This window comes from Grampus griseus (assembly GCF_964374135.1).
Source record: "Grampus griseus genome assembly, chromosome: 18".
NCBI classification, from domain to species: Eukaryota; Metazoa; Chordata; class Mammalia; order Artiodactyla; family Delphinidae; genus Grampus; species Grampus griseus.
This window is the reverse complement of record NC_139012.1, coordinates 54,737,273-55,025,630: the sequence shown is the minus strand read 5'-3', so window position 1 is coordinate 55,025,630 and position 288,358 is coordinate 54,737,273. Positions and strand designations below refer to the sequence as shown.

The 288,358-nt window shown below is 39.2% G+C and overlaps 5 protein-coding genes and 1 pseudogene across 15 annotated transcripts; 4 read left to right on the top strand and 2 right to left on the bottom strand.

Annotated features, from left to right (window-relative positions):
- Positions 1-3,103: 3,103 nt before the first annotated feature.
- On the top strand, positions 3,104-6,500 carry LOC309835904 (cell division control protein 42 homolog; annotated as a pseudogene). The gene is made up of 5 exons: positions 3,104-3,200; positions 3,320-3,452; positions 5,568-5,678; positions 5,813-5,879; positions 6,085-6,500. The product of its transcript is annotated as a cell division control protein 42 homolog (transcript).
- A 7,904-nt stretch (positions 6,501-14,404) lies between these two features.
- On the top strand, positions 14,405-16,492 carry LOC309835876 (kelch repeat and BTB domain-containing protein 6; the record flags this gene model as incomplete). Its single annotated transcript, XM_082675594.1, has 1 exon — positions 14,405-16,492. The coding sequence occupies one exon, from the start codon at positions 14,405-14,407 to the stop codon at positions 16,490-16,492; it is 2,088 nt and encodes a 695-aa protein (XP_082531720.1).
- Positions 16,493-49,946: 33,454 nt separating this feature from the next.
- Positions 49,947-83,473, bottom strand: WBP4 (WW domain binding protein 4). Its single transcript, XM_082675698.1, has 10 exons — positions 82,975-83,473; positions 81,911-81,983; positions 79,452-79,514; positions 79,239-79,362; positions 75,150-75,317; positions 74,030-74,076; positions 73,479-73,554; positions 71,317-71,522; positions 67,529-67,692; positions 49,947-52,820 (listed from the first exon to the last, which is right to left on the bottom strand). Coding segments are annotated over exons 1-10 (1,134 nt in total). The 5' UTR covers positions 82,977-83,473; the 3' UTR covers positions 49,947-52,609.
- A 217-nt stretch (positions 83,474-83,690) lies between these two features.
- Positions 83,691-188,790, top strand: ELF1 (E74 like ETS transcription factor 1). 4 transcript variants are annotated; one of them, XM_082675596.1, is made up of 9 exons: positions 83,691-83,787; positions 134,574-134,872; positions 156,294-156,474; positions 169,242-169,349; positions 170,879-171,046; positions 176,720-176,803; positions 177,751-177,943; positions 178,899-179,342; positions 186,809-188,790. In XM_082675596.1, the coding sequence occupies exons 2-9, from the start codon at positions 134,801-134,803 to the stop codon at positions 187,401-187,403; spliced, it is 1,845 nt and encodes a 614-aa protein (XP_082531722.1). In that variant the 5' UTR covers positions 83,691-83,787; positions 134,574-134,800; the 3' UTR covers positions 187,404-188,790. The 4 variants fall into 4 exon arrangements, with proteins under 4 accessions (XP_082531722.1, XP_082531724.1, XP_082531721.1 ...); XM_082675598.1 differs by lacking the exon at positions 83,691-83,787 and adding an exon at positions 111,992-112,115 and having other exon boundaries at positions 170,951-171,046; XM_082675595.1 differs by lacking the exon at positions 83,691-83,787 and adding an exon at positions 111,992-112,115.
- A 9,758-nt stretch (positions 188,791-198,548) lies between these two features.
- On the top strand, positions 198,549-242,020 carry SUGT1 (SGT1 homolog, MIS12 kinetochore complex assembly cochaperone). The gene is made up of 13 exons (XM_082675527.1): positions 198,549-198,675; positions 198,769-198,826; positions 205,258-205,348; positions 206,020-206,089; positions 206,774-206,844; positions 207,937-207,990; positions 208,374-208,390; positions 209,714-209,748; positions 211,390-211,486; positions 212,283-212,390; positions 228,037-228,127; positions 232,074-232,255; positions 241,268-242,020. Exons 1-13 carry the CDS (start codon positions 198,638-198,640, stop codon positions 241,367-241,369), a joined length of 1,014 nt encoding a protein of 337 aa, XP_082531653.1. The 5' UTR covers positions 198,549-198,637; the 3' UTR covers positions 241,370-242,020.
- A 17,718-nt stretch (positions 242,021-259,738) lies between these two features.
- Positions 259,739-287,833, bottom strand: CNMD (chondromodulin; the record flags this gene model as incomplete). 7 transcript variants are annotated; one of them, XM_082675423.1, is made up of 7 exons in its annotated part: positions 259,739-259,984; positions 264,090-264,259; positions 268,322-268,475; positions 273,801-273,914; positions 281,483-281,623; positions 287,187-287,327; positions 287,747-287,833. In XM_082675423.1, 7 exons carry the CDS (start codon positions 287,816-287,818, stop codon positions 259,769-259,771), a joined length of 1,008 nt encoding a protein of 335 aa, XP_082531549.1. In that variant the 3' UTR covers positions 259,739-259,768. The 7 variants fall into 7 exon arrangements, with proteins under 7 accessions (XP_082531549.1, XP_082531543.1, XP_082531544.1 ...); XM_082675417.1 differs by having other exon boundaries at positions 264,090-264,283; positions 287,747-287,818; XM_082675418.1 differs by having other exon boundaries at positions 259,739-259,981; positions 264,090-264,283; positions 287,747-287,818.
- Between the last annotated feature and the right edge of the window lie 525 nt (positions 287,834-288,358).

Genomic DNA, 288,358 nt, shown 5'->3' with positions numbered 1-288,358 from the left:
GTGTCTCTTCTGACCACAACAATATGAAACTAGAAATCAATAACAGGAAGTAAATTGGAAAATTCACAAATATGTGGAAATGAAACAATACACTCCTGAACAAATATGGGTCAAAGAAGAAATCAAAAGGAAAGGTCAAAAAGTTTTAAAGACAGACAAAAATAGATATGCAACTTACCAAAACATATGGGATGAAGCGAAGTAGTTCTTTTTTTTTTTTTGGCTGTGGCATGTGGCTTGCAGAATCTCAGTTCACTGACCAGGGATTGAACCCGGGCCACGGCAAAGTGCCGAATCCTAACCACTAAATCACCAGGGAACTTCTGAAAGTAGTTCTAACAGGGAGGTTTATAGTGATAAATGTCTAAATTAAGAAAAAAGAACTATCTCGCATAAACAACCTAAAGTTGAACTATACCTCAAGGAACTAAAGAAAGAACAAACTAAACTGAAAGGTATGAGAAGAAAGGAAATAAGCAAGATTAGAATAGAAATAAATGATAGAAACTAGAAAAACAGACACCATAATGAAGTGGCAGTTATCCCTGGGATGCAAGGTTGACTTAACATACACGAATCAATAAATGTGATACAGCACATTAACAAAACGAAGGATTAAAATTATATGATCATCTCAATCAATACGGAAAAATATTTGATAAAATTCAAATGAACCGATTAAACAATGGGCAAGGACCTGAATAGACATTTTTCCAAAGAAGACATACAAATGGCCGACAGGTGTACAAAAAGGTGTTCAACATCACTAATCATCAGGGAAATGCAAATCAAAATCACAATTAGCTATCACCTCACACTTGTTGGAATGTCATTAAGAAAATGAGAGATAACAAGTGTTGAGGACAATGTGGAGAAAAAGAGAACCCTTGAGCACTGTTGTTTGGAATTTAAATTGGTAGGGCTAATATGGAAAATTGTATGGAGGTTCCTCTAAAAGTTAAAAATAGAGCTACCATGTGATCCAGAAATCCCACTTCCGGGTACAGATCCAAAGGAAATCAAGTCAGTATTTTGAAGAGGTGTCTGCACTCCTATGTTCACTGCAGCATTATTCACAATAGCTAAGAAGCAGAAATAACCTAAATGTCCATCGATGGATGAAAAGATAAAATAAATGTGGCATATAGAGAGAGAATGAAATATTAGCCACAAAAAAGAAGGAAATCCTGCCATCTGCACCAACATGGATGAACCTGGAGGACATTCTGCTAAGTGAAATAAGCCAGACACAGAAAGACAAATACTGTATGATCTCACTTATATATGGAATGTAAAAATCTCAAACTCATAAAACCAGAGAGTAGTATAATGGTGGTTGCCAGTGGCTGAGGGTGGAGAAAATAGGGAGGGATTGGTGAAATGGTACAAAATTTCAGTCGTAAGATGAATAAGCTCTGGGGATCTAATGTACAGCATGGTGACTATAGTTAATAATAATGTACTGTATACTTGAAATCTGCTAAGAATAGATCTTAAGTGTCCTCACCATAAAAAATGTATAAAGGTAACTATGTGAAGTGTTGGATGTATTAACTCACTTGATTGTGGTAATCATTACACAAAATATATTAAATCATCATGTTATACGCCTTAAAAATCATGTTGTATGAACTTAGCATATATATAATTTTTATTTGTCAATCATACCTCAATAAAGGTGGGGATGGGGGAGAAGTGTGTTGTTTAATCTTCAAGCATTTTGAGATTTTCCAGTTATTTTTCTGTTATTGATTTCTAGTAATTCCACTGTGGTGTGAGAGCATATTTTATATGATTTCTTTTTTTTTTTTTTTCCCGTCACGCTTCGCGTCTTGCAGGATCTTAGTTCCCTGACCAGGGATGGAACCCGGACCCCCAGCAGTGGTGTCTGACATTAAGTTGGAGAAATTCTAGGTCATTATTGTTTCACTTTTTTAAAAATTTCTTTCTCTCTCCTTTCCTTCTAGTATTCCCCCTGTGTGTATGTGACACCTTTTGTAGTTGTCCCACAGTCCTTGGAGATTCTGTTCCAGTTTTTTTTCCCTAGTCTTTGTTCTCTTTGCTTTTTATTTTTATTTATTTATTTATTAATAGATTTATTTATTTTTATTTACTTATCTTTGGCTGCGTTGGGTCTTTGTTGCTGCTTGCGGGCTTTCTCTAGTTGTGGCGAGCGGGGGCTACTCTTCGTCGTGGTGTGCGGGCTTCTCATTGCGCTGGCTTCTCTTGTTGTGGAGCGTGTGCTCTAGGCACGAGGGCTCCAGTAGTTGTGGAATGCAGGCTCAGTAGTTGTGGCTTGAGGGCTCTAGAGCACAGGCTCAGTAGTTGTAGCGCACGGGCTTAGTTGCTCCACGGCACGTGGGATCTTCGCAGACCAAGGATCGAACCCCTGTCCCCTGCATTGGCAGGCGGATTCTTAACCACTGCACCACCAGGGAAGTCCCTCTTTGCTTTTTAGTTTTTGGTTTTGCTTGATATATCTTCAAGCTCAGTGATTCTTTCCTCAGCTGTGTCCAGTCTACTAACAAGCCCATAAAGGCCTTCTGCATTTCTCTTATGGCGTTTTTGACCTCTATCATTTCTTAACTTTTCTATGCTTCATTAAGGTTTTTTCTTGAGGGTTTATCTTGTTCTTTTGTTTGGAACACATTCCTCTGTTTCTTCATTTTGCTTGACGCTCTGTGTTGGTTTCTACGCACTGGATGAAACAGTTACCCCTCCCAGTCTTGCAGCGTTGGCCTTGTGTAGGAGATGAGCTTTATTTTTCTAGCTGTCCTAGCTCTTCATTGTCTCAAACCTTTGTGAGCCAAGCAGTTTATTTTACCTTTAACAGCTCCCCGTCACTGAGGCTGTACCAAGACCAGTCAGTGCCAAAGGAGAGGAGTCAGGCTGATTAGAAGCCAGACCCTCAGGCAACAGCTCTTACAGAATGCAAACATACACAGTCCCTTGTCGGCAAGCATAAGCCCCACTGGCTACCAGAGCCAGGGAACCTGGAGGCGTCCTCGGGGTAGCAGTCACAAAAATCAGGGCTCCAGACAGTGCATTAGTTCCTTTCTAGGAGATACCCGTGAGCTGTGGCGAGGCAGAGGGACCGGATAAGATGGCGTCCCCTGGCCTTCATTCCTTGAGCCCCTCTGTAGCCTCTAGATGCATGCCAGTTGTAAAGCCTGCTCCTAGGCCAAAGCTCCAGGACAAACGTAGGCCTCTTTCACAGAAGGCCCGGGGGTGTGTTTCAGTCAGCTGTTTGGGCAGTGCCCTGGCGTGGTAGCCTGCCAAGAACTGTCTATGGGATTGTTACAGTCCTGCGCACGTGCAGGAGCGCAAGCCGCCCGGCCACCAGAGCCAAGGAATCAAGCTGCCAAAACCAGGGCACCAGATGTAAACACGGGCGCCAGATACGTAGAAGAGCTCCTCTCCGAGAGATGCTGGCACGCTGGAGCAGGGCAGAGGTAAAGCATGAAGATAGCATGTCCTCGAGGTCTCAGGAAAGGTCTAAGGTCAGCCTTAGATGTGTCATTAATCAGAAGCCTGCCCCTCAGGCTGTGGCTATAATGATAAGGCGATAGGCTTCTCCGACTTGCTGTGGGAAAGACAGACCTCCTGGGTCTGTTGCCTCCTGCCGTGCCCCAGGGGTGGTAGGAGTTTATAAACTCTTTCTCCTTGGTTCCAGTTGTAGGACTCCTGGAGCATAAACCCCACTGGCCAGCAGAACCAGGTGATATAGAGGTGTCCCCTGGCAGCAGCCACAAAAGTCAGGGCACCTGACAAGGGTATAAGCTCTTTATGGGAAGATACCAGTGAGCTGGAGCAAGACAGAGGGAGAAAGCAAAGATTGCATCCATGGGTCTCCATTCCCTGAGAGCACCTCCATAGGCCCACATAAGTGAGCCAAAGCAGAAGCCTGTCCCTTAGGGCAAAGATCCTGATGAAGGAAACAGGGGGACTTCCCTGCTGGAGCAGTAGTTAAGAATCTGCCTGCCAAGGCAGGGCACACAGGTTTGATCCCTGATCCGGGAAGATCTCACATGCCGCAGAGCAACTAAGCCTGTGTGCCACAACTGCTGAGCCTGCGCTCTAGAGGCCGCGAACCACAACTACTGAGCCCGCGTGCCGCAACTACGGAAGCCCACGCGCCTAGAGCCCATGCTCCGCGACAAGAGAAGCCACCACAGTGAGAAACCCGTGCACCGCAACAAAGAGTAGACCCCGTTTGCCGCAACTGGAGAAAGCCCGCATGCAGCAATGAAGACCCAACGCAGCCAAAAATAAATAAATAAATAAATAAATAAATACAAGTAAGGAAACAGGCCTCTTTCTCAGAAAACCTGGGGAAGCGTTTCAGCCTGCTATCTGTGCAGCGCCCTGGGGTGATACCCCGCCAAGAACTGTCTCCCTGTGGGACCCAGGAGCGCAAGCCCCTCTGGCTTCCAGAGCCAGGTTATCAAGGGGCATCCCTTGGGTGGCAGCTACAGAAACCAGGTCACCAGACATACAAACTGGGGCACTGGACATGTATAGAAGTTCTTCCCCTTTGGGAGATATTGGTGCTCTGGAGAGCAGCAGAGAGGGTGGTGATGCACCCACTGGCTGGAGCAAGGTGGGGCGGGGGGGGGTAGTGCAAAGATGGTACCCACCAAAAAGAGAAAAAAGGGGAAAAAAAGCAAAAAAAGAAAGGAAGGAAAGAAGGAAGGAGGGGAGAAAGAGAAAGAAAGAAAAGAAAGAAAAAAGTAATGAAAGTTAAAAAAAAGAGGAAGAGCCAGAATATTGCACCCGCCAGCCTCCATCCCCAGAGAGTTTCCCAGCAGGCCTCTACCCCTCAGACCAACACTGTCAAAAGTAGCAAGTGAGTCCTTTTTCACAGAAAGCCTGGGCACTTTTCAAAGGGCTGCTTCTTTGCTGGGCCCTGGTACCCATGGGTCTGCGCACCAGCCCTCAGTTTGCTACAGCCCATGAGTCTCCCGTGTGCAGGCTCTGCTGGTCTTCTAAGCCAGATATTTGGGGGCTTGTCTCTTGGGTGCAGGTCTTAAAGGTTGGGGTGCCCAATATGGGGTATAGACCCTTCACTCCTCAGTGAGACGATTCGGGTTTTGAGTTCCCTTCTGTTGCAGATCCCTGCACTGGGGGTGGGGGATTTATGGTGAGATTCTGCCTCAGCCTTTCTGCTTCCATGTGGCTTCCCTCTCGTTTACCAGGTGTGAAGGGCTGCTCTGCCAGTTTTTAGCTTTCTTTCAGAGGAAACTGTTCCACATAAATTCGGTGTGTCCATGGGAGGAGGTGAGTTCAGGATTTTCCTATGTCACCATCTTGAACCAGAACCTCTATCATTTCTTTTTGGTTTTTTTCTTAGGATTTCCATCTCTCTGATTACATTGCCCATCAGTTCCTGCATCCTGTCTATTTCATCCTTAGAACCCTTAGCATATCATTTATAGTTGTTTTCAATTCCTGGTCTGATAATTCCAACATTCCTGCCATGTCTGGTTCTGATGCTTGCTCTGTCTCTTCAAATTGTGGTTTTGTGGGCAGTGGAGCTGAGGTCAGCATCAAATTTGAAATATTTAAAGTGGATACAGAACCGTTTCAGCAACGCAGACAATTAAGTGTGTTGTCGGCGATGGTGCTGTTGGTAAAACATGTCTCCTGATATCCTACACAACAAACAAATTTCCATCTGAGTATGTACCAACTGTTTTTTTAAATTTTTTTTGCCACACCACACACAGTATGCAGGGATCTTAGTTCCCCAGCCAGGGATAGAACCCGTGGCCCCTGCAGTGGAAGCATGGAGTCTTAACTACTGGACCACCAGGGAAGTCCCTGTATGGACTGTTTTTGACAACTGTGCAGTCACAGTTATGATTGGTGGAGAGCCATATACTCTTGGACTTTTTTTGTGTGTGTGTGTGGTACGCGGGCCCCTCACCGCCGTGGCCTCTCCCGTTGCGGAGCGCAGGCTCAGCGGCCATGGCTCACGGGCCCAGACGCTCCGCGGCACGTGGGATCCTCCCGGACCAGGGCACAAACCCGTGTCCCCTGCATCGGCAGGCGGACTCCCAACCACTGCCCCACCAGGGAAGCCCTACTCTTGGACTTTTTGATACTGCAGGGCAAGAGGATTATGACAGATAACCTCTGAGTTATCCACAAACAGATGTATTTCTAGTCTGTTTTTCAGTGGTCTCTCCATCCTCATTCAAAATGTGAAAGAAAAGGGGGTGCCTGAGATAACTTACCACTATCCAAAGACTCCTTTCATGCTTATTGGGACCCAAATTGATCTCAGAGATGACCACTCCACTATTGAGAAACTTGCCAAGAATAAACGGAATCCTGTCACTCCAGAGGCTGCTGAAAAACTGGCCAGTGACCTGAAGGCTGTCAAATATGTGGAGTGTTCTGCACTCATACAGGAAGGCCTAAAGAGTGTATTTAACAAAGCAATATGGGCTGCCCTGGAGCCTCCAGAACTGAGGAGCTGCAGGTGTGTGCTGCTATGACCGTCTCTCCAGAGGCCTTTCTGCACAGCTGGTGTCGGCATCATACTAAAAGCAATGTTTAAATCAAACAATCTTAAAAATTAAGATTCGTTTTTGCAATAATGACAAATGCCCTGCACCTACCCACATTCACTCCCGTGAGACAAGGCCCATAGGTATGGCCCCCTTCCCCCTCTCAATAGTTAATTTTGAGTGATTGTGCATTGTCAGAAAAATGATCAGTACTAGTTTTTGTTTTGTCATTTCAAAAAAAATTTTTTGTTGTTGTTGTTTTTTTGTTTAAAAGCAAGGCATGCTTGTGATGACTCTGTAACAGACCAATTTGGGTTGTTGAAACAGTTCCCGGTTTCCACTCTGGAGAGCAATCTGGGATATCTAGCTTTTTAAATTTTCCTTTTTTGGGGGGTGGGGCAGGGAGGTGTGTGTGGGATTTGTTTTTATTTAATCATGTTTTTTTAATTCATTAACCATTGGACAGCCCTTAAGGGGAGGAGGACGGCTTGATTTCACATTCTACTTCCTAGATCTAGTTTAGAAAACATGTTCCCCAACTGGTGCTCTCAGGAAGGAGTATAGTAAACGCCTCATTTAACAATATACTCCTTTTTGGGAATTCCCTGGCAGCCCAGTGTTTAGGACTCCGTGCTTTCACCGCCGTAGGCCTGGGTTCGATCCCTGGTAGGTGGAACTAAGATCCCGCAAGCCGCGCAGTGGGGCTAAAAAAGAAAAACTTTACATATATACATATATATATATATACTCTTTTTGAAAGTTGCCTTTTCTCTTCACCCTTGAATAGGTCCAGTATTTGACGAAACTCATGAAAAGTGGTTGGAATCTGTCTTGCCCCTCCTCTGTTCTAGGATGCACTATATATGTGATCCTGACTCTCAAGGAAATTGGTTTGCCATTTGCCATTGATTTTTTTTAAGTTAATTTCTAACTTTTTTCACTGACAAATGAAGAAAAGTACTGCACCTTCTGAAATACACAAAATGGATTGAGTATGCAATTAAAAAACATTTTTTTCCCTATCAAAAAAAAATTGTGGTTTTGCCTTTTAAGTTTTTGTTGATATTGGGACCTGATGTGCTGGGTAAAGGGAACTGCAGCAAATAGGCCTGTAGTAATGCAGCCGTGAGGAGTGGGGAGGGGAAGCCCTATTGTTCATGATTAGGTTTCAGCCTTTTAGGGAGCCTGTGCCTCTGAACTGTGAGCTTTAAGTGTGTTTTTTACTGTTTTCCTTCCCCTTAGGTGGGATAGAGTGGGCTGGAGTTGGGTATTTTCCTTCTCCCACCTGGAAGGCTATAGTTAAGTGGAGCTGGGTATTTCCCTTAGTCGGGCTCTTATAAGACCCCAGCAGATTAGGCTCTGATTAACTAGTTTCTCCTGAGGGCAGGCCTGGTGCGAGAGTGCCCTGGGGTATTTAAAAACAGGCTCCATTTCCCCTCTCCCTTCGGAAGCACGAGGGGATTTTTCTCCCATGTTTACCGTGAAAACTCTCAAGCTCCCAGAGTCGGAGGCCCCCCTTTGAATGGGTCCTCTGGAGCTTTTAACTTCAGAGGTGTCTGCCCTGAGCCTCTAGCAATTTGTCAGTTGTGTTTGGATTCTTCCTACCTCAGCCCTGGTTCCTGCCACGGTTCCTGCCCCTGCGTCTGCCCTCCCGGTAAGCCAGTACTCCCTGTTGTTGCGTCTCCAGTCTTGGGAACAGCCGTGTGCCCTGTGTCCTCCCCTCTCTTATGGATCCAAGAAGAGTTGTTGATTTTTCACTCCATTCAGCTTTTTAATTGTTGTTAGGATAGAGCGGTGACTTCCACGCTCCTTACATGAGAAACCGAAATTGTTTTGCTTTTCTTTTTTTTTTTTTTGCGGATGGCATCTTTTTCTTTTTTGAAGTGGTCATCAGTTCTGAGCGCTCTACCAGGGACCAGAAGGGAGGGTTTGGGGGAACATCCTTCTCTCTTTTTTTAGTTGGAGGAAGTCAGCTGCCCTCCTCCCAGCCGCGCATGCGAACGGCAGCCGGGGCCCATGCAGGAATAATGCTGCTGCCTGCTCCGGGGGTGCCTGTTTTGCATTTTTTAATCGTGACACATAAAGTACATGTTGTACCCCTTGTAGTTTTGTGGCGGTATTGGTGGTTAGGACACAGTGTAAGATCCCTTCCACTGGGATTCAAGGTTGGTCTTTTGGTGGTATCTTTTCTGGAAGAGGGAATTTCCAATTTGAAGGTCATGTAGGGTGTGTGGTGGGAAAGGAAACCTGACCTGTTGATGATAAATATGAGTGTATTTAATAAAACTTTAACAATATTTAAGGATAGATATTATTTTTAAAAAATTTTATTGGAGTATAGTTGATTTATAATGTTGTGCTAGTTTCAGGTGTATAGCAAAGTGATTCAGTTATACGTGTGCATATATTCATTCTTTTTCAGATACTTTTCCCACATAGGTTATTACAGAATATTGAGTAGAGTTCCCTGTGCTGTACAGTAGGTCCTTGTTAGTTATCTGTTTTATATATAGTAGTGTGTATGTTAGTCCCAAGCTCCTAATTTATGCCTCCCCCCACCTTTCCCCTTTGGTAACCGTAAGTTTGTTTTTGAAATTTGTGAGTCTGTTTCTGTTTTGTAAATAAGTTCATTTATATCATTTAAAAGAACTAGAGTCCACATATGAGTGATATCATATGATATTTGTCTTTCTCTGTCTGACTTACTTCACTGAGTATGATAATCTCCAGGTCCACGCATGTTGCTGCAAATGGCATTATTTCATCTTTTTTTATGGCTAATATTCCATTGTATAGATGTACCACATCTTCTTTAACCATTCCTCTGTTGATGGACATTTAGGTTGCTTCCATGTCTTGGCTATTGAAAATAGTGCTGCAGTGAACATTGGGGTGCATGTATCTTTTCAAATTATGGTTTTCTCTGGATATTTGCCCAGGAGTGGGATTGCTGGATCATATGGTAATTCTATTTTTAGTTTTTCAAGGAACCCCCATACTGTTCTCCACAGCGGTTGTACCAATTTACATTCCCACCAGCAGTGCAAGAGGGTTCCCTTTTCTCCACACCCTTTCCAGCATTCATTGTTTGTAGACTTTTTGATGATGGCCGTTCGGACCAGTGTGAGGTGATACAAGGATAGATATTAGATCAAATTAGGGTCACGTAAGGTCCAGAAGAGGTGAGAAATCTTCATTGGCCTGCCAGTATTATTTCATAATACATAATTATGCATAAGGGAATAATCAGTGTTGACTGGAGGGGGAGGATCTGAGGATCTCCAGGACCAAGTACAAGATTTGGGGCAGGTTGGATGCCTCAGAGAGTTTGGCTAGTTTGAATTTAAGAGCACTGTTGGCCTGCTTTATTTTTCCAGAGGATTGAGGGTGGCTAAGACAGTGAAATTTTTGTAGCAGTGGAAGTATTTGTTGAATATCCTCAATAACCTTACTGTTGAAGTGGGTTCCTCTGTCACTAGAGAGGAACAAAGGGACCCCCACGTACGGAAAATTCTTTCTGGTACCAGCTTAGCTACAGTTGTGGCAGTAGCCTGTTTGCAGAAAAAAAGCTTCTAACCATCCCGCAAACAAGGATATACATGTCCTTCTTTTTTTGTGTATAAAGAGGGAAAAGGGTAACGAGTAATTGAGGGGTCTAAAGGTGGAAGAAGAGGATAGAGTTTTTCAGGTTTTGAAACACAGACGTGGAAGGAGTCCCAGTTCGAGGGATCAGCGTTGTTTCCTTGGTCGTGGCATAGAGAGGCGAGGCGATCGTGAAAAAGCTAGGGATCCGGCTCAGCAATAGGCACCTAATCCCAGAAACCCTCAGGGTTGTCTTGGTCTCAGGGAAGGGGTCTTTTTTTTTTTTTTAATTTTTATTGGACTATAGCTGTTTTACAATGTTGTGTTAGTTTCTGCTGTGCAGCAAAGTGAATCAATTATACGTATACATATATCCACTCTTTTTTAGAATTCCTTCCCATTAAGGTCACTACAGAGCTATTAAACAATAGCTAGCAACAAAACCAAACCAAGAGGGCTTCCCTGGTGGCGCAGTGGTTGAGAGTGCGCCTGCCGATGCAGGGGACATGGGTTCGTGCCCGGGTCCGGGAGGATCCCACGTGCCGCGGAGCGGCTGGGCCCGTGAGCCATGGCAGCTGAGCTTGCGCGTCCAGAGCCTGTGCTCCGCAACAGGAGAGGCCACAACAGTGAGAGGCCCGCGTACCGCAAAAAAAAAAAAAAAAAAAAAAACAACCCACCAAAACCAAACCAAACTGAGAGATGGCCCCCAAAACCAAAATCAAATCCTTACCATGCTACCACAGATAGTTTTCTGCAGCACATGGATCAGGGGCTGGACTCCAGCCTGAGATCCCTAAATCGCCCTTCAGGGAAGCGGCACAGGGGCTCAAAAAGCCTCAGGACCGGGGTGGAGAAGATGGGGGCCCAGAGGTGGGCTTCTAGTTCCATTCCAGTAATGGCACCAAACTGTCAAAGACAAAAACCAAACAAGTAAGGAAACTGAGTTTATTCAGAATATTGCCATCGTGGAGAACAGTTCAGAATCAAAGGCAGGGTGAGTTTGCCTTAGACTGTTATAGGGAGGGTTTGGACAAGTTATAGGTAGAGTAGTTTACAGTTAGAATTGCTTTTGTAACTAGGGGAAGTCTTGGTCGGCTGACTAGGAAATGTGTATTTTGGTGTCTAGCTAGTTTGGGCGCACTTCTTTTTTTTTTTTTTTTTTTTTTGCCTCACAGCGCATCTTGTGAGATCGTAGTTCCCCGGCCAGGGATCAAACCTGGGCCTAGCAGTGAGAGCACCGGGTCCTAACCACTGGACCGCCAGGGAATTTCCATGGGCGCACTTCTAATCTCAGTTAATCATTCATGAGACAAAGGACTTGGAGTTAGAGACCCTGTGTGTGGCCTTGTTGGCAGGTTCAGGCAAAAATGGAAACGTCTGTGTTTAACCTTCTCACAGGTAAATAAGGGGCTCCTCTGTGAGCCCTATGGTAGTCATGAGAAAGAGTAGACAATGACTCTCATCTAAGTCACGCGGGAGAAGGTGGTTTGCCGCAGTTACCTATTTCCAATCACAAAAGGATAGGATCATCTCCAGGGAGGAAAAAAAAAAAACGGTTGAAGAGATTTCTTAATCATCACTGTTTGTCCTGTGGCACAGGGATTAGGTAAAGTTCAACGCTGTCAGTTTCAAGGTTAATTTTTTCCCATTATGATCCAGTTGTTTTGGTAGATTTGTTGAAAAGATTTGTTGCTGCCAATGCTTTGTTTCTAAAATGAAAACTTCAGTCCTCAGTTGCATTAGCCACATTTCAAGTGTTTAAGAGCCACATGTGGCTAATGGCTACCATAATGGATAACCCAGACATAGAACGTTTTCGTCATCACAGAAAATGTTACTGAACAATACTGCTGTAGGCCTTACAGCACAGTGTCTAATAAATGTTTTGAATTTTGTGAAAAGCAGTCGAAAGCAAATTACACTGTTAGAGGCACATATGAAAAAGTTAAAACTCAATGACTGAGCACAATTTATTTTGAGGATTTTATAGTGAAACAATGTTGATAAATACAAATATAAAAACACTTTTGTAAAGCATACATTAGACCAGACTAATTCAAGGGATGTTTGGGTATGTATGATGCTGAACTCTTAGGATCCCACACAGTACAGGGTCTCTTTGTTAAATATTTTTATTTAAAATTCTCCTTAATAACTAGAATTCCAGAATCTTCAGTTAATTTGGGGATGGTAGTGAAAGGAGCTATACTGGATTAGAAGAGAATTAATTATTTAATTAATGAAAATACTTCAGCACTACTTCTGGAACATGAAATATAGACTTTGTGAGACCACAAATTCTTGATTTAATTAATTAATGAATGAATTAATTCATTAATTATTTAAGAATTAATTAAGAATTAATTATTTAATTAATGAAATATACTTCAGCCCTACTTCTGGAACATGAAATATAGATTTTGTGAGACCACAAATTCTTGATTTGCGTACTTGAGAAAATTCATACATACTGCTGAGACCACAGTTGAACAGCCCTGCAGATATTGCTAGATGTTTAAAATATGATCAGATCCTTCAGAATTTTCTCCCAGAGAGGCAAGTTTAAAGGCTGCACAGTGTAAAATCCAAAATACTGACAATACCAAATGCTAGGGAGGATGTGGAACAATAGGAACGCTCATTAATTGCTGGTGGGAATGCAAAACAGTACAAGCCACCACTTTGGAAAACATTTTGGCACTTCCTTACAAAGTTAAACATAGTATTACCATGTGATCCAGCAGTCACAGTCCTTGGCGTATACCAAAATGAGTTGAAAACTTATGTCCATGCAGTAACCAACACGAGTGTTTATAGCAGCTTTATTCATAATTGCAAAAATTCAAAGCTAACAAAATGTCATTTAGCAGGGAAATAGATAAGTAAACTGGTATACGTACACAATGGAATATTACTCAATGATAAAAAGAAATGACTATCAAACCGTGAAAAGACATGGGAATCTTAACTGAATATTACCAAGTGAAAGAAGATATATTCCAACTGCAAGACACTCTGGAAAAGATAAAACTAGACAATAAAAAGATCAATGTTTCCCAGGGGCTGGGGGCAAGGAAGAGGAGGCATAAGTAGATTGAACAGAGGATTTTTAGGACCGTGAAACGATTCTGTATATTACTGTAACGATGATAGGTACATGACATACATTTTTCAAAACCCATAGACCTGTACAACACAAAGAGTAAACCCTAACATTAAACTACACGCTTTAATTAATGATATATCAGTGTTAAGTTCATCACTTGTAACAACGGCACACACTAATGCAATATGTTGTAAACAGCGGAAACTGAGACGGGGTGGAATATGTGGGAGCTTCCTGTAGCTTTCTGTTGGATTTTCCAGTAAACCTAAAACTGATCTTAAAATCTATTTATTAAAAAAACAAAACCCCCAAAACTTAAAGGTATCTCTGCAGAAACCTGCAGGGTTTTTCCCATTTTCCTACAGGCTCATGATTTCAAATGAGAGGTTGCTACATCTTTCATAAACGTTAGAAGAAAAGCTAAAACTTATTGAACCTTTATATTATGGGTACTACGTATAAGTATGTTATTCTACTAATCAACAAATATTTATTCAGAGCAAGTATATCCAGCCTACGTTTAGAGGTATATCACCTACGCAATTTAGTTCAATCGTCACACGCTATGAAATACTATTGCTATTAACGTTTTCAAAAACAAGAACTCTGAGAAGTCAAACAACTAATGAACACTAGAACGGGTATCTAAACTGAATTCCACACCCAAAGTTCGAAACCATAACACCGAATAGAAGAGAATTAGCGATTTCTAACTCCGTCATCCGAAACAATGAACAGCCGACAATCTCGCGATGTTGTTGCGGCTACTACTACTCCCAACATGCAAAGCGGCTACCGTGCCGCAGCCCGTGCCGCAGCTGGTGCCGCAGCCTATGCCGCAGAGTCCGGAGGGCCCCGTCGTGCCTCGAGGCGCGAAAGGTAACCTGGGAGCCGTAGTTCTCCTGGACGCCTACTGGTGTTGCCAGCGCGGCGGTGGCGGATCGCTCGGTTCCAGCCAGTAGGTCCTGTGAGGGCGAGCTGAGGCGGAGAAAGGGCGTGGAACTGGAAACGGGTGAGTCGGACGCGGTCTACGCGGTCGAGGGAGGCGGCACCGCGGCTTAGGGTTGACTTAAATAAATGGACCCGTGCTGCAGTCTCTCCGGAGACACCGCGGTCTTAGCGTCAGCGAGCAGAGAGTGAGGAGGCGCCAGAGCCCGGTCCTTGCACCCGTACTCGTCCTCAGCTCTCCGCCAGCATCTCCACCATGCAGTCCCGGGAAGAAGCTTCGCGCTCTCGCCGCCTTGCCAGTCCCCGCGGCGGGAAGCGGCCCAAAAGGGTTCACAAACCCACGGTTTCAGCTTTTTTCACGGGCCCGGAGGAGCTGAAGGACACGGCCCATTCCGCAGCCCTGCTGGCCCAGCTCAAGTCCTTCTACGACGCGCGGCTGCTCTGTGATGTGACCATCGAGGTGGTCACGCCTGGCAGCGGGCCTGGCACGGGCCGCCTCTTCCCCTGCAACCGTAACGTGCTGGCTGCCGCGTGTCCCTACTTCAAGAGCATGTTCACCGGCGGCATGTACGAAAGTCACCAGACGAACGTGACCATGCACGATGTGGATGCCGAGTCCTTCGAGGTGCTGGTCGATTACTGCTACACGGGTCGTGTGTCTCTGAGTGAATCCAACGTGGAGCGCCTGTACGCCGCCTCCGACATGCTGCAGCTCGAGTATGTGCGTGAAGCCTGTGCCTCCTTCCTAGCCCGCCGCCTTGACCTGGCCAACTGCACGGCCATCTTCAAGTTCGCCGACGCCTTTGGCCATCGCAAGCTGCGATCACAGGCTCAGTCGTTTATAGCCCACAACTTCAAGCAGCTCAGCCAGATGAGTTCGATTCGGGAGGAGTCTCTGGCAGATCTGACCCTGGCCCAACTTCTGACTGTCCTGCGCCTGGACAGCCTAAACATCGAGCATGAGCAGACCGTGTGCCACGTGGCGGTGCAGTGGTTGGAGGCGGCTCCCAAGGAGCGGGGTCCCAGCGCTGCAGAAGTCTTCAAGTGTGTCCGCTGGACACACTTCACCGATGAAGATCGGAATTACCTGGAGGGGCTGTTGACCAACACCATGGTGAAGAAGTACTGTCTGGACCTTGTTGAAGGGGCCCGGCAGATGCGATATGGTGACACGTTGTGCAAGTCTCTGGTGCCAAAGCCAGAGAGCAGCAGCGGTGGCAGCAGCAGCAGTGGCGGCGGCGGCGTTAGCAGTGTCGTTAGCGGCGCTGGTGGCGGCGGCGGCTGCAGCAGCAGCTCTGTTGTATCAGTGGCAGAAAATCCACCCCAGAGGCTGGGTGTGTATGCCAAGAAGATGGTGATCTTCTTTGGACATCCCAGAGATCCCTTTCTGTGCTGTGACCCATACTCGGGGGACATTTACAAAGTGCCATCACCTTTGACCTGCCTTGCTCACACTAGGACTGTGACCACCTTAGCTGTCTGTGTCTCTCCAGACCATGACATCTATCTGGCCGCCCAGCCCAGGAAAGACCTCTGGGTGTATAAACCAGCCCAGAATAGTTGGCAGCAACTTGCTGACCGCCTGCTCTGCCGTGAGGGCATGGATGTGGCATACCTCAATGGCTACATTTACATTTTGGGTGGGCGAGACCCTATTACCGGCATTAAACTGAAGGAGGTGGAGTGCTACAGTGTCCAGAGGAACCAGTGGGCACTGGTGGCTCCCCTGCCCCATTCTTTTATTTCCTTCGATCTGATGGTAATTCAGAACTATCTTTACGCTCTCAATAGTAAGCGCATGTTCTGCTTTGATCCCAGCCACAATATGTGGCTGAAGTGTGTTTCTCTGAAGCGCAATGATTTTCAGGAAGCCTGTGTCTTCAATGATGAGATCTATTGCATCTGCGACATCCCTGTCATGAAGGTCTACAATCCAGTCAGAGGAGAGTGGAGGCAGATTAATAACATTCCCTTGGTGTCAGAGACTAACAACTACCGGATTATCAATCATGGCCAAAAACTGTTGCTGATCACCTCACGCACCCCGCAGTGGAAAAAGAACCGGGTGACCGTGTATGAATATGATATTAGGGGTGACCAGTGGATTAATATAGGTACCACATTAGGCCTGTTCCAGTTTGATTCTAACTTTTTTTGCCTTTCAGCTCGCGTTTATCCTTCCTGCCTTGAACCTGGTCAGAGTTTTCTCACTGAGGAGGAAGAAGTGCCCAGTGAATCTAGCACTGAGTGGGATTTAGGTGGATTCAGTGAGCTGGACTCTGAGTCAGGAAGTTCAAGTTCTTTATCTGATGATGATTTGTGGGTTCAGGTAGCCCCTCAATGAAATGCGCAGGGTCAGCAGAGTGTGTTATAGATAAGCTGAAACTCTAAGGTGTTTTTACTGCTTTGGAAGGTATCTTAAAGAGACCCTTTCGTTTTGCTGGAAAAAAAAAAAAGAAAAAAAGTTGATTAATTTCAGGTTTGGTTTAGAAAGGGTATTGTTTGAAATACTAACGTAATTTAATGTTACAGAATTTAAACATTAAAAGAAATCAACCTATTTAATAATTTACTGTTCTAAAAGTCCAGTGTTGATTGTTTAGTATGTTTATGTTTGATGACAATATAAGTTAGTTGTAATCAATAGTCTTCTATTATCAAATCTTACATTCTGTCTTGTGCCACAAATACTTCAACTTGAATTTTAATTTCTACAATAGAAAAACTGATTGGTTAGGAATTATTAGAGAGGGTTGGAAAGCATATATTTTCCTTCAGAACAGTGTAGTAGATTTCCAAAACTTTAAACTAGTGGGTTTTTACAAAATGTGTTCTAACACATATAGTCTGCTAAGTTTTAGTTCAGTTTTCTCCTCTTTTGTGAAAAAAAAATACCTATGTTTAATGTGACTGAATGGTGATTTCATTTGTGATAATATATAGAATGGTCATACGCTCACTGAAAGTAAAAACAAAAAAACAGGATTCTACTTTTTGAAAAGAAATTTCAGTTTTAAATCTGTAATATAACGTGTAATTTGCAAATAGTGACCAATTTTCCATCTAAAAAAATTCCATTCTAGTAGTGTCACCAATCATCTAAAAACCTTTTTAAAAAAAAAAACAAAAACCCAGTAACTTGCTTTGTAGGTTCATATTTTAAATCTATACTTGATACATGCTTCACTGAATCAGAGGAATAATCCTTTTTTCACTGGACATGATTGTGAAAATTTTTATCCACTGTCCTAAAAAGTTTATGTGATTCTTAAAATATTTTGGCTGTACAGTTTTGGTGTTTATCTTAGAAGATTTGTCAACAAGATGTGATTATTCTTTACTGTTTTGTGAGTAATATTGGTTTTGAAAGTATGTATTAGTTAAGAACAGTATTTTATTGAAATCAGTAGCTATTGTGTCTGTCAACTATAAGATCAAGTGCCAGCAAAGAATTTTCAAACTCTAAGTTGTGTATAGAACTGTTTTGTGTAGCATTGAAAAATTCTGTCAGTTTTGTAAGTCGCTAAATGTTATTATCAGCTTAAAGGTATTTTTCTATTAAAAGTTTACAGTTCAATAACATAAGTGGATGATAGCATTTGGGGCCAGTAGTGAAAGTATATTTCGTCTAAAATATTTCTCTATGCAGTGGTGTACAAGGCTATTTTATTATGGTATTTGTATCTGTTCTGTGTTTCTCTATGAACCATGCTCCAGTCTTTGTTTCTGTCAGCATATGTAAGGGAAAGAAAGTCCAGAAATAGAGAATAAATCACACAAGACTTACATTGTTAAATACATGAAAACATAAGTGCTTACCTCTTGAGGGTTTATTAGATATAGTTGTTATTGATACATATACATGATAAGTGACCAGATGTTTATGGTGTATAACTTTTTCTACACACAATCAGAATGATCTCCCTGAATCTTCATTCAGTGACATGATAATTCCTCTTCTGTGTTTATTCTCTAGTGACAGCGTGCTAACATTTCTTACACCCGGGCAGAGTACAGAGGAATGTGCTCTTTCTGGTAGGGAACTGGATTTTTTATTGAAATACCATAGGATGAAAACAGAGAGGAAGACGTAAAAGGTTGTTTTTTTTTTTTAAAGATATTTCTTAGCCATTTTGATGGGCTGTTTGAAGATTCTACAAGACATTCCTGTTCAACATTTTTAGTGAAATAAGATGCTTGCTTATCCTACCAGTATGTGTTCCTTCAGAAGGACAGACATGCTTTTAGTTGCCTGAGGCTCAATTTTGTTCCATTTGACATCAGGGTTGTTTTCGGCAGTGTCCTTAACACAAAGCTGTTTCTCAATAGGGTTATTTTTTTGGCCAACTTTTTCTTCACCAGGAACTTCTTGTTGATAGCTTTTTCCTTTGTCGGGTTGAAATAGAACAGTGATGATCTCAACCAGACTATCCTTCTGCAGAATTAAGGTGTGCAACTGATTGATAAAAGACAGATTCTCCAATTGTCATTTTCAACCTTTAAGTTAAAGCCTAAGCGAAATAGTAGTAATATCTTGGTTTACAAAGAGATTTTCTTGGGAAGAATTTGGTTTCGTGCTATATTTGTGAATTAGAGAATAGTTGTTAATCATTATTTTACGGATAAGTGATTTGTATGTGATTAGTTACAAATAAAACATACTAGAATCTAGACTTTGATTTTTTAATTCATTGTTTCTGTTAAATGTATAAAACCCTTGCTTGTACAGTGAATGACAACTAGCAGTGTTGAAATCCCTTCTTGACTGGAAAGTACCCTTGTCTCTGTTTTCCAATTAATCACATCTTTTAATAAATATGTTTGTAGGACTGCTATTTGTAAGATTTAGAATGATGTTAATTATCTTTCGTATCTGTCCCTGTAGTCTGAAAAGTTCAGAGGACCCCAATTTTAAAAAATTCTTTTAAGTTCAAACCATAAGTGGTGTTAGGATTTCCAAAAGGGTAAAGTAGAAATATTTGTACCTGATCTTGTTGAGAATCTGGGGAACACTTTTGATCTACTCCCAAGAAAAAGGCCGGTGTCATAACATCCCTGAAATTATAAAAGTATGACTACTTCTGAAGCTCATCAGACTCAAGATAAGAGCACTTGTGACAGTCTCTCCTCCCCATACCTGCGTAAAACCTTTAACCCTTTCATCATTCTAACTAACTTTAAAGGAACATTTGTTAGAGCAAATATGATAAAGCAGGGAAGTATGAGGAAGCAACGTTACTTACAGAAAATGTGACTATCAGTAGAAACCTAAAAGAATCAGTGTCATTTTTAGAACCAACTAGAGGGTTCAATGTATACAAACCAATTGTTTTTTTTAATAATAATAAAAAGCAAAAGACACTGTTCACCGAAGTTGCCAAACCTCAGAGTACCATGGAGGCATAGGTTTGTGCAGAATAGGGGGAAGGGCCCCCCCTCCTTTACTCTGCGCCCTTTGTCATTCTTATCTGTTTCATCAAACTTCCATTCCTCACATCTTTAACCTTGAGGACTCAACATGGTCCAAGGCACAGGGAGAGTAGGAAACAGATACTGTTGTATAACATTCCATCCATATCTGAGACATTTTGTCCTAAAACAGCCTAGTCTGTGGGGAGTCACCTGTCTGTATTGGAGTCACCATTTTTCATTCTCACCTCTAAAGCTAAAATTGCTGCTCAGACCCACTATATCAATCAGGAATATTCTTTTGGGCAAACTATTCATTAATTGTAGGAAAACTAGTTTAAAAGGACTATGTAAATGTCAGGCAAAGTATTTCTTCCAAAACAGATATGTTTGTGCCTTGAAGAAAAAGAAGAGCCAGGACTCTCAGATAAATTAATATCACCTTAATTTAGATCATCTTAAGAAAATAGAATAGAATTTTGTTTTCGCATACTGTAACTGAAAAATTCAGCCGTGGCGCTCACTTCAGGTACAGCCTGATCCAGGGTCTCAGCGTCCTCAGGGCTTTCTTTGTACAGAGAAGATATCATGGGGCAATGGGTTCCCTCATTTTGTGCGTTGATTAGAATATAGGGGCGGTTGTATGTAATGGAGACCTGTAATTGTGTAAGTAAGTTTCTCATATGAAATTTCTCATGTCAAAGTCTAATCTGTTGTGTTATCCCTCATCTAGAAAGTTGACTGGCACCCAGGCTTTTCTGTTTTCTTGTTCTGCTACCCTTGGGGTGTTGTCCCGACCCACATGGTCCAAGCCGGTTCACCCTTGTGTCCACATTCCAGCCATTAAAAGGGGAGGAAGGGGGAGGGGAGGACACGACCCTTCCCTGTGAGGGAAGTCGTGAGCATTGCTTCAGTTGCGTGACACTGGCCAGATCTTAACTACATGGACATACCTAGCAGCAAGAGTGCCTAGGAGAGGTAGTCTTTGTTCTGGGTCAACATGTATCTAGTTAAACTTCAAGGGTTCCTTCTTACAGAATGAGGGGAAAGGCTATTAGGTTAAACAGCAGTCTCTATCACACCATCTGTCAGGCCAGGTTTTGTCACATGGCAGCCAGAGTGATAACACCATCCCAGCAGTTACTGCAGTCAAGGCAAGATGGCTAGGCCTCCGTCCTACCCCAGAAACACTCAGAGAGCTCCCTGGGCTCCCGCTGCCGCTCTGTACAGAAGAGGCAAGGGCACTTCATATTGTTTTGATTAAATAAAGCCTTCTAGGCTCAGTGTGTACTGGTACCCTACATCATGAGCCAGTCTTATATTGGCATTATATCGTAGAATGTTCCAGCTTCCTAAAAGGAAGGAAAAGAGTACTGAAAAATGGCTCTGTGTAATCAATGGCAGTATTAATTATCTTAAACAGCAAACGTTGCTGCTAATTAAAATGTGAGATATCAATTATAGAGTAATGATGAAAACTGGACATTTCTTAGAGCAAAATAGGCTGTTTAGCAGCCTTGTAGCATTTTCTGTGCCTGGATCATCTTTGCAGTGCTGTGTGAATATAAGCTACTCCTCTCCCCCTCTGTTGAAGCCCAGACCAATTAACCACAATAGTCTATTCAAAACTTAGTTTCTTGCTGAATTCTTTTGTTTTTTTTGAATTCTTATACTGACTTCAGGTTAATCATAGTTCGTGCAATATACACATATAGTGTCACTTTTTGTGTTTGTGAAAACTTCAAAACAGCTGCCAGAGAACATTTTGAGTAATTGCTTCTGTCAAGTGTATCACTTTTATCATCATAATTTTCATTACAGATAGCCATACTTATTTTAAAAAGACTCAAACAACCTGATTTTCACATGGAACCCTAACGTCCGCCCGCAAGTGAAGAGTAAGTAATACTTGTGTTAGTAGTTGTATTTCTATTAGTACATGAATGAAGAATATGACTCCATTCTCTGTTTCATTTCTTGTCTAAAGACAAGATTTTTGATATATGCTGTGACTGGGTTCTCCATATTCTGTACTAGATACTGCTTGTTTAGTATCCCACTCCCACTACTTTCCTGTATGGCCTCCTCACATGCTGGCGTTATTCCGTGTATTGATCTGTTCACTCTTTATTATATGTCTCCTGAACTAAACTGTGCACTCTTCACGGAGGAGCCGTGTCTGTCTTTTCCACAGCTCCTAACATAGTGCCGGGCACATCATCCGCATTCCATAAATGTTTGTTGAACAAAGAAAGAAATGTATTTCGTGCTTGTTTGCATTTATATGAGAAACACTTGCATTCAGAGCTCTCATCTTTTTGTCAATTTTCCAGCTATGAGGGAGAGCTATTATTAAACTCTTTTGTCTGGTTGTCATAGCAACCCACTGGCCTCCAGAGCTACAGGTTATTTCTGATGGGCATATTCTCCTAGACAACCAAACACGCAGCGTTTTCAATTATGGAGTAATGATGCTATTATAAATCACATTTCTGACACTATATTTCTCTATCTTTTATAAAGATGGCAGAGAATTAGAACAGAGACGAATCTGTTCAAATCAACAAAGGCTAGGGGAAATTAAGCAGTATGACTCACATCTCTCCTCTCAACCCTTTCATATTTCCTCCAAGTTCTCCACCTTTCCATAAGCACCTGTGAATTCACTTGGGTGTTCTGACCAAGTTATTAAGGAAGTTTTGAAAGTTAATTGCTACAAGACAAACTCTAAAAAAGCTCTGTTACAGCTTAAATAGTTTCTTTTTCTCCTCCTTGTTTCTTCCTTCCTCTGTCCCTCCGTCCCTCCCTCCCTCCGTCCCTCCGTCCCTCCGTCCCTCCCTCTGTCCCTCCTCCGTCCCTCCCTCCCTCCCTCCCTCCCTCCGTCCCTCCCTCCCTGATCTTAGTTCCCCACCAGGGATCGAACTTGTTTCCCCCTGCAGTGGAAGCACGAAGTTCTAACCACCGGACCACCAGGGAATTCCCAGTCCTTGCTTGTTTCTTAAATTTCATGTTAAGTTAGCAAATGATAATAGCCTTGCAAAAATTGAGATTTGCTCGGAAAAGTTTCAAAATGAGGTCTTTTCCAACCTCATTCTTCCTTCCATTCATATTTTAGTGGCAAGAATTGAGAAGAGTTTTATTAAACTGGGTTAGTCATCATAGAAAACTCATTATCAGTTCAATAAAACAGGGTTTTTCTGGCCCATTCAACAAGGCATGATTGTAGTTTTTAAAAGGCAGAGTCTTCTTTTTTTTTTTTTTGGCTGCGTGGCTTGTGGGATCTTAGTTCCCTGACCAGAGAAGGAACCCAGGCCCTCAGCAGTGGAGAGCGCAGAGTCCTAAACACTGGACTACCAAGGAATTCCCAGCAGAGTCTATTTTCTAATGATGGATACCTTAATGGGATTTTACATGTATGTTATGCTGTATTTTCTTTTCTGTAGGTTTTGGTCACATGCAGTATGGAGAGTCAGTTACCACCTAGTTCCAAGTAGATCCTATGAAAAATACTTCACTACACCCTTTCTCTGTGCAGTTCTAATGCTTTTGTTATACATACAGTTGTGATACCCATCAGGAAACTGTCCCATAACTTTATTTAAAAGAAGTGATACTGCATTTAGCTTACCTACTGGGCTTTGACATTATAAAAGCAGTAACACTTTAGTACATGCAACGATCTTCAACAAATAATATACAATGGGGATACTGTCAGGAAGACAAAGAGAAAGATAAGGGGGGATGGTATCATCTGTAATGTCAAGATTGCAGATTTGGGTACCTGAACACATGGGGTATTTTGATTAACATATATATATATATTTTAATATCTTTATTGGAGTATAATTGCTTTACAATGATGTGTTAGTTTCTGCTTTATAACAAAGTGAATCAGTCTGATTAACATATTTTTAAGAACTTCATTTTAGTCTTCTAGAAATCTCCATGCACTGTTACTCTTTTAAATAAGCTCTGAATCCTACACATTAGCTGAGATGTCAAAACTTTGAGACAGCTAAACCTAGATATCTGCCTATTGTAAAAATTGAAAATGGCCCAGTGGAAGGGAAGGATTCTCCAGGGCAGGATGGAAGGGAAGGGTTCTCCAGGGCAGGATCAGACGTCCAGCCACACAGATCTTGCAACAATTCTTGACAAAATCACCAATTCCCAAGTCTAGTTCTCTCCTTTAGAAGTTAGGATATTCAGTAATTACTGCACCTTGATTTGGTTGGATTTGGGTACTGAGTCAGATTAACCAAACTATCAAACAAATATACAAAATCCGTAATATTGATACATTAACTTACAAAAAGAAAATAGAGCTTTTGCATTCAGGAGGGAGCCCCCAGTGCCCAATTTTTCCCTCGGGAGTGAAGAGTTTGGACCGTGTATCAAGTGCCACAAATTCGAAGGGTGCCACCCAAGGGCCTGCATCCCAAATCACATAGCTTGGGGAGCCTTGGGGAACCAACCAGCCAGCCTTGTCATTTGCAAGTCCTCCAGGACCACATTAAAAAAAGGAGTGATGTCAAATGGGTACTCAATTACTTCCATGGGCTCAGCACAGAGGGGACAGGCAAAAACACCCCTCCTCTAGTTTCTCCCTGAAAGAAGCTTTACTGCATACTTTCCCAGCTACTGCCTGAAGGTCCAGCTTCTAATCAGCTTGTGTATGGATGTTGACTGGGATTCTCCCAGGAGACTGAAGGAGCCCTGGGCAGTCCCCCTACTTGCTGTCTAAAGCTCGCTCCAACAATACAAACAAGTCTCCAGCTTCTCTCTGGAAGGAGCTTGTCCACACATCCAGCACCGCAACTTACCTGGCTGCCACCTGAAGGACTGGCTGCCAAGCCACCTTGCTCTGGAAGCCAACAGGGCCCAGCTTCCACAACGACCCTGGAGCCCCATTAAACCAAGGGGCAGTTTGATACAGAAATGTCAGCAGGCTCAACACACAGGGAACAGACAAAAATGCAAGGCTCTCAGTTTCTCCCTGGAAGGTATTTGCATAATTTTCCAGCTTCTGCCCAAGGTTTGGGCTTCGAATTAGCCCATACCTGAGAGCTGACAAGGCGTATAATTAGTCATCATGTGAGGGTCTGAACGGGCATGTGCATTCTCCTTCCTGTGCCTTCTCCCCGCCTAGCTCACCCCAGCCATAAAGCCAAGTCTCCAGATACGCTGTGAAAAGAGCTTGTCAACATATCTAGCACCCCACCTTCTATGGCTACAAGCTGAGGGACTGGTCCTAAATCTCCTAGCTCTGGATGATGATGGGGCTCAGCAGTTATGAGTCCCCTGAGACCACAGAGAACAAAGAGGCATTTTTATATGGGTGCACAAGTGTTCCCAGCAGTGATTCCCTCTGGCTCAGCACAGAGTGAATAGGCTCAAATACCCAGCTCCTGGTTTCCCTTTGATAGGGGCTGGACTGTAGAGCTAACATCCTGCCTTTCCCAGTTGCTGCCTGAAAGTCAGGCTTCCAATTAGCCTGCACTGGGGACCTGAAGGGACAAGCAATTAGTAGTCGTTTGGGAGCCTGAACGTGTGCGTGGGCACTTCCCATGCCTTTGGAACAATAATGGGTCTTGGCACACCCGAATCTGCTAGAAGCCACCAAGAATAAGGACTGTGATTTGGATAAGCACAGAAGTTTGAGAAACGGGACTTCCCTGGTGGCGCAGTGGTTTAGAATCCTCCTGCCAATGCAGGGGACACAGGTTCGAGCCCTGGCCCGGGAAGATCCCACATGCCGCGGAGCAACTAAGCCCCTGCGCCACAACTACTGAACCTGTGCGTCCTAGAGCCCGTGCTCCGCAACAAGAGAAGCCACCACAATGAGAAGCCCATGCACCACAACGAAGACCCAAAGCAGCCAAAAATAAATAAATTAAAAAAAAAAAAAGTTTGAGAGGCAATCAGGAGCTCAAGCCATGCCGAATGGCAAGATTCATCTCTAACACAAGGCTACTCTTTCTAAACTGGGAGAGGGGGAATTCCCTAGCAGTCCAGTGGTTAGGACTCCGTGCTTCCACTGCTCGGGGTCCGGGTTCAATCCCTGGTCAGGGAACTAAGATCCCACAGGCTGAGCGACCAAAAAAAACCCAACCAAACAAACAAACAAAAAAAACAAAACTGGGAGAGGTGGCTGTTTTATCTGATGCACAGAAACCAACACAGAGAGTCAAAGAAAATTAAGAAACAGAGGAATATTTTCCAAACAAAAGAACCAGATACAACCCCAGAAAAAAGACCTTAATGAAATGAAGATAATGACTTACCTGATAAAGTGCTCAAAGTAATGGTAATAAAAATGCTTACAAGGTCAGGAGAACAATGCATGAACAAAGTGAGAATTTCAGCAAAGAGAAAACGTAAGATACTGTCTTATACTTAAAAATATTTTGATAACTATATTTTAAAATGATATTGTATGTAATCCTATGTATTTTAATAGTTTTATTGAGATATAATTCACATACTGTATAATTCCCCTACTTATAACATAATTTAATAGTTTTTGTATATTCAGAGTTGTACAACCATCATTACAATTAAAATTTTTTTTCCATCGCTTTAAAAAGAAAGCCTGTATCCATTAGCAGCCGTTTCCCATTTTCCCTCAACTTCACCCCCTTCTCCAAGACCTAGGCAACCAATAATCTACCTTCTGTCTCTATGAACATTTCATACCAATGAAATCATATCATACAAAATGTGGTCTTTCGTGTCTGGCTTCTTTTACTTAGCATAGTGGTTTCAAGGTTCACCCGTGCTGTGGCGTGTGTCAGTACATCATTCCTTTTTATGGCCTGATGATATGCCATTATATATGCCATTATTTGGACGTACCGTATTTTACTATACGCTCTCAAAAGATGGACATTAGGGCTTTTTCCACTTTTGGACTATTATGAATCATGCTGCTGTGAACATTCACCTACGAGTTTTTGTGTGGACATATACTTTCAGTTCTCTTGGGCGTATATGTTTACCTTTTTGAGGAAGCGCCAGGCTTTTCCAAAGCTGCTGCCTCCTTTTGCAATCCTTTCAGCAATGTAAGAAGGTTCCAATTTCTCCACGTTAACAATTGTTATTTTTCTGTCTTTTTTATTATAGCCATCCTAGTAGGTATGAAGTACATTCTCACTGTGGTTTTGATGTGCATTCGCCTGGTATCAAACGGCTGATGATGTTGAGCATTTTTCCATGTGCTTCTTGACCAAATGTATATCCTGTTTAGAGAAATGTCTTCTCAGACGTATTGCTCATTTCTCAATTGGGTTGTCTTCTTATTGAGTTGTAAGAGTTCTTAGTATATTATGGATACTACTGCCTTATCAGATATATGATTTGCACATATTTTATTGCATTCTATGTGTTATAGGCTGACTTCTGTTCTCCTCACAATTCATATGTTGCAGCCCTAATCCCCCAGTACCTCATTTTGTGTCTGTATTTGAGGATAGGGCCTTTATGGAGGTAATTAAGTTAAAATGAGACCCACACCCAGGATGGACCCTCATCCAATCTGACTGGTGTCCTTATAAAAAGAGTTGATTAGGACACATACAAAAACACCAGGGATACGTGTGCACAGAGGAGAGTCCATGTGAGGATACATTACAATGGTGGCCATCTGCAAGCCAAGGGGAGAGGCCTCAGAAGAAACCAAACTTGCTGGCACTTGGACCTCTAGCCTCCAGAATTGTGAGAAAATACATTTCTGTTGTCTAGGCCATCCTTGCTGTGGTATTTTGTTATGGCAGCCTTCCAAACTAATATAGATTTTGATACTGGAACTGAGGTTCTGCTGTTTTAAATGCTTAAAAATGTAGAAGTGGCTTTGGAACTGGGTAATGGGTAGAGGCTGGAAGAATTTTGAGTGCATGTTAGAAAAAGCCTAGGTTGCCTCGAGGAAACTATTGGTAGAAATATGGCTGTTAAAGTTGCTTCTGGTGAGACTAATGCTGAAAACTCAGTCTCTCTACACCAGTGCCGAATTGACTCTTGGAGACAGAGTTTTGGGTAAAGTAGAAAAGAAGAGCTTTATTGCTTTGCCAGACAAAGGAGGACACAGCAGGCTTCTGCCCTTGAAAACTGTGTGTCCCCACCCAGGAAGATTTGGTGAGGAGTTTAATTTTTTATTTTTTAATTAATTTATTTTTTATTTTTGGCTGCGTTGTGTCTTCGTTGCTGTGTGCGGGCTTTTCTCTAGTTGCAGTGAGCAGGGACTACTCTTTGTTGCGGTGCACAGGCTTCTCACTGTGGTGGCTTCTCTTTGTTGCGGAGCACGGGCTCTAGGCACGCGGGCTTTAGTAGTTGTGGCTCGCAGGTTCAGTAATTGTGGCACGCGGGCTTTAGAGCGCAGGCTCAGTAGTTGTGGCGCACGGGCTTAGTCACTCCACGGCATGTGGGATTTCCCAGACCAGGGATTGAACCCACGTCCCCTGCATTGGCAGGCGGATTCTTAACCACTGCACCACCAGGGAAGTCCTGGTGAGGAGTTTTATAGCAATGATTCAAGTGTGGGATTGATAAAACTAGGGTGTGTTCAGGGCCTGCACTCCAGTAATCTGGTCTCAGGTAATCTTTTTTTGTTCGTTTGTTTTTGCGGTATGCGGGCCTCTCACTCTTGTGGCCTCTCCCGTTGCGGAGCACAGGCTCTGGGCCAGGACGCGCAGGCTCAGCGGCCATGGCTCACGGGCCTAGCCGCTCCACGGCATGTGGGATCCTCCCGGACCGGGGCACGAACCCGTGTCCCCTGCATTGGCAGGCGGACTCTGAACCACTGCGCCACCAGGGAAGCCCTCAGTTAATCTTTTGATGAGCTTCTCTGGTTGCTTTAATCTGGCCTCAGGTGGTCTTCTCTGGAATGAAGAATGCTGACATCTTCCATTTGTTGGGGGTTTTAGTTCTATAAAGGGCTTAAAGATATTGTTATGTGTGCTTGAGGTGGGAACCAGGACCCTGCCCTGAGGCTGCACTCTTGTTTCTTGACTGCTCCTCCCTTGTCTTTGCATCCCCTCCCTTCCCTGATTAGCAACTGTTTGAATCTGCCTTTTGGGACTCAGGGAAAGTCATGGAGGCTGGAGTCTGTTCCCTACAAACAAGAAACGGGGGACATGGAAAGGCTTCGCCAGTAGCCCCACAGGGTGCTGCTTGGTTTCAAGACCTCAGATGGAAATAAGGAACGTGTTATTGGGCATTGGAGGAAAGCTGATCTTTGTTATAAAGTGGCAAAGAACTTAGCTGAATCGTGTTCTAGTATTTTGTGGAAGGTAGAACTTTGAGTGATGAACTTGGATGTTCAGCTGAGGAGATTTCTAAGCAAAGGATTCAAGGTGTGACTTAGGTTTTCCTTGTTGCTTGTAGGAAAATGTGAGCGGAGAGAAACTGAAGAAGGAAATGTTAAGCAAAAAGAAACCAGAAAGTGAAGATTTGGAAAGTTCTCAGCCTATCCTTATTGCAAAAAATTGAGAAAGCATGTTCCAGAGAGAACATCAAGGGTATAGCAGAACAATCACTTGATAAAGAGATTATGGCTGTGAGTCCTGGATCTAATCAGCCATTTCAGCAGAGGCCAGGAAGGGGACAAAACGGAGGAAGGCTATTGAACTTCTGGGATTCAACAGAGGGGATGACAGAGCTGTTCTCTGTGAACATGCCTTATCTTTCAACAAAAGGGAAGAATGACCCTGAGGGTGATTCTGAGACTGGGAGGGCTGCCACTCCCACAGGGTCCCTGAGTTTCAGCAGGACAGGCTGCCCAGGGCCTCAGGGCTGAAGCTGCTCCCTGGAGCCTGGGCAGGGGGAGTTGGGGGTAGGGCCACTACTTCAGTGGGCCTAAGGTCAGAGTATCAAGCCAAAGAATATTATTCTTGAGCTTTAAAATCAGGGAATTTTTCCTGCTAAGTTTTGGGCTTGCTTGGGACCCATGACCCCTTTCTTCTTTCCAATTTCTTCCTCTTGGACTAGGAATGTCCATTGTATGCCTGTCCCACCATTGTATTTTGGAAGCAGATAATTTGCTTTTACAGGTTCACAGCTTAAGAGGGATTTTTGCCTCAGAATGAATCAAACCTCAAGTCTCTCCCACACTTGATTTATTTATTAATATTTATTTATTTATTTTTGGCTGCGTTAGGTCTTTGTTGCTGTGCGCGGGCTTTCTGTAGTTGCGGCGAGCGGGGGCTACTCTTCGTCGCAGTGTGCGGGCTTCTCATTGCGGTGGCTTCTCTTGTTGCGGAGCATGGGCTCTGGATGCGAGGGCTTCAGTAGTTGTGGTACTCAGGCTCAGTAGTTGCAGCGCACGGGCTTAGTTGCTCTGCGGCATGTGGGATCTTCCCGGAACAGGGCTCGAACCCACATCCCCTGCATTGGCAGGCAGACTCTTAACCCCTGCGCCACCAGGGAAGTCCTCCACACTTGATTTAGATTATACTTAGTTGAAACTTGGGACTTCACGCAGATGCCAGAATGGGTTAAGACTTTTGAGCTGTTGGGATGGGGATGAGTGTCTTTTGCATGTGGGACATACATGAATTTGGGGGTCCAGATGGTGAACTGTTATGGACTGAATAGTGTCCCTCTAAAATGTATATTTGAAAGCTTAATCCCCAGTGCCTCAGAATGTGACTGTATTTGGAAATAGGGCCTTGAAAGAGGAAATTCAGTTAAAAAGATTGGATTAGGCCCTCCTAATCCTATCCGACTGGTGTCTTTATAATATAAGGAGATCAGGACATGCAAAGAAGCAGCAGGGATGCACATGCACAAGGAAAGACCAGGTGAGGATACAGAGAGAAGGCAGCCATCTGCAAGCCAAGGAGACAGGCCCCAGAGAAGACCAAACCTGCTGGCACCTCGATCCCAAACTGTGAGAAAGTTAATTTCTGGTTTTGAGGCCATCCTGGCTGGGGTGTTTTGTTATGGCAGCCCCAGAAAACTAGTACCTCATGGGTTATCTTTTCACTTTCTTCTTCTTCTTTTTCTTTTTTGGCCTCACAGTGTAGCATGCAGGATCCTAGTTCCCCGACCAGGGATCAAACCCACACCCTGCATTGGGAGTGCGGAGTCTTAACCACTGGACTGCCAGGGAAGTACCTTTCTTGATAGTGTCCCTTGAAGCACAAAAGGTTTTAATTTTTCTGAAGCTCAATCAATCTATTTTTTCTTTCTTGTGCTTTTGGCATTATGTCTAAGAAGGGAAAGCCCTATCCTTAGGTCATAAAGATTTATTCCTACATTTTCTTCTCCAAAAGTTTTATAGCTTTACATTTAGGTTTCTGATCCTTTTTGTGTGTGTGTGTGTGTGTGTGTGTGTGGTACGTGCGCCTCTCACTGTTGTGGCCTCTCCCGTTGCGGAGCACAGGCTCCGGACGCACAGGCCCAGCGGCCATGGCTCACGGGCCCAGCCGCTCCACGGCATGTGGGATCTTCCCGGACCGGGGCACGAACCCGTGTCCCCTGCATTGGCAGGCGGACTCTCAACCACTGTGCCACCAGGGAAGCCCTCTGATCCATTTTTAAAAATTTTATTTTATTGAAGTATAGGTGATTTACAATGTTGTGTTAATTTCTGCTGTACAGCAAAGTGATTGTTATAAATATATATATACATTCTTTTTCATATTCTTTCCCATTATGGTTTATCACAGGATACTGAATATAGTTCCCTGTGCTATGTAGTAGGACTTTGTTGTTTATCCATTCTATATATAATCGTTTGCATTTGCTAATCCCCAACTCCCAAGCCCTCCCTGCCCCTTCCCCCTCCCCCTTGGCAACAAGTCTGTTCTCTATGTCTGCGAGTCTGTTTCTGTTTCATAGATAAGTTCATTTGTGTCATATTTTAGATTCCACATGTAAATAATATATGGTATTTGTCTTTCTCTTTCTGACCTACTTCACTTCGTATGATAACCTCTAGGTCCATCCATGTAGCTGCAAATGGCATTATTTCATTCTTTTTTATGGCTGAGTAGTATTTCAGTGTTTGTGTGTGTGTATTCCACTGTGTGTGTATATTATATATATATATATATATAAAATATTCCATTGTGTGTGTGTGTATATATACATACATACGTACCACATCTTCTTTATCCATTCCGCTGTTGATGGACATTTAGGTTGTTTCCCTGTCTTGGCTATTGTGAATAGTGCTGCTCTGAAGATAGGGGCGCATGTATCTTTTTGAATTACAGTTTTGTCTCAGCATATGCCCAGGAGTGGGGTTGCTGTATATGCTCCATTTTGAATTAATTTTTGTGTATGGTATTATGAAGGGGTCTACTTCATTCTTTTTACATGGGGAGATTGAATGATTCCAGGACCACTTGTTGAAAAGACTATTCTTTCCCCCATTGAATGGGCTTGGCACCCTTGTTAAAATTCAAATGACCATAAAAGTAAAGGTTTATTTCTGGAGTCTCAATTCTGTTTCAGTAATTTATGTGTCTCCCTTTTACCAGCACCACACTTAGTCCTGATTTCTGTAGCTTTGTGGTAAGTTTGGAAATCAGGAAGTGTGAGTCCTCTAACTTTGTTCTTCTATTTCAAGTCTGTTTTGGCTATTTGTAATTCCTTGCATTTCCATATGCATTTTAGGATCAGCTAAGGATTTTGATAATGATTGTGTTGCATCTGGATCAATTTGTTGAATATTTCTATCTTAACACCATTAAGTTTTCCAATTCGTGAACATGGGCTATCCTTCACTTATTTAGATATTCTTCAGTTTCTTTCAGCAAAGATCTGTAGTTTTCAGAGTACATATTTTGCACTTATTTTCCTGAACTTATTCCTAAGTATTTTATTCTTTTTGATGTGGTTATGAATGGAATTATGTTAATTTCTTTTTTTTAGTGTAATCCTATGTATTTTATTTTTGGCATTTATTTATTTATTTATTTAGGCCATGCCACATGGCTTGCAGGGGTCTTAATTCCCCAGCGAGGGATTGAACCCGTGCCTCCTGCAGTGGAAACATGGAGTCCTAACCATTGGACCGCCAGGGAATTCCCTTTATTTCAGGCATTTAAACAGTTCTTCTGAGATGGGATCTATAGAGTTCACCAGACTATCAAATATGTTCAAAGGAAAAAAAATAAAATAAAAAGCCCTACTCTGCGTTGTAGCCAATGATCTTTATAAAACACAAATCTGACCATGTCTCTTCACTGATTAAAACTTGTGACTGACTGTCCGTGGCCTCAGACGAAAGTCCAGTTTCCTTACCATAGCTTGTAAGTTCCTGTATGCATTGTCACTGCTTGCCTGCCTTTCTGGCCTGTCTCTGTACCTCTGCCTCATCCTCATACTTTGTGCTCTGATCTTAGTAAACTACTCTTAGATCCTTGAAAACACCCTTCTTCTTCTCCCTTGCCAAGACCTTTGCATGTGCTCGCCCCTCATCCTGTAACCCTTTTTTCTGCACCTCATGGCCTCACCAGTGCCGACTCACTCTTCAGTTCTCAGGTTAGACATACTTACTCCAGGAAGCCTTCCTTGACCCTGACATCTGGGCTGGGGCTTCTCCAATGAGCTCTCCCGGTCTCTAGTGCTTCCACTGACCATCTGTGTGTGTTAGTACTTGCCTGTCTGCTTATCTGTACCCTTACTGGATTGTAATCTTAATAAGAGCAGACATTCTGTCTTTTCCCTCTGTTTTCTCCTATACTCTGCTGGCAGGAACAGAACTTGGTCTGGAAAGTCATTTCTAACTCTGATGTGTTTTATTATCCTCAAGTTTTTGTAATTTCCTCATTTCTATATATAATACCAAGGTTTCCCCACATTCCAGTCTAAAAACATTGGGACTGTCTGTGATGTTTGTCTTTATTACTAAGTTACAGTTAGTGATCAAATGAAGTTGAATTTTTGTCTGTATTTTATCTCACATTATTGTTTGGCTCTATATTTCAACACTCAAAATGATACATTTAGAAATTACCCTAAAAATCAACCAACCAGTTTTGCTTGTTTCAGTTCCACAGCATTCCTGATAGATGATCATTCAGATTCTGCTTGAATACCACCAATGAAAGAGAGTTCATTATTTTGAAGAAGGTTCTTTTTTTTTTTTTTTTTTGGCTGCACTGCACGGCTGTGGGATCTAAGTTCCCCCGACCAGGGATTGAACCTGTGCCCCCTGCAGTGGAAGCCTGGAGTCCAGTGGAATTCCCTGGACCGCCAGGGAATTCCCACAGAGTTCATTATTTCACTCTTCTAAATTTGTTTCTCCTTGCTTGGATTAAGAAAAGAAAAGGGGAGAAAACCCACAAGATTTTCTAAGTTGAAGAAGAAGATGGAGTCTAGGATTTAGGATACCACTAGACATACCACCAATCCACCTACCTTTTTATTATTTGTTTTACATGAGAAATACTGTCATGTCATCTGCTAAAAATTGTGCAGATATTAGCCACACCATCTACTGGAAAAATCAGGTCAGCAGAGATTTCATGAAATGACTGCATCTGATAATGCTTTTCAATTTCAAGACCTCCTGTGTCATTATTTTAAACAACCCAGTGATTATAAGCCATAATGTAAATAAGTACATCATAATACTTGTAGGCCACACGTGATAATTCAGCATTATGGTTAAATCCCGTGTGGAGCACAAGAGCCCATAGCAAAGTAAAATATTGTACTTCGCCTTGAAACAAGTATTGTTGTATCAAAACAAATTAGAAAACTTGAGAGTATTGTATAATAATTTTAAATATATTTTTTTCATGCTATACTTGAGGAAAGATGGATTCAATTTCAGGAGAATGAAGAGGTCTTGTGGGGATTTTCTAGTTTTAGAAATAGACTATACATGAACTCTCTTCAATACTCTGTAATGACCCACATGGGAATAGAATCTAAACAACAATGGATATATGTATATGTGTAACTGACTCACTTTGCTGTACAGCAGAAACTAACACAACATTGTAAATCAGCTCTACTCCAATAAAAAACATAAAAATTAAAAAAAATAAAAAATAAATAGATTATATAGATCCTTTTTGGAGTAACAAGTTATAATATAACTTATTTTGGGGGCAAAATTAGAATTCTTTTTATGTATATTAAGGAGCACTTCAAAGACAATAAAATTTAACCTCTCAAAGCGAAATGTTCATACATTTTTTAGTCTATTCTTGATTGCTCACTTGCTCGCTGGATTTGAAGAACATTTTCCTTTTGACTCACAAATGTGTTTCGATGCTTAACCAAGGTCTTTGCTTCACCCTCATCTAATAAGGGGAACACTCAAGATTTTATAGATTTAGACTGACATGTTCCTTTCATGTTCCTTTCATGTTCCAGGTTGGATTATTTTCATTTTGGTACACTTCCAGTCTTTTATTGAAAGTGTTTTCTTACATAGACTTTATATAGCATACTATAGATATGATTTTATATGATTTTGCCATACTTTCTTATTTCACAAAAAGTTCTCCCAACATAATTGTACATGTGCGCAAATTAATATGATAAAGAGGCTATATATATACAAGGATGCTTATTACCGTATTATTTATAATAGCAACATATTTAAAACGCCATTAATGTTCATCAGCAAATATTTGGATCCTAAACATATAAACAAAAATTCAGTAAACAAACATTTATACTACAGAATTATATGCAGCCATTAAAAAGAATGAGGTGGATCTGTGCGTTTTGATGTGGAAAGTTGTTGCCATTGAATTTGTTGTTATCTGGACTGTGTGACTCCTGAAACCCCTTCCTGTTTGGACAGCCTGAGACTGTTTCAAGTCTCCTAGGGACAGGGCTTTTCTACAAAAGCAAAAAAGTTTGCAGGTAGGTACTTTCCCAGACTCCTGGCAGAGAGCTTGTGGGCAAAATTTATGAGCGTGTATGTTCTTTTCTAGGACTTTGAATCTCAAGAAGTGACACAAAGAAACAGCGTATTTAGAATTCTTTCTGGTCGTGGCAGCAGTAGTGGAAAGAACATCTATGTGCTGGGGCAGGAGAGTAACAGCATATAAATAAGACCCTTTAATGTGGCTTTTTACTTTCAAAATTTGTATTACACATTTGTGACAACATGGATGGACATTGGGGGGATTATGCTAAGTGAATATGTGAGAGAGAGAAAGACAAATACTACTTATATGTGGAATCTAAAACCAAAACAAATGAACAAACCAAACCAAACTCATAAATACAGAGAACAGATGGGTGGTGACCAGAGGGGAAGGGTGTTGTGAGGAAGAGTGAAATGGGTGAAGGGGGTCACTTGTATGGTGACAGATGGTAACTAGACTTATTGTGGTGATCGTGTATACAAATGTCAAATGTGTTATGTTGTACACATGAAACCAGTATGTTATATACCAATTTTACCTCAATTTTTAAAAAAAGAAAGAAAAAATCAGTTAAAAAAAAAAAAGGTATTATATACAGTTGGTTCAGAATTCAAAGAGTACAAAGGAAAGGTCCCCCCTCTTTTCTCCCATCCTTCTTATCCCTGTCCCGTAAACACCTGGTTTTATTTTCCAATGTTCTTAATTTTGTGTGTGTATCCTTCCAGAAATATTTTATGGACATACACAACAGTAAGTGAATCTTTCTCTTCCCCCAACCTTTTTTTTTTTTTTTTTTTTTTACTAAAATGGCATCATACTATATAAGCTACTTCTGATCTTGAAGCATATTCTGTAACCTAAGTCAGGAACCTGTTCATTCTTTGTTTTATAGCTACAGAGTAGACACTACATACATACATACAAAGGTATTATAATTCAGTCAGTTTGTATTGGTGGATACTTGGGTGATGTACAATCTTTTGCTCTTACAAACAATGCTGTTGTGAATACCCTTGTACTTGTGATCTTTCATGCCTCTGCCAAAATATCTGTAGGATAAATTTCTCAAAGGATATGTACATTTGGAATTTTGATGAGGTATTACAAAATCCCCCCCCCCCTCAGAAAGTTTACGCCAATTTATGCTTCCACCAGCAATGTGTAATGGTGCCGTTTCCCCGAAATATGTTATTAGACTTACTGATTTTGCTCTGACTTGATTTTGACTTTAGTTCTAGCTGCCTGAGAAATCTTGGTTTTCCTGCACATTTTCTGAGCTGGTTCTTTGCCTTTCCAACAAATTCCTTTTTCTTTCTTTCTTTCTTTTTTTTTAAAATTAACCAGAGGAAGTTTCTGTTGTTTGCAACCAAGAATCTAGACTGGTATGATGTCTATGATACATTGTTCAGAGCAAAATTAAGTTGAGGAATAACACGCTTACGGTGATTCCCATTTTTTTTTTTTTTTTGGCCGCTCTGACTGGCTAGCGGGATCTTAGTTCTCCGACCAGGGATGGAACCTGGACCCACTGCAGTGGAAGTGTGGAGTCCTAACCACTGGACTGCCAGGGAATTCCCTGGTGATTCTCATTTTTTTTTTTTTCTTTTTTTGCGGTTTGCGGGCCTCTCACTGCCGTGGCCTCCCCCGTTGCGGAGCACAGGCTCCGGACGCGCAGGCTCAGCGGCCATGGCTCACGGGCCCAGCCGCTCCGCGGCATGTGGGATCTTCCCAGACCGGGTCACGAACCCGTGTCCCCTGCATCGGCAGGCGGACTCTCAACCACTGCGCCACCAGGGAAGCCCTCTCATTTTTATAAAAACAAAAATCAAAACAAAATCACATGCATGTAGGTGTCCAAAAGAAATATCTGGAAGGATACATTCTAGACAATGGCTGGTTACCTCTGGATGCAGGAGTTGTCAGAGGAGGTTAGGGAAACACCTTAACTTTCTCCCTCATACACTTGATTATTATTGGAATTTTTTACTATGAGCATATATTACATTTACCTAGAGCCCACACTCCTCAACAAGAGAAGCCACCGCAATGAGAAACCCGTGCACTGCAATGAAGAGCAGGCCCTGCCCGCCGCAAACAGAGCAAGCCCGCGCGCAGCAACGAAGACCCAACAGAGCCAAAACCAAACAAATTTATTTTAAAAAGACATATTTCTAAAAAAAATATATCATATTTGTACTATTCTGTACTTGCTTTTTTCACTGCTCATTATGCTTTTGAGATATATCCATAATAGTCCATGCAACTCTGAATCATACATCCCAACTGCTACTATTTCTTTTTTTTCTTTTTTTTTTTTTTTTTGCAGTACGCGGGCCTCTCACTGTTGTGGCCTCTCCCGTTGCGGGGCACAGGCTCCGGACGCGCAGGCTCAGCGGCCACGGCTCACGGGCCCAGCCGCTCCGCGGCATGTGGGATCTTCCCAGACCGGGGCACGAACCCGTGTCCCCTGCATCGGCAGGCGGACTCTCAGCCACTGCGCCACCAGGGAAGCCCTACTATTTCTATCTTTAAAAAAGAAGAACTTTCATTGACTTTGCCAGCCACTTACTTCCCTGTTTTTTTGCTCTCTTCACCCTTTTGGCAATAAAATTACCTGAAAGTGTTGTCTACACTCGCTGACTCTTAAGTTTTCTCTCAAACTTTCTAAACCCACTGCGTTCAGGCCCCCTCGATTCCACTAGCAAAAGGCCTGGGTGTGACAGCTAAAAATCCTTCCTCTCTAGAGTGGCTGTATTGCTTCATGAACGGCCAACGAGAAGCCTCACGTCTCAGCTCCTGGCAGTGGCTTCCGTGGTGGCCCCACGGCTTTAGAGAACCTTCTTCAGCTCTCTGGATCTTTAGGCTCTGGGGCCAAGCACCCTCGCAGACCGGCTCAGCTCAAGAGGTGATGGTAATTCTGCTGCCTCTGCCGCTGTGTGATAGTTTTGGAACACGGCACACGTGAAGATGCTGAATCTAGAAGTCCTTTCTGACAGCATGGGAAGATTGAGTAGGCAGGCTATTTCTTCCAAGCTGTTCTGGTCCTGCTAGGTCACTTGGAAGAACTTCCAGGGACACCAGATCAATGCTGTTTTTGCTTGCCACCTGTGTTTTTCATTGTCCCTGAAGCCATCAGAAGTCTCCTTCAGTCCCTCTGCTGCCACCAAACTTCACTCTGTATGACAGACTCTAGGTCCATCCACGCCTCTACAAATGACCCAGTTTTGTTCCTTTTTATGGCTGAGTAATATTCCACTGTACATATGTACCACATCTTCTTTATCCATTTGTCTGTCGATGGGCATTTATGTTGCTTCCATGACCTGGCTATTGTAAACAGTGCTGCAATGAACATTGGGGTGCATGTGTCTCTTTGAATTATGGTTTTCTCTGGGTATATGCCCAGTAGTGGGATTGCTGAGTCATATGGTAATTCTATTTTTAGTTTTTTAAGGAACCTCCATACTGTTCTCTACAGTGGCTGTATCAGTTTACATTCCCACCAACAGTGCAAGAGGGTTCCCTTTTCTCCACACCCTCTCCAGCATTTGTTGTTTGTAGATTTTCTGATAATGCCCATTCTAACTGGTGTGAGGTGATACCTCACTGTAGTTCTGATCTACATTTCTCTAATAATTAGTGATGCTGAGCAGCTTTCATGTGCCTCTTGGCCTTCTGCATGTCCTCCCTGGAAAAATGTCTATTTAGGTCTTCTGCCCATTTTCTGATTGGGTTGTCTGTTTTATTAATATTGAGCTGCATGAGCTGTCTATATATTCTGGAGATTAATCCTTTGTCCACTGATGCGTTTGCAAATATTTTCTCCCATTCTGAGGGTTGTCCTTTCGTCTTGTTTATAGTTTCCTTTGATGTGCAAAAGCTTCTGTTTCATTAGGTCCCATTTGTTCTTATGTCCATTACCCTAGGAGGTGGGTCAAAAAAGATCTTGGTGTGATTTATGTCGAAGAGTGTTCTTCCTATGTTTTCCTCCAAGAGTTCCATAGTGTCCGGTCTTACATTTAGGTCTCCAATCAACCCTGAGTTTATTTTTGTGTATGGTGTTAGAGAGTGTTCCAATTTCATTCTTCTACATGTAGCTGTAGAGTTTTCCCAGCACCACTCACTGAAGAGACTGTCCTTTCTCCATTGTATATCCCCACCTCCCCTGTCATAGACCAGTTGACCATAGGTGCATGGGTTTATCTCTGTGCTTTCTATCCTGTTCCATTGACCTATGTTTCTGTTTTTATGCCAGTGCCATATTGTCTTGATTACTGTAGCTTTGTAGCATAGTCTGAAGTCAGGGAGTCTCATTGCTCCAGCTCCATGTTTTTCCATCAAGACTGCTTTGGCTATTCAGGGTCTTTTGTGTCTCCATACACATTTTAAGATTTTTTGTTCTAGTTCTATAAAAAATTCCATTGGTAATTTGATAGGGATTGCATTGAATCCATAGATTGCTTTGGGTAGTATAGTCATATTCACAATATTGATTCTTCCAATCCAAGAACATGGTATATCTCTCCATCTGTTTATGTCATCTTTGATTTCTTTCATCAGTGTCTTATAGTTTTCTGAGTACAGGTCGTTTACCTTCTTAGGTAGGTTTATTCCTAGGTATTTTATTCTTTTTGTTGCAGTGGTGAATGGGATTGTTGCCTTAATTTCTCTTTCTGATCTTTCATTGTTAGTGTACAGCAATGCAAGAGATTTCTGTGCATTAATTTTGTATCCTACAACTTAACCAAATTCATTGATTAGGTCTAGTAGTTTTCTGGTGTCATCTTTAGGATTCTCTATGTATAGTATCATGTCATCTGCAAACAGTGACAGTTTTATTTCTTCTTTTCCTATTTGTATTCCTTTTATTTCTTTTTTTTCTCTGGCTGCTGTGTTTAGAACTTCCAAAACTATGTTGAATAGTAGTGGCGAGAGTGGACATCCTTGTCTTCTTCCTGATCTTAGAGGAAATGCTTTCAGTTTTTCACCATTGAGAATGATGTTTGCTGTGTGTTTGTCATATATGGCCTTTATTATGTTGAGGTAGGTTCACTCTATGCCTACTTTCTGGAGAGTTTTTTTTAATCATAAATGGGTGTTGAATTTTGTGAAAAGCTTTTTCTGCATCAGTTGAAATGATCATATGGTTTTTATTTTTAGTTTGTTAATATGGTGTATCACATTGATTGATTTACGTATATTGAAGAATCCTTGCATCCCTGGGATGAATCTCACTTGATCATGGTGTATGATCCTTTTAATGTGTTGTTGGATTCTGTTTGCTAGTATTTTGTTGAGGATTTTTGCATCTATATTCATCAGTGATATTGGTCTGTAATTTTCCTTTTTTGTAGAATCTTTGGTTTTGGTATCAGGGTGATGGTGGCCTCATAGAATGAGTTTGGGAGTGTTCTTTCCTCTGCAACTTTTTGGAAGAGTTTGAGAAGGATGGCTGTTAATTCTTCTCTAAATGTTTGATAGAATTCACCTGTGAAGCCATCTGGTCCTGGACTTTTGTTTGTTGGAAGATTTTTAAAAAAAATTTTTTAAACATCTTTATTGGAGTATAATTGCTTTACAATGGTGTGTTAGTTTCTGCTTCACAAGAAAATGAATCAGTTATATATATACATATGTTCCCATATCTCTTCCCGCTTGCGTCTCCCTCTCTCCCACCCTCCCTATCCCACCCCTCCAGGTGGTCACAAAGCACCGAGCTGATCTCCCTGTGCTATGCGGCTGCTTCCCACTAGCTATCTGCCTTACGTTTGGTAGTGTATATATGTCCATGCCTCTCTCTCGCTTTGTCACAGCTTAACATTCCCCCTCCCCGTATCCTCAAGTCCGTTCTGTAGTAGGTCTGTGTTGGAAGATTTTTAATCACAGTTTCAATTTCATTACTTGTGATTGGTCTGTTTATATTTTCTGTTTCTTCCTGGTTCAGTCTTGGAAGGTTATACCTTTCTAAGAATTTGTCCATTTCTTCCAGGTTGTCCGTTTTATTGGCATAGAGTTGCTTGTAGTAGTCTCTTAGGATGCTTTGTATTTCTGCGGTGTCCATTGTAACTTCTCCTTTTTCGTTTCTAATTTTATTGATTTGAGTCCTCTCCCTCTTTTTCTTGATGAGTCTGGCTAAAGGTTTCTCAATTTTATTTTTCGTCTCAAAGACCATCTTTTAGTTTTATTTATCTTTGCTATTGTTTTCTTTGTTTCTATTTCATTTATTTCTGCTCTGATTTTTATGATTTCTTTCCTTATACTAACTACGGGTTTTGTTTGTTCTTCTTTCTCTGGTTCCTTTAGGTGTAAAGTTAGATTGTTAATTTGAGATTTTTCTTGTTTCTTGAGGTAGGATAGTATTGCTATAAACTTCCCTCTTAGAACTGCTTTTGCTGCCTCCCATAGGTTTTGGTTGGTCGTGTTTTCGTTGTAATTTGTCTCTAGGTATTTTTTGATTTCCTCTTCGATTTCTTCAGTGATGTCTTGGTTAGTTAGTAACGTATTGTTTAGCCTCCATGTGTTTGTGGTTTTTACGTTTTTTTCCCTGTAATTGATTTCTAATCTCATAGTGTTGTGGTGGGAAAAGATGGTTGATATGATTTCAATTTTCTTAAATTTACCGAGGCTTGGTTTGTGACCCAGGATGTGATCTATCCTGGAGAATTTTCCATGTGCACTTGAGAAGAAAGTGTGATCTGCTGTTCTCGAATGGACTGTCCTATAAATATCAATTAAATCTATCTGGTCTATGATGTCGTTTAAAGCTTGTGTTTCCTTATTAATTTTCTGTCTGGATGATCTGTCTAATGGTGTAAGTGAGGTGTTAAAAGTCCCCCACTATTATTGTGTTACTGTCAATTTCCTCTTTTATAGCTGTTAGCATTTGCCTTATGTATTGAACTGCTCCTATGTTGGGTGCATATATGTGCATAATTGTTACATCTTCTTCTTGGATTGATCCCTTCATCATTATATAGTGCCTTTCTTAGCTCTTGTAACATTCTTTATTTTAAAGTCTATTTTATCTGAAATGAGTATTGCTACTCCAGCTTTCTTTTGATTTCCATTTGAATGGAATATCTGTTTCCATCCCCTCACTTTCAGTCTGTATGTGTCCCTAGGTCTGAAGTGGGTCTCTTGTAGATAACATATATGTGGGTCTTGTTTTTGTATCCATTCAGCACGTCTGTGTCTTTTGGCTGGAGGATTTAATCCATTTACATTTAAGGTAATATCGATATGTATGTTCCTGTTACCATTTTCTTAATTATTTTGGGTTTGTTTTTGTAGGTCCTTTTCTTCTCTTGTGTTTCCCACTTCGAGAAGTTCCTTTAGCGTCTGTTGTATAGCTGGTTTGGTGGTGCTGAATTCTCTTAGCTTTTCCTTGTCTGTAAAGCTTTTGATTTCTCTGTTGAATCTGAATGAGATCCTTGCTTGGTAGAGTAATCTTGGTTGTAGGTTTTTGCCTTTCATCACTTTAAATATATCGTGCCATTCCCTTCTGGCTTGTAGAGTTTCTGCTGAGAAATCAGCTGTTAACCTCGTGGGAGCTCCCTTGTACGTTGTCGTTTTTCCCTTGTTGCTTTTAATAATTTTTCTTTGTCTTTAATTCTTGTCAGTTTGATTCCTATGTGTCTTGGCATGTTTCTCCTTGGATTTATCCTGCCTGGGACTCTCTGTGCTTCATCGACTTGGGTGCTATTTCCTTTTCCACGTTAGGGAAGTTTTCAACTATAATGTCTTCAAATATTTTCTAGGGTTCTTTCTCTCTTCTCCTCCTTGACCCCTATAATGCGAACGTTGTTTCGTTTAATGTTGTCCCAGAGATCTCTTAGTGTGTCTTCATTTCTTTTCATTCTTTTTTCTTTATTCTGTTCCATGGCAGTGAATTCCACCATTCTGTCTTCCACGTCACTTATCTGTTCTTCTGCCTCAGTTATTCTGCTATTGATTCCTTCTAGTGTATTTTTCATTTCAGTTATTGTATTGTTCATCTCTGTTTGTTCTTTAATTCTTCTAGGTCTGTGTTAAACATTTCTTGCATCTTCTCGATCTTTGCCACCATTCTTTTTCCGAGGTCCTGGATCATCTTCACTATCTTTATTCTGAATTCTTTTTCTGGAAGGTTTCCTATCTCCACTTCATTTAGTTGTTTTTCTGGGGTTTTATTTTGTTCCTTCATCTGGTACATAGTCCTCTGCCTTTTCATGTTGTCTATCTTTCTGTGAATGTGGTTTTCATTCCACAGGCTGCAGGATTATAGTTCTTCCTGCTTCTGCTGTCTGTCCTCTGGTGGATGAGGCTGTCTAAGAGGCTTGTGCAAGCTTCCTGATGTGAGGGACTGATGGTGGGTAGAACTGGGCATTGCTCTGGTGGGCAGAGCTCAGTAAAACTTTAAACCACTTGTGTGCTGATGGGTGGAGCTGGGTTCCCTCCCTGTTGGATGTTTGGCCTGAGGCAACCCAGCACTGGAGCCTACCGGGCTCTTTAGTGGGGCTAATGGCGGACTCTGGGAGGGCTCACACCTAGGAGTACTTCCCAGAACTTCTGCTGCCAGTGTCCTTGTCCCAACGGTGAGCCACAGCCACCCCCTGCCTCTGCCGGAGATGCTGCAGTAGTAGCAGGTAGGTCTGGTTCATTCTCCTATGGGTCACTGCTCCTTCCCCCGGGTCCTGGTGTGCACACTACTTTGTGTGTGCCCTCCAAGAGTGGAGTCTCTGTTTCCCCCAGTCCTGTTGAAGTTCTGCAATCAAATCCCAGTAGCCTTCAAAGTCTGATTCTCTGGGAATTCTTCCTCCTGTTGCCGGACCCCCAGGTTGGGAAGCCTGATGTGGGACTCAGAACCTTCACTCCAGTGGGTGGACTTCTGTGGTATAATTGTTTTCCAGTTTGTGAGTCGCCCACCTAGTGATTATGGGATTTAATTTTATTGTGATTGCACCCCTCCTACCATCTCACTGTGGCTTCTCCTTTGTCTTTGGATGTGGGATATCTTTTTTGGTGAGTTCCAGTGTCGTCCTGTTGATGATTGTTCCGTAGTTAGTTGTGATTCCGGTGCTCTCGGAAGAGGGAGTGAGTGCATGTCCTTCTACTCTGCCATCTGGAACAAATCTTGAAGTTTTAAATAAAAAAATTAGGACCTTAAAAACTCTGTCACAAATGTCTCAAATCTACAGTGTTGTATTAATTTGCTAGGGCTGCCATAACTAAATACCACACACCGAGTGGCTTTGATAGCAGGAATTTATTTCCTAACAGCTCTGGAGGCTAGAATTCTGAGATCAAGGTGACAGCAGAGTTGGTTTCTCCTGAGGCACCTCTCAGCTTGCAGATGGCCGCCTTCTTGGTATGTCCTGGCATGGTCTTTTCTGTGTGGGTGTGCATACCTGGTGTCTCTCTCTGTATATCCTAATGTCTTCTTTTTACAAGAACAATAATCATATTGGATTATGGCCCATGCTAATTGCCTCATTTTAACTTAATTAACTTAAAGGTTCTATTTCCAAATTCAGTCATATTCTGAGGTACTGGGGAGTTAAGGCTTCAACATACTACTTTGGAAAAACACGATTCTATTCATAACAAGTGCCATTTAAAATTGGTAGAGCCATAGCTTTAACATGTAAAGAGCTTATAGTCATCACTCCAGCCCTCACAAGAAGAAATAAGTTGAACAAACTTAAAAATCAAGAACTTTTCTTAGATCAGTCAGAGGACTGAGGTCACAGGACAATCCACCATTCCCCCAAATTGGAGAGACAGATAAATACAGAGAACAAAAGTCAGCTTACCTGAAGTAGAAGCACTGGACCCAGGACTGATAGAAATATTCAAAAGGTAATTGACGAATTGCTGGAGGCTGAGTGTGGACTAGTTTAGAGTTAACTCCTGGGAGCCCAGTCTTTAATTTTACTCTCCGGGAGCATTGTCTGTTCTCCTAGTGAAGACCTGAGAAGAGTTCCCTCTTGTTTGGTCTGGGAAAATTAATCCTTTTGAAATATGCCCAGGGGAAGAAGCATTTTGAAATATCCCCAGGAGTATCATTTTTCATATTAAGGCCTGCTATCAGGGGAAACCGCTTTACCAGAGCCATAGCTAATGTGAGCAGGGAAGAAGGGAAATATTCAACTCCAGGACCCTCCAGTCTTCCTGTATCAACCTACGTGGGGGAGAGGGGAAGCTGAGAAGCATTTGTGAAGGTCGCAACCCAGGGAAACAGGCTCACCAAAAGACTGAGACTTAATCATCAGATTATAGACTGCTTCCCTTGCGCTAAACTTTACCACCACATTGATACGATTCCGGTATCGTAACAAAGGATTTCAGCTGAAAGAACTGCAAAGGCTCAGATCCTATTCAAGAAGGAATTTCTAGAGGAATTATCTGAACAGGAATTTAAAATAACTATGATTGATGTGCTAATGGCTCTAATGGAGAAAGTGGGCAACATGTGGGAACAGGGAGATGGAAATTCAAAGATTCCAAAGGAAATGCTAGAAATAAAAAACACTGTAAAAATGAAGAATGCCTTTGATGAGCTCTTCAGTAGTCTGGGCATGGTCAAGTTAGCAGCCAGCTTGAAGGTATGTCCATAGAAACCTCCCCAAAGTGAAATGCAAAGAAATAAAAGGAAAACAAACAAAAAACAACCACAGCCACAACACTGGAACAGAATATCTGAGAACTGTACGCACCAAGAGTAAATGCTAATGTAAGCTATGGACTTAGGGTGATTATGATGTGTCAGTATAGGTTCATCAGTTGTAAACAGTGTACCACTTGGGTGAAGGATATTGATATTGGTGGAGGCTGTGCCTGTGTGCAGACAAGGGGTATATAGGAACTCTCTGTACCTTCCTTTCAATTTTGCTGTGAACTTAAAACTGTTCTAAAAATTCCCTTTTACCTAAGAAAATTGAGCCATAGAGAGATTAAATAACTTGCCTAAGTCTTAACCAAGGTCTATTAGGTACAGAATAGGAATCGGCAATGAGTCAGTCTGGCACTAGAACTTTTGTCTTCAACCAGTGCACTTTTCTTCCTTTTTTGAATCTTTCTGCTTCTTTTACCTAACAATGTATCTTGCAGATCAATCCAAAAAGCGCAGGGAGGGCCTTTGCAATTTAACCAGTTTTTTTTGTTTGTTTGTTTTTTTATTGGCTGCGCTGCGTGGCATGTGGGATCTTAGTTCCCCAACCAGGGATTGAACCTGTGCCCCCCGGCAGTGGAAGTGTGGAGTCTTAACCACTGGACCACCAGGGAAGTCCCTAACCAGTTATATATATATATATATATATATATATATATATATATATATATATATATAAATATATGTATATATGTATATATGTATATATAAAAGGTGTCATTTACATCCCTGCAGTCCTTGTGAATATTAAGTGCCTCAAAGCACTGGTTTTAAACTTGCTGTTATGGGAACGGCTATAAGGTGGCAGGATTTCTTCATACCCAACTCTAGTCACTTGGGCAACCAGAGCCTTAGAGGAAGTCGTGTTCCTGGGTTGAAATTAGAGTGGAATATGCCAGAACAAACACCCAAAACCTTGGGTCTCGTTACTACTTTTTTTTTTTAATTTAATTTTTATCAGAATAAAGTTGATTTACAATGTTGTGTTTTTTCTAGGTGTACAGCATCTTGTTCAGTTACACATATACATATATCTATTCATCTTCGGATTCTCTTCCCATATAGGTTATTAGAGAGTGTTGAGTAGAGTTCCCTGTGCTATACAGTAGGTCCTTGTTATCTATTTTATATGTATTAGAGTGTATATGTTAATCCCAACCTCCTAATTTATCCCTTCCCCCCAACTTTCCCCTTTGGTAACCATGAATTTGTTTTCTGAGTCTGTGAGTCTGTTTCTCTTTTGTAAATTAGTTCATTGATATCAATTTTCAGATTCCATCTATAAGTGATATCATATGATGTTTGTCTTTCTCTGACTTACTTCACTTAGTATGATCATCTCCAGGTCCATCCATGTACCTGCAAATGGCATTACTTCATTCTCTTTTATTGCTGAGTAATATTCCATTGTATATGTAATGTGTATATATATATATACACACACACACACACACACACACACACACACACATCTTCTTTATCCGTTCCTCTGTTGATGGACATTTAGGTTGTTTCCCTGTCTTGGCTATTGTGAATAGTGCTGCTATAAACATAGGGGTACATGCATCTTATTTTTTCTGGTTATATGCCCAGGAGTGGGATTGCTGGATCGTATGGAAATTCTATTTTTAGTTTTTTGAGGAACCTCCATACTGTTCTCCACAGTGGCTGCACCAATTTACATTCCTGCCAATAGTGGGTTCCCTTTTCTCCACACCCTCTTCAGCATTTGTTATTTTTAATGATGGCCATTCTGACTTGGTGTGAGGTGAGATACCTCATTGTAGTTTTGATTTGCATTACTCTAATAATAAGTGATGTTGAGCATCTTTTCATGTGTCTGTTGGCCATCTGTATGTCTTCTTTGGAGAAATGTCTATTTAGGTCTTCTGCCCATTTTTTGATTGGGATGTTTGGGGTTTTTTTGTTGTTGTTATTAAGTTGTATGAGCTGTTTGTATATTTTGGAAATTAAGCCCTGTCGGTTGCATCATTCGCAAATATTTTCTCCCAGTCCATAGGTTGCCTTTTCATCTTATTTATGGTTTCCTTTGCTGTGCAAAAGCTTATGTTTGATGAGGTCCCATTTGGGTTTTTTTTGCTTTTACTTCTCTTGCCTTGGGAGACTGACCTAAGAAAACCCTGGTACGACATATCAGAAAATGTTTTGCCTATGTTCTCTTCTAGGAGGTTTATGGTGTCATGCTTTATATTTAAGTCTTTAAGCCATTTTGAGTTTATTTTTGTGGATGGTGTGAGGGTGTGTTCTAACTTCATTGATTACATGCAGTTGTCAGGCTTTCTCAACACCAGTTGCTGAAGAGACTGTCTTTTCCCTATTGTATATTCTTGCCTCCTTTGTCAAAGATTAATTGACTGAAGGTGTGTGGGTCTATTTCTGGCCTCTGTTCTGTTCCATTGGTCCACGTCTGTTTTTGTGCCGATACTACACTGTTTTGATTACTGTAGCTTCGTAGTCATTGTACAATTACCGTGGTATTGTCTGAAGTCTGGAAGGGTTATGCCTCCTGCTTTGTTTTTTTCCCTCAGGATTGCTTTGGCAATTCTGGGTCTGTTATGGTTCCATATAAATTTTAGGATTATTTGTTCTAGTTCTGTAAAAAACGTCATGGGTAGTTTGATAGGGATAACATTAAATCTGTAGATTGCTTTGGGTAGTGTGTCCATTTTAACAGTATTAATTCTTCCCATTCAAGAGCATGGGATATTTTTCCATTTCTTAAATCACCTTCAATTTCTTTTATTAATGTTTTATAGTTCTCAGCTTGTAAGTCTTTCACCTCCTTGGTCAGGTTTATTGCTAAGTATTTTCCTTTTTTTGGATGTGATTTTAAAAGGGATTTTTTTTTACTTTCCCTTTCTGAATTTCACTGTTAGTATAAAGAAATGCAACCGATTTAATAGTTTTATATTGATAGACCCTAAGGTTTTTTCAAATTGCTTATTTAGAAATAAGATTAGCCTTATGCCTGTCATTTCTAACATGTGTGAGAATACCTATAATAAATTTCTGGAAGCGGAATTACCCAGTTAATAGATACGTGCTTTTAAATTTTGGTATTTTGTTTTGTTTCGTTTGTTATTTTGCGGTACGCGGGCCTCTCACTGTTGTGGCCTCTCCCGTTGCGGAGCACAGGCTCCGGACGCGCAGGCTCATCGGCCATGGCTCACGGGCCCAGCCGCTCCGCGGCATGTGGGATCTTCCCGGACCGGGGCACGAACCCACGTCCCCTGCGTCGGCAGGCGGACCCTCAACCACTGCGCCACCAGGGAAGCCCAAATTTTGGTATTTTGAAAACTTTCTCTATTAGAAGTTGTATCCATGTGTACTGTTCTACAATGTGCATGTTGGATATGGAATGGTAAAAGTAGGTGTGGCCACAAGAGACGAGAATGAGGCTTGGGAGGAGGAAGTTTATTATACTCACAGATCTCAGAGAGGAGGTGATCATGTGCCACTCAGGGCTACAGGGGAAACACCAGATTTGGCAGAAGATGGGAGCAAGGGGAAAGTCTAGGCCAATGTCTTCAACAGAGTTTGTTTGGAAGAGGCGACGTAGGGCAGAGTAAAGTTTAGGATTGGCTCGTTTGAACAATTCAAGTGGTCTCTGGGCTATAGAAGTGGCCTCTAGTTGCCTGGTATCTGGCCCTGGGATGATTTTAGAGCAGAGGGAATATTTTATTGGTGTGTGAGAATTAGATAAGGAGGTGGTTGGGGCCACAGACTTGGAATTGGCTGGTTTGTATGTGAAAGATGTGCTCCTGGTCAAGCCCTTTGTTCTAAGAAGGGCTAACCTTGGGAGAAGCAGTCTCTCAGCCTGCAAACTTTTTGAGATGTAAAGACATAATAAAATACAGAAAAATTTAAAAGATTAATGCATATATTTTAATAGTGTACAAGATCACCTATTTTCTCACAACTTCAACATTAACAAATTTATGTTTGGTAATCTGGTGAAAAATGACATCCAGTTGTAGTTTTGAGTCATCTGTATTTCTTTTTTTTGCTCTTTTTCTTCTATTTTCTCATTCATTCACTAAAAAATATTAACTGCTTACAGTATGCCATGTACTTACGATGTGGGCACCCTCAGAAAGCTTACATTTTAAGAAATGAATAGGGCCCATTAGAGAGAAAACTACACAACTTTAGAGAGACCTAAGAAAACTGACTAACTGAAAGGACAATGTTGATAGATGAGAAGAATCAATGTGAAAAACAATTATGCCAGCTATTACCAACTCAGTAGGTGTGGTATGGGATCACAGAGTTTTGGGGGGAAGGCAGAGGTGGCAACTTGAAATAATGAATAGATATGAACATTTTTAAACCGAAAGGTACTATGAGGGTATCTGCTTCACCAGATGTTAAAACATACTATGAAAACACAATAATGAAACCAGTGTGGTGCTGGTACAATAACAGACAACCAGAAACAAACTCTAGTTTATGTATGATGGGTGAGCAAGTACCATACTATTTTAATTATTACAGTTTTTCAATACTTAAAAATCTGGTTGTTTCCCCCAGTACAGTTTTCAGAAGTTATAAAAATTGCATTAAAAAACAAAAACTGCTTTTGACTGTTTGGATTATGCTTCTTTGAATACGATTTCATCCAGAAACCAGACCTCATAGATCCAGGTGTCATAAGGGTTATCCACATATACCCACAATATTAACATGCTTAGCCAAAAAAAACACAAAACAAAACAAAACAAAACAAAACCCCACAGTGGCCATGGGGGAGGGGTCAGAGATTACTGGGACTTTTTTTTAAACACTTATTTCTCTATTGTTTAGAATTTTTATATATAATAAAAATACATTGACTTTATAATCTCCTAACCATACAAAAATATAGGCAAAACAATATAATAGAAAGGTGTGATGGTAGACATGATATCAAATATTTAACTTCTGCAAAAATCCAGTAATTGAAGCTGGTATATTCTCTACTTATTCTTTCAAAGCAAATAGAAAAGTATTATTTTTCATGATTTGATTTACTAAAATTTTTGTGTTTGTCAAGTCTTTTCTGAGCAATCCTTAAAACCAGTTTCAGTTTAAGGTGAACGGCCTTTAAACTTCTGAGAATACTGTCTTGTTACAAAGGTAAAGGAGATAATTTAAAGAATGCATCAAAGAGAAACACTTCACATAATGAGGTGTGGTTTTAAAAATGTCCTCAGATTGTTTATTTTGTATGAGCTAAATATGTGGGTAAAATATAGCAGTACTCCATTTATATCTTATTATCTTTTCCAATTGAGGAGAGTCAAGCACCAAAGTGCACTGCTTATTAGCTAGATGACAAATGGGCTTGGAGAATGTAAAATACTTCTCTGTAACACTATACATTCGTGAAATAGCCAAGTAAGTATACTGAACAAATATAAAGACAAGTCTCCAAATACTATCTGTCTCACCAATGCTAAGTTGACACTGATCAGTATTAGAAGAAAAAAAAATATATTTAATTTACTCTTTCATAAAGTTTTTAATAAGCTATAATTTTCTTACATGTACACTAGTAACCTTAAAAAGACAAATACTACCAAATGTTAACTACTGTACAATTTATAAAAAATATAATTTTAAGAAGTTGGAATAATAAAGGGAAGGTACCTACTTCAAATGGATTAAATAAGAAAATGCCACTTCTTAAGAAATTTCACCAGGAAATGGAAAATTTCCAATTTGTCTAAAGGAACACTAAAACCTTTTACTGAAGTCAGAGACCTTTTGCTATTTTTGTTCAAGACTTCATCTACACAGTTTCAAATAAACCCTAAAAAATATTATCCAGTACATATAAGGCCGCTACACAGAGTACATGACGGGAAAAAAGGACTCCGTCAGAATGAGAAGTCGTGAAGAACAGAGAGATGTCTTGCTCACCTTTACATCTCCAGTTCCTAGCACAGTGCCTGGCTCAAGGCGAAAATGCTTAAGCAATGGTTGTTGCTTTGCATTGAACCAGGCAGATACACCCTTCTACCTTTGGTTCGATTTTCATTCCATATTAAGCACGACCTAAGCTTCAGTCCTGGTTCTTGGCCCTTGATGTTAAACTGAATAAAGCAAGCCAATATGCATACACTTTCTACATCAGTTCTTCTGACAGGATCCTCAGGACTGACTCATCACGGGCTGTGAATCTTCTCTTATGTGGTCTAATTCTTATTTCTTGGATAATATCTGCATGCAAAAGTAATGCATTTTCAGTGCAGTACAAGTATGTTCATATGAGTAAGAATGGAATAAAGGCCTTTCTTTTCCATGTTTTAAATAACAGATACATAGCATCTTATGACATAATTAGCAATTTTTAGACACTGAACATAATACACTGTATTACAATGCAATGTGGTAGGCTTCCATTTTAGGAACAAAAATCAATTTCACATGAAAAAAGATTTATTTTACATTTAGAATAAGTCTAAATTTTTAGCATTTAAGTACTGTAAAATAAACAGAGAGGAGCTTTTAAGATGTATTGTCTCCATTCTGTCCAAAAAGCCCGTACAAAAAGCTTTTTTTACAGTTATTGATCATCACCTCGTTGCCTTAAATTTCTAGATTTTCCATTTTCAATTCTTCTCTTTTTGAAGACTGGGGCCACTCCATCTGCCACGACTCCAAGAGAAGTCACTGTTTTTTCTTTAAAAACCACTTTGGGTTCCCCACCAACATCAGCCTCTGAAGTTGATACATATTCATTCTCAGCGCTTGGAAGTTCCAAATCTACCTTCTCACTGGAACAGAAAGTAAAAATAGAACCATTATTTGACAGAGTAAGATAAACTTTCACCTAATGTGTGAGCCCACCAAAGCCTCAAGGTCTTCTTTCTAATGATAATAATAGAAGTTAGAAGCTGGTCGTTTGGGAGTAGGAAACTATTTTAAAACACTGATTTTATAATATTATTTAAGATACTGAGCACCTGTTTATGTGGACACATGAGGAAAAGTCCCATCTATTCTTTTGTTCCTGTTGGGTGTATCACTGACGGAAATGCTTGTACTTATGATTAGCAGTATAAGTTACACAGGTGGATAAATGAGAAGTATCTTTGGAAACGGATTTTGCTGTGGACTGACAAGGACTCTGAAGGCTTACACAGCACAAGACGAAAACCATGGAATCCCAATGTTCTGGTGTAGCGGACTCCGTGAGACTGTTTGCCTAGCATCTCTTTTCTAGGACTAGCCCTTCAACTATCCACTTGGTTAGTATGAATAATCAGACGACTAGTACAGAGCTCAGTACCTAATTAATATGAACCTATCATAGTACCCTACCGTCTACATAGTCAACTGGTTTGTGAAAGAGTAAGTAAGTCACACCATACCCATCAGTCCCGACCATGAGCTTTTTGAACATGGACCAGAAAGACCATTATGTTTAATACTCTAGTGGCTAAGAATGTAAAACCTGTTGGGAACCATATGTCCTATTTAGAGAAAGGAGTTCTGCAGAGATAGAGAGTAAGGCTGGCATACAAAGAAAAGTAGGATGGGAGATGGAGAATCCTGCCAGTGTTTCAGGCCTGGTTCCAATAATTCGTGAGGCCCAATTCCTACCCCTCCTACAACTTGTAGGTAGAACCTTTCTGGGAATCTTTGAACTAATAACCTCTTTTTTCAATTTAAGGTAACTCAAGTTTCTATCACTTGAAACCAAAAGATTACCTGGTCAGCATGAAAGGAAGCGTGATGACAATAGAGAAAAGGGAATAAAAAGTAAAGGTATGATTTAAATGTTAGAAGTCCCAGATATTATATTTCCCAGTTGAGAAACCCCATCTAAGAAGAGTGAAGATTATACAGATCTACACTCCTCAATCTCAGAAGAACACAGGTAATGTAGTCATTCATCTTGATTCTTGGAAATAAAGGGAGAAAAACCTTTCCTGGAGGCCAGGAGAAGTGTGAAAGGTTATGGTAGATCTACAGTAGTAGTTAACTCTAATAACAGCAGCTATATAGTGAATGTCTACTATAAACCAGACAATGCACTAGGCACCTGGAATAGAAATATTCTCTTTTTATTTGGGGTCTTCTAGTTAGTGTCTTTTTTAGCACTAGAACACCTTTTAACTTTTTTTCCCTTTTGGGAACCACCTCTTCTCCCTTCTGAGTTTTGAGCTTAATTTAGTTCAGGTCCAGTCAGAATTCACAGTGGTTAGCTCAGGAATAGGAACTGGGTATGTGATGAAAGCTAACCAGGATCACTTTTGGAAGTCGCAAAGCAGCACCTCTTTTTTGCTGGGATCTCTAACTGTAAGTATGATATAAGCCTAAAGCTTTGCTATCAAGTGGGGAGAGCCTGTGAGAAAGGCAGTCAAGTCAGAGGAAAGCAGAGACAAAAGTCAGAGACATTCACAGTGATTTCTCATCAACTACGGCTCTTGACAACTGCAGTTTAGAGATAACATGATTTTTAGGTGTTTGCTTAGAATTTAATATATGCTATTCAGTTCAATTATCTTAAAAGTACATGATAACAAATTTGCTTCCCTCTCACACAGACCATGTAGAAAGGTCTGTGGTGGTAGAATTGAGAGATCTTTTTATGTTCCAACCTATATATACATGGGTTAAAAAACAGGTTTAAAAGAGGTCTCTAAGCATTGTAATAATTTTTAAAAATGTAACAATAGTTAGGAATTTGCTAGGATTGCAAAAAACAAAATAAAGAACATAAGTACAAAGGATATAAGAACAAGGAAAATTTCAAATCAGTAATGGATAATTCAAAACTAGAAAAACCAAAACCAAAAACTATTCTATATAATATAAAACTTGAGGAAGAAGCTATCTTAGTAGATCATGATGTTATATAACATTTCCTCAAAATCTGATGAGGGGATGCAAGAAATAGGAATTCTCACTGGAACAGGTCCTAAATTTGATTTGTTTTGAATAGAGACGCCTTCCAAACTTTATTGTATTAAAAATATATGTTAAATGCCATTTTTGTTTGCTTTTCCTACTTCCCTATCTTCCCTTAGATTGCCAACAATGGTGCTTTCCAAGAAGGCCAGCAGCCCCTAAAGTTGATGGGGTATTCATTCTTGGCTTTGTATTTTTATGTTTTTACAGGAGTGGAAACTGAGGCTTAGAGAGAAGTTAAATAACTTGGTCAACTAAACTGTTAAGGTAGTAATATTATTTGGATTAAAACCCAGGCCTGTGTTGATCTAAAACCTATATTCTTCCCCCTAGACCACTCTGCTTCTGGGTGAAACTAAGAAATTCCATTAGCCAAGCAGAGAAAGATTTTGAGTAATGAAGAACAGTAGGGTTTGGTCGCTGGACAAATGAATCTCTGTCCAACAAAATCTATGAGAGACTCATTTAATTTCACAATCTTGGTGTTTTGTGTTGTATTTTGATAAAGTGATCAAGTCATAGTATTACTTCTTAAGTGGGATTACGGGAGAGATAAAATAGAAAAAGAGTCCATTTTTGAAATCATGGTCCTAGGGAATTCCTAAGTGGAAGCTAACAGAAGTGGCAGTGAAGTAGGATATACACCTGTGTGACATAATCAGAGGAAAAGAAGTTTGTATTTGAAAGAAAAGAGTCTGCAAATAAAATATCTTACAGAGAATACACCTTCTTTTCAAATAACTTTAGAACAGTTACAAAAAATAATTACACAAACACTTCCTCAAAACCACGGTCATTTCCAAATTCAAAATGTAAAAATTGTAAAGGTTATAATACCTGAACACAATGTAATAAAGGTGGGAAAAAAACCCCAAAACTTCCACCTATGTAGAGATTTAAAAATAAGTCCTTTTGGAAAACCACCAAGTCAAAAAAGAGTAAGCAAAAACACAATATTAAATTGTTCCAAAAACAATGAAATCAAGGAATCATCACCCAAAGTTTATGTGATATATGGACAGAATTATATTCACAGACAATACAGCTTTGATTATTTTCATTAAGAAATAAGAACAGACCCCTTCCTTACCTCCTGTCAATAGTCTTAAGTGTTCATCTGAAGAAAGAACAAACACAAAGAAACTTAAGAAAAGTCAGGGGAAGAAAATTACAAAAGTAGAAATGAAGAAACAGAAAATCCATTAATAAATGGATATGTAATAAAATACACAGTTAAAAGTAAGAGCTGATTCATTAAGGAAAAACAAATTTAAAAAGCCTTTAGTGGAGACCCCAGTCTTCATTCCCACAAAATGATCAACAATTAGATAGCTACCCACGAAGAAAAACAGCTCTAGGAGAGCTCTGGAGTCCATTTAAGAAATTTAAGCAACACAGTGGAACAAAATACAATGAGAATAATTGCAAAAAAAGATAAGAAAGACAACTTCACTTTGCCTGCATCATCCCATCCCCCGAGCTGACACCGCTCAGAGACAAGAGGAAACCTCCCAGTTGGAAACAGTTCCCCTCAACATGAAAAGAAGAGTGGGTGGGTGACCAGCTGATGCAGCCTTTTGGGCCACTGCAGGAAGGTCCTGCTTAGGTTTCACTCCACCCACAATGGCGAAGGTGAGACCTATAGAGACTGCTAGGAACAAGGAAAAAAATCAGGGACGACCAAGAACAGCCATGCAGTGGGAGTGATTGCAGTTCACAGTGATCTGCTCTGCAGGCAAACAAAGCAGCTTTTGCCACTGAAGAAAGAACCAACAGACATCACAGCTGCTTCAGAGCCCTGCAGATTTCACCAGGTATTGTGCTGCACAGCTATTAGCTTTCACTTATGTCAGCTGCCTCAGTCCCTTTGCCCTTGCCACTGCCAGAGCCCAGGAACCACACTGCAGTCAGCTCAGGCCTCTGTGCAAGATGGCAGCCTAGACTCCCATGGCTGACCCCACTGCCATTTGCATGCTTGGGGCTAGCCCCACCAACTCTGCACTTGCATGGTGCTGCCCTGACACCCATCACCAGCCTCTACTGCAGTGCTTACCCTCAGGGGAAGATTGTGCAGCCATGGGAAAGCACCCCGACAGCCAGGGTCCCTGAAGCTGTCAGTGAACGTGTAGTTGACTCTGGCCCTTTGCTGCCTGCCTGGCCCCGACCACTACATACACAGGCATCTATAGCTGGCCCTGCAGCCGAGTGCATTTCACCACCAGAGCCGGCCACCACCACTGCCTGTCCTGGTCTCTAGCTGCTGGACCTGGAAGTGCTGCTGAGGACCCCAACAGCCCTTGCAGCCACTGTGGAACCCTTGCAGTGTTTGCCAAGAACCACACAGTTGTTGGATTCTAGTGACCTGAGCTAAAGTGATGACAACCCCCCAGCCCCACTGCTGCCACATGCCCCCTTGGTGGCCGGTACCACCAGACCTGCTCCAGTGTGCCCCACCTGCAGGTGGAAGTTTTCCCATAGTGACATTAGTCTATAAAGTCTACAAGAGGTTATTCCTTTTTCAAATGTGTAGACACCTACACGAGGCTGCTAGGTTCACCAAGAATCAGGGAAAAATGCCTCTACCAAAAGAATACAGTAAACTTCCAGTAACTAGCCCAACCATCCAACAAAGAATTCAAAAAAACTGTTCTACAGATGCACTGAGAACTATAAGAGAATACAGGCAAACAATTTAATGATATCAGGAAAACAACAGAAGAACAAAATGAGAAATTCAAGAGAGATAAAAAAACATAAAAAAGAACCAAACAAATCTTGGAGCTGAATAGTACAATGACTGAACTGTAGCATTCAATAGAGAGCTTCAACAGCAGACTCGACCAAGCAGAAGAATCAGTGAGTTTGAAGACAGATCATTTGAAATTCTGTAGTCAGAGGAGAAAAAAAAGAGTGAAAAGGATGAAGAAACCCTATGGGACTTTTGGGACACAATCAAGAGAACTAATGTATGCATCCTTGGAGTCTCAGAAGACGAAGAGATGGAAAAAGGGGCAGAAAGATTATTTAAAGAAATAATGGCTGAGGGAATTCCCTGGTGCATCAGTGGTTAGGACTCTGCTTTCACTACTGAGGGCGCAGGTTCAATACCTGATCGGGGAACTAAGATCCTGCAAGCCACATGGTGTGGCCAAAAAAGAAAAAAAAGACAATGGATGAAAACTTGAAAAATGTGGGGAGAGATTTATGGGTCCAAGTTGAAGTTAGTAGGTCACCTCAAAATTTCAATCCAAAAAGATCTTTTCCAAGACACATTTTACTAAACCTGTCTAAAATCAAAGAATTTTAAAAGCAGCAAGAAAAAAGAATTTCTCTCATACAAGGGAATTTCATAAGGCTAACAGCAGATATTTCAGTGGAGACCAGGATGATATATTCAAAGTGCTGAAAGAAAGAAAAAAAAAAAAGCTAACCAAAAATACTTTACCAAACTAAACTGTCCTTCAGAAATGAAGGTGAGATAAAGACTTTCCCCCCCAAAATAAAAAAACCCGCTGAGGGTATTCATCATCACTAAAAGTGCCTTATGAGAAATGCTGAAAGGTTGCTAATTACCAACATGAAAACACACAAAACAATGGTAAAGGTAAGCACAGAGTCAGATACAAACCAGTTTAATAATATAATATGGTGTCCTGTTAACTACTTAACTCTAGTATAAAGGTTAGAAGACAAAGGTATTAAAAATAGCTATAGCTAAAACAATTTGTTAATGTATACACAATATATAAAGATGTAAATTGTGACATCAAAATAATACTGTAAATCAACTATGCTTCAATAAAACATTAATGGGGGGCAAGTGAAAAGGTACTTTTTGTATTCAACCAAAGTTGTTATTAGCATAAAACAGACTGTCATATATATATGATCTTTCATATAAGCAGCATGGTAATTACAAAGCAAAAACCTAAAATAGACTCACAAAAGATAAAGAGAAGGAAATAAAAGCACACCACTATGGAAACTCATCAATTCAAAAAGGAGAGAGAAAAAAAGGAAAAAGGGAACTACAAAACTGCCCCAAACCAATAAGATGACATTAGTTAAGTCCTTACGTATATTAATCTAAATGTAAACAGATTTAATTCTCCAATCAAAAGGTACAGAGTGGTGGATGGATAAAAACACAAGAACCAACTATATGCTGCCTACTAGAGACTCACTTCAGATTTAAAGACACACATAAGCTCAAAGTTAAGGAATGGAAAAGGATATTCCATGCAAACAGAAACCAAAAGAGGGCAGGGGTAACTATATTTATATCAGACAAAATAAACTTTAAGCCTAAAATGGTAACAAGAGACAAAGAAAGTCATTATATAATGATAAGGGGGTCAATTCATCAAGAAGATGTAACAACCTTAAATATATATGTGCCCAACACTGGAATATATTAAGCAAAAACTAACAGGTATGAAGGGAGAAATAGACAACAACACAGTAACAGCAGAAGCCTTAAATAAACCACTTTCAACAATGGATAGATCATCCAGAGAGAAAATCAACAAGGAAACATCGGACTTGAACAATACTTTAAACCAAATGGAACTTACAGACATATAGAGAACATTCCGTCCAACAGCAGCAGAATACACATTCTTTTCAAGCACACACAGAACATTCTCCAGGTCAGATCACCTAATAGGTCACAAAATAAATCTTGGCAAATTTAAGAAGACTGAAATCATACCAGGTATTTTTTCTGACCCAAATGGTAAAAAACCAGAAATCAATAACAGGAAGAAAGATGGAAAATTCACAAATATATGGAAGTTAACACACTCCTGAACAGTTAATGGGACAAAAAAGAAATCAAAGGAACTCAAAAAATATCTTCAAACAAATGAAAATGGAAACACAATATACCAAATCCTATAGGATGCTGCAAAAGCAATTCGAAGAGGAAAGTTTATACTTGATAAATGCCTAATTAAGAAAGAGATAGATCTAAAAAAAACAACCTAACTTTACACCTCAAGGGACTAGAAAAAGAACAAACTAAGCCCAAAGTAGCAGAAGGAGGGAAATAACAAAGATCAGAGCAGAAATAAATGAAATAGAGACCAGAAGAATAGGAAAGATAAGAAACCTAAAAGCTGGTTTATTGAAAAGAAAAACAAATTTGACAAACTTTTACCTAGACTAAGAAAAAAAGAGAAGACTCAAAATCAGAAAAGAAAGAGGAGACATTAAACTGATACCACAGAAATAAAAAGGATTGAAAGAGACTACTGTGAAGAATTATACACCAACAAATTGGATAACCTAGAAGAAATGGATACATTCCTAGAAACATACAACCTACCAAATGAATTGTGATAAACAGAAAATCTGAACAGATCAGTGACAAGGAAGGATACTGAACCAATACTTAAAAACCTCCCAACACAAAAAAGGCCAGGACCAGATGGTTTCATTGGAGAATTCTATAAAACATTTAAAGAATAATTAATGTCAATCCTCCTCAAACTCTTCCAAAAAACAGAAGAGAATATTCCCAAACTCATTACAGGAGGCTGGCATTACCCTGATACCCAAGCCAGATAAGGACACTACAAGGAGAGAAAACTATAGACCAATATCCTCGATAAATATAGATGCAAAAATTCTCAACAAAATATTAGCAAACTGAATTGAACAGCACATTAAAAGGATCATACACCATGATCAAGTGAGATTTATCCCTGAGATGTAAGGACAGATGGTTCAACATTTGCAAATCAATTCATATTGATTGAAGAAAGATAAAAATCTTATGATCATCTCAACAGATGCAGAAAACACATTTGACAAAATACAACATCATTTCGTGATAAAAATACTCAACCACTTGGGAATAGAAGGAACATAACATCACAAAGACCATATATGACAAACCTACAGCCAATATCATACTCAATGGTGAAAGACTGAAAGCTTTCTCTCTGTGATCGCAAACAGGACAAGGCTGCCCATTCTTGCCACTCCTATTCAACATAGTACTAGACGTCCTAGCCAGATCAATCAGGCAAGAAAAAATAAAGGCATCCAAATTGGAAAAGAAGTAAAATTATCTCTCTTTGTAGATAAGATGATCTCATATATAGAAAACCCTAAAGACTCCCCATGCCCCCCTCCCCCTCCAGCAAACTGTTGGAACTACTCAATAAATTCAGTAAATTTGCAGGATACAAAATCAAAATACAGGAAATTCCCTGGAAGTCCAGTGGTTAAGACTCTGCGCTTCCACTGCAGGTGGCGCGGGTTCGATCCCAGATCAGGGAATTAAGATCCTGCAAGCTGCACAGAGTGGCCAAAAACAAAACCAAAATCAAAATACAGAAAGCAGTTGCACTTGCATACACTAGCAACAAAACATTTGAAAAAGAAAAAAGAAAACAATCCCATTCACAATGCATCATAAATGATAAAACACTTAGTGATAAATTTAACTGAGGTGGTGAAAGTTCTGTATACTGATAACTACAAGACACTGAAGGAAATTGAAGACACAGACAAATAAAGATATCCTGTGTTTATGGATCAGATCAATTAATATTGTTGTAATGTCCATACTACTCAAAGCCATCTGTAGATTCAATGCAATCCTGATCAAAATTCCAATGGTATTTTTCACAGAAATAGAAAAACAATCCTATAATTTTTATAGGAACCACAAAAGACCCCAAACAGTCAAAGCAATCCTGAGAAAGAAGACCAAAGCTGGAGGCATCACACTTCCTGATTTCAAACTATACTACAAATCTTTAGTAATCAAAACAGTATGATACTCTCATAAAAACAGAAACATAGACGAATGGAAAAGAATTGAGAGCCCAGAAATAAACGCTCACATGTAGGGTCAACTAACATTTGACAAAGGAGCCAAGACTATTCAATAGGGAATATATATTCTCTTCAATGACTGGTGTTGGAAAAATTGGGTAACCACATGCAGAAGAATGACATTGGACCCCTATATCACATCACTCACAGAAATTAACCCAAAGTTTATTAAACACTTAAACATAAGAAATGAAACTGTAAAACTGCCAGAAGAAAACATTTAAAAAAAGCTCTACCTGACACTCGTCTTGGCAATGATTTTTTGGATATGACACCAAAAGCATGGTCAACAAAAACAAAAATCAACAAGTGGGACTACATCAAACTAAAAGCTCTGGGCAGCAGAAGAAATAATCAACAAAATGAAAAGGAAACGTACAGAATGGAAGAAAATATTTGCAAATCATATATTTGCTAAAGGGTTAACATTCAAAATATATGAAAAACTCATAACCCAATTACAAAATAACCCCAAAGAATCCAATTAAAAAATGGGCAGAGAAAATGAATAGACATTTTCTGAAGAAGACATACAAATGGCCAAAAGGTACATGAAAAGATGCTTGACATCACTAATTGACAGAGAAATGTGAATGAAAACTGCAATATCACCTCATACCTGTTAGAATGGCTAGTATTAAAAAGACAAGAGATAACAAGTGTTGGTAAGGATGTGGAGAAAAAGAGATACCTTCAGCACTGTTGGTAGAAATGTAAATTGGTACAGACACTATGGAAAACAGTATGGAGGTTCCTGATATTAAAAACAGGACTACCATATGATCCAAGATTCCCACCTCTGCATATACATCCAAAGGATATACAAACAGGATCTTGTAGAGATACCTGCACCCCCATGTTCACTACAGCATTATTCACAGTAGCCAAGATATGGATAAAGAAGATGTGGTAGATACATACAGTGGAATATTATTTAGCTATGAGAAAGAAGGAAATCTACCATCTGTGACAACATGGAGGGACCTTGACAGCACTGTGCTAAGTGAAATAAGACAGAGAAAGACAAATACTATATGATACCATTTATATGTGAAATTGAAGAAATCCAAACTTACAGAAACAAGAGTTACAGAAGTGGTTACCAGGTCTGAAGAATGGGGGAAATGGGGAGATTGAGCAAAAGGTACAAATTTCCAGTTGTAAGACTATTTGGGGGAATCTAATTTATAGGATGGTGATTATAGTAATCATACTGTGTTACATACCTCAAAACTGCTAAGAGACTAGATCTTAAATGTCCTCACCACAAAAAAGCCAACCAACCAACCAAACAGAAACATGGTAATTAAGTGTGACATGGAGGTGTTAGCTAACACTATTGTGGTAGTCATTTTGCAACATGTCAATCAAATCAACACACTGCACACTTTACTTATTTATTTATTTTGGCTGCACCATGCGGCTTGTGGGATTTTAGTTCCCCAACCAGGGATTGAACCCAGGCCCTCGGCAATGAGGGTGTGGAGTCCTAACCACTGGACCACCAGGGAATTCCTATGCACACTTTAAACTTACACATGTTATATGTAAATCATAGTATCTTAACACAGCTGGAAAAAAATTCTTTAACAAATATCATCCCAAAAGAATAAAAAAGTTTACAATGTGAAAGGATTTAAAAATTGAAAAATTTCAACATACAGGAAGTTTAATGTATTACCATATGCTTTAAATTTTAAGCCCTTGATGAAACACAAGATTTTAGGGGAAAATATGAATTACAGAAACTGACTAGCTGAAGCTATTTCCTACCCCTGCCCCCCCTAACACCAGCTGCAGCATGTAACAGTGACTGAGTGCTTAGGTGTTCTAGGTACCAAGTATGAACACAGTGATAAATGTGTTAACTTGTTTTTTTCTAATTTATTCCTCACAATAAATTAGAAATTAGGCAGGAACTATTATTATCCCATTTTACAGATGAAGAAATTGAGGCTCATGTAGATTAGGCAACTTGCCTAATGTCACATAGATAGTATCCAAGAGACTAAAAAAGCTATCAAAACTTACCTCCCCCTAGAACTCCAGGACCAGAAGATTTTACTAGTGATTTTTTTAAAAAACTTTCTAATCCCAGGGAAACTATTAACCATTTTAGAACATTAAAGAAATGGAAAGCTACCTAATCCATTTTATTTAGCATAAGTCAGATACAAAAATCTCATAAAATTATCATACATTTAACAAACAAAAACAAAACTAAACCATAGACCACCATTTCCCAATCAGTTTTCCACACCAGCGCTATGGCTACTGAAATTCACCAAAATATATTTCTGATAATAATCCTTGAACAATCCAGAAATAAAGCACACTTCCTTAACATAATAAAGATTATCTATCTTAAGCCAATAGTCAATATAATCCTCAATATAAATTTTAGAGACATTTCTATTGATATCAGCAACAAAACAGATGTGTAGAAATGCCCACTCCCTTTATTATTATATAACATTGGGCTTAAAAATGTAACTAAAATAAATACGACATGAAATAAATAGGAAGTAGTATCAACAGAAAAAAATAAAAAATATTTGCAGACAAGTTTCTACATGGAAAACCCAAGACTCAAAAGAGTAAGTCTTAAAAATAATAAAATAATCAGCAACATAATTGGACACATAGGCTTTTTCACACCACAATTACTGGTTTACAAAATAATGGAAAAAATGGACTAAATCTGCAATTAAAAATAGCAAAATATATAAAAGCTTATTCAGGTACTTAATAAACATGTACTAAGCACCTATTATGTGCCAGTCACTGTTTTTAGTCCTGGGGTTACAGAAATGAATCAAGTAGACTAAGTGGCTACTTAGCTTACATTCAAGAAATGCAAGCATGAGACTTACACTACAAAATGACTTGAGTAAAAAGAGGCATGTACAACATTTTTTGATGAAACTATGAAATATTGAAAACATCAATTTTTGCCAAATTCAACAAGTATAATTTATTTGTAATATTTATATAAATATTGTTGAACACTTGCAAATGATTTAATTAACATGGAAAAAATGGGAAGAGACTACTTAAGAAAATTTGGAAAAAAAAAATACAGGGATACACCACCAGATATCAGAACATACCATATAAAAGGATATAGTTAAATCATAATAATTAAGGCTTTATGGTACTGTCACAAAGATAGATGGACCAATGGAACAGAATAGGTAGCCAGAAACAAACTGATAAATTTAAGAATTAAACACAAGATTAAAACAAAATGCCACTTTAAAATGGGGAAGAATGGTACTGGCAAAATCGGTTTGCCAGGTTAAGATAAAAAATTATTTTACAATCTCATCTTGGGACTTCCCTGGTGGTCCAGTGGTTGAGAATTCGTCTTACAATGCACGGGACACCGGTTCAACCCCTAATCAGGGAACTAAGGTCCCACATGTTGAGGTGCAACTAAACCCACTTGCCGCAACTGCTGAGCCTGTGTGCCACGACTACTGAGCCCACGTGCCACAACTAGGGAAAAGCCCACGCACTGCAATGAAGAGCCCGCGAGCCACAACTGAGACCCGATGCAGCCAAAGAATAAATAAATATTTTTAAAAAATCTCATCTCATACAATGTATCAAAATTATTAAAGATGGATTAAATAACTACATAAAAGATGGATTAAATAATTACATAAAAATGTGGGCTTCCCTGGTGACACAGTGGTTAAGAATCCGCCTGCCAATGCAGGGGACACGGGTTCGATCCCTGATCAGGGAAGATCCCACATGCTGTGGATGGAGCAACTAAGCCTGCGCGCCACAACTACTGAGCCTGTGCTCTAGAGCCTACAAGCCACAACTACTGAGCCCGAGCGCCACAACTACTGAAGCCTGTGTGCCTAGAGCCTGTGCTCCGCAGCAAGAGAAGCCACAGCAATGAGAAGCCTGTGTGCAGCAACGAAGACCCGACACAGCCAAAAATAAATAAATTAATTAAAAAAATAATAATAATTACATAAAAAAGAAGTAAGATCACACAAACCAGGAGGAGATACAAGTATAAACTTGACTTTTGGATGAAAAAGGGTAGTATCAATAAAACAGATCACAAAGGAAAAGAAATCAGACTAAACATTAGAAAGTTCTACACATCTAAAACCATTATAAGCACAATTAAAAGTCAAACTACAAATGTGGAAAATCCACCATAACTACTACTAATAAATGGTTAGTGTCTGTACTACATAAGGATCTTATGCAAGTAAGGAAAGACTAATACTTCAATAGAAAAATATGCAAAGACTATGAACAGACAATTCACAGAAGAGTAAATACAAAACACTGATAAATACAGGTATATGAAAAAAATGTTTCAACCTCACCAGTAAATCTACTTAGGAAGTCAGACACAATCCATCACATACTAAATTGGCTGCTGTTAAGAATAATGGCTTTACAGTAAACTTATCACATGGAAAACAAAATACTCAAATTTTAAGAAATCTCAACTTTGAAGTACAGGAGATATTGGTATAGGAAGGCCATCCTCCTATTGTAAGTCACTTAGGAAATCACTTAGGGGCTGAAGTAATCAATGCAGTCTATTATTTCTGCAACTTCAACATATACAGTCAATATACTTACGGTCCCTGGCACTATGTAGCATTAAATACACATTTCCTAATATTTCATTAAGTAAAATAAGAGCTGAATATTTAATAAAAACATTTTAATAGTTCAAAGCTATATTATGGTACAATATCACTAATGAATCAATTCTTATTAGAACAGTATATAAAGCTGTCCAAAACTTGTATTACTCCGTCTTCTGAAAAAACATGACCTTTTCATTAAAGTACAGTTTTTTGGTTTGTTTTTTTTTGGCTGCCCGCACGGTACGCGGGATCTTAGTTCCTCGACCAGGGATCAAACCCAGGCCCCCAGCAGTGGAAGCAGAGTCCTAACCACTGAACCGCCAAGGAAGTCCCCTAAAGTACAGTTTTAACAATGAATAATTTCACTTTAGAAGTATGCATGGAACAGTTATATTACATTACCATTTCAAAGCATTAATGTTTGGAGAAAAACTGCTTAATTCATATAAATACTTTTTTCCCACCTGAAGATATTTTTTAAGCATTTAAGAAACACCAATGTGTGAAGGTGGGGGTGACATTTTCCTTTCATTGTGTAAATGATCCTAAGACAATAGCTGATATGAAAACATATCAGCTATTGATATGTATGTAAATGTAAACCAGGTATCATCTTTACCATGATCTTGTTTAGTTGATAAAACTGCCATTTTTTGAATAAAAACTTAAAAACTTAGCTAAGTGTCACAAGCCATTTTCAATACAGTAACAAAACAAGAGCTTTTTTCTTGCCTTTAGATAGATCCCATGAAGCATGTACTGAATATGCAGGTATTTGTTTCTCTGATAGAATAACGATGGTTGAGTGTGAGAATGCACATGTGTGTATGGTATGTTAGTGTGGGAATGTGTGGTCAATAGAAAGGTCATGTCTTAGTAAGAATTAAAACAATCATTAGTTTACTTTAAAAAAATAAACCTTAGCTTACATTTTAAAATATTTAATTAGAAAAAACAAAACCATTCTAGAAGTAAAGGAAATGAGCTACACTTTTAATGAGCACCTTATTCCTGAAATTAGGTACTGCAATTTATGGAAGTAATGGGACGTAAAATACCTGTAATAACAGTGGCATTAAGTTTCAGGTACTTACTGGGACTCAACCTCTTGTTTAATTTCTTGCCATTCTCCATATGGGTTTGATTTTTTATGAGCTTTGGGTTTTTCTTCACTTGGACCTGATGAATTCTTCCCTTGGGTATTTTTTTCTTTCTGTGTTTCTGGTTCAGTTCCTTTATCACTATTTTTATTTTTTTCCTGAAATGTCAAAGTTAAGAAATAACAAACTTCAAGCAAAACTGCCAGGACCAAAAATTTCTTTAACGTAGTCTTGGTATTGATTTATAAATAATACATTAACTCAGCAGTTCAAATTTGCATGTAATACAACAAACGTACATAAAAGAACTCCTTTAATGCTTGATTAGGTTTTTCATTAAGTCTAAAATGCTAACACATCATGGCCAAGGCTGTTTTTTAAAATACTATAACACGATCCTATTAATGTTCTACCCCCCCTCAGAGACATACACTGGCCTTTTTATCCTCTCTTCTCCACTTTACTGCTTCTCTCCTTACTTACATGTCCAACAGTGACCTCCCTTTATACTGTGCCCCTTTTGAATTTAATGCCATGTCGCTGGACCCTTCTATACCCATTATCTATTTAAAGAACTCCCTCAACAAATTAGTGTTAACTGAAATCCATCTTCATGTTGAGGACACTGCCAAAACCTCACTGGCCTGTACAACTGGTAATGATGTGAAATTGGAAAAAGACACACCCCTGAGGTAGAAATAGCTCCCAAGGAGCCCCTGGAGAGGGCTGGTGCTTTTATCATCTGGGATAACAAAGCCCCGTGGCCCGGTTTAGCATGTGGACCATGCATTAGATTTCAGCCTCTTCGTAAACTTGCACAACCATGGGTGGCAGTCCTGGAACACTGTTTCGTTTGCAATTCTTTGAATGGATGTTAACTCATTCCCTTATGCTGCTGATATCACAGAAGTAGGAGACAGCATCAGCTTTCTCTTAGCCAACCTGACTGCTTCCAGGCCACGACATTTTTAAAGTGAGGTCATGCAATACGTGCCTCCCCCTCTGAGGCTCACACCACCTTCTATATAGTTCTCTTCCATTCTTCCTCTCATGATCTAATGACCTCTGGCCACTACTCCATATATATATTTTTTAATGTTCACACTTAATTGTATGTATGTTTTTTCCTTTATTTATTTACTTTTTGGCCATGTGGCATGTGGGATTTTAGTTCCCTAACCAGGGACTGAACCCACGCCCCTGCATTGGAAGCGCAGAGTCTTAACCACTGGACCGCCAGGGAAGTCCCCATTTCTCCATATCAAGTGATGACTCTGGCAACTCTGTATGTTCTCTCTGTTCAAATTCTTGTCCTCCACACTGTAAAGCAACTATACTCTAATAAAAATGAAACAAAACAAAAAACCAAAACTCTTGTCATCCCAGAGCTTAAAAATTCCCTACCCTCAATTTTGTGACCCACAAAACCAATGACTTTGGCCTTCACTATATTTCAGCCACCTAATAAGATATTCTCCTCATATGTAGTACCTGGTGCATAGGTAGTATTCAAATATTAGATCCTCACACTTATGTTCCTTTTAATTTGAATGAGGTCATCACTCAAAAATGCCCCACTTACGAAATCATAAACTCCAAAAGCCCACCCTCTGACCACAATGTTATTCTTTTGGCTTTCTGGCTCGCTTACTTCTACAATACCTCCTATCCAACATCATTACCATCTCTACTACCTTAATTTCCTGTGTTCTGAGTTTGTTAGTCTCATCTAGACTTTACATTCTTCGTTATCAGGCCCCAGCCCACAGAGAATCACGTTATAAACATTCTTTTGCTAGCACCCTTAAAATATCTTTGTCCCTATGCCTGTCTATTGCGTAGGACCTAAAAATCTCCAACACAAATCTATCCAACCATTAGTTTGTCAAGTGTTACCAAAAAAAAATCACACAACCATACAAACTGATGAGATTTCAGAATTTATGACATCCAATTTCAGCAGAGACTTTAACACTGCTTAGTAATGTGTCTCCAGTTATTTCTTCTCCTGGTCCCCTTAGTGATTATTCAAAATACATATTCAGCTCCACAGGGCTGAATTAATAATTTTATATTCATATCATGGAATACTATCCATCCATTATTTTAGTACATGAAGACTTAACGATGTCTTTGTGACAGATTAAATTGGAAAGTGATAATAAAACCTTATTATAGTATGACTCCATACCTTGTTTAAAGCAATGTACAAGTCTGAATAGAAAATTATAGACCAAAAACATCAAGGTATTATACTGATTTCTCTGGGAAACGGCAGGATTATAGTTTGTCCTTTTTTGTTTATCTGTGTTTTGTAATATTTTGTTTGCTTGACGTTAATAATATCTGTCCCACGTTGGATGCTGGGTTACCTGAATTTCACTATAAACATTGTAAGATATCTACTACACAAGAGCTTTCCTGCTGCTCTTCTATAAACTGGATACATTCCTCACCCTAAGTTCCACCAAGATTTATGGGGTAGGTTGAGAAGTTGCAGGCAATGACAAGACCCTAGGTAAGGCTGGAAGTGCCCTCTCTCCAGCATCCTGGATATTCCTTCACCTCTCAGGCCAGTACTCAACCATGGATCAATGCTATGTATCTTGTCTGCTTTGGCACCCAGGCTCCTGAGTGTTCCTGGAAAGGTCACAAAAGCAGGAGGACTAGCTATACTAGCTATACTATACTAGCTATACTATTAACACTACTAAAATGTCTGTTCTACTTTCCCACCATGGTTGGGTACTTAGCACCACCACCTGTCAATCCTCTTACTTACTTCATTTCTTCTCCCACCCTGGCTCAGTGATTATTTTAGTCTGTTAATGTTGTCAAGCTCCCCAAAGCTTCTCACTCTCAGCAAGCAATCTTGATTTCTTTATACATGAGTAAATTGAGGCTAAAAGGCAGGACTCTTCTTTCCTGGCAGCAAATCATCCATAGTCATACCTTACAGAAAATGAAAACCTTACCTTCTTACAGAAAATGAGTTTATTCCTTGTTCAAGACCAACCTATCCACTTACCCTTGTTGGTATTCCGTTTCTACCTCCTTTGGAGTCCCTCTTAAGGAAAACATCACCACCACAAATCTCTCACAATTAAAAGTCAGTATGTAGCCACCATCTTATCATCTAATTTCTACTTTTCATTACATATCCAAACCACATATACACTGTGAACCACTTTTCATCCTCCTGTAATCTGAGTTTTCCCACCTAAAACTCTGGTATAACTGCTAGAAGGATATCAAGGACTTCCTTACTGCAAAATTCAATGGACATTTTTCCTTTTCTAGACCTAGTTAATCCCTGATGTTCTCTACTCCTTTGGCTTCTGGGATACTGAATTCTTCTGCTTCTCAGCATACCTTCCTAATCATTCTTTCCTCATTCTGCCTTGTGGGCTCCTCTTTCTCTCCTGTACTTAAATGTTTAATATTCCCCAAGGTCATTTTCCTAGGTTACTTCACCCACTCTGAGACTTAAATTACTACCAGTATGTTGATGATACTCAAATTAACATTTCTAGCCTAGACATTCATACTTGCGTGTTCAGACAGCTCTCTGAATGTTACAGAGGCATTTCAAACTTAGGAGGTCTAAAAATGAATTTACTATATTGTTATCAAATAGATATCAATAAATGATACAACCATTTATCCGGGTGCCAAAATGCATCTCTTGGTTTTACTTCTATCTTCTACCAGAAAGCTGAAGAAAGTCTGTAGATCTTTTCATAAATTAACAAACTGTTGTAAAGAGTAAATCGAGAACTTACCTTAAACTTTATTTTTAGCTTTTGCGTTTCTGTAGAGACCTCTCCTTTTTTTCCTCCCTTTTCTGCTTCTTGTTCCCCATCAGAATCATTATGTGAATCTGATGATTTGGACTCTTCTAGGGTGCCAAGTGACTTTTCATTGACTTTACTAGAAAGCAGATCGCCAGAGTGTGGAATGAAATCATCAGGTTTTTCCCATCTGGATTCTATTCAACACATTTTAATAGTCATGTTATTTAGTTACCAATTCTATTTAGAAGAATATTCCCAATATAATGTTTCCTGTCACTTACAGTATATTAAGTGACAACACTGCATCTGTTTCACACCATCACTTGATCAAGAAGATAATAAATAAGAGATCCCAAAGATCTTGCTATTATCTTTCAGAAATTAAATTCAAGCAATCTGGATTAACTAGATGTATAAACTACAGCCCCAATGGAAAGAGACCTAAGAACTGGTAATACTTTCTGAGGACTCAAAATTTAACCAACACCAGTTTCAGAAAACATCGTAATGGGCACACATGAGATTTCCTGAAATTTATTTATCACAAAATTTCCCTGGGATCTTCATAAAGTGGAATAATATGGCGAAGATCTGAATGAATATAATTTGTCATTTTATAATAAGGGGAAAAAAAAAACTCAGTTGAACTCTACTGCCACCCAGTGGTTTGTTGGGCTTTTAGAAAAATGATAGCAGTTCTAATTATCTGCAGTTACTCTCTATTTATAGTTTAATAAAAGGGACAGGGATTCTAAAATTTATTGTTCAACTGGGAAAGTTTTAAGAGTAAAGGGGGCTCTATTAATAATCACATTGATCCAGATATAAACTGAAATTGTTGAGGGAAAATCAGTATGTATAGTCCCTCATTAATTACAGGGTTCTTTCCAGCACTAATGAAAAAAATTACTTTTTCCTTGTCTTTATTTCACACAAGTAATAAAAGAACTTACAAGAAATAATTGGTTAAGCATCTAATATGTACCAGGCACTGTTTGGGGAACTTTAGAGACACATGACCATCATGAACTCACAGAGTACAGGATCAGCTCTACTTAAGAGCAAATATAGGCTCAGTGACTTACCCACAATCATAGAGCTGGTAAGGGAAGCTGTGCGTTGAGCTCACTCAGATCTAACTCTATAGTTATATGTTATTTTATCTTTATAAGGATTCAGTACATCAAGTTTACTGAGGTAGAAGCATTGTCATCATTGGGCAAGCTGGGTATCTACTTGGAGGTCAAAAGGGCCTTTTCCTCCTAAAAGACTTAATGCTATGTAGCAGTCTTTGGATAGCAGGAATTAAAAAACAAACAAACAGGGCTTCCCTCGTGGCGCAGTGGTTGAGAGTCCGCCTGCCGATGTAGGGGACACGGGTTCGTGCCCTGGTCCAGGAAGATCCCACATGCCACGGAGCGGCTGGGCCCATGAGTCATGGCCGCTGAGCCTGTGTGTCCGGAGCCTGTGCTCCGCAACGGGAGAGGCCACAACAGTGAGAGGCCCCACGTACCGCAAAAAAAAAAAAAAACAACAAACAAACAAAGCTCAAAGTTACACCAATACTATAGCTATTTTGGTATATTTAATTGCAGAAGAAACCAACTATAATTACTGGCAAGACTAGTTTTATGAAATTAGATAAAATCTTAATTTGAAAAACAGATAATAATTAGGTAACAATAATTCTGCATGTTTTATAAATATTTATATAACTGAAAATTATTAAATTAGTAAAAGTGAAAATTAGACAGTCTTATTAGCCACTGCTAAAATAGCTTCAGTTCTGCTTTTTAAAATAGGAGAAGGCAAGTTGAATGAGGTGATCTTCCAAGGTAATGATTATATTTCTAAAATAATCCTGATAAAAACCAATGATGGTAGAGAAAGTAAAAATGATTTTCAAAGTAAAAAAATTTGTGAATGCAGTATCACCTGAGAAGAACAACACATGGCTCAGTATATTACAGAAATCTTTTTGCTTTTCCATTGTATTAATGTTTCTAAATTATAAAAAATACATACTTGCTACAGAAATATGTTTATCACTATACTAAAATTCTCAAGTTCAGACAATTCCTCAGCAGGCTAATAAGCAGTGTGAGGTACAATTTTAGACAGCTTAAGAGATAAACAAAGGTAATACTTACCCCCTGTTTCTGTATTATAATAATAGGTATAGCCATTTTCACTTAAACCTTCTACCCAAACGGTCTTCACTGCCGTCTAATGGGAGGAAAAAAACCAGCATAAACTGAAGATGTGGTTATATATTAGATAACTAAGGCAGACTCGGCCAGCCTTTCCTTTCCTCTTGACACCTGGCAATTAGGGGTGGTGGTACTGATCATGGCCAGGAAGCTTGATTTGTGTTAATCATGAGCCACCTTTCAGGGAGGGAGGGAATGCCTTGCCTCTGAAAGCCAGGAACAGTTCTTTGCAGACTGACAGGGACATGTAAATGGCAACTGACTGCAAACCAACTAATAATATTTGCCCTGCGTGGACTTTTAGGGTAGACATCACTTTTCCACCACCATGCACCCTTTTAACAAAAGGATTATAGAAAGAAAGAAACAAAGGGGGTTGGGGGGACAGGGAGGCTTATCTGGAAGTAAATTTGCTTAATCAACCCTACAAAAATCCCAGAAGCCAATCACTTAAAAGAATTTAAAAAAGACTATTAATGTGCTTCAGTTACCTTTTTTAAGTTTCCTTGAAATCCTTCAGGTTTCTCCCACTGAGATGCTTAAAACAAAATATACTGCATTTGTAAAATCTTCCCAAAAAAATTTAATTTGGCAAAAAATTATAAGATATTCAACATGAATGAAACACTACGTGTCTACAGTTTAAAACATAATTGAAAAATAAAAAGAAACAACATACATCCCAGTAGTACTGTGAAGAATACATGTGAATGCTATGTAACCAAGAAGGAAGGCCAGAATGAAGGATAAGAAGTTACTGGTACTTCACAAGAATTATTAGAGCTAGGTAGGGCTTCTCTTAAAGATTTCTTGGAATTCAGGCTTGATAAATTTTGACATCTTGGGGCAGGGGAGAGTGAGAGATGGAATGAATGACTCCAAAGAGGAATAAGATGAAGAATGCAGGAATTAAAAACAAATATTGCTGAGAGCAAGAGTATATAAAGTAGGATGGTGAACAAAGGCAGCAAGGAATAGGCACCAGAAGGGAGAAAAAATGTAATTAATAAATAATTTCTATGTAAATTTGAGAAAGACTTATAATCCCCAGCATACAATTATTTATGGTTCACTGCTGAACAACACGCACTTCACTTATGGCTCAGTGCAAACTCTCAGAGATTGTTACTATTTCTATGTCGTCAAAAACTGACTATGATTCTAGAGATCTTAATAATTCCCATAATACTGGTAGCCCAAGGTTTTCTTCGTGATTAACTCTCTAATCTCATTTCCTACCTTCCTGACCATTCTTACCTTTTCTTCTACCCATTCCTTTAATATATGTACCACCCACCCTTTCTACTTCTTGTTCTCTTCTTTCTCCTTGTGATCTCATACACTCCTAAAAGTTAAAATATTTACAAAGCTTTATTGAGAAAATATAAAGCTATAATTTATTTGTAAGGAACCCACTATTAAGTCTTTAATTATGACCTTGAGTCACTATGAGAAGGGTACCTTTTTAAAGGGCACATAATTTTTTTACCAGTGGCAAAAACGTAAAGTTAGTCTTTCATTGTTTAAACGTTCCAATATTAACTAAAAGTCCTAACACAAAACAAACTGTCAGTTATCATTCTCTACTATTTTTATGCCTAAATGACTTACCTCCTGTGATAAGATCATAATAGTAATGGTAACCCTCAGAGGTTATGCCTTCTACCCATCTGCCCTTTGAAGGGTCTTTTTTCTTTTTCTTCTTTTCTTTCTGCTGATTTGATGCAGAGGTGGGTGGCATAGTGCTGGTTACTGGTGACACGCCTGGATCTGAAATTTCTGAAGAAAGATGAGAGAAGGGTGAAGTAGCTGATGTAAATTTTTTTTCCTGTTATAAAACACTAATAATTTTATTCCAATTAAAAGCCTGACAAGATTCTTTTGGGAACTTGACACGTTATTACAAAGCCTAGTTAGAAAGCTAAATATGCAAGAATATAAGAATATCCTGGAGAATTGTAAAAAAGAAGTGATGAAGGGAATCTAGTCCTACTAGATATTAAAACATTCTGAAACTCTGATTAAAAAACCAATAGTATAAAACTGATCCAGGAGTAGACAAACATATGACTAAACACAATAGTACAGAAACAGTTCCAACTGCATATTTCTAGTATTTCTTATTAGAGAAAAAAAAATAATTTAACAAACGATGTTGGACTGACTGGTTAATTATTTGGAAAAAAGTAAATTTATTGTCCACTCCCTGATCCTCCCATGTTTTTACATCAATATAAATTTCAGATCAAAGATATTTACAAAAAAACCAAAAAGTAAAATAATGTTAAATTTGAATGCATAGAAATTCAAATATTTGGTATGGCAAAAATAAAAACAACAAGAAAAACGTAAGACAGACAAATGATAAATCTTTACAACAAATATGACAGAGGATTAATGTTCCTAACAAAGATCCTTTACAAATCTAACATTCTAACACAAAAATGGCCAAAAAGTACAAAGGTACTTTAACACTTAACTTCACTAATATCCAAAGAAATGCAAATACATACAATTTTTTTTGCATTAGATCAATAATACTGAAAAGAATGACCAATCCACAGTTAGTCAGTATGATCTATTGGATATTTACATGGGTATAAAAAATGGGTAGTTTTTATGGCTTTGCTTTTTTCCAAAGGAATAATTATTCCCAACATTAGTTAATAAAATAATTTTATTTCTAGAAAAAGTATAAATCAGCCCAACATTTGTGGAGACAGCTTGATTTCATTAGTCAATATACAAAATATATTTACACTTTAAATCTGCAATCTCACTGCTAGAAATTGAGCCTACAGAGATAAATGTGAAAACATGCCTACATAAGGGTGCTCACCGAAACATTCTTCCTAACAGTAAAAAACTCCAAGGAACCTAAATGTTAATCAGGAAGAGACTAGTTACATAAATTATGGCATTTTAATGGCATCCTATTATGGCATTTTATACCCTTTATTGAACACTTGTTACAAGTGGTCACAGTAATGAGCAATTCATACCATTATGTTACTTAATTTTAGTAAAAATCGAAAGTCATATCACTAGCAAGAGGCTATTCTGGTTGACCCCAAAGCTTGTGTTTCTAAACACTCTGTAGCCACTAAAAATAATGTGTATCTTTAATTATTTAAAATAAAAGACGTATTTGACATATCATTTAGGGAATAAATAAAACCACCCCCAAACAGACCACAGCATAAAATGTACAGTATAACTTTATTAAAAAAATTCTAAAGATGTCTGGAGAAATCTTAAAAGCAGCTAGTTTTAAAAACTCTTTTCTTTGCCTATACTGTTTCACTTTTAAAGGAATACATATTCTATTTAGAAAACAAGGCTATTAAAAACATTTGATAGGAAAAACCCAATTAAATATAAAACACTAAGATTTATTTGCTCATAGGGCAGCATAATAGAATCTCCCGATCTACCTAATTGATGAGATGAATTTTCAACTACGTCTTTAATTCTGCAGGAATGCCTACAATCCTTTTTCCCCTTAAAATGAACATAAAGCTTTAACCTTGTAGAAATACTACTACCCCCGCTTTTTAACTAATAATGTCAAGGATATTTTAAAAGTCTGGTCACGGACTTCCCCGGTGGTGCAGTGGTTAAGAATCCGCCTGCCAATGCAGGGGAGAGGGGTTTGATCCCTTGTCTGGGAAGATCCCACATGCCATGGAGCAACTAAGCCTGTGTGCCACAGCTACTGAGCCTACGCTCTCCAGCCCATGAGCCACAACTACTAAGCCCACATGCCACAACTACTGAAGCCCGTGAGCTCTAGGGCCCACGTGTCACAACTACTGAGCCTGCGTGCTGCAACTACTGAAGCCCATGCTCCGCAACAAGAGAAGCCACCACAATAAGAAGTCCTTGCATTGTAACGAAGAGTAGCCCCCACTCACCACAACCAGAGAAAGCCTGTGTGCAGCAACGAAGACCCAACGCATCCAAAAAAAAAAAGTCTGGGCACAACTGTTCTTATGTGATGAGGGCAACGCCAATTAACTGTTACTCTGCTTAAAAAGTTAATCAAAAGCAGTTTTTGTTAGAAAGTAAAGAATACCGTTCCATGTTGACTACTGCAACCATTATGCAAGATCAACAACTGAGATCTGGTTTCAGGATGATGGATTTGTCATGGAAGAAATGCTTTATAGAAAATTACCAATTTAAAGTCTAAATTCAGTGACAAGATAGATATACTCCACTTAAATAATGCCTTTTATCTGGAAATGAGTTATCCTCACACCCTCAAATTATCTACCTTCTTGCTGGCGGGCATGTGGTAAAATGGGAGCCTTCATACACTGCTGGTGAGAATGTAAACTGGTTCAACCACAGAGGAAAACAGTATGGAGGTTCTTCAGAAAATTAAAAAATAGGTCTACTATACCATCCACTAATTCACATCTGGGTATATACCCAAAGGAAATGAGACTGGATTATGAAGAGATATATACTTATTGCAGCGTTATCACAGCTAAGTTATTCATAGCTAAGATAGGAAACGGCCTAAATGCCCATCAACAGATAAGTGGATAAAAAAAGATGTGGCGCGCACACACACACACACACACACACACACACACACACAATTCAGCCATGAGAAGGGAGGATACCGTGCCATTTGCGACAACATGGATGAACCCTGAGCACATTATGCTAAGTGAAATAAGCCAGATACGGAAAGACAAATACTGTATGGTATCACCTATATGTGGAATCTAAAAAAGTCAAACTTGTAAAAGACAGAGCAAAATAGGGGATGGGGGAGTGGAGGGATAAGACTGATGTTGTTTAAGGGTACAAACTTGCAATGAATAGTAAGTAAGCCAGAAGTCTAATGAACAATATAATGAACATAGACAATGATATCATACTATAATTATGTAATATGATAAATATTGCTATAATGGCAATCCCATTACAATAAATGTATCAAAGTAACACACCATGTTACATACATATCCAATATATTCAATAAAAAAATTAAAAAGTAAAAAAAAAAACTACCTTCTGGTAGTAAAGTCACTTGATTTGTCCACACAAGGTTAATTCACTATAATTCAATTATATAAATAAACATGATTCATAGTTTTGACCATATAGATAAAGTGAACGGGGGTTATAATGCAACGCCAATTTTTTTTTTTTTTTTTTGCGGTACGCGGGCCTCTCACTGTTGTGGCCTCTCCCGTTGCGGAGCACAGGCTCCAGACGCGCAGGCTCAGCGGCCATGGCTCACAGGCCCAGCCGCTCCACGGCATGTGGGATCCTCCCGGACCAGGGCACGAACCCGCGTCCCCTGCATCGGCAGGCGGACTCTCAACCGCTGCGCCACCAGGGAAGCGCCAACGCCAATTTTTTAAATGAATAGATCCATTTAGCCAAATAATTAGAATACATAAAAACTCAAGTGTCTCGGAAATGAACCGCTGACCTACGATAGAGCGAGGACTAGGAAACCCCAAGAGTAACACAGTTGTTGTGAATGGAGGTACTGAAAGATGAAGATTTAAAAGCAAAACAAAAGTGCACAAGCAAAAGTCCCACAGTCTCAATAGGGCTGTGATGTACAGGCAAAGCACTAAGAGTATACCGAGTGTACAACCTCTCTATGGAAACAATAAGAGCTCACTGAGCATGACCTCTGATGTTACTTTTAAAACATGCTGGCTCCTTTTTTACCTGACTCTAAGCCAAGCCTTTTCAAATCCTCTTGGTATGCTTTCAGGGCAGCTGCCTCCATTGCAGCAAACTCCTTTGATGCCTTTTCTTCTTCCTTTGCCTTATCCAGGCTTTTCTGTTTAATCTGAGCAAGACACATACAAAAGTGAAAGCTAGATAAAGGGCTGATATTTACATAGAGAAATTGGCAAAGAACGAAACAAACTAGATTACCTCACTGATCCTCCTTGCCACATTTTCCTTATGATTCTTTCCTCTTTCATGAAATTCAATGCTCTTGAAGATTAAAAAAAAAAAGAAGATACAAAGGAAAACTACACATAATGTTCACAGCAAAGTAACAGTAAATATATGGAACATAACAAAATTGAATTACAATTGGCAGAAAAGATAAAAATAATGCAAATTGGTCCTTTTTATCAAATGATGCTAAGGAACTAAACCACATTATTTATTATTATGCCCTCTGACTACGTTTCCTTTGGTGCTTAAAATAAACTATGATGACCATATTAATAGAGAAATAGACAAGGTACCCCTGATGACTAATCTAGTGAATATGATTGTAAAGAGGACTCAAACAAGACATGAAGCCAAAGGAGGAGTGGAAAAAAAAATCTTAACTTCAAGAAACACCTCTCAACATAAAATGTCAAAACCGGCGAATCTCTAGAATTTGTACTGCTCTACTTGCCACATTAGGTAAAAGACACAGAGAATAAGCAATGATTCTTAGAACCTTATTCTTCCAAACTGCGAGAAAAGTAGATGTTAAAAAACTCCTCCTAAATTGTAAACAAATACTATTACTATGTGGTAATGGTACAAAATGTAAAACTTCTATGCAGGGCAACTTGGCACTATCTGTCAAAATTAGGCTGCTGTAACAGAGAACAAAGAAACTCCTTATATACTGATGATGAAAGAGCTCCAGCATATGGTGTCCAGTTTAAAAAAAAACAACTGTGATGCACGGCAGTGTAAACAGCATGCTACCTTCTATGCGTGCTGGAATCAGAACCTGTATCTATGCCTATAGAAACAATGGAAAATTTAAAAAGTGGTAACCTATAAGGAACGATGGTAAATGGATGGATGGGGACAGAGTCGGTGAGTGAATGCTATTACCTATTTAACAGCCAGAATGCTCCCTAAATTACAAGTGTGTTGTTGTATGCAGTAAGAAATTTCTGGTAACTTTTCAAAATAAGTTTTGTGAGTCAATTCTTATCTAACACATTTCCTGATTATTCTAAAGTACTGCTGTGAATTCCTCTTTAAAGTGTGACTTCATAAAGCAAATATTCATCCTCTATTTTTCATATGTTCGTTTCCTAAAGTTGGTTATATTACACAAAGAATATTTAAGGCCTGTTCAAAAACAAATTAATTTTGTTTCTAAAGGTTAAATCAATGTATATTAGCAATTCAAGAAGATGAAGAAAGACTATCCTAGAAGGAATTATTTACTCTGGATTGGTGGTCCCCAAACTTTTTGGCACCAGGGACTGTGGAAGACATTTTTTCCCTGGGGTGGGGGGTGGGGGGTGTTGGTTCAGGCGGTAATGTGAGTGATGGGGAGCAGCTGTAAATACATATGAAGCTTCACTTGCTCGCCCACCACTCACCTCCTGCTGTGCAGCCCGGTTCCTAACAGGCCATGGACCAGTACCACTAGAGGCCTGGGGGTGGGGGACCCCTGCTCTAGATCACTCAAAAACACTGAATTGCTTGGATACTTCCAGGGAAGAGACTATCAGTGATTTGTGTAGCTTTTAAAATTTGTGGCATTTTTTTTTTTTTTTAGGATGGCTAAGTCAAACAAAATAGTCAAGAACTTTAGCAACTATTCAAAAAGACAAAAAAAAAGCAAGACAAAACTGAACAGAAAAAATCCTTAAACTCTTTGCAGATAATAGTAATAAATGTCTATCAAAGAAACATAACACTGTTAAAGATGGGGCTACTGTTCTTCTGTGCCTCCCACTCTACCAAATAATAAGGATATGAATATACATTTAAAAGATACCCTACCGTTTATGTACTATGTACATAGAGTATGACATGCATGAGATGGGGAAAAAACCAAAAATCAATGGTGCTTTTTGTTTCATGTCTTAAAAGCTGAATTTGGACCAAGACATACAGTAATAATGTGCTTAAAGGTTCCTATTTTCACATTCCATGACAAAGGTAACAATGTTCTTTCAAATTTAAGCATTTAGAGATATAAAGCTCTGCATCAAACATATTTAACTATCTCTAAAACAGAACATACAAGAAAAAGTACAATGTCGCTTCTTTCTACATATTAAGGGCTTTCTGCTTTTACTTTTCTTTGTATACGACAACATTACAAACAGCACCATCATAACGTAGGTGTTTCATAAACATTAATGCGATGACCCACGCAATGTCCAGTTCCTTAATGTGACTGAAGGGCCACAGAGAAATAATTTGGCTTAGTACATAATCAAATTTGGGCTGATGAAAAAGAAGGCGGCTCACAGCTTTCCTACAAGGAATGAAAAGACAACAAAAATTGTTCGATGTTTTGAAAAATCAAGAGCAATGTATATGAAACTGTTTTGTAAGCTCTGAGTTTAGATCAAAAAGGAACATTTCACATGAATACAATATTATGAGAATCTTTAATAGAGAAATTATCATACAGGCCTATTGTCCGCTATCCAGCACTTGCAGTAATCACAGAATTTCTTTGGTTGGGACTTCCAGTAGTCTGCCCTGGAAAAGGAAAAACAAGTTTAAGTTTATTTACAATTAAAAAAGGTAAATTTTTGCATGATTTACAACTTCTTAAAAAGGCCGAAATATAAGCCTCTGCTACTGAATCTTGACTTGTTACACACAGCACCCTGCTTTATTATTTAGCTGAATGAAATCAGTCAACTGAAATTCTGTTGCCAGTAGAGTGGAAAAAGTCTGCAACGGATTTAAAACGCCCTTAAACAAAATAGCTTTTTAAAAAATGCCTCATTTGTTACTGTCATCAATGTGAAGAAATAAGGAACATCTTGGAGAAGATTATCTATTCTTTCCATTCCTTTCTGGCATTTTTGGAGATTACTGTTAATTGAAACATGAAGAAACTCATAAAGTTCACTTTAAATCAAGTTATTTCTACCCAAAAAACAAAACATAAGACACCTCTGGTGGGAGGCCGTGGTTCCTCTGAGACTATCAGTTAATACAGTTTGTTCTTGAGCCTCATGGCAAAAGAGAATTAGAAAAGCCAAAGGATCCCTCGGCCGGCAAGACCAAAAAATAAAAAATAAATTCATAGGCTAACCAAGGCTGGCCGCTTCTATTAGGCGGAGGAGGCAGCGGTGGCCGCAGCCCAACCCTACAATTTCACAATACCCCACGGTTCAAGCGCTACAGAAACCAGAAGGATGCTCTCGGCCCCCAACCGTGTAGGTGGCGGGAGCGCTCCGTCGCTTTGCGGCGGCCGTCCAACCTCCAGGGGCCGCCAGCCTCCCTCCCAGAGCCCGTGCTCCAGGCCCCCAGGGCGCTCTGCGGGGTAGCATCCCCACCCCGCCCAGAAAACGGGCCCCGCCTGTCCGCTGCAGACCCCGAGCGAGTTAAAGAAGCGTCCGTCACGCCCCCCGGCTGAGGGCGGGGGGAGAGGGGTGGTGGCGGAGCTAGAGACCCGGAGGGGGAAAGGGCCGCCCGGAGAAACAAGACCTCGTTGTTTAGAGCCTGAGACCCGACTCACATGACAGGACCAGCCGCTCCGCGGGTCGCTCCGGGCCCGGCTGAGGCTCGTGTTCCCCACGCGGGACGAGTCGGAGCCCAGCTCACCGCGAGGCCCACCGCAGTCTGTGAGCCCGGACACCTCCCTTCTTCCCCCGGACCAGTGTTCCACGGTTCCCAACTACGGGTGCCCAGACGACTCAATCCGCGTTCGAAATTTCCTCTCCTTCCCCTCCCCCTCCAGGGGCGGTACTCCCGGCTCCGGAGAGGTGGGGTTGCTATAAACGGGTTGAGGTCACGGAGAAGGGGCGAAAGCGCGACGGGACCTGAGCTGAGGGACGGGAAGCTCAAGCCTCACGTCCCCGCGTCATCCCGCCTTCTCTTTTTTTCCCTGAGATCCAGAACCTCCACCCTTCTTCTAGGCTCGCTGGCTCGTGGCCGAGGAGCTCGCACGCCGCCTCCGCCCCGAACGCAAACAGCTGTTCCCAGAGACGTCGCCGCCCTCAACTTTGCCAACTAGTCCGCACGCACTTTGACCAGCAGAGCAGCCCGGACCTGTAGGCTGGGGGCCGTTGGCGGAGTTAAAAAAAAAAGAGGTGAAACAGCTGGTTTCGGAGCTGAGAGTCGCTTGGCTCGGCCTTGCCTCAGAACTTTCCTGAGGCGGCGGAGCGACCCAGCCCCGCCCCCCGGACGCCCGCGCGCTCGGGTCGGGCGCGTTCCCTGGCTCGCGAGCGCGTGGGCAGCGGCGGTAGCGACTCGGGTGGCGCAGAGGCGGCGGCGGCTGGAGTGGCGGTGGGCGGTGGTGCTGGGGAGCGGCGGCGTTTGCGCTTGTCAGGTGAGTCACCGCAGCTTTCTCAGCAGCACTTCCCATATGGTCTAGCGGTTAGGATTCCTGGTTTTCACCCAGGCGGCCCGGGTTCGACTCCCGGTATGGGAACGGTGTATCTCTTTTTAGGGGGGGACTAACTCATTTTTATTTCCAGTGGCTCTGGCTCTTTTTTCCTGCCCCCTACCCCAGGTGATTTCGTGGAAAACGCGCGTTCGAGTAGTTGTTAGTGACGCCGTGAACTGGGCTGCGGCTTTGGGAGACACGAGTGCCGCGCCGGGCGGGCTGGAGGAGCGAGTGTACTCGGGGTTCTTCTCCTCCTGCCGGAGGCTGGCGGGGCTGAGCTGCCGGGAAGGAGTTTCACTTTCCCCGGGGCCGCCCTCCCGCCCCTCCGGCCCCCGGCCGTCCCTTTCCAAGCGCTCGGGAGGTGATGATTAACTCTGGCTTCTCCTTATCTGTCCCCAGTGCCCCCCTCGGGCCCACACCCTCCTCCTCGGCCGGCCCCTTCTGACGGTCCCAAGCGAAGCGGGTCGTGTTGCCCCCTGCCCTCGGCGCCCGGGAGCCCGCGCCCGGCTTGGAGCCCCGTTGTCTCGGCCGGGTGTTGACTAGAAACACCCCCGACACAAAGCAGCCCCCTGGCGGGAGGGGGGGCGCGGGGAGGCGCCGAGGGCTGTCCGGAGATCCTCGGTGCCCGCGGGTGCGCTCTCCTGACCGCGCAGCTGCCCGCGGCAGCCGGATTGGCCGCGTGTCCACCCCGGGCTCCCGCGGCGCCCGAGCCCCGCCCCGAGGCCGGCCTGCGAGGTCATCCCAACTTGACATCGGGGGCGCCGGCCGTAGTTCTCAGAAAGTACCCCAGACTCCGGAGCCACAGACTTGAGTGTTTCTGCTCGGGAAGGCCTCTGGGGAAGGGCGTCCGTCCCGTTCTCCGCCCACGTCCGCCCCCCCCCCCCCCCAAAAACACACACACACGCTGTGGAGAAGAAAAATACCACTAGGATGAGATGTCTTTAAAGAAGAAATGTGACTTTCCAAAAGGGTCTAACGTTTTGAGCGCCGCGGATAGAAAATCCTGGGGTGGAGGTGGGGCTTGGAAGAGAGAAAATTGGCCGGAGACTGGGGAGGGGATGTTATAACAAAGTTTCACTGTATTTTTAAATATAGAAGCCCTGTGTTTATTACAAAGAAGGGGCAGCTGTGTCAGCAGCATGTGAGCTGTAAATGAAACAAAAGCGTTATCTTAAATGCAAGCTGAAATTAGAAAATGGGGTGAGCTCTGATGTTTAGTCTATTGGGCCTCCGGGAACAAATGAAGAAGGAAAAAGTGACTCTTGTGGACGAGTCTCTGGTCAGTGCCATTACGCAGAGCAGAAGGATTAGTTGTTAGTATGTGCCTTCCCAAACTGTGTTTGATAGTTTTAACTGCACAGTGAATTTTGAACTAATCTGTTAATGTGGACAGTATGATTAAGGATGAATTACTTTCACATTGTAAATAAACTTCCACAACTAAAAATGTTTTAGATCATCTTCATTAGTTCAAATATTTGAACGTTTTCTCTACACCAAGCATCATCAGATAGTCTTGGAAGTTAACTGATGTTCAGGTTCTTCATGTTAGGAGGTTTTGGAGAGAATCCTGAATGGAGTCATATTTTGGCCCTTTTGATTAGCTGTATGACCTTGTGGTAGATCTTTCACCTTCTCTGTGCTCTGGGTTTAGAGCCATAAATTCTTGATGATACATACCACTCACAAACTTGAGAGTTAAAAGAATTGTTGAGCAATTCTTGTGTCGGTAATAAGAGTGGAAAAGTTTCATTTAAATAGAGGATTGTGTCATTGTTCAGAAACCATTTACTAAAGAATTAGGCCTGAGCGTGGAAGGAAGGAAAGATCCTTCTGCCTTAATTGCCTCCAGAAGAGCTTCAATCTTGACCTCATATTTTGTGACAACTTGGTATCAAATTGTGCTAAAATGGATGTGATTTTCAACTGAGCACCCGGTATAATTGCAAATAGCTTTATATATATTTGAGGGTATGCTGAGAGGAGTAGTTTGGTGACAATATATCTGTCCGAGACATAGACTTATATATTGTTGTGTACCAGGCACAGTTGGCTAGGGCAGCATCTGAGTTGCAGAATTCCTTCAAGAGCACATAGGTGAGAAGTCACTTCTACTCAGGGAAGAGGACTAGAGACCAGACAAGGAAGGGAGAGTGTTTGCCCTGGACCTTGAAGAACAGGTTGGATTTCTCCTGGTGGGGAATGTGTATCAGAAAGCGGAGGTTGGGGCAACAAGTGTGAGGCTGGCTAGTAGTCTGGCTGGGTAGGAGCACACAGTGCCTGGAGGGAGAGCCATGGGGGTCAAGTTGGGATGGTAAAAAGGGAATTTTAACTGGATAAATTTTGACTAGGTAACAAGTTGTTTTATGGCATTTATGTCACTAGACTTTTTAAAACATTTTGCGTCTCTTTGAAGAAACTAAATATAGCGTAATATGTAAAAATTTCTTTTTTTTATGAGTCAAACAATATAGAAACATGTAGAATATTTTGTGCCCATGGGTTTTATGTTTAGCAATTAGATATTAATTTTTAACCAATGGAGTGGAGAAAATTAACATTTAAAAGAATGAAATCTAGGTTTAGATTATGAGAATGATCTGCAACTATATTCTTACTGGAAATAGTCTAAGACAGAGCTGCTAGTTACTGTCGGTGAAGCATACACCTTAAATTGGTCAGGACTAGGTGATAACTTTGTAAGGATTCATTCATACGCTTGTGCCTTGCTTCCAAAACACCATTGGTAGTCATGTTTTACATGTTCTCTCTTGAGCCACAAAATAAAGTGATACTAAATGAGTGGTGTGGATTACCCAAATAGTCTCTTTACTATTTGTTACTATTAGGTGCAGCTAGAAGATGTACGACAGTTCAGTAAACGTTTGCATAGATGAACACCTGTACGTAAAGAAATGTAAGGGTTGGGAAAATGACGATGGCATTTTAAAATCCAAAGACTTTACCCTGGTCTCTGAGCCTAACATTGTCTAGCCTCTACTTGGGTCCTCAACGCCACCTCCTCCCTCCTCTCCCTTTTCATTGTACTTTAGCTGCACTGGCTTCTTGCTTTTTGTTCCTTGAATGTGCCATACTTGTTCTTTTCTCAGTCTTATGTCTTGCTGTTTCCACTGCCTGCAGTATTCCCCCTCTAGCTCTGCACATCTCACTCCTGTCAGCGTTATCTTATCAGAGAGGCCTTTCTGTTTACCCTCACTAGAGACTCCCTTTTCTGGTTACTGTCTGGTTACTTTATGCTGCTTTATTTTCTTCTTTTGCGTATCTGAAATAAACATGTTTGTTCCTGTTTATTTCTTGTCTTATTCTACTAGAATATAAGTTCCATGAGAGTAAGGATACTGTGTAGTGAGATCACTCTCGTTCTGTAAGAGTCAAACAGTAATGAAGAAGTTGGTACCGTCATAGGTTGCTGGGGGAAATGTAAAATGGTGCAGCCACTTTGGGAAACTGTTTGGCAGTTCTCTCAAAATGTTAAACATAGAGTTGCCATGTGACCCAGCAGTTCCACTCCTAGGTGTATACCCAAGACAGATTAAAACATGTCCATGCAAGAACTTGTACACAATTGTTTATAGCAGCATTCATAAGCAGAAAGTGACAGATAACCCTAATGTCTGTCAACTGAGGAATGAATGAATAGAATGCAGTGTACCCATACAATCAAATATTTTTTGGCAATAAAAAGGGATGAAGTAGTGATATATACCACAGCATGGATCAATCTCAAGAACATTATGCTAAACAAAAGAAGCCAGGTCCAAAAGACCACATTTTGTATGAGTCCATTTATATGAAATGCCCAGAATAGACAAATCTGTAGAGAAAGAGGATGGATTATGGTTGCCTAGGATTGGCCGGGGTGGGGGAGGATGACACGGGGGATGGGAAGTGATTGCTAATGTAGGTCCAAGGTTTCTTTTTAGGGTGATTACAGTGTCCTAAAATTACATTATGATGATTGTTGCACAACTCTGTAAATATACTAAAAAACATTGAGTTCTACTCTTTGTGTGGGTGAACTTCATGGTATGTAAATTATATCTCAGCAAAACTGTTAAAAAAAGATTGAGGCAATCAAAAATATAGAATATTTTGTCTACATTTTACATTTATCATTTGGATATTAAATATTTAAAAATAATAATGGAATGATTTAACACTGCAACTCTAGCTCCTAGATAGTCCAGGAATGTAGCAAGAGCTCAGTAAATAACAGACGAAGGAGGTTGAAATATACAGATAATTACGATACAGTGCATAGTGTAATAAATGCTTAGAGGAGACTAAGCCAAGGGTTACAGGGGTTTGAAGGTCTCTAAAATGTCACATCTGGGTTTGTGTGAAGAGAATGGGGAAAGGCCTCTAGGAGGCAGCGTTTGAGATTGGCTTGGAAGGCTGCTTATGCTTTGCGGGTGGAGATGATTGAGCGGGAGACAAGGCTATAAGAAGGAAGCAGGCAGGAACAGAGGTCCCTAAACAGTTGCTAGCACATTTTGGCTGAGCTGAGAGTACAAATAGTATAGGAATGGACCAGTAGTAGTATAGTAGTATAGTGTAAGAGTGCAAGACTAGGCTACGGTCTGTAGCAGACAATGTCAGTGCTGGCAGATCTCCTCTGATGTCTTTTTATCATCCCTCCCAACCCCTAGTGTGCTTCTGATGGCTCATACTTGGGAAAAGTTGTATCCCTTGCTGGCAGAGAGCTGGAAGTACTTGGGGGTTTATCCCCCTTCCCCTAATAGCTCTCAACCCGAGACTGTCCTGTCAGGAGAATATCTTCGGAGCAGGGACTTTGACTTTTCCCCCCGTTCTGTATCATCAGCACTTGGGGCAGTGCTTGGCACTTGTTGAGCATTCAGAAAATATTTGAATGAATGAATGAATGAATGAAAACCAGGAAGTTGCAAGGTATATTCAAAGTGAAGTTTATTTCCTAAATCCCCTTGACTCTTGCAGAGCACTTAGGAGATTTTGGAAGGTTGTGATTGTGAAGGTCCTTGAATTTTGGAGTAAGGAGTTTACTTAGCTAAAAGAAGGAATTTCTGGTAATATGATACGTGTTTTAATGAAATTAATTTGGCAGTAGTGTGCAGGATGAACTGGGGGATGGAAGGGTTGTGTCTGTGGTGTCCACACTGACCAAGGTTGGGGGGGTCTTCTGCAGTACAGTAATAATCTAACAACTCTCCTTGCCTCTAGTGTCTCCCTAAATAGGGTGGTGGCAAAAGAATATAAAGGATTAAATAGAAGACGTGCATTGAAGGAAAAATTTAAGATGTCAGGAGTATAAATACTCCGCAAAGAAATAGGGAAGTTAGGAAGCATAGATTTTTTTTGGAAAGGACAGACAATTTTTGCGATTGTTGGCCAGACAGTAAATTATTATTGCCCACCTGTGTGTGTGTGTGTGTGTGTGTGTGTGTGTGTGTGTGTCTTTTTGATCACTGAAATTGTACCTTGAATTCAGAGACAAAATTAAGACTGTGAGACTGCCACCCTGTGGACAATATAACTTAGAACTGAAATCCTCAAAAATTATAATAAAACTTGATCCACTTGAAATTAACTATTATAGAACTGATTATGGTTCTTCCATATTGGTATATGTGGTTATGCTCATTAAATAGAAAGTTGAAATTAGTTTTTTTTCTGAACTTTTTCTGGGGCTTTTAAATAAACGGAATTTAAATGAAATCAGTAGCTTTAAAATGTTGCAAAGAAATTCAGGAATGCCTTTTAGATGGCATACTTCTTTCTCTAGAAATTTCATATCAAAGAGTGTGTTTTTTAAAACATGGTGGCATGTATGCCTGTTGTAAGGTGGTGCCTTTTTCTTGTATATTTTATCCTATTTTATACATATGTCCTTGAGAGTTATATTTCTTGAAAAATATGTGAGGACTTCCCTGGTGGCACAGTGGTTAAGAATCGCCAGCCAGTGCAGGAGACATGGGTTCGATCCCTGGTCCTGGAAGATCCCACATGCTGTGGAGCAACTAAGCCCGTGCACCACAACTACTGAGCCTGTGCTCTAGAGCCCGCGAACCACAACTGCTGAGCCCGCATGGCGCAACTACTGAAGCCCACGGCCCTAGAGCCTGCGCTCCGCAACAAGAGAAGCCACCACAATGAGAAGCCCATGCACCGCAACAAAGAGTAGCTCCCACTCACCGTAACTAGAGAAAGCCCGCGCGCAGCAACGAAGATGCAACGCAGCCAAAAAAAATAAAAAAATAATATAAACACTTGTTTTGAAGAAAATAAATATTTAAAAAAGAGAAAAATATGTGAAAGTGTACCCCATCATTTTTTTCCTCTTAAGTGAAAGTGGCTTTCCCTTCCCATTTTTATAGAGTAGGATTCTATTGTTAGAAATTCACCATGCTTTGAAGAATTGCCTTCATTGTAGTTTTGTAAATAACTTGGCTTTTATTACAGGTTATTTATTTAGAAGGGCAGTCTGCTCACAAATTAAACTGGTAAACTAGCTTGAATCAAAATGAAATTGTGGGTGTGAAAAAATTGTTTGCTCTCTGCAACTCAGGAAATGGTTTTGTCTAGAACTCTGCAGAATAAAACTTTCCCAGCAGATGAGCTGCTTACAGCCTAATGTTGTAAATGGCTTACACGCTTGTTTTCCCTGAGGAGTCTGGAGGGGTGGGGTCGCCATTTAGCGCTGGAAGTTTGTGTTAGCGGTAAAGCAGAAGTGGGCTGAAGCCCCATTCTGAGATCACAGTCATGCATCCTTTCTGAATGTGATATCCAGGATGAGGAAGAGAACGAATGGCACATCTACTGAACCCCTACCCCCTTCACTTTAGGGACCTTATGTTTTGGTCATGGAGAGATTTTCAAATGTAATGTTAATGGTTTAAAATATTCAAATATTTCTGAGTTATTTTTCTCAAAAGTGTAGCATGACAAACATGATAATAGACTTTCAATATTAGGTTTTGTTTAACCTTTTCAAAGTAAATAGATGAGATTGTGACTTTTCTGAACTATTTTTTCCTACATTTATATCTTATATTCCACAGTTGATGTATATGGTGTGATTTGAAGTAGACTATTAATGGTGAAAATGCAAATGCTTATCTAGGTCTGCAAGGTACATTGCCATATAAAAAACAGTATTATTTAGGTACTGTTTAAGGAAAGTAACTTTCAAAATACTTCATGGTCTATTTGCTCCTTTCCTAAGTATTGGGACAAAGAGCCAGTAAAATTAGAGGTATATTTCTGTTTTCTAACCTTCTTTAATGGTTTAATTATCATATCATTTTTAAAACTATGGAATTGAACTTATATAAAGACATTTTTAGCTTAATATTTAGCCTGCACTTAAACTTTGTTATCACGTGGTATCTGCCTTTTTAATGCTAGAATGGTGATTCTTTTAGGATTAATGGTAGTTAGTGTTCCCTTTTACTTTCCAAGCATGGGTTCATTTTCATAACTAAGTATAAAACATTTTGTTCTTTGAAAAATAATTCCAGCATAGATGACTTGAATTTTGATAATAACAATAACAACTGTCTCATGAGTTTTGTGTGTCTGTTGGGTGTGTGTTTACAAATCTTAATAGGTCTTTTATTTTAGAATGCAGACTATTCACTATTAAATAAATACCTTTGATTTGAACCTTTTTTTTTTTTTGCTTTATTTTAGATGTCTAGGGAGGTACTTAGCCTAGTGACTTCTAGATCCAGAGGGTCTTCTAGATAGTCTTAAATATTGTAGTTTAATCTTTTAATTTAAAGTTTCTTTTGGGTTCAAAATCCCAAGATCAGGATACATTTCTGATTTAGGATGTGTTGATATATTGCTTTGTGTGAAGCTTTTTATCTGTTTCCAGATTTAATTAAACACTTAATTCAAGTTTTCAAGGTTGTAATGGGATTTGTTTTGCCCCATCTGTGCTTATCACTGATACCTTCCTATGCCAAGGGACCCAGTGACCCTATTACCTGGGAAGGATGGGCCCTGCCACCGAGTCATCCCCTGAGTAGGGCAGGCACTGACCCAGTCACAGAGCTGAAGTGGAAAGGAAGAGTATGATGGGAAGGGTCTGTCCCAGAAAACAGGTGGCAGGTAGGGGGAGGGGAAGCATCCTGATGGAAGGCCGAACATAGGCTTAAGGAATTCAAAACTTCTTGCAGGCAGTTGGCATCAGGAAATTTCAGATATGAGAGGGAATGCCTTTGCATTATTTATTCTCCCTGTTTTTTTTGCCCTTTCACATGAACCACAATTGTTTTTTAATTAACTGATTTATTTTTTTGGCTGCGTTAGGTCTTCGTTGCTGTGCGTGGGCTTTCTCTAGTTGCGGTGAGCGGGGGCTACTCTTTGTTGCGGTGCACGGGCTTCTCATTGCAGTGGCTTCTCTTGTTGCGGAGTGCGGGCTCTAGGCATGCAGGCTTCAGTAGTTGCAGCACGTGAGCTCAGTAGTTGTGGCTCACGGGCTCTAGAGCGCAGGCTCAGTAGTTGTGGCTCACGGGCTCTAGAGCGCAGGCTCAGTAGTTGTGGCGCACAGGCTTAGTTGCTCCGCGGCATGTGGGATCTTCCTGGACGAGGGATCGAACCCATGTCCCCTGCATTGACAGGTGGATTCTTAACCACTGCACCACCAGGGAAGTCCCCTGAACCACAATTTTATTGTCCCTTAAATCCTGCTTTGAAAGACTGTTTCTTCTTTTCTATTTTCAATACCTTCTAGAATTGTCTTTTGCTAGTTCATGGAACATATTTTAAGAGGGCTTTTTACAAGTTTGTAGGAAAAAGAAAGCACATAAAGTTTATATAAAAGTAAATCTGCCACCTCACACTCATTAGGATAGCTACTATCAAAAAAACCCAAAAAACCAAATAACAAGAGTTGGTGAGGATTTGAGGAAATTAGAGCCCTTGTGTTCTGTTCATAGGAATGTAAAATGGTACAACCACTACGGAAAACAGTTTGGTGGTTCTTCAGAAAATTAGAAATAGAATTACCAAATGATCCAGCAATTCTGTTTCTAGCTATATACCCCAAAGAATTAAAAGCAGTCTCAAAGAGATGCTGTACTCCCATGTTCTTAGTAGCATTATTTACAGTAGTGAAAAGGTGGAAGTAACCTAAGTGTCCATAAGTGGATAAATGGATAAACAAAATGTGGCATACACTTACATGGGAATATTTTTCAGCCTTAAAGAGGAGGGAAATTCCGACACGTGCTACAACATGAATGAACTTGGAGAACATTATGCTAAGTGAAATAAACCAGTCACAAAAAGACAAATACTGCCATGATTCCACTTACATGTGGTAACTAGAGTAGTCAGAATCATAGAGACAGCAGTAGAATGTTGATTGCCGGGGGCTGGGGAGAGGAGGAATAGGGAGTCATTTAATGGATACAGAGTTTCAGTTTTGCAAGATAAAATGAATTATGGAGATTGGTTGCAAAACAATATGAATGTACTTGTTACTACTAAACTGTACACTTCAATGGTTAATTTTACCATAATTTTTTAAAAAGGAAAATTTGAATTTGTATTTGGATATGCAAATTGTAAGAGAGTAAAAAGCATCTGTAAGGAGATTGAAGTTACTTGATTTGGTCAATATTTAGATGCTTGGGATGTAACAACGAAAAAATCAGACAAGATCCTCATGAAGCCTACCTCTTAGTGGGAAAGATAGACATTGATTGAACAAGTAAAAAGTGTGTTTGAGTGTTACATGCAGAACAGGGAGACAACTAACGAGTAGGTGGCAAGGCGGCTGTAGTGAAAAGGCTTCCCTAAGGAAATGACATTGAAGTGGGATTTGAAGGATGGGTAAGCACTGGCTAGGAGAAAGAGAGGGATGGAAAGTGATGGGAGGCTGAGGGAGTAGCATTATGGAAATGCTCCAGAGCAGCAAAGAAAGGGTATTATGCTTTGGAAAATGGAAGAAGGTGCTGAGGGCTTAATGTGAAATGTGATGGGAGATGAGGATGGCAAGTATCAGACCATATAAGGCATTGTAGGTCATGTTAAGGATTTTGAGTTTTACCTTAAACAGAGTGGTTAGACATTGCTGTGTTTCAAGCCAGGGAGTATGGAGGTGAAATGGAGTGGAAGTAAGAAAAAAAAATGTGTCTTTTTATACAGTGTACCCTTTAAATGTAAATTACCTCCTTAATCTGGTGCTTGAATGTCAGAAGGAGAAGTGGTTCAGTTATGTTTATTCAGATGATATATTGGTTGCCAGTGTGGCCTGTTAATGTGGTAAGATGTACTTAAAGGGTGAATTTAAGGGAATTGTCAAGGGTAATTGAGTAGAGGCGATTTTTACCTTTATATTCTGACTTGTTAGTTGAAACCGTAGAAATGGATGAGTTTGCCAAAGGGAGAGTCTGGAGTGAAAAGAGGCTTTTCAACGGAACCTTTAGGACATCCAGTGTTCAGTCATGAGATAGAGGAAGTGGGGCAGAGAAAGCTGAGGAAGAGTAGTGCAGCATTGGGGGAAAACCAGGAATGAGACTTACGAGTCTAACAAAACAAGCTCTGAAAGTGTTAATTGGGTTTAGCCCAGTGTGGTCATTGACCTTAGTTAGAAGAGATTTAGTGGCATAGTACAGGCAGGATTAGATTTGATAGACGAGAATGAGTCAAAGAATGTGTGGGAAATGAAGAAATGGAGTATAGACAAATCTTTGAGGAAGGTTGGCTGTGAAGGGAGTGAGAAAGGATGGTAGAAGGGATTGAGGTGTATGTGACAGTTGGGGTGTCAAATAACGGAAGCTGTTTTTTTTAAAGAAAAGCTTGAATTAAAATAAAAATCTTCTTTAGATCTGTGAAATATTTGAAAAATGTATTACACACGTTGCTGATTCCCTAAATAGGATCTACTGAATACAGATGTGAACCCATTGACTTAATCTAGATATGGTATTGTGGGACTGTGTACACACAGGTGCAATCAGACCTGCCTGGTGAGGTACAAAGGTCTGTTTGTCACTATACTAATTTCTGGTCATCTGGGCAGTAAATATTGCAGAATCCGGAGTTCACTTAAGACCAACTAATTTGAGTCTTTGGTGTAGGACTCTGTGTGTGTGTGTGTGTGTGTGTGTGTGTGTGTGTGTGTGTGTGTGTCTTTAGATGATTCTTATGCATCTGTTTTGTGGACTGTCTTTGGAGAATCATCCCAAGAATGTTTTACTTTGAAGTCTTCTGAATCCTTTTTTTTTTTTGAAAAACATTTATTTATTTGTTTGTTTATTTTGACTGCGCTGGGTCTTAGTTGAGGCATGCAGGATCTTAGTTGCGGCATGCCTGTGGGATCTAGCTCCCTGACCAGGGATCGAACCGGGTCCCCTGCATTGGGAAGGCGAAGTCTTACCCACTGGACCACCAGGGAAGTCACTGAATGCTTTTTAATAGCTCTTTCATGAGGATTAAATGAGGTATGTATGTCAAGCACTTAGCAAGGAAAGATTTTCATAACTTTGCCTGTATGATTGGAGTAGTGGTAGTGTTTTTGTTTTTTAGCATGAACCTAGCTTGATCTTTTTTCCTGACTGTAAGGGTAATACACATGTCCCCCCCGCACCGCCCCCCCCACCGTAAGTCCTTCTTTAGCCACTTTGCGTACTTCTTCCCTCCTCCCTGCTCTCTAAGGGCCATGGTGCTTCCTCCTATTGCCTTGCCTTTGTTCACTCCTACAACTTCCTCTGCTGATAGTACTCTGCCCCAGCCTTTTACATGACTGCCACCTTATCATTCAAGTCTCAAAGCAGCTGTCATGTTTTCTGAGAGGCCTTCCCTTATCTAAAGTAAGTTTTCTTGGTCACCCTTTGTCACTTTGTTGATTTCCTTCATATGTGGGCAGGGACTATGTTCGAATTGTTTACTTGAGTCCACAGGTAAACTGACTATATCCTGAGTCTACAGAAGAGTGCCAGGCACATAGAAGCTACTTAAATACCAAATATCACAGACGAATAATACAAATCATAAAAATTTTACTAACCGGCACAAGTACTGTTAGCTTTCAGTTGATCATTACTTCAGATACTGAAATGTGGACCATATATGCATAAATGTCAATTGTGCAGTGATACATGCTGTTTTCTGACTTGCATATTTCATGTAAATATATTGTGGAGATTTTTTTTTGGTACACTGTTTTATATAGATAATCATTCTTAACAGCTGAATAATATGGTACGCTCCATATAATGAGATATGGTTTCTGTAACACCTAATTTATTTAACAGTTTGTTTTCAATTTTTTACTGTTTTGAACGATGGTACTGAATTTCTCTCTGTATCTTTGTATATGTTATTTGTTTTGTTAGAATAAATTACTGAGACTGAAAAGGTACGTAAAGACCTTTTGGGGACTTCCCCAAAAGGGGAAGTCCAGTAGTTAAGAATCCACCTTCCAGTGCATGGGATGAAGGTTTGAGCCTTGGTCATGGAACTCAGATCCCACATGCCGCAGGGCAACTAAGCCCTCACGCCATAGCTAGTGAGCCTGAGTGCTGCAACTACAAAGCCCGTGCTCTCTGGAGCCTGTGTGCCACAACTAGAGAGAAGCCCGAGTGCTGCATTGAAGAGCCCACGCGCCGTAACAAAAGATCCCGCGTGCCGCAACTAAGACTGGACACAGCCAATAAATAAATAAATCTTTAAAAAATATAAATTAAATGGATTAAAAAAAAGACCTTTTGGTTGTGAAATTGCCTCTGGAATGCTATTCTTATACTCTCAAAAATAGAGTATGAAACCATTTATTTCCCCATACCCTCTCTAATCATTTTACTTTTTGCTAATAGGTGAAAAATGGTATTGTTTCTCTGCTCTGAGGTTGTGAGAATGAACATCTCTTGTATTTGGCCACAGTTTGTGAAGTGCCTCTTCATGCCCAATGCCCATTTTTCTAATAAGAGTGTTTTTTTTTCCCCCCCAGGAAAAATCATTTAATATTCACTTGCCAAGCACAGGGTATATTCAATTTGTGGGTTAACACTTAAAAAATACAGACAAAAGGCAGAAAATATTGATTTTAAAAGAAGAAAAGGGGGAGGACATTTAAAAATCCATTTAAAATTAAAACTTTTCACAGAATCTCTAAAGTGGATCTAATAAATCCTGTGTCTCAGTATAAGAAACAGGCTTAATAAGAGTGTTTGATTCAATTAATAATAGTGTTTTCTTTCCTCCACATTTTATTACGAAAGTTTTTAAACATGCAGCAAAGCTGAAGTTTTATAATGAACACTCATACACCCACTATCTAGATTTTATCATTAACGTTTTATAATATTTGCTTTACCATACTTTTATCCTTCTATCTAAAGTAAATTGCAGGGACGTCCCTGGTGGTCCAGTGGGTAAGACTCCGTGCTCCCAGTGCAGGGGGCCTGGGTTCGATACCTGGTCGGGGAACTAGATCCTGTATGCATGCTGCAACTGAGAGTCTGCAGGCTGCAACTAAGGCCGGGCACAGCCAAAATTAATTAATTAATTTAAAAAAAAAGTAAATTGCAGGCATTAGCACATTTCCATCTAAATACTTTAGCATGCTTATCACTGACTATAGTTTCAATATCTGTTTACTTTTTTCCTTTTGAGGTACAATTTTTGTAAAATTAAATCCATGAATCTTTTTAGTTTAAACATTTTATTTCAATTTAAAACAATTGGATGTTCATTGGTCAACCTTTGAAGAGGACAAGGCTTTTTCTTTGAGAATGAGCTCACTGTTGCATTTCCATATTGTATTGCCTTTCTTATATATTGCCTTTCTTATTGGTTAAGATTTCTAGTTTGTTTTTTAAATGGAGCAAGAACTTTAGTTTTTGTAAAGCATTTGTTGAGTTTCAACAAATGTTTTTGCCTGGGTAAGCCAAACCTAAGACTAGGTTTTGTTTCTTTTTTCTTTTTTTTTTTTTTTAAATTTGTCATATGTTTCCCCTAGTTTATCCTTTGCCTTACCTTTGGTTATGGTGCTTTTAGATTTTTATGTAGTCAAATGTCATTCTTTTCCATATCTTTTTTTTTTTGCTGTTTGTGTCATACATGGAAAGACATTTCTTACCAAATAGTATATAAATGCTTATATTTTCTGCTGGTCCTTTTTTTTTTTTTTTTTACATTTAAATCTAATTGGAATAATGTGATATAGGTTTTGTTTTTTTTAATGATTAGCAGTGGTTTGAAATTGTTAGTTAGCTAATACTGTCTAATGAGCCCTCTTCCATTCTGTGGGGTTTTTTTTTCCCCAGACAAAATAGGATTTAATGTTTTTGTTGATGCTGTTTTTATTATAACCTAAGTTTGTATAGTATCAGATTTCTTTCTTTGGTAGTATCAGATCTCTTTTTAAAAAAAATTATTAACGTATAGTTGATTTACAGTGTTGTGTTAACTTCTGCTCTACAGTGAAGTGACTCAGTGATACACATACATTCTTTTTTATAGTATTTTCCATTTTGGTTTATCCCAGGATATTGAATATAGTTCCCTATGCTATCCAGTAGGACCTTGTTACTTATCCATTCTATAATAATAGTTTGCATTTTTTTTTTAAAGAATTCCTCACTTTTCTTATTTTCTTTCAGATGAACTTTAGCAGAGTCTTGAAGGATGGGGTGAAAGGATGGTGGGGAAGCAACAGCAAGAGCCAAGGCAGAGAGATCAGTAAATCCTGGGGACTTGTTTCTCTAATTTGTAATTGTCTGAATTCTTAATCTGTGTAACAGATGACACATGCTTATTTTAGTATCCTTAAATTTGGGAGATGTCTCTAGGGTGGTTCAAACTAAATTCTAAAGTTCAAAATGTTTATGAGGTTTTAACAGTTTGGGATGTTATAGAAAGGGCATAGGATTCTAGGGTGAGAATGGTTTTAAATCCCTGCTTTAAATGAGCAGGTCATAATTTTTGAGCAACTATATGCATCACCTATGCTGTTATTTTTCATGATTCTGTGGGTGGACTGGCTGCTTCTTCAGAGCTGACTCAGCTAGGGCTGGATGCATAATGTAGGGTGGTTTCACTTACATGGCTGGGACCTCTCTGTGTGGCTCTCATACTCTGTGGTGGCAGAAGGGATCCTAGCAGCATGAGAGGGTAAGCCTCTGTGTGCCTCAGCTTTTCAAGCCTCTGCTTGTGTTTTATTTATTACTAATCCATTGGCCAAAGGAAATCACTTGCCCAAGTCTTCATTTAAGAGATGGAGAAGTAGACTCCGCCTCTTAATGGGAGAAGAGGCAAAGTCAGTCATGTTTCACATAGGGAATTTGAAACAAATTAGTAGCTATTACTGCAGCAATTTAGCACAGGAGGTAAAGGCCTTAGCTACCGGGATATCTAACATAAAAGGCAGTGAGAACAGGCTGTGCAAGACCTGGGGGGAGGAATGCTTGATGTGTTCATGGGATAGCAGGGAGATATCAGTGTGACTAGAAGAGGGGGAGCAAGCGGGAAGTAGGAAGAGATACAATCACAGAGGCTGGGGCAGGGTACGATCTTGCAGTCCTGAACAGTTACGAAGACTTTGTGTGTGTGTGAAAAGAGGCACTATGGGAGGGTTTTGAAGCTGGAGAGTGATATGATCTGACATATCTTTTTAAATGGATTACTTCTGATTGCTGCTTTGAGAGTAGACTGTAGAGAGAGAAGCAGCAATCAGAAGTAATCCATTTAAAAAGATAGGTCAGGCTGCTTGGACTGCCTCAGTGATTGATGCAGGTAAGAGATATCAGTAACAATGAAGTTGAGTGTTAGGGTTTTATATATATTTTGAACATTGAACCAACAGGATTTCCTGACAGATTGGATGTAGGTATATGACAGTCAAGAAAGCCAAGGTTTCTGGTCTGAGCAGCTAGAAGTATTGAATAGCCACCAAGATGACTGGAGAAAACTGTGGGTGGTAGGGTACTTTTTGAAGGGAACATCAGGAATTCAGGTTTGGATATGTTAAGTTTGCCAATCAGACATTGGAATGGAGTTGTCAAGTTTGATAGAGGAGTCTGTGGTACAGGAGCAAGACCTGGAGATAGAAATTTGAGAACATTAAAATACTTAGAGCATCATATATGTCCAAGAAGTATTTCATAAAATAAATAAATCTAAATTACTTAAAAAATTTCAAGTTTTATCTGTATAAGTGGTATGGTTTCAAGTATGGGAGAAGAGCAGCAGAGCAGTTTGGCTGTAGCTAAAATGTGTCCTTTGTGATGAGAGTAAATTATGAGTTCAAAAAGTCATTAATTGGGCTTCACTGGTGGCGCAGTGGTTGAGAGTCCACTTGCTGATGCAGGGGACACGGGTCCCTGTCCAGGAAGATCCCACATGCCATGGAGCGGCTGGCCCGTGAGCCATGGCCGCTGAGCCTGCGCGTCCGGAGCCTGTGCTCCGCAACGGGAGAGGCCACAACAGTGAGAGGCCCGCGTACCACAAAAAAAAAAAAAATGTCATTAATTGTCTGAATGGTGTTGTGAAACATGAATAAATAAAGCCTGTAGTCTAAATATTTTATTTGAATATTCCTCTTTACTGAAACGTTTACCAACTTGTTTCTAATTTGAGAAGTTTATTGACAGGATGCCGTATAAGGAAAAGCCTGAAAAGGACAGAAGACGAAAGTTGAAAGAAAGGGCCACTGATTAGGATAATCAGTCCTAATCTATTGGGGAGTCTCCTCCTTTGTTCTGTCTCTAATTTTATTTGTAGACTTAACATAATGCGATGTTCAGGTGTAAGCACTGGGACTAATCCAGAAGCTGTTCTCCTTTAACAAATGCAGAGCTTTGCTGCTGTGGGCTTGACCATTAAACAGGGCTGCCAGACCCAGCCTAACCAACCTATTCATCGGAATTGGACTGTTCAGGAAAGTGAGAAAGGGGCCTCGCTTTTTGTGTAATTTAGACTTACAGAAATGACCTGGGAATGGCATGGACTGTGTGGAAGAGAAAAAAGCAGATTTATGATTGAGACAGTATTTAGTTGAACCTCCAAATGTTTTCATTCAGCAAATATTTATTAAACACTGTTGTGGGTCAGGAATGCTATCCGGCTGAAATAAATGACCAATGAGACATGTAAATAAATGATGAAAAAACAAAAAAGAGTGTCTTCACCAGATATTCCAGCAGAGTAAGCAAGAGGAATTATAAAGGAAATCAGTTCACCTTTAGGTCCCCGAAAGCTAGAGTGCTTTGCATATTTTAGCAGTGTATATATGTATGTATGAATGGATAAACAATGTGATTCATTTATCTATTAGATCACTTACAAAATACTGTGGGAGCACAAAGGAGGAAGTGACCAGTTCTTCCCTCTAATGGTGAAAGAGAGATTCCCCAGGTGGGGAAGGCCAGCAAATGTGGAGTGAGAAAGCGTGACATGCTCTCAATAAGTTCAGCAAAGCTGGATTATAGGGTGAATGTTGGGAGGTGGCATGGTCACAGGTGAGGCTGTAATATGGTAGACCAAAGTCAAGATGCAAAAATGTATTGGAATTTACTCTGTGGGTGCTGGTAGGCCATTGAAGTTTTTTGGGTTTTTTTAATAAGAATATTAGGAGGTAGAATTTATGAGAAATTCCTTTAGGAGGACTTCATTCTTTTTTTTTTTGGCCGTGCTACATGGCTTATGGGATCTTAGTTACCCTGACCAGGGATTGAACCTGGGGCCCCAGCAGTAAGAGCGCTGAGTCTTAACCACTGGACCACCAGGGAATTCCCGGAAAGACTTCACTCTTGAATTGGAAAATCAAATGTTGATAGAATTTTTAAAGTTATAAACATATACACTGAAAGTGAGCACAGTTAGTAAGTCATATAATTTATGGTAGAATCTGTTTTATCCCTTTCAGATGATATATATGATCTTAGTGCAGGTAAGACCTACACTAGGTAATCAAACTACACCAGGGTGATCAAAATATGCAGGATGGCATTGGTTTGTTCCTGAAAGAGAAAGAAATGTATTTTTGCTTTATGAAATTATTGCGAACCTTTTTCTTAAAGATTCTGGCATTTAACTTACTTTGAAATGATTTTAGGCTCATGGAAGAATTGCATTAATAGTACAGAGAGTTCCTGTATATTTTTCATTCATCTTCCACTCATGTTAACATCTTATAAAGTCACAGTACAATGATGAAAACTAAGAAATTAACATTGGTGTAATACCATTAGTTAAACTGTAGTAGGATTTTTTTTTTTTTTCGCGGTACGCGGGCCTCTCACTGTTGTGGCCTCTCCCGTTGTGGAGCACAGGCTCCGGACGCGCAGGCTCCGGACGTGCAGGCTCAGCGGCCATGGCTCACGGGCCCAGCCGCTCTGTGGCATGTGGGATCTTCCCGGACCGGGGCACGAACCCGTGTCCCCTGCATCGACAGGCAGACTCTTAACCACTGCGCCACCAGGGAAGCCCTGTAGTAGGATTTTTATAGTTTTTCCACTAATGCCCTTTTTCTGTTCCAAGATCCACCAAGGATACACAAATTACACTTAGTTGTCATATATCCATTCAAATCTGTGGTGGTTCCTTGTCCTTTTTGACCTTGACACTTGGAAGAGTACTGGTCAGGTATTGTGTAGAATGTGCCTCAATTTGATTTTGTCTGATATTTTCTAATGATTATGGACTGGAGTAATGAGTTTTTGGGCTACTGGAGTTAAAAACAATTTTTGTTTTATTTTTTAACTTAATCATAAAGTAGAATTGATTCCCTTATTTGCTGTACAATTCTATGAACTTTAATACAAGTTTAAATTTGTGTAGCCACCAGCAAAATCAGGATATAGAACAATTCCATCACCTTCATGCTCTGTCCCTATAGTCAGTCCCACCGTCCCCCCAATCCATCCCCTACAACCACTGATCTGTTCATCATTACGGTTTTGTCTCTTTGAGAATGTCATGTAAATGGAATCGTATAGTATGTAACCTTTTGACGCTGGTTGCTTCTTTCACTCAACGTAATGCTTTTAAGAGTCATCCAAGTTGTATTTATCAATAGTTAATTTCATTTTATTGCTGAGTATGGATGTAGTATTAGTACGTTTGTTTATTCCCCCTTTTTGGATAGGTATTTCAGAACACATTATGTGTCCTGGCACTATAATAAGCAATTTAAGTCAATTTTTTGTGGATTTTCAGGGCTAGTTGCTAACGTTAGTTTCTTCATTTCTCTATTTTGACCAGCAATGTAATTAAGAGAAATTGAAGTTCTTGTTTCTTTAACATATCCTAAAATTCCCCTACTTTTCTGTTTATATTTGGTTCTTTTTATTAAAGAGCAAAAGTAATAGCAAGGTGAATTTTTTTCATGTTGCTTGGTTTTAATCTTCGGGGCTGAGCCTTCTGTGATTCAGGCCTACAGCAAAAACTCAAGCCAAGTAAGTCATCGGTCCACAAGGAATGATGAATTTATATTGAGTGCATTTATTTATAAGAAAGCCATAATACTTAGCTTTTTTATTAGTCTCCTTGTAAGTAGGGCCTTTAATTTGTTTTATAGATAAATAAGAAATATCAAATAAAAATAGACATTGTCTAAATCAGGGTAGTGTAAAATAAGAGGCTTGACCTCTATCATATTGTCTTAAATTTTACTAATGGCAAAAGGTAGTTGTCTTTTGTTTTTAAGAGCATGGAGTTTTGGTGTATTTTAAGATGAACTTTTTGGGACTTGTGTTAAAAGTCTATTTGCTTAAATATTCTACTGCCATAAGATAAAAAAATGTTTCCAGAATATTAGTATAGGTTTTCTTTTTTTTAAAACCTTTTATTAGTAAAGTGTAATAAGTATAATTGAATTTTTGGAGGACTTTATAAAGTTTCCAGGTTGTTCTGAATATCTGGTAATTTTATATACTACTTTCAATAAATTATATAAAAATTTGAGGAGGAGACTTCTCTTTTAAATGTAGCCTTAATGTGATTTTTGTTTTCAGTTCCTCAAACACTATTCAGAGGCCTCAGAGAGGCTATGGAGTAATAAAATGTCAGAACTAAAATGGATTTTCAGAATTACCAGATCTCTAGACTCTCTCAATATTTTACAAAAAAATGAAACTGAAATCCCATAGTGGTGTGAAGTAACTTGTTCACAGTCACAGTTGGTTGCAGAAGCTGCGTGATACAGTTCCTCCCCTCAAGTGGGTAACTGGTTTATGAATGTAGACACAGAGTTGTACAAAATTAACTGCAATACAAAATGGAATGTTCTGGGCAATAAGAAAGGCACTGCTTTTCTTAAACAACAGTCTCTCCATCACCCCAAAAATCTTTTCTTGACCCCTTCACAACAAAATTACTTTCTGTCTTTAGTTTCTCACCCCTCATTCTCTCCTAAACTCTATCTGATCAGATGTTTTGCTTGTTTCTTTTTCACCTTTACCACACCATGAAAATTCTTCTTTCAAAATCAGCAGTGATGTCCATGCTGCTAAATCAACTGTCGTTTTCCTCTCAGACCTCATCTCATTTGATCTGTTGTCAGCATTTGGCACAGTTGCTCATTCCTTCCTCCTGGAAGTACTTCTACTTAAATTTCAGGTTAATGCCACATTTGCCTTATTTTCCTGCTGCATTTCTGGGTACTCCTTTTCAGCCTTCTTTGCTAGTTCTACCTCATCTCCCCTACCTCTAAATAGTAGAGTGTCCCCAAGCTTCTGTCATTGTTACCTTTTATATCTGTAGCTTTAATATCAAATAGATGTTAATGACTCCCAAATTATATATACCTAGCCCAGACCTCTACCCTGGGCTTCAGGACTGTGTATTCAGCTCCAGGACAATACCATTTTGACATCTTTACTTGGATAGCTAATGAGCATCTCAAACTTAGTGTGTTCAGTAACTCCTGATCTCCCCCTACCCCAAACCATCACCATTTGTGTTCACCTTAATGTGTTCAGTAACTCCCGATATCCCCTTACCCCAAATCTATCACAGTTTTGGCATCTGCCGTCTTCCAGTAGCCAGAAACTGAGTTTTGAAGCCTTATTTCCCCCACAACCCACTTGTTGTCCATTCAGAAATCTTGTTGGATATTCCTTAAAAACATACCCATAATTTACTCATATCTTCTTCTGCCTCCTTTGTCTAAGCCATTATCATCTTTTCTGAGTTATTGCATAAGCTTCTCCTTTCTTCCATCCCTGGCCCACTGCAGGTTTTTTTGCAACACAGCAGTCAAATCTTATGACTCAGCTACTCCAAACTCCCCTGCTAAAGTCTCTAAACAGTGAGGCTCTCCCTTAGTTTCTAGTGCTCTTCCTCCTTCTGTTACTCTCTTCCGTATTTTCTCTACATGAACCACACTGGCCTCCTTGCTTTCCTTGAACATATCAGGCAAGCTCCCTGTTAGAGTCTTTGCATGGGCTTTTTTCTGCCTGAAATGTTCTTCCTTAGATGTGTCTTCATGGCTAGAGGTCTTTACTCAAAAGTGACCTGGCAAAAGGAAGTCTTCCCTAGCTAGTTTGTGTAAATTGTCATATTCTTCTCATTGCTGTTTTATTTTTTCTTATTCGTCCTTATCACTAACATACTACACATTTTATTGTGTCTTTTATTTATAATCAACATACTATATATTTAGTTCATAACATTTCTCTCTTCCTGGCTAGAATGTAAGCATCATGTGAGTAGGGGTCGTTTATCAACAATGTGTCGTCTTCTTCACTGCTGTATAACAAGGGCCTAGAGAAGTACCTGGCACATGGTAGGTGCTCAGTGAATATTTGCTAAATGAATGAGTGCCTAAGAGTACCTCAGATCTGTTACTAACTTGACATTGGTCAAGTCACCTCTCTGTAGACCTCCTTTTCCTATTGTTAAATGAGACTAGATTGTATCAGTGTTTTAGGTTTTCTTAAAACACTGAAGACTTAAATGAATGTAGTATCAAGTTTCCTTGAAGGTTTTTATAAGAATTCAGTTACTTAACAGAAAAGTTTAAAAACCACTGGACTGAATAGAGGATCTCTAAGTTTCCTTTCAGCCTTGTGGTCAGTTCTTGTAATAATAGTTATAAGTGGGGCAACAGAGGGAAGCCTTCATGTAGAGAAGGCATTTGAACTGAGATTATGAAGGATGGATGAGTAGGCAGAGATAAGGGAAAGGGTAGGAAATAAGGTAAGTGCTTTCCAAGCCCAGAGAAGGCAAACAAATAGGAATGGAGCAATCCAGGTTTCAGTAAGGCTGGAGAGAGAGAGAGAGAGAGAGAGAGAGAGAGAGAGAGAGAGAGAGAGAGAGAGAGAGAGAGGGAGTGTGTGTGTGTGTGTGTGTGTGTGTGTGTGTGTGTGTGTGTGTGTGTGTGTATAGGGGTGGGGAGGGAGGGAGGGAGAGAGAGAAAAACAGACCCGAGATAGACAGTGGGGAAGAGGTGGAGAGTGGGGAAGATAGGACTGGAAACAGGTAAAGTGAGGTCGGATTGTGAAAACTTTGAACACCATGATAAGTAGTCCAGCTTTTTGCCTCTAGGGAATCAAAGTTTGTTTTTCAGCCATGAGTGATCATCACATCACTCACAGAGTTGTTCTTTAGGAAGATTTCTCTGAGAGTGGTGAAACATGAATTGAAAGTACGCAGTTGGTGGTAGAGAAAGGGACAGTTAAGATGTTGTTGAGATATTATTTTTCTCTGATATGTTGCTTTTACCTGAAGAATAGCAAAGGAGGAGCTGAAGTTTCACTCTCATCTCAATATAAAAACAGAAGATTTCCTCTCTACAACATTTGGAGGTTGCTGAATCGTAAGGTGACAAGTCTTTCTGAGCAGCTGCTGTGTGAAGAGCACTAACTACATTAGGTTCTAGGGCTCTGTAGCAGCAGAGCAGTGGTTCTCATAAGCCTGGGCTCTATCCACACCACTGAATCTGTTTCTAGGAGTAGGCATGTATCTTCAGAAGTTTCTTTCGGTAATTCGGAGGTGCATCCCTGGTTACAATCCACTGAAGTAAAAAATATATTGTCTTCAATATTGAATTTTAAATTGCAAGAGATAATTTCATGGTGATATAAAACTTGAGATTGCACTTAGCATATTACCTGGTAGCATTATAAAGAATATAATTGTACAGTCAAGTCTTGGTTATTTTTGACAAGAAAGGAAAGTCTAACACCCAAAATAACACATACAATAGAATCTTGTAACATAGTTCCATGAATTCAGCTGTATCAAATCATGGGTCAAATCAAACAACCTAAGTGTCCATTGATGTATGAAGGGATAAAGTAGATGTGTATATATGTATACACACACATACATACAATGGGGTACTACTCAGCCATAAAAAAGAATGGAATCTTGCCGTTCATGACAACACGGATGGACCTTGAGGGTATTACGCTGAGTGAAATTAGTCAGACAGACAAATACCATATGATTTCACTTATATGTGGAATCTAAAAAACAAAACAAATGAACAAACAACACCAAACCAAACTCATAGATACAGAGAACAAATTGGTGGTTGCCAGAGGGGAAGGGGGTTAGAGGGTAAATTAAATGAGTGAAGGAGGTCTAGTTATAAAATAATTAAGTCATGATGATGTGATGTACAGCATGATAACTATAATCACTAACACTGTATTGCCTTTTTAAAAGTTGCTCAGAGAGTCTTAAAAGTTCTCATCACAAGGAAAAAATTCTATGGTGACAGATGGTAACTAGACTTACTGTGATCATTATGCAGTGTGTACAATATTGAATCATTACATTGTACACCTGAAACTAATATAAAGTTTTATGTCAATTATAACTTCAGTTTGAAAAAAAATCATGGGTGAAATCATGTCTGTTAAAAGTATTTTCAGTGTACAGGTAAAATCCTGATATGCTAAAATTTCCCTTCAATGAACTGTTTGAGAAAAGTTATTCATTCATGTCTGAGTTTCTGCTATGTGTTGGACCCTGTCTTAGTGGTAGGAATACAGTAATGAACAAAGCCAGGCAAAGCTGTGGCCCCTTTTGCCTTTGGTTTGCCTCTGAAAACACACAGACACTTGACCAGGAGGACGTTCTTATGGATGAGTCTTATAATCTGAAGGGGGAAGGGGAAGGGGGTCTTGGTTTAACAAATCTAGTGATAGATAATAGAGAATTACAATTAAGCTCACATTTGGAAATGCTGCACGTTGCTCAGAACCTGGGATTACGCTTTGGAGGTTTTAACATCAACAAAATTAATGCTGTCCTGCTGAAAGATTTATAACACTGAATCTTGGTCTTTAAATTTTTATTTTTATATTTAAATAGTAGGGAAGAGTGATTTTGGTCATTTATCATTTTAATGGTTTGATCTTTTCTTCTTCCATCTCTGGATGGAAACATGTTAGCTGCAGATCCAGAAAGATTCAAACCATGCCTTTTTCTTAGCCCAGGGTTCCTAGATATGAAACTTAGACTGTTCTGTATTTTCACGTACTAGAAGTTCTCAAATTTGAGTTCAAGGAGAAGAGGTAAAAATAAAAGGGAAGAAGAGAGTGCTTGCTTACACAGTAAATTCTTTTCATAAGTTCTATTTTTAAACAAAGAAATGAACAGTGTCTTAACTTCAGTTGGCATTTAATAAATTCATTCAGTTGACATCTTTCTCAGCTAATAGTTCAAATATAAATGTTGGCAATTCCCCCAGGTGTGACAGCTCTATATTAAGATATATACTGACTTTGATATATATCTAATTTTAGAAATAAACATACCCACAGTATATACAGGTGCATTATATTTCCATCACAAGTCTAAGATGCCACATTTTATTTACAAATTTAGAGACCTAAAGTTTGTCATCCTGAAGTATTTGATACTGGTTGCTTCTGCTATGAAGCATAATAATAACAGCTAATGTTTATGAAGTGTTTATTAAGCGCCTAGTACTGTATTGTACATGAACTGGATTTCTTTTTCAAGTCACATTTGTTGAGGTATAGTTTATATACAGCACAATTTGCCCTATTTAGTTATACAGTTTTGCAATTTTTGACATGTACAGGTATTATAACCAATACCACAGTCACCATACAGGATATTTCCATCACCCCAAACAGTTCCCTTGTTCTCCTTTGTAGTCAACCCGTTCCCCTCATTCCCATCCCCTGACAACCACTGATACAATTTCTGTCTTTTTTGTTTTGCCTTTTCTAGAATGTCATATAAATGGAATCATACAGTACGTATTTTGAGTTTGGCTTATTTCATTTAGCCTTATGCTTTTAGATTCATCCATGTGGTATCATCTGTCAGAAGTGTAGAAGTTAATACCTTTTTATTGCTGATAGTATTCCATCGTATTGATATACCACAGCGCGTTCATCTGTTCACCAGTTGGTGGACATTTGCGTTTCCAGTATTTGGTGATAATGAATGAAACTGCTATAAATATTTATGTAGTTTTTTTTTAATAGACACATATTTTCATTTCTCTTAGGTAAATATCTAGGAGTAGGACAGCTGGATTGTAGGATAAGTGTATGTTTAACTTTATAAAGAATTGCTAAACTGCTTTCCGAATAGGCATTCCCACCAACAGTGTGTGAGAGTTGTAGTTGTTCCATATCCTCACCAGCCCTTGGTATTGTTAGTGTTGTTGTTGTTGTTTTTAATCTACTGTAATGGTGTGTAGTGGTATTCTGACTTTAATTTGCTTTTCTCTAGTGAGTAATGATGCTGAGATCTTTTCTCTGCTTATTTACCATCTGTATCTCTTCTTCGGTGAAGTATCTGTTCAAATAGTTTGACCATTTAAAAAATTGGCTTGTTTTCTTATTTTTGAGTTGTGAAAGTTCTTTCTATATTCCAAATAGTAGTATATGAACTGACTTTAATTCTCACAATAATTCTTTGAGTTGGAGGTGGATACTGTTAGAAGTAATTTCCCAGGATTACACAGCTAATAGGTAGCAGAGCTAGGATTTGAACTCAACCTGTGCTGAACTGTTTGCCAGGGTTTTTTTTGTTGTTGGTTTGTCTTTTTTTTGGGTGGAGATTGATTTTTGGGAGCTGTGAATAGAACCAGGATCCAATTCCTGTAGGTGGTAGGATAACGCTTATAGAGACACCCCTGAGCAAAGGGGCAATATATTACAGTAGCAGCTCTGGATTGCCTCTTTGGGAACAACTCAGATGTTTGTTTCTGTTGAAGAGGGGTGATTATTTTTACTTTACATCTTTTACTTCACTTCTACATACCGGTGGCCAAAAGTACTTTTAAATTACAGTCTGAATATCTGCCATTATCAAGTAATAAGGTACTTGATACAAAAGGATTTTCTCAATAGCAGAAGCAAACCCTTTTATATATCTATACTTCATAAAAAATTTCACACATTTGATGTTAGTCATTTGTTTTTTAAAAACCTTTATCATAATAATGCTGACTTCTAGGCACTTACTATTTGGTGATATCCTCAGGGAATATGTAGAACTTACTGACCTTTCAGAGTGGCTTTGGACCCCAGTACTTCTAAAGTTATAGTCATAGTCTTAGATGTTTTTTAAAAATCTTTCATTATCCACTCTGTCACTTGTTGGTTCGACATCATCCTTTCACTAGTCCCTCTTTCACTACTTATAACTTCTAATTCTGATTAGGTAAAAGATAATCAGATCGTTAGGCTTATTTGTGGATATTATCTAAGATACATTTTAACTCTGGGAAACGACTTGGGGGATTTTCCAGTGAAAATTTCCCGTGACTGCTCAGAGGATCTTTTTCCTTGGTGTTTGGGTTCCAAGTAGTCATTCTGGATAAATGAGCTCTAAAGCAAGTTAAATATAACATTTGTCAGTAGAAAATGTGATGTGTTTTTCTTTTTAGCATAATTTTTATTAATAATTTGTTAAATCGTGGAGATTATTTTAGTAAAAATATTAGTCAAGCAGTGTTCAGTGGCATGGATAGACAGGCACTTAATGGACAGAAAGTTAGTTTACAATCATTATGTTTTGTAGCAGTTTGTAAAGTTCCTGTCAGTGACAGCTTGTCCTCTCAGCTGTGCCTCTAGTAAGGCAGAATAATTACTTCCAAGTAATTAACTAAAGGAAGAAAACCTTGCTAAATCTTATTTACTTTTTGTAAAAGATAGGATGAAGCCTAGCTAGTGAGTTGCGCTTCTTCATTTCAAGTACTTTTGGAAGTACTTAATGCTTTTAAGCCATTCTGATCAATTTAAGCTCTTAGAGTAAATTAATAAATACTCACCCAGAGGACAGGGTAAGTAGCTGTAATAATTACCGTTTCCACTGCTTGGGCACATTGTCAGATGTACGATGACTTGGAGAGCAAACTGCACTGGCCATATGTTTTGTTGACACCCTGGGGCTCACCAGAGCTGTAACAGGGTGCTTTGCACACGGTTGGCTTCTATGTGTGGACAGTTTTGTTTGGAAGGTAAAGAAAACTGTGGCTATCACTTGGCAGTAGTAGAGTTATGAACAGTGATTGCATTGATAATTTGTTTCAAATAGAGTTTTGTGAAGCTTGCAATTCTATTTAAAATCATTTTGCTATATTGAACTTTAGTTCCTTTCTAATCCCAAGTTTGCTTTTTTATTCTGAAAACCAGATTAGTAATTCACACTTACTTTTCCATTGAACTTTGAATTTTCTAGTGGATTTTATCTGTTTAGCGAATGTATAAATCTGCATGTGGTATTACAGTGTGCTAGCTTTTCCAGATTACATAGCAATATACCCCTTTTATATAAGAGTTAATGAGTTGCCAGGTTAGACTCAGCAGGCCATTGTTACATTAAAAGCCAGAAAGTTTGCTGTCTCTCTTCCATTCCCTTCCCTACTTTTTTTTTCTTTCATAGTTTTATTTAGTTGCTCTATGAAAATAACTTCTAAAAATTGAGATTTTTATTTTTTAAAACAACATAGAGGTTTTTCATTTTGCTTCCTTACAGGTTCTATCTCATTGTTAATTTTAAATTATGGTAATTAATCTGAGCTGAGTAATGGTTTAATCAAGGTAGACCTTGCTCCTTGGCTGTGCCTCTCTCCTTTTTCTACCCCTCTCCCCGTTTTCACCTGTGGATTCGCATGTCTGACCTAGCAGAGTAATTGGGTCCACGGCAACATGGGCGTGCCTCCCTTAGAAACACTCAGTCTCACATATGACTCATAAGCTGAAGCACAGACACCACTTCCCCAATCTACAGGAGCCATTTTAACAGCACAAAACTTGCCGGATTGCTTTTTACTTTCAAGCCCAAAGGACAGTATCTAAAGAGAACGAGAATATTTGAAGGTAACTTGTTAAGATTTTGCGTGTTTGCGTCTGGCTGTTTCCTGAGCCTGATAAACGGAGGGTGGTTCTTACCTGTCGAAGGACAGGGCTGAATGTGTTCTTTAACTCTCTGGAAAAAATGTGTGTAGTCAGTCACATGCCTGATTGAACTTCACTACTAGGGGGAAACAAAGCTTTCAAGTTCTGGAAAGCTTTAGATCTTCTTGGTAAAGCATTTTTTATATTTTGTGTGATTTTTTTTCCCCCCCATATGACTTGAGAATAAAGGAGATTTTTCTTACTTTCTTTTTCATACTACAAAGCAAACTAGGTCAAATTCCAATTTTTAAAAATGTAATTGTATTTGTGAGGGTACCCTGTAATTTACAATTAAGTAAACTATATTATTCACCTGTGATTTGGGTGTTAAGAAAGAAGTTCAAGAGCGAAGATTTTGTTTTGGCGTTTTAGTTAAGGGGAACTTTGGGACACCTCAGTCATAGGTGTTGCTCATTGACTGTAATGCCCTTTGTAATATCCTTTTTTCTTTAAAGTTAATGAAATTATACTAAACACTTAATTTTGAAAACTATATAAGTTTGAGTAAAATGAATGGTCATTTAGATAACAAGTTGAAGTGATTATTAAATAAAGAGGAAGAAAGGCTAGAATGATTCATTTACTATTAGAAAAAAATAATAAAGTTTTATAATTCACACTGGAAACTTATTCTGTGTAACAGCCTTAGAAGCATAGCTAGTTTCTGAGGAAACGTAGTATTTTGATTTGTGTAAAAAGAAAAAGTAAAGAGTATTAACCTTCTGTCTATACAACTATTCTTAAAATTTGCTTGTTTGGAGTAAAAAAAAAAATACCTAGAAAAGGTTGCTTAGTTTTTTCCTGAAATATTTCTCATTATTGAAATTAGGAGATTCTGGTGTGCCTTGAAGTTCTAGGTGCTCTGAGAAGCTGGATGCAGCAGTATATTGCTTACGAAAGTTATTTGTGAAACTAAAATTTGAATGAAAGTAAAATTTGAATATGCAGTGATTCCAAATACAGTTTTTAGAAATAAAATTTGCCAAGTCATTTATTATTGAATGTAATGATATTTAGCTAGTTCTTTGGGAATTCGCTGCTAATAAATTTCTGACTGCTTGAAGGCCTGTCAGATGAAAGTGAAGATTTCTAGGCCGTCAATTACTATTTCTTACTCTTTGAAAGGATTGTTCATATTATCAGATCTCAGTTTATGGTCTTATAAGACAGGCACAAGCAGACATTTTACCAGTTCAGCTCTGAGCCATTTGCTGTCATCTTTGTTTGCATATTGCTGGTTTAGTCAGCTTTTGAGTAAGCAGAGGTTGTATTTACTTCTAGTGTGCTCTGTGTGAAAAATCTAATGAAACTTTTTTGCCTTTCTTTCTCTCTTTTTTTCCTCCCTTCCTTCCTCCCTCCCTCCCTCCCTTCCTTTTCTTTCTTTTATTTTTTTTTTTGAGTTTTTAAAGGCCAGCGACCCGCAGAGAAAAATCAAGGGGCACACAAAGAAGCAAATAATTAAGATTTTATTTATTAAAGAGAAGTAGAAGAATTTAGTTTCTTAAAATGAAGACATTGGTGCAATTCAAATAAAAATAAATACCAGTCATATATTTCAGTTTCTTATTATGTGGAGAAGACTGAGGTGGGGCTTCAGGGAGAAGGGAGGAAAAAAAAAGCATAGAAGCAAAGGAAGGCCAGTACGACTTATTAGGCAGTCCCCTTCCCATCCCACCCCTTTCCTTTTATAAGGTTGAATATGAGTTTAAAGTGAGTCATCAGAATTAAACTTAGAATTACCAATTTGAAGAACTTAGCGTTAAAAAAGACTGAAGATCATCCAACTGCCTCACTTTTATAGTTGAAGAAACAGTGGCTCAAAGAGGTCTTGTGACTTGCTCAGGGTTATGTAGTGCTTGATGGCAGGGCTTCCAGCCTGGAGCTGCTTCTGCTAGCCCACACCAACAAGTGATGCTTTGTTTGAAATGGTCTGTATTTCCTCAAGAGTAAATAAAGCCTTAATTAAGTTGCTTGGTGATCATTTTGGTGATAAGGTATGACCAAATGAATTAACTAACGATTTTGAAAATGTGTTCAAACTAAGTTTCCTTTTTCCTCAGAGAGAGGATGAGCCATTTGTTTAATTTCTACAACAGCTTTTTTTCACTACTATTAGAATTTTTTCATAGTTGAAGCATTGTGACATTGCATGTTTAAGATGGGCCTCAGGGAGATGGAAATACAAGGACTTGGGAATTTACATTGAACTTCCAGATAGAAAGACAGGTTTATTTCCACTTTAATTTTACCTCATATTGTTTTGGGAGGGCATATACTGTTTAGTATGATACCTTGTTCTATTAAAGTGTGTGTGTTAAACTTTGCATATGTTTACAAAAATCTAGAGGTCTCTAAACTCTAACGTAAGTACAATCTTGACTTTAACCTTCCCGTAATTAATAATCTCATTCCATTTGTTGTAGCCTACTCCTCTTCTTTGAAAGTTTACTTTACATACCGGGCACTTGAGTCTTAGAATCTGGGGAATACAAAATCTTTGTCTATTCATTTTTTGATGTGTTTTTATTATGGTGGTTGAAATTTACTTCAGATCTGCCTTTCTTTAGATTTTTTAAATGCTTTGCATATGACTGTTGAATCTTTTAAATTTCCAAGTCCCCTAACCTAATTCAGCGTCAGATCCTCCACAGTGTGGCCATCATTGTTCTAAGCAACGAACAGGGCACAGAAGGCTAGAAAACCTGGGCTCTCGTCTCACAAACTTAGATTCTTACTGGGAAAACGTAGGTGAAATAAGTAAAGAATGGAACCAAACCACTGAGTTGTTAAATTTCGGTTCAGACTGTTTGCCTAGAGGTGAAAGGTGACTGAGACTTAAAATAGGCAGAAAAGTCTATGAGTCTTTAGGAATTATGAGTATTGAAGAATGAATAGCATTTATGTAGGTTAAGGAGAGTGTCTTCAATAAGAATAAGAATATAAGCTCTTAGAGAGCAGAGATGTTTTATTCTATTTCTTCACCTTTTTCAACCTTTGACAGAGTATCAAGCACAAGTGTATAGGCCGGTGTTATTTGCTGCATTAAACCCTTGGCTGCTCAGTTGGGCAGGTCCTGTTAAAGTTAGTGGTAGCAAATCTTTAAAGGGCATGTGGCCTTCAACTTAATCTCTGATGCCTGCACATTGCAACCAAAGAAGTAATTAACACCTGCCTGGTAGTATACTACCTTTAAAGTAGTAATTTTTGACCTTTGGTGTAACAGAGAATCACCTGGCTTCAACTTAGAGATTTTGGTTCCTTAGGCCCTGGGGTTTGACTTATCCATCTGCAATTTTAATAAGTACTCTAGATGACTGTGATGCACAGGCTGCCACACTTTCTTGGAGAGTTTGCAGGCTTAAGAGCTGTGAAGAGTGATTAATCAGTTACTTAACATTTTAATATCTGAATTTTTAAGGAACAGTGGTATTTTGAAGCCCACGGCCTGTAGTAAGTAAGAAAAGTCACTAGAACTTATTTAGCCTCGTCTCCCTACCCTAGTTATCCCTTTGTCTGTTCCAGTTCTTTGCTGTGGTATATTTTTCAACTTTGTGGCTCTCCCTGTTTCCTTTTCTCTAATTCTACATTTTCTCCTCCGGCTCCCCATTCACTACCGGCTTGACCACAATATATAATTAAACTAATTATTTTTGTTTTTCAGGTATAATTAGCCTCTTCTTTATCTCTCAGCGAGCCATCACACTCTCTCCAATGTTAGTTTTTTTTTTTAGTTCCCTTTGGTGCTTCATGGTATCTCTCCATTCTGTTTTCCTTGGGTTAGAGCCAAAACAGCCCCTTCCTGATTTAGGGTAGCATTATAGTCTTTGAAAACCCTTCTCTCCTGGGAAATACACTATTAGTGTTTGTAATTGTTTGAGTCTGGCAGGGAGTAACTTTTTTTTACCGTTTGAGTTTCTTTGGACATTTAACTGCATAGTTGATTGCATATTTGTAGGCTTTGCATTACATTACGTCTCATCTAATGGGATATAGGTGTTCACAGACTCTCATAGAAATGGGAAGAAGAGTCCCATCAGTTGAATGGTCTGAATATAATTTTGCTACCATCAGTTGGCCAGAATATTTTGCTCCTTTGTTTAGGAGCTGCCTCATAGAAATGGTAGGAATTAAATTAGTAATATCATTGAGTCAACCTAAATGATTAGGGCAGTTTTCAACTGTCTGAGCAATCTTTCTCCCATTAGTAGAAGAGGAACTCCTAAAGAGCAAGTTATTTGTCACCTCTATCTTTGTGTCTTGTCAGACGATCTGTATACTAGAGTAAAAGTGGCTATTGAGCTATACTACAAATGTGTAGGCACCCCACCCTTTTTTGAAAAAAATAACTCCTGGGCTGTTTGCTTTGTTGGTAGAGGTAAACTTCTCTTTTCACTTTCATTCCCTTACCCCTGTAGGAATTCAGAGCTCTTCTTTCATTTGTCTTTTAATGCTGAGTAGCAGGATATCAGCTCTTTTTTATCTCCATATTTTGTAGCTTGAGATTGGTTGCCAGCATCAAAACAAACCAAAAAAAAAAAGCACAACAGTAAACAATATGAATGCCTTCTGGAGTTTTTATGAAGATTGATTTAATAATTTTTATATTAAAAAGCTATCAAAATGATGCACATTGTTAAAAATCTAATAAAAAGCCTTTAGTGAAAAGCAGCCTCTCTACCCCTTCCCACTCTCAGTCCTGCTGCCTAAAGGCAACCACTTATACAAGTTTTTGGTTTTTTGATTTTTCAAACTTGAATTTTCTTGGATCTATCCTTTTCCAGTCTTCTACCCCATGGAATAGAAGTTCTTCAAGGTAGCAGGAACCAATGTGACTTCACATGATATAAAGTCACGTAAAGTTCATTTTCTATGTGCTAGATGCTCAGTAATACAGTGGTCATTGTATTTGTGCAGAGTTGTATGGTACAGTTTTACAAATCTAAATTAAAGAAAATTGGTTATTTTCTGTGTTTTAGAAAACAGTCCTGTAAACAGTGAAACTAGAAAATTTTACAATTAAAACTATAAAAATGAGGTTTTGATTTAATAACTTAGTTTATATGCATCTTATTTTTTATACCAAAATACTAAATGGAAGCTGAGTATTGTAATGGAGCAATTCATTATCCTTTTTTCTTTAAAACTGAAATGTGCATGTGGGGGAATGTATAAAACATATACAGTTTAAATGTAATTACATAGTGTTTACCCATGTCACAACAGAAATAGAGCTTGTTTATTAAGATAGAAATCCCCCAGCGGGACTTTCCTGGTGGTCCAGTGGCTAAGACTCCCTGCTCCCAACGCAGCTGGCCCAGGTTTGATCCCTGGTCGGGGAACTAGATCCCTCAGGCCTCAACTAAAGATCCCGCATGCGGCAATGAAGATCCCAAGTGCCACAACTAAGACCCAGCACAGCCAAATAAATAAACAAATATTTAAAAAGAAAAAAAGAAATCCCCCACTCTGCCCATGTCTGTTTATCCTTAAAAATAACTATTATCCTGATTTTTGTGATAAGCTTTTCTTTATAGTTTTACCCCTTTGAACTTTATTTAAATGGATCACACCATATATATTCTATAGTGACTTGCTTCTTTCATTTAACTCTATTAGCTTTATCTTACTTAATTTTAATTGCAGAGTAGTATTACATTGTCTGTATCGGAATGTATTTATTCCTTCTTGTTGATGGCAGTAGATTATTTCCAGTTTGGGAACACTCTTGCACATAATTCTTGGAGCATACATGCAAGCATATGTGAAGAGTTTACAAAGAGTATGGAGAGAATGAATATTTAAGATACTTCAGAGTTTTTCATTATCTTTCCTAGGAACAGATGCCTGCTATTGATGCCTTCCTACCCATTCAGCATCTTACTATGGTGTTTTGCCCTGGGGACTAAAATCTTCCAGGACCCTAAACAAATGGGCAGTTGATGCCTTTAGAGTAAGTTGCAAACATTAGTATATTTGACCACTAAACACTAAGCAGTTTAGCATGCCTGTCATTTATTAACTAGAGTTTAATTAGTTCAAACATTTTGGATAAAAAACAAATTTTGATAGACCATTATAATCCCTATTATATACATAAAAACAATATTATTATTGATATGTATGAAGTAAAGGTATAAAAATATAGACAGTTGGGGCAACATCAATTTTAGAATAGTCGGAGGAGATTGGTGAGGGATATACAGAAGGCTCTAACTATATTTGACTTTTTTATTCTTAAGAATCTGAAACAAATTATGGAAAAGTGTTAATGTAATGTGAAGCTGGGTGATGGGTATGTCAATGTATTCTTTCTTTGGTTGAACTATTTCACAGTAAATTGTGCTATATAAGGGGTAGTTTATTTTTGCCCCACATTTACATATAACTGAGAAATAATGTTTAATTTGTTGAGGAGTAGAAGTTGATTTTTTTAAAAAGTGAATAAACTCTACATCAGTTAAAAAAAAATCACCATTTCAGTGAAGGAGATTAGGTAGATTCAGAATTAAGTTATAATAGGACCGTGTATCTGTCCCACATAACTAACAAGATGGCTCTGGGCATACTTCTTTTTTTAATAAATTTATTTTATTTATTTTTATTTTTGGCTGCGTTGGCTCTTCATTGCTGCGCGCGGGCTTTTTCTAGTTATGGCGAGCAGGGGCTACTCTTCTCTGCGCAGACTTCTCATTGCGGTGGCTTCTCTTGTGGTGGAGCACGGGCTCTAGGCACGCAGGCTCAGTAGTTGTGGCGCACAGGCTTAGTTGCTCCGCCGCATGTGGGATCTTCCTGGACCAGGGCTCAAGCCCATGTCCCCTGAATTGGCAGGCAGATTCTTAACCACTGTGCCACCAGGGAAGTCCTCTAGGCATACTTCTGATGAGTAAATGATAATTTCCAGTTGAGATCCATTGGAGCTATAGTTTGCTAGAAATAATTTAGTCTTTAGAATCATCACACATTCAAATATTTTTCAAAAACACATTTTAGAACAAAGATTCATAAAACATAATTGATATAGTATTAACTGACACTGATAAACTTTTAAGTAGCTAATACCCCAAATCAGACTTTTACATCTAACCAGATTTATTACCATAATTAGTGTTTCATCTTGTTTCCTGATATGGGTGTCATCTTGTTTCCTTAAAATTCTTACTATAATGATAGTAATTCTTGCATTTTTAGTGACTTTTTTTGTTATAAACTTGATATGGAATCTTTATATAAGATTTCCAAAATTTAATAATGTAAATGTGGGAGTTGTTATAAAAAGGGAAACATAGATCTTAATCCAGTGTTTTGCTTTTGCAGTCATCTCTTGGCTCTCTTTTTTGAGCTCTTTTTCACAGTGTCCGTATAAGTAGTGGCAGGGACAAAGAGGAACAAATGAAAGTAGAAGTCATAGGATTTTATAGTTGGAAGGGTTCTTAAAAGTCATGCAATTCAGGGGGCTTCTGGATTTGTTATTATTATGTTCCTTTTCATCCTATATAATTCATTGATTTCATTCAACAATTATTTATTGTCTGTTAGGGAGAATTCTTGATGCTGAGGAGTACAGCAGACAGAGATTTTCCTATGGCAATTTAGAACATATCCATGCTGATGGAACCAATGCCGTATTTTGTGTTCTTGGCCGCACTGTGTGGCATGTGGAATCTTGGTTTCCGGATCAGGGATTGAACCCGTGGCCCCTGCTTTTGACGTGCAGAGTCTTAACCACTGGACTGCCAGGGAAGCCCCCAGTGCTGTGTTGGTGGTGGTGTGTAGCCTGTACCTTTTAGGCAAGATAGAAAAGGTTAGACCCGCAAGCTTCTTGTTAAGATCTCTACACATGGCATTCCTAAGGTGGGCTATAGCCTTTGTTCTGCAGAAGGTCAGAACACTTTGTGAGAGGCATCACTGAAGATGGGCTGCTTTTTGCATCTTAGATATTTCTGTTTGTTATAATTGAAGCCTAATAATCATGATTTATCTTTCTTTGGTAATAATATTTTTCTAAGCACTGAGTCCTAGCGAATGTTTAAAATTCCTTTCCAGGTAATCTTTGTGTTTATTTAGAATTTTATGTCTTAAAGAAGCTTGTTAAAGTATGCTGGAAGAATATATACAGTATTATACTATTTATATAAGGTTAAATATATACCACACAAAGCACACATATATTAAAGCATAAAGAAAAAGAACGTGAAGATTTTAGATTTAAATTAGAATAATCTGAATTAATGTTATATGTGTTTTAGTTTGAGAGACAGTTCATATTTAGAAACAGAAATTTGTGTTATTTGTTTATTCAGAACGTTTTATGGCATGAACTGTTAAGCTGGGTGTTATATTTGATCCTTTCGTCTTTGGATCAGAGACAAATATGTGGGCTGTTATAGGATCATTTATAACCTGTTAGTCTTCCGAATAAACTGAAAGGAAGGTGTACTGTTCGTCTGCACTTGGAAGAATAGAACAGCTGCTCACCATTGTTAGCATATTTGATTGTTGAGAAGTGGTAGACGCCAGGTTCTCTGCAGATGTCCTGAGACTTTTCTGACCATTTTCGGGTAGTTCGACCCAAGCATCAGAGCCAGAGGCTGTGGGAAGGGAGCTAATGTGTAAGGAAATGGACAATTCCCTTAGGGTTCAGGGAGCATTTATTCCCTAGATACTGGGGACAGTTGAGGGTAATACATTTACAAGTAAGAGCAGAAATATACTAAAGATATGCTAGGAAGGCACTAGTAGCTCTTAACACTGTTGAAAAGAATGAACTAGATATTTTCATTGAAAAATACTGAATAAAAATGAAATTGTTTTCCAAGATACTCATTTAAGAAATGTTACTTGCTTTAGGAACATGGTGCCATGTTTAAAGCTGATTATTACATGTATATTAAATTCTCTTTAGGAAAGAAAGACCATAAGATGAGCTTACTTGCAGTAAAATATTGAGTCATTGTGGACATTGACCTAGAGACAAATAGCACTATAGCCTGGTGAAATTGTAGTTGTGGTAACTTATAGCTTAGGTAAGAATTGACCAATGGAGAAGATGGCTGTATTGTGCCCAAGTTTTTATGGAATATGACGCATATGAATGATGAATTGAGATGATTCTTAGGAATTATTAGTTGGGGAGGCAGCTAGGCATGATGAAAAGTGAGCATCTCTGTTTTAGTTGTAATTAATTGCAAGCTTGCTTAAAATGACTTAAAACAGTAATAAGTATTCACCTATTGGGAATGGAGTTCTATTTGCTTTGCGTATAGTTGGGGAACATATGTGAATAGATAATGTGAGCCATGTTTTGGATATACTGAGAAGAGAGCAAGGGAGTGGAGGTAGTTAGATTGGGGGGGAACACAAATTGTAATCAGGGAGAAGTGCTCACAAGGAGCCATGGTAAAAATGACCAGAGATCAAAGAGGCAAGGTGTCTGTCCTGCTGTTTTGAGTCAGTTGTTCAAAGTGGTTTTTTGTTTTTTGTTTTGTTTTTGGTGGTAGTTATCTTTTTTGAGAGGTAAAGGCAGGGTGGGGAGAGCGTCTTCTGTCTAGGTGGTCACATGTTATTTACCTAACCAGTTGGGTAAAATAGTTTGGGGGCTGTCCTGTTGTTCAGAGACTTGATTTTTTTACTCACTCATTGTGGTTTTCAAGTCTTAATTTGTAAGGTACTTACTCCTAAGAGTACTTCTTAAGAAATCTATTAATAACGAGTCTTCATGTGTGTAATGAACTTAGATCCCAACCTCAGAATACCTTTTTAATTGTTCTGTTTTCATAAACACTCTTTGCCAATTCTATCTTATACTTCTGACACCAGGCTTTGATACCTTTTCACATAAACTATTGGACTATTTATAAAACAAGACATAAAGATGTAGCAGAGAAGGCAGGAAATACTTGACGTTTGTATGCCATATCTTGTTCTCTGCTTCCTGTCAGTTAAACCACGATGAGAGGAACAGAGACACAGATGTACAATTGCTGCTCTAATTTCCCATTCGGGAGACCAATTAGGTATAAAGCTTATTTCATTAAACTTCTGTCACTTGTTGATTCTAGGCATGTTGTAGTCTTGTTTTGTGTTATATGGGTTGTATGGATCACAATGAGATGTTTGATATAGAAAATATAAAATGTGTTTACTTTTGTGAAATTTTTATAAGTCATAAAAGACTGGCATTCAAATTTGTATCTATGGTATACATGCAATATGAAATGATAAGCTAGTATGTTGGTCTCAAAATTTTGACAAGCATTAATTTATTTTTGTATTTTGGTTTATCAGTATTTTTTAAAACTTTTAGAGCACTTTATGGTTTACAAAGGAAAATCTTACTAGGTACAACTTTAAGATGATGAAAGGAAGGCCACAGAGGTTGACCTATCCAAGAAAATAAAGTTAGTAAATGGCAGGACTAGGATTTGGATGCAGGTCTTCTGATGCTAAATCTTGTGTCCTTTTAGGAAAAGGTTTGTTTTCATTAAATTACTATTTTACCTATTATTCAGTGATTTAACCTTTTAGGTTTTCCTTAGCTTCTTCTATCTGCAATGTGCCCCCAGCAAATAATTACTGAATATTATGGGAGAATAAGCTTTGTAGCCACTTCTGCTACATCTTTTGTCTTAGCTGATAGACTGATTGCCCGTAGTGTCATAGTGTTTTTTTCCTGTCCTTCTCCCTTACCCACTGGTGTCTGGCAGATAGGTCCCTAATGAGCACTTGTGAAATAAGTAAAAGAATGTAGATAGTACTGATATGATTTCTGAAGGCCACCTAGTATATAGGAAAAGATAATACAGGGGGAATTTTCTCTTCTTCCTTGAAGTGTTTATATTTGTGAAGGGAATGCTTTAAAAATTTCCAACAAACTTTTTTGGTTGTTGTTAAATTTCAATTAACTCAAAGTCAAATTAAAAATTAAAGTGAAATAGAGGCCCTGAGGTTTGCCTGGAAGAAGTCAGCCATTGGATTTAGCTGTATCTATTTTCACCTCAAATTTTCCCTTCGCCTCTCCTTATGTGCCTACAGATGGTCTGAAAGGTAAGAAATTCTCCCACAACTCTTACTGTCCACTTCGAGTGGGAGAGGTCACATTTTCTGTGTCTAGTTGCCAGGGATCGAGAGGTACCTGGAAGTTAGACATGGGAGGAGAGGGGCAGAGTTTCTTCTGTTCATGGGTTGTAAGATAACTGTATTGCGTGATAGTCTCACATTTTTAAAGCAGAATATTTTGAGGGGGAACATCAAGATCACCAGATTAGAAGCCCTTCAAAGGCAGAAGTTTTGGTCTGTTTTGTTCTGTGCTGTATTCCTGCCACCTAGAATAGAGTCTAACATGTTGTAGGTACTCAGTGGAGTGTATGAATAGATGAATGAGCAGGAGCTGAAGTCAGACGTGCTCAAACTCTCTCTGAGCATCTTGAGTATTCCTTTGACAAATAGTTACCATGGGCCGTCTGTGTAAGCTGTGGGAGTATGGTGGTGACCATGACAAAGTCCTTTTGCCCTTATTTGGTTGGCTTTGTCAACCAAATGCATGGTTATTACTGATATGAAGATTAAATGACAGATATAGCAACATACTGTAGCATAAGGCCTGGCACATGTAAATAGTAGCTATTATTTTCTTCTTATTTATTTCTAATTTGTTATCATCTCTTTCTTAAATTCCTTGAGGATAAGTATCATGGTTTCTTCGTATCTGTGCAAAAACATCAGTGGTTGTAGAGATGTTTAAGAATTACGTAAAGTAGTATATATGTCTTGCTTTATAAATTGTAAAAGCACTTATTAGACACTAAGATATTACCAACAAATGATCACGTAAATGGACCTTATTGTGCTGTTGTACAATTTCTGGATGTGTCTTCATGCTAAAGTATTTTTAAAAATCTAATAAGTGCCTGTTATATCTACTAAAGCATCTTTGAATTCTTGAACTTCCAAAGAGTAAGGCAAAGCCATAAAGCAGAAAATACTTCTAACAAAGAGCAAGTTTAATGCAGCTAGACATTCTTACAGGAGTATCTCTCTTTTAAACATCACCCTGGAAGGAAGTAGATTCCTTGAAAGTTGGTGATAGAAGTCTCTATTAAGTGACTAAGAAACTTTCATCTGTCATGGGTATCATATCCTTCTTCACTAACTGAATCAGCATCATCTTTTCAAAATACTTAATACTAAATGGCAATATACAATCATCCATAGATGCAGTGAGTTCATAGATTTCAAAGTTTCACTGGTATCCAAATGGATGTAGGACAATTTTGATGTTCAATTGAAGAACTTGTAAGAAAGGTTATATCGTAATAAGTCATATCTTTTTGAAAATTTTATTTTCCTATTTCTCCCTTCTTCCAATCCTTAGGCAGAGAACAAAAAGTTGAAGTAAACTAGTGATTTTTGTTTGTTTTGAATAACTTCCCCACACCCTGGGTAGTTTAAAAATCATTGTTGAGAATCTCTATTACAAGTAATTAATGAAGAATTTAAGGAGGACAGTATACACATTAGTGGCTAGAAGTTATCAGTGTAGCAGTCAAGCTATGGAATGTTTGTTTAAACTGTCCTCATCATTTTTAGATGGTAGTTACCAGATCCCACTTGCACTGGGCTTTGTAATCTTGGGACCACACTCTGTTGTTGCAACCGGATATGAAAACCTCCAGGAACTTTGCACTTCTTCTTTCCAAATCAAGCCTAAATTCCACTGCCTGACTTTCAAGACCCTCCATAATTGGTTTTGCTTTGCTTATTTAACCACATTTTCTACTATTTCCCATTGTCAACTCTTAGCTCTGGTCAGGCTGTTAACTATCTCCAAACTTACTTTGGTAGGTTTTGATTCTCTTTATTCTTCTGTGTCTCAGCCTTCTCTCTGTCTCTGTCTCTGTCTCTGTCTCTGTCTCTCTCTCTCTCTCTCACACACACACACACACACACATGCATGCACATATGTACACATGTATGCACATATAAGCAAACATGCACATACACACACTTTCCCTTTCCCTGTGGTCTCTCCACATCCTATGTCACTTTAAGGTTGAGTTTAAGTCCTTTATTGTCTAAAGTGTTCCCTTGATCCATTTGACCGTCCCCTTTTCTGAAGTGCTACAGTATTGATCAGCTTTATTAGCGTTTAATTAAATGCTAACTTTTGGTGTTCAGTTGTTTTCTCTCTTGGTCTTGTTTCCTGAACTAGATTGTGAGCTTCACAGGAACAAGCCCATGCAGTATCTCTTTGTCTTTCCCACAGTGCTGAGCTAAGGGGAAGTTCACTAAATATTCACCAATTTTTTTTTTACCACCAAGTCAATCAGTAGACCATGGTTGCTTCTGAAAATGGATGTTGTGGAAGGCCTAAAAATTGAACTGTTCTGTATTATAAATCTTTTTTTTTTTTTTTTTTTGCCACACCATGCGGCCTGTGGGATCTTAGTTCCCCGACCAGGGATCAAACCCGTGCCCTCGGCAGTGAAAGCGTGGAGTCCTAACCACTGGACTGCCAAGGAATTCCCTGTATTATAAATCTTTATATTACTTGTGAATGATATTTAAAGTTTGCTTCAACTTAAGATATGTACAATAGGAAGATACGAAGTTACATGTGTAATTTATACTAAGCCCATGCCCCTCCACTTTCTCATCTCACATCTTGTGGTTTTACTGCTTCTAGTTTTTTTGGTGTCATTGAGTTTAGCATCTTAGGTGAGAGCCAGGTACTTAACGAGGATGATTGTAGGAGGAATCCCATTTTAAGGATCTTGACATGGAGCGTCAGAATCTTTTGATTATATCCAAACTTATTTAAACTAGATTTCTATTATCTAGAGAAGAAAAGGGGTATGCTATGAAATTGGGGATATTCTCGCACATAGTGAGCAGGAAGTTTTGTGCACAAGGATCTTTGAGTCCATCAAACTTGTTGGTGACTTGGGAAAAGGTGAAAATGCTTTGCATCTCTAGAGTTTATATCCTTAAGTCTGGTCCCACTGTGACTTGGAAGAGGCCGCTAAAATGCCACAGGTATAAAAGGTTATGATCACCCAAGAAGATGTGGAGAGATCTGGATTGAGCCTATCATTCAGCACAGATGAAGCCTGGGAAAGGGTAGTACATACAGGGTGCTGGGGGGAATTGGGGCAGGGCCGACTTGGGCTTCTTTAATTCGGGGGTGGGGTAAGGGGGCCATGAGAGACTATAAAATGCGGAAATGCTGGTGTACCTATTTTTGAGATGGGAGTGAAGAGAAGTAAAAAAATTGTGACAGAGGTGTCCTTTTTAAGCTTGGTCCATGAACATTCCCAGTCAGTCTTCTGGTGCAGGTGATCAGATACCCCGTTTTTACAAATCTGACTGGCTGCATTTTTCTCATACCTTTTGGGACATCATGAAGAGCCACTTCAGCCCTGTTAATGAATTTGAAGTTTTTCTTATAGGCAGTGGAAGCCACTGCTTAGTTTTTTTTTTTTAAATTAATTAATTAATTATTTTTGGCAGCGTTGTGTCTTTGTTGCTGCACGCGGGCTTTCTCTAGTTGTGGTACATGGGGGCTACTCTTCGTTGCAGTGCGTGGGCTTCTTATTGTGGTGGCTTCTCTTGTTGCGGAGCATGGGCTCTAGGCGCGCAGGCTTCAGTAGTTGTGGCACGTGGGCTCAGTAGTTGTGGCTTGTGGGCTCTAGAGCACAGGCTCCAAAGTTGTGGCACACGGGCTTAGTTGCTCCGCAGCATGTGGGATCTTCCCGGACCAGGGCTTGAGCCCGTGTCCCCTGCATTAGCAGGCGGATTCTTAACCACTGCGTCACCAGGGAAGTCCCTTTTTTTTTTTTTTAAATTGAAGTATACTTGATTTACAGTGTTGCGTTGATTAGTTTTAAGTAGAGAAGTAAGTTGATCATATTTTCATTTTTGGTTAATTACTCCTATTGCAGGGTGAAGAACCACAAGGGGAGCTAGAGTAAAGGTAGTAATGACCCATCAATTGAACACAGAGCTCCTATCACCTAAAAATACAATCTGTGGCCGTTAAGCTTTTCATGTAACCTTTGATTTTGTTTTCACCTGATGGTGTGTCTCTTCCTAAGAGTGAAACTTCTCATGACAGAGTAACAGTCTCTTCTAGAAGAGTATTGTGTAGTGTGGGAGTTAGAGATGGCAGGAGCTGTGTCCTGTAGCAAAATCTCCTGTGGGACTTCACAGCAACATCCCTGGCTTTTCCCCTTCACTTTGGGCCAGAAGGAAACACTGTTATTGATGGGAATCTGCCATATTCTCAGGTGAGGGAACCATTGGACTAGAGCGTATCTTTTCTCTGATGATAATATTAAACAGGGGAATAAACAACCACAGAAATGAAACAGTTTTCTTGTGAGCTGATTCTTGTTTGTTACAGAAAGAAAAATGTTAACTGCCTGATCAGGTCTTGCTGATAAGCACATTTCAGCATATTTGTGTTCCCGAGCTAGGTGTGTTTTGTCGGAGTTTAGATTTTGCGTGCTGGAGGAAAGAAAGATCCTTCAGTCAGTTTATTTGCATAATAAAAACACCAATAAATGACATTTTTGACAATTATCACTTTCAGCCACTTGGGGAAAGTAAATTTTTTTTTTTCATGACCAAGGTTAAAAGACTATCTGATTACTGTTGGGTATTTCTCTTTGGTTTTAAATTCTCTTGTTTTCAGAACATGCTCAGAAAAAGGGTTAATCTTGAGACCACAGGTAAGAACAGGTCTAGGTATGTGATATGGTTTTGCAAGGTGCTACAAATGCTGCCTGAGTGTAATGTGACACCAGGTAGGCCCAAGTGGCCAATGATGGGAAGTGGAGAACAATGTGAAAGAACCGGCCTTTCAGGTCTGGGGAGTGAGTAATTGCAGCCTGTCCTCTGAGTACTGGAACTGTTCTGGGGTGTCAGCAAAAAGGCCAAGCATAGAGAAGTCAGCCTGTTCCCTTGATCATATTGACTTTGTGGGGTTTTTGTTGTTGTTGTTGTTGTTTCACTTTAGCATGGTTGAAGCTAAGGTGAGCTTATTCAGGTTTCCAAGGCCTGCTTTGGCTTTGCATATATCACCAGAATACAAAAAACATCAATTTGTGTTTCATTCACATGGAAATAAAAATATACTTTTGAAAAAGATCTAAGTACTTCACTTTCCCTGCCCTCCCCCTCAGTTTCAATGAAAGATGCCTAAAGCAGCAGAGCTACTTAAAAGATACAGATGGTTATATATATGGTACTTATATGATTCCAAGAACATATTTTTAAACTTTTTCTACATTTTCTTGAATTCCTTGAATATTTGAAATGAGTTAAAGGTGGTAGTATAGAACATTTTCTTTTTGAATTAAGAGAACCCTGAATGCAGTAGGGAATGATTTGCTCCTCTGTGACATTTACTTGTATTTTTTTCTCTTCTATTTTGTGTATAGAGTACATGATTTAGAGAGTGCTATGCAGTGAGATTTATTTTACAATTAGTGTCTTTTTTTGTTTGTTTGTTTCCTTATTCAGTAGAAACTGAGGGTCTACCCTTGTTGGGGGAGGTTAAAGTCTGGTTACTTAACTGTAACTACATTTTGATGTGTTTATTATTTTTTTTTCTTATCTACAAGTTTTTAGTGTGATAGCAATAGTGTATTCAAAGAACTAGCAAGAAAAATGTCAATAAAATTTATTTTAAAGTATTTTAATGAGTTATTGTGGTAGCTTTATAAAAAGGCTTACTGATGTTTCCTTTTCACTTTTTTAGGCTGAGTGAAAGGTAAAGCAAGATAGTATGATATGATAGAACTTGGAAACGAACAACAATAGTAAAATTTTAAGATTTAAAGCAATAATAGAAAAATCTAGAAACTCCTCTTTTTCAGTTATTCCACATAAAAATGTGGAAAATGATTTACCAGGTAGCAAATACGTGTAAGGGATTTCTTATTTGTCCAGATATTCTACTAATGAAAAATACTAATGAAGTTCTATTAATGTAGAGAATTGGGCTGGGAATTGGGGAAAAATAGAGAATTGTTGCTTTCTTTGTCATTAACTGTCTGTGTGACCTTGGACAAGTCAGACTGGGCTAGGCCCAAATTCTCTAACTGTTCAACAAATGCATTGTCCTAGGTAATCCTTACATCTTTTTTAGTTCTAAAAGTGTATGATTCCACACTTTTCAGATTGAGAATGGGCAGACCCTTGGAAGATTGTATAGAATTTATCTTGTTACCACTGATTTATTATTTTCATTTCTGCTGGGAGCTAATATAAAGCATTCTACCATACTAGAAAACAACTGGAAAGGCCTAACTATGGTCTGTTACAGAAGAATTCCATTCATTACAGTTTATGGATTTATTGCTTGCTTCTCATTTCTAACTTGAATAGCTTCTCTTCTCTCACGTTTCTTGCTCTATTTTCTTTAGTTTTTATTGTATTTCTTCTAGTTTCATGGTTTTTCCAATATACTTCCTGTTCTTACGATGGGTGTATCTGTATGCTGAAAAGGGTGGTTTATCAGGTTACCACTTCATATAAAAATACTTTCCGTTCAGGTACTTGGCATCTGGGGTTACTACATAGTTCCAGTTCTTTAGATACTCCCCACCTTATAAATACACACACACACACACACACACACACACACAGAGTCTGAATACTTTATTAGAGATAGTCATTCAAATTAAAGGTAGTCATTCAACCACCCAATTGCTCTAAGTTGGTGTATTTTACCTTCTTTGGGCCAGAACTGTCTAATCTAAAAACTTGTTCCTCTTTTATTTGATTGGTTCCCTTTGTCAGTTTTCATATTGAGCGTAATGAGTTGGTAGCCTAATAACTTCCAAAGGTTGGCAGTGATTATTTAAAAGTATCATTATGAATTAATGGGTTTATAGACCCTTGTGTTTAAAGCCCTTTTGAAGGGAACTTAAATTTGCATTCAATTAGGGATTAGAAGGCAAGTGTGAAAAGTATTAAAAACTGATTTTGACTATCATATGTTTATAATACCTGAAATCTTTTATAATAAGTTATATAACAATTAACCATTGAGTTGGCTGTGTAGCCAGTAATGTGGCTAAGGGTTTTGTATTTACAATCAGTAAATTCATTTTGTTTGGATTAGGGACATAATGGAACTCTGTGTTAAGGGAGCCTTGCCAGACAGGGTGTGGTCCTAACCTTGAAGCAACTGGATTTATCAAACAGGTGCCAAATTTTTAGGCACTGGAGTAGAATTATACTTTTGTTGATAATGGGGCTATAGTGTTCTTTGTTGGAGTCTAGCAAATAGCTGTGGTAAAGGAGACTCCTAGGGAGTATGGAAATGAGACTTAAGGAATAATTTGTTATCTGGCAAGCATGTGTTACATATCTCTTGCACTGTACATAGATTATAATGAAGCTAATGTTTATTGAGTAAAATTTATATGCCAAGCATTCTGCACATACATTCGCATCTCATCTTCACAGAAACTCTAGATGTTGGTGGTGTTATGCCCATTTTACAGAATGAGAAAACTGTGGCTTATACCTATTTTGCAGAAAGAAGAGACTGACACTAAGTAAGTAACTTGTCCAAAGTCACAGTGCAGAAGATTCAAACCCAAGTGGTCTGATTCCAGAGCCTGTGCTTCTAACCATTTTGCTTGAGCTACTACTTTACCTTAAATTTGAAGCTTAGTTTGGCAATAAGCGGTGAGGACCTCATTGATGAGACATTCCTTTGGCATGTCTCCTTGAAGAATAAGAATATGGTCCTTACCGAGTTGAAAAATATGACAGCCAGCTTGGGGAGTTTTTATTATTTGATGGATTCCCAACTGGATGACTGCACAAAACTGTGAAGTAAGTTAACTGTCTGTGTCTTTGTGTTGAATTAATAGTTTTCACTTTTTACTTGTTATTTTATAAAGACTAAGTGACACTTCGAAAATGAAATATGTTTGGAAACTATTAATACAGCAAAGTGTTCCTGAATATAATACATATAGCTAATGGTTAGTAATTCAACCAATTTTTAAATTTCCTGAAGACCTTATAATTTTGTTAGAGTAGAAAAAAGGCCTCTACTTTACGCTGAGTACCCATGTTTTTTCCACACTAGAGCAGATTTGAGGAGTAAAATGATAAGTTTAGTTTTGGACATGTTGTAGACACGTTGACTGTGAGGAGCACTGACACGGACTTATCCACTAGACAGTTTAGTGAGTGGATTTGGACATCGGGAGCTGAACTAGAGAAGGAAGTTTGTTTTTTCTAATTTGATATATGTATTTACTTAGAAACCTGTGTTCTAGGGAATTCCCTAGCATGGCAGTTCAGTGGTTAAGACTCCGTGCTTCCACTGCAGGGGACACGATTTCCATCCCTGGCCGGGGAACTAAGATCCTGCAAGCTGCACGGTGCGGCCTAAATAAATAAATAATAAGAAAAAAACCTTAAAAAGAAAAAGAAACCTGTGTTCTGAACTATTACAGCATAAAGGATTTGGGTAGATTTAGAGGCTGTGTATTGTAGTCATGGACAGAGTCCTGATTGAGGAGATGAAGATTCTAGTTATAATTCTGTTAATGCTTTCAGATTGTGAGACCCTGGACACAGAACTCAGTTTACTCATGAAAAATTGAATCATTGATCTAGGTGTCCAGTCTCATCTCTTGCTGAAAAAATTTTAATACACTGAGGCTGTGTTACTTAAGTACCTCTAATATGTATGGGTGGTACCTCTGGATCAGGAATTAGAAAAATTCTTCCCAAGAACCACCTTGGTGCCGTAGGCTGTATAACTACTCAGAGAAGAGGAAGAGCAGTGGGATAGAGTGAAAGAAGACAGAGGGTCAGAGGACTAATGAAGCCAATAAAATAATGGAGGAGCTTTCCTTTACTTACACATTTTCAGTTTATGAACTTCTATATAGAAATGAACAGAGTGAAGGTATCTCTTCTTATCCTAACAAAGGCTTAGTGATGATGGGCTGTCATTTCAGTTTCGGTTGATTACTGTTGGTTCCTAGTGTGTACTGTAAGATATAGGTATGTTGATTGCTTGTCCTTATTTTTGAGACTAAAAAAAACATTTATTAAAGAACAGTAGCACTGTGGAAGTGCTAGTAAGAAAAGGTTTGTGACTGCAATGGAAAAGAAAGTGAAACTTTACACAGATGTGTTCACACTGGTCATTGGGACAGTGTCACCTTTGTATTTATGAATAAATGGATTTTGGAATAGTCTTTTGGAATCTAACCTTTTACAGAGAAATTTTCCTATCAGGAAACATCCCTTGATTCTGGTTATACTTTCTTACTGTGGTTCTTTAAGTTTAGAATAATGATTTCCGTCTTATCAAAAGTACTACAGTAATTCTTTCAAAGAACATACATAGAGCGTAAATATCTGTGATAGATTTTCAAAACAATATCTGTCAATATTATCCTTTTTATTATTAGTATTATATTATTATCATTAATATAATCCTTTTTATTATTATTACCAAACCGCAGAGGTTTGGTAGGTACAGAAGAAACTTTAGACAATGGTTATTTACCCAGAGAAGTTTTGCTCTAATTATTTTGGTGCCTGGTACATAGCTTTGCAAATAATAGATACTGAAACACGTACTCAGTTGAATTAGGGGGACATAATTTTCAAGTGTGAGACAGTGTACAGTTAGTGCTAATTTGGTGATGGGGCAATAAGTACTGTATTTTTGAAGGCCCATGTAGGTCAAGGCATAGAGGTTGGGAGGCTCTGTGAAAGAAATGGGACTTGAGCATTGAAAGATGGAGAAGATGGGAATGGGTACTGAGAAGTGGGAGGGGAATTCCAGGAATGGGGAATAGTAGAAGTTGAAAATGGAGGTAAGAATGAATGTAGTTTGTGTGGAGGACCTAAGAAGGAAAGCCTAGTACAGAAGAATTGGGTGAGAGTTTAAAGGAAAATATTGTATGTATGTTTTATGTTTCTATGTCTGTCTGATGAATTTTGGTCAAAGTACTTTCCCCCGCACCAGACATGGTACAGTACTCAAAAACTACAGTGCTAAAAATACTTTCCCAGTGTTGGAGTTGAAGTCTTTATTAAAAGAGATGGAGTGGGTGTGGGAAACTGCTGGGTTAGAATTTAGTGAGTAGAAATATTGAATTGAATTGAATTCTTAACTTTTTTTTTGGATTTCCTGTTAGGGAAACCACAGTCATCCATGATGACCCCCTAGAGTCTGCAATATATACGAAATTGGCTTTACTGAAATTAGGAAAATGAGTATGTGATTTAGCTAGCACATACTGGCTGGATTTAAGTTTTCAGGGAAACTGATTTCACGAGATCAGCTTCATTCCTGAACTTGTCTCTTTAAAATTAAAATTGTAAATGCTGTTTCAAAGAACTAGATGTTATTTAATGTGCTTATTTTTATGTCTTTGTCTTTTCATGTCATATTTATGGCCATAACCGTATGAAGCAATATTTAATAAAATTGTGATAAACTTTTAATTTCCCTTTACTTTTGTTAGTAGTGGTAACTTTAAAAAAATATATTGTTAAATATGCAAACATCTTTGGCAGGCACTCTTTAAAGTTTTTCTCCCTCTGCTGCGAAATTGTTTTCACTCTTAAGTTGCGTTTCTGTTTTTCTATTGTAAAGTGCACTTCTTTGCATGTTCTAATTTGCCATGACGTGGTCAAGTGCTGTTTCCTTCCTGTTGCTTGCAAGCCTGTGCTAGAGATAAGGATACATTTCAGTGCATTAAAAAAGAAGCCACCGAAGACAGGCTTAAGCATGGTAAAGCATTCTACTTATCAGAAACCTTTTTAAAGAACAGAAAGAGTGAGCTTTATTTCTGCTTATTTTTAAAAGCTCTTAAAATAGTACTATTAAACTTTAAATGTATTAGACAGATTTTAAATCCTTATATATATTAGGCCTAACAAGGATACTGTCTGAATGTTTCTATTAAGGCAAAAATATGTTATGAAATTACTCATGGAGTAGGAATTCCTATGTGTGTGGTTTGCTAGGTTAGTAGAAAGAAGGAAATTGTTTATATATGCTTTATTGCAATTAAAAAAACCTAGTTATGGCTGGGTAGATTTTTTTTTTTTAATAAATAGTACTTTGTAGTTTAATGGGGGTTCGGGTGGGGGGAGAATGGCTTCAATTTTCAGTAATGAGAGGTGATCTTATCTTAGCAGGAATGAAATCTTAAAAGAAAATATATGTCTAGTATTTTTTAAAAAAAACAACAACCCTGTATTCACTAGTCATGTTGGTTTTGTTTAAAAACATTAACAAAAAAATGCTTTGGAGACATTGCTGTCTGTATTAACTGTCATATTCAAAATAGTATGATTGCTTTCTCATAACTAACTTATGTTTTTCAGGTCAAGAAGTTCTAGAGAAGAAAAATTTCAGAAAAATTGCCTCAATTTAAGTAAAATCCCAGTGAACCAAGAAAATTTGAAGCACCTTCCTTAAAGAAAACCTGGTATACAGTAACTTCACAGACTTAGCTTGGGTTATTTACACAAATTGGTCACTGGACTCTGCTGCCTGGTACTTGAACCTGTTTGGAATTTTTCTCATGTGGATCTAAGGGGAATGCTTTATTATGGCTGCTGTTGTCCAACAGAACGACCTAGTATTTGAATTTGCTAGTAACGTCATGGAGGATGAACAACAGGTATGAATGAGACTTAGAGAAAATCAGATTTTAATAAATTTATTATTTTACTTTTTCTATTTGTCTCAAAATTATTTCCTTTAAAAGACAGTAGGAGAAACTTTATTAATGTAAAAATTCAGATATTAAAAATGTGGAGGTAATGTGATTTTATGTGTTAAGTACTAGTTAATTCATTAAGAAAGAATCTTATCCTTAGCTTTGATGTGGTAACAAGGATATAATACTATTGGGGTTAGCTTGTTTTTCTGTAAAATGAGACTTAACAGGAAATACCTTAAGTAATTATTTCAGAGTACTTTGAAAAGTTCTAGATGACATACTGACAAGACGTAAATTTTTCTTAGGACTGGTGATTGTAATAGTTGCTTGCAATTACACAGTTTTAATATATGTGGTTAATTAAGATTTATAATCCTGGACTATTCCTTCAAGGGGATGGAAAGATGTTAGCAGTCTCATTATCAGACATCATTTCAGTCCAAAGCATGTGACTCTGAGGAAGTTACTTAACTTCTCTAGATCCTGGTTTCATCATCTGCTGAATGAAGGGATTGAACTGAAGAATTTCTAAATTGGCTTTCTTTTATTGAATTTGTACAAGATGTGTAAATTACTATTTCTAGAGTGTAAGAAAGATCCAAGAGATAACGAGAAAAGGACTGAGTTAATTCTGGTCTCCTCCCTCCCCACTAGAGGTTCTTGGGACTTGATAATTTACTTCATTTTGAACAGGTTATTTGGGAATGTAAGACGTGATGTGAGAGAAATCACGTGTTAGAAAGATTCATTGTACTGGGAAAAATATTTTGAGGGCTAGTAGACTTAAAATAATGTCTAATAAAGTTGATTTGAATATTGAAGTAAGCCTAATCCTAAATATCTAACTTTAATAGGCCAATTATAATGTATCATGCTTTTATTCTAGGTGATTCTTACTTTCGGCAGGGTATTGTAATTTCTTAGTTCTTTGTATTGTACTGTTGAGTGAAGAGACAGAATAAAACATTTATAAATAAACCTACAAACGGTGAGAATTTCGATTAAGGTGCTGTAAAATCAAGGTGAGCTTTGGCTAGGGAGGAAAAAAGTGTGAGGGAGAAGATTGCATCCCAATTAAAAATAGTTTATGGATTTAATCTAGGGACAATAGAAAAGACATTTTAGAAGGAGAAAGTGTTTTGAATTTGTTTTAAAACAGTATGTTTCTGTATACGTTAAGGTTTGAAAACTGTGTGTTTACTGTGCAGCCCTCGAAGATGAAAGATGTGGTGAGGTTTGTTCTTGGGATGTGGCCACAGGGGACAGAGCTCTAAGCCGCTCACTGGTATATGCTTCCAGTGCACTGGCTTTGACACTCTTTAACCATAAGAAATACGTTTTACATCATGGTGCAGCATTCATACATGTATCTATATAGGCTTAGAATAAGTTTTCCAAGACAGTACCTACCCTTACCATCTGTGATGTACTTAGTTTAACTTGGAGAGGTTATTAATGACTTTGGATAGGGAGATGCATTAACATCACAATGCACGTATATATTTTTTCTTATTTATTTATCTATCTATTTATTTATTTATAAAAAGTTATTTATCTTTTATCTAACAAAATGAATATGTATTAGTTTTTTCAGATATTATTATAAGGACTTAACAAATGTGAAACATAGGGCAAATACTATCATCCCTATTTTACAATGAGGAAATTGAGAGAATAGATAGGTTGAGTGACTTACCCGAAGTCATACATACAGTTGGTAAATATTGGAGCTACAACTTGAACCCAAGCAGTTTGACTCTCACTAATGATGTTGAATACTCTTGCCATGATGTATGCTGATTGTACTATATTATAATCAGTTGGCCAGGTTTAGGGTTTTTCCATCTGTGGCCATGAGCACAGCAAACTTAACTTGATGCTTGCAGGGGTAGATCCAGTAGTGTCAGATTTATTAGCATCTTATCTATTAAGTAGATGTAGCTCTACTTTGTTGTTTTTTGTTTCCTTAAATTTGTTTTCGGTATAAAAGTCGTAGCATGCCAATTATAAAACAAGTCATCTAATAGAAAAAGAAAGTAAATCGTGAGAGTCTCTTTTCAGTTACTGTCCCTAATCCTGTTCTCCCCAGAAGATACCAGAATTGACTATTTGATGTGTAATTTTTTGGACCAAGGCCTAAACAAAAGAACAATATACATACATACCAACCTATATACACAGGTTGTTTTTAAGATACAAATGAAAGAATGTAATATCTTTTTTGTGACTTATTTTCACTTAATGTATTATAAATATTTGTGTGTTTGTATGCCGGCTCTGCATCATTTATTTTTCTACATGGTGGATGGATTATAATTTATTTTACCAGTATTTGATCATGAGTAATTGGCTATTCCCACTAGTTTGCTAATATATTATAAATGAATATCCTTGTTTGGGAGGCAATAGACCTATAATGGTTAAGAGCTCAGATACTGGAGTCAGAGCACCTGGATTTGAATCTTTGCTCCACTACTTATTATCTCTGTGACCTTGGGCAAGTTACTTAACCTCCCTGTGTCTTAGTTTCCTTACCTGCAAAACAGGGATCATAATAACAGACTTGGTATTGTAGTTAGGGTTGTGACAATTAAATGTGTTGATGTATATAAAGTTCTTAGAACTGTGCCTGGCACATAGTAATATTTACTGAGCACTGTCATTTTATTACTTCACGTGCACGCGCATGAAGTTTGTAGTGTATCTTTGTACACTTGTATGACTATTTCTGTAGTAAATTTTTAAAAGTAGAATTACTGAGTTTACTAAAAGTATATTCAAAAAACTGTATCAGTTTCTACTACCACTAACAGTATATTTCTCAAACCGTCACTAACAGAAATCCTTTTTTTGTTCAGTCTTTTGGGTGAAAAAAATTACATTAAAAAAAATTAAATTTTACCATTTAATTTGCATTTTCTTGACTACTAGTATTGAGGTTGTGGGATTGTTCCATTAGCTTTATTTATTGTTGATTTGAATTTTCTTTGAATTAATAATATCCTTTTGCCTGGTAGTTCTTTATATATTATAAATTTACATCAGTGTCATTGTCTTCTAATTCACTGTACAGTCAATGGTTAACTCTCTTTTTATGACATGTGATGCAGATATTTTGTCCCAATCTGGTACTGTCTTTTAACAATATGATATCTTGTGCCCTATAGAAATTTTAAATATTTATGTCATAAAATTTACCAGTTTTTTTGGTGATTTTCGTTTAGGAAAGCTTTTCTTACCCCTAAAACTATTAAATACTCTCCTATATTTTCTTCTAGTATATTTTATAGGTTTAACTCCTTAGTCCATATGAAATCTACTTTTTTTTAAAAAAAATTAATTTATTTTATTTATTTTTGGTTGTGTTGGGTCTTCGTTGCTGTGTGTGGGCTTTCTCTAGTTGCGGCGAGCGGGGGCCCCTCTTGGTTGTGGTGTGTGGGCTTCTCACTGTGGTGGCTTTTCTTGTTGCAGAGCACAGGCTCTAGGCTAGTGGGCTTCAGTAGTTGTGGCTCACGGCCTCTAGAGCGCGGGCTCTAGAGCGCAGGCTCAGTAGTTGTAGAGTATGGGCTTAGTTGCTCCGCAGCATGTAGGATCTTCCCGGACCAGGGCTCGAACCTGTGTCCCCTGCATTGGCAGGTGGATTCTTAACCACTGCACCACCAGGGAAGCCCTGAAATCTACTTTTGTAGGATGTGAGGTATAGGGATCTGACGACTCTCCTCTCCCACAAATGGGGATATTGGTCCTTCACCATTTATTGAGTGTTTTATGATTTCCACACTTAGACTGCTGCCTCTGTTGTATACTAAATAACCATATGTATAGACTTTAGTTTTGAACTTGCCCTAGTGTATTTTATTCCATTTACCTGTTTTGTATTGTGCCAATCTCACATTGCTTTCATTAGTATCACTTCATAGATTTGATATCTGATAAAGATATTCTTCCCCCCTCCAAAATTGGGATAGAGTTTTGAATGAATTTTAGAACTGACTTGTTAAGTTACATAACTCTGTTGGGATTTTGACTTTTCAAAGTTAAGAAGTATTTGTATCTTTAAAATAATTTGTTCTGTTTTATGATCCTATATTGGTTTAATTGGTTGGTCTTTATAAAATCACTGTTTGAAGGTATCAGATTAGAATGTATTTCCTGTTTTTAGTTATGGTCTGTGGTTATTAATGTAGTCGTCTAAAGAAACTGACACCATTAATGTGTGGTTTCCACCACCTTGATCATTTTCCCTTATATCAATTCGTACTCTTTTCAGAATTGCTTGGAAGAACTTTAGGCAGGAATGAGGAAAGGGGTGTTGGAAAAGAAATATCAATATTGTTATTTCTGACAAGCCATTTAGAAGTCTGTTCTTGCTATCCATTCCAAACTGGGCCTATTTGTAGGTGAGAGCGAGGTACTTCTGTGGGAGAGCAACACTGTCGGTATTGAATTACAGTATACTTTCATTTGAAAGTGCCTTGGTTTGACCTTATTGAACAGGTATGTTTGCCTGGTGAATGTATGAGATAAAAAGAAAGCTGAAGGTTGTGGACCTAAGTATCTAAAGAGAAGGAAACTTGACTATATGCTCAAATATTCCAGAAGTTAATTGAGTGAAAAACAGCTGTTAGTTTAATGCTTTTTATAATTTTGGTATATCATTACATTATATGTTTTTTCAGTTGTTGGTTCTAAAAGTAGAACTTAGCAAATCATAGTTATTTGTGCTTAACGGACTCAGCTCACTAGGGAGAACCTTGGTGACATGCTAGGGAAAGTAAAAAAAATATTTTTATAGAATCCCGTCCCAATGTAAGGAGGTGGTCTTATGACTTTCGTTCTTAGGGTGTAAATTGGCTCACTCTGCTGATTCCTAGAAGCTAAAGTGTAAACTGCTGTCTTTTCACCAAGCTGCCCGTTAATTCTCATTCAGTGTTTGGCAATCACTACCCAGTGTAACAGAGGTCAGCACAGAGTGCTGTGGATACAGAGAAAGGAGCCTTTGACGGCACTGCAACTTTGGGAAAGCTTCACCATGGAAATTACATTTGAACTGGACCTTGAAGGAAGATCCAGTTTATCTGACAGATGAAGAAGAAGAAGTGTTTCAGAACAGTGGACTGTACCAGAAGTTTTGATGTATTTCTCCTGACTGTATAATCAAACTAAACACCTTAACTTACGGTTAGAAGCTTTTCATAGTGTGACTGTTTCATGCTCTTTTCTTTCTTGTACTACATTAGTTTTGCCAGCCTACTGTATGATTTTCCCAAATGCTTTTCTGCTTCCCCACTGTTTGATCTTCCACATTCATACCTGTTACCTGTTTAAGTTCTAATCATCTTTCAAGATTTTAGGACAAACCTACTTATTCCAGGAACTTATCCTAAAATCATCCCTTCAGGAATTAACAACTTTATCCTGTTATTCCTACATGACTTAATGTCATTATATACATTTGCCCGTTAAATTTTTATATATACATTATTAATTTCCCAGATAAATGCTGAACTACTTGAAGAAAGGGTTGCCTCCCCCCCTTAATATTCCCCATGCCTTTAACATAATTTATCATATATTTATGGGTTGAATCCTCTTAAAGTTTCTTCTTCCTTCTCTTAATCTTGTTGGTAAAATGGTGTGGGATCTATATCTGTTCAGTTATGGCACTTATTACATCAGAAGGCCTTTCTTTTGGTTTGTTTGTTTTGCTTTTGTTTTGTTAACATCTTTATTGGAGTGTAATTGCTTTACAAAGGTGTGTTAGTTTCTGCTTTATAACAAAGTGGAACAGCTATACATATACATATATCCCCATATCTCTTCCCTCTTGCGTCTCCCTCCCTCCCACCCTCCCTATCCCACCCCTCCAGGTGGTCACAAAGCACTGAGCTGATCTCCTGTGCTATGCGGCTGCTTCTCACTAGCTATCGATTTTACATTTGGTACTGTGTATATGTACATGCCACTCTCTCACTTTGTCCCAGTTTACCCTTCCCCCTCCCCGTGTCCTCAAGTCCATTCTCTAGTAGTCTGCGTCTTTATTCCTGTCTTGCCCCTAGGTTCTTCATGACCACTTTTTTTTTTTTTCCCCATATAGGTCCATCCACCTCACTAAAAATAACTCAGTTTGTTCCCTTTTATGGCTGAGTAGTATTCCATTGTATATATGTGCCACATCTTCTTTATCCATTCATCTGTCAACAGACACTTAGGTTGCTTCCATGTCCTGGCTGTTGTAAATAGAGCTGCAGTGAACATTGTGGTACATGACTCTTTTTGAATTATGGTTTTCTCAGGGTATATGCCCAATAGTGGGATTGCTGGGTCATATGGTAGTTCTATTTTTAGTTTTTTAAGGAACCTCCATACTGTTCTCCATAGTGGCTGTATCAATTTACATTCCCACCAACAGTGTAAGAGGGTTCCCTTTTCTCCACACGCTCTCCAGCATTTATTGTTTGTAGATTTTTTGATGATGCCCATTCTGACTGGTGTGAGGTGATACCACATTGTAGTTTTGATTTGCAATTCTCTAATGATTAATGACGTTGAGCATTCTTTCATGTGTTTGTTGGTAATCTGTATATCTTCTTTGGTGAAATGTCTATTTAGGTCTTCTGCCCATTTTTGGATTGGGTTGTTTGGTTTTTTTGATATTGAGCTGCATGAGCTGCTTGTAAATTTTGGAGATTAATCCTTTGTCAGTTGCTTCATTTGCCAATATTTTCTCCCATTCCATCAGAAGGCCTTTGAATGAGAGGTGATATCCTGCCCCACAACTCTCTTGACTACAGTACTTTTTTTTTCTGGGACCTGTGTGTCCACATTCTCACTTAGTGCATGGGCAGTATGGCATGTCACCGCAATTCCAAGACCAGAAACAAATATTCATGGAGTTTTTTTCTTGAAAATGTATTTAGAACTATTGTGTTAAATGTGTTTAGTGAAAACTGCCTCAAATAACTTAAGATTTGTTATTGAAATTATCAGTAAGTAAATATCCATTTAGAGTTTTCATGTTTCTTGGGAGACTCGTTCAAGTTGTAGAGAGGAAGTTTTTGACATGGTTGTATCTTGAGAACGAGGTTGTATTTTGTAGACTGAGAAAAATATAGATCACATCAACCTGCCATTTTTTAGCTGAAATGGTAAAATTCTGTTAGGCCAGGGAGTTAGTGTACCTTAGAGTAGAAGGAATGTGTTGACAGTATTCTGTGTGTAACAGCAGCAGTGTTGTGGAGACAGGAAGTTGGAATGATGCTACTAACCTGTGCGTGGACATGGTAGAGCCTCTGTTATTTACATACAGTTCCAGATTATATTGACCAGTCTATCTGTTCCTGTTGTCCTCATTCTGAATCTTGCCAAGTCAGATTTATCAGACCCATTAAAAGTTTGACCATCTGTGAAACTAACATACAGAGATTGCTTGTTTCTTTTCTGTACATTTGGAAAAGCCTTCATCAAAGGAGTTATGCTATAGAGCTCCCATTACAAGCCTTATTATGTTTGGGAAAAGTCTGACTTTGCATAAGGCCTAAGGCCCTCTTCAGGTTATATGAAGGGCCAACCCTGCTTGTGGCCTAGAGTTTGGCCTGGCTTATCTCCCTGCCGACTACCGGCAGCAAGGAAGCTGATGGTTGTTAAGAAAGAAGAGTTGGTGAGGGGAGCAGGAACTTACTATCACTCTCTTTTGCAGAGTCTTCCTCTAAGTGTCCCCCAGCCATCACACAGAGGCTCCATGACAACGTCTTAAAAATGAATATGGATGAGATCATTGCATAGGGTAGGACATGGACTGGTCTGGCACCAGAAACAGTCAGTGCTGAATTTTAGTAACTGATGTTTACTTAGCATTTTGTTCTGCATACTTTGTGCTTTACAGGGATTGTCCTAGTTAATTCTTACAACAACCTGATGAAATAGGTATTCTAATTCTCAATTTACAGAAGAGTAAAGTGAGGTTCCGAGAAGGGGAGCAACTTGCCTGTAAATGCTAAAGCTGGGAATTGCAACCAACTTGTGCCTTAAACAACTATATTTGGATAATTCCAGCCACTAATACGTGTAAGTGGTAAAAAAGTAGTTTTAAATGTGGAAGAATTATTATACTTGCATTTGTTATGTTAGCAAAAAGAAAATGTTATTCATTGTAGTTAATTTGTTAGTGTAGTTACAGGTTGACAGTCTTCGTGCCTGATAAACCTGTGTATTTCTTTTTTTAAAACAACAGTTTGTTTTGTTTTGTTCTTGCTTCTTATTTTTTATTTGTTTTGGCCGCACTGCACTCGGAATCTTAGTTCCCCGACCAGGGATTGAACCTGGGCTCTCAGCAGTGAAAACACCAAGTCCTAACCACTGGACCGCCAGGGAATTTCCTAAATAACAGTTTTATTGAGATATAATTTATATGCCATATAATTCACCTATTTAAAATGTGTAATTCATTACACGTCTAGTATATAAATGGCATCCATCACCATAATCAGCTTTCAAACATCTTAATTATCCCAAAAAGAAACCTCTACTCATTAGCGGTCGTGCCCTGTTCTTTCCCCCACTCCTAGCCATTAGCAACCACTAATCTACTTTTTGCCTCTATGGATTTGACTATTCTGGACATTTCTTATAAGTGGCATACAATATGGTATCTCCTATGACTGACTTCTTTCACTTAGTAGAGGGTTTTCAGGGTTGTAGCATGAACAAGTACCTCCTTTTTGTTATTGAATAATGTTCCATTGTATGGATAATACCACATTGTATTTATCCACTCTGTATACCTTTCTGGAGAAGCTATTTTTTCAGTGAGGTTTGTGTTGGTCAGTTTTTTTTGAGGATAGACTTAGCAGTCTCTGTTCTCCCAGATAGTACTCCATCTCCTAGAGCACCCTTGCTAAGTAAGGAAATTAGTACCTCTTTGATGTATCTCAGTTTAGCTATGTAATCTTGACATTTTTTTGCCCCCATTCTGTTTCACTTAACACATAACACGTAAAGGATAAGCCACTATATATACAGGTGGTGTTACTGTGTTACTGGCCTTTCCTGTTTTAAAAGCCATGGTCACCTTCAGTACTATTTAGAGAATACTGATGACGATAATGTCCTTTGATTTAGTGAAATAAAAAGAAAACTGATAAATTAAAAGAAAAAAAACTGTTAATGGTTTGTTAAAGTGTGAATTTAACAAAGTGATACCCTTAATAATGTTCATAAATCTAATATGCCTAATATTAAATAAGTTAGAATACAGGCAGAATTTTTTTTTTAACACGGTTATAACCAAAATTCTCAATATTAGGCAATTCTTTTCTTGGAAAGAAGAATTGTAATGGCTTGGTTATACGTTTGTGAGCTTAACTGTTTCATCTGTTCCCACCTCTTGTCAATTAAGAGTCTTTGTGATGTAGCATCAAGTGTATCAGCTTGGGGATGAGGCTCCACAGCTTACTAGCTGTATGATTTCAGACAAGATTTTAAATTTCACTGAGCTTTGATTTCCTCCACCAAAAGTGAAAGTTACTTCCCAAGGTTATGAGCAGTCAATGTTTATGTAAAACATTTAGCAAGAGCGTAGGGCAAAGGAAGTAGTCAATAAATGTGGCAGTTGCTGTATTAATGACCTGAGGTAAATCAAGAAAAGGCATTACGGTTTGTAGTGTTGCACTGTGTACTCTGCATCACTCAGTTGTTTTGGATAAGTGAGGTAATGAAGGCAATTTTTATGACTTGGATACCAGATAGACAAATACATTCACCTTTTTTTTCCTTAAAGTTTTCCTATTTTTTCTTTGATACTTGAGAATGACTGACTTGTTTCTAGAATAAGCCAATAAACTTTTCATTCAGGATTTTAAAAATCTGGGAGATTCATTCTGTAGGGGAGCACTCTCCTTTAACATTGTAGCATGTTAAGTTTATTTTGATGTAGTTTGATCTGGAGTTCAATTTTTTGCAGTGACTCTAATTTCTGTCATTGTCTCTGATCATCTAGTGTGACTTTTGATTCTGGAAAAGGCTTTGTTGTAGCTAAACTGCCTATATTCACGAATGCCCTGGCTCATTTTATTCTACGAGTTGTACATATATGAGATTCTTGTCAAAGTTCATCTTTTAGAAGTAGGAATTACCTCTTTAATTATGATTTTACTTTGAGTTATACAGAATCTGCATGTTTAAAACATTTATCAGTCTGGTACTGACTGTTGTGATGTTGCCTAGTTAGTTTGCAAGTCAACATTTAAACCTGATTAAAATTTACTACACCTCCTAAAATTTACCTTTTTTTTTAACCTCGTAATTGATTCTGTTCATACTTAGCTAGCCACACACACACACACACACACACACAGATACACACACACACACACACACACACACACACACCCCCAATATATTAAGCTTTTAAAGTGGGCACTCTAGTAAAAAAAACTAAGATTGTTTTCAGTGATTATTTTACTTTTTTGAGATGCATGGCCAAGTTGTAATTTATCCTGACTGAAAAAAGAAAACTCTGGGCAAAGACTAAAGAAGGCCAATTGTCATGAAAGACCTAAAATGAGATTAGACTTAGCTAAATCAACTCCACAGGGGTTTACAGTGGAATTTCAGACATTATCTTGGGGAAGTCTGGAGAAAAGACCATTTTACTTAGACCTTTCTGTTTTTCATGGTGCTGTGCAAGAGAAAAGGCTTCTTCAGAAACACTCATCTCTACTGGAGTCAACAGAAATAAAACAAAATTTTTCAGCTGTAGCTCTAACACAGTGTACATTAAGAAAAAACAAAAAAAAAAAAACAAAAAATATATATATATATTTTTAAACCCACACTTTAGCTGAGATGAAACTTTTATTATGACTATAATTTATCTGTAGGATCCTGTACTTGTGGACTCTGGAGTCAGATTGCCTGGGTTCAGATTTCAGCTCTGCCTCTGGCTGACCAGTGGCAACAAAACAACAGCACAGTGTTGTGGGTTAACTGGCATAAGCCATGTGAAGTGCTTAACATAGTAACTGCTTTCATCATCACCACCACCACCATCGCCACCACATTAAGAATATCATTTTATTTTTACTTTATTTTATTGTTTAGTGAGGAGCTCTCAAAAATAGAGACTGGAGGATACAACATTGTAATGAGTTCCTTTTTAATCTGATTAAGGAAGGACTTTGACTATGTTAATTACCAGGAATTTGAATCATTTTTCCCCTTATACCAAGCCCCTGGCTGTAACATAATATTTATCTACATCATGGTATAAAAGGTACATAACCCATGAAAACCTAGGATATTGGAGAACTGAGGGGACTGACAGAAGCATGTATTAAAATTTTGTGCCTTGATGCTGCTTTGGATGTTTACCTGTGTGCCAAGAAAACATTACCTGCTGTATTGTTAAGTAAAGTGTAAAAATAACACTGCCTAACATTTTGTAGAGCCGTTTATAGTTTACAGAGTCTTCTCCACGTACTCTTTGATTCTCACAAATCAACCTGCAATACAGTATTCTTTCTATTTCCTGTAGTAAACTATTATCTTGAATTTATTACTGGATAACTAGAAGCACTATATTAGAATCTTGTAATAGATTCCTAGGGCAGGGTTACAAAGGTACCCAGAATATTGTTCAAAATAACCTGGCTTATTTACTAAAGGTATCTAGATTCCTATTCTTTTAAAAAAAAAAAAAATTATTTATTTATTTTTGGCTGCGTTGGGTCTTTGTTTCTGCGCGGGGGCTTTCTCTAGTTTGCGGCGAGAGGGGGCTACTCTTTGTTGCGGTGCACGGGCTTCTCATTGTGGTGGCTTCTCTTGTGGAGCATGAGCTCTAGGGGTGCAGGCTTCAGTAGTTGTGGCGCACGGGCTTAGTTGCTCCGCGGCATGTGGGATCTTCCCGGACCAGGGCTCGAACCCATGTCCCCTGCATTGGCAGGCAGGTTCTTAACTGCTGCGCCACCAGGGAAGTCCCATCCTATTTTAATAACATTCTTTTAGAATATCAGTTAGTAGATGGTTTGTCTTATTATCTGTTTATTTCCTCATTAATTTTTTTGACAGAACGTGATTTGTTTATATTTCTATTAAGAGATGATGCAGAACTGTGTAGGGATTTTATATACTGCTTTAGCTAGTGCATTGAAGTATTTTTAAGTTTTCGGAATGTTAGTCATCAATGTTTGGTGTTCTGTTTAAAATGAAAATGTACTAGTAACGACAACAACAAAACCTGGGGAAATTGCCAGGGAACAATCTCCATAAGCATAAAACTGGTAGGCCCAAAGACTTCCGTGGGTGAGTTATCTTAAACTTTAGTGAATCATTTAAACAGTTTCAGTTCAGAGAGAGAAGTTCCCTAATTCATTTTTACAGAGCCAATATAACACTGATGCCAAAAACTGGCACAGTATATGCATACACACATGAACAATAGGCTAATTTCAAGATGGATATTTTGTTTAACTATATGAGGTAATATTTATTGTCTCTTAGCTTTACCAAGTCCTGTAGGTGATGTGCATTCTCTCGATCCTCACAATAAACCCTGGTACAGTATGGCAACTGTTTTCCCCATTTTATGAATAAGGGAGGTCTTTGTAAAGAGGAATCTCGAGAGGTTTGAATGAAGGAATGAGTATTGCCCAGAAGCACAACTGTAAAGTGGCAGCGCCTGCATTGGAGTTGAGTCTTTGACTTGAGAAAGTCCAAAATCTTAACCATTATGCTAGGAGAGATATAAGAGATAAAAGGAACTTTGAATGAAAGAGAGAATCTGGAAGAATATTAAGTAAATAGCCTTTTATAGGGATTAAAATGTGATAAATACAATAGGATTTTTATTTTCTCCCTAATACATTTACATATTAAAAAATTTTTAAATTAGATTCATGTACTACACTTTCAGTCCGGAAGACTGTTTATAAGTTAGACCAGTGTGTTGGGTAATGTGCACTGCAGCTCCTTAAGTAAGACTTTTCTGCCTGATTGCTAAAACTGCTTTTCATTTTCTTTTAAAATAAGACTAGAAGGGATAAGCTCCTATAAAGAGAACTTGAGTCAATCAACAGAAGTATTCTCATTTGCAGATAATGAAGCTGTTTTAATGACAGATTTTCAAAGTATGCCAGGAATCTGGCTGTGAAGAATCCTTCACAAGAACTTAGTGCTGAGTCCCAGAGACCAGCTATACAATCCTGGCTTGTTTTATGTAATACATTAATTCCTGAAATCATTTAAAATGCACTTTGGAAATTGGTAACAGTGGTAGCTATTGGGGATGGGGAACTATATAGAAAGGGGGACAGTAATGTTTTACACTCTTGGAATATAAATATGTTCATATATAAATCTATTCCCCAAAATAATTTTTAAAAAATGTACCACGGGAACTTGTATGAAGGATTTTAATTTTGACACATTTCGTTCACCAGTCACCCTAATTTTGTGCGTGTATATCCACATAGATGTGCTGTGTCTAGAGATTTTCTTTAATATTATTATGGTTCGTAGGAGGGGATGAAGGAAGACCATCCTAGTGTTTGATCTGGTCCCAGTCTTCTCCCCCTAACTGCTCTGCTTTCACTTCTGCCTGAGAATAGTGCTCAGAGCTGAGAGCACTAGAGTACAATGAGTTGAAGGTATTTTCAGGTTCTTTTTCTCCCATCATATGGACCTCTGCTTTTTAAGCTTTTTATTGAAGTATAGCATAAACACAAAGATGCACAAATCATAAGTGTACAGTTTGGTAAATTTTCACAAAGTGAACACATATGTATCCAGCTTTTGCTTTTAGTTGGAGCTAAATGGTTGTTGCTGGGAGTAGATGGTTTATGTTTCATGCAGCAGTTTTCTAAAAGGACTCTTCTTACTAAAAACAAAACAAAAGGGACTTCCCTTGCGGTCCAGTGGTTAAGACTCCGTGCTTCCAACGCGGAGGGCGTGGGTTCGATCCCTGGTCAGGGAAGTAAGATCCCACATGCCAAGTGGTGAAGCCAAATTGAAAAACAACACAAAACAAAAAAACATGCCTGTCAATGTACGATTGTAGTAAGCCAAGTCCTGCCCCCCCAGCTTTATTACATATAACATTGTTTAAGGTGTGTACAATGTGATGATTTGATTTGTGTGTTTGTATATATGTATATATAGTAAGTCAAGTTTTAAGAGTGTTTATTTTTATCTAAGTCAAATATTGAAGGATTTTGATCATCAAAAAATTCATTGAATGCTTGCTATATGCCATGCAGTATAAGTGATGTATTTACATGTTATTGAATTTTTACAACAACTCTAGAAGATACTATTATTCGTATTTTAGATGGACACAAAAACTAAATCCTAGAGAGACTGAATCATTTGCCTGAGTTCAAGCACCCAGGGCATGGTGTGCAGTCTGGCCTTAAATAGGGTCATTCTGACTCTAGGGCCTGAGTAGTTACTGTTATATCCTGTTTTCACCATGTGTATTTCTGGTGCATTTGCTTCATGGTAAATATTGTCAGATTGTGTCCTGATAGAGTAAGGGGTGGGGTTTTTGTTTTTTACATCAAAGGTGGAGGAAGTCATTTCAAAGCAGTGTCTTCATAGGATGAGGCTTCGGGACAGCATTCTGATCGGAAGAGAGGGCACAAGATAAGTTTTTACAAGTGCGCTGTGCTTAGTTAGTTTGCATGTTTTTTGGAATGGGAGATACTGAAGGTATCTCCCAAACCCCACTCCTGGTATCGCCTTGACCGGGGGCAGAGAGATGGTATAAACTACTGGAAAGGTGCTCATTTAGCATCTTATCTTTAAAGAGGATTATCTCCATTGGGGAATTTTTCTTTTCTTTTTCCTTTTAGCCGCGCCTGCTGCAGGGCATGCGGGATTTTAGTTCCCCAACCAGGAGACCAGGAATCGAACCCGGCCCCCTGCAGTGGAAGCACGGAGTCTTAACCACTGGACCACCAGGGAAGTCCCTCCATTGGGGAAATTTTTAAAGACTGTTTTTAACCACCTTTTTGTTTAGGAAAACATTTGATAGATACTTCATTTTAAGCAGTTTCGTAGGCGATCGGCAGGACGTTTCACAACAGCGCGGACCAGATTGAGCTCTGCTATTGGAGAAGCTTGGCAAACAAGTTATTTGAAAGTTCTTTTGCTTTTTTATATCTGAAAACTTGTTGAATAATTAATAGAGTTGGAATAATGATCCATAGTTTCTTAAGTATCTGCCTAGGGCTTTGGATCATGGTATACTGAGGAAACAAGCAAGCCTACTCAGGGTAGTAACATATTGTACTGCTTACAGATTGGTCACTTTCCTCCTCTTTCAACTTGATGGTGTTTCCACATATATCATCAGCCACAAATGGCAACTACATAGTGGACAATGTTGAAATTTGGGGAATTGTTTCTCTTTCCTGCTAACCCTTGGTTTGATTTTTATTACTGCTGCTAAAAAAAATTGTTAATTTTGCTTTCATCACATGTCATAAATTTACCTGAAATTAATAAAAAGGGAAACCGGTATACGTATTTTTCTGTCCAGACCTGTTAACACCTTCACTAAAGTTACAAAACAGTCAAAAGTCAGTTTTTCACTACAGTTTAATTTGCTGTGGAAGTAGAGGCTTTAATAACTCTGATCTTTAAAACAGATTTTAATTCTAAAAAGCGTTCCCTCTCTCTTCTCACCCATCATTTGTGATTTATTTTAGTTCTATTCCAAAAGCAAATGGGAAAATAATCTGCAAGTGCCAAATAGCAGAAGATCTCGTAACATAATAATACAACTGTTTGTCTCTTTGGATTACTAGTATCTCAGACATTGGCATAAACGATCAGAGTTGACTCAATTTAGGGAATGCAGTTTAGAATCTTGTAATTCTTTAGAGCAGTGGTTCTGACCCCTACATACTCATTGGAATCACCTGAGGAGCTTCAATAACATGCTCTGGTTACATCCTTAGATATTCTGATTTGTTTGATCCCGTACAGGGTCAGGTACTGATATTTTTAGATGTTTCCCAGTATATAGTCAGGGTTGATAACCACTGGTAGTTTACTGAGATTCCCTGGTTCAAATAAAAGGTACTGAAGAGGCGATGCTTATTTAATCTAATTATTTAAATGAGGAGAGGGTTTAGAGCTGATTTAGAAGATTTGGAGAAAAAAATTTTTTTGAGTAGCCAACCAAATGAAATGTAATATTTTTGTTCGGGCATCAATGAAGTGTTGACTCCCTCATTTCTTAAAAGGAGGTAACAGATCTTATTGCTAACTATTAGAAATGTGGCCATTTTATGACTAGCTCTGACCTTCCTAAAACTCCCTTTTTAAATAAATCTTGGGAAGGAGTCTGGTCAAAATGATATAGAAAAACTAGGTGGATAAAGTTTGATGGTCTTCAGCAAAGAAACGACGAATAATGTCTAACCTTAATTTATGAATAGTAACAAGAATATATATATATCTATCTTTACTACCATAAGCTGCCATAGGGTAAAGGGAGCTGGTTGTCATATGAGAGATTTAAGCTAAATAAAATGGAGTCCTGTTATGGGCTGAATTGCCCTCCACCCCCCAAATACATATGTTGCAGTCCTAACCCCTGATATCTCAGAGTGTGACCTTGTTTGGAAATAGGGTCATTGTGGATGTAATTAGTTAACATGAGGTTATACTGGAATAGGGTAGGCCGCTAATCCAGTATGGTTAGTGTCTTTATAAGAAGAGAAAACTTGGACACACACATATACAGGGAGAACACCATGTGAACATGATGAGGGTCATTTACAAGCCAGGGAGAGAGGCCTGGAGCAGATCCTTCCCTCAAAGCCCTCAGAAGGAACCAACCCTGCTGACACCTTGATTTCAGACATGTAGCCTCTAGAATTGACAGACAATCCATGTCTGTTGTTTTAGCCACCTAGCCTATGGTGCTTTGTTACAGCAGCTCTAGCAAACTAATACAAGTCCCAATATTTTATTTATTAAAAAAATTTAAAATCTAGGAAAATTCAGCATTTGGAATTTGGCAATTTTTTCATTTAAGAGGCTAGGGTCCATTTCTTTATATGGAATGTTAGAATGTGTGGTTATGAAGTTTTTAGGTTCCTGATGATTCAGTTACTAGTCAGTCAGTTTAGTCAATCAGTTTATAAGGCAGGAGTTTACCATGAGCCCAGATCGGCAGCTGGAGTTTCTGGAGCGTGTGTTTTCCTTCTGTTTATGGTAATAGAGGGAGAGATTCTTTCCAGTCACCTGAGAGGGGTTTCCTAGATCTATTTTGTATATACAGATTCAGGCTTGTTACCTAAGATTCAGAGTTGGTCTGTTTATTGTATGTGAATTAATAGCACCCTGGAGAAATTAGAGATGAACAACTATGAATATATATCTCAGTGGACTAGAAAAGAGTGGCCTATGTTTTTCATGAGAGGAGCAAGTATCTAGAAGGAGAAGACAGTATGGCTAAATTGGGAGTGATCCTGGGAAGTCCCTGGTGACCAAGAGGGACTGGCTGTGCCTTCAAGACAGTTTATAATAGATTTGGATTGGAGAAGCCCTGAAAAAAGATAATATTGAAAGTCATACTGCAAACACAGCTCCTTGCCTATTCTGTTTTTCTAAACAGAGCTAAGTAAATGTGCCAAAAAAACAAAAACAAAAACCAATCCCAAAACAAAATGGCACCATGTTTAAGACTGGTTATAGTAGGGAATAGGTAAAGAACATGGACTCTGGAGTCAATTTAACAGTCTTCCGGGGACTTCCCTGGTGGTGCAGTGGTTAGGACTCCGAGCTCCCAATGCAGGGGGCCTCAGTTCGATCCCTGGTCCAGAAACTAGATCCCACACACATGCTGCAACTAAGAGTTCACATGCCACAACTAAGGAGCCAGCAAGCTGCAACTGAGGAGCCCACATGCCACAACTAAGGAGCCTGCCTGCTGCAACTAAGACCCAACGCAACCAAATAAATAAATAAATACTAAAAAAAAGTCTTCCACTTACAGTAAATTATTTCCTTTCTCCTTGAGACTTCATTTTCCCATGTATAAAACAGATAATCTTATGTGTCTCCTTAATTGGATTTTGTGATGATGAAATAAGGTGGTAATCCATGTGAAGCAATGAGCAAAATGCCTGGTGCTAATAATGTTAGCTAACAGCAGTAGCAAAGCCAGAAGGTTTGTGACCACTTGTGCATGCGACTCCCTCCCCCAGTTTAGTCCATAAGAATGAGTAATCTCTTCTACTGTAATGTTATCAACAGGCAGTTTTCAAATCCATACCTTTAAAATACATCTTAAAAGCCGGAAGTGCCCTTGGGATCAACTAGTGCTCTTCTTTCATTTAAAGTGAGGAAGATAAGATCATGATAGTAGGATTGGAGAAGGCCTTGGGTCTCCTGGTTCACAGTCTTTCTTCTTTACTACAGGTTGCCACTCTCTAAATCACACAGCCACATGTCCCTTTTCATTCTTAAGTAACCTTTTACTTCCGTGGAAACTAATTTTTTCTCTCTACTTTTTGTGTGTTTGAAATTTGTCTTAAACAGTTTTAAAATTCTTTTAAAATTTGAACTGAAATTAAAAATGATTGTTTAACGCAAATTAGAATATGCTTGATTATCCACAGACTGCCTCTGTTAGGGAACAAAGAAATTGGCAAAAGTGGTTGCTTCTGGAGAGGGGCACTGAAGTAGATGTAGCATTGATTATAGTGGTATATGACAGGGTGTTCTAACACCTGTACATCTGGAGACTAGAGTCATCAGCTCCAATCCAGTTACAGAGTAAGAGAATAGGACAAGGCAGAAAGTAGTAACACGTATCTGTAGTCCTTTGAAACTTGGGAACTTTATAGGTTCAGAAAAAATTTTGGAGATGTCCCTCGTAATAGCCACACTCTAAACACTCACTACCCAAACTTAAGGAGCCAAATAGATGTGGGTAGGGAGAAATACTTTGCTTTCATTTGAGGGCTTCTGTGAATTGCATCGACCTGCCTCTGTCTCTGACTTAGTGGTGATCTTGGGTAAATTTTTTAACCTAATTCTTTATCTGCCAGTGGATAGAAATGATAAGCCCTGTCCTTACCTGGTACATGGAGTTGTTGCGGCTTAAAATGAAATCATGAGAATTAACTCAACTCTGGGCTCAGCCTTGTCAGAAGACGAGGAGCTTAAGTTTAGCTCTTAGGAGAGAAGAGGAGAAGTGCTGTCAACAAGCATGTGCTCATGCTAAGTTGGGTTGCATGTGCAGCATTCATTCTCAAAACAGAGAAGGGCAAGGCAATGACTATACTTTGGCTACTCTATATGATACTCTCTCTAGTGCCTCCCTGTGTGTGTTTTACATTGTAATGTTTGAGCCTCTTTCTGTTTTAAAACTTATGATTTGGAGAGCCAGTTCCTTCTGACTAACTTTCCTCTTTTCTGAAATAGGAAGAAACATTTTAAAATAAAGCAATCCAAATATGTTTTAGTATTAATGTTATCTATAAATTTCAGAACATAACATTCTTGAAGGCACAGATAGTATCTGTTTAGTACCTATGATACCATATATTTAATTTAGGTAATTAAATTCTTATATAAGAAGTAATATTTAACTTCTATGCACTGCTACAAACATTAATTTTAAAAGATTGAGGCTGCTTAGTTATAATGAAATCATAAATAATATTTTCAATATATATATATTTTAAGAAACAGGATATTTACATGAGCTATCTTCCCATAAGATACTTATTAATTATGAGAGGAAAAATAGTAACTTTATGGTAGAGAAGCCTGGTAGACCCCACCCTAACTGAATGATCAAAGTTAATATCACTAGTAATGGGACAAAAAGGTATTTTTTGACCTCCTGATAAGATGTATTTGAAAGGACACAAGATTACTTTTTTTTATTCTAGCCAAAAATGCAGACTGAATCTAATGATGAGTTAATACCACAAAAACCCAAATTGGGGGACATTTTATGAAACAAATGGCCTGTATTCTTCCAAAGTGTCAAGATCATGAAAGACAAAGAAAAACTGAAGAACTGCTCCAGATTAAAGGAGAAGAAATTGTTCTAGATTAAAGGAGTTGTCATGAAGAAACATGATATTTACTAAATGAAACTTAGGATCCTGATCTCAATTTTTTTCCCATTTTTTGAAAAAAAGACATTAATGAGATGGAGAAATTTGAATAAGGTCTATAGATTAAATAATAGTACTGTATCAGTGTTACTTTCCTGGTTTTGATAATTGTGCTATCTTTGTATAAGATAATGGTCATATATTTAGAAAATATATACTTAAGTATTTAGGGTTAAAGGAGCAGTATGTCTACCACTTTCAAATAAGTCAGAAAAACTATAGATATAGAAATGATAATATAGAAAGAGGATGATAGACATGATTAAGTGTTAACATTTGGGGAATGTGGATGAAGGTTGTAGGAGAATTCTTGGTACTACTTTTACAACTTTTTAAAGTCTGAAGTTTTTTAATTTTTAAAGTAAAAGAGAAATGTAATGACATCTTAATCGTTTTTTTCATCAGTAGACGGTTTAGGTTTAGTGTATATTAGTGGTTTAGGGGATGATGATTTGCAGAGAAATGTTACTATGAAAGTGTAACAAATGAACAGAACCCTTACCATATGACAAGTAGAGCAATATAAAACAAGTTAATAAATGTCAGCATTTTTACTATATTTAAAAAGTAATTCTTTTATAGATAGCCCTTATTATATAGTATTATGATTCATGTATACTTAGGTACATTCAAAACATTTTTTTATTTGGCTTTCACTTTTAACATTGAATTTTTTCATGACTAATTCACTGATTTTTGAGTAGGCTGTTAAAAATCCTCTCTGCCTCAGTTTCCTCATCTGTAAAATGAGATGGCTAGACTAGAGTTCTTCCAGTTCTCGACTTCCCTGATCTTATAACCAGATAGAAAGTGAAAGTTAATTTTCCCATTTGAACCAAAAGCAGTTAGTTGTTAAACACGGCCTGTGTGCCAAGTGACAGTGTAATATTTATTAAGCTCATAGATTTTTTTCTGTCAAAGAAACTTTTGCTGAGATTTTAGTTGTACATTTCATTTGTATGCCACTTCTTATGCATTAATGATACTAGTTTTTTTAATTTAGTGAGCTTTAAAAACATACTTTTATGGGACTTCCCAATGAAAACTTGGCTGTTAAGACCCAAAATTGGTAATGAAAGTTTTATTTGGTCTTAGTAGGTATATATTCTCTGTATCATAGAAAGCTTGTCAATATACAAGTAGCTGATGATGTGAAAACTGAATTGTGTAAAATAATTTGGGTTGTATTTAACAAAAGCAAAACTTTGTTAATCCTTTCTTTCCTTCACCCCTCCCAGCTTGGCGATCCAGCTATTTTTCCTGCCGTCATTGTGGAACACGTTCCTGGTGCTGATATTCTCAATAGCTATGCGGGTCTAGCCTGTGTGGAGGAGCCCAATGACATGATCACTGAGAGCTCCTTGGATGTCGCCGAAGAGGAAATCATCGATGAGGATGACGACGACATCACCCTTACAGGTGTGTGTGCCTCTGACAGCACCTTCCTTCAGCATAGTTTTAGTCAGTGGGTTAGCCCTGTGATTTGGGGGATATAAAAAGTTCTTGACTCGGTTTTGAGTAACTCCGTTACCGGCAGAAGCTAGAGCCCTGTGGGAAGAAGGAAATGACGTTTTCTTTCTCATCTGCCTGTGCTTCATGGTGCTCGCTTATCTCCTCCTCCTTCTTTCCTAAATAGACAGAGATGAACGTGACGAAATAGAAGGTGTGTAAGAGGAACCAAACCAGCTCGGTTCACCAAGTTTTCACTGAGCACTGTTTGTGTGCCTAGCTCTGTACTCCTGATAACAGTGAAAGGTTGTTTGCAGGGCAAAAGATAGGAATATTCTTTTGTTACTGCTGCTGCAGGAAGCAAAATAGGAAGCCATGACCCAAATGTAGGATAAGGTGCCGAGGTTTAAAGATTTGTTCAGTCAGAACTAGTAGGATATTTCACACTGAATGTAAGTGTTGAGGTGGTGCTTTGTTCCATCAATTTTAGAAACTGGTGCATGCATTTGTAATTTTATACATTTACATTCATATATCTTGGCCAGAGATGTTGGAGGTGTTTGAGAAAGTTAATTACTTAGAAGCAAAGATTATTTGAATATTCTTTTTTTTTTTTTAAGTTTTATTTATTTATTTATTTATGGCTGCATTGGGTCTTTGTTGCTGCATGCGGGCTTTCTCGCGAGTAGGGGCTACTCTTCGTTGTGGTGCGTGGGCTTCTCTTGTTGCAGAGCACAGGCTCTAGGTGCGCAGGCTTCAGTAGTTGTGGCATGCAGCCTCAGTAGTTGTGGCGTACAGGCTTAGTTGCTACACCTCATGTGGGATCTTCCCAGACCAGGGCTCGAACCCGTGTCCCCTGCATTGGCAGGCAGATTCTTAACCACTGCGCCACCAGGGAAACTCTGAATATTTATTCTTAAATTAAAAACCAGAAATTAACATTAGTCACAGTATTATCAACTAAACCTGGACTTTATTCCACGCATTTCACACTAACATCCTTTTTCTATTCCAGGATCCTATCTTGAATCTCACATTGCAATTAGTTGGTAATTTTTCCTAGTCACTTCCAGTCTATGACAGTTCCTCTGTCTTTCCTTGTCTCTCATAACCTTGATGCTTTTGAGGAGTACTGGTCAGACACTGTACAATGCTCCTCAGTTTTATTTCTGTTATATTTTCTCATGATTGGAATGAGATAATCCATTTTGGGCAAAAATACCTCCCAAATGGCATTGTCTTCTTATCATTGTATCATATTAACATAGTAGATTTTTTTAAAAGTACAGATTTAATTCTCACAGCAGAAAAAGAAAACTGAAATTAGAGAAGTTAAATGACTTGCTTATGTCATGCACCCAGTGACTGAGTCATTGATAACGTTGATGAACAACGCTTAGTTTTTGTACTGTCCTCTTATTTTTTACAAAGCATGTTCTCATATATTCACATTTTTGTTCAGAGCAACCCAGTGAAAGTTTTTGATAAATCTATATTTGTTTCTCGCTTGTCAATAAGACAGTTGGATTAATCATATTAGAGGTTTCAACTCATCACTGACTGTGTACTTCGTGTTTTGTATAACAGAATGACCACCACTATGCATGTATGTGTTGTGTAGCTAATGGGGTTTTCTCCACAGTGTGTTCTGACCTACTTTCTTGATGCCTTAGGGTAAGGCTACACTCTTTGTGGATAGGGAACTAGGGTCTCCCCTGAAGGGGTGTTTATTCCTGGTTTTAGTCACTAAGGAAGATACTGGCCCTCAAAGAAGAAGTGGAGACTAGGAAAGCAGATCTTGGATCTTTAGGGGAAGGAATTATTTCTTCCTTCCAGTTGTTCACTCTCTTGGGCTTAGACTTGAAGATAGCTGATGATGAGATGCAGACAAGCTCCTTCCTTCCTGGAAAACAGAACTGGTATGGAATGGATCCAGAAAATAAGCCACATCTTGAAAATCAGATTTGCTATTTGCATGTTTCTTCTCTCTTGCCTTTCTTAACTTCCAACCCAAGCCTTTGTATAACTCTTCTGTACTTGTTCGAGTCATGTCATAAGAAATGAAAGGATCTTATAGCCCTCCTTAGTCCAGAGTGGGAGAGGGGAGAGTACTGTGCTTCTGAGAAACTACAGGGAAGATGATGATGGGGATAGGACAGTTTATAAACTAATTATGAGACCTAGGTAGCACTTCAGGTGATAAGGAATATTGTTAACATTTTTAGGCATAATAGCATTGTGTTAGATTCTTCATCTTTTAGATACATATGCTCAAATACTTAGAGATAAAATACAGTGTCATGGATTCCTTCAGAGTAATCCTGGGGGTCAGGGTGTGTGTGAGGGGACCTTGAGCAGTAAGTGAAGTATGGATGAAAGATCGACTATGTTCTGATAATGATTGATGCTGAGAATGGATATGTGAGAATTCATTATACTATGTCCCATAATTTTGATTCTGTTTTGAAATTTTCAATACAAAGGTCAAACTATTTTTATGGACTTGAGGGTTATATTAGACGGCAGCTGTCATTGATAACCCCTGATTTCAAATTTTCATGTTCATCAGAACACTTTTTTTGTTTGTTTGTTTGGTACGTGGGCCTCTCACTGTTGTGGCCTCTCCCGTTGCGGAGCACAGGCTCCGGACGTGCAGGCCCAGTGGCCATGGCTCACGGGCCCAGCCACTCCGCGGCATGTGGGATCCTCCCGGACTGGGGCACGAACCCGTGTCCCCTGCATCGGCAGGTGGACTCTCAACCACTGCGCCACCACCCAAACACTTTCATTTTTATCATTTATTTATCTCATATCAAGTTTGATATAAATTTTAACCTTTAAAATGTATAATGATAAAATACTACTTTCATCTGTTTATATGTTGGGGTTTTATATAACATTTCCTTTGAAACAAGGCTGTGCTATAAAAAATTTATGAAAAGCATTTGACTATGAGCTTTATCTATGTGGAGATCCTTCCATTACCAGTCTTGAGTCTAAAATTGAAATTATTAAAGGAGATGGACCCCTTTGGACCCCTCAGCCAGCTATCTGGGATCCAGCCCCACTCACAGGTGGGCCAACAGCAGCTTTTGGACACCCTTGACCCCACGGCCAGCCATATAAGGAACTGGCCCTGCCCACCAGCAGGCTGACACTAGATCTTGGGATCCCGAGCCCCACAACTACCCACTCTAGAACCTGGCTGTGCCCACTTGTCAGCCAACACTAGCCCTGGGACCACCTGGGGTCCCTGGCAGCCTCCACGCAAGGCAGGACCTGGCAAACAACTGGAGCACAGGCCAGCCACACCTACCAGACCATCCACAATAGTTAGCCTATCACAAGAGAAGGACCCACGCAGTCCACTGGGGAGCACCCCAGAACACATAGCTCTGGTGACCAGAGGGGAGACCACTGCTGGGATGCATAGGACGGCACCTACAGAATACCACTTCTCCAAGGTCGGGAAATGTAACCAACCTACCAAATACATAGAAATAAAAAGAGCAAGTTAGATAAAATGAAGCGACAGAGGAATATCTTCCAAATGAAGGAACAAGATAAAACCCCAGAAGAACTAAGTGAAGTGGAGACAGGCAGCCTTCCCTGTAAAGAGTTCAAGATGATGATCGTAAACACGTTCAAGGAACTATGGAGAAGAATGGGTGCACAGAGCAAGAAGTTAGAAGTTTTTAACAAAGAGTTAGAAAATGTAAAGAACAGCCAAACAGATGAAGAGTACAGTAACCGAAATGAAAAATACAGTGGAAGGAATTAACAGTAGACTAAATGACACAGAGGAACAGATCAGTGAGCTGGGAGACAAGAGTCGTGGAAATCACTGAAGTTGAACAGGAAAAGGAAAAAAGTATAGAAAGAAATGAGACAGTTTAAGAGACCTCTCAACAACATCAAGCATACTAGTATTTGCATTATAGGGGTTCCAGAGGAGAAGAGAGAGAGAAAGGGGCAGAGAACATGTTTGAATACATAATAGCTGAAAACTTTCCTGACCTGGGAAAAGAGATAGACATCCATGTCCAGGAAGCACAGAGAGTCCCAAACAGGATCAACCCAAAGAGGAACACATCAAGACACATTGTAATTAAAGTGGCAAAAATTAAAGAGAGAATTTTAAAAGCAGCAAGGGAAAAGCAACAAGTTACATACAAAGGAACTTGCATAAGGCTGTGAGCTGACTTTTTAGCAGAAACCCTGCAGGCCAGAAGGGAGTGGCTCAATATATTTAAAGTGGTGAAAGGGGAAAACCTACAACCAAGAATACTCCACCCAGCAAGGCTTTCATTCAGGTTTGATGGAGAGATCAAGTTTTACAGACAAGCAAAAGTTAAAAGAGTTGAGCACTAACAAACCAGCTTTACAAGAAATGTTAAAGGGATTTCTCTAACCAAAAAAGGTCACAACAAGAAATATGAAAATTATGAAAGGAAATATTATGAAAGGAAAAATCTCATTGGTAAAGGCAAATATACAGTAAAGGTAGTAAATCAGCCATGTATAAAGCTAGTAGGAAGGTTAAAAGACAAACATCGTAAAACCATCTGTATTCACAATGAGTAGTTAAGGGATACACAAAACAGAAAGACGTAAAACATGATGTCAGAAATAGTAAACGTGGAGTTGGGGAATAAAAATGCAGGGTTAAAATGCGTTTGAAATTAAGTGATCAACAACTTAATAGGTATATTGCTATATACAGTGTGGAGAATACAGTAAATAACTAGATAGTATCTTTGTATGATGATGTGTCTTAACTAGACATATTGTGATCATTTTGATATGTATAGCAATAGCACATCACTATGTTGAGGAACTAACAGTGTTGTAGGTCAGGTGTACTTCGAAAACAAATAAACAAACTCATAGAAAATGAGATCAGATTTGTGGTTACCAGAGGCAGGGGTGGGGGGAATGGGAATTGGACCAAGGTGGTCAAAAGGTACAAACATCCAGTTAGAAGATAAAAAAGTACTAGGGATATAATGTACAATATGATAAATATAATTAACACTGCTGTATGTTATATATAAAAGTTGTTAAAAGAGTAATTCCTCAGTTCTTATCACAAGAAAATTTTTTTTGTGTTTCTTTAACTTTGTATCTGTATGAGATGATGGGTGTTCACTAAACTTATTGTGATAATCATTTCATGATGTATGTAAATCAGATCATGCTGTACACCTTAAACATACACAATGCTGTACGTCAATTCTAACCTCAATAAAATTGGAAGGAAAAAAAAGGCTTGTCGGTTTTATTGTTGCTTACAAGAAATTTTTGTAATCCATTTAATGAAGGGCAAACATTTTCTCTATATTTTTAAAAGCTTAGTTGTACTTTTTTTTTGGTTTTCATTCCTGTTTCACGTAGCAGCCACCAATTTATTTTGTATTTCCTGACCTAAGCACTGAAGCGAAGTGGAATAAACAAAGTTTTACAAATTAGATTACTGATATTAACGACATTAAACTTGCCTTACGTTTTTGAAATTCAGAAGGTAGTATGATTTCTATAGATAGTTGTGGAATGATTTCTATATATAGTTGTGGAATGATTTCTAGTGTATATGAAGTTTAAAAAGCAAGGGTCAGTACAGCACGAATGGTTACCTATTATTTAGGATAGGGGAAAGAATATAAATGATATGTATGTGTTTGCTTACATTTAAAAATAGAAAGATATGGGCTTCCCTGGTGGCGCAGTGGTTAAGAATCCGCCTGCCAATGCAGGGGACACGGGTTCGAGCGCTGGTCCGGGAAGATCCCACATGCTGCGGAGCAACTAAGCCCGTGTGCCACAACTACTGAGCCTGCGCTCTAGAGCCCGTGAGCCACAACTACTGAGCCCGCGTGCCGCAGCTACTGAAACCCACATGCCTAGAGCCTGTGCTCCACAGCAAGAGAAGCCACAGCAATGAGAAGCCCGCACACCGCAGCAAAGAGTAGCCCCTGCTCTCCACAACTAGAGAAAGCCTGCGCCCAGCAATAAAGACCCAACACAGCCAAAAATAAATAAAATAAATAAATTTTAAAATAGATAAAACCAAAAGCTAATAAAAATATTTTAAACTTAGTGGTCACTTTTTTTTTCTTAAATACTTATTTATTTATTTATTTGGTTGCGCCGGGTCTTAGTTGCGGTACGAGGGATCTTTTAGTTGTAGCATGCGGGATCTTTAGTTGTGGCATGCGGGCTCTTAGTTGGGGCATGCGGGGTCTAGTTTCCCGACCAGGGCAGGGGTCGAACCTCGGCCTCCTGCATTGGGAGCATAGAGTTTTAACCACTGGACTACCAGGGAAGTCCCAGTGGTCACTTTTGAAAGATCCCATTTATTATTCTGAAAATCAGTAAATAACGGAAAAAGAACCAAGCGTTTAATTTGCCTTTATTGTATGAACCGTAGCTCAGGGTAACCAGATAGTTTATGACAAAGTTCTTCCTTATAGAGAATTCTAGCTAATAAATGCTAAAGGAATGATAAGATTAGAATTATCACCATTTTGAAATGCCTAATGAAATAGTGCATCTAGGTAACTATCATCAGTAACTTCTAAAGCCATTAGGTAAAAGGCTGATGGAGAATTTTATGCTGGATAGATCAGGTTGGCAACACCTGAACCTGCTTCTCAATCCTCGAAGTACTGAAGGAAGACCTACCTACCTTCAAAAGGCCCATTGAATCACACAGCATCACCTTTGAAGTATTCTTGCCAAAGAATTGAATGCGAATCAAATCAATCTTCTAGATGTAACTACCAGTTTACAGGAAATACACGGAGGGAGGGATATGGTAAGTGACACCACAGATATATAATCAGCAAAATTTAGAATGTGGGAAACTACAAACAGATGACCCTGTTTCTCCTAAGATAAACAACAAAAATGGAAAAAAGCCAAATACTAAGGAAGGTACGTGCCACCAAATGTAATGCGTGAACTTTGTTTGAAATCTGGTTAACAAACCAACTTTTTCAGATTAAAAAAAATCTGAGACAGAAATTTCAATATTAAGTGGATATCTGATTTAAAGAGTGATTTTTAAAAGATGTGATCATGGTATTGTCTATATACTGTAATATTTACTATTGAATGATAGGCTCTCTGGGGTTCACTTTGAAATAATCCCATGTCTGTGTTGGGCCAGGGAGTATAGATTAAGGAAGATTGACTGTTAAGTATTGAAGCTGGGCCCTTGATACATTCAGTTCATTATAAATATGATTTCCTATATGTTTGTATATGTTTGAAATTTTTCATTATAAAAAGCTTGATAAAGAAGTGATTTGAAATTCTCATTGTATTTTCTTAATTGATAGGCAACTGAATAGTTATACATACTAATTTTATCATTTTTATCGACCCAGTAGACTTTAAAATATTTATAAAACTTACATAAATGAACATTTAGAGTTATATAAATGTTTAGAAGATGGTAATTAATTATGGAGCTACCTGTGCCTTACTTGCCTGATTTTTTCAAAAATTTAGTTTTAGGAGGATATTTTCTTCGATTCATAGAATTTCAAAGCCTTGACAGAGGAGCAATATGCTTTTCTTCTTTTTTTTTTAAATAAATTTATATATTTATTTATTTTTGGCTGCATTGGGTCTTTGTTGTTGGGTCTTCGTTGCTGTGCGCGGGATTTCTCTAGTTGCGGTGAGTGGGGGCTACTCTTCATTGCCATGCGCGGACTTCTCATTGCGTTGGCTTCTCTTGTGGCAGAGCTTGGGCTCTAGGCGCGCAGGCTTCAGTAGTTGTGGTACGCGGGCTCAGTAGTTGTGGCTTGCGGGCTGTAGAGCACAGGCTCAGTAGTTGTGGCGCACAGGCTTAGTTGCTCCGGGGCATGTGGGCTCTTCCTGGACCAGGGCTCAAACCCGTGTGTCCTGCATTGGCAGGCAGATTCTCAACCACTGCGCCACGAGGGAAGTCCCGCAATATGCTTTTCTACTATGCCTTAAATCTACAAGATTTTAAATAGGAGGCTTAAGTTTTTAAGAGCAAGTGTTACAATGCCTTATTTTAATCATTTTGCTAGACTTTTTGAAGTATTTATCTTTTCTGGTTTTAACTATTATGGAGGAATTGGACTTCTAAGCACTTTTTTTTTTTAAATTCTTTTAACGTTTTTCTTGGAGTATAATTGCTTTACAATGGTGTGTTAGTTTCTGCTTTATAAAAAAGTGAATCAGTTATACATATACATATATCCCTGTATCTCGCCTCTTGCGTCTCGCTCCCTCCCACCCTTCTAGGTGGTCACAAAGCACTGAGCTGATCTCCTTGTGCTCTGCGACTGCTTCCCACTAGCTATTTTACGTTTGGTAGTGTATATATGTCTATATATACACTACCACTCTCTCACTTTGTCCCAGTTTAGCCTTCCTCCTCCCCGTGTCCTCAAGTCCATTCTCTAGAAGGTCTGCGTCTTTATTCCCGTCTTGCCCCTAGGTTCTTCATGACCTTTTTTTTTTTTTTTTAGATTCCATATATATGTGTTAGCATACGGTATTTGTTCTTCTCTTTCTGACTTACTTCACTCTGTATGACAGACTCTAGGTCCATCCACCTCACTACAAATAACTCAATTTCGTTTCTTTTTATGGCTGAGTAATATTCCATTGTATATATGTGCCACATCTTTATCCATTCATCTGTCGATAGACACTTAGGTTGCTTCCATGTCCTGGCTATTGTAAATAGAGCTGCAGTGAACATTGTGGTACATGACTCTTTTTTTTTTTTAATTTTTTAAATTAAATTAAATTTATTTTTTTATGCAACAGGTTCTTATTAGTCATCCATTTTATACACATCAGTGTTTACATGTCAATCCCAATCCCCCAGTTCATCACACCACCACCACCACCACCCTGCTGCTTTCCCCGCTTGGTGTCCATAGTTTGTTCTCTACATCTGTGTCTCAGTATCTGCCCTGCAAACCGGTTCATCTGTACCATTTTTCTAGGTTCCACATATATGCATTAATATATGATATTTGTTTTTCTCTTTCTGACTTACTTTACTCTGTATGACAGTCTCCAGATCCATCCACGTCTCTACAAATGACCCAGTTTTGTTCCTTTTTATGGCTAATATTCCATTGTATATATGTACCACATCTTTATCCGTTCGCCATGACTCTTTTTGAATTATGGTTTTCTCGGGGTGTATGCCCAGTTGTGGGATTGCTGGGTCGTATGGTAGTACTATTTTTAGTTTTTTAAGGAACCTCCATACTGTTCTCCATTGTGGCTGTATCAATTTACATTCCCACCAACATTGCAAGAGGGTTCCGTTTTCTCCACAACCTCTCCAGCATTTATTGTTTGTAGATTTTTTTTTTTTTTTTTTTTTTTTTTGCGGTAAGCGGGCCTGTCACTGTGTGGCCTCTCCCGTTGCGGAGCACGGGCTCCAGACGCGCAGGCTCAGCGGCCATGGCTCACGGGGCTAGCCGCTCCGCGGCATGTGGGATCTTCCCGGACCGGGGCACGAACCCCTGTCCCCTGCATCGGCAGGCAGACTCTCAACCACTGCGCCACCAGGGAAGCCCTGTTTGTAGATTTTTTTGATAATGGCCATTCTGACCAGTGTGAGATGATATCGCATTGTAGTTTTGATTTGCATTTCTCTAATGATTAATGATGTTGAGCATTCTTTCATGTGTTTGTTGGCAATCTGTATATCTTCTTTGGAGAAATGTCTGTTTAGGTCTTCTGCCCATTTTTGGATTGGGTTGTTTTTTTGTTTTTGGTTTTTTATTTTGCAGTACGCGGGCCTCTCACTGTTGAGGCCTCTCCCGTTGCGGAGCACAGGCTCCGGATGCGCAGGCTCAGCGGCCATGGCTGACGGGCCCAGCCACTCTGCAGCATGTGGGATCTTCCCGGACGGGGGCACGAACTCGTGTCCCCCGCATCGGCAGGCGGACTCTCAACCACTGCGCCACCAGGGAAGCCCTGTTTGTTTTTTTGATATTGAGCTGCATGAGCTGCTTGTAAATTTTGGAGATTAATCCTTTGTCAGTTAAGCACTTGTTTTTGATAGAATATATAATTAAAATTTAATTGATTTATTTTTCATTATAATTAGGGGAGGTAGTTTCGTAACAAAGACTGTGAATCTCCTAATGAAGTTTTGTGTATCTTGGTATGAAAATGAAAAGGACACCTACTTTTAGAATTAAAAAACTAGTCAAAAATATATTCAGGTGCTCTAGAGTGCTTTTTGTAGTAACTCAGAAACGTGAGCACTGGCCTTAAGAGGAAAAGCTTAAAGCCTTTAAAAGAGGAAGACTCTATAAGGGTTAAATTGCTGTTAGAGAAATCCAGGCTAGATTAAAATCCTTGCCTCTTTTTATGTTGGCTGTCTTCTTGTTCCTTGTCCTCCCTGTGACCTATAGATATTTGGGTTCAAAGATATTAGCTGAGGGAATGGAGCCCAGAAGGTTGGAATTCTGCAGATACATCTTTCATATCTGGAAGAAGGAGGTTCTCTTCTGGCTTGGCAGGTTGTGGGGACTCCCAGTGTTAGCCAGTATTTTATGAGAGAAAATGTGCTTTGTTGGGAGTTTTTCCTAATTGAGAGGAGCTGACTAGTATATAATCCAAGATCCAGAACTTCTTTGAAAGCATCATTCAGGAATTGTCTCTGGTCTCTGCTGCTTCAGCAGACCATGCCTTCCATTCCTATTGTGGGATTCCTCCCTTGGGGAGGCAGTCAGCCACATTAGTCAATTTGTAAAGCAAATTACTTAATATGCTGTTATTATAATAATCTTTAGCTGTTACACATTTTGCTTTCTAATGGTATAGACTAATTATCTCATTTTCTTTAAATACATAACACTTCTTCTCATGCCCTTGCTTCTACTATTATTCTTGCTTTAATTTCTCTCTCTTCCTCTCAAAGTATTTAAATCCTAGCTATCTTAAATGACTCAGCCTAAACCCATCTCTTCAGGAAGTCTTCCTAACTTATAATGATATACAGTGCCTGTAGTCAGTCTGCTCTATACTGTAAAACTGATCACTTTGTTATTTTCTTAGACAGTATCTAAGTATCTGTTACCAATAGATAAGGAAAAAGGTCATGTCCTATACTATTGTATCTTCCACATTTCCTTGTACAGTTACTTAAGAGTGATAGTCATTCAGTATTTTTGCCAGCTGGGGATTTGGAATCAACGAAGAATTTTGTAGATTCTTGGAAATCTTCAGTCTAAAAGAGAGTGTGAATTGTTTAGGAAATATTTAGGATAATAAATGTTATAATATTCTAATGGAAAGTTAAGGTAAATTTCAAAGAACTACAGATTTCTTGGAAATCTGGTTATAATCTTAATAATGAAGAGGAAAATGATTTTGTTGCTTCTCTGGATTGAATAGGAATAGGGAGAGTACAGTGTATAAATGATCACTTTCATTCATTTGATTGAGAAAAAGAACTTTTGCTTTAAGTACTATGTTTGTATTTACTTTCTAATGTTTTGTAAAATTAAAAGGTTTATATTCATTGAGTTATAAACTATCAGTCCAACCCTGAATCTGAAAATCATGATTTTATTTATATATATATTTTTTCAAACTTTAAAAAATAACATGTATAATTTTGTCAGTATTGAGGGGAAAATATAGCAAGTAAGTACAAGGGATTATGGATGATAAATACCACATTCAGGAAACTTGAGTTTATCCATGCAAAGAGAGCATTGGTAGCTCTATTTAGTTTCTTGGTGCTGATCCTAGAACTGAGGGGCTAAAAGCCATTCAAGGAATTTGCTGTGCAGCTATTTCGGACACCTCTCTGGGATGCAGAGAAGTGTCTAGTGTCTAGCATGTATTTGGATTAATTTTCATTTGTATTTTAATATTTTTAAAGAGCATAAAAAAAAAACTTGCACTAGGCACAGTTCACAGTAGGGAAATTAGTGTTCTATATTACACATTAGAGAAGAAAGGTACCAGAATACTATAATTATCAAAGAGTGTTTAGATTCTAATCATGTGACTACGACTAAAACTTTTGGTGATGATGGCAATTCACTAATTATAGAAGAATGGAAGAAGATTCAGAAATTAACAGAGACTCATATTCATTCCTGTGAGTGAATTAAGAGTATTGCAATCAGTTTTAGAGCTGAAAGGGACCTAAAACTATCAACCCAGTTATTTTAAAGTATGGAGTCAACAGAAACAGCACGACCTGCTCAGTGACATCTTAGTTTACTATTCATGTAAATACAAGAATTATCAGGAATGACTGGTGTTTTCCTCCTGGAGTATGAGTTCTATTTTGCTTACTTTTTTATCTCCCAGTGTCTTGCAGAGGTTTTTGGTTGTTGTTGTTGTTATTTTTAATAAAACCCCCGCATCTTGCAAAGTTTTAAATGAGAAATAATGGTGATTTTCAGTATAGATTTTATATGTTGAGACAAACTATTGTTATCAACCAGAGTACTAAGTGATGTATCCTGGTTCAAGAGATGAGAATCTATGCTTTTTAATTCATTAATTTATTTATGTATTTATTTATTTACTTAGGCCATGCCACACGGCTTATGGGGTCTTAGGTCCCCGGCCAGATATTGAACCTGGGCCCCTGGCAGTGAAAGTGCTGAGTCCCAGCCACTGGACCACCAGGGAATTCCCGAATCTGTGCTTTTTAGAAGAACAAATGTCTTGTAGCTAATTCTGTTTTCTCTTTAAATGTATTGTAGTTGAAGCTTCCTGTCATAACGGGGATGAAACAATTGAAACTATCGAGGCTGCTGAAGCACTCCTCAATATGGATTCTCCTGGCCCTATGCTGGATGAAAAGCGCATCAGTGAGTGTTGTGTTATGACTGTTCATGTTTATATGCTTTTTTTTTTGAAGTATAGTTGATTTACAGTATTGTGTTAATTTCTGCTGTACAGCAAAGTGATTCCATAATACATATGTATACATTCTTTTTTGTATTCGTTTCCATTATGGTTTATCATAAGATATTGAATATAGCTCCCTGTGCTATAGTAGGACCATGTTTATATGCTTTGAAAAGCTCTTCTTCCATCTCTCTCTCAGATGATAAATATCAAGAGACGAGAGACCATGTTTTATCTTTTTTTGGTCCCAAGTGCATCTTAAGGTACAGTACTAGTTGAGGCACCTTTGCTAAAGTGTTCAGTTAAACAAGATTTTTTTTTTTTAATTTGGGGAGTGAGAACATTAAGGATAAAAAAGTAATTTAGTTGTCAAATAGAAGATTATGCAGAATTTCTTCTTAACCTCATTGGTGAAGTATTTAGGGCCCAAACTATTATAATTTAGTGATCTTTAGTCAATATTGATCTTTACTGATCAATAAAAATTGACCTTTAGTCAGTATTCATCAGTGAATAGGCAAAAATCCATTGCAATGTTTTCTTAGACTTGATGGCATAAAATTCACTGCCACATTTATTGATCTGCTTTTAAATCCATGTTCTCCTTTGGATGTAGTCAAACTCATAAACTTAATTATTATTAAATCAATTTAAGATGTTTATTGAATATTTTCTATATGCATAGCAATGTATCAGGCAATAACATGTTATGGAAATGAACAGATCTTGTTTCTTTCCTCAAGCTGACAGTTTTCTTTTGAAGATAGTTGTTTATGTAAATAACTGTAAAAGCCAAAAATAAAGGCCATGAGAGGGATAGCAGAGTGTTCTGGAAGGAGAGATTTCTCTAGTTGAAAACACCTGAGACAGGCTTTATGGAGGCAGTGTTTTGACCTGGGCGATTAGTTAACAAATAAGCTTTTCATGGGTGGAGGAGACAGGAAGGGGCATTCAACATAGGCAGAGGCAGACACAGACCTGTAAAAAAAAACAATAAATGTTTGAGATTCAAAATGCTTTGGTATAGCTGAAGTATAAGCTTCATAATGGTTTGTAGATTGTGGAAGCTCAGAATGGCATGCTATGGAGTTTGGGTTGTTCCTATCTTTTTTCCCCTGTAAACTATGGGAAGATATGTTAATTTTATTTTTCTTTCTAATCTTCAGGGTGTACAGTTTTTATAGAGAAGAATAATATGGTCAGGCCAGACTTAGGTTTTAAAGAAAAACTTTAGCAGCAATGTGAAGAATGGAGAAGACAGACAAGATAGACTGGGGATAGGAAGTCAGGTAAGGGAGGCGTTGAATAGTCCCATCAAGCCTGGACTGCCTCAGGGTACTTGACTTAGGGCAGAGGAAATAAAAAGCAGGGACTAGATTTCAAAATCTTACTTCTATTTTAATCTTCAAAGAAACAGGAAATATTTTATGAAATTATTTTGATTTATAATACAAAGTTGATTACAATTAGTTGATTTTATTTCCATTAGATAATAATATATTTAGTTCATCTGAAGATGACATTGTTGTTGCCCCAATCACCCATGTATCCGTCACATTAGATGGGATTCCTGAAGTGATGGAAACTCAGCACGTTCAAGAGACATATGCACACTCACCAGGACGCTCATCACCAGAACAACCTAAGAGAAAGAAAGGTGGGTGGTTAATTTGTTAAGGGAAAACAGTCAACTCTTGATGTGGAATCTAAATATAACTTTTATTCAAGGATATTTCTACCTGAATTAAAACTTACGTGAGAAAAAATTGAATGTACAAAACAGAGTTATTTCTTCGTATTAGATGAATTTAAAGAATTATTTTATACTTTTTTATACATTTAAAATACTTGGTCTACCTCACAGAAAAGGGATTTTCCAACTTTCTAAAGCCTCAACCTTTTATCTAAACTCTTTTATCCAAGCTCAGAAAGAGCTCAGGGGTAAGGGCTGAGGTCAGTTTCCTTCCGCAGAACATAGTTTGAAAACCACCAGCATAGATTCCAGTATAAGATTCCAGTGGGAAGAATACAAGTTGGGAATCAGCAGGTAAGTAATTGAAGAGGGAAATGTTAAGAATGTGTTAGAGGGAATTTTAAAGTTTTCACAAATTAGGACCATACTTACATTCTAACACTGACACTCTTCCCACTTCATTGCCTTTTGATTCTACCCCAGCTTGTTTGATATTTTGAGTTTAATATCTTGGTTGATGGCATCACCAGCCACCACATAACCTAACTTCACATGAAAGTAAGGGAAATTCCAAGAGCCAAAAATGCAGAGGAAAATGAGAGTGACCTGACACTGCAACAGCTCTGAGGGCTGAGAAGGACATGTCAGTCTGGATGTCCAAGGGGCTTGGTTTTATTGCCCACATAGAGTCAGATGCTTAAGTCTTGGTCCAGTGCAAGATGGGCTATTAGACAGAGACCTCAGCATATAATTGGGATCCCTTAGCTATACCCTAAGGGGAAAAACAGTCCACCCTTTGGCACAGACAGATGTTAAGAAGCTTGTATTTCTTAGCTGGGTGGAAAAAATTTTTCCTTTGAGAATTCATAATCCTAGGTTTGTCTTAACTTAGGTTTATGATTAGATTTTAAACTGTTACTGACGTTAGGAATTTCCAGCCAAGTAATTAACATAACAATGGCCCCAGGCTGGCAGTAACTTTGGGCACCAGGCGAAGCTCTTGTAAAATTGCTTTGGCACGTCGTATGTTTAATCCAGGCTGCACAGTATTTCTTCAAATAAAACCCTGTTGAAGGTGAACTCACATTTCAGTATCACAGAATGCATAAGAAAGATACTTCCTGAATGAGAAGCAGCAGACATAGAAAACCCTAAGGTTAGTTTGCTAAGAACCTCAGATAATAGGATTATCAAATAGAAACTTTCAATGAATATGATTGTAATTATTAATGCAAGGGAATAAAAAGCATTGTCAAAGAATGAGACTATTAAAAAATACCAGGTGAAACTTCCTCTTCTAGTCCAGATGGAGTAACAGAACCTGACTTGGCAACAATTTATTGGATATGTCACCAAAAGCACAAGCAACAGAAGCAAAAATTAATAAGTGGGACTACAATAAACGAAAAGACTCTGCACAGCAAAAGAAACAATCAACAACATGAAAATGCAACTTACAGAATGGGAGAAAATATTTGTAAATCATATATCGGATGAGGGGTTAATATCCAAAATACATAAACAATTCGTATAACTCAATAGCGAAAAAAAATCCAATTAAAGAATGTGCGGAGGACCTGAATAGACGTTTTTCTAAAGGAGACATACAAACAGCTAGCAGGTACATGAAAAGATGCTCAGTATCGCTAATCATCAGGGCAGTGTAATCAAAACCACAGTAAGATACCACCTCACACCTATAGAATGGCTAGAAAAAGTGATAGAAAAGACAAGAGATAGAGTGTTGGTAAAGATACGGAGAAAAGGGAATCTTTCTGCACTGTTGGTGGAAATTTAAATTGGTACAGCCACTGTAGAAAACAGTATGGAGGTTCCGCAAAGAGTTAAAACTAGAAATACCGTATGATTCAGCAATCCCACTTCTTAGGTATATATCCAAAGGAAGTGAAAACAGGATGTTAAAGAGATACTTGCACTCCCATATTCTCTGCGGCATTATTCACAGTAGCCAAGATTTGGAAACAACTAAGTCTTCATCCACAGGTGAATGGATAAAGAAGATGTGATATATAAATACACAGAATGGAATATAATTCAGCTCTGAGAAAGAGGGAAATCCTGCCATTTGTGACAGCATGGACAGACCTTGAGGACTTTCTGCTAAGTGAAATAAGTCAGAAAGACAAATACTGTATGCTATCTTTTTTTTTTTTTTTTTTGTGGTACTAGGGCCTCTCACTGTTGTGGCCTTTCCCGTTGTGGAGCACAGGCTCCAGACGCGCAGGCCCAGCGGCCACGGCTCACGGGCCCAGCCGTTCCGCGGCATGTGGGATCTTCCCGGACCGGGGCACGAACCCGTGTCCCCTGCATCGGCAAGTGGACTCTCAACCACTGCGCCACGAGGGAAGCCCTATGCTATCATTTTATGTGGAGTCTGAAAGAGCCGCACTTATGGAAACAGAGAGAAGAATGGTGTTTGTTGCGGGGTGGAGGAAATGGGGAGATGTCAGTCAAAGGGTACAAACTTCCATTTATATGATGAGTAAGTTCTGGGGACTAATGTACAAGCATGGTGACTATGGAAATTTCTAAGAGAATAGATCTTAAGTGTTCTCAGAAAGGAAGTGATTATTATGTGAAGTGATGGGTATGTTAACTAACCCTACTGTGGTAATCATTTTGCAATATATAAATATATCAAATCATCATGTTGTACCCTTTAAACTTACACAATATGTCAATTATATATCAATAAAGCTGGAAAAAAAACCCCAACAAAAACAGAACCTGGATTTACCCTCCTGTTTGAAACAGCTAAAACCACAGATAAAATATATGAAGCAATGGTACTAAAGAAAGTGGTGGACATCTGTCAACAAAAGTGAGTGATTCCTGGGAAACAGGAAACCAATGAGGTGAGCCCTATGATTACCCCACCTTCCTGCATGGAGGAAATATTTTTGGAAAACAGTTTGAAAATTCCTTAAAGAACTTAATGTATACTTAACATGTGACCCAGCCATTCTACTACTCAGTATTTACCCAAAAGAAATGAAGCCATACATTTAACAGAAAAACTTATGCATGAATGAAGGTTCTTAGCAGCTGTATTTGCAGTAGCCCCAAACTGGAAACGACCCAAAGGTCCATCACCTGCTGATTGGATAAACAAATTTGTGGTATATCCATACAATGAAAGACCACTCAGCAATGAAATGAAATGTACCATTGATACATAAAACAAAAACGGATGAATTTCAACATAATTATGCTAAGGGAAAGAAGGCAGACTCCCTCCCCCTCTGCCAAAAACAAGAAGAGTATAGTTCTGTTTATATAAAATTGTATAAACTGTAAATTAATCTATAATGACAGAAAATATATGAGTGGATTGGGCAGGGTGGGGAAAGGTGAGATGTGAGGATTACAAAAGGGCACAAAGCACTTTTGGGGGCGAAGAATATGTTTATTATCTTTGAGTGTAGTGATGGTTTCACAGGTGTATACATATGTCAAAACTTATCAAATTGTAAATTTAAACATAAGCAGTTTATTGTATATCAGTTATACCTCAATAAAGCTGTTTTTAGAAAGTGAAAGACTAACATCCTATTTAATGGTGAAAGGCTGATATGATAAGGAACCAAATAGAACACATAATATATGGGTTAAACAGCAAATGAGTCACTGCTTAAGGGAGAATTTAGTGAGCTCCAATACAGATCTGATGTAGAATAAAAAATATGAAAGAGTTAAAGATGTGAGGATTGCGTGAAAAGGTCTACATGTTTAATCAAAGCTCTAGGAGGAGAGCATGTGTAGAGTGAGGAAGAGGCAGTATTCAAAGATAATGACTGAGGAATTTTCAAGAATGATGTTAATCCCAGCATGGTGGATCCTGAGTAGCATAACTAAAATAGATCCAAGCCTAAATATATTATGGTAAAAATGTGGAACATCAAAGACTCCCCTCCACCCCCCGTCAAAAAAAGAAAAGAAAAAAAAAAAAAAGGAAGAAGAAGCAAACCAACCAGGGAGGATCTGCATTACCTGAAGAGGATTGATTATTGGATTGGCAGCTTACAAGCTCCCAGTAAAGGCTGGAAGGGCTGGATATGTTCAAAGCACTGAGAAGAAATAACTGTTACCAGAATTTCTATACCCAACTAATCTGTAATTCATGTGGAGCTGTGTACATTGCCACCGTGAACAGTAAGGAAGATGATGGAGAGGATGGATATTGGGTAGGCTACTGACAGTATCTGCCATGACTAAAACAAGTGGAGGAAAACTGGGGAATAAAGAAAATATTATCGGAGCAAGTCAATAAATAGCATAAAGTAAGATGGGAGGAAGGATAGGAGCTAACTGAAGTCTGGCTTCTCTCAGTCCTTACTGTCATGAACACAGTTAGCTAGAAGTCTCCATGTCATGCAGAGGTTCTCTGCAGATGTCTGCAGTGATGGAAGTTGAGACACCAGGCTCCTACAGTCTACGTTTGTACATCTGGTAGTTTCAAGAGGAACCTGGCCTTAAGAGTGACTTTTTTGACCCTCTTTTCCTTGACTCTTACCTTAACTTCAGAAATGTTTTCCTGGGAATTAGCAGTCCAGTGGTTAGGACTCCATGCTTTCACTGCCCAGGGCCTGGGTTCAACCCCTGGTTGGGGAACTACAATCCCGCAAGCCACGCGGCATGGGCAAAAAGAAACGTTTTCCTATTCAGTTTGTCTTGGGATGTGTTGTCACTAACCTTGTGACTTTAGCTAGGATTCTGCTTTTCTAAATTACTGCCTATATTATATTACCCCAGCATTCACCCTTATGATCTAAGATCAGAGAGTCAGCTTCAAGAATGTAGGGGTAAATGGTACTAACTAAAGTATCTATTTATGCTTAATCTTCATTGTCTCTCATATACAGGGTGGTAGTCTGTTCAGACAGCATCATCAGCTTAACCTAAATCATAGGCAGCGTTGCTACCGAGTTGTGGTTCTAGATAAGTGGCAAAAACAGATCACAAACGCAGTTTTAGAATAGTTGGTTGACCCAGACTAAGGCTGCACAAAATATAGTTTAACTCTGTTGCATTGGACTTGTTTAGGACTGGATGATGGATAATCATAAAGTAAATTTGTTTGCTGTAAATTGAAAGAAATATAGAAGAATGAGATGTTTAAAAATACACAATAAAAATGGACTATGTGGTTCACAAAAATTTAGCCTCACTTATTTTTTATATCTCTAGAAGTTTTGGGTAGTTTCCAGTACTTGAGAACTAACCAAGAGGCAGACAAACTGTGTGGCTTATTTTTTGAGCCCAAGTTTTATCAGCATCAACAATATTCCCCCAGATTTTAAGAAAGCACTGTCAGTATTGTCACCTCAAAGACAAAATGTAAAGTTTAAACTTAACCTCATTTTTACAAATGAGCCAAAGTATCGTTTTCTACATAAAAGTGTTTGTGATCTAACCTAAGTTAATGTCAAATTTTTACTGAAGTTATTTTCCTTTTAATAAATAGCACTTAGGAGACCAATATATGTGTTCCATGTATAAAATATTTGGCACTTGAAATTTAGGATAAATGACAAAACAGCATTTATAAACAGCTAAATTGTCCATTCCCTCTCTCTTTTGAGGGCAAATATTTATGTAGAGCCATTGTGATTTCAGGGAGAAAAACTAAACCACCACGACCAGATTCCCCAGCCACTACACCAAACATATCTGTGAGGAAGAAAAACAAAGATGGGAAGGGTAAGTACTACTACTGTAACTTCCCTATAATACTTATGGGTCAAGTAACATTCAGATTGCTTTAAAATGTCTGCATATTTTAAGTAGAAACCACCAGCTTTTATTGAAATGGATCTTATTGCTGTCACATGCTTATAAGGTATGGTTACCACCTTCTGTAGAAAGACTGGTAATAATGTAGTCCAAGAAATCCATCTAGGAGATTTTCACTTACCTGTCAAAATAATCCATCCTTTCATTTTTTTTGTTTTTCGGTACGTGGGCCCCTCACTGTTGTGGCCTCTCCCGTTGCGGAGCACAGGCTCCAGACGCGCAGGCTCAGCGGCCATGGCTCACGGGCCCAGCCGCTCCGCGGCATGTGGGATCTTCCCGGTCGGGGGCACGAACCCGCGTCCCCTGCATCGGCAGGCGGACTCTCAACCACTGCACCACCAGGGAAGCCCATCCTTTCATTTAATAAAGAGCTTCTTGGAAGAATTCAGCCACGTTAGGTTTTCAGTTCATAGACACTTTATTATATTGTCTTGGAGTTTTAGTATTTTCATAACTGCTGCCTAAATTTGAAGAAAATTTTTAAGGCTAATCTGCTGGCTCTTTATATAAAAAGAACAACTATTGAAAGGTTTTGTACAACTCTTTCTCAGTTTCTTAGGCGTAATAATGGTTCTTAAAGAGGCTGAAAAAAAAATTTGTCTCAAAGTGCTTTCTCCCTAAGTCATTACACATCTAATTGGCAGGATTGCTCTGTTCAGACATCTTATACGGGACTAATAAAAAGATCTATGTTAGACCCTAAAATTTATGACCATTATATCACCAGTACTAACTGAACTGTGTAGTATGTTTGTATAATTATAGATGAAACTTAAGAAGACCTTTAGTTGTGTTTTATTGTGTTCTTTCAAATGAAATTTTGGGCAGTTAAAAAGAAATTGCTTTTGTTTCAGGAAACACAATTTATCTTTGGGAGTTTTTACTGGCACTGCTCCAGGACAAAGCTACTTGTCCTAAATATATCAAGTGGACCCAGCGAGAAAAAGGCATTTTTAAATTGGTAGATTCTAAAGCAGTGTCCCGGTTGTGGGGGAAGCACAAAAACAAGCCTGACATGAATTATGAGACCATGGGAAGAGCCCTCAGGTACGTGAGGCTTCTGTAGTTCACTGTGTGACCAGTAGCGGTTCCTAAATACTGAAAAGTAGGTGACTTCTAAAAAGTGCATTGGTTAAAGAAATGGTGAATTTTATTGTTGAAGGGCTAAAACCTCACTGCTTGTAGAAATGAGTGTGTATTTAAGTTGAAATCTTATTTCAGTCTGGGAAAACGTTCTCCTTCCTCCCCCTAAATCTTCATGCAAACGAGATATTTTATTTATGAAGGGATCAGAAAATGTTAAGCTGTCATCAGAAATTGTAAATTGACCACAAGGCTCACGTTTTGAGTCATTAAACTTAAGTTCAGCACAAAGTAACAACCAGTGGTAATGCAGGCACTGAATAAGAGGGTGCATTTTTAAACATGAATCTCAGGTATGATGTGTAATATATTGTGTTGGAATAAATTAATGCTTCGAGCATAATATTAGCCATTGTGAAAATGTTGAACAAAAGTATCACTTAAACCCACTTTTAGTTTGTGTTTCTTGTGATCATGTCATTTAGTCTTCAGGATCTGGGTATATTTGAGAAAGATTTATTAGAAATATCAGTGATCTGAGAACTCGGTAAACTTTTAAAACCAGAACTATTTAGTTACAGTTGGCATTTTATTTTTTAACTCACACTTTTTAAGTTCTTGATTTAATTAAAATAAATGACAGAATTTGAATCACTTCTATTTGTACATCATTAAGTTTTATACAGAAAATTGTTTCAGATTAACTGAAGCAAATTTAAACAGGTTAGGGACATTATAATTATAGTAAGCTATGGAAGAGAAATAAAATAACTACCCTTCATTTAGAAAGTCTTTTCTCACCTGTTTGTTTCTAGCTTTAAACTTTTGTTTATGATTAGGAAATTTTTATTGTGTTGAAGATTATTTTAGTTTATGTATAACTGAATACAATATTGATGGAATTGTCTGCTTTGAATAGGTACTATTACCAAAGGGGTATTCTGGCAAAAGTAGAAGGTCAGCGCTTGGTGTATCAGTTTAAGGATATGCCGAAAGACCTTATTTATATAGATGATGAGGATCCAAGTTCCAGCATAGAGTCTTCAGATCCATCACTGTCTTCAACAACCACTTCGAGTAGGAACCAGGCAAGTCGATCGAGAGTATCTTCAGGTCCAGGGATAAAAGGAGGAGCCACTACAGTTCTAAAACCAGGGAATTCTAAAGCTGCAAAACCCAAAGATCCTGTGGAACCTGCACAGCCATCAGAGGTTCTTAGGACAATGCAGTCCACACAGACTCCATATCCTACCCAGCTCTTCCGGACTATTCATGTAGTACAGCCAGTACAAGCTGTTCCAGAAGGAGAAGCAACCAGTAGCATGCAGGACGAAACATTAAATTCTTCCGTTCAGAGTATTAGGTGAGAAAATTAAACTTACTGGTGCAGATAATTGTACGATGTTTCTGACCAGAGTCGTCGTTAAACGTGTCAGGATTCAGAAGTGAAAATAAAACTTATATACATGTCAAGCTAGAGCTCTTGGTCAACAGATTGTTTCAGCAGCGTTGCATCAGTCCTGTGATTGTATCAATGATTCCTTATTTTTATTTATTTATTATTTTTTTTAAAGCACTCTTTTTTTTTTTATATAAATTTATTTACTTTATTTCTCTTTGGCCGCGTTGGGTCTTCGTTGCTACGCGTGGGCTTTCTCTAGTTGCGGTGAGCGGGGGCTACTCTTCGTTGTGGTGCGCGGGCTTCTCACTGCGGTGGCTTCTCTTGTTGCCGAGCATGGGCTCTGGGTGTGTGGCCTAAGTAGTTGTGGCGCATGGGCTTAGTTGCTCTGTGGCATGTGGGATCTTCCCGGACCAGGGTTCGAACCCATGTCCCCTGCATTGGCAGGTGGATTCTTAACCACTGCATCACCAGGGAAGACCCTATACCTTACTTTTAAACTGTGACATTACTTGATGTTATTCAGTCAATTTGAATCAGTTCTCTATAGCTTTGTGTAACTGAATTGATCCATATAAGAAGGGATCCACATATAAGAAAATCCAGAGAATAGTTTCAGATCTTTTTTCAAACAAAGTTAGAAGCTGTAAAAAATTAACATAAATTTACATATCATGACCCTTTGGAATGCATTGAGTTCTAAGAAATCCACATTAGTCTTTGGGAAGATACTATCTTCTCAGATAGTATCCAGAATAGTTCTAAAGTTCAAACAGGTTGGAGGCCAAGAATCGAAGGTCCTCTTTTTCGGGCTTTTAAGGGGCAGAGTTGGAAGAATAGTTTTGTGGTTTAATCAAATCTGCCTCATAACCCCAGAAAAGACATGAAACAACAGATTAGCCTGCTCTATTGCAGACACTTGGGACTGGTCTTGACTGATTTAGAATGGGGAAAAGGGAGGAAGGCAGAAAATTAGATGGACATTTTCAGGTTCTGTTTTTCCATTTCTACTGCCATGAATTTCCAGAACATGAATTATAATAAAATATAGGAGCCCCTCCAAATCCAGTAAAAATGATTCTTTGATTATTTTCATTAGCTGACTTCAATCTTACAGTTGTATATTCTAGAATATAAATGCTGGGTTTTTGTTCAATTGATCTTGAAGTATACATTACCTAGAATCAAAACAGACTTATAGACGATTCAGTCTTCCTTGTATGGTCCATTTAAACTTTTGACAAGTTTGATTTAAGAGAATTGAATTCTCTTAAATCGTTGACTTGTAAGGAGTATAAAGATCACATTTTTTCCATCTTAATTAAAGAAGTACTTATTTAACTCTGTATTTTCCCTTTAATGTTTTATTTTCCTCTAAGTTCTGTTGGTTACTTATGATGACTGAATATCTGATGGAAATTATGTGGTTCCTCGCGTTGATTTCTATGCTCTTTGTCATCTTATCATTGTATGTATTTGTGTTGATATGAAACATACAATGGCCACAGCTTATCACTGGGACTCCCTTCTTGGACTGATTCAGTTGTTTTTAGCATCTCTAATCAAAGTTTCCTTTTTAGACCTAGAGAATAAAAACAAACCAGAAGAAAAACAACAAGAGCAACAAAAACACATACCTTTAGCTCTGAAAGATAGTAAATTTGTATTATATTGGATAGTTTATTACTCTGAATGTCAATTTCTGAGTAAGACTCACTGCCAGATATTAAAACATTGTAATTACACTCCCTACCTCTGATTTTCAGACTGTCTTTGGTGTACCTTTCAGAATCTTCATTTCCACAGTCTCAGAGTTCTGAGGACTCTCTGCCTGCTTCCTGTTTCTCCTATTTTTTTCTCTGGCAACCTACATGTTACCAATGCATATCATTATGTGATGTTTCTGACCAGAGCCATTCTTTGTTTAATGGCTCAAGAGTCAGCATTCGTGATAGTGCCTTCTTGCAGCTTTTGTTAGATCTAATTTGCACACAGAGTGCAGTCCAATTTCTGTAGCCTCCACTGCCAGCTCTCACTCTACTCATAATTCCTTCCTTGCTCTCCAGCTAAAGCTTACTTCTTGCCTGTACCACATTCTGGTACGTAAACCAGGTGTTTCCGGTGACTTTAATGCCTGTCTCCTGCTATACATTTAAATCTGTAGGAGCTAGATTCTATTCATTGTCCTTTTCCTAACACCTAACATAGTCTGACATATAACACCCCTTCGTATTTATAGAATTTATTTTGAAGTAGTGTATATGATCATTCTTTTTTTTTTTTTTTTTTTTTTTTTGCGGTACGCAGGCCCCTCACTGCTGTGGCCTCTCCCGCTGCGGAGCACAGGCTCCGGACGCGCAGGCCCAGCGGCCATGGCCCACGGGCCCAGCCGCTCCGCGGCATGTGGGATCTTCCCGGACCGGGGCACGAACCCGCGTCCCCTGCATCGGCAGGCGGACTCCCAACCACTGCGCCACCAGGGAAGCCCCGTGAAGTAGTGTATATGATCATTCTTTATCTCCTTTTAGAATAATGAGTTCTCTAAGTGGACTACTTATAAAATGAAGCAATATAAAATTTAACTTTCCAAACTTAAAGACAGTTTTTTTCTTTTCTTTTCTTTTCTTTTTTTGACCATGCTGTGCAGCTTGTGGGAGGGATCTTAGTTCCCTGACCAAGGATTGAACCCAGGCCCATGGCAGTGAAAGCGCTGAGAACTAACCACTGGACCGGTGGGGAATTCCCAAAACACAATTTCTTCTTGTAGAAATTATTATGTATTTATATGAATGTATGTATGTATCCACATACATTGTTTTTTTTAATATAAATTTATTTAATTTATTTATTTTTGGCTGCGTTGGGTCTTCGCTGTTGCACATGGGCCTTCTCCAGTTGCAGCAAGTGGGGGCTACTCTTCCTTGTGGTACATAGGCCTCTCGTCGCAGTGGCACCCCCTATTGCAGAGCACGGGCTCCAGGTGCGCGGGCCTCAGTAGTTGTGGCTCGCAGGCTCTAGAGTGAATGCAGGCTCAGCAGCTGTGGCGCACAGGCCCAGTTGCTCCACAGCATGTGGGATCCTCCCGGACCAGGGCTCGAAACCCGTGTCCCCTGCATTGACAGGAGGATTCCTAACCACTATGCCACTGTGGAAGCCCCACATACATTCTTAATCATTCATTTGACTTAAAAAAAAATTATTTTCTCATTTGGTTATATTTTATTTTCCTCCCCCAAATCCTACTTATTTTCACTGTAAGTATCCCAACTTTTAACTATGAGAAATTTCAAAATATGGGAAGGCTGAAATAGTACACTGAACAACTATACCATCCACCTGGATTCACAGTTGATAGCATTTTGCCTTATTTGTTTCCTCTCTATATTTATTTATACCCTTTTTTTTCCTCTTTGGCTATTTGTCAAGTCAGTTGACATCACCATGACATTTCACCTCTAAATACTTCAGTGTACACTCTTTAAGAATAGAGACATCCTAAATAATCATATTATCACTCCTAAGAAAAGTAACAGAAATTTGGCTATATCTTTCTTGACTACTTTTTAATAAAATCAAAGACCTTTGAAATATTTTTTCTATAGTTGAGGGAAGGTCAAATGATTATGACTTAAATTTAGATTATTAAATTAATATACAGCAAGAGATGATACTTTCAAAGAACTCTCTATATTCATACACTTTACATATATTAATGTATAGAAAATCCTTATTGCTCAGTGAGGTGTAGGTAATATTCCTGTTTTACAGTTGAGGAAACAGAGTCAAGGAGAGGCCACGGAGCCTGGTCACCTTTAGTAAGTGGTGGAGATAGTGTTTTAATGCAAGCAGTTTAGTCTAAAGCAGTGAACTTAATGAGTTGCCATACTGTCAGTTAATTCACATAATCACATGAAATATCACTTACCTACAATGAAGTAGCAACATATTTTTTCTCAAGTTTTTCCTTTGCTCTTTTCTTTGTATCTCACATAATTGCACATAGAGTTATCCCTCAGTATCCTCAGGGGATTGGTTCCAGAACCCCCTTTGGAGTCCAAAACCTGAGGATGCTCAAGCCCCTTATGTAAAATGGCATAGTATATGCGTATAAGCTCCATACACCCTCCCATATACTTTAAATCATCTCTAGATTACTTATAATACCTAAAACAGTGTAAGTGCTATGTAAATAGTTGCCAGCATGTGGCAAATTCAAGTTTTGTGGTTTGGAACTTTCTGGAAATTTTTTTTGGGGGGGCATGGATATTTTCCACCAGAGAGGTTGGCAGAATCTGTGGATGTAGAGACCGTGGATATGGAAGGCCAGCTGTATCTATATTGAAATTGATTAAATTTCCTTAATTGATTTAGGGTATATATGCTCAGTTTTACAAATTTTAACTTTGGCTTCACAAAAATAAACCTCTGGTAAAATATTTTCCTAAAATTGTTCCTTGGTAAATCTGCAAGTCCATATACCAACCCAGTATAACTTATTTCTCAATAATGTTTATCCAAGTACTAATAGTTTGTCTTAGGGTCTTTTAAATAATTAGCCTCTAAAAATGTATAATGTATACATTATACATTTTAAAGCAGTGTAATGGAGTAGAAAGAATGTGGGCATAACCTTCTCGCCCTCCAGCCTTGTCAATTATTAGATGTGACGCTGGATCACATTAACTAACTATTCTGAGTCTGTTTCCTCCTCTATAAAATGAAGATGATATTATTTAAGCTTACAGGTGGTTGTAACAATTAAATGACACTTTCTGACATCTGATATTCAACAAAAGCCAAATATTATATTGTATATGTTTCTTAGCTTCAGAAAGTTTGAGGAATTTTAAATTACCAATACTGTACCAGTTGGTTACAAGCAGCTTACGTTTTTTAAAAGTAGTTAACTGTAATATAACCTTTGGTATATAATATAATGAGACACAACTGACAGTTTAATCATTAACTAAGAAAAAAAATAATTTAAAATTCCTGTGTTTAGGAAAAGGCTGTGTAGTATTTAATCCTTTAATCTCTGAATTTTTTAGTGAAAATTTATTGTTTTAGAATTTGTTCAAATAAGCTAATATATTTACATTGCAGATATATATATATATATATATATGTGTGTGTGTGTGTGTCTCAGTATATATATTTTCTGGCAGATGGCAGTCAGGTGTTCAGGAAAGGGACATCTTTTTATGACTTGAATAAAAGCATTGAAAGTCTAGTGGTAGCCCTGATGAGCAATAGGGAAATTTTCCAAGTACATTATTGCTCATGCCACATCTGAGAGAAGAAAAGGGGAAGGGGGAGGGGTATGTATTAAAGGTTGTTAACTCCCCACAGTTTAAAGATCTAATAGAAAGTATTCATCTTTGGCTGAAGTTATTCAGGACTTAAGAAGTGACAGTATGTTGTAATGGTTAAGCACATAGGCTCTGCAGTTGAATGACCCCTTTTCTTATCTAACTGCTCACCTTATGCAAGCTGTTCAACTACTTTGTGCATTAATTTTTTCATATGGAAAATTGGGATAATACTTATAGGGTGGCAAGGCTATACATATTTATAGATACAATCTGTGTGCTTCCTATATGCCAAGTTCTATTTTATCTATACATACATGTACATGAACTCTTGGCATGGGAAGCCCTTGGGTCTTTTTTATTTAAAAAATGGTATCTGTCAGCTACTATTTGCAGGCTTAGATTCCACCCAAGATATCCTGATTCAGGCGGGCAGGGAAGAAGGGAGGCACAGTGTATTTTGGAAAAGTGCCCTAGTTCCCGAAGTTATTCTGTATCCTTCCTACTCATCCCTTCCTGCCCAATAGTATTAGTACATCTGGCCATACCCTGTCAGCCTATTAAATCTTCATTACCTGACTCATATTCTCTTCTAGCAGTGTCCTTCAAGAGAGCTGCCGATCTCCTGCTGTAGACTACTCCTAACAGTGGTGACTATGGTGGCAAACTGAACTTGGGAATCAGTATCCTACATGTATGGGTGGGCTGCAGTTATCGTGTGTCTTTCTGCTTCCTTTGAACTTCTTCTGAGTTGTGCTGAGTCATCTTTCCATCTAGCCCATTTGTCTTCTCCTCCGGAATTTCATTTCTCACATGTGACAGGCCACATAATTGTAACTTGCTAAAATTTACCTGTGATAGTCTCCTGGCAATAATTAACATTTGGTTTACGGGGACTAATCCAGCTCCTAGCCATTTGGAGTAGCAATCATCTCCCTTTTGTAAAATAGCTTTATAGAATTCAGAGGAAACACAGTTGAGATCCAGATGCTGAGTTTTTTCAACAGCATTTGTTTTATATTAACAATGGCCATAACTGTAAACTTCACAGCTGTGAACTTTTAAAATTAGATTGACTTATAATATCATTTATGTACCACTTTTCTTCAATAAATGGAATTAAAACCTTACATAAACTGGATTTTACGTTAAAGGATTTTTTAAATTTAAAAATTTTTTTTTGCGGTACGCGGGCCTCTCACTGTTGCGGCCTCTCCCGTTGCGGAGCACAGGCTCCGGACGCGCAGGCCCAGCGGACATGGCTCACAGGCCCAGCCGCCCCGCGGCATGTGGGATCTTCCCGGACCGGGGCACGAACCTGCGTCCCCTGCATCGGCAGGCAGACTCTCAACCACTGCGCCACAAGGGAAGCCCACGTTAAAAGATTTTATGTTAAAATTGTATCTTTATGACTAAAATTTGTGAAAATTACTTGAGCTGAGAAAACTAAAACACGCCTCTATTTTTGCCAAGGGTTGGCCTTATTTTTTATTCTATCTGCCAGCCTAAAGAACCCTCATGAGTTAATTATATTCATGACTTGTTTTATGTAATATGAACCGTGAACTATTAAAATTCTTCTAATAATTCTGTCTCATACATTTAAGATTGTTTTTTATTTTAGTTAATTGAGCGTTTTCTCTATATATAGAAAAACAGGTTGAAAACAATTATAATCATGTGAAGTTTGGTAATTTGGTTGGGTATATTGATGACATTACCCCTCAAATATTAAAATGATAGTGAGTCCAATATGTTTATTTAAAAGTCCCTAATTTTCTTTCAGGCAGCTTATACATAACTTCCTTGGGAAACATTTTGATATCCTCCTCCCCCAACAAAATTGCTTCCCCATTTGTGTTAATATAGCACTTAGGATAGACTTTTTTTTTTCCCACCAGATGGTATCATAGTTAATGGACTGAGAGTTTTGTGTTGGGCATTTCTGTATGTAGAGTGTTTAATGCAGGGTCTGGCGCAATGTTTATGTTGTGTTGAAAATATGGGAAGGAGCATTTGAAATGAATAACTCATGTTCTGTCAAAGTGAGTTGTCAAATGTTAAGTTTTAAACAATGTAGAATATGCTAATTTCCTCACTTTTATTTCATAATCTCAATAGGACTATACAGGCTCCAGCCCAAGTTCCTGTGGTCGTATCTCCTGGGAATCAGCATTTGCACACAGTAACACTTCAGACAGTGCCAATCACAACAGTTATAGCCAGCACAGATCCATCATCAGGTGCTGGATCTCAGAAATTTATCTTACAAGCCATTCCATCATCACAGCCCATGACAGTACTGAAAGAAAATGTTGTGCTCCAGTCGCAGAAGCCGGGCTCTCCTCCTTCCATTGTCCTGAGTCCTGCCCACGTACAGCAGGTTCTTACCAGCAATGTTCAGTCCATTTGCAATGGAACCGTCAGCGTGGCTTCATCTCCGTCCTTCAGTGCTACCACACCTGTGGTGACCTTTTCTCCTCGCAATTCACAACTGGTTACTCACCCACCTGGCACTGTAATCACTTCAGTTATCAAAGCTCAAGAAACAAAAACTCATATACAGGAAGTAGAGAAAAAGGAGGTTGAAGATAACTTGAAAGAAGGCACTGGGGAAACTGAGCAGCAGTCACAGCCTTATGTGATGGTGGTATCCAATGGATTTACCTCTCAGGTAGCTATAAAAAACGAACTGCTGGAACCCAACTCTTTCTAAGTAATATACCAAAGGAATTACAGATGGTGGTTTTTTAATTGAACATTTTCAGTTGTATGCAAACTATTGATTGATTCTAAGGTAAATTCTCCAAATGTTCCTAATTTTATAGTTACTTGTTAAAAATAATAACTTAGAGTTAATTTTGACTTTGTTAGATGAGGGGAGGAAAACCCAAGTGTTTCCTTTTGTTCTTCAAATGTTTCAGAATTCAATTGTGAAGGAACAGGCGTTTTATACTATGAAGACATTCTTTTGAGATTTTTTCCAGTGGCTATATCATAAGCATTTTTAAAGTTTCTTTTTAAATTTTACATTGTATTAGCTTTTCTGATTCTTCTGTAAATACAGTACTTAAATATGACATCAGGAAATTTATATAGGAGCTATTTTCATTCCACTTGTATAGGTTAAGTCTTGACTCTTTCAAATGCAAGACACCTATTTTATGCCTTGTTAAAATTATGATTTCACTTAGATCGACTTTAGTTTGTTGCACTGTATATTGAACTATGACTATGTAAATTATAACATTAAAAATCGAAATGTGCCCATGATATGGCTGAACCTGTTTCAGAAGCAGGATAATATAAAAGTATCAGCCTAAGAGTGGCTCTCCTACTAACTAGTTGTATAACCTTGGGCAAGCCACTTGACCTTTCTGGGCATCATAAGAGGAGGGATGTATTGGATTAGATTAGATGAACTCCAATTTCCTATCTAGTTCTAAATTTTATGATTCTAAGCCCTATGTTTTAAGCTTATCTCCTACTGTAAATATAGCTAAAATATTGCAGAAAAATTAATGACCCTACAAAATTCATTTTGCTGTTACCTGTTAAGATTTGCTCTGAACCTGAATTCCTCCTAAATACTTTGTTCATTAACTCTTTAGGCCACTGTGCATTGTGGTCCACTAGTAAAAAACTTATGTTGCTGAGTGCTAAATGATATACTGCTTTTCTGAAAGAGTCAGGGCTCTTTAAGGCCCCAGAAAGCAACCAAGCCTTGGGCTAATCTGGCTGAGTAGTCAGTTGCTATAAAAGCATAATTGCTTTATATTTTGGATCATTTTTTTTTATTGAGAGTGGGGGGAGGGGGAATTGCATACAAAGATATACATTATATATCCCAGTTTCTGAAATGCAATAGTTTTTAGATTACTTTTTCAACTGTAAATAATGTACATTTAATTTCACAAGAAAAATTGTTTTCTGCAAATTTTCTAGTATAGCAAAAAGAAATTTTTGTAGTTGAAAGAATCATTATGTTTAGAGGTCTAATGTTATATGTTTTCATGTTACAGAGTGAATTTGTATTTAAACAAAAATTTAAATTTTGGAATCCTCTAAACGTTTTTGTATCTTTAATTGGTTTATTATTAAATAAATCATGTAAAAATCCTGTGTTTTTGTTTTCAAGAAAATGTTCCTTAAGAACAAGTATACGGACAGTGTTGCTAGTATTACAGTATTATTAAACGTTTATATAACAGCCTCCATTAGTCAGATTAGAATTGCAGAATGTCATCCTCTCAGTTTTCCTTTCTACCATACCAAATGGCAGTTTCCGGACACGACACAATGGATTACAAAGCTCCAAAAATTAGAAAATAAAATGTTCCCAGCGATAATATTAAACACACTCTAAAAAACAAGTTTTCTAATTAGAAATTAGATCAGTTAATTGTTAAACTTGGAAAACACAGAAACAGAAAAATGTAACAAAATTAAAATCTCAATCCAATACGCCTATACCCAGTAGTAACTTCCACTTATTCATTTCCTCATGTCAGTTAATATTCTTCCCAAATATGATTTTTTTTTTTTTTTTTTTTGCAATACGCGGGCCTCTTACCGTTGTGGCCTCTCCTGTTGCGGAGCACGGGCTCCAGACATGTAGGTTCAGCGGCCATGGCTCACGGGCCCAGCCGCTCCGCGGCATGTGGGATCTTCCCGGACGGGGGCACGAACCCACGTCCCCTGCATCGGCAGGCGGACTCTCAACCACTGCGCCACCAGGGAAGCCCCCCAAATATGATTTTTAAAGGAGCATTCTTATCTCTGAAGATGGAGGGAAACAGAGAAGAATCTGAAGGAACAGACCTTGCTAGTTTTCTCCAGTTTACTACCCTTAGCTTATACCCTTCTGTTCCATTGTTTTTCTATGACTTTCCATTCTTCATCAAACCTAGTATAAAAATGTTCAGGCTTAACCATTTCTTTGAGTCTTCATTTCCTTATGGAAGCTCCCACGTTACAGAAAACTTAATATGCTTTTCTTCTTTAATGTCTTTGTCAGTTTGAGCTTTAGGCCCAGGCAGGGACCCTAAGAGGATCAAGGAAGAGTTTTCCTCCCTTAGAACTCTAGCCATGCATCCCCTAATATAATCTCCCAGTACTGAACTCCTGAATAGGGACATAACTCTTACTCAGTACGTGGCCTTTCTACATCAAGTCATTGATTCAACATGTATTAAGGAAGTACCTGCAATGTTACTGTCACTGTCCTTAACTTATAAACCTGCTGCTTTCCTCACTTTCCATTCATTCTTTTTCTTAAAAATTTCATTGAAGTATAGTTGATTTACAGTGTTAATTTCTTTTATACCGCAAAGTGACTCAGTTATACATTTATATATTCCTTCTTTTTTTGGCCACTCGGCATGTGGGATCATGGTTCCCTGACCAGGAGCCAGACCCGCGCCCCCTGCAGTGGAAGTGTGGAGTCTTAACCACTGGACCACCAAGGAAGTCCCTATATCTTTTTCATATCCTTTTCCACTGTGGTGTGCCGCAGAGTATTGAAAATAGTTCCCTGTGCTATACAGTATGACCTTGTTGTTTAAACATGCTATATGTAATAGTTTGCCTCTGCTAATCCCAAACTCCCATTGCTTCCCTCCCCTAGCCCCCCCACCCACCCCGCTCCTTGGCAACCACAAGTCTGTTCTCTGTATCTGAGTCTGTTTTTATTTCATAGATATGTTGATTGGTACCATATTTTAGATGCCACATATAAGTGATATCATATGGTATTTCTCTTTCTGATTTACTTTGCTTAGTATGATAATCTATAGGTCCATCCATGTTGCTGCAAATGACATTATCTCATTCTTTTTGATGGCTGAGTAATATTCCATTGTATATATGTACCACATCTTCTTTATCCATTCATCTGTCAGTGGTTCTTTAACCCACTGTAGTAGTACATTTGCCCTATTACCCTGAAATTACTGTTGCAAAAGTCACTAAAAAGGAATCAATTTCCATATTGCCAGATTCCCCCCTTCTTCTCTTTCTTGACCTCTCCAATATTTGATAACCTTTTATAACTCACTGTTCCTTTAAACTCTCTATTGCCTTTACTTTTGTGCCCAACTCTCTCCGTCCTCTTCCTGCCTTTATAATAATTTCTTAATGTTCCTCTTGGGTTGCTCCAGAGACTTTTTCAAAGGTTAGAGTTCTCCCAAGTTTTATCTAAAGATCACTGTTCTCTGTTGTCTTCACCTTGTCCCCCTTCAATGTGTTCTTCCCCAGTGCAACAGGGGTGCACTTAATTGTACCAAGCCATTCAGTGGTTTCTTACTATCCTCAGCTGGATTTGAGGCCCTGCATGGTTTCACAAAACTCCTTGATCCCACCAGCCTTATCTTCAAATTTTACTCTCCAAATCATACTGTCAGATAGGATTTGGATGCTTTCAATTGCAAGGAACCAAAAAACCCTATTCAAAATTATTCAATAGTACAAAATTAGAAGTCTAAAGTTCGGAGGTTTCCAGGTTTGTTAATTCAGGAGCACAGTAGTGATGTTGAGCAACCAGATTTCTTCCATCTTTCTGCTTTTCTCAGTATTTTGGTTTAGTTTCCAGGATGGCTTCTGCTGTGGTGCAAGATAGCTGCAGCAGTTCTTCTATGTTTCTGTTTATCAGTAAGGAGACCTTTCCCAGAGCACCCTGAGCAGCCATCTCTTCAGAGCTCATTGGCTAGACTGGTCATATATACCCCTTCCTAAACCAAGTGCTGGCCAAGGAAGCAGGATTACCATAGATGACTTAGTCATGTGTTGGGGAGATGGACAGTCAAACAAAATTGGACTCCATAGCAAGGAAGAAGGGAGGAATGATGTAGTCTACTGTCATCTATACACAGCCTTCTTCCCACACATATACTTCAAAAAATGCTCACACCTACAGAAAGCATGATTTCTCTCCTAAAGAGAGATCAGCTGAAGTGTCATCCAGCTACTTGATCCAGTTTCATGACTAGGGTCTTCAAGGTGATTCGCAGTCCTCTGTTTCAGATCACCTGTGGCCCCTGCTTTCTTGTCCTCCACTGCCACACCAGCATGAACACTGGGAATAAATCTCTTTCCAAGGCTTCTCAGCTTTAGAATACATTTCTTGATGGTGTCAGTTTGATGTCCTGTCTCAGGGTCACCATTTTCCCAGTCTGGAGTAGTTGTCTTCAGTGCCTTGCATCCTTTCTTTTCCATCTGGCGGGTGATACATACTAGAGTCTGTTTTGTAGCATTCCACTTCCAAATACCAAACTGTCAGTTTGGGTTCTTGGTCGTTAGCAACAGAGATGGATTCTGGTTTTCAGCATAAAAGAAATTTTATTAGAAGAATATCATGCAGTTTACAGAACAGACAAAAAGACTAGAGAATCAGAGTCAGTCTGTGTCACACAGTTAAACAAATCGCAAAACCATATTGCACAACTGGTCCACTTGGAGCCACTGTTGCCAAGCACCTAAACACCGAGCTTTGTACCACTGTCTCTACTGCTTCCAAAATTTGAGAGAATAGAATTTGCATCTAGAGAGAATAACCAAGGTCCTTCCTTGACTCCTTACGTTAACTAGCTACCAATTTATGTGACTGGCTGCCCAAAAGAATGACCGATGTCCTCTATCGGGGCAAATCTAGATTTTTATGGGGTACACAGTTTGGTGGTTGGATGGGTGAGGGGAACTTACTTAGGAAAAACAGAAAAGTAGAATACCAACTTAGAGGGTTTGAAGGGGCTTATGCAAATGAACAGCCCTAAACGCTGTACTTGCCAACTCTTTGAGCTCCCTTTACTTTCCAGACCTCTGCACTTGCTGTCACTCTGCTTGGCACAGTTGCTCTCATTCTATTTGGCTAAATTCTATCTTCTACCTTCAGGCCTCAGCTTAGACATTACTTCCTCTGAGAGCTTTCTCTGAGTTCTTAAAAGTTCCCCACTACTGTCATAGAGCCTTTTAGTTTCTCATTTGGGCACAGATGACACTATAATAATTGACTGCTGGTATGTGTGATTCCAACACTACATTATAAAGAGCCAAGACTGTAGTCATTTTAGTACCCTCAGTCCCTACTGTAATATCTCCACATAGTAGGTACAGTACTCCATAGTTATTAAATGTGACTAAGCTACATACATGTTCTCTTTACCTGTTTTTATGTTCGTGTTCTCATGTTGCTAACCACCATCTGTGTGCCAATGACTATCAATTCTTACCTACAGCTCCAAGCTTGTTTTACAGATAGCTTTATAGAGCTATAATTGACATACAATAAGTGGCACATATTTAAATAGAGTATAAAATGAAATCATCGCCATAATCAAGTAGTGAACCTACTCATGTTTGGTGAACATTAGCCTAAAAGTTTCCTTGTGCCCCTTTGTAACCACTCCCTTCCTGCTGATCTGCTTTCTGTCTACATAGATTATATTAGTTTGCATTTTCTAGTATTTTATGTAAATGGAGTCATATAACATGCGCTATTTTTTTTGGTCTGGCTCCTTGCACGTAGCGTTAACTTTTTTGAGATTCATCCATGTTGTAGTCTGTATCAGCATATTTTTCCTTTTATTACTGAAAAAATTCCCTTGTTTTCTTATAATATTCTATTACATGGATATACTAGTTTATCCATCCACCTGTTAATGGACATTTGGGTTGTTTCTAGTCTTCAGCTATTATCATTAAAGCTGTTAGGAATATCCCTGTACAAATCTTTATATTGGACATGTATTTTCATATCTGTTGAACAAATACCTAGGAGTGGTCTGGCTAGGTCATACAATGGTTGTACCATCTTACGTTCCCACCAGCAGTGTATGAGGCTTTCAGTTGCTCTACATCCTCTTCAACATGCTCTTTTATATTCAATATTTTTGCCATTTTAATGGGTGTGTAGTAGTATCGCATTGTGGTTTTAATTTCCCTAACGACTAATGATTTTGAGCAATTTTCATGAGCTTACTTGACATCCATGTATCTTCTTTGATGAAGTGATTGTTCAGTTTTTTTGCCCATTTAAAAATTCCCTTGTTTTCTTATTACTGAGTTTTGAGAACTCTATATATTCTGAATACTAGCTCTTCATCAGATATATGATTCACAAATAATTTCAAAGTGCAGAAACTTCTAAATTTTCATAAAGTTTATCAACTTCTTTTATGGATCATGCTTTTGGTGTCATATCTAAGAAATCTTTGTCTAACCCAAGGACACAACGATCTTTTTTCTAGAAGTTTTATAGTTTTAACATTTAGGTCCATGATCCATTTTGAGTTAGATTTTGTAGATGGTGCAAGGTATATATTGAAGTTCACTTTTTTGCTTTTGTATATCCAATTTGTTGAAAAGACTATCCTTTTCAATTGAAAAGTCTGAAAGGACTATCTTTTTCAACTGTCCTTTCTGCCCTGAATTACCTTTGGACCTTTGCTTAAAATCAGTTGTTCATACACATACGAATCTCTGGACTCTCTTTTCTGTGCTATTGATTTGTCTATCTTTGTACCAATACACAAGATTGATGTGTTGAAATCAGGTAGTGTTAGTTCTCCAACTCTGTTATTTTTCAAAGTTGATTTGGCTATTCTGAGTCTTTTGCATTTCTATTTAAATTTCAGAATCAGTTTGTCAACTTATAAAATGGAAAAAGTCTTTGGGATTTTGATTGGGATTGGGTTGAATCAATAGATCAGTTTGGGAAGAACTGACATCTTAAGTCTGAATCATGAGCATAGAGTATCTCCATTTGTTTAAGTGTCTTTAATTTCTCTCAGCAATATTTTGTAATTCTCAATGTATATGTTTTGCACATCTTTTGTCAGATTTAATTTTCAGTATTTAATATTTACTGCTATTGTAAATATCATTTAAAAAAATTTCAGATTGTTTTTCATTGCTGACTGTTTTAATCTTTCCCCCTACTGAAGCATAAAGTGCACAAATCTTAAGTGTATAAGTTGAAAAAATTTGATATGTGACTACATTACTGTAATTGTCACCTAGTCAAGATATATAACATTTCCCACATCAGGAAGTCTTCCTCATGGCCCTTCCCAGCCAGGAGATCACTCTCTGACGTCCCTCACAATGTTTTTTATTTTCATATAAATGGAATCAACCAGGATGTACTCTGTCTGGCTTCTTTAGCTCAACATGATGTATGTGAGGTTCATCCATATTGTTGTGTGTACTGGTAGTTCATTCTTAGTCTTTGATCTCTAGTATTTTTCTTCTGTGAAAGGACATTTAGGTTATTTCCAGTTTTTGCTACTGTGACTAATGCTGCAATCAATATTCTTGTACACAAACTTAAGTATTCTTTTCTCTTGGGCATATGCCTAGTGGTAGCATTTCTGGGCAATAGGGTTCATGTACGACTAGCTTTAGTAGATAGTGTCAAAGTTTTCTAAAGTAGCTATACCAATTTATACTCTCCCTAGCAATACGTGAAAGTTACAGGTGTTCCATATCCTTGTCAATACTTGGCACTGGAATTCTTTTTAATTTTAGCCATTTTGGTGGGAGTGTTTAGTACCAAATTATGATTTTACTGTCCCTGATATAGCTATTGATGTAGAACTTCTTTTCATATGCATATTGGCCATTTAGAGAACATCTGAAAATCAACCAAAGTAATTAGCATTAACTTATTAAAGAAAAAATAAACATGGACATTTCAATAAAGGCAGAAAAAGCATTTCATATTGAATGCTTTCTCCCTAATGTTACAATCAAGATAGGAAGTCCATCATCACTACTTTTACTCAACACTATAGTAGACATCCTAGCCAGTGACAACCAGCAAGAAAAATAAAAGGTATAATGATTGCACAGGAAGATGTCAAACCATCTATCACAGATCACAAGACACTGTGATGACTGAAATTCTAAGAGTCTACAAAGTATTAGAAATAGTAAGGGAACTTAGCAAGATGGTTGAATATAAGGTCAATATGTAAAAACCAGCAGTGTTTCTATACACTAGCAACAAATATTAAAAATTTAGAATGCCATTTAAAAAGCATAAAAACCCTCAAATACCCAAGAATAAATTTAATGAAAGATATGTAAGACTTCTACACTGTAACCTACAAAACACTGCTGAGAAAAATTAAAGACCACTTAAATAAATGGAAGGGTGTATTATATTCATGGATTGGAGGAATCAACATAAAGATGTCAGAAAAAAAAGAAATGGATGCAACCTAAATGTCCATCAACAGATGAATGGATAAAGATGTGGTATACAAAAAAAAAAAAAAAAGATGTGGTATACAGATATACGATGGAATACTACTCAGCCATAAAAAAGAATGAAATAATGCCATTTGGAGCAACATGGATTGGTACAGAGATTACCATACTGAGGTAAGTCAGACAAAGGCAAATATCATATGATATCACTTAATATGTGGAATCTAAAATATGATACAAATGAACTTATTTACAAAACAGAAACTGACTCACAGACATAGAAAACAAACTTATGGTTACCAAAGGGGGAAGATGCGGGGAGGGAAAAATTAGGAGTTGGGGTTAGCAGATACAAGCTAGTATATATAAAACAGATAAACTACTGCATAGGATAGGGAACTATATTCAATATCTTGTAATAAACTACAATGGAAATGAAAAAGAATATCCATCTATCTGTATCTGAATCAGTCTGTGTACACCAAAAAGTAACACAACGTTGTAAATTAACTGTACTTCAATTAAAAAAAAATTAGGATCAGTTTTCCCCAAACAGATTGATCTATAGATTCAATGCAAGCCCAGTTAAAATCCTAGCAGGATTTTTTGTCTTGGGGCGGGGGTGGGGGTGGGGGTCTTTTTTTTTTTTTTTTTGAAATTAACAGGTTCGTTCTAAAATTTATAAATAAATGGAAATAAGTTCTAGAAAATGTATAAAATGTAAATACAGAGGCCTTTGACTAGCCAAGGCAATCTTTAAGAAAAAGTTATAGGGCTTCAAGACTTATAAAGCTACATTAAGATAGTGTGGGACAAGGTTAGACAGACCAACGTAATAAGAACCTGGAAACAGACCCTCATATATGTGGTCATCTACTTTACAGCAAAGGTGCCATAATCATTTAGTGGGGGAAATGGCAAATGACAGCCTTTTCAGCAAGTAGGGCTGGGTCAATCGGCTATCCATAAGGGGGGGAAAAGGAAACTTGATCCCAACCTCCTACCTTTCATAAAAATGAATAAACCTGTCTGTGAAAGGTAAAATACTCAAGCAACAAGAAGAAAACACAGGTGACTATCCTCATGGCTTTGGAGCAGACAAGGCCTTACATATGATACAAAAAGCACTGATCACAAAAGGAGAGATCAGCAAACCCAGACAGTTTTACCTCAATTATTTCTGTAATTCTTACGATCCCCTACAATCACTAACCTATTTAAGAGTCACTTGGCCTGTAATACAGCAGTTGTCTCCCAACAACTGTTCTTTTCCCTTTAATCATTCTTCCATAGTACAGACAGAATAACATAAAAATGCAAATTTAACTGTTACTGCCTTTTTTGAGTAAAAATCCTATAACGGGTTAACATCTTTAAGAGAATTACATCCAAACTTCTCAGCAGATTACAACTAGCCCTTTATAATCTGGCAGTTACCTGCCTCTCCACCACCCAGTCAGTCTGCTTCTAGCTTGAATTTTGGCTCTACCAATTTCAGAGTTCACATTATCACTTTCTAACATTCGGCCTATTCTGCCTGAATTGCCTTTTCCATTTCCTTCACTAATTCGAATTCATCTTTCCAGACTGAGGTTCCGGTACCACTATTTGAGGATTCCATCCGTATACCTTATATTCGGCTGCGTCCCTTGTTGCTATCACATCACTGACTATTGCCCTTCTTTGGTTTTAGCACTTTGAACAAAACTGGCTTAAGTTTCTGGAAGGCGTTAACATCATTGAATCCCAGGACTTAGTTTAGATTCTGGATGTGGCAGACACTCGAGTTCAGTTACTTGTTTACCTCTACTGAGAGCCGCTCACTCCCACTCCTTCCTGCTCCCCCCCCGCCCCCATCCCCGTCCCGTGGAACTTGCTGGAAGCTTCTTCTATCTGAATTGCACGGGTCAAAGGGCGGTGACGGAAGGCCTGACCAAAGAGGTGGAAAGTAAAGCAGCACTGAGACAAATTCAGGCCACCTTTCTCCCTTCAGTGCCTTCGGATGGTACACGTTTTTCTTCTGTCTGGGAAGCCAAGTAGGAAGAAAGCCTGGGCCTGTGTCGTTCTGGGGAAAGGACCAGTTCACCCGCACCGGAACCAAAAGGTTTCCTCCAGTCCAGCCTCTGCAAGGGCGGAGAGACTTCCGGCGAGTCCGAGGCCTTTAGGGTTCCCAGCGCCAAGATCCCGGCATCGACGCGCCATCCGGAACTCGCTCCCGGAAAAGAACACGTAGCCGAGAACGTCACGGGTCACGAAAAGCTTGGCTGCCTCCGGAAGCCATGATGAGAGCTGCAGAGAAAAGGGAGCTCGGTGTGCCTTGTGTTATTATTATTAACAGACATACAAACGACCCCAAACGCCACACGTTCCTGAGCGATAACAGTACGACACAAAAGTCCTTTCGACCTACCACCCACTGAGGCTCTGCGGCTGTGTGGGTGCGCGCAGGGACTGGTTTACGCCGCGGCCTGCGTAACCATGGCTGCAGGGGGCGGGGCCTGACAGGCTGCTCGCCGGCCGGGGGTGGGGGCGGGGTGGGCCAGGAGAGTCGGTCCTCCAAGGTCCCAGCCCAACACGCGCCCGCGCTTCACCTCCCCTCCCCTCGCGGCACGCTACGTGGCTGCTCATTGGCTACGTAGGACGGAAGCTCGGTTGGTGTTTCTCCAGAAGTTCCCCCTTGGGCGGCGGCGGAGCTGGTAACCTCGGTAGGAGCAGCACCAGCAGCGGTAACAGTAACTGTTAGAGATGGCGGCGGCTGCTGCGGCACCTGCAGCAGCCCAGAGGTGCGTGTTTTTCCTTCTCTTTGCTATTATTTGTATCCCCCTTCGTCTTTCTTTAGTTAGAGAGCCCTGCTGAAGTCGTTGTTTTCCTGGCAGGTTTTTCCGGAGCTTCTCTGATGCTCTGATCGACGAGGACCCCCAGGCGGCGTTGGAGGTGAGAGAGCCGGTTCACTGTGCTCTGGGGAACGCAGCCGCGTTGGGTTCCGGCCCACCCCGCCTCTTCCCAGCACTGTCTTCCTGGGGTCGGGGCTGCTGCTTTTCCTGTCTCAGCCCCGATGTTGACAGACTCCGCCTCTCCCTTCTGTGTCCCGCAGCGGCCCGGTTACGCTTCCCATCCCTAGTCCGTTCCTGTATCCTTGGAGCTGCTTAGTAAAACCTGCTCTCCATTTTGGGGGTAGAGGTAACATTCATAGTTGGTCTGAAAGGGCTTGTTTGTTTTTTAAATGGCATTTGTGACTGAGAGCAAAAAGTGAAATCTAAGACTTGATGTTTATTCATTCGGTTTTTCGTTTGACAATCATCCTTGCCATTTCTGTGTACCAGGTTTGTGCTGAGTGCGTGTATGAACTCACACTATTGGAACAGAAACCTTTTCCCGTGTGTGCCCGAAAATTTCCAGATGTCCAGTCACTGTTCATTACCCACTCATTTATTTATTTCTCAAAACAGTTTCTTGGGGGCAACTGTGGAAGGCACTGTCTGCTCTGGATTAAAGTCTTATTTATGTATTTAACTGACTTGGAAGGCACTTTGTGTTTGTGTTAAGTGAAAAACTATAACGCTGTGAAGGAAAGCAAAAGAGCAAGAGTTAAATAATAATTTGAAGTAATAAAGAGAGCCCAGACTAAGAATACATGATGTAGTGGGTCACAAAATTTAGCCAGGGGTTTCTTGCTTTGAAGCATAAAAAAGAGGAAACTTTGTTTTGCTCTTATGGCTTAACATATGTAAGGTTAGGAATTTGAGGCAAGAGAACCTTTTTCCTAGCTATGACTTCTAAAAGAAATTTGTTCCGTGGTTAGTGGAGGAGGTGACATTTGAGAAGAGGCATGAGGGAGTGAGCTTGGAAGCTCTGGGGAAAGATTATTTCAGGCAGGAAGAGGAGTCAGTGTCAGGATGCTGAGGTAGGAATGAAGTCAGCTGTGCAAGGAGCAGCAAGAAGGCCCATTTGGTTAGAGTGGGATGAAAGTGGAGTAAGAAATGAGGTGGGGAGGAAACCAGGGCGTGGGTCCTTTGGGGCCTTTTAGGTTGGATTATGCTTTTGGGGCTGGGATACGAACACCTTCAAATAAAGTGGTTGATTACTCGGTAGTGTTGTGATGTTTCCTAGTGATGCTTTTGGGATCACTATTAGAGTAATGTTACCAGAGGCACTGAGAGTTTTTCTCCATAATTCCTTATGTCAGCTAAATAGCTGTTAATTTTCAGAATCTACCTTTGTTATGGTCCTCTTAGGCCCCATGCCTCCTTTGGAAATCTAGTTTATATAATAGTTGCTATTAAAGGATATTAATGTAATGAATTCTTTGTCACGTTACATCTCAGTTACTTTTAAAATTATTTATTGAAGTGGGATATCTAACACAAATCTTAAGTCTGTACTAATGAACTTGAAGTTTTACATGTATGTATACCACCCAGATCAAGATATAGAATACTTCCATTCTCAAGGCTTTCTCATGTTTTTCCCCAGCCAATAATTCCTCTTACCCACCTGTTCTGTACTCTGTCACCATCAGTTAGTCTTTCTTGGACTTCATATAAAAAGTATCATACACTAGGTATTCAGTTGAGTGTAGATACTCTGTCTTGCTTTAAACATTATGGGAGATACATCCATAAGTTATTTGCTTTTCACTGCTGTGTAGTATTCCACTGTATTAATATAGCACAGTTTATTCTAACAGTGAACATTTGGGGTATTTCCAGTTGTTAGCTAGTATGAATAAAACCACTGTGAATTTTCTTGTACATGTATTTTGGTGAACACATGCAGTCCTTTCTTTTGGGAGTGCATTTGTTTTTTTGTTTCTAGGAGTGAAATTGGATAGTGTGGGTGTGTGATTAGCTTTAGTACATTTGTCCGTAAAGTGTGGCTCTTGGACCAGTAGCATCAGCATCACTTAGGAACTCAGAGAAATGCAAATTCTTGGACCCCACCCCAGATTTTGTTTTTTATTTTTTTTGGCTGCGCTGCAGGCATGTGGGATCTTAGTTCCCCAAACAGGGATCAAACCCGTGTCCCCTGCAGTGGAAGCATGGACTGCCAGGGAATTCTCCACCCCAGATTTTCTGAAAGTACTTATGAATCTGGTAGGCCAGTACTCCTTACCCGTCCATTTTACAGAAGAAAACAGACCCAAAGAAGTCCAAGTGATCTGTCATAGAGATGTATGTGGCCAGTTAGAGGCAGAATAGGGGCCTCAGGACACATGTTTCCTGATTCTTAGTCTAGTGCTGTAGAATAGCGTCTTTCAAAAGCATGATCCCCAGACCTTCTGCAGAAGAATCACCTGGGAATTTGTTAGAAATGCAGATTCTCAGGACCTACCACAGGACCTACCACCTGAATCAAAAACTGGGAGTGGAGAGAATGATCATGATAAGAACCAGCTTGTGTTAAGAGGAAATGTTCTTTTTAAAACTTAAGATGACCTTCTCACAGAGATAAACAGGCAAATGTTAATTACTAAGTAATTGGTAATAATGAGTAGGACCGGAACCTTGATGAGAAGTGAGAGTCTGTTTCCCTCTAGATTTTCCCAAGGGTTGGTTTAACAGTAGCTATTTTAAAATTAAGGTCGCTTGATATTACATCAGTTAAAATGTCACATTTTTATATAAGACCATCAATTAAGAATAAAGAGAAAGTGTATCAAGCTGATTACATTTTTCATTCATTAAACAAACAACGTTAGTGGCAAATGCTGTACTGGGAGCCAGCGAGCTAAAGATGAAACTACTGTAGTGAGGGAGTTTGTAGTCTAGTGGAGAGAGACAGGCAAGTCAACAGATCATTAAAATATAAGCACTCCAGTGGAGTGGTGTATCAGGTACAGTAAAGAGCGTAGCAGAGGCTAACTGGGGAAGTAAAAAAAACTTTGCAGAGGAAGTCTTAATTCAGTAGAGGGAGGAAACATATATGTGGATTATGAGAATCTTTTGAGGCCCAGTGTGAGTAGTGCTTAAGAGCATGGGCTCTGGAATCAGACTGCTTGGGTCCATAGCCTGGTTTCAAGAAAGTTCCTGCTATCACTTTTCTGGATCAGGTTTCCTGTCTGTAAAATGGGATTAACTAGGACCACTTGAAAGGGTGATTATGAGGATAAGTAATGTAAGGTACAAGGGTGAGGCCCTTGAGGTAGACATCTTACAGATTCTTCTCTAGGTTCTAGCCACGCTGGCTTGCTTTCTGCTACTCAAATGTGTCGAGCTCAGTCCTGGTGCAGGGCCTTTGGACTTGGCAGTTCTTTTGCCTAGAACGTACTCTCTATTGACTACCTCTTGTTTTGCTTGGAAATGCTCATCACTCTAGATTTCTCTGAAATGTCACCTTCTCAAGGAAGCTGTTTTCTCTGACGACCTTATCTGAATTGGGCCCCAATGTAAGCTTCAAGAGTGCAGGGGTTTTGTGTATCTGTTTACCACTGTGTTCTCAGCGTAGTGCCCGGGATGTAGTAGGCACTCAGGTGTGTTAAATGACTCCTACCACAATTCTTGGAACAGCTGTGAGGTGCATTTACAAGGACGCTGAGGCTAAAGAGATTAACTTGCTCAAGGTTATCGAGTTTAGAAGTGACAAGTCGCAGGTTCAAGGTATCAGGGTCATCTTCTGGAGGAGTGGGTAGGATTGGGGTGTATGATATAATTGTTTGGGAGCTGACTTTGAAGTAGTTGACCACAGATAGCTTTGTTGAGGGCATAGCTGGTTAGCATAAAGTATACCAGTTCTACATGGTTATGTGATTTTTCTCTAGGGGTGCTTGCTAGTTTAGGAATGGAGAAGGCTTGATACTCTTGTTTATCCATGATTGGGGTTTAGCTGTGACTAGAAGAAAATGGCAAGTGGAGACAGGCTGAGATATTCAGAGCTAAAGGCCTTTAAATGTTAGGTCAGTCTGAGCAGTCTGCTTTTGCTTTTAATCTTAACAAGTAACCTTTTTGGATAGCATTTTAAGAGAGCCAAAGATTTGGAAATTAATTTTCTAAGATCCAAGTCTTAAACAATTTTAATGCCTTAGAAAGGAATTTTCCCCCTCTCGTTCTGTGTTATCAGGGTACTTCCTTTATCATTATCTTGTTAAAGATTTCAGTGTAATTATATTTTACACTTCATGGGTTTCTTTACTTTTGTGAACTATAACACAACCCATTTTCTGTGAGAAGTACTATATCTTTGGATACGTTTTGTGTAAGTCTGATTAAATAGCCCTTTGCTGCTGTGATTCAAATGTTGGCCCTGAAGTCCTTGCCTTTTGAGATACCTCTCTTTAGTCCCTTTGTATTCTAGCAGCCAGCAGCTGTTGTCACAGAAACAGTAGAACACTGAAAACACTGCCACAAGTCAGATGTAGTTAAGACAACCACAAGTAATTATTTTAACGTCACTTTTTCTGGTATATTCCTTATTCAAAATAAATTTATTGTTGTGTTTTATTCATGACTTACAAGTTGGTGTGTTATAATGTTCAGTTTGTGTTGAGTGGTTTTTTGGTAACTTTTTTTATTGATAGCTTAATAAGTCAGTTGCTTAGTTTATTTAACTGAATGACCATAACTGGTTCTCCTTAACCAACAATTGGTTTGTGTTTTTAAAGGTCACTTGCAAGTTGGTTCAAAATTCAGAAGTTTATACCTGACTCCTAAAGAAAAGGAATATTTTATTCATCTTTGAACCTCCAGTGTCTGGCCTATGTTTATTCCATAATATGTGTTTAAAAATACTTTTTGAAAAACAAACAGAAAAACCTGACTACTGAAAAAAATAAAAATACTTTTTGAATTGATGATCCAGATATTATTATAATCTGTAACAGCCTTTTTGACCTATAATATACATTTTCTGGGTGAAGAGAGGCTGGAAATGTGGTTTTATGATATATTTGAGTAGATATGTAGGAAGCCATCAGCTGTTTTCAAAATTGTTTGAAAGCTTAGTGGAAGATGGTGTTTTTAGCTTAAGAATTTCAAAGTATTAGAAAATCTTGTATTAGTACAAATGTTAGATGGTGTGTGAAAGAAACTTGGAGTAAAATTTTACCATGAGGCAATGTTTAGTGGTTAAAATTTGATTTGGAGTCAGACAGACCTGGATTTGAATCCTATCTCTGGCGCAGTCACTGACTAGGAAGTGAGGGAATGGATTTTCTGCGCACATCTGGGGGAAGAGCATTCTAGTGAGAGGGAGCAGCAGGTGCAGGGTCCTGAGATGTTCGAAGAACAGCAAGGAGGCCATTGTGGCTAGAATGGTGGCGCAAGGAGAAGAGTTTTAAGAGGTGAGATGAGAGGGAGAGCAGAAGGTTATATCGAGGAGGGCTTTGCAGATCATTGGAAGGACTTGGGCTTTTGCTATGAGTCAGCTGGAAAGATGTTGGAAAGTTTTGAGCAGAGACATAGTAACAAGATCTGATTTTCATTACTGCTTGGATCAGGGTGATAGGGGTTAAGATAGTAAAAAGTGGTTTAGATCTTAGGTATGTTGGGTTTTAGGTTTACGATTACCAAGTATAGTATACATTGCTTTGTGAGAATCACACTGCGAGGTTCAAGCAAAGCCACATGTGTGGCTATTGAAGTAATTTTGCCTGTTAAGGAAACTACCAAGTCCCTAGGGTGTGTGGGCAATGGGTAGAGAATCAAAGCCTTCCTGTTTGCCTGCATTTGTCCTTGGCTTCACTGATCGTGCTCTCTCTTCTTGCATCAGTATTGTTCCAGCTACCACTTATGAACTGTGACTGCCCAGACTGGCAGAGTTTTAATCGCTCTGTTAATTCTTGATCAACTGATAGTAGCTATCTATGAGATATTGTATCTGGGCTTTTGACAGAATGCTGTAATTTCTTAGGCCATTGATAAGAGGATAGGAGAGGACCAGGTAAACTTGATTATGTATTTATTGGTTCCATTAACCTCTCTGAGCTCTAGGTTTAACTTCCATTTTTTAAATTTTTTTTATTTTTGTTTTTATTGGACAGCTTCACATTTTCTAGGCATCTCAAACTGTACATGATCTTTGAATCTTCTCCAAATTAGAAGGAGAAAATCAGTGGTGGTCAATGTATATGAACTAAACTCTCCAGAATAAATGAGGTGATAATAATGACCATTTATTGAGTTCTGCTGTAGGCCAGGAACTGCTAAGTGCTTTAGGTAGATGTTACATTCAGTTGTGGTCTTTTGAGGGGAGAAGGGAGGAGAAAGGGGGATATTGATCCTCTTGGAAAGAAAAGCTCCAAACTTGTTTCCCTGTTATCTTTCCTCCAAATACTTTATGATAATAGGTTATTTGATTAAAAATCATGTTTAATTAGAATTCGATGGCTTTTAAAAAACATGTACTGACACTCAACGTGTTTGTATTTGTAGGAGCTGACTAAGGCTCTGGAGCAGAAACCAGATGATGCACAGTATTACTGTCAAAGAGCTTATTGTCACATTCTTCTTGGGAATTACCGTGGTAACTTTTCTTACAAAGTATATTGACTCTATAAGTTACTTACAAATTTTGCCCAAGATACAATGAATCAAATAAAATAAAGGTTATCTTCCAGGATTTTTAACTTGGTCTTTCATACAAGGTAAAGTAGCCGAAATGTGACAAACATGTTAAGCATCACCCATTTAAATTTTATGGTTGTCCGTTCTTTCTTCAGTGGGTGTAGAATTTGTACAGATTTCATTCATGGTTACTGGATATGCTAACAAAGAATAACATCAAATTTACTATTTTACAAAGTATTTAAATGAATTCCCTTGTTTTATTTTTTATAAAAAGAATGTATTTCTATATTCTGTAATTTTAATTATCTGGATAGATAATCTGAGTAGGGAGAAATTAAATACCTTGAGTCAGATTACATAAATGATGTTAATGAGAAAATTAGATGAACTTTGTGATACAGAGCTTTATTCATTGCCTGAAGCGCTTTAAGAAGGAAGTTCAATATTAGGTCATTAGGAAGGTATGAGGGTAATTTTATTTTGGATTAACTTTTCCTAATTTAAAATCATTTGTCCATTCCACCAGCTTGAAAACTTAAAAATCAGAGGCTAATTCAAATTTTGTGTGTAGTATTTGTTAGGATCCATAAGTAACTGACTAAAAAACCCATTTTTTTTCATATGCAGACGCTGTTGCTGATGCAAAGAAATCTCTTGAACTTAATCCAAATAGTTCCATTGCTCTGCTGAGAAAGGGGTATGCAGTAACTACTCTTCTTGCTGGGTCTGGACTATAGTTTCTTGAATGAATTAATTGTAAGCTTTATATAAATAGTAAATTCTGTATTTATACATTTTATAGCTGAGATAGGATTCAATTTTAGGTATATTTTATACTTTTATTGTAGTATAGTTAGTATATATATATATATAGTTTAAAATAGTGATGGTTGAAGGCAAAGTCTAGATGAAACTCTTGGATTTCACATCCCTTTTTTGCTTCATCATTTGGAATTTACTGTATTTAATTGACTAGAGAACATCTGTTCCTCACCCAAGCTGGACAGGCTACATTTAATGAAGACTCTGTTATCTGTGTACTTTATCCCAGTTTGTTTCTGTTGATAAGTGTGACTTTATTCTTTAAGAATCAGAAACGTCTTTAATTCCTTAATATAACTATATTTTGGAATAAGCAAGTATATACAATTAAAATCAAGAAATTCCTTCTGAAATGAGTTCCAAAATTGGATTCTAATGGGAATTATACTAGATATTATAGTAGAGTATTTTAGGAAATCTCTTGGCTGGCTTATTAACATATACTTAAATTCTTTCTTTTAATAGTAGGGAAAATAGTTTCTTTTTTTTTATTATTTAGAAAGAAGGCTGTTTTTCATGATCTCATGTGTGTGTATTTGTTTTTAATATTCTCATGCAGGATATGTGAATACCATGAAAAAAACTATGCTGCTGCTCTAGAAGCTTTTACAGAAGGACAGAAATTAGATAGTAAGTATTAGAATTATATGTTAGTACACTAATCCATTATACCTATGTGTCTTAAATACCATAGCTGAATTTTGTTAGTGTAATCTCAAGTTAATTATAGAAACCCAGCTTTTTTCTCTTCTTGATGACATTTCGTGTTGATTGCAGAATTTGAATTTACTTAAAAATTGATTAAATTGGCCTTTCTTTAGCACTTAAATCACAGATAAACTATCATCAGAAGCAGAAAACTACATAAACACTTAGTGTGCTCCCAAGTACTTAGTCTGGCTTTATTTTTTTTCTAATGGATAAGTGAAAGTATAATTTGCTCTCACATTCAGAAGTCTATTTAAGTTATTATCCAGATGGCTGAGATAATGAAATCTTAAAATGAAAATTTTTATTGAGAAATGAAGTGTTAAGTTTGGGGTAAAGTATGATAGGGTATTGAAGAAACATGGAGGTTTGAGAGTATTGTGAGTTTCTAATATCACCTTTTTGAGAGAAATAGATGAAAATTATCACAGCAGTATAGATATCTGTGCATAATATATAGAAATTGTAAAATCCAAGTATCAAAAACTCTGCAGAGTACAAAAAGGTTGTAAGTAATCTCATAGTTACAGTACATAATCCTAATTGTGTACTATCGTTTTATCTTCATCTTATGATAGAGTGTCCTCACAATTCTCCAAAGCAGTAGCTCCTAACTGGGAATGGTTTTGCCCCATAGGGGACATGGAGCAGGCTTCAGTAGTTGTGGCTCGCGGGTTCTAGAGCACAGGCTCAGTAGTTGTGGTGCACGGGCTTAGTTGCTCCGTGGCATGTGGGATCTTCCTGGACCAGGGATCGAACCCGTGTCCCCTGCATTGGCAGGCAGATAAAATTGATTTTTTAAACATCAGAATTCTTCAGGATGAACAAGTAACTAACAGGTTTAATATTAGGATAGCTATAAACTCTGTTAGGACAGATATTTTTGTCTAATTCACTGTTGCATCCACAGTGCCTAGAATAGTGTTTGGAACATAGGTATTCAGTAATTATTTGTTGAATGAATATGTGAGGTTGTGCGGATGAGTGATGTTACAGTCAGTTTGTTCTTTCTAGGTACAGATGCTGATTTCATTGTCTGGATTAAAAGGTGTCAAGAAGCTCAGAATGGTAAGTATGCAGGTTTCCCGTGGTCTTTCCATTTAAAAAGAAGTAAATGTTTGACATTTGTTTGTTTTGAACTTTATAACTTATAATTTAAGTAGTGGATGTTCTCTTAGGTTGGGCTTTCCCAAGGTATTTTGATTTTTTACCTCATTCGATATGTTGAAAGAGAAATTTGGATGGATTTGTTTTGCAGTGGTATTACTGGTAAGAAATTACTGAGGAGTCTCAAGTGACTCCAGGATGCAGTTAAACCCCTTTCCCTTATTAGGTATGCATGGAGAATTGGTTTGCTTAATCACTATGTTTGTGCCATAGAAATCATGTATGTAATTTTGCCTGTACACGTACTGTTACCTGAAAATGTTTCCTTTTTATGTTTTTAATAGGATCACAGCCTGAGGTGGTAAGTCCAAAGGTTTTATCCTTTGTGTGTGTGTGTGTTTTTTTTATTTTTTTTTAATTTTTGGCTGTGTTGGGTCTTCGTTTCTGTGCGAGGGCTTTCTCCAGTTGCGGCGAGCGGGGGCCACTTCAGCGCGGTGCACAGGCCTCTCGCTGTCGCGGCCTCTCCCATTGTGGAGCACAGGCTTCAGACACGCAGGCTGAGTAGTTGTGGCTCACGGGCCCAGCCGCTCCGCGGCATGTGGGATCTTCCTGGACCGGGGCACGAACCCGTGTCCCCTGCATTTGCAGGCGGACTCTCAACCACTGCGCCACCAGGGAAGCCCCTATCCTTTGTGTTTTTACTTAATTATATTATTACTAAGTATATTTGAGGCTGGACTCGGAATGAGCTTTCTGTCAGTTACATATCTCTCTAGGGCAGTTTTACTAATTTTCTTCCTCCAAACGCTGTCTCTTCCCTTCTTACTTAGGGACAACTTGGAGGCCACCATTGACCCAGGACAAGTTCTTTAGATTTACAGTCTGAACTGGCACACGTAGTTTAGAAAAGTTTGGATTGGTTAAGAGTCACTTTGTTTCTCAGTGGTCAGTGTAGAATGTTTGTTGCAGAGAGGCCAGCCATAAATGGTGTAAGACAATATCAGGAAGGCACCATGGAAATAGTGCTTCATATGTTTTTCCAGAGCAGTTTGATGCCATTGTTAAGCCTGAAGGTTATACTATAGCCTTAAAAATGTTTTTTTAAATGTTATTGTTATTTTCAGCTTAGAGAGTTACTGAATCTTGAAACTGGACATTTTATATGTAACCTTTTCCAAACATATCTTCAGAAATTTTTCTGTTTTTTATCCTTCTTTTAATTTAGAAGAAAAACGGTTTTTTGAAACTGAAACTCGTAAAATTTTAAAAATGCTGAGTAACAGGGAGATCAGCTCGGTGCTTTGTGACCACCTAGAGTGGTGGGATAGAGAGGGTGGGAGGGAGGGAGATGCAAGAGGGAAGAGATATGGGGACATATGTATAACTGATTCACTTTGTTATAAAGCAGAAGCTAACATCATTGTAAACCAATTATACTCCAATAAAGATGTTAAAAAAAATAAAATTAAAAAACAACAACTGAGTATTCTAATTCCTGTGAAGATGAGTATTATTTAACAATTATGGATACCATGCTCTGTAAGAAGTTTTCATGTAGTTATTCCATATCAAAGTATTCCATATCAAACTGTAACACTGGGTAAATTAATAATACATGCATTTTTAATATGCAGTTACTAAACTAACTTGTAAAAATCTTTCTCTTTGAACTTGGCAAAATCAGTCTGCATCCCAGAGGACTTATCAGTCAAAAATCAAGTAAGTGTTTGTTTTTCATAATGCGTGATAAATATGCCTAAAGGGAAAAAACCCTGTTGTTTAATAGTAAGCAAGTCCTTACCTGTGATTTAAGTATTTCTTAGTTTATAAAAGAAATCATATTAAAGCCTTGAAAAACTAATTGTAAGACTGTTAACTGATTTGAATTAGTGTTTATATTAAGGTTAAAATCAAATCAATTGCCAATTAAAACTTACTTCACCTGATTCCACATTATGTCACCTTTCCATGTATTAAAGAGAGTCTCTTCCATTTAAGTTATTGCTGTTACCTAGGTAAATAAGTTAGTAGACTTGATAGAATTGTAACTCTACCTGCCTTTTATATATGGAGTAAATTTTTCATAGAATAATTCTGCATGAGTTGAAAGTCACTTGCTGAGGGCAGCAGTTACAATCATGAATAAGTATTTAGCAAGGATTTGAGTTATTTTTAGTTGGTCATTAGCTGTGTGTACAGCTTGTATTCTCAGTGTAACAGAAAGAAACACAAGGCATTAATCTCGGGCTTTGCATCCTAACTGAATTTCAAAGGAAAACTGCGTCTTTTAAAGATCCAGTGCTTTTGACGTAAAATGGCTTGAAAATCTTAAAACAATTTACTCGTGTTCTTTCTGGGGAGATACAGGATGACTCTCCAAGTACCTAGTAAACAAGGAACTTTAGTGACAGGAGCAGGGGTAGGGTACATAAACTTTATAATTGGAGCGTTTGGAGTATAAAATAATCCCACATTGATGTAATAAATATACCATGTATCAGGGTACTGTGCTTAGTCCTGGGAATGTGATAGTGGCAGGATAGATAAATAGCTCTGCTCTCATGGAGTTTATAATCCACTCTAATTTGAAAGTGATGATATATTTTTAGAGCTTTCAGTGGGAAAGATACACATAATTAGAATCTCTAGGCACACTAATCTTTCCACATACTTTGAGATTGAAGGAAGGTACTATGTTTAATATTGTGCCTGGCAGAATGAGTTAAATTATTTTAATTTTAGCTCATTTGCTTCTGTTCCCTGTGCTCAGGGCTGTTTGCCCTCAGCTTCAGTAAAGAGATCCTGGAGTGCAGGGTCAGGTTGACCTGGGTCCAGTGTAACACCTGCTACTGATGTGCCAGTTGCCTCACCCTTCTGAGCTTACTTTTTTTTTCATTTGTAAAATAGGGATGGAAGTGTTTACTTCTTAGTATTAGGTTGAAATGAGAGGATAAAACTGTTGGTGTATTAGAATTGTTACCTGTTAGAATAAATTTTATCTTTAAAACTAGCTGTGCATGTGGCCTCATGCTGTGTGGTGTGGCCAAAAAAAACCAATTAGCTTAAGCACAACAGTATTAGAGATATGTTAGAACCTAGAAAATTATGTAAGTATTTATTAAATCCACTGGAGGGGTTTTGGACATCATCAACCTTACTTTTCTCTTCCCTTAGTACAGGTCATATGAAATTAGTTACATAAAATTGTTTCTGTGAATCAACAGCTGCTTTGCTATTTTGTTCCTCAAGGTGGAGCTCTTGTTGTTCATCAGATTATATACAGTTTTTATCTTGACAAAACAAGCAACAACTTTAAGAAAATTTAAGTTCGGTTTTAAGTTTCCTTTTTCTTTTTTATAGGTATGACTGGTATCAAACAGAATCTCAAGTAATCATTACACTTATGATCAAGAATGTTCAGAAGAATGATGTAAATGTGGAATTTTCAGAAAAAGAGGTTATTATAGTTTTTGAATTATTTTTGGTTGAGGTTAAATACGTTTATTTGTAAATATAAATATATATTGCAGAATAATCTATAGCAGTCTATTAGATATATATCATTTTTTCCTGAGATAATGTGGAAAATGCTGATGAAAATCTGAAGCATTGCTTTTCCATTTGAATCATTTTAAGTTTTGAGATGAGTATGTATACTGTAGGTTATAGCTAGGTGTGCATTGTTTTCTCTTTCTTTAGATTTGGAATTCAAAGCAGAATTTGGTTGACAAATATAAAAGACATTAGTAAGATACGTGCTTTGGTTACACATATGTGTGGTATACTTCATGAAAAAGATCCACTTAATTTTTGTGACTTATATATCTTAGAGTTTACTAACCATATTAAATGAGTATAACTTTCAATAACTTGGTTTCTTAGCATTTAGTAGAAAACCTTGTGATAGATATTTAAGAGAGTTCATGGTAGAACTAGATGTTTTGCACATGAATATTTCTTTGTTACGTACTGTCTTATTTTGTTCTTGTAGATTGAGTTTCCTTGAGATTTAAATGTTCAGTATGTGTTATGAAACATACTCTGTTCTGCTACTTAATTATGTATACGAGAATTCATGCGAAGGATACCAGATTTTTAAAAGATTATTTTGAGATTCTTAAGTCTGATATTCCATAGAAAGTTTTGAAAATAATCTGCAGCAGTACTGAAGTTCTGTAATTGTAGGCAGTTTAAGTACTTTACCCTTCTTTAAATAAATTTATAAAATGTGCTACTAATTTTGTGATCATTAGTTGTCCGCATTGGTGAAACTTCCTTCTGGAGAGGATTATAATTTGAAGCTGAGACTTCTTCATCCTATAATACCAGAACAGAGCACATTTAAAGTACTTTCAACAAAGGTAAGATAATTGAAAAGGGTTGTCAGTGGTAATCTGTGATTGTGAGCTTATAGATCCTTCCAGCCACATATCTTTAAATTAAATACAAACAATAATTTTTGAATAGTTTTTCCACCTTCCCAAATTCTAGGAAAATGGATTGTAAAAATCGAACCTCAAAAGTGTTTATATGCTTATTAAGATAGGTAGAATACTTCTCAATAAAGAGGTTTTCATAAAAGATACAGTGATCAGCATTTTTTTAAGATTTGATACTGACAGTGTCTCATGTCTTGAACTTGTCATTTTGGTCTGTTGTGATATACAAATACTTCTCTCACACTTTCTTATGCAGTTAAAAATACAGACTACTATAAAGATGAATCTGCTTTCTTGTTTTTTAGTTAAGCTGACTTTTAGGTTACTTTGTTATGAAGGATTAATGAATAATTTAAATTGCTGTTTGAGTAACCATAATTTTTAGATTCCTTTATATTTTCAAAAAGAAGTAAAAATATGCAATAGAATTAAAATTCATGGTATATATCAGCTACCAGTCAAAAGATGTAGTACGAGTACGTAGAAGTATAATTTAGGAGGAAAAATACTAATACTAAGCTGAAAATCAAAAAATCTGACTGGTTCTTTGCTTGCCCTGTTAATTTAGAGTAGTCACGCATAGGACAAGATTTTCAGCATCTATAAAAATGAGAGGGATATGGACTGTGAACTCTGAATTCCTTTCATCTGTAAGATTGTATGAAGGTATATGATGAGTTAATGAGTAAGAATGATATAAATTCCATTACTACACCTTTTTTATGCATATGTCCTGCAACACAGTGCGTTATTTAACTTTTGAGTTTAGTTGTGTGAATTTTCCTCTCATAGAATAGAATCAGGGTTGGCCTGTGTCATGAAGAATGGTAACTGGGCCTGCAGGAAGAAGGGGACACCTGAAGAGGGTTGGAGCAGGAAGTAAAGAAGTAAAGAAGCAGTAGTTTTTGCATCTAGTTAAAAAAGATCTGCTCACTTATCTATTGGAAATGTACAAAGTACAAAGCTGTTTACTTAAGAGGCAGAGATAGGAAACAGTTGCTTGGACAATAGAAAGTGAGAAAAAGGGTGACATACTGTGAAGATTTTCATCTTACTGGCCCCATCCACATTGGGTAGAATTTAATAAGATATATTGGGTACAATAAGCACAAAACTATAACTAGATTTGAGAGAGAGATAGGTCAGAAAATTAGGAGTTTGGCATTTTTGTACATCTTTCTATTGAGAGGTTGTTAATGCATGTTTTTTTGAAGTAATTTAAATGTAAATTGATTTGTGTGATAGATGGCAAATAACTTAAAAACCTGTGTTACTGAGCCACCTTGTATAATGGAATAGTGTGGTTGGTGAATACACAAGTATGTGTGGCTACAATTGAGGATTTAACTAAGCAGTGTCCTGTCTTATTCTTTATTTTCCTTTGAATCTTGTGAGTGCTTATTGATTCTAACCATTCCCCAGCCCCTCTTACTGTGTTCCCAGTTTACTTTTTTTGCCCCTTGCTCCTTTCTTTAAATGCTACATAACTACTTTCCTTTCCTGTATACTAGTTTGTTTATATGTATACATTTATTTCCCTTATTCTTTTTTTTTTTTTTTTTTTTTTTTTTGCGGTATGTGAGCCTCTCACTGTTGTGGCCCCTCCTGTTGCGGAGCGCAGGCTCAGCGGCCATGGCTCACGGGCCCAGCCGTTGCGTGGCATGTGGGAATCTTCCCGGACCGGGGCATGAACCCGTGTCCCCTGCATTGGCAGGCGGACTCTCAACCACTGCGCCACCAGGGAAGCCCTATTTCCCTTACTCTTAGTAAGTCTTCTGAAGATAAGAAGGTGTCATATTTGTGTCTATGTATGTGCTTCATGTAGGGTTACCAGATACGGTATAGGATGCCCAGTTAACTTTCTGTTTTTATTTTTCTGAATTTTATTTTATTTATTTATTATTTATACAGCAGGTTCTTATTATCTGTTTTATACACATCACTGTGTATGTATCAGTCCCAACCTCCCAGTTCATCCCACCACCACTCCACCCCCGCTTTCCCCCCTTGGTGTCCGCTTTCCCCCCTTGGTGTCCACTTTCCCCCCTTGGTGTCCATACATTTGCTCTCTACATCTGTGTCTCAATTTCTGCCTTGCAAACCAGTTCATCTGTACCATTTTTCTAGATTCCACACATATGCGTTAATATACAATATTTGTTTTTCTCTTTCTGACTTCACTCTGTATGACAGTTTCTAGGTCCATCCACATCTCTACAAATGACCCAATTTCGTTCCTTTTTATGGCTAGTATTCCGTCGTATATATGTACCACATCTTCTTTATCCATTCATCTGTCGGTGAGCATTTAGGTTGCTTCCATGACCTGGCTGTTGTAAATAGTGCTGCAGTGAACATTGGGTTGCATGTGTCTTTTCATTTTCGATGTACCACAGTTTATTTATTTATTTTTTTAAATTTATTTATTTTTTAACATCTTTATTGGAGTATAATTGCTTTATAATGTTGTGTTAGTTTCTGCTGTATAACAAAGTGAATCAGCTATAAGTATACATATATCCCCATATCCCCTCCCTCTTGCGTCTCCCTCCCACCCTCTCTATCCCCCCCCATAGGTGGTCACAAAGCACCAACCTGATCTCACTGTGCTATGTGGCTGCTTCCCACTAGCTGTTTTACATTTGGTAGTGTATATATGTCAATGCCACTCTCTCACTTCATCCCAGCTTACCCTTACCCCTCCCCGTGTCCTCAAGTTCATTCTCTATGTCTGTGTCTTTATTTCTGTCCTGCCCCTAGGTTCTTCAGAACCATTTTTTTTTTTTAAGATTCCATATGTATGTGTTAGCCTACGGTATTTGTTTTTCTCTTTCTGACTTCACTGCGTATGACAGACTCTAGGTCCATCCATCTCACTACAAATAACTCAATTTCGTTTCTTTTTATGGCTGAGTAATATTCCATTGTACATATGTGCCACATCTTTTTTATCCATTCATTTGTTGATGGACACTTAGGTTGCTTCCATGTCCTGGCTATTGTAAATAGTGCTGCAGTGAACATTGTGGTACATGTGTCTTTTTGAATTATGGTTTTCTCAGGGTATATGCCCAGTAGTGGGATTGCTGGCTCGTATGGTAGTTCTGTTTTTAGTTTCTTAAGGAAACTCCATAGTGGCTGTATCAATTTATATTCCCACCAGCAGTGCAAGAGGGTTCCCTTTTCTCCACACCCTCTCTAGCATTTGTTGTTTGTAGATTTTCTGATGATGCCCATTCATTCTGACCAGTGTGAAGTGATACTTCATTGTAGTTTCGATTTGCATTTCTCTATTGGTGTTGATGCATCTTTTCATGTGCCATCTGTATGTCTTCTTTGGAGAAATGTCTATTTAGGTCTTCTGCCCTTTTTTTTAATATATAAATTTAATTTAATTTATTTATTTTTGGCTGCATTGGGTCTTTGTTGCTGCGTGCAGGCTTTTTCTGGTTGTGGCGAGGGGGGGCTACTTTTCGTTGCAGTGCGTGCACTTCGTTGTGGTGGCTTCTCGTTGCGGAGCACGGGCTCTAGGCGCACAGGCTTCAGTAGTTGTGTGGCACGTAGGCTTAGTTGCTCTGTGGCTTGTGGGATCTTCCCGGACCAGGGCTCGAACCCACGTCCCCTGCATTGGCAGGCGGATTCTTAATCACTGCACCAGCAGGGTAGCCCTTCTGCCCATTTTTTGAGTGGGTTTGTTTTTTTAATATTGAGCTCATGAGCTGTTTATATATTGTAGAGATTAATCCTTTGTCCGTTGATTTGTTTGCAAATATTTTCTCTCATTCTGAGGGTTGTCTTTTGGTCTTATTTATGGTTTCATTTGCTGTGCAAAAGCTTTGAAGTTTCGTTAGGTCCCATTTGTTTATTTTGTTTTTATTTCCATTACTCCAGGATGTGGGTCAAAAAAAGATCTTGCTGTGATTTATGTGAAAGAGTGTTTTTCCTATGTTTTCCTCTAAGAGTTTTATAGTATCTGGTCTTACATTTAGGTCTTTAATCCATTTTGAGTTTATTTTTGTGTATGGTGTTAGGGAATGTTCTAATTTCATTCTTGTACACGTAGCTGTCCAGTTTTCCCAGCACCACTTATTGAAGAGACTGTCTTTTCTCCATTGTATATCCTTGCCTCCTTTGTCATAGATTAGTTGACCATAGGTGTGTGGGTTTATCTCTGGGCTTTCTTTCCTGTTCCATTGATCTATATTTCTGTTTCTGTGCCACTACCATATTGTCTTGATTACTGTAGCTTTGTAGTATAGTCTGAAGTCAGGAAGCCTGATTACTCCAGCTCTTTTTTTTTCCATCAAGATTGCTTTGGCTATTTGGGGTCTTTTGTGTCTCCATACAAATTTTAAGATTTTTTGCTCTAGTTCTGTAAAAACTGCCATTGGTAATTTGATAGAGATTGCATTGAATCTGTCGATTGCTTTGGGTAGTATAGTCATTTTCACAATATTGATTCTTCCAATCCAAGAACATGGTGTATCTCTCAATCTGTTTTTGTCGTCTTTGATTTCTTTCATCAGTGTCTTATAGTTTTCTCAGTATGGTCTTTTACCTCCTTAGGTAGGTTTATTCCTAGGTATTTTACTCTATTTTGTGGCAATGGTGAATGGGATTGTTTCCTTAATTTCTTTCTGATCTTTCGTTGTTAGTGTATAGGAATGCAAGAGATTTCTGTGCATTAATTTTGTATCCTGCTGCTTTACCAAATTCATTGATTAGCTCTAGTAGTTTTCTGGTGGCATCTTTAGGATTCTCTATGTATCGTATCGTGTAATTTGCAAACACTGACAGTTTTACTTTTTCTTTTCTGATTTGTATTCCTTTTATTTCTTTTTCTTCTCTGATTGCCATGTCTAGGACTTCCAAAACTATGTTGAGTAATAGTGGCAAGAGGGAACATCCTTGTCTTGTTCCTGATCTTAGAGGAAATGCTTTCAGTTTTTCACCATTGAGAATGATGTTTGCTGTGTGTTTGTCATATATGGCCTTTATTATGTTGAGGTAGGTTCCCTCTATGCCCACTTTCTGGAGAGTTTTTATCATAAATGGGTGTTGAATTTTGTCAGAAGCTTTTTCTGCATCTATTGAGATGATCGTGTGGTTTTCATTCTTCAGTTTGTTAATATGGTGTATTAATTTGCCTATACTGAAGAACCCTTGCATCCGTGGGATAAGTCCCACTTGATCATGGTCTATGATCCTTTGAATGTGTTGTTAGATTCTGTTTGCTAGTATTTTGTTGAGGATTTTTGCATCTATATTTATCACTGGTACTGGTCTGAAATTTTCTTGTTTTGTAGTATCTCTGTCTGGTTTTGGTATCAGGGTGATGGTGGCCTCAAAGAATGAGTTTGGGAGTGTTCCTTCCTCTGCAACTTTTTGGAAGAGTGTGAGGATGGGTGTTAGCTCTTCTCTAAATGTTTGATAGAATTCACCTGTGAAGCCATCTGGTCCTGGACTTCTGTTTATTGGAAGATTTTTAATCACAGTTTCAATTTCATTACTTGTGATTGGTCTGTTCATATTTTCTATTTCTTCCTGGTTCAGTCTTGGAAAGTTATACCTTTCTAAGAATTTGTCCATTTCTTCCAAGTTGTCTACTTTATTGACATAGAGTTGCTTGTAGTAGTCTCTTATGATGCTTTGTATTTCTGTGGTGTCCATTGTAACTTCTTTTTCAATTCTAATTTTTATTGATTTGAGTCCTCTCCCTCTTTTTCTTGATGAGTCTGGCTAAAGGTTTCTCAATTTTATCTCCTCAAAGAACCAGCTTTTAGTATTATTGATCTTTACTGTTGTTTTCTTTGTTTCTATTTCATTTATTTCTGCTCTGATCTTTATGACTTTTTGCTTCTACTAACTTTGGGTTTTGTTTGTTCTTCTTTCTCTAGTTCCTTTAGGTGTAAGTTTAGATTGTTTATTTGAGATTTTTCTTGTTTCTGGAGGTAGGATTGTACTGCTAAAAACGTCCCTCTTAGAATTGCTTTTGCCACATCCCATGTGTTTGTGTTTTTTACCTTTTTTTCCCTGTAATTGATTTCTAATCTCATAGCATTGTGGTCAGAAAAGATGCTTGATATGATTTCAGTTTTCTTAAATTTACTGAGGCTTGATTTGTGACCCAGGATGTGGTCTATCCTGGAGAATGTTCCATGCACACTTGAGAAGAAAGTGTAATCTTCTGTTCTCGGATACAGTGTCCTATAAACATCAATTAAATCTGTCTGGTCTGTTGTGTCACTTAAAGCTTTTGTTTCCTTATTAATTTTCTGTGTGGATTATCTGTCCATTGGTGTAAGTGAGGTGTTAAGTTCCCCCACTATTATTGTCTTACTGTCAATTTTCTGTTTTATAGCTGTTAGCATTTGTCTTATGTATTGAGTTGCTCCTTTGTTGGGTACATATATATTTGTAATTGTTATATCTTCTTTTTGGATTAATCCCTTAATCATTAGGTAGTGTCCTTTCTTGTCTCTTGTAACATTCTTTATTTTAAAGTGTATTTTATCTGATATGAGTATTGCTGCTCCAGCTTTCTTTTGATTTCCATTTGCATGGAATATCTATTTCCATCCTTTCACTTTCAGTCTGTATGTGTCCCTAGGTCTGAAGTGGATCTCTTTTAGACAGCATGTATGTGGGTCTTGTGTTTGTATCCTTTCAGCAAGCCTGTGTCTTTTGGTTGGAGAATTTAATCCATTCACGTTGAAGGTAATTATTGATATGTATGTTCCTGTTACCATGTTTTTAATTGTTTTCAGTTTGTTTTTGAGAAGTTCCTTTAGCATTTGTTGTAGAGCTGGTTTGGTGGTGCTGGATTCTCTTAGCTTCTTGTCTGTAAAGCTTTTGATTTCTCTGTCAAATCTGAATGAGATCCTTTCTGGGTAGAGTAATCTTGGTTGTAGGTTCTTCCCTTTCATCACTTTAAATATATTCCACTTCCTTCTGGCTTGTAGATTTTCTGCTGAGAAATCAGGTGTTAACGTTATGGGAGCTCCCTTGTATTGGTCGTTTTTCCCTTGTTGCTTTTAATAATTTTTCTTTGTCTTTAATTTTTGTCATTTTGACTACTATATGTCTCAGCCTGTTTCTCCTTGGGTTTATCCTGCCTGGGACTCTCTGAGCTTCCTGGACTTGGGTGGCTATTTCCTTTCCTATGTTAGGGAAGTTTTCAACTATAATCTCTTCAAATATTTTCTTGGGTCCTTTCTCTCTCTCTTCTCCTTCTGAGACCCCTATAATGTCAATGTTGGTGCATTTAATGTTGTCCCAGAGGTCTCTTAGGCTGTCTTCATTTCTTTTCATTCTTTTTTCTTTATTCTGTTCAGCGGCAGTGAATTCCACCATTCTGTCTTCCAGGTCACTTATCCGTTCTTCTGCCTCAGTTATTCTGCTATTGGTTCCTTCTAGTGTATTTTTCATTTCAGTTATTGTATTGTTCGTCTCTGTTTGTGTGTTCTTTAATTCTTCTAGGTGTTTGTTCTTTAACTCTTTGGGGTCTTCGTTAAACATTTCTTGCATCTTCTCAATTTTTGCCTCCATTCTTTTTCCGAGGTCGTGGATCATCTTCACTATCATTATTCTGAATTCTTTTTCTGGAAGGTTGCCTATCTCCACTTCATTTGTTTTTCTGGGGTTTTATTTTGTTCCTTCATTTGGTACATAGTCCTCTGCCTTTTTATTTTGTCTGTCTTTCTGTGATTATGGTTTTCATTCCACAGGCTGCAGGATTGTAGTTCTTCTTGCTTCTACTGTCTGCCCTGTGGTGAATGAGGCTATCTAAGAGGCTTGTGCAAGTTTCCTGATGGGAGGGACTGGTGGTGGGTAGAGCTGGGTGTTACTTTGGTGGGCAGAGCTCAGTAAAACTTAAATCCACTTGTCTGCTGATGGGTGGAGCTGGGTTCCTCCCTGTTGGTTGTTTGACCTGAGGTGACCCAGCACTGGAGCATACCTGGCTCTTTGGTGGGGCTAATGGCAGACTCCAGGAGGGTTCACCAAGGAGTACTTCCCAGAACTTCTGCTGCGAGTGTCCTTGTCCCTGTGGTAGCCACGTCTGCCCCCTGCTTCTTCCAGAGTCCCTGCAATACTAGCAGGTAGGTCTGGTTCAGTCTCCTATGGGATCACTGCTCCTTCCACCTGGGTCTTGGTGGGCACACTACTTTGTGTGTGCCCTCCAAGAGTGGAGTCTGTGTTTCCCCCAGTCCTGTCAAAGTGCTGCAATCAATTCCCACTAACCTTCAAAGTCTGATTCTCTAGGAATTCCTCCTCCCGTTGCTGGACCTCCAGGTTGGGAAGCCTGACATGGGGCTCAGAACCTTCACTCCAGTGGGTGGACTTCTGTGGTATAAGTGTTCTCCAGTTTGTGAGTCACCCACCCAGTGGTTATGGGATTTGATTTTATTATGATTGTGCCCCTGCTACCATCTCATTGTGGCTTCTCCTTTGTCTTTGGATGTGGGCTATCTTTTTTGGTTAGTTCCAGTGTCTTCCTGTCGATGATTGTTCAGCAGTTAGTTGTGATTATGGTGTTCTTGCAAGACACAGTTCTTGTCATTTTTTTTCTTTTCCTTTGTGCTTCCTCTAGTTTCACTTGTTCACAGGGTGCTTCATGCACAGGCCTCACACCTGGCACTTCACATCAGTGACTATTGAGAAATGGCTGATCTGACATCTCAGCTTGGCGGGCTGGCAAACTGAATAATTTTTAAATATAAGTATGTTTCATTTGCTAAATTTGGCATCCTTAGCCGTATGCACTGTGTGTAGTGAGTGAGTGGTCAGTAATTGTTCAGAGAATGAATTTATATTGGATTCTGATGTTGGCCTTATGAAGTTGGCAGGGTGTAGTAAGTATTTTCCTTCTTAGTTTTACAGGTGAAAAGAAATTGAGGTTCATGGACTTAAAATGCCTTCCCCAAGTTCACAAGTTACTAAATTGTTCAGTGTGGCCCAGGAAAAATACTTATCCTTCTGTAAAGCAGTTGCTTCTTTTCATAGGTTTTTCTGTCTGGACTGAAGAATTTATATTTGTAGGATATATTCGGGAGGATGATTATTTTTATTGTCCTAACCCGAAGTAATATATATTACTTTGTTAAACTTCCAGTTTTTAAGCTGTGTTTTATGGGAAACAAATGGAAAGAATTGTACTTAATTATATCTTAATGTAAATGATGAAATTTTTGAATCTTTTTTATACAGCAGAGGGAGACAATGTTAAAATACTGAAAATCTTTCTCTGGGTTACTGAGTCTTGTTTAGTGATGACACTAAAAGGGAAAAATAGTAATTTGCTTTTCATACGTTTGCAGGCGTCTTGAATCATTTATGTGGTTGGATAAAAGGGTGCATTTTGCTTGGGAAAATATTCCTGAAATTAGAGATTCTGTAAAATCTGTGGTTTAAAAGGGCTATTTCTTTGCCTTTTGAGAATCCTGTTTTCTTTCTCACCTTCAAATATGCATGTTGCGGGCTTCCCTGGTGGTGCAGTGGTTGAGAGTCCGCCTGCTGATGCAGGGGACGTGGGTTCGTGCCCCGGTCCGGGAGGATCCCACATGCCGCTGAGTGGCTGGGCCCGTGAGCCATGGCCGCTGAGTGGCTGGGCCCGTGAGCCATGGCCGCTGGGCCTGCGCATCCGGAGCCTGTGCTCCGCAACGGGAGAGGCCACAACAGTGAGAGACCTGCGTACCGCAAAAAAAAAAAAAAGAAATGCATGTTGTATATTTATGTAATAATAACCATTGGTTAAGTGTTATTAATTCAAACTAAATCTAATTTGCAATGAAAAGAGGAAGAGGTAGTATCCTTAAAATACTGAAATAGCATTTCTTAACTAAATTTTTTCTTTTTTCGGGGGGGCTGGTGCCGCACTGCTCAGCTTGCAGGATCTTAATTCCCTGGCAGGGATTGAACCTGGGCCCTGGCAGTGAAAATGCTGAGTCCTAACCACTGGACTGCCAGGGAATTCGCTCAATTAAATGTTTTACAGTGTAATATGTAATATGTTTTTCTTAGTCAGAATTCATATTTTTTTAGTACCTTTAGTAGTTATTTCTACGTTCTACTGAATACCAGCTTACATATCTGCCTATTAATCCATTTTTTTATTAAGAAGCTGTAGTGGTTCTTTTATTTCATTTTGTTAATATCGTGACAATATTCTCTTATCACAATCACAGGATTATAACTTCAGTAACAGCTATGCTGTGAAATATTCATTTTAAAGATTAATATTCACTCCCTGTAAGAAAAAATTAGAATTCTCAGAATCCTTTGGAGTAAATTTGCCCTTGTGGAAATGTTCTTGTGTTCCTATTTTTAGTCAAAGTAATTTTTTGTATTGTATCAATATAAAATATGAAGGCTTTTAACTGAAATTGTGGGAAATAAAAATGTGTGTCTTAGAGACAAAGAGCCCCCTTCTGCCTTCTTAACCCACTGACATTTGAGAAGTTTTAAAATTCCTTTACTTGATATTCATAGAAGAATCTTAATTATGATATAATGGGGTTGGAGGTGTCCCGGCAGGATACTACTGCTTTTTGAAACACACAGATGTGTGTGGGGTTTTGGATTATTGTTTTGTTATGCCTTTTTGATATGGTCGTGGTAATAGGGTTTTTTTTGTTGTTGTAGTTGTTTGTTTTTTTAAATAACTTTAGTTGCTGATATCCACAAATTGTAGAGCTGCCTTTTCTATTAATGTGTATACATTTATTTTCAAAAGAAAAGGATTTTACTGTCCATACTGTCTGTAGCTGTCTTGTTAAACTTATTCATTATGGGTATTTTTTTTATGCCCTTAGATGTTTTACAGCAAAGTATTTCATGATAGGCATTTACTGTAGCTTATTTAGCCAATGCCATGTTGTTTGACCTTTGGAGAATTACAGTAGGTAACTGTTTTGATTGCTGTGTATTATCCCATGTAATCCTCACAGTTACTGAATGGTGTAGGTATTGTTATTACCTTTTTACAGGTATGGAAACTGAACCTAGAGATGTAAAATAATTTGCCCAGATTTTCAGCTAATTGTAACAATGATGAAGATATTCATAATAGCATTCAGTTGTTACTTGCCAGACACAGTGCTATATTGTTTTCATACGTGGTTTTATTTAAGCCTCAAAAGAATCCTAAGTGAGGTAGACCCTATTAATCCCATTTTACAAGCGAAACTGAGGCTCAGTGTGATTAGTCATACATCCAGCAAGTGGCACCTATTTGTGACTCTTTTGGAATTACACAACTGACTGTTTTTGACTTGTCCTCAACCTCTGCTTATTTCTGAGGAAATAAAATAAGTAAAACTTCTAGCAGAAAAAGACACTTCCAGCAGGTTACTCTATTTATTGGCTCTCTCATCTCTAAAATATAGGTGGTTTTCTCTTCTCACTTTCTGTTAAGTGAGATGATATATATGAAGCACTTAGTACATGGGGTATGTAATAAGTGCTCAATAAATATTACTGCTATTATTATTTAATACTGATGATTTAGTTTTTATTCAGGTTTTTATTCAGGTTGTAAAAGCAATAAATGCATATCATAGAAAATTTGGAAAAATATAAGTGAGCTGAGAACGTAATCAGTCTCATTACTGATGACATTTTGGCATACTTCCTTCCAGATAATTAGATATTTCCCAAAACTTAGGTCTGTCACTACAGATGATGGATGCTGGAATTTTTTGTTTATGGGAATGTGTCTTCTGATTGATTTCTTCAAGAGGAATAGAGGTGGTGGTCTTATGCACCAGCATAGTGCCTGGCTCACAGTAGGTACTCAATAAATACTTGAACTGAGCTTCTAGAACTTCGGAGAAGTTTATTCAGTTCCTCTTCATTCATTACCATCTTTTGCATTAAAAACAATTATAGGGCTGCCCTGGTGGCGCAGTGGTTGAGAGTCTGCCTGCCGATGCAGGGGACACGGGTTCGTGCCCCGGTCCGGGAAGATCCCACATGCCGCGGAGCGGCTGGGCCCGTGAGCCATGGCCACTGAGCCTGCGCGTCTGGAGCCTGTGCTCCGCAACGGGAGAGGCCACAGCAGTGAGAGGCCCGCGTACCACCAAAAAAAAAAAAAAAAAAAACAATTATAAAATGATTTGAGTGTAAAAATAAAGACAGTAGATATGCAGTCTGGCCTCAGGGAAGACCGAGCTATTCTAATATTGGACAGAGGGTTTTGGTACAGCAATTAAATGTGCAAAGAGCTGACTGAGAGAATACTGGAAAAGCTGCATTCTAGAGATCAGGAAACATTTATTGACTGCAGACTTGAAACAGATGGTTCTCAAAAGTTTGCCAGAAAAAAATGTTTACCAGTAAACTGCACAGCCCTCTAGTCTCTGGGAAAGATTCCTTCACCATCAATTTGTAGTAGTAAGTGGGAGGTCACTTACCTCTTTTTAAGAAGGTAGTGTCTGGAAGAGCCTTGACCCTTCAGAAGTATGACTTTTCTTTAAACCTGAAGTTCCATTCATTGGAAAAAATTAAACTCTCTGCTGTGCAAAGGAGACCTTAGAAGTGGGTGGTAGTACACATAATATTGAAAACTGACAACCCAACAGAGGAGGGATTCTTATTAGTAGTTTGTGAATGCTGCTTTGGGATATTACGGCACATTGAAAGCCTTCCCTGTGCATATGAGAGCAACATTCAAGCAAACTACCAAAGGTTTGTTTGTTTGTTTTTTAATTGGAGTACAGTTGCTTTACAAAGCTGTGTTCGTTTCTACTGTACAGCAAAGTGAATCAGCTATACATATTCATATATCCCTTCGTTTTTGGATTTCCTTCCCATTTAGGTCACCACAGAGCACTGAGTAGAGTTCTCTGTGCTATACAGTAGGTTATAAACTACCAAAGTTTTAAGTTAACTTTTAAATTATTTTTGACTTAAATAAAAATAGAATGGCTGATTAATGGTCCCAATAAAAATATCTGAAATTGTACTGGTGGTAATTTGAGAAGTATCTGTCAGAATCATTTTTAAAAGCATATATAAGCATTAAAAGTGAAGTAGGTGTAAAAAGGAACTCATAGAATATTAGTCTCTCCCCCCTTTTACCTTTTAAAAAAGCTGTTTTAAATGGTTTATTATGTGCACCTCTTTTAATGAATGGATTAAGTATAATTTCAAGTTCAGGTCAGCATGTCTCAGTTGAAACAGGTTGTGACTTAGGGCTTTGGCTTTATAAAGACCTCTTTGTTCATAGTGCACAATTATTTAGGTTATAGAGGCTTTCAGAGATGTGAGTGCTCTTCATGTGAAACAAGGGACTTTTTATAGATGGTGCTTAGCTCAGGAACACGTGTGAATATAGGGTGCCCCGTGGCTGAGGTTAGTTAAGGATAGTTTTGATGTACACACTGTTTGTGAGGTCTTCATTTCTGGATGAGTTGAAAATTAAAGGAGCAAGATGCAGTTTTAAATTTTAGTATAATATTAATAGTCCTTTTCAGTAACTATTTCTGTGTCATTGCAGCTGTTGGATTTCTGACCCTTTTTGATAAATATCCCAGCAGTGACAGCTTAAAATAATCAGAGTACTTTCACTTAATACTGTGTATGAGAAAATATTGATAGTATTTTACTTTATAAAAGTTAATCATAGTTCATTTTAGGGAATTCTGGAGATCCTTTTAAATGTTTGATTTTATTTATGTAGAATTTAAACATGTAAATTACATTAAAAATGCTAATTGTTTTGCCCCTTTTCTAGTGAGATTTGTTTCCTGCTTTTCTCATGAAAACATTTTTTGTTACATTTCTGTGCGCCTTAAGAAAATACCCTTCCATTCCATCACTTCATATCTGACTGAAAATATTGGCAGATTTCTTTTAGTGTTTTGTTAAAGTATTTTAAAATGCACATTTTAAGGATTCTCCCCCTAAATGCTGTTGGTAGAAAGATTACCAGTAATTGTTAATTTAGATGATTCATCTTCCCCAAAGGGGTCAAAGAACCAAAGTGTGACACAGTAGGCTTTTCTTTTTGTAAAGTCTGTCTTCTGGGTGTTTTTCTACTTACAAAAGTAGTAATTCTTTTCTTAGAAAAAACATTAGAATATAAAATTCTAATTTGATTCGTAAACCATTTGCATAATAATTATAACTGTGTTTATCATCACTGTAAATGCTTATTTTTGCTAGGCTAAAAATGAGGGCGAGAGCATTATTTGAATAAGGAAAGCATAAGGTAAGTGCTATGCCAGTGTATGTTACGGTTAAGGGTAGATTCTAAGGGAGCAGCCTTGATTAGAGAGTTAAAGATGCTTTTAACATTTCATTGTAGTAAATGGCCTTAGTTTAAGCCTTCCGAAGCTCCTCATGGTCTGTAAAAAATATGTAAAAATGTTAGCATAACTTGTGTTACCAAACCAGGTCCATCTACCCAGTGCACAGCAAGCCAAACACTGGGACACCGGGGTTTGCAAAAGGGAAAGGGTTTGTTCGTGAGGCAGCCGAATGAGGAGATGGGAGAACAAATCTTGTATCTGCCTCACCAGAGGTGAGGGGCTTGGGATATTTATGGGATAAAGAAGCAAGGTGGTCTGAGGTGTGGGAAACGATGATGAAGTGAGGTCATTGGTGTTCTGTGTAGGCATATCTGAGTTACATGCTGCTTCGTGGGATGCATGTTCAGAAAATGGCGTTAGCATGATTTGGGGGGTGAAGATTTTTGCCCTCTGATGTCAAAAGGTCATCCATGAGATACTCGAGACGGCCCAGTTGAGTGGTCAGTGGTCTTGACTGGTTTGAACTGGGCAAGAGTAGCTCCATGTTCCTGGAAAACAGTTACCATTACTATAATGCCCCATATATCAGAGGTGTTTTATATAGGGAATAGTTAAAGGAGTCTTGTGATATGTTGTTCGGGTTACATGAAACTTGGAGGGTATGCAGTTTGCAAGAACAATTAAAGTGAGCTTAATCAGTGAAGGCAGGTTACAGGATGTTATTTATCAAGCAAGTTATAGTTTAAGGGATCTACCTGGTGACTGCCCTCAGTTTCACTTGTATCATTTTTATACAATGGAATGAATTTCTCTACTCTAAAACAGGTTAATGTACATGGAAATGTAGTAATTCCTTTAGAACATGGTTTCTCAGTGGTGGGCACTGTTAACATTTGGGGCTGAATAATGCTTTGTCATGGGAATTGCCCTGCATGTTATAGGATGTTTAGTAGTACCCCTAGTCACTCCTCACTCCCACCTCAGTTGTGATGACCCAACAGTGTATCCAGACATTGCCAGATTTCCCCGGGGGACAAAATTACCCCTGGTTGACAACACTGCTTTAGAAGAAAAGCATGTGGATTTCAAGACTCTTAATTGTAGTTTATAGTGTGTATGTATATTGTTTTTGAAGGGTGGCTTTTAAGTAGAAACAAAATAAATGTTTCAAGTTTTTCGAATTTAACTTGGTATAGTTTAAGGAAACTGTTTGAGGACACTGTTCTTATAAAACATTGATAAGTTAAAGAAATTGCATTTTTTTCACTGTTTTGTGTATTTTACATTGAATAATAGATTTTATTTGGTGTTTCCTCTAGATTGAAATTAAAATGAAAAAGCCAGAGGCTGTGAGATGGGAAAAGCTAGAGGGGCAAGGAGAGGTGCCTAACCCCAGACGGTTCATAACAGGTTTGTTTTCTGGCCTTGATGAGCTTTAAATTCATATTGTGTTATATAGTTGAAATTAAATAGTAATGAGTATTCTATTTTCATTATTTATGTTCCCAAGATAAGATACATTGAATATAAGGAGGTTGCTCTGTAATGAAAACAGAGTATTTCTTATGATGGTTCTAACTTCTTAAACTCCATAAGAATACAGATAAATGGCAGCAAAAGCCCAGAGGGAATTGGGATTTATTGTTTATCATGTCAGTTTGTGATGTCAGTTGGGGGTTGTTTGCTTTTGTGTGTTGGCCTTTCCTATTTTTTCTTTCTGTGTTTTACGTGAATTAGTAGTTTACTCTGCTGATGTATCTCCTCCTCTTCCCTTCTCCCCTCTTATTTATTCCTTTCTGTTTCTTCTAATTATGTCAACTCTAATTTCCTGGAATTTCAAGGCTTCACAGTGAAAAGTATCTAGCCCATTTCTCCCTCTCTCTCTCTGTCTATGTCTGTATGTCTGTGTCTCTCTGTCTGTCTCTCTCTCATGTTTTGGCTGTGCTGGGTCTTCGTTGTGGTGTGCGGGCTTCTCTAGTTGTGTGGTTCAGTAGTTTTAGCACACAGACTTAGTTGTGCCACGTGGGATCTTGGTTCCCCGACCAGGGATCAAACAGGCCCCCAGCATTGGGAGCGCCGAATCTTAACTGCTGGACCATCAGAGAAGTTCCCCATTTCAGTATATTTCTCTTTTTTTTTTTTTTATAAATTTATTTATTTATTTTTGGCTGCGTTGGGTCTTCATTGCTACACGCAGACTTTCTCCAGTTGTGGCGAGCAGGGGCACTCTTCATTGTGGTGCACGGGCTTCTCGTTCATTGTGGTGCACGGGCTTCTCGTTGCGGGGTCTTCTCTTGTTGTGGAGCACAGGCTTCAGTAGTTGTGGCTCATGGGCTCTAGAGCGCAGGCTCAGTAGTTGTGGCTCACGGGCTTAGTTGCTCCGCAGCATTTGGGATCTTCCCAGACTGGAGATCGAACCCGTGTCCCCTGCATTGGCAGGCAGATTCTTAACCATTGCACCACCAGGGAAGTCCCTCAGTATATTTCTAAGAGGTGGAGGCAAACAGCTAATGAAGGCCTAAGGCAGGCTTAGGGGTAGAATAAGGTTGATTGCTTAACCCTTTAAGGGACAGACTATGTTGTGGTCAGTTCTGAGCATAGGCAATAGGCACATAGGTATTTTTCTAATGGAATGATTAATCTGTAGGACACACTTAGAACTACAGTCTAAGACTATTTTATAGCAATGGCCTCATTAATGAATGGAGAGAAATTTCCTTTGATTAGAGATAATGTTCTGATTTGATGACTGAAAAGAGGTAACTCTAAGTTTCAGCTACTTTTAGATTTTTCACTGCTTTCTTCTATAAAAGAAAATATAATTTCCTTATGGCACTTTGTAGAAAACACTAAGTTAGCCAACAGATCATTTTTAAATTTTATTTTGAAATGATTTTAGATTCTAATAGAAGTTGCAGAAATAATAGAGTTCCCATGTACCCTTCACCCAGTTTCCCTGCATGATAATATCGTAACTAACCTATAGCATGATTAACAAAGCCAGAGAATTGACACCAATAGATAATTTTTAAGAATTGAAATACTTCAAGTTGGTATATAAGCTCTTTATTAAGCTTCTGCTCCCCACTTTATGTGAAAGGTATAGTAAAGATATTATGCACTCTTCTCGGGGCTGACTCCCAGATACTTTTGGATTGAGGTTTATATATAGCTTAAAGCATTTTTTAAAAGAAATATCAACACTTTTAATATAGTATCTCACCTAAGTCTAACAGCAGCCCTGATATTAGGTAGCCTAGTATTGTTCTTCCTATTTTACAGGCTCAGAAAGGTTAAGCAACTTGCCTAAGATTACCTAGCAGTTTTCATTGTCTGGGACTAAATCCAGCCATTTAGAGTCTGACCCTGGTTCTTCTACCCCACGTGTGATACTGCCTGTTGCTGCATTTTTAACAATGGGAAGTCTCTGCTGACATGAGTATCTTTGCAGTTATTTGATATCAATATTACAGTGAATAAGCAAGGAAGTTAGGTTACCTGTCTCTCAGTAGTTCATCTACCATCTCTACAGGTGTTAACTTCTTTCTGAGATTAAAGATTTTTTGGTGTTACAGTTACAAACTCTCTAAACTCAGTGCCTTGGAGATTCAAGATGCTATTCCTCCTGACCTGTTACATTTTTGTAAGGAGTTAATATGCTTGTCAGAGTTTTGACAAGCTGGAGACTGCAGATAAAGGCAAGTTGATTAACCTATCTGGGTCAGCTTTCTTATCTGTGAAATGGAGATTAGAACTGTGCTCCCATCTGGCGAATCAGCGTTAGGATTAATTAAACCCATGTTTCCTAGGTTCTTAATTTACCATGGCACGCATGTTTTTGTTTTCCTGGCTAGTAGTGAAAATGTACAGAAGATAGAGGAGATTACTTGTAGAGGAAGGATAGATAAAATTTGGAAAACAGTATGCTTGCCCTGAATAAAACTGTGGTGTGCTGTGGTTTTGTTTTGTTGTGGGGTGGGGGTGAGATGAGCAGGGAGGGAGTTGGTTTACAGGTGAAGAGAAAGGATGGAAAAGCAGAATGAACAATTAGTAGTTTCTCAACTATTTTGAGAAAGGGCATATATAGAGCTCTAGGCAGCAGTGCAAGAGGGACGTTTAGACTAGCATTCATGTGTCCTAATATACTCATAGGGAAGTTTTGAATCCGTTTTTTTTTAAAGCTCTATAGCTGTACTGTCCAGGGTAGTAGCTGTGGCTACTGTACCTGTTGACTACTTGGAATATGACTAGTCTGGATTGAGATGTGCTCTAAATGTAAAATACCTACCAGATTTTGAAGACTTAGTATGAAAAAAAATATAAAATATCTTAATATTTTTATATTGATTTCATGTTGACCTGATATTATTTTGCATGTATTAGGCTAAATAAAACATATAATTAGGATACATTTCACCTGATTCTTTTTAGTAATGTGGCTACTAGAAATTTTTAAATTATGTATGTGAGTCGCATTTGTGGCTTACATTATATTTCCATTGAATAGTGGACAGAACTGCTCTTACAGCTCTTAGGTAACTGTTTAGTTACCTTTTAATTATTTGTGTGTGAAGATCTTGATTCCCTTGGTCTTTGGGGCAGTGTTGGCAGTGCCTGAGTCCCTGGGTTCGTTGCCTCTCTGGCTGCAACCAGCCTCTGTTTATCCCAATGTGCCCTACAAATATTGTCATTTTCTATGTGTGCATGATGTGGGCGCTGAACTCTAGATCATCACGTGTAGTATTTTTCAACATTCAGGAATTCTTTATTGTTTTCTCCTACTGAAGTAATCTAATATTTTTAATGTGGGGAGAGGATCGAGTCTTAACTCACTGGCAGATGGCCTGGCAGTTCAATACTTTCAGCTTATTTCTACTCTGAAAGATACAAGTACCTCAGGAAAAGCCACATTTTTAACGTTTATTAAAACTGTTTAGAGAAATTTGTTAATGAAGCATCTTTTTAAAAAATTACTATTTTTAGAATTGTTTGTACTATCTTTGCACCTGTTTTGTAAACATAAAAGTTCCTGTATGCTTCTCACCCAGTTTCTCGTATCATTAACATGAAGGATCTGTTTTTTAATCTAATTTTGCATAATGTACCAAAAGTTTACACTTTGAGTTATTTTGCTCAAAAGAAATTCCCAGATTTTACATTATGCTAACTGATTCAGTTTTTAGAAGTGTAAATGTTAATTATTGATTTATATATCAGAAAGACATTTATTACAAACATGAAATTCAGTGACTTAAAACTATTTGCTAAGATGTTGTATACATCATGATCAGAAAGTTACATATGCTTGACATAATCACATGTTGATTAATCACTTTTGTCTTTTTTTACTCCATAGATATAAAGAACCTGTATCCATCATCATCTCATTATACAAGAAATTGGGATAAATTAGTTGGTGAGATCAAAGAAGAAGAAAAGAATGAGAAGTTGGAGGGAGATGCAGCTTTAAACAAATTATTTCAGCAGATCTATTCAGATGGTTCTGATGAAGTGAAACGTGCCATGAACAAATCATTTGTAAGAATATAAACTTTAAGAAAATCTATTGTAGTAGTAAATTTCACAAATTAAAAAAAAATAAGTATGTAATTTGAGATCAGATTGCATGTACTGTAGTTGGGAGACCATTTTGAATGGACTTTGTCTGAACATTTGTTCTTGCTCTAAACTTAGAGTAATTACTGAGGAAGTTGGGAACTTGTGGAGGAGGTGAGAAACAAATGGTATATTCCAAATAAATTTTTTCATCAGGGAGTTAGAACTTGGAAGTCTTAAGAAATACCAAGGTTATAGTGAGTGGATGATATAGAGTTATTTCAGTTGGATTTATCACAATAGCTGAGTGAGCTTCCGGTGTTTACCTTCTGGTATCGTGTATAATCTCAGTGTCAGATGAAGAATATAGAAGGGAAACTTCCAGAACAGTGTTTGCCAAGTAGAAGGTGCACATTAATTATTCATTGGTTTGTTAATAATTTCTGTATTGATTAAGAAAATTCAGGCTTTTTGCCAGGGCATGAATACCACCTGAATTAGGCATCAAGTTCTGAGATTTTAATGACAAGTCATCACTATAGAACCATGTAGATTTTGCTTGAAGCTGTAATCATTTGACTTTTACCCGTAGCTCTGGAAATGTCACTGTCTTCTTTTAAGGTGTTGATATTTACAGTAGAAAGTTAAAGTTAATATTTAATAATTAAAACTAACATACAGGTAATAAGTGTGTTTGTGGCTCAGATATTCCATGTAAGTTACCAAGTGGTAACTGATCATGATTATGCTTTTCACTATTGCCTTATAAAATTGTTTTTAATTAAACTTTTTATTTTGAGATAATTGTAGACTCACATGCAGTTGGAAGAAGTAATAGAGATCCCTTATATCCTTTACAGTTTTCCCCAGTAGAAACGTCTTGCAGAATTATAATATTACAACCATGATATTGACAGTTAAGATAGAGAACATTTCTTTTTTATTTATTTTTTTATTTATTTATTTTGGCTGCATTGGCTCTTCGTTGCTGCACGTGGGTTTTCTCTAGTTGCGGCTAGCGGGGGTTTCTCTTCGTTGAGGTGCGCAGGCTTCTCATTGCAGTGGCTTCTCTTGTTGTGGAGCATGGGCTCTAGGTGCGTGGGCTTCAGTAGTTGTGTGTGTTACTGGATATACCTAAGTATTGGGTTCTTTTTTTTGAGTGATTATAAATGGTATTATATGTTTAATTTTGGCATCCATGTGTTTGTTGTTAGTATCTAGAAATACAGGGTTTTTTTGTTTTGTTTTTAATGTTTATCTTGCATTTATCTTGTATTTACCTTGTTGAACTCACTTACTGGTTCTAGGAGATTTTTTTTGGTAGATTCTTTGTGATTCCTTGTGATTTTCTATGTAGACAATCGTATCTTCAAATAGGGACAGTTTAATCTCTTGCAATTCCTATACACTAACAACAAAAGATCAGAAAGAGAAATTACAGAAACAATTCCATTCACCATTGCAACAAAAAGAATAAAATACCTAGGAATAAACCTACCTAAGGAGGTATTTCAGATAGGGACAGTTTAATTTCTTCCTTTCCAATATGTGTGCCCTTTATTTCCTTTTATTGGCTAGAACTTCCAGCACTATGTTGAATAAGATTGGTGAGAGTAGACACCGATGCCTTGTTCTCCGTCTTAAGAGAAAAACCATTCAGTCTTTCACCATTAAGTATAATGTTAGCTGTAGGTTTTTGTAGATGCTTATCAAATTAAGAAAGTTTTGCTCTATTTCTTTTTTTCTGAGATTTTTATCATGAATGGCTGTTGACTTGTCAAATACTTTTTCTGCAATATTTCTGCATGTGGTCAATATGATTAGGTGATTTTTTTCTTTAATTTGTCAAAGTGGTGATTTTATGTGATTAATATGATTGATTTCTGCTGTTCTACTGTTGAACCAGCTTTGCATCCCTGGGATAAACCCCAGTTGGTCATAGTGTATAATTCTTTTTATATATTACTCAATTCTATTTTTAAATACTTTCAGCATTTTTGTGTCTATATTTATGAGGCATGTTGGTCTACAGTATTCTTTTTTGGTGCTTTTTCTGGTTTTGGTATCAGGGTAATACGTCATAGAATGGATTGGGAAGTGCTCCATCCTCTTCTTTTTTGGGGGGAGGGTATTTGTAGAATTAGTGTTGTCTTTAAAGATTATTTAAACCAATGAAGCCATCTAGGCCTTGATACTTCTTTATTTGGGAGATTTTAAATTATGAATTTCGTTATCCCAGTAGCTTATAGGACTCTTCAGGTTGTCTATTTCGTATTGAGTGACTTGTGGTAGTTTGTTTTTGAGGAATTGGTCCGTTTAAGTTGTTAGTGTTGGTAGGGTTCCCTTCAACTTTGAAGGGAACTGCAGGGTCTTTTGATGACTGCAGGGTCTGTAGTGATAACCCATTTCATTCCTATAATGGTAATTTGTGTCTTTTTTTTTTTCCTTTGTCTTGCTAGGGTTTGTCAATTTTATTTACTTTTTTTCCTCCAAAGAATCAGCTTTTTGTTGATCTTAAATTTTTCCTCCTATTTTTTTTGTTCTAAATTTCATTTATTTCTGCTTTTAATTATTTTCTTCCTTATGCTTACTTTGGGTTTATTTTGTTATTCTTTTTTTAATAGGTTCTGTGGATATGAACTTAGATTATTGATTTGACCCTTTTTCTTTTTTCTGTTATATGTGTTTATGCTATAAATTTCCCTCTCAGAAGAATTCAGCTGTCTTCCACAAATTTTGATGTTACTTTTTCATTTTTATTCAGTTCAGTATATATTTTGATTTCACTTGAGACTTCTTATCCTAAGTATATATTCCACTTGAAAAGCATGTATATTCTGCTCTTGTTGAATGGAGTGTTCCATAAACGTCACTTAGATCCTGTTGATTGATACTGTTGTTGATTTTCTGTCTTACTGTTCTACTGATTGAGAGAGGGTCTTCAGCTATAATTGTGGATTTATTGATTCCACCTTTAAGTTCTGTCAATTTTTGCTTCACATATTTTGCAGCTCTGTTGTTTGGTTCATATGCATTTAGGATTGCTGTATTTTCATGGTGGATTGACCTTTTTATCATTATATAATGTCATTCTCTAGCTCTGGTAATTTTCTTTGCTTTGATGTTAATATAGCTGATTCTTATGTCTTTTGGTTAATTTTTGCATGATATATCTTGTTCCGTCCTTTTACTTTCAACCTTGCCTAAGTCGTTTTTTAAACATTTTAAATTTTATTTTAACAATTTTATTGGAGTATAGTTGATTTACAGTGTTGTGTTAGTTTCAGGTGTACAGCAAAGTGATTCACTTATATATATTCATTCTTTTTCAGATTTCTAAGTCATATTTAAAGTGAATTTCTTTTAGACAGCATGTTGGGTCATGTTTTTTTAAATTTATTCTGCCAGTCTCTTTTAATTGATGCATTTGGACCACTTAACTTTTAATGTAATTATTGGTACATTAGGACTTACTTATGTCTACCACGTAAGTTTTCTGTTTGTTCTGTATTTGTTTTTCCTGCCTTCCTATGGGTACTTGAACGGTTTTTAGAATTTCATCTTGATTTATCTATAGTGTTTTGTAGTGTATCTTTGGTTGCTCTAAATTTTATATTAGCTATATTATACTTAGTTTATCATAGTCCACTGGTGTTATTTTTTTTGACACTGAATGACGTATAGAAACCTTACCTCCCTTTATGTCCTTTTACTTTTTCTCATTTATAATTTTCTTAAATAATTCTTCTCTATATGTTTAGAAACCACATCATACAGTGTAATAATTTAGAAAACGTAGAGGAAAAGCAAACTCTATTGCATTTATCTATATTGTGACCTTTTTCTTTCTTCCTTTCTGACTTTCAGGTTTCCATTGTTTGTTTCTTTTTTTTTTCTTTTTAAACTCCTGAACACATTGTCTCCTCTCATTTTTTAAAAAAATATTTATTTATTCATTTTATTTTTGGCTGCATCAGGTCTTAGTTGCAGCATGCAGGATCCTCCGCTGTGGCTTTTGAGCTCCTCATTGCGGCATGTGGGCTTCTCTCTAGTTGTGGTGCTCAGGCTCAGTAGTTGTGGCGCGTGGGCTCTGTAATTGAGGCACGCTGGCTCTCTAGTTGTGCCCCACATGCTCAGTAGTTGGCCGCACACAGGCTTAGTTCCCTGACCAGGGATTGAACCCGTGTTCCCCGCACTGGAAGGCGGATTCTTAACCACTGGACCACCAGGGAAGTCCCTCCTTCTGTTTGGAGAACTTCCTTTGGGCATTCTTTCAGAGTAGATCTGTCCATAACAGATTCTTTCTATTGACAAGGATTTCTTTGGGTTTATACTGGTTGGGATTTACTCAGTTTCTTGTATCTATAGGTTTATGTCTTTTGCCAAATTTGGGATCTTTTCATTCATTATACCATTGAGTACTTTTTCAGACCTTCCTTCTTTGTTTTCTTCTTCCTGGAACCCAATGACACAGGTATTGGATATTTTGTTACAGTACTATACATTCCTGAGAACCGTTCATTTTTTCTCTGTTTTGTCTCTGTCATTCAGATTGGGTGATTTATATTGTTCTGTTTTCCGGTTCACTGATTCTTTGCTCTATTCTCTCTATTCTGCTCTTGAGCCCATTCACTGACGTTTTTATTTCAAGTGTATTTTTCAATTATAAAACTTTCATTTGGTTCTTCTTTATGTCTTCTGTTTCTTTACTGAGGTTTTCTATTTTTTTCATTTGTTTCAAGCTAGTTCATAATTCTTGTTGAAGCATTTTTACCCTGACTGCTTTAAAAATGTGTCAGATAATTTTAACATCTCTTTCATCTCTGTGTTAGCATCTATTGATTGTCTTCTCTTTTTAAACATATAATCTGAAATCTTCCTGGTTCTTGGTGTTTTTCACCAGTGCCAAGTGATATTCAGTTGAAATCTGGACATTTTCATGTTACAAGACTCTGGATCTTATTTAAACCATCTGTCTTAGATGGCTTTCTCTGACAACCCCTCTGGCAAAGGAAGGGAAGTCACTACCTCACTATTGCCAGGTGGAGGTAGAAATCCAGGTACCCCACTCTACCTCCGTTGACACCCCAGGACATCTCCTTGTTACTGCTGGGAATAGGTAGGAATTCTAGCTCCCCACGTGGTTTCCACTGACACCACAGGCAACAGAGGAGGCCGGTTTGTGATAGCATAGCATGGGTGGAAGTTTAGGCTCTTCATTCAGCCTTCACTGGCCTGGGTGGGGATGGGACCACAGTTTTTTACTGTGGTGTTTAGCTAGAGTGATTATTGTCTAAAAGTTTTCTCTCTTTCTGTTTGTCTTTGTCCATTGGCTAGAGAAATAAGGCTTTTGTTGGGACTTTTTTTGTTTGCACCCTTTGGCATTTCCAGCCTCTTCAGTTCCAGCTCTTGGAAAACATAAGGCAAAAAGAAAACCCAAAGAACTCACCACCAAGGTCCCTAGCTGATTTGTCTTCTTTTCACCTTTTAGAGTTGTCTTATATTTGTTATTTATATAACATACAAGGTTTTTAGTTGTACTTAGTGGGAAGACTAGGAAAAAGTACACTCACTTAATGCCTCCAAAAGGAGAAATCAGGGTTTTGTTAGTTTGTTTTGCCACGCTGGGCAGCTTGCAGGCTCTTAGTTCCCCCACCAGGGATTGAATGTGTGCCCCCTGCAGTGGATACATGGAGTCCTAACCACTGGACCGCCAGGGAATTCCCTGAAATCAGTTTCAGTGTTGACTTTTAAGAACTTGTGGACAAAATAGTGTGTGAGATTTCAAAGTTATATTAGAGAATCTGTGTCCATTTTCATACAGAAACTTTGCTAAGTGTAACCGAACCATACGTATGCATAAAATAAGCCATCTGTTTGGCAGCATTGACCTGGAACATACCAAGGGCTTGCTTCTGTCTTTGTGGGGGAATACAGGCATACCTTGGAGAACTGTGGGTTCAGTTCTAGACCACCATCATAAAGCAAATTTTGCAATAAAGTGAGTCACACTTTTTTGGTTTCTCAGTACATATGAAAGTTATGTTTACACTATGCTGTAGTCTACTGAGTGTGTAATAACATTATGTCTAAAAAATAATGCATGTACCTTAATTTAAAAATTCTTTATTGCTAAAATATGCTAGCTTTATCATCTCAGTCTTCAGCAAGTCATAGTTTTTTGCAGTAGTAGTATCAAAGATCACTGATCACACATCCCCATAACAAAGATAATAACAGTGAAAAAGTTTGAAATATAAGAGAGTTATCAAAATGTGACAGACATGAAGTGAGCACGTGCTGTTGGAAGAATGACGTCAATAGATTCACTTTTTGCAGGGTTGCCACAAATCTTCAGTTTGTAAAAAATGCAGTATCTGCAAAGTGCAGTAAAGTGAAGCACAATAAAACGAGGTCTGCCTGTACAAAGAAACAGACTCTATCTTAACTCTGATCTCTCTGTCTAATTGGGCAAAAAGATCAACATATACAGAATAATCATGGAAGTGCTCAGTTGCACTGCAGTCCATAAGAAGAAAGGGGAAAATAAATGTCATCAGCAAATATGATCAGATTATAAATTAAATCTGCTTCGTTTAGTTCTCTTAGGAGTAGTTATTATATAAACTTGTCCCATTTTATTCAGTATTTTATTTGCAGCCTACTGTGTGCCAGGCTACTGCACTTAGATCTAGGATATAAGTATTGGTAAAATATGTTTCTTTCCTTTTAGAAACTCTCAGCTTTAGTTTGGAGCCACGGGTGGGAAGCAGGTATGAGAAGGCAGATTCGTAAAATTTTATCAGTGCAGTGTCATAGACAAGTCCTACAAGAGTAGCTAGAGTCCTGACTAGGGTCAAAGAAGGCCACAGAGAGATGGTGACATGTCATGTTTGGAGGATAACTAAAGACATAAAAAGAACCGGGACAGAGGAGAGCATCCCGTGCAAAGGAACCCATGGCTAGGAGCTTGGTAGAGAGTGTGGGGCATTGGGATTATTTTGAGACTCCAGTGTAATGCTAGCATATGTAACTTTATACATTCACCAGTAACATAGCTGATTATTTTCAAATGTTTAGATTTTAACAATTTTCTATTCTTTGCTGTGATCCAAATCAATGAATTTTTATTGCATTAACAGTTACAGCTTTATTTTTTAAATGTATTTATGAATATGCTAGGTTTGTTAGTAGGTGTTATATTCAGTGGGTAGTAAATAGATGACCAGTGCTTTACTGAGACACTAACTTTATGTGTCTGTGTATGTATGTACCTTGATTTAAAAATAATTCCAGCATACACTTGTGTACATTTGACAGAGAGAGATGGGTCTCTTAAAGTTCTCTCCAACTAGAAAGAGTTTACTTCGCAAAGTCTTCACTGTGCTCAGCAAAAGAGATGACATTATCGTTTTCTTTGGGAGCCAATTTCATTGGGTTGGCCAAAAAGTTCGTTAGGTTTCCCCAGTAAGATGGCTCTAGTAGTGCTTAGTTGTCTTTAGCTTCATTCGAAACAGTTTTGTTAGATTGTATTGTGACAGCTGTCATATCAGGGTGCATTTTTTTAAAACTTATCAAAATTAGTGAATTTTTGTGTAGCTATTTTAATATTGAAGATGGAAGGAAAAAAGCAACATTTTCTGCATATTATGCTTTATTATTTCAAGAAAGGTAAAAACGCAACTGAAACACAAAAACAGATTTGTGCAGTGTATGGAGAAGGTGCTGTGACTGATCAAAAGTGGTTTGTGAAGTTTCGTACTGGAGATTTCTCACTGGACGATGCTCCATGGTTGGGTAGACCAGTTGAAGTTGATAGTGGTCAAATCGAGACATTAATTGAGAACAATCAATGTTATACCATGCGGGAGATAGCTGACATACTCAAAATATCTAAATCAAGCGTTGAAAATCATTTGCACCAGCTTGGTTATGTTAATCGCTTTGATGTTTGGGTTCCACATAAGTTAAGTGAAAAAAACCTTGACTGTATTTCCGCATGTGATTCTCTACTTAAACGTAATGAAAACGTTCCATTTTTAAAACAAATTGTGATGGGCAATGAAAAGTGGATGCTGTACAATATTGTGGAACAATATTTCGCTTGTGGGGCAAGCAAAATGAACCACCACCAACCACACCAAAGGCCAGTCTTCATCCAGAGAAGGTGATGTTGTGTATATGGTGAGATTGGAAGGGAGTCCTCTATTATGAGCTACTTTTGGAAAAGCAAACAATTGATTCCAACAAGTACTGCTCCCAGTTAGATGATCTGAAAGCAGCACTTAATGAAAAGCGTTCAGAATTAGTCAACAGAAAATGCATAATCTTCCATCAGGATAACACGAGACCACATGTTTCTTTGATGACCAGGCAAAAACTGTTACAGCTTGGCTGAGAAGTTCCCATTCATCCACTGTATTCACCAGATTATTGTACCCTTGGATTTCCATGTATTTCGGTCTTTACAAAATTCTCTTAATGGAAAAATTTCAATTCCCTGGAAGACTGCAAAAGGCACCTGGAACAATTCTTTGCTCAAAAAGATAAGTTTTGGGAAGATGTTGCCTGAAAAATGGCAGAAGGTAGGGGAACAAAATGGTGAATACATTGTTCAATAAAGTTCTTGGTGAAAATGAAAAATGTGTCTTTTATTTTTACTTTAAAGCTGAAGGGACTTTTTGGCCAACCCAATATTTTCATCTGAAGGTGGTTTTTCACATATACCTCTGTGCTGATTAGCAGGGAGACATGTGCTTTATATGGCAGTGTGTGTGGACATGGTCCTCCTACCTAACTAGAGTTTCCTTTTCAGATTTTCACACGATATGGTAACTTATCTGGAAAGCCTGAGGTTAAAACAGAATATTGTCTTGTGTATATTGAGCCAAACATAGCTTATATTGGGGACTCTGTGCTTGGAATGTTTTTAGAAAAATATTCTGTTTTGATTACATGGACCAATAATTAATCTATTTTTATTTTTTATTGCAGATGGAGTCTGGTGGTACAGTTTTGAGTACCAACTGGTCTGATGTAGGTAAAAGGAAAGTTGAAATCAATCCTCCTGATGATATGGAATGGAAAAAGTACTAAATAAATTAATTTGCTGTCACTGTATTGCGTATGTTCAGCTAACGCCCATTGTGTATTAATACTGCATTCTTGAATTTTGAACACTGAGTACATCTTTTTAAAGGATTATACCTCTTTACCTCTTTGTGCTTTAGAAATTATTTTCCTTCAAGTGTTCTAAGAGTCTAATGAAGAATGAAGATCATGTTTTATCACTTTTGCCCTTAAGGACTTCAGATATGCTGAAACGGAATGAAATATCATTTGCTACTAGATAGATTAATTCTTCCTAGTTGTGGGAGTGGAGAAATTGTTAATGGGATATCTTGGGTTATTGCCTTATTTTTGATGCAGTATTCTGTTAATAATTTATTAGACGTGGCAACTTTGGGTGAGCATAGATTTCTGAATTTCAGTGTTAAATTGTTTGCTTTTAAAAACTGCTTTTGAATGGAGTTGTAAATACAATTTTTCTATGAAGAAGTTTGGTTTATTTACCTTTTTCTTAAGTTTTTAATGAAAACTTTGAGAAATTATTTATCACAGGGGATTCCCATTTGATTATTTTTATGGGAAGTATTTGTAATTGCACTGAGAATTTTGGTCCTTACCCTTCAAATTCCTGTATAAAACATTGACACCTGTGTTTATCATGCTGCAAATTTAACTGTACTGAAGGCTAATCTGTGAAGCGGGGTCCAACAGTAATTTAGGAGAGCCCAACTCCACTTCTTGCTGCTTTTGCCACAGCAGGATTCCTGAAATTACAAGACTGGTGGTTTGGTTTGTTTTTTTTTTCTTCTTTTTTTCTTTATTAGAAAATCTCTCTTCTTATAGCCCCATGCTTTTGGTGGTTTAGGGCAGCTACTGAGAGAGTAATATGTATACATTTAGTATCTATTCTGTTTATAGAGTAAATAGATAACCATGGGAATACAAAAACTAAAAGACATGATCGTTGGCTTCAAAGACTTTATAATCTAGCAGAGAGAGAAAATTAACATTCAGGAAGGACTTATGAATGGTTGAATGGTGAACTTACTACAAATACAGTTTTTAGATAGAAAAAATATCTATCTGTGATTAAATGTTCTGTGATTAAAACTATTGACAGTCTAAGCTGTTATAAAGCAAAGGTCATGGATGACCTGTAGGTGTGATTCCTTATTGTAATTTCGGAACCATAGAGGGTGGTGTCTATTAGGTCTCACTAACATTTTGTGGCAAGGAAGTACTCTGTACCCTCATAGCTGAGGATAGGGTAAATGGGGAGCAAATTAGCCGCCATCTCCAAAAAGACTGGGAATTCAGCCTCTTCCTTCTAGTCATTTGACATGTGTAGGGGAGTTCATAAGGAAAAAGTGGTGGGGTGATACCAGGTCATGCCCAGACCTGCTGTTACTGCTTGTTTATGCATGTAGGGGTTTTCACTTGTCCTTCTGCCCACTTAGAGTTACAGGCTACTTTTTTTGATCTTGAACACTGAAGGAAAAGGCAAAATTAAGTTCTTGCATGTATGAATTTCTAAAATTTTCTCCTTAGGAAACAAGATAGTGATTATGTTAAGTTTTCTCAGTACCGTTAGTCCCCAGGGGTAGGGAGGCTCTTCTACAGAGATGGTAAGTCAGGGGCATACCCCAGAGACGAGACTCCTGGCTCTAGCAAGTCTCTGCCACCCACTAGCTTTAAAATCTTTAACAGGTTTACAGCCTTCCTATGTTTTATTAGTTCCTTTATCTGCAAATCCATAGGGTCTTAAAGTTTAATTAAAAGTCCATGATTCTAAATAAGGAAGCATTTCTGCCTCTTAAAAGCAACTTTTTTCTTTCTTAGGAATGACACTATTATAATAGAAGTTGGGTTTTTTTAAAAGGTCTAGTACTAGTTTTGCTTTTATTTTAAAGGATACACTGTCTAAAGTGTGTTTATCTGTTGTCTAGATTTGCTTAAGGATGTCTGATTCAGGATTTTGCTGAGCCAAATGGAGTTCCTAATATACATGACTATGTTATATTACAGTGTTACCTTGTCTAAATACAATAGGTTTATGGGTAAAGAAGGGAATTTTGAGAAGTAGGTTAGACTGCTTGCCCTAAAGCACCACTCTAAAGTACTGCTTCTCTTTCACCATTCTAGACAATGAAAAATTGTGAGTCCAGAAAGTTAAAAAACTTCATTTTGAGCCTTTATCTTTATTCTCTGCTATCTCAGCTTGGCTATATTAATTGGTTCCACTTTCTTTCTAGACTCCCATTTCCTTCCTCCCTCCTTCCCTCCCCCCTTCCCCCCTTCTCCCACATGGCTTTCAGGATCTCAGTTCCCCCACCAGGGATTGAACCCGGGTCATGGCAGTGAAAGCCCAGAATCCTAACCACTAGGCTACCAGGGAACTCCCTAGACTCCCATTTTCAGTTCTCAAATCTTGGTTCTCTTTGTGCTCTAGTTACCCTTTTGTTTCTTTAGAATGTACATTTTTCTCTTAGTATTTATTTTCCTTTTTGAGGTTCAGTCTTGGAATACATTTTTTTCTATCTTTATATGGAATGGAAGAAAAGGATGGTTTGCACTAATAACTACAGTTCTCCCGCACTCCGTCCCCAGCCCCAAAATTTCCATTCCTTTGATTTGAGATATTCACTAACTGCAGAACATTGAATTGTTATTGTCTCCTTGAGTCTGGAAAAACTTTTATTTTCTTAGCAGGCTAACTATATAGGACAGGGAGAAAATAATTGACCTGTCCTAGATAAATTTTTTTTTTTATTTGTTAACATCTTTATTGGAGTATAATTGCTTTAAAATGGTGTGTTAGTTTCTGCTTTTTTTTTTTTTTTTTAAACATCTTTATTGGAGCATAATTGCTTTACAATGGTATGTTAGTTTCAGCTTCACAACAAAATGAATCAGTTATATATATACATATGTTCCCATATCTCTTCCCGCTTGCGTCACCCTCCCTCCCACCCTCCCTATCCCACCCCTCCAGGCGGTCACACAGCACCGAGCTGATCTCCCTGTGCTATGCGGCTGCTTCCCGCTAGCGATCTACCTTACGTTTGGTAGTGTATACATGTCCATGCCTCTTTATTGCTTTGTCACCGTTTACCCTTCCCCCTCCCCATAGCCTCAAGTCCATTCTCTAGTAAGTCTGTGTCTTTATTCCTGTTTCACCCCTAGGTTTTTCATGACATTTTTTTTTTCTTAAATTCCATATATATGTGTTAGCATACGGGTCTTTTGTAGACAGCAAATATATGGGTCTTGTTTTTGTATCCATTCAGCCAATCTGTGTCTTTTGGTGGGAGCATTTAGTCCATTTACATTTAAGGTAATTATCGATATGTGTGTTCCCATTCCCATTTTCTTAATTGTTTTGGGTTTGTTATTGTAGGTCTTTTCCTTCTTTTGTGTTTCTTGCCTAGAGAAGTTCCTTTAGCAGTTGTTGTAGAGCTGGTTTGGTGGTGCTGAACTCTCTCAGCTTTTGCTTGTCTCTAAAGGTTTTAATTTCTCCATCAAATCTGAATGAGATCCTTGCTGGGTAGAGTAATCTTGGTTGCAGGTTTTTCTCCTTCAACACTTTCAATATGTCCTGCCACTCCCTTCTGGCTTGCAGAGTTTCTGCTGAAAGATCAGCTGTTAACCTTATGGGGATTCCCTTGTGTGTTATTTGTTGTTTTTCCCTTGCTGCTTTTAATGTTTTCTTTGTATTTAATTTTTGACAGTTTGATTAATATGTGTCTTGGCGTATTTCTCCTTGGATTTATCCTGTATGGGACTCTCTGTGCTTCCTGGACTTGATTAACTATTTCCTTTCCCATATTAGGGAAGTTTTCAACTATAATCTCTTCAAATATTTTCTCAGTCCCTTTCTTTTTCTCTTCTTCTTCTGGAACCCCTATAATTCGAATGTTGGTACGTTTAATGTTGTCCCAGAGGTCTCTGAGACTGTCCTCAGTTCTTTTCATTCTTTTTTCTTTATTCTGCTCTGCAGTAGTTATTTCCACTATTTTATCTTCCAGGTCACTTATCCGTTCTTCTGCCTCAGTTATTCTGCTATTGATCCCATCTAGAGTACTTTTAATTTCATTTATTGTGTTGTTCATCGTTGCTTGTTTCATCTTTAGTTCTTCTAGGTCCTTGTTAACTGATTCTTGCATTTTGTCCATTCTATCTCCAAGATTTCAGATCAACCTTACTATCATTATTTTGAATTCTTTTTCAGGTAGACTGCCTATTTCCTCTTCATTTGTTAGGTCTGATGGGTTTTTATCTTGCTCCTTCATCTGCGGTGTGTTTTTCTGTCTTTTCATTTTGCTTATCTTACTGTGTTTGGGGTCTCCTTTTTTGCAGGCTGAAGGTTCGTAGTTCCTGTTGTTTTTTGTGTCTGTCCCCAGTGGCTAAGGTTGGTTCAGTGGGTTGTGTAGGCTTCCTGGTGGAGGGTACTAGTGCCTGTGTTCTGGTGGATGAGGCTAGATCTTGTCTTTCTGGTGGGCAGGTCCACGTCTAGTGGTGTGTTTTGGGGTGTCTGTAGACTTATTATGATTTTGGGCCGCCTCTCTGCTAATGGGTGGGGTTGTGTTCCTGTCTTGCTAGTTGTTTGGCATAGGATGTCCAGCACTGTAGCTTGCTGGTCGTTGAGTGAAGCTGGGTGCTGGCGTTGAGATGGAGATCTCTCGGAAATTTTTGCTGTTTGATATTATGTGCAGCTGGGAGGTCTCTTGTGGATCAGTGTCCTGAAGTTGGCTCTCCCACCTCAGAGGCACAGCACTGACTCCTGGCTGCAGCACCAAGAGCCTTTCATCCACAGGGCTCCTTAATTTGGGATGATTGGTTGTCTATTCAGGTATTCCACAGATGCAGGGTACATCAAGTTGATTGTGGAGCTTTAATCCGCTGCTTCTGATGCTGCTGGGAGAGATTTCCCTTTCTCTTCTTTGTTCTCACAGCTCCCAGGGGCTCAGCTTTGGATTTAGCCCCGCCTGTGCGTGTAGGTCGCCGGAGGGCGTCTGTTCTTTGCTCAGACAGGACGGGGTTAAAGGAGCCGCTGATTCGGAGGCTCTGGCTCACTCAGGCCCGGGGGTAGGGAGGGGCACGGAGTGTGGGGCGGGCCTGCGGCGGCAGAGGCCGGCGAGACGTTGCAGCCTGAGGCGCGCCTGTGCGTTCTCCCGGGGGAGTTGTCCCTGGATCCCGGGACCCTGGCAGTGGCGGGCTGCACAGGCTCCCCGGAAGGGCGTGTGGCTAGTGACCTGTGTTCGCACACAGGCCTCCCGGTGGCGGCAGCAGCGGCCCTAGCGTCTCATGTCTGTCTCTGGGCTCCGCACTTTTAGCCGCGGCTCGCGCCCGTCCCTGGAGCTCTCTCAAGCAGCGTTCTTAATCCCCTCTCCTCGTGCACCAGGAAACAAAGAGGGACGTAAAAGTCTCTTGCCTCTTCGGCAGTTCCAGACTTCTCCCCGGACTCTCTCCCGGCCAGCCGCGGTGCACTAACGCCCTGCAGGCTGTGTTCACGCCGCCAACCTCAGTCCTCTCCCGGCGCTCCGACAAAAGCCGGAGCCTCAGCTCCCAGTCCCGCCCGCCCCGGCGGGCGAGCAGACAAGCCTCTCGGCTGGTGAGTGCCGGTCGGCCCGATCCTCTGCGCTGGAATCTGTCCGCTTTGTCCTCCGCACCCCTGTTGCTGTGCTCTCCTCCGCGGCTCCCAAGCTCCCCCACTCCGCGTCCCGAAGCCTCCACCCGCGAAGGGGCTTCCTAGTGTGTGGACACTTTTCCTCCTTCACAGCTCTCTCCCGCTGGTGCAGGACCCGTCCCTATCCTTTTGTCTCTGTTTAGTTTTTTCTTTTGCCCTACCCAGGTACGTGGGGGGTTTCTTGCCTTTTGGGAGGTCTGAGGTCTTCTGCCAGCGTTCAGTAGATGCTCTGTAGGAGTTGTTCCATGCATAGATGTATTTCTGGTGTATCTGTGGGGAGGAACGTGATCTCCGCGTCTTACTCTTCCGCCATCTTCCCGGAAGTCCTCCCTAGATAAATTTTTTAGATAAATTTCAAATATTTAAAATGAAGCTATGGGCTTCCCTCGTGGCACAGTGGTTAAGAATCCACCTGCCATTGCAGCGGACACGGGTTCGAGCCCTGGTCCGGGAAGATCCCACATGCCGCAGAGCAACTAAGCCCTTGCACCACAACTACTGAGCCTGTGCTCTAGAGCCCGCGAGCCACAACTGCTGAGGCGCGCACACCTAGAGCCCATGCTCTGCAACAAGAGAAGCCACCACAATGAGAAGCCTGCGCACTCCAATGAAGAGTAGCCCCTGCTCACCACAAATAGAGAAAGCCTGCACGCAGCAACAAAGACCCAGCACAGCCATAAATAAATAAATAAAATAAATAAATAAATAAAAATAAAATGAAGCTATGTCACTATGCTATTATGAATAGTTTAGATAGACATTTTAATTTAGTTCACTACTGAAATGTGTTTTGGCTATCCTTTCCCATTTTACCTTTTCTCCTTCCCCAATTATCTACATATCAGATTAGGTCGTTGATCTGAGAAATACATCACTGACCCAGAGCAGTATTGCCTATTAATTGACCATCTGATCTGCTTAGTGCACTTTAATTTTATTGGGATCTTCCTTGTCCAGGTTAGTGTGCATGTCTCTGACTTGTAGCTATTACTGATATTTCCAAAAATAGGTAGAACTTTTCTGGGTGTTACGTGGTGTTTGTTACTAGAGCCACTTTTTTTTTTTTTTTTTGTAACCAGCTAGCTGTAAAGAAGTTTACCTTGACACTCTTACCTGCTATTTTAGCCCCATATTTTAGCATCCATAACAGCATCTGGATATCTGTTATCTCTGCCTTGGAGGAACCAGGGAGAGGAAATAATAAAAGCTAAAAGGACAAAGTAATGGTTTCTGTGCCAGGAAGAGTCATGTATAGTTTTAAATAAGGGGGATCTTCAACATTGATCTGGTTTATTTTGTCTCCAACTACGCATATTCTCTTGTAAGACCATTTTACACGTATCAAGAGATTTTATTTTGGAAACACTGGGTACTGGTGGGTAAGTTGGAGATACTGCTTTACTCAAAAGTGTTACTATTTGGTGCCACATTTGTGATTTACTTCTGAAATTAATTTAACTCTTAGCCTCTCTTCCTACCTCAGTAAACTTATCCCCCAAATCAGCTAAAATCATACACATTGCTAGCCCATGCAGGCAATAACAGTGATAGCTATTCTGTACTAGTGCTTTTTATGGGCCAGGTGTGCTTTATATGTACTACCTCGTTTATAACAGCCTTGTGAGGTAATGATAGCATCCTGTCATTTCAGATAGAAAAATGAGGCCCAAGTTAAGTTCTTTGCCTAGTTCAGTCCACTGATAAGTGATGGACCTGGGATTTGAACCGAGGCCTGTCAGAATTCAGTTCCCATGCTTTTAACAACTGAATGAATTGGGTGGACGAGTGATTTTTATTAATTAATCAGCTGTCTCACAATGAAGCAGAGGATGTGCAAGTTGAATTTTTTAATTCTTGTACGTGAGCTGGGAAGTACATTTCTTAAAGATCAGAATGTTATCATCAGTTTCATAAGTAGGAAAGCTTATTAGGAGTCCAAATCTCTTGCCTCTTGTAAAGGTAATACAAGCAAGTAGTCTTGACTTGCGTTGAAGGTTTTGTTTCTCAAATGCAGATAATTACAGAGAAACAAGATACGCTTAGAACTGTTACAGGTGAAAGAAGACTGGCACATCATCCTGGTCCAATTCTTGTTCTTTAAACTTGGGAGCTCTCACACTAGTTTTCCTTGTTCAAATACTAAAATTGTTTCAAGGTTTTTTTTTTTCCTATCTAGATACGTGTATTAGGATCAGTGTATCACTGATTTCTTTAGTAAAATTGGAACGATTCAGGTTTAGTCCCTTTGTTCCAATCATGTGAACATTTTATATATATTCTGAATTTTGCCTTGTCTGGAGTCTTCTAAATGTTACCTTTGCTGTGCCTTCAAATTTGATTTTTTAATTCTTATTTTTGCATTGAGACTTCTCATACGTAGCTCGTTGACTTTATTTTCTCTTATAGGATTCAGTTATACAAAAGATGTTTCAAAAACAGTACTCTTGGCCCAAAAGCAATTTTTACATATCAAAAAGGAGTAAGGAAGATAATCTTCAGTGCTTGTGTATGGGCTTTTAAAAACCATGCTCTACAGTGCAACTGCAAAAGCTCTAAGTAATAGTAAACTGTTATACATACTGTGTGCTTGATGCTCTGTTAAGTGCATTAAAAGGCAATATTGCATAGTAGTTAAATGCTGGACTCAGAAGACAGCCTGCTTGAGATCAATCCTGGCTACACCGCTTACTAGCTGTGTGACAGTGGGCAGGTAGTTAATGTCTCTGTGCCTCAGTTTTCCTATCTAAATTGGGCTAATATACCCACCTCATGGACGTATGTGAGTTGAATGTGTTAATACAGTTCTACAATTATTTATCCTCATCCAGAGGGCTCTAAAAACTAGATTTGTGTGTGTGTGACTCAGTGGTTAAAAAAAACAAAAACCTGTCCTAAACTTGCAGTTTGAATAGTCATATTTTCCTGCAGAAGTATTAATTTGTTTGATAACAGTGCTACCACAGATCCTGCTGAGGTTATTAAAAAATCAATAGTATATCTATACTAAATTCTAAAATTCAAAATCCTGAATTCAGAAACACATCTGGCTCCAAAGTTTTTGAATAGAGTTACATGTACCTGTATATGTAAAGTGCAGAGAGCAGTGCTTAATGTATATGCATTTAGGCTGCGAGTTTTAAATACTGTAGAAAGCCTTTTTGTTCGAAGTTCAGTCCTTCAAGATTCAGGATTCTGTCTGAGGAAAGTATATCAGCTGCTTAAAAATCATTAGTATAATTTAAAAAATTATACTGAGAGCATAAAAGTTCGCAGAAAAGCTTTTATTTTGAATGAGTAGTTATTTTAATTTACCTAAGCAGAGCTTAAATATGCAAGTATTGTCAGCAGTACTTTAAAAAGAATCATAAAGTAGGAACTTCCGTGGTGGCACAGTGGTTGAGAATCCACCTGCCCATGCAGGGGACACGGGTTCGAGCCCTGGTCTGGGAAGATCCCACATGCCACGGAGCAACTGAGCCCGTGCGCCACAACTACCGAGCCTGTGCTCTAGAGCCTGTGTGCCACAACTACTGAAGCCCGTGCACAGCATCGAAGAGTAGCCCTCACTCGCTGCAGCTAGAAAAAGCCCGCGAGCAGCAACAAAGGCCTAACACAGGCATAAAATAAGTTAATTAATTTTAAAAAAAGGAATCATAAAGTATAGTGGTGCCAGAACACACAAACTATATGTAGAATGTTAAGGGACTTCCTTTCAGAAGTTCTTTGATTTTAATTCCATTTTAACTTAAATTCAAGACAGTAAAACTATTAGGGCTTATAAAAACAAGTCGCAAAATCATGCTACTTGTAAACCACAGATTCTGTCCTGTTATTTCCATCAGTGTAGAGAAACTGATAGTTTATTTACAAGAGTTCATCAGTCTGTTCCCTCTCTACCCTGCTTCCTGCCCCTCAAACAATCAGTGGGGAGCAAAAAATATGTGCAGTCCTTTGTATATAGACACTAGTACTATACATTCAAGTTTGGGGGTCTTCTCTCTCAACTGCCGCTTTCAAACATTGACCTTTTCTGTGACCTAATTGACTACAATTGAACACTTTCCTAAGCTAGCTTAACTTAGTGCCTGTGAAATATGCTAAGAAATTGAATATTTCCTTGGAATTACTACTTACTATTTTGCTATTTATTAGTTGCAAAATGATCAATTTGTTTCGACTACCACAGAGGTAATGGTCTCATAGCAGAAAGGACACTAACACGTGAATTTGGAATCTTAAAATCCCAGTTTTGATATGTTAATAATGGTGTGTTTTGAGGACAAGTGACTTAACCCTTCTGAATTATTTTTCTCATCTCTAACACTAGATGATAATTACCTGTCAGGACTGTGAGGACTTAACTAAGTCCTGACTCAAAAGTATGTGACCAATAATTGTCACTTAGTATAAGTCCTTGATTTTTTTTCTCAGTGCTGTTGAGTAGTAGAATTCCTAAAAGGAAGGTAACAAATCTGACTTAGCTGCTCTTCAAGGGCAGCCTCAGCCGTGTTTTTAGCTGTATCTGTCACTGTTTCACTGTTACCTAAGCTCCAGGCACACAGGAATAGTCTGTTTAGGGGTTTGCATACTTTCCATGTAAAGGGCCATATAGTGAATATTTTAGGCTTTGTGTGGCACATAAAGACTCTATCGCATGTTCTTCTTTTTAGTTTGCAGGCCTCTGCTCTGTCTGAACATCCCATGTATTTTTATTCCTTCTTCCATCCGACCTGGAAAGCTTCAGTTTCCTATTGATGTGTCAAAACTAAGTTCATATGCCACCTCCAGGAAAGCTGTTTAATCTTGTGCTACTCTGTCAATGACTGGCTTTGTAGCAGTTGGATTGGGTTATTTGCTTATGGTTGAGGCACCCATTAGATCCTTTGATAGAATCAAACCAAAACCACAGTGTCCTGTGAGCGTGTTTGAGAGTTTGTTCATTATCAAGTCACTACAGTTGACTCATTTCTTCCCTCGTGACTGAGCTGCTTTGGGGAGGGTCGAGGGGGCTGGCTTTGAACTTTGTACCTGCAGTACCTGGTGCATAGAGAAGCTTTCAGAATTTGGTAGGTGGTCTTAACGCTGCACAGAGGAATGCCCTTATTTTCTTCTCTTCATTCTTTTAAGTGTCCTCAGTTAGAATACTCTTGTTAAATCCCCCCTTCCATCCCCTCCACAGGAATTCACTCCCACTCCAGCTGTGTTGTGGTGGAGGTGCCTTGTTGATGCATCTGTTAAGGCACCGCTCAGAGTTTCAACCAATTTTAGGGTTAGTTGCATGGTGTCTGTTTTACCCTGTGTGTCCTACTTCATTACATTGTTATTTACTTATTTTTGGATCTTTGATGCCGAGCACAGTGCCTTTCACATGGTAGACATTCAAGTATTGAAACTCTTGTTGCACACTAAAGAATTAGTTTTAAAAACTGTACTTTGTTTATAATATGTGCCCTTGAAATTATTTATTCATCAATATAGATAGAATAGTAATTTAAAAATAGATATTTAACCCTGGTCATGAGAGCTAAATCTAATTTGTTATTCAGTTATCTACATCACTAGAGGGAATAGCAATTATATAACTAATCAAAAGCCATGTAAAACATATTTTTTTGTGTTGCCATTTAATTTTCAGATTGCTTTTATTCCCTGCTGATTGTTTTAAAACCAAAATACATGTGTTTCCTTAAAGAAAGGACTGAAATTTACTTTCTAATTAGGTTAGTCATCCTTTGAGAAGAAATTTTGAGCCCAAGGAACTTGGGTAAAGGAGGCCAGAGTTTTACAAACCCCGGAATTGGTTTGGGCATATGCACAGGCCTGGAAACTAAGAGTGAGTCGAGCAGTTTCATTTATAAGCATACCAACTTCTGGAGGCAAAAATTTGGACTGCTTACTAGTACATATTTTTTTTTCTGGAAAACCCCCAAAGAGATTTTGAGCTACTGAATACTACATGAACCTCTTCGGTGAGGGTTACGTACTTTATTTTTTTAACAATACCTTTGCCGTCTTTCAAAAGCCATATACTTTTTTTTTGGATTGGGTTTTCACTTTAATATTGGTAATAGAATAATATATAGAATAATATAGATAAGTGACAAATACATGTTCATGGTATGATACCCATTCATTCATTCATCAGCGTTGAGTGCAAGGTATGTGCCAGACACTGCTCTGGACACTAGGGATACACTGGTGAACAGATGCCCTGCGTTTATGAAGCCTAACTTACGGGGGAGATGAGCAGAATGTATGTTAGATGATGTTAAGTGCTAAGGGAGGAAACTGCACGTGCGAAGAGGCCCGTAGGTGGTTGAAATTTGAGATAGGAGACCAATTGAGAACTCAGGGAGCCGACTGGAACTCAGTACAGACTCGAAGGAAGCAGAGGGAGCGGTGGAGATTCCTGAGACCGAGCACCGCCAGCAGGAGGAGCAGCAGACGTGCAGGCCTCGGTGTGCGTGGGCGCTAGGAAGGCCGTGGGGCTGGGGCCGACTTGGTGAGGGTCGGGATTGAGTGAGTGGAGGCAGTGGGGGCCTCAGTCACGTGGGGCCTTGCAGGTGGTAGAGATGACGTGGTGGTAGCCAGTGCCAGGGCTCGCCCCAGCTTAATGTGGAGTCCTGTTGTCCTCAGTGCTGTCAAAATTTTACTGGTTATCGTCCTTTTTAAAAATGTTCTGATTTTTATCAAGTGTATATACGGTCGAATCAAATTTAGTTTATAGATCTAGCAGGGATTGCAGTGGAGTTTTGCTCTGAACACCTGATGGTATCGATGTGAATGAATTTGAGTCGTGGTATATGATTTAGTGGGTATAGGCGAAGGCCTCAGGTTCAGTACTTCATTGAAATATTTATTTCTGTTCTTTTAACACATTAAATTACAGATAATGTCACATTTTAGTGTAATCTGTGTTTAGCAAAGCTGTTTCCTGTTCTGGAATATAAGTATGGTTATAGCATACTAGATGCTGAGACAAAATTGGATTAATTAGAATGATTGGTTGTGGACAGGGACTTAATGAGTGTGGCATAGGATTTTATGTTTAATAGAATTGTCAAAATCAGATCAGCAGGCATGTTTTTATGGGCCGTCTGCCAAGGCTAGAAGTCGCTTTGGTACCTGTACTCCCTTAAACATGTGTTTGCATTCCATTCCTTGTCAACGTGAGACAAAACAAAGAAAAATAAAATCAGAATTTTAGAGCTGGAATGAATCTTAAGTACTGTCTGGTTTTACAGATGCATTTTTTTCCAGAGCACTCTCATACACTTTTTTCTTCATAAGAGTTCTTCAACTCACACAAATAGTTAGTTGGTGATAGAATCAGAATTTAACTTGGATAAAACTTATTTACCCCAGTCTTGTACTGATCTTCTGACAGTTGTCTCAAATATCAAGCAACTAAAAGTTCCAGCATTGGGAAGATATTCTGTATAAGATAGTGGTTCTCAAGCTTGAGGGTGAGTGACCCTCACCTGGGAAGCTTGTTTTTTTTAAAATGTAGGCTTTCTCTGTTTCCTTCCTGAGATTTTGAATCAGTAGGTTTGTGATAGGGCCCAGTAAATCTGTGTTTATCATGACCTGGTGACTTTGAAGTATGTGACCTGGGACCTTGCCCTTAAAAAAATGATTTCGCAGAGTAAAGGTGAGAGAAAAAGTGAGGTTATTAGCACTAATCATCTCTGATGTCTTATTTCTGAAAAATTTTAGAAAAAAGTAAAAAGCTACTTGAGATCTTGTTCTTTTGAAGAATATGTTTCCCTCTCACATAGAGGTAAAGGCAGAGGAGAGATGCTTAATGATTATTTTTGTTCCTCTGTCATCAGAACCTTAGGGTCATTATGATACAAGTCACTGAATCCATATAACCACAATGGTACACCACATGATGAAGGGAAATCTTTTTCAATGAAAGTGAAACAAATTGAGACTATTTGGACAAGATGCTAGTTTATCATTGCTGAGATATTACTAAAACTGAGCAGAGAATATTAGAAGAGTCAATATTCATGGAGTATATATGGAATATGATAGTACTGATTGATGATAAGGCACTGTTTCTTTAGCGACTGGAATATTCTCAGATGTTGCCTGATTACACCTAGGTGCTAAGTGAATTAAAAATTATGGTGGTGCTGGTGGATTAAGTCGAGTAGAATATGTTAGGGAGATCTTTCTGGAGTGGAGATCTTTTTCACTATGTAGTTGTATAGTTACCTTAGTAACTAATAGGCAGGAATATGGTTTTAGTTGAAAAGAAACCACTTGCCTTTAAAAGCATAATGTCCTAGATGAATGGATAAAGAAGATGTGGCACATATATACAATGGAATATTACCCAGCCATAAAAAGAAACGAAATTGAGTTATTTGTAGTGAGGTGGATGGACCAAGAGTCTGTCTTACAGAGTGAAGTAAGTCAGAAAGAGAAAAATACTGTATGCTAACACATATATATGGAATCTAAAAAAACAAAAGGTTCTGAAAAACCTAGGGGGCAGGACAGGAATAAAGATGCAGACATAGAAAATGGACTTGAGGACGTGGGGAGGGGGAAGGGTAAGCTGGGATGAAATGGGAGAGTGGCGTGGACATATAAACACTACCAAATGTAAAATAGACAGCTAGTGTCCTGCAGCTAATGTCCTGCTAAGAGAAGATTTATGCTTGGTAAGTTTATTCCAGGTCTTTGACTATGTCAGTATAAAGTAAATTCATTATAGAAAGACGGATAATAGTCTAGGTTAATGGAATATAGGTAGTTGAAAATTTTTAGTAATTAAGTAATCCACACCTTTGAAAGGCTGAAGAACAGGAAGCTAAAGAAATCATGTTTTGAAAAAAAATGTATTGCAAGTAAATTTGCAAATACAATGCTAGTTTTAAGAAAAAGTGTACAGAGGTTATTTCTTCCAAACTATCTCATTGCTATTAAAATTTTTGTAGCCATGTTACAGATGAGAAAAAGATTGATTCAGTTACAGAAATTTGATATGAAGAGAATATTTGTAAAGGAAGTGGCACAAAGAGAACAGGAATATGACATATCTGTAAAGTTATTAGTAAGCTTATTTGTTTAAAGGAACTTAAAATGGTTTTTAATAATTTGGTGTTTTAACCTAGTGATTTATTTATAGCTTTGTAGGTATACTGTTTCCAGTACCATTACTTATCTTTATCACTCTATGGTGATAACATAGACCCTAATAAAGACTGACACCTGTGTATTTGATTTAAAAAATATTAAGACATGGTAAAGGTTCAGTAAACCAAACACCTTAGCAAATATTTGCTAGGTCAGGTTATACACGCATAAATGTATATATAGATATACTTACCTTTTACACAGTAAGTACCCAAAAATTGTATGTAAATTGATTACTTTTGAGTGTAGGCAGTTTAAATAAAACCTGTGGTTGAGTCCCTTTATTGTTAAAGGTCAGTCAACACTAACTTAGTCTTGTAAATTTGATTCTAACATACTGGGCTTTTCAAAGTGAAACCTGTATATGCATATAAAATAAGATCATGCATATATGTACCAAAGCCCTTAAAAGGAATTCAGCTTTCTTTTATAAACACCAAAACTCACTCTGCCTGTAAACTGTTTTTGCTAAAGTTTGCATCACGGACTCTCAAATTTGCACCTTTCTGTCTGCATACGCTACTAGGACTATCCTGTGCATGTAGATTTTTGTCAGCTCCCTCCTTTCCCCTCAGTAAATCCGTTAACTTAAAAAAAATGTGACACTTCTATAGAATAAATGTTCATAAAGCAAATTAGCATATTCAGCTTATACAGAAATACAAATTATTCCACTCACACAAGGAATTTCTACTTTGTAAAAATGTAGCTTGTATTTTGGAGTGTAATAAAATCTGGTGTAAGAACAACTGTTGAGTGGGTTAAGTGATTATTCTGAATATATTTACTTTTTTAGTGTCAACAGTTATTTGAGGTGGTGGTGGGAAGGAGGTATGAGGATGAAGTTAAACAAGTTTTTAACATTGCAGTGGAAGTTTGTTCCATGGGATATGTTCATGTAACATAGAACACTTACTGAAGCCCAGCAGTACCATTTCTTCATTTTCTCTCTGTGCTGACACAGCAACATCTGTCACATTCAAGACTACTGAGTCAAACTAGGACCTTAGGACCTTGAAAACGAACCTGTGATGTCCATTAGGATTGGTTTATGTCACCACTGAGAATTAATTAAACGAAAAGTCAAGATTCAGCACAGCAAACTGGGCAGCATTTGCAGCTTTTGGACTGGCCTGGTTAGAGGTTATTTAGGGATTGGCACCAGTTTGCAAAAAGTTTGTATTCAGCAGTGTCCTCTCTTCTGTAAAGTACATTTCTTCCTTTGTACGCTTGATTCTTCTCTTTCAAAGTAGACCTTCAGTTTTCTTCATTGAACACAATTTGAGTCTCTTTTGTCATTCCTATGATTAATCCAACCTTGAGTTTCCCCTCTGCCCTTAAAAATCCATTTCCTTTCATGTTAAGTTGACTTCCTTGGGTATTGAGTGACTTTTCATAACACAGCATAATTCCATTCTCTGTTAATTAAATTAAGTAAATACACCTCCTGTATTTCATTTAATTGTGGTGCTTTGAAAAGGAAACACCTTTTCAAGAGGCAGCCTTCCTTCCCTATGACATGCTCTCCTCGCTAAGTCTGGCATCTCTTCAGTTCTCACATGGAAAGCTACCAAGGGGATCCAACTAAAATGGAAACCAGCCTCCTCCTTGCTGGAAACCTTTCATTGGTTTCCTATTCCTTATCCCCAAATAAATTCAATTAACATGCAATATGAGTAAGATACAGCTCCTGCCTACATTTCCTTTTTTTTTTTTTTTTTTGGGGGCCACACCTTGTGGCATGTGGGATCTTTCCAACCAGGAATCGAACCTATGCCCCCTGCAGTGGAAGCGAGGATTCTTAGCCACTGGACCACCAGGGAAGTCCTACATTTCCATCTTGATATTGCCTACCTCAGCCTGAATGCTCTGTTTCCCTGCTCGAACCATACAACCTCACCTCTACCTGACCTATTCCCTCTGCCTGGAATGCCCTTCCTTTCACCACCCGGCGCTCTCCTGCTCATCCTTGAGTACCCATTGAAGGCATTCTTTCTCCAAGAAGCCCAATGATCCCATCTTCATCAAGGCCTTTGGTGTACCGAATCCCAATCATCTGTTCTCTCATTAGACCACAGGCTCTTGTGGGGTGGGATCACTGGCTCAATCTTTTTTTTTTTTCCTTTTATTTCCAGAACCAAGTACATACAGTTTGCTGGGTGGTGAGGTGGGAGATGGTGTGCAGAACCATTGGCACTTATTTGCTTAGTTAGTAGAGTGACAACCATTTTGAAAACTCAACGTGTAAAATTTGTAGCTGTAGGAAGTTGCTGCTGCCTGAACAGTGTGATCATTACGTATAATTCAATGTGTATCTTTCCTTCATCCCTTTTTTCTCCAAAGACTAGCTTGCTGTATACTCCATTAAATGCAGGTATATGAGCGTTCATCTCATAACCAAGTTTTAAAAATTCCGTATGACTTTACAGATGTAAATTGGCAACACTAGATATACAGTAGTATGGTGTATATAGACTATGGGACTGTCATGGTATCAAGACCTTTCATCTCTGAATCTTTGTGTTGTTTTGGAAAACTTTTATTTTCCTTAAGAAAGTTCTTAATCTCTTAAACTATGAGAGTCAAAACTAAAATGTCAAAAACATGAAATACCTGCTCATCTTCCTGATCTAATATTTCAGTTTTTAAAGACAGTCCTTGTTCCTGAGATTCTTTATGTCATTATAGATACATAAGCCATTCCTCCTCAGCCGTGTCTGTCAAGCCACACTGCCAGCCCTGTTACTAGGAGAGTAACTTATTGGTAATTGGACTACATCAGCAGCCTGATTTGTACTGCAAAGGTAGAAATCATTATGCTGCTTCATGCCCAATGACCACTTTCTGAAAGCAGACTGAAAGGGTGTGAAGACCTGGTTTTCAGAATGTCAATGAAAGTCCTTTCCCCACAAGTCTGATTTACCTTCGCCTGCATTTTTCCTCTGTATCCTAATGCTTGCTAATTCTCTTTTCTTGGGGGTGACTGTTAACAGGGCAGCCACCTCTTAATCACATGCCAACACATAGTATAGATAAAGAACTTCCTATGAGCTGCCTTATAGTGTTCACTCTCAGATGCCATTATATGTCTTGTTTTCCCTTTTCTGTCTATGTTTTTATCGAGGAACTCCGGGGGCACATTTGCAAGACTGGGAAAGAACAATAAAGGTTAAGAACAACTGAGGAATTATGTACAAATAACAACAGAAGACAATTGTTTTAGTGACGATTTAAAAGGAACTCAAGTGTACAGTTGAGATCTTTGACAAATTGTAAATAATTTTTCATGATTATTTCAAAATAGCTTGGTAAGGAAGTCTTAAAAGCAGGCCTTACTGGCAAAGAAAAGCAAAAAAGAGCAAGTAATAAAAGGATTATGATGATATTTTAGACTTAAACTACCCTTTCAGTACATTTGCAATTCTGGATAAAGTTCTGTAAAGCAGTTCAAAAATATTCTGTTAAGTGTCTCGAATAACATTGCTCAGATGGAATATAAAATACTTTGTGGTCCCTTCAGCATCAAGATGCCTCAAACTTTGGTTGTTTCTGGAGTTAATTCTTTACAGCACCTGGTATATGAAGTGATTTCACACTATGCCCAAGATGCGGGCCACCCACCAGCTACATGGCATGACAACTCTACAGGCTGAACGGCAACCCTGGTAATTATAAGGCCATGGATAATAGCCCCCCAGTGGTTCACAGATCTTCTGGCAGTGGGTGTAGCTCCGCCTGCATTCTATACAGCAGATTCCTTCATGATCCAATCTAGGGTCGAATGTCATGCCTTCTCCTTCCTGCTGCTGTGAAATAAAAGAGAATTATTTGTGTCTCCTTCATAATGAGAAGTTTATAGCATCCACGTTATTTTAAAATAAGGTCCTGAATGTCTCACTGCTACCAGAAATCAGCATTATTTTCTGTAAGAAGTTTTCAATCTTTAAACCTTATAATTCAGAAATCCTTCTAACATCAGGGAACTTCCATCCTAGCTAATCTGTCACTGGCAGGAAGGTTTGTTTTTTTTTTTTGTTTTTTGAATGTTATGGTGAAGTTTCTCCATGCCTTAAATGAGCCATGGTTACCACTCACTAGTGACTCAATTTGTTTTAAATAGGAAAACAGGGAGCGTGATTCAAAAGTGGCGTTTCTGCCACTGCTGCGGCACCCTGGTGCCTTCTTGTAGTAATGGCTTCCAGGGCTCTGGGGAGCACATTTTAAAACTCATTGATCCAGGCTAACAGCAGATTGCTATTCCACTTGAACTGGCTGAGAACACTGCCAGGTCACTTAGCTTCTGCCTTCGTGTCAACATAAGGGTCTGTAACACTCAGAAGAAGACACCATACGGTGTAAAACTTCAAGACCTTAAACTTTATCTTCTAGTTTCTATGTGCCATCATTATAGTTACATAAATACAAACTCGTATCGAAGTAAAAGTCACTTACAGAACCCTATTTTCACTGCCGGAGAGATCACAGAACTGGAAGAAACGTGTCCCTGCCAAGTTATGCAATATCTGGTTTTCCTTTTCATGGATTTCTAGGGGTAAAGAGTCTATATCCTCTTTAATATGGCATTGAATTACACTGGCAAAAAGCCCTTATCATTCATGTAAATTCTTTGTTCAATTTAAGCCTCTTTCCTGGAAGAATAACTTGGGGAGATGCAGCACCAACATAGGTTAGGCTTGAGCTAAGTGAACTTAAGCAACCCTATCACCTTTCTGGTATACTTTTTAAAAAGTCTTTATTCAACTTTTTTTGCTGTGTGTGTGTGAGGGGGCGCTTTCTATTATGAGAAATTTCCAACGTATTGGAAAGTGGAGAAAATTATGTGCCAAACATCTAGATTTGACAATTGCCAGCCTTTTGTCAAATTTGATTTTTTAAAAAGTATTTTAAATTCTGAAGTAAATTTAAAGAGACTCGAGGGCATTGTGACATTTCACCCATAAATACATTAGAATGTCTTACCAAAATAAGATAGCATTTTCCTGCACCACACTGCCATTATCACACCTCACAAAACTAACAATTCATTAACACCATCTGACACAGCCTATGTTCAGATTTTGTCATCAAAGTATTTGTCTTACTCTCTTAACACCATTTTTTAAAAAATTCTTTAGACTCTCCCCTTTAGACATTTTTTCCCCCTTATCTCTTGAAATAGGTTCATCTGGGACAGCAAAATTAAAAACTGCCTCATTCATTAATTGTCGCTGACTCTTCCAGGGCAGTAGTCAAAAAGCCTGTTGGTTGAGGCATTTCCTCACCTGAGGGTTCAACAAAAGTTTGTTAGGATTAAAAAGTTGGCAGAAATCTCAGGTTCTTGCCCTGAGATATTTCCTTAAAGGGATATGTGAAGGACGGAGATCACGGGGAAGGTGTTCCTGCTTAAAGCTCAACATGTAATAAAGGAAAAAACTGTTATCAGTGAAATTTTTTCAAGAATATGGATCACTTAAGCCTGAAAGCAGGGCAGTCACATCCTGCCCTTCTGTGGAGGGGCTGATGCCCTCATCCCTAGAACCAGATGCAGCTAGGCCAGCTACCTAGAGAATAAACTATATTAAATTTTCTGTTTGCCTATTCAGTTTTTGTTTTTGTTTTTTGTCTGCGTTGGGTCTCTGTTGTTGCACACGGGCTTTCTCTAGTTGGGGTGGGCGGGGGCCCCTCTTCGTTGTGGTGCGCGGGCTTCTCATTGCAGTGGCTTCTCTTGTTGCGGAGCACGGGCTCTAGGCACACGGGCCTCAGTAGTTGCAGCACATGGGCTCAGTAGTTGTGGCTTGAGGGCTCTAGAGTGCAGGCTCAGTAGTTGTGGCGCACAGGCTTAATTGCTGCACGGCATGTGGGATTTTCCTGGACCAGGGATGGATTACCCGTGCCGCCTTCATTGGCAGCGGGATTCTTAACCACTGTGCCACCAGGGAAGTCCCAGATTTTATTTCTTCATTATTCTTTGAGCTTTAGGGAATGAAGTACTGTGGTGTCCTGAGTTATCTGGTAAGCCTTGGGTTACTTAAAAAAAAATACTTTTTTGCTCTAAATCTTTCTAAAATATATTAGTCTAAAATGGTAAACTAGAAAATATATTTGCAACACATGAAACGAGGAAAGAAAATGTACAAGTGACTTCTCTGTGTAGGAAAAGATGCTCAATCTGACACATAACTAAAGACTGGCAAGATAAAGATAACCAGGAGATACAGTTTTACACCCAAGACTTTTTAAAAGTTTGATAATAAATTAGGCCTTTCATTACCATTTGAAGACATGTAGCTGCTGTAATTCCCCGGAAGACAATTTAGTGTCCTCCATTAAAATGTAAAATTCTTTGACCCAGCAGACCCATGTTTCAGTATTAGTGCTAAAGATATACTCCTACAGTGTACAAGAGGTATAGACTAATAGCTAGCATGGAGTAAGGTAGTGCTTCCTATGCGCCCAGCACTGTGCTAAGAGCTTCACCTGCATTACCTCATTTACTCCTTCCCATACCCTATGAAGCATGTACAAGGTGTATCTTATTAACACTATTTGAGGAGGGACTCCTCTGTGGGGCATTGGTTAAGAATCCACCTGCCAATGCAGGGGACATGGGTTCGAGCCCTGGTGCGGGAAGATCCCACATGCCACGGAGCCGCTAAGCCCGTGCGCCACAACTACTGAGCCTGCGTGCCGCAGCTACTGAAGCCTGCACACCTAGAGCCCATGCTCCGCAACAAGAGAAGCCACCGCAGTGAGAAGCCCGTGCACCTCAACAAAGAGTAGCCACCGCTCACCACAACTAGAGAAAGCCCCCATGCAGCAATGAAGACCCAACGCAGAGAAATAAATAAATAAATAAAATCAAAAGTTTAAAAAAAAAACGGTATTCGAGGAAAATACATGTCCACCAAAGCAGAACTCGTTCAATTTCTGTACATTTATCCACACAATGGAATATAATGGTGCCATTAAAATGAATGAGGTGGATCCATATAAGAGATACAAAAAAGCTTCCAAAATACTGTGTTGGAACTGAAAAGCCAGCAAAGTGGAAGTTGTGTATGCTTTTTGTGTTAAAAATGTGTGTGTGTGTGTGTACACTTATACAAAGGAACTGGGCAAATAGCCATTGTTAACAGGTTGCTCAGGGGAGGGTGTCTGTGGTAGAAGGGAAACTCACTTTTCATTGTATACATTTTTATACTGTTTTAAAAAAATACATGCATGTATTATTTTTTCAATTAAAACACTAGTTACACATAAGTACTTATTTTTCTATTTTCACTTCCTGCAAAGTATAGTAATGGTAAAACTACATTTCATTGAAGATTTGAGAAGTTTTTAGCATGTTGGTGTCATCCTTACAAACACCAGTTCTCGAGGTTTCTGTCTAAAGTGTTTGATCCCCATATGTGAGTCTGTCTCCCGAATGGACTGAGTGATCTCAAGGGCAGAAGTTACTCCTGTCTGTGTGCACAGGGCCTGGAAAAGAGCAGGTTCTCAACGAATGTCTGTTGAATGGACGAATAAAGTGGATATAAAGGAGGAAAGAGAATACTTTCATCCTGTGTGTTGCCTGCAGGGCACACTCTCGGAAATATTTTTAAATCATCAAATTCCTGATATGAATTTGTCTGTATAAATTCGCCTGTGACTCAAAAAAGGAGAGCACAGAAAACAACTTTGAACAAGGAGTACAACCAATCAGGATTTTACACTACAGAAGCAATGCTGGAGTTGTTACCCTCATTTATAAACCCTGCAACAAACGAAAGATGTATTTTTTTAAATAATTGGGTAAAAGTCTCAGTTGAATACTAGATGCTTATTTGAAATCTCAAGCAGAAACATCACTGCTTCAGTGCTGGGTTTAGTGCAGTCATCTGAACCTGTCATACAAACACCAGTACACACGTGGTAAGGGTTGTCTGGATTGAAGGGCTCTGAATCCTCTTGAACACTGGGTCTGGTTTCGTTATTTGGTCTTCCAGGCCCTGGGTTGCCCCATGGGCCACTGCGTAATCTTCTTGTGGTCATTGTTGTAACAACTTTTCTTACCAATTCTCTTCTTTCTCTCTGGATTTCTGCCCAAAAAAACCCAAAACTTGCTGTAAGTTAATTCCTTTATTTGAATAATTAAGGAAATTCTGTGTTTATCAGGGTGAAAAACATAAGAAAAGGATATTAAAACACATACGACCAGATCCTATTTAAATTTGTATTAATGATTTTCATAAGAATAAAGCATGTTTCACAGTCTTGGGTTAGTAGTTAAACATCAGATAATCAGAATTTGGTTTATCATACTAACTGAGGCAGGTGTTGTAAGATAACTGACAGAATCCATTCTCAGTTCCCTTTTTCTTTGCCTGCCTCTACTTAGGGGCTGAGAAAGTAAAACAGCACTTATTTCGCTAGACTCCCTTGCAATTAGGAATGGCCAGATGACACGTAAGCAGACTATGCTAGTGCAGTTTCTGGGAAAGCTTTTGCTTTCTAAAAGGGGACAGATACAGCTTCCTCCATCTCGTCCGTCTTCCTCGAATGCAGATGTGACATCTGGGTTATGTGACCAGAAGTGATAGGCACAAGGATGACAAGCCAGCATGCCACAGATAGCAGATGGTGAGCTAGAAAGAGAGTTGACGATAGTGCAAAAAACCTACCTCCAGACTTCTGGCTGTATGAAAAAAGTCAACCCGTATTTGTTGAAACCACTGTTGGTCTGCTATTCTGTTACTTGCCGCCCTACACATTCCTCATGAGTTTACTATATAGGTATAAAGCTTTACAGTTTTCAGAGGATTTACTATTATCTTGGTTGATTCTTTTAAAAATCATTTGGGATAGAATAAGCAGATACTTTTATACAAAAGGGCAACAAGGCTCGGAAAGACCAAGTGACTTGGCCGAGATCACAGAAGGTGGCAGAGAAGAGGGTCGAACATGAACTTCTCTGGCTTCCAGCCCACTGCCCTCATCCTCCACAATGCCTCATGGGTCCTGCAGCAGGACTGATGGCTGCCGAGTAACAAGAATGGAGAGAGGATCACACAGGGTGGCTTTGGCATCTGAGTCTCAGTTTCTTCTTCAGTAAAACGGGGATAATAATAGTATCTAATTCAGAGGATAGTAATAGAGTTCAGGAGAATTTGTTTCTAAGGGTTCTAGCATAGTGTTTGGCATATCATAAGCCCTCAAACATCAGGTGATGATGATGATATGATGCTATGTTATCTGTAAGGGCATGCATGTGCGTCCAGCCGTGCATAGCTTCCCCAGATAGCTTCTTGGTTTCTGTGGCAGGGCTGGAGAGGCATCAGGGAAACCTGGATTCAAACCTCAACTTCACTCCTTTTTTTTTTTTTTTTTTTTAGCAACTCCACTTGTTTTAACTAACAATGACCTCAGGAGAGTGATTCAATCTCTGAACCTTAGTTTATTCATCTATAAAGTGGGAATATTACTAGTTAGCTGGACAGTTGTTGGCAAAGATTAAATGAGGACAAGATGTAAAGCTCTAGCACAGTACGGTGCCTGGTACACAGCCCGAGCTCAGCAGACTTCAGCTCCCACCCCCCTCCCCGCTTTCCTCTGACCTTGTACAGCGTCATTCCCAGGGTCTCTGATGATATGGCTACATGACACTGATAACCTGCCAGCATAAAGATCCAAGGGCAGGGGTTGCTGGACCCTGGAGCTGGGAGGCTTTTATTAGAATTAGGTGGCGGGGAGCCAGGCATCCTCAGGGAGGGTTTCATTTTGTTGACTTTATTGTAAAATATGACTGCATTTATGAGACTGGAAAAAAATTCCCTCACTTTTAATGTCTATGATATTCCATCCTATGACTACACCAACACTTATTTAATCCTTTTCAAATCTGGGGCCATTTAGGTGGTTTCTACTTTTCTGGTGTTGTATGTAATGCATGTAATTCTTGGATGGATGGTGTGATGACTGAATACTTACGATGTGTAATTAATACTTAATGATACATAATTGAATACTTAAGATGTGCTCATGGGATTTCCCTGGCAGTCCAAGTAGTTAAGAGCCTGTGCTCCCAATGCAGGCGGCACAGGTTCGATCCCTGGTTGGAGAACTAAGATCCCGCATGCTGCACAGTGCGGCAAAAAAAAAAAAGATTCGGTCATGCTGTTAGCTGTGAGGGGCCAAGTCACATCTTGGATGTAGGAAACAAGCTCCTTCCCAGAGGGTGACGGTTCTCATTTTATCAGTCATCCCAGCACTGCCAAGAGCGCTGCCTTCCCAACCCCACCCCCAGACCCCTTGCCCTGCTCTTTTTCCATAGAACCTTGGATCATCCCATACGATTTCCTTGTTTTAGTTTAGTGTTTATGTACTGTCTCCCTTTAGCTACAATGTAAAACTCCTGGGGGGCATGGATTCTTGTCTCTTCTGTTCATCAGCACATTCCAGGTGCCTAGAACAAATGAATGGCACATAATAAACGTGTCAATAAATGTTTGTTGAATGAATGAATGAATCCATGAATGAACTCTCTGGGTAAGAAGCATGTCCTCAAACAGAAAGTGATCAGAGAGAGGGCTACATGTAGCAGAGTTGGAAACTTTTGTCCTTGACTGGAAAAGGTGACAAGGTATTGGAGAAGGAGTTCCTGGGTAGTGGAAGGCAAGAAGGCCCATTCCACGTGGAGGCAAGTGGGGAACTGAAAGCCAGAACTTGTAAATGGCCAGAGAATTGAGTTGCGACCACCCGCTGGGGCAAGACCTAGGATGGCAAAAGCGATGGTCCATTTGGCAGCCCCTAGAGTTGTGGCAGACACCGCTCAGAGGATTCCTTCTCACTGAGCATGCGTGTAGCTTTGGAATTCTCAGCCCACTCTTCCAGTCAGCCACTTCCAGCAGCTTATAAATTGCATCCTATTTGCTTTGCCTGGGCTAAAAAGTAACCGTCTTATCCAAGCTTTGGAACTGAATAAGACTTGTGAACTGTAGGAATAAGTTAGCCATGGCAGAATCAGAAGCCTGGAGTGTGTGTGTGTGTGTTTTAAATTTTTGGCCACACCGTGCGTGGCATGTGGGATCTCAGTTCCCCGACCAGGGATCAAACCCATGCTCCCTGAATTGGAAACGCAGAGTCTTAAACACTGGACGGCTAGGGAAGTCCTTGTTTATTCCAATTGTGGTAAAATATATATAAAACTTACCATTCTAACCATTTTTAGGTGTACAGTTAAGTGGCATTAAGTACAGGCATATGGCTCTGCAAACGTCATCACCATCTATCTCCCGAACAGTTTTCATCTTACAAAACTGAAACCTGCACCTGTTAAATAGTAACTGCTCGTTCCCCTCTCCTAAGTCTGGTGGTTTTAATTCCTGTGTTTTCTTTATTTCCATGCTGCTCTCTCTCTGAGTTCAACATAATCTTTCTGAGAACATAGCCTATCTAGGCTGTGCTAGGAGAGGGGCCTTTTCCCCCCGCTTGAGCCAGAGCTACAAAGTAGGACTTTGGGAGGCCAGTGGGGTGACTGGGATGGGAACCAAGAGAGCAGCCCTGGAGACAGACAAAATCCAGGAAAAGAGCCTGGCCTGCAGAGCTCATCAGCTGCCCTTCTCCACCCGGAAACAGCCCACAGGGTGCTCCAACCTAGCTCTGAACCCCAGGGGCCCTTCACTTATTTTCCCCGGACTTGGAAGTGGACCTTGAACTTAAGGAATCTCAGCCTACGCCCACAGCTGCTTTTGGCTGCCCCAGAATTCAAGGTTTGACCATAATAAGGATTCGGCGGTGTAACAGCTTCTTAGACCCCTGATTCTCTGCTTTAGGAACAAAAAAATGTAAAATTGCAAAGTGCAAACAACAGAGATTAGGGGCAGAGCGGAAGCAGTGGGAGTGTCATAAATAAAATCCGCAGGTAAGGCAGAGGTGTTCCGGGCCCCCCTGCTTCCTGTCACCCCGCTGCTCTGGCCCTGCCCTGCGACATTCACGGCTGTCCTTTCCCTTCCCTTTGATGTCTCATGCCAATTACTGTGACACTGTGATGTGCACCCGGATTCATCTTCCTTGTCACATGCTTGGGCCTGTGCAGGGGCTCACAGGAACCTCACCAGGGCAGGGAGAATTCCAAGCAGCGTCTTAAGAATTAAAAATGTTACCTTTGGGGTAGGTTGGTTTAAGCCAGAAAATAGGAAGGTCGCCACAGAGTTCTAAGATTTTAGAACTCAAGAAGCTGTCGTCCTTCACGGGCTGGTCTACAGCCACCCAGATGAGAGAATTTTCTTCATATTTAACAGGCATGATCTTGCCTTCCTGTAAGTAAGTGAAAATGAAATGCACTGAACAAAGTGGGCATGGAACATGCTGCATATTAAGATTCATGTGTTGGTAAAAGATTATTTCGCCCTATAAAAACTTAATGAGTTTGGGATTAGCAGGTGCAAACTAGTATATATAGGATGGATAAACAACAGGGTCCTACTGTATAGCACAGGGAACTATATTCAATACACTCTGATAAACCATAATGGAAAAGAATATGAAAAAGAATATATATCTGTTCAACTAAGTCACTTTGCTGTAAGCAGAAGTTAACAAAACATTGTAAATCAACTATACTTCAACAAAATTTAAAAGAAAACTTAATGAGAATTCTCTGTGTATATGTGTGTGCATTCGCGTTTGCACACGTGCGCACGCACCCACACACACACGCACTCTGAAGTTCTAATCTCTTCTCTCTGTAGCTTTTCTCACAACATTCCACACCCCTCATGCCATCCTGCCTTTGGATAACTCGAATGTGTGAACATGAGCGTCCTGAGTGGAAGTGAAAATTACTTGATGTCAACTTTGAGATTTAGGTTAACCTGATGTTTTTGATCAAAGATGTTTTAGAGGAAAAGCAACTGAACGGACTCTGGAATCTGATAAAGGATAGAGGAGCCCTTCGTGTGAAGTGAAAGTCCTTTGGGGGCTTGTTCTGCCACTGCCAAACCACGATGGAAAAAGCCGGCAATTGGTTCTTTAATGTCTTCAGTTCAAAGTAGTATTTAACATAAACCATTTCTACATTTCCCAGCTATAACAAAACGTATTTCAGATGTTCTCTGCATCAAGCACACCACTGAGATTTCAAAGCTAAATGCTGAGTTTTCTCCTACAGCGAGATGCTGAGAATAGTTTGATAACCTAGGAGACAAATTTATTTTGCCAGGTTGCTCCTTTCATGCATTTATTAGTTTGCAATAGGTTGTAGGTTGGAGAAATTAAAATATTTTCTTATTTTTTAGCTAAAAGCAGCACTTCATTTATGCTTTCTCTCTCAGGCTTCTGGCTGCCTTAAAACAAGTTAAAGTTATTGGAGGTAGCTAACACTCAGGTAATCCAGTTATTTACCTTAAGTTAAATGGCTCCATCCAGGAAATGAATGTTCTTTGGGTATAGGAGCTTTTAAAAGTAATACAAACCTGGGCTTCCCTGGTGGCGCAGTCGTTAAGAATCCGCCTGCCACTGCAGGGGACGCGGGTTCGAGCCCTGGTCCGGGAAGATCCCACATGCCGCAGAGCAGCTAAGCCCGTGCGCCACAACTACTGAGCCTGCTCTCTACAGCCCGTGAGCCACAGCTCCTGAGCCCACGCGCCTAGAGCCTGTTCTCCGCAACAAGAGAAGCCACCGCAATGAGAAGCCCGTGCACCGCCATGAATAGTAGCCCCTGCTCGCCGCAACTAGAGAAAGCCCGAGCGCAGCAATGAAGACCCAAATAAACGTAGCCTAAAATAATTTCTTTAAAAAATAAATAAAATAAAAGTTATACAAAACTGATGAAAAATGTATGAGAGCTAGTGGTGCATAAATCCACCCCATCACAACCTAAAGTGTGTGGGCACAGAATGGGGCGATAGGAAGAATGCACGTGTGCGCAACCTACAAGCTAGGGGTGTTAAATAAAAAGGGTATGATGTTGGGCTTCCCTGGTGGCGCAGTGGTTGAGAGTCCGCCTGCCGATGCAGGGGACACGGGTTCGTGCCCCGGTCCGGGAGGATCCCACATGCCGCGGAGTGGCTGGGCCCGTGAGCCATGGCCGCTGAGTCTGCGCGTCCAGAGCCTGTGCTCCATAGCGGGAGAGGCCGCAACAGTGAGAGGCCCGCGTACCACACACACACACACACAAAAGTGTATGATGTTAAATAAAAAGCGTACGGCACATACTTTCAGCTGCCGACCCATCTCCTTCCTCCCTCCCTCCCTTTCCTTGCAACACAATCCTGCTTTTGTTGGTGGCAGCAATCTGCTGGCCCCAGGGGAGACACCTGCTTTCTCAGACTCCCCGGCAGCTAGGGGTGCCCGTGTGACCAGCTCTAGACAATGCGATCCACGCTAAAGTGTGTTGTGGGGCTGAGAAGGCACCCAGCTTTTCCCGAGTTAAGAGAAACCACGGTTGACACTACTCAGCGTCTTCCTGCCTTCCTTACTTGACTGCGTGGTTGATGTTTAGAGCTGGAAGGAAAGGACGAAAAAATCAGAGATGCTGGCCACGGTGCCAGTGTCTGGGGCTGCCTACCTCCACATTACTTACTGTGGAGAAAAATCCTTATTTGTCTAAGTCACTCTAAGTGTAATGTGCTGCTACTGACAGCCAAACACATTCCTGATTCCCACAAACACGTTGCCTGAATTTGGTTTTGTCCACCAGAGAAGCCACCACACACCCTATAAACAACCAAAACACGAGAAAAAGCATTCACCTCTATGGCCTAAGAAAAGACTCAGAGGCAAAGATTTAAATACAAAACTATTCACCACAGTGAATTATATCTGTATTCAAAAAATTATTTTGAATTATTATTATTATTTGAAAAATGGAAAATTGAAGATACCTGTATTCAAGAACAAAAGACTTTTAAAATTATAATCATATGATGACATACAATACATCCATTATAATCTACATTTTAGAAGACCTAAAGTTAAGTGAAAATAATAAGAATGTACACCAGTATAACTTCAATTATGAAAAGAATATCACATACATTTGCACATGGAGAAAATCCACCAAAACATTAACATTAGCTATCTGTGGATTATGCAATTGTGGGTGATTTTCTTCTCTATTCTTTTATGTATTTCCCAAATTTCTACAATGACAAAGTATTGTTTTTAAAAATCAGGAAAAGGGACTTCCCTGGTGGCAAAATGGTTAAGAATCTGCCTGCCAATGCAGGGGACAAGGGTTCGGTCCCTGGTCTGGAAAGATCCCACGTGCCATGGAGCAACTAAGCCCGTGCGCCACAACTACTGAGCACATGAGCACAACTGCTGAAGCCTGCACTCCTAGAACCCATGCTCCGCAACAAGAGAAGCCACCGCAATGGGAAGCCCGTGCACCGCAACGAAGAGTAGCCCCTGCTCGCCGCAACTAGAGAAAGCCCGCACGCAGCAACGAAGACCCAACGCAGCCAAAAAAAAAAAAAAAAAAATCAGAAAAAAATCCCCACCTTGTTTTTAAAAAAATCAGAAAATGAACTGCAAACTTATGATAAGATCTCGGTCGGCTATGGTTGAGGAGTTGGTTCTTTATATCCACTCATGGGGGAAATGTCAAGAGTTATTAGTTCACTAAAGGCTTCATAACAGAAACTGAGTGATAGGACCATTAAAAAAAAAGGTAATGCAATAAGGGATGTTCAAGGTCAGAACACAGGCGGTCTCCGTCTCATTTTTAGACTCTGTATCAGTGGGTCCACACTTGTGTTCTGAAGGGCGCAGCTCATGGGGAACAAACCAGATCATGATCAGAGGAGAATCACGAGAGGGATGAAGGGCTGGAACCCATCTCACAGGATGAATGGTGGGGAAACTGGGAGTAGAGGAGATACTGAGGACATGAGAGCCAACTTTTAAAACTCACGGGTTGGTTTTAGCTCTTGTTTTGAGACACCTGGGGCTGCTCCTAGGAGAGCAAACAATTGGACAGTTTCCAGGCACTTTTGCTTATTCTTGTTTTTCCTCAGCTGCCCTGAGGGAGCTGATGCCTGATATATCTCCCTCTCGGGGATACTGGAAAGATCAAAGTGATCATAATAAAATTAAGAATGAAAGCAGCAGCCGTCTATTCATTGTCTATCGAGTTCAGGGCCGTGGGGACAGGGCGCACACTGTAGTTTGTAGGTGGCAAATCTGAGGCTCAAAGAGTTGAAGTCACATCATAGCAAGGGTCAGAGCTGGGATTTGAACGCACTTTTTCCAAAGTCCATTTTTTTCCCACCCTATCCTGCCGCAACTCAAATGGAAGATGAGAACGAATGCGGTTACTTTGTAAGCCCTAAAGCACCAAATAAGTGTAAGGTATTATTGTTACATGTGCCTTTATAACTCTGTGTGCAATTCTTAACATAAATTTTTATAAAGCCAAGCTCAAAGGCAAGCTATTAATAATAAATGGATGAACAACGTTTAAAGCACCTCACAAGCCTGACACGTAGGAAAGGAATTCGATATATGTTGAGTAGCCTCCTTGGGCTGAACTTGAACCAGTGGGAAGAAATTGCAGAGGGAGTCACTCAGCTCAACGTAGGGCAAAACAATTAGAACTACCTCCCATGAAGGTGCCTGATGCACAGGGAAGGAGCGCCCTGTTGCTGCTTTCCAGCGGAGGCTAAGGGATCAGCTATGGTGAATTTTCAGGAGGAAATCCCCCTGCTGAGCGGCGCTGAGGCTGGAGTGAGGCTTGAGGCTCCTGAGGCCCCTTTAATGAAAAGATCCTAACACGTGAAGTCCTTTATTATTATTATTTTTAAATGTATTTATTTTTGCCTGCGTTGGGTTTTCGTTGCTGCGCATGGGCTTTCTCTAGTTGTGGCAAGCGGGGGCTACTCTTTGTTGCAGTGTGCGGGCTTCTCATTGCAGTGGCTTCTCTTGTTGGGGAGCACGGGCTCTTGGCACGCGGGCCTCAGCAGTTGCAGCACGTGGGCTCAGTAGTTGTGGCTCGCGGGCTCCAGAGCGCAGGCTCAGCAGCTGTGGCTCACGGACTTAGTTGCTCCGCGGCATGTGGGATCCTCCCTGACCCGGGCTCGAACCTGTGTCCCCTGCATTGGCAGTCGGATTCCCAACCACTGAACCACCAGGGAAGCCCATGAAGTCCTTTAAGTTGTCATTTTTTTAAAAAATTCTTTTGGTTGCACTGGGTCTTAGTTGCAGCAGGTGGGCTGCTTAGTTGTGGCATGCCAACTCTTAGTTGCGGCATGCGTGATCTAGTTCCCTGACCAGGGATCAAACCTGCGTCCTCTGCATTGGAAGGCAGATTCTAAACCACCGCACCACCAGGGAAGTCCCCTTTAGGTTGTCGTAATCACTGATCAGATAGTTCCCTAACATCAGGCAAATAAGGGCCATGTCATGACCAATCCCCTTTATGTACTTTAAAATCTGGTTTTCCAAAACCTCCAATTATACTACATCATGTAAGAATGATCACTTGGAACCAATGAGTAGGACCAAAATAATTAAGTTCCTTTGGCAGAGAAGAAAGAGAACTTATGTTCTGGTCATGAACCTATCCAGGAACTAGAGACAGAAAGGGTTGTACCTTCAATGTCTGCCCAAAGCCCTTGCTGTGTGGTGCAGGCTGGTACCCACCAGTTCAGAGGAGATGCTCTGCTTGGTCACGGTGCCCACCTCAGGAACTCGAGCCTTCACCTGTGCTTTGATGTAGCACTTCTCCCCTCCAGCAAAACGGATTCCTGTGATGCCCTAGGAAACAAAAGTTTATGCATCCGTCTATCCATCCATTCATTTATTCAGTGTATTGAGTGTCTACTGTGAGCTAGGCACCATTCCAGGTCCTGGGTACAGGGATGAACAAAACAGATGGAGTCTCTGCCCCCATGGAGCTTATCTTTTAGTGTTATTTACCAAAAATAAAACAACAGAGATAAAGTCAGGTGGCGTTAAGTGCTATGGAGAAAAATAAAGCAGAGTGCAGAGATAGGAGTGACAGGGGATGGTGCTTTAGACCGTGTGATGGGGAGGCCCCTGCCAGGGGCTGCCTCCAAGCTGACAGAGCTGTTCATTGCTCCATCCATCCTGCCAAGCTCAGATGAAATGCCATCTTTCCTGTGAAGCTTTCTCTGGCCATCCCAGGCTAAGTGAGCTTCCCGCTCTCTAACTCCCTGAAAGCCCTCCCATCTTCATCCCTCATTTGGCACTTGGCTCTCAGGGCCCTTGCTCCTTGTGAATGTCACCTCCCTACGCAGCTCTAAGCTTGAGATCGATCTGAATGTTTTCTTTTTTGTTTTTGTTTGTTTGGTGCTCCCACAAAGGTTCTCAAAAGATGTTGGTCCAATTTATTAATTCCATCAGTTCGGATTTTTCCTAAGTCGCTGAGCCCAGAGTAAATAGTAGCTTTCTATAACACTGGGAACTGAATTTTGCTCCTAGACCTTATCCAAGGACTTGGACGTTTTGTTTTCATCCCCTGTGAGATATAAACAGTGTCTCCTCCTCTGCCTAGGGAACAGCCTCAAGGGAAACCTCAGCCGCAAGGCTCCAGTCTTGGCTGACAGCTGGGCACTGACTCCGCCCGCGGAGCGCATCAGGCATAACGGTATGTTCTGACCCAAGAGTGTTTACTTTCCCTCTGCTGGTTAATTTCATGACTAGTGAGTGGCCAAAAGCGGTATTAAAGACCTACAAATTTTATGCCATCATAATGTAGATACCAACACAAATCTGAACATCTCAACTGATCAATCTTCTGTTGAGCTGAGACAAATGTCAGGAAGATACAGAACTTGTTCTAACGTCAACACCAAGGAGCGGGAAGAAGAAAAGCCTTTATCAACCTAGGGGCCTGGCTCAGGAGTCAGCCCTCTTAAATGAAGAACGAAGTCAAACGTCATTCCTGCTTGAGGATATTCATGGACGGTTACACCATATGGAATCTCAGAGCCAGGAGCCCTGCAAAATGGGGTGGGTGACAGACTGGAGAGGAGAAGGAAAGGCTCCTTCTTCCTGAAGCTTCTCGTTATCTGCCTTGCAGCCTGATTGGCCACATACACATGTAACACGTTTCACTTATTCCTCCCAGTGTCACCTCTCACCCAGAGAGAGGTGGCGGCGTGACCCCCCCCCCCGACCCCCCTTTACAGAGGATGGACTCCAGGCTTACTGCAGAGGGTCTCGAATCTGCACCAAAATCACCTGGAAAGATTTTAAAAACACAGAGGCCTGGGCCTCTCCTCAGAGATTCCCATTTAATTGGCCTGGGGCCGTGCCCAGACACTGGCATGCTTAAAAGCTCCCCATGTGTTTATAACGTACAGCTGGAGCTGAGGACCACCAGTTTAGGGAGAAAGAAACTTGTTCAGGGTAACAAAGTTTTAAAAGAACTGAAACAGCCTGCTATGCACTGAATGTCTGTGTCCCCCCACATTCCTATGTTGAAACCTAACCCCCCATGGGATGGTACCCAGAAGTGGGCCTTTGGGAAGTGATGAGGTCATGAGGGTGGAGCCCTCATGAATGGGATTAGTGCCCTTTTCCCAGAGAGCTCCTTCCCCCTTCTGCCATGTGAGGACACAGTGAGAAGACAGCTGTCTGTGAGCCAGAAAGCAAGACCCTCACTAGACACACAACCTGCTGGCACCTTAAGCTTGGACTTTCCAGCCTCCAGAACTATGAGAAACAAATTTCTGTTGTTTAAGAGTCACTCAGTCTATGGCAATTTGTTATAGCAGCCTCAAGGGACTAAGACACAGCCTCTGGACCCAAGTTTCTTCTGTACTAGTGGCTCACAAACTTTCCCTTGTATTCCAATCACCTGGAGGACTTGATAAATAAAATACTGTGTTGGTCCCCTCCCCGAGAGTTTCTGATTCAGGAGGTCTGGAGTGGGGGCTAAACTGTATACTTCTAACAAGCACTCAGGTGCTGCTGCTGCTGGTGGCCTAATGAACACACTAGGTGAACCACTGCTCTCTACCATGCTATCTCTGGAAGGTCTGCTGTTCTTAATCTACTTGTAAATCTAGGGTGCATGGTTTGAAAAACAGAAGGCAGGGGAGGGGGATTACTGCCCCTCTATGCGATATGTTCTTTTAACTTCAAACTCTCATAGCCTCTGAATCTGAGATGCCAGGGAGGAAACACCATAGAGCTATTACCATATCCCCAGGGAGAGAACTGACGCTCTGGAAGGATTCACAGCCCTGAATGTGAGTGTAGTATGTATTGAGTTAGTTCTGACAGTCTACAGGCTGCACAGAAAACCGAAACCCCATAGGGATGGGCCCTGTGGGAAGCAGTTCACACTTATTAACCACCCTGTCTAGATACAAATCCATATCAAACAGCCAGACATGTTAAGAGATTAAACAGAGGTAAGGGAAAGTCAAGAAAATATCCTGTTTTTGCAAACAAACAAAACCTTAGAAGCTGGTGATAATGAAGAAATTTGCTAAAAAGGTAATGAGTGAGGATCCCAGTGATCTAACATCCTTTTATCGAGTCGGCTAATCTCATGTTAGCTGCACCATTTTTTTCTTTCTAGGGGATCTCATTTATTTCTGTGGCTTAAACCAGAAGTTTCCAAGGAGGGCAAGGGGTCCTTTCCCCAGGGGGCCATTTAGAAACTTTTGAGGGAGTTTTTTATTGTCACAAAAACTGGGGTCTCTCTGGGCTTTTGTTGGGTGGGGCCCAGGGGTGTCAGATCCCAACCAGCTCAGGGGGGCCCTGAAGAACCAACCACCTAGAGCCCTGGGTGAAAAACCTGATGGTAAGCATCTGTGCCTAGAACATAACACTGTTTTACATATAAAAGAGTGATGTTTGGTATAGTCTTAATGTACAACCAGTTTCCTAGGACTGGAATTACTGTGCAAATGGAGAAAAAATGGTACTTTCGTTTACTGTTTGAGAAAATTACCTGGTATTTAATTTGTCAACACACACTTAGGTCAATCTGCATTTTAGGCTGTGGCACAGACAGTGACCCAAGCATATGACTTTTATGATGTTTTCTAGTGCATCAGGCTCAAGTCCAAATTTTATTATAAATTACTTTCGATTTATTTTTTCTTTATGTTATAGTTGGGGGCCATACTGATTCTTGAAACCAATAACCTACTTACCTACCAGGTAGGTTGCGCTATCCTTTCCCATCCCCCCCACTTTTTTCCCTTTTCCCAGCTTTTTAAATTAAAAATTTCAAATATACACAAAGTCAAAAGCGTTGTATAGTGAAAATCTATATATATCAGTTTATTCTATCTTAATTTCTAACCGGGATTTTTGTTATATAAATGGGTCATTAGGTCTGAGAGGGTTGGCTTAGACCAACATCACTCATGCTATTGAGGGTGTAACTTTCTAGAAAGTAACTCATATGTTATCAACAAACTTAGCTTCTGTGTTCCACAGGGTATTGACAAAGACTCTCCTGACCTAACTCTAGTCAGGCTCCTCTGGGTTCTCTGTTTACTAGGCCCCAACCTTGGGCTCTGTCTTGACCCGTTTATTCCAGTTTTAGCAAGAATCCTGCTGAGTCAGCCTTGGTCTGATCAACCTGGATATTTGATCTCCTTGACCTGCCTGCAGCAAAAATCCTGTTAGGTCAGTTTAGCAAAGAACCTCTTAGTAATTTTCCATCCACCAACACCTCCACCCTGTTCTTTGGCTATAAATCCCCACTTTTCCTTATTGTATTCGGGGCTGAGCCCACTCTCTCTCTCCTACTACAAAACCCCACGGTAGTAGCCTGCCTTGAATGAAGTCCGCCTCACCTTCTTTAACAAGTGTCCTGAACAACCTTTTCTCTAACAGTGTAGAGCCTGGAGCCCTTTGTTCAGTGCTAATTCCCTCTCAGGGGGCTTTTTTTATCCATTGGCTCTACTACAGTCTTGGTGGGGTTAGCGGGGAAGGCTGTTCACTTACAATTCAGAAACTTTCCTACTCTGGCCCCACCTGCAACTCCATTTTCTCATCTTTGCCACCTCCCGGGCTACTTAGAACTTGGGAGCAGACCTGAGCACGGGTATTGCGTAGTCTTCCCTGGGCCTGGAAAGCCCTGCCCCAGCTTCTCTGCCGGCCAAAATTCTTCTTCCATTCTTCCAGACCTGATTCAACTGTTGCTGATAATGAGCAGGTCTCTGTGGGGCTCCCGGGCACAGAAGCCTTTCTGTGTCCCCTATTTCTTTGGTTACAGGAAATAGGCATCATTCAGCCTTCAGGATCTTCCCTGAGTTCCAACGGGCAGGTTCAAACAGTTGCTAATTAAGGAAGGGAAGGGATGCAGAGACCAGGGAGGAACAGTCAAGAAACAATAGTGCAGCCTTGGGGCAGGGTCCTGGTTCCCCATCAAGGGATACAAACAACAATATCTTTGAGCTGTTTTGCAGATACTGAAACCCCCTCCAGGTGGGAGAAGTTAACTGTGTGCTGCCCACAAGCCTGTAGACCCCAGACCAGTTGGAACCGGAAGGTTGATGATGCTGACTCCTCACCACCAACCCATCAGAAGAGTGTCCACGAGCTGATCACACCCTTTTTGAACCATTACTGTAAACTCCTCACTCCCCCCTCCAGGTTGGGACACACAGTTCTGAGGGCATTAGCCCACTGTGGCTCCCTTTGCCTGGCAAAGCAATAAAGCTATTCTTTTCTACTTCACCCAAAACTCTGTCTCCAAAAATTAATTCAGGGTTGGAATTTTCAGAGACTGGATTCGGCTTCCTCGCCACCTCTGTAAAACCTGCTCCCTCCCCCAACTGACAGCGGTGGCCTCCTCCTCTCGATGGCTCCACGTTTCTGTTCACAGCTCCATGGCAGCGTGTTTCCCGGCCTGACCTGAAGCCACTTCTGTGTGGATGTCCGCCTCCTGGACATGGACTGTAAGGTCCTTGAGGGAGGGAACAAGTGTCAGTCATCTTTGCATCCTCCATGCTTCACACCATCCCTTGCACACAGTGGGCTCCAATAGCACTTCCTGAATTTGACTGACAGTTTGGAATACAGGAGAAAGTAATACTGCAGGTACCATAGTGGCTGATTCATGGGTTTTCAAAAGTCCGGGCTTATTTAAACCCATAACATGTTCTATCCATCAAAAAAATGTTCTACTCACCAGTTCTGACTTAGAGAAATATGGAAACTTTCAAAGACGATTGATCAGTTTATAAAATATGTGTGGCCCCATTGGCCTCTGAGAACAAAACACAATCAATACCATTATTAGAACCAAAGGATTATAAAACAGAAATATAGGTTTGGGATTAAATTTTTTTTTTAGTAAATTTATTTTTGGCTGCATTGTGTCTTCCTCGCTGTGCGCGGGCTTTCTCTAGTTGCGGCAATCAGGGGCTACTCTTCGTTGCGGTGCGCAGGCTTCTCATTGTGGCGACTTGATGCGGAGCATGGGCTCCATGTGTGCGGGCTTCAGTAGTTGTGGCACGTGGGCTCAGTAGTTGTGGCTCTCAGGATTAGCCGCTCCGTGGCATGTGGGATCTTCTCAGACCAGGGCTCGAACCCATGTTCCCTGCATTGGCAGGTGGATTCTTAACCACTGCGTCACCAGGGAAGCCCAGGATTAACTTTTAAAAGGATATTCCTGATACATGCATATCTTGAGAGAGATGGATCTTTTCTTATTTAACTGCATAACCACCTTTGCATATCTTGATATTGTGGCACATCCTGGGTATTCAATTTTGTTCTGGGTTGGATGAATAAAGCATGTGTGGGAGTCACATTTTATAATTTTATATTGAGCAGTGCAAAGGAAAACATCCCTTTTACCTTGTCCTCGGTCTTGCAGTAAAAGCCTTTCATAGGTCCAGAGAAATTATCCCTGTGCCTTGACCAGAACCATCTGCAAAGCTATGACTAAGCGAAATGCAGCCACGCACACATGGGGCTGCAGAGCTTGGCCCCGGGGCAGAGCCCACGCTGAACACAGCCAGCCCTTGTCATCATCAAATAATGTGTAACATCAGCCGGGCTCTGAGGTTAGCATCTGTTTGTTATTCAAAAGGGCTTGTGAAGTGTGTTTGGGTCTCAACAAGGGGAGTTCTTTCTTCGAATGAAAAGCATCTCTAGTTTTTCTCATCAGTCAGAGGAAGACAGGTCGATGAGATGTTTGCAGGCCAATAAACTATCAGGAGAGACATTATTTTCAAGAGCCTTTTTTCATGAAGTCTCACCGACTCCATCTACAGATTTAACAGGAGAGCACAAACAGTGATGCCTCTTTCTCATCTCAGAACATGAAAGAGAGGAAGATATTTATGGTGGCCATCCAGAGAGGAGGCCTGCAGTGACACTTCGGTTCACAGATGTCCACTGAAGCATCAATGCGTGGCTTAATGTCTCCAACTGCCTGTAAATTGAATTTTTGAAAGCAAACATGTGTGCCCTTTTCAAAGGAGACTCGAAGGTTTCATCTGTAATAGGCCATAGTCAGAAAGCAGATGATACACCAGGGGAATTTCTCCACGCTCACTTCCTGGATTAAACGGGAAATCTGAAGAATTGAGAAACATGTATCAATAGATCCCACCTGTTGTTGATGAGATTATTAGGTCATTAAAGTTTCCCTCCTCTTGACAAGTGCCACTCTCAGACCTTGCAATGTTCTAGAGGAGCTTGAGCATTTTATTCACTGTGTTAAGAAAGCTGCTTGGAAAGAAATAGCTCTCGCAAGTCTTTCTGCCAAAACTTTTTTTTTAAGGTTTTTAAAAAATTAATTAATTAATTAATTTTTGGCCACGTTGGGTCTTCGTTGCTGCTCGTGGGCTTTCTCTAGTTGCGGCGAGCAGGGGCTACTTTTTGTTGTGGTGCGTGGGCTTCTCATTGCGGTGGCTTCTCTTGTTGCGGAGCATGGGCTCTAGGTGTGCAGGCTCAGTAGCTATGGCTCGCGGGCTCTAGAGCGCAGGCTCAGTAGTTGTGGCGCACAGGCTTAGTTGCTCCGTGGCATGTGGGATCTTCCCAGACCAGGGCTCGAACCCGTGTCCCCTGCATTGGCAGGCGGACTCTCAACCACTGCGCCACCAGGGAAGTCCCTCTGCCAAGACTTTGTATAGTTCTAAGAACTTGTTTTTTTTTCAATGCTAAGGTGTTGCTTTTTCATTTTGAAAATGTAAAGGACACAGAGTGGTCCTCTCTCAGAGAGAATACGCTGCACGGTGCAGGTGGGTCAGTGGTACCATGGCTGCCAAAAAGAACAGTTCCTTCCCATTTGGATGTGTGTGAGGGGCGCTCCTTCTCCCTGAATGAGAAGTCTCCCAGGCTTCCCTGGTTAAACTCCTAAATGCATGAAATATACTTACATTCTGGAAATCATTAACTTCAATCGCTTCTTCAGCTCCACTTCCCATTTTAAAGGTCTCCAAGTTGTTCCCAGCATCTATTTCCATTGACCCATCTTGTAATTTCCCATTGATACTCATGGTATAATGGACATTGTAAATCTGGAAGAGAACATCAGAGTTAGTGATGCCTCCCTTTTAGAGTAATTCAGGGCTTATCTTTAGATCTGCAGTATATAAAGTAGCCTTCCTATTTCTCAGAGATACACTGAATCATTCTTAATAGTAAGGATGATTATCTTAGTTATCTGTGAGGACTTTATTCATAGACCAATCACTTAATACGTGATTTCTTAAAAAATATCTTAAAAGTAAAGCTTTTGATAGTCTCTGATACTAAATCAAATAGCTCAGTGATTTGCAATCTTGGCTACATGTAGAAGCATCTTAGTAGAATTTCCAGCTACCATGCTTAGGTTCTCCCCACTGGACTGATCAAATCAGAGCCTGTGGGGATGGGGTGTGAGCACAGATCTTTCTTTTTCTGAAGGTCAATTCTACTATGCAGCCAGAGTTAAGACCCATTGATGGATAAATGGAAATTGAGGAGGCAGAGGGTTAACTGGGCTGTTATCTGAACAAATCTGCAGTGGCACGTCACTTTGAAGGTATTTTTTTTAAGTCCTTCAGTCAAGCTTTGGCGTGGAGTGTGGTATACAGTAAGAACTGCAGGCAGGACTAGGATATGCCTGAGATAGAGTAGCCTTTACAGAGAGCAAGATCAATGTGCACATCTGTTTCAGCTCAAAATAAGAGGTTCTCATTTTAATGACTCTGTGGGACAGACATGGCGTCATAAAGCATTATGTTACGAGACTTGTGGGGAGAAGAGAGGGAGGCTTGGCATTGTCCAAGAGCACTGGCCCAGGAATCAGAAAAATGATGGCCACACCCCTTATCCCTGTGTCTTGGGAGTTACCTTGAGTGTAAAACAATGAAGTGGGACCTCAGAAGTGATTTTTTTTTTTTTATGTTGGGGGTAGGAGTTTATTACTTCATTTATTTATTTTTGCTGTGTTGGGTCTTCATTTCTGTGTGAGGGCTTTCTCTAGTTGTGGCAAGTGGGGGACACTCTTCATCGCAGTGCATGGGCCTCTCACTATCGCGGCCTCTCTTGTTGCGGAGCACAGGCTCCAGACGCGCAGGCTCAGTAGTTGTGGCTCACGGGCCCAGTTGCTCCGCGGCATGTGGGATCCTCCCAGACCAGGGCTCGAACCCGCGTCCCCTGCATTAGCAGGCAGACTCTCATCCACTGCACCACCAGGTAAGCCCCCTCAGAGGTGATTTTCATTTATGTCCTTAGAGTTCTGGGGCTTCATGGAGGTGGTCCAGAGGTGAGGGGAGCAGAGTAGGTGGGACTGTGAGGTTCCTTTATCCACCCCAAGCCCCAGCCCCATGCAGTTTAACCAGAGCAGCTCTGCTTCTGATCTCTTTTATGTGTTGGATTTCTGAGTAATATCTTGTTTAAAATTCCACCATTAGAAATTTTTTTTACAGTGTACCACTAAATTAGATGATCCAAAGGGCTCTCTTAGTTTAGACATCTGGTAAGGACAATAGTTTAAAAAGTAATTCACACACTGCTCCTGTTCAGTATGCCGCTGCTCTAGAACATTCTCTGTGTCATGGGGTAGTAGGTGGGTTCCTTTTCTTATCTTTTCTTCCTTTTTCTTCAAGGTATATATATGTATATATCTATATCTTATATATGATATATAATATATCTCTTATGTGATATATAAGCTATAAAATCTTTAAAGGGGAAGGAATGGGAACTGATGAAAGACACTTGCTACTTAGTGTCAGGTCAGTAGGTCAGAACTGCAAAGACCTCAGATTCAATTCAAGTCTGATTTTCTCCCTCATTATGACGAATGGCTGACCGCAGCATGGACAAACCCCGGGAAAAGTATCTGTTGTTATTGGATCATTACTTGTAGAAAACTCATTATTGCAAGACCCACAGGGTGCTATTTTAGTTTATCAGCAGAGACGTAGAAACGGCTTTGCTAGCATGTACCCTTTTAGGTAACAGCCCTCTGTCAGTTGAAGAGAAAATGCCGGCGTGCAGTTCAGCCTCATTCTCAGCGACCCTCCTTCCCTCGTTCTGATGAACTCCGATTCCTGCAGGACACTGTCTTCACAGCTCACCCGATCATAAGAACCACGTCTAGGGGCTTCCCTGGTGGCGCAGTGGTTGAGGGTCCGCCTGCCGATGCAGGGATCACGGGTTCGTGTCCCGGTCCGGGAAGATCCCACATGCCGCGGAGCGGCTGGTCCCATGAGCCATGGCCGCTGAGCCTGCGCGTCCGGAGTCTGTGCTCCGCAACGGGAGAGGCCACAACAGTGAGAGGTCCGCGTACCGCAAAAAAAATTAAAAAAGAACCACTTCTAGGGGTTCTGCTTTAGGGGAAGCGGGAGCAGAGCCCAGCAATCTGTTTTCACTTTGCACCTCAGGCGTCCTCACCATCGGCCAGTTTGGGGAAACCTGTTTTCTTTGGCTGAGCCAGGGCTTTCTGCAGGTAAAGCTCAGAAAGCAGGCTCTGTTCTGCCCCTGTGCTCTCTGAGCAGCCCCTATTCACTTGAACTAATTTTGGCTGTCCAAGGGCACATGGCAGACAACGCGCATGTGAGTTTCTGCTGGCACGAGTGTCCTTCCTTCACTCATGAGACAAGAGGCTCTTTTTTTTTTTTTTTAAGCATTGCACATAAGCTTTTTACTACTCAAGCAATCCTAAATTTAAGTAACTGTTTGCAAATTCTTAGCGGGTCTTGAGGAGACAAGATCGCAACACTAGAACTGTGGCTTTTATCCTAATTTCACTTTCCTCTACCACCCTTCGCCACCTCCCCGCCAGCAGAAGCTCCCTAACGAGGCGTCCTTTGTAATGTAGCTGCAGCCCGGCTTTCATAAGCAGTACACTGTCTGCATGGGGCAGCAATGGAGGTTTGTGCCCTCCTGAAGTGCCTTGGGTTGGGGGGTGGTAAAAAGTCGGAAGTTATTTCCGAAGTACTGGGCCCTGAGCTCAGAAAGTGGCTCGGTTGGTGGAGCAGTAATCACATTATCTGCTCCAAACTGATGGAGCTGTTAGCACCTAAGGCTATTTCTGTCCAAGCACAAAGAAAGTTTATTATGTGCCAATAGTCTGCTCAATATGGTACCTTTTACAGCCAAGGAGGTTTGCTAATGAGTTTCTAATAAAGCCTGGGTTCATAAGATAATTACATCATGTTTGGGACAATGTCTTGAAAAATCAGGCTGAGAATAAAGTCCCCGAGCAATGATGTCTTCGCCTCATCCCACGGGGTAGGGTTGTCAGTTATGTCATATTGGTGGGCGTTTCCCATATTTCAATGCCTTGTTCCATTTACAATAACGTGGATGAAGCATGGCCTCAATATTTGAGCCCAGTCGCTTGTCCCCTGATTATTAGCACTCCAATGCTTCAGAATTCTCTAGCTGCTTTCCAGTAAACCTGTCCTAAGGGGATTTACCCATATGAAAGGCATAGGAGGTAAATTACTGCTGGCTCTCCTCTATAAACCAATATAGAGCAGCAGAGGCATAGATAATCCCCAAAGAGGGGGTAGTTCATTTGGTTGGGGATGTCTTTCTGTTTGACAGAGACTTGATTATGCTTTGTTTGGGCCATTTACATTTGTATTCAGGGAAAGCAGACCTGTGCCTGTGCTATGCATAGACGGTGCCAAATTTACTCTATTTAGTATTTTGTGATTTGTTTTTCAGACTTAAGTAATGGATCAGCATGGAATATTTTGGGAGTTAAAAAAAAAAACAAACCTACCACGATTTTCTTCATTTTCCTGCCTCTATAAGAGACAGGGATAACTTTGATTGTTGGCAATAAAATGTGATAAACTATTCCTCTGTATTTTTAGAATTTAATACTGCTCTCTTGAACCAGACAACCAACCATCTTGCAGTAAAGTACAAGTTATGATAAAAGGAGGCCCTGCTCTTTCAGGGCGATCTTTCAATCTCTCTTTCTAGAAGCTTGTCAGTTAGCTGTGTTTGCCTTGAATAATTAAATGCCAAATGGTGTTCATTTTCATACATACCAGGACCAAAATCTTTACCCGCTCCCTCCTAAAAAGCAAAGCTATTTTTGTACCCAAAGGACCTATACCATTGAAGTTTTGTCATCTAAAAGATAGCATTTACATTCAAAGATGGTACAGTTTCCCAAGGGATGACAATCTAAACCCTGCTGTTAATGGAGGTGGAGATACTGACATCGTTCTCATGTTCAGATATGCTGCTTTCAAATGTGAGCATCTGGCCCAGCTTCTATATTTAAAATATACAAATAGATTACGGCACTTTTCAAATATACACAAAATACTGTGCAATTCTGATCTTCCAAATCGATGCTTGTAAATTTGATATAGTCTCTAAAACAGACTCTGCTAAATGGCATGCTTATCTACGTTAGGCATTTGAGTTAAAAATACAAATTATGCCGTGACTGCAGAAGATGTGATGTGTAAAATGGCTGAATTGCTTTCAGCACCATTTTCTCTAAGTACTGGGATTCATTCATGCTTTGAATTTCATGGTGGGAGAGAAACGGGAAACAGCAGTCACAGATCCTCTGAGGGTAGTGATTAAGAAACAGCCCTTTGTGTGCACCCTGGAGATGGAATTCTTTTCCATTAATTGAAATACTTATACCAAGCCTGGCAATGGTCATCAAGATAAAATGCCTCCCTTTACGTAGGTGAACAAAATTCAGAGTATTTAACAAAAACACGGGTATTTTGCTTAGTTGGGTCAGAAACACTTTTTAGATTCCTTGAGAGCCAACTGAGCTCTAAAATAAATAGTTGCATACAAAGAAAGTAGGACAGCAGTTAGTAAAACATTTACCATTAAATCACATGTGACCAAGCCAGAAGTGATTTTTAAAGACACTTGCCATCTTTAAGGAAGTTAGATCTTTTTTTTTTTTCCCCTTACTGCATGAGAGAAGGGGGCATTAAAAGATGAGAGAGAGAGGGAGAGAGAGAGGGAGGGAGAGAGAGGGAGAGAGAGAAAGAGAGAGAGAGAGAGAGAGAGAGAGAAGACAGAAGGGAGAGGGAGGAAGGGAGGGAGGGAGGGAGAGAGAGAGACAGCGCTACTGAGAGGTCAAATTCGTCCCCTTATTGGGTCTGAATGTCCCTCCACTGTCTTTGTCTTAAATTCACAGCCTTTCTCAGCTGGGAGAGGGCTTAGTTCCATTTCTTTCCTAAGGATGAGTAAAGCGAGGCCAGAGGGGATGTGCCTTACCCATGGTCACTCAACTGCTTAGCGGAGACGCCAGGCTGGGATGGGCCAAAAAGAACTTTCTTGGAACCGTCCCCTGCTTTTCCCCGCTACTCTGTCTTTAACATCTTCCCATAAAGCCCTGACTGGCTTTTCTGCAAAGTTGCCCGTGAGTGGGAAGCCGCATCGTGGAGTTGGTTGGAAGAAGGGGGAAGGTACCCGGGAGGCCCCGAGGGGAAAGCATCAGCTGGGGCGAGGGGGCCGCTCTGGCGCCACCTAGGAGGGGACACGCGAGTGACAGAGAGGACCCCGCTGTCCCGCGCGCCCCCAGGCCCCGCGCCCCTCCCGGCCTCTCGCACCCTGACTCGTGCCCGCAAGCCGGCAGCCGCCCTCCGGACTTACGTGATTGTCGCTCCCCTTCCAGAAGTAGAAGGCCCCGATGGCCCCGAAGAGCAGCAGCGCCGCCCCCGAAATGAGGACCACGGCTCCGACCTGGAGCAACCGCGCGGGGCTGGTGGGCTTCACGGTCACCGTGGCGTACGCCTGCGGGCCGGCGGGAGAGGGACTGTCATGTCCGCGCGCGGCGACCCAGCGCATTGGGGGTGTCGGACAGCTCGCCCGGGGCTCCTCCGGGCGGCCCTTTTCGCCGCGCTTGCGTCCATGGGTCCCTGGTGCTCGGGAGTGGATGTGCGCTGAACAAACTTCGCGGTGCAGGGCCATCGCCCCGCGGGTCTCTCTCCGCCTGCCACCCAACGCCCCCTCTTTCCTCCCTATCCACCCTCCCCTTCACACCAGACTGGGGATGCCAGGCCCCTTGCACACGCACACGCGTGGGGCGCCACCCCAAACCCACATTTGGGCGCCCACATTTGTTCCCAGCTCCCCAATTCGGTGACACAAATCGCTGACCCGGGACAGGGGATACGGGCCCCGCGTGTCTGGGGCTCCCAGGCGGTACTCACCGGGGGGCTACAAAACTCAACCTCGTCGGGTCCCACCAGGGCGATGGGCACTTTGTCCGAGTTCTCCGTCATGGCTGCGGTCACAGGAGCGGGACACTGGGCGGCTCCGCGCGCCCTGGGCTCTGTCCTGCTGCCCCGACGTGACGGGCACTTCAACGCGGCGCACGCGCGCTTGCTTGCACCGTGCCCCGTCCCTCCTGGGCCAGCCCAGCGCTCCCCACCCCTCCCAGCGCCTCACCTTTCTCCTCCCTTCCTTCTCCCGCCTGGAGCAGCAGTGAGTTCATCCTGCCTTCCAGATGCCCCTCTTCTCGCTCTCTCCCGTCTACTGCCCCCACCACTCCATCCCCGCACCCCCTGCCCCAAACATCCTTGTAAACCTGAGTGTGTCATGGTGGGTGGTGCTGAGCGAGTAGACTAGGGGTGCTGACCCCAAGAAATGCTAAATCGCCGGCACTCCTTCCACCATCCAAGGATCTCTTAGGATGTCAGAAGGCTCTGCCGTGACGCCTGGCTGGAGGCCCATTTCCTGCAGTGTCCTTGGATGTGTGTGTTGGGCGGTGGTGCTGGTGGAACAGGACGCAGAGGAGAGCAGGGCCGTGAAGGTGGAACTGG

Coding starts and splice junctions, on each gene's coding strand:
- WBP4 (XM_082675698.1), bottom strand. Junction 75,318..79,238: donor AAGGCTTGGCTTAGAGTCAG/GTAAAAAAGGAG, acceptor ATCTTTCTTCAG/AAATTTCAGATCCAGGCGTG. Junction 71,523..73,478: donor TTATAATACAGAAACAGGGG/GTAAGTATTACC, acceptor TGTGTTGAATAG/AATCCAGATGGGAAAAACCT.
- ELF1 (XM_082675596.1), top strand. CDS start 134,801: ATGGCTGCTGTTGTCCAACAGAACGACCTAGTATTTGAATTTGCTAGT. Junction 171,047..176,719: donor ACAACCTAAGAGAAAGAAAG/GTGGGTGGTTAA, acceptor TTGTGATTTCAG/GGAGAAAAACTAAACCACCA. Junction 176,804..177,750: donor GAAAAACAAAGATGGGAAGG/GTAAGTACTACT, acceptor CTTTTGTTTCAG/GAAACACAATTTATCTTTGG.
- SUGT1 (XM_082675527.1), top strand. CDS start 198,638: ATGGCGGCGGCTGCTGCGGCACCTGCAGCAGCCCAGAG. Junction 205,349..206,019: donor TCTTCTTGGGAATTACCGTG/GTAACTTTTCTT, acceptor TTTCATATGCAG/ACGCTGTTGCTGATGCAAAG. Junction 228,128..232,073: donor CCCCAGACGGTTCATAACAG/GTTTGTTTTCTG, acceptor TTTACTCCATAG/ATATAAAGAACCTGTATCCA.